Here is a 257,117-nt window from a genome sequence, read left to right as displayed (position 1 = left end):
TCTCTATTGTTATATACTTTTCCTTTGGAGCTTGAGGTAGTTGAGATTTTATTTTGACACATTTTACCATAATGCCTGATTTTTCTGCAATAAAAGCATTCTGCTCTATTGGCAAGATATTGTTTGTGCCTATGGATACTTTTGGTGTCACATCACTGGTAGGGTTTAATGGCATCATTCGCTTTTCCCCTCCAGTCTACCTTTTTCCTGGTGTCTGTTTTTCAGCCCTCTGGTGAAGGAACTGAACAGTTGCAGGAGACTTCTTGAACCACAGTCTTTCTTTACCTCGAAGGATTGGTCTGTTGTTCTTTCTGTACTCAGCTACCTCACTAGCTGAATAGCTTTATCCAGGGTGAGGTCTTCTTTAGATTAAAATGTCTGATATGAAATCATCCAAAACACCCACCACAATACATCTCTTATCAATGCATCTTTAAGGTTCCATACTCATATCCCTCTGCAAGCCTGTGAAGATCATTCATTAAAGTAATAACCATTCCGCCTGGTTTCTGGACCCGTTTGTTGAATTTTGCACTTTCTAAAATCTCATTACTCCGCGAAGTGAAATAGGAATCACAAGCTTTTAAAACTTAATCGAATTTTGCAGATATTTCATTAATACCTTGTCTTGCTATTATATTATCAGCTATATCACCAATTGAATATAACAGTGTATTCACTTGATATACTTCAGACTTGCTATCCAAGTTAGATGCAATTCTATATCTGAGAAACCATTTTTTCCATAATACCCAGTTATGAGTCTGATTGGGTCCCTCTTGACATTTGAAACTTTCCAGCATTCCCAATTTTTGATCCATGTTGTTTTATTTTATAGACTGTTTTATAGTATTCCCCTTTAAGAAACTCTGCTTTTTTCTAGGCTAGCTTGCTTGAATGGAGTGTAGCTGGTGATTTGGAGTGTCCCCTGCTCTTTTTAATAGGCTGTTCTAGGGTTTTTCCCTTTGCTTGAGCACTTCACTTTATTTGTTTACTCAGCTTGCCTGATAGAGTTGACACAGCTGTTTGAATGTTCCTTGCTGTTTTAACAGACTGTTCCAGGGATTTCACCTTTCTTTGAGAATTGCAGGTTATTTGTTTTTCTTCTTCAGTCTTGGCTGCATTAATGGAGTCTCCCTGCTGTGTTCAGGGGTTTCCCTCTCTTTGCCCCTGTCTTCAGTCTGACTGAAGGCTTAGGTTTTCCACTTTTTTTCTTCTATGCCCGATGCCTTTAGAAAGTAACTTTTAAGCTCTTCAAAGGATTTATTTAAAACTGCAATTCCTTGACCATCGACACTATAACGTACCGATCAAAGGAATTGATTTGCAGGCAGCCACACTTCCGATCTGTGAAGCTTCTCGTAGCCTGTTAAGGTCTGCAGTTTTTTTTTTCTCTTTTCAGCTAGTTGTTCTAAATTTTCTCTTCTGGCTGACTGGTAGTTGCTTCAAACTTTTTCTTCTGGGTGTAGGATTTCACCGCTGATCAACATCCCACTGCTGTTCATTATATTATATGTTTAGTTCTGTATGCTGCCACTGTATCAAGTGTAGCCGGAGAGGTACTTAGACTGAAGTATCTAAACATTAATATTTAATTCATAACACTATATACATTCCACACTAGCTTGTGTTACTCCTTCAAAAGCCACACTGTATCTCGAGTCTCTCCCACATGATGGACTGGATTTTATTCCCAGCCCGACCATCGGGTTGCGTGGCAGGGGGTGGGGTGGGGGTGGTGTTGGGGAGTGTGGAGAATTGGAACAGCAGCAGCCTCCACGGAACCCGACGCCAAGATTACCCGGCCTGATCTTCCCAGCAGTGGGGAAGCTCCGTGGTGGTCCCTCCGCCGCTCTGAGATGGTACCCGAATTAGCATATTTAAATTACATCTTTGCATCAATTAAAATGTAAACCACAGTGATCTTACCTTCAGTTTCTGATCTTCAGCAAGTGTGCTGCACTCACGCACCTTCACTGTCCCGTCCAGGGAAAGCTGGCGCCACCGAGGAGGGGAAGGGGCGAACTCTGCACTCTGATGGATATGGGGGAGAAGGGTTGAACTCTGCACTCTTATGGGTATGGCGGGGGGAGAAGGGATGTTATGGTGTGCTGTTTGCAGGGCTGGTAGCCTTTTAAAAATAGTGCCAGCACCTGCTCCTTCAACAGGAGACTCCATGAATGGCATTGCCGAGGCCGCCTCAGCCATGTGATTGGGGAGGTGGCCTCCATCAATATGTAAAGTGGCCGCCCACCGTGTAATTGCAGCACCGCAGGACCTGTGGGAGGCAGCCGCCATGTTCCGCGCCGGCTGCCGCTCCCGGTGGCAGTCAACAAAATCCAGCCCAATCTCTTACATCATTATGGTGGGCGGTATTCTTTACATTCAGTCAGGGTTAGCTTTTTCAGACTATTATCCTACACATGATGATCCTCTGTTTGTTGCTACAAGATGTCTGCTGGATGTGCAGCAAAGCTATGTGGAAAATATGTCGAAGATGCCTGAGGTCATGTGTGGCTTTGCACATGCCATGGAGATGTCCACGCAGGCTATGACATCTGCCATGTCCGAGGCATGTGAGTGTATGGTTTCCGCAGTCGAGAGTTCGGCGAGCTACATGGTGAGTCTGGTTGAACATTCGAGCCATATGCGATCTGACTGCACTACATCGCTGTTGCCAAAGGCTCAATGCAGCAGAGTCTAAGCGAGAGAGGGACGAGGAACCTGGACCTCCCTGCGGGCACTCCTTCACTTCAAGGAGACGGCAGGTGACATCGTGCACACAGTTAGAGGAAGAGCACATGCCAGCTGCCTCGAGGCCTTCACGGTATGTTAGCCTTTATCGCAAGAGGATTTGAGTGCAGGAGTAGCGAAGTCTTGCTTCAATTGTATAGAACCTTGGTTAGACCGCACGGAGTACTGTGTGCAGTTTTGGTCCCCTTACCTTCGGAAGGATATTATTGCCATAGAGGGAATGCAACGAAGACTCGTTCCTGCGCTGGCGGGACTGTCCTATGAAGAAAGATTGGGGAAAGGGGGCCTGTATTCTCTAGAGTTTCAAAAAAATGAGAGGTGATCTCATTGAAACCTACAAAATACTTAAAGGGATATACAATGTAGATGCAGCTAAGATGTTTCCCCTGGTTGGGGAGTCTAGAATCAAGGGGCACAATTTCAAAATAAGGGGGAAGCCACTTAGGACAGAGATGAGAAATTTCTTTACTCAGAGGGTTGTGAATCTTTGGAATTCTCTACCCCAGAGCGCTGTGGAAGCTCAGTCATTGAGTATGTTTAAAGCAGAGATTGACAGATTTCTAAATACAAATGACATAAAGGGATATGAGGATAGTGTGGGAAAAAGGTATTGAAGACGAAGATCAGCCATGATCATATTGAATGGTGGGGCAGGCTTGATGAGCTGAATGGCCTACTCCTGCTCCCATGTCCCTTCCTCTCAGGACACTGCCACAGTAAGTGGCGTCTCATCCTGCCCCCCCTCCACCCCTGCCCCCCGACATTGACCCCTTACCTCCAGTTGGTGAGCACACGGGGAATACTGAAGCACCATTGCTGCAGATCCCCAATAGGATGGAGCCACAAAGGTCCCATCCCTCCAGAGGATGCCCGCCATGGTCATCCACAGCAACGGGCCAGCGCATTGAGCAGACTGCCTCCACCTCAGCTGCTAATGTCGAGATAGCACCTTAATGTAGTGGTAGGAAACATAAGAAGAAACAGTTTTGAGCATGAATGGGGCACGGGTGCTGTAAATATTGAGCACATTTTGTTGAATCTTCAATACATATTTATTTAGTTTAATATTTGATGCACTTTTGTAAATCATTTGCTCAGTTTCATTTGAAAAGGAAAATGTTTATTGGAGGCCTTTGACAGGAATGTATTGATGCTTGCATTTCAGAAAGTGTCCAGTGTCTATTTTTTCATTTTGATGTTAGTCTTCAGTCCTCAATGATGGCACTTTCTCATTTGCATATTTTTCAATTGTAAAACTACCAACATGCCTTCCATTTGTGGTTCTGCGGTCACACTCTTACTTCCTTGCATTGTTGTGTTTTCCATTGCATTGTAGCCCAGAGAAAGTCAGATTTGCCAGTCACATCAAAGTGCTGCAACATTGTATCTTCCAATGTGTCCGGGTTAATGCCTTGATGCAGTACAGTATTTTCAATGGAGGTACAGGTCACTTTTAATGAAGTGGATAGCATACAGACCGTTTGGCGCATCTCCACTGCAGGTTCATGTGTTGTCAGAAGAGCTCTTCGTTTTGATTACAGCAATGATTAAGACCTCAGGTGCATGTGAACATATTTGGAGAATGTTTTCTCCTTGCAACGTTCCTTTTTGATGTGGCTTATTGTTTGCTGAAATGTGCAAATACTAGGTTTTTCCTGATGTCTCTCCATGTATACCTATGCATTGTATGCATTGTTGTCCTCTTCCTCACCCTCTTCATAGTCATCCTCATCTGAGGAGGACTGGTATTCCTCCTGTTCCGCCGTCTGCAGAAAATTGCCGCGTCTAATTGCCAGGTTGTGTAATGCACAGCAGACAATGATTATTCATGAGACCCTCTGTGGCACTTACTGAAGAGCCCCTCCAGACTGGTCAAGGCAGTGGAAGCGCATTTTCAGCAGTCCAATGGTGTGTTCAATCATGGTTCTGGTGGATGCATGAGCAGCATTGTGTATCTCTTCAGTTGCGCTTTGGGGATGCCGCACTGGTGTCATCAGCCATGTACAAAGCGGGTCACCCTTGTCACCCACAATCCAGCTGTCCACTTCGGCTTGTTCATCAAATATTCCTGGCAGCTGTGAGTTCCTCAAAATGTATGAGTAATGACAGCTGCCTGGGAAACGTGCACAAACCTGCATTATTATTCTCCTCTGGTCGCAAATCAGTTGTATGTTCAAACAGGGGAAGGCTTTGCGATTCACCAAAGCAGCCGGCTGGTCCCAGGGAGCTCTGATGGCCATATGAGTGCAGTCGATCACTCCTTGCACTCTAGGGAACCCAGCAATGGCGGCATGGGCAGCAGATCTTGCTGCCTGCCTGTCCTTGTCTACAGGTAAATAGATAAAATCACTGGCACGACGAAATAGGGCATTGGTCACCTCTTGGATGCACCTATGGGTTGTAGACACCTATGGGTGATACGCCACATTTGTCACCCATTGATCCCTGGAAGGCACTGCTAGCCAAAAAAATTGAGTGCAGCAAGTGGCGTGGGATTTCCAACAAACCAAAGATATTGCAGGTCATGCTGCAGGATCCTACTGGTTTCTGTGACTATTTCATGTGACACCCTTAGGCGTTTCTGGCATCGCCTCTCTGACATTTGAAGGTGATTTGTCCTTGTCCTGAGAATGCGATGATGTGCTAGTGCCATCTTTGATAATGCTGTTCCTGGATGTTATCACTTGGAGCATCCTCACCTTGTTTTGCCTGTTGCTGGTATTCAAGCATCACGCGTTGAGGGAAAAGAGCCCTCCTCAGTCATTCTCTCTGCTCTTCTTCCCATGGTATTAGACAATTTGTGTGTATGACACCGACGTCGCTGCAGCTATGCAAATAATGAAATGAGCAGTGTTCAAACTCAGCCTTCTGCTGCCAGTCAGCTGAACCATCGAGGCAATAAGCTGTTTTCTTTTCTGTGCCTTAAAATTGCAGCCAGGTTGAGTACCAACCCACCATCATTTGTCTCCTCCCACTTGCCTTGCAATCCATCAATGGTCAAGGGGTTTTCATTGTAGTTCGAGAAAATCATGCGTGTACAATTTAAGGCCAGTCTCCCCACACTCCTCCTGCCACCTTCCAGCCTGCACCCATCACTCTTGACCCACCCAATGTAACCTTCACCCTTCCCTCCATTACCATTGAACATCCCCCACCCCACCACCCCCCCTCCCCCCACCCCCGCCGCCTTACTTCGGACAGCATCACAATCAGTTTATTCATTCCCCACTGTTCCTACTCCTGTTACTATCAAACTGCAACTCTGACCCTTGATTCTCCTGAAACCCACCTTAGTGTTATTGCTGAGTCCCATTTCCCTTCCCACAATGCTGTAGAAAACCCAACCCTAAATCTTGACCTTCCCCTAACAGAATTCATTTGCCCCCATTGACTGTGACCATTCCCTCTGCCAGCCAATATCCTAAATTCGCCCCACAGGTCCCCGACATTGACAGCACTCATCCCTTTCACTTTAGGCCCTCATGACCATCTGTTGACTGTAAAACACAAATTAACCCACCACCCCCACAGCCGCCCACATCCAGCTTCAGCAGTAATAACAACTACTGCACACCTTGGACACACCCCTCTTCTCTCCCCTGCTCCTCCATGCACCCGATCACCCACCCTTTGTCCTCTCTGAGTACCCTCCCCTGCTTGTCCATGCCCCCGGTAACCCTATCCTGTTCTCACCAAGTACCCTCCCCTGCTCCTCCATGTAGAGCCCCCCCATGCCTTCGCCGCCATCCTCTGAGAAGAATCACCCTAGCTGGTACTGAGCCTGGAGCCAAACATCCATTCCAATGTTGGCTTTTCTTATGCTGATGAGTTCAAGAAAGAAAAACACTGACCTCAGACACAACTGCACAAAGCCGACTGTTGCACGCCATGTTCAAACAAGCATGAACCGGGTGGCACAGGAATAATACTCGCCATTCACTTAATCTGGGGCTAGGAACTAAGTGCAGAGTAACAAATATTCATGGCATGGTAATGAATGCAAAGCTGCAATCTGCCACCGTCCGGGGGGAGCCCCAGACCACCGCAAACACGCTGCTGACTTAATTCCACTGAAAAATCCTGCTGTCGGAAATCCAAAAAAACAACTCATGCCTGGTTAAATCACCTCGCATGCCACCAAAGCCACTCTTGCTGGGCCCATAAAGTGACCAAGGTTGGGAAATAAATATTCTGGGGTACACAATATTTTGAAAAGACAGACAGAATGTAAAAGGAGGAGGAGTGGCCCTGATAGTAAAAGATGACATTAGGACAGTAGTGGGAAAGGATCTTTGCTCAGAAGATCAGAAAGTAGAATCTGTATGGGTAGGGTTATAAATAACAAGGGTCAGAAAACATTGGTGGAAATAGTTTATAGGCCCCCTAACAGTAGTTATACTGTTGGACAGAGCATTAAGTAAGAAATAATTGGAGCTTGTAATCTTCATATAAACTGGACCAATCAAATTGGAAAACGTGGTTTTGAAGATGAGTGTGTAGCGTGCTTTTGTGACAATTTCCTTGCACAATACGTTGTGGAACCAACTAGGGATAAAGCTATTTTAGATTTAGTATTGTGCAATGAGGCAGGGTTAATTAGTAACCTCATACTAAAAGACTTGCTGGGAAAAAGTGATCACAATACAGTTGTATTCCAAATTAAGTTTGAAAGTGACATTCTCCAGTCGCAAGCAAGGATCTTAAACAAAGCCAATTACACCAGTATGAGAGGAGAGCTGGCCAAGATTGATTGGATAAATAGATTACAAGATATGGTAGTAAATAAACAGTGAGAAACATTTAAAAAAAACAATTCAAAATGTGCTCTAGCCATAGTCATCTCTCCCCATTGGAGAGACAGTTGGTGATGTATAGCTTGAAGGTCACCACTCCACAAGCGTGGGGCAAGATTAGGAGACAGGCCTCCATGAACTACCAAAGCCTGTACGGATTGAACCCACGCTGTTCATACACTAGCCGTCTAGCCAACTGAGCTAACCAACCCCCGTTCAACAAAATACATTCCATTAAAAAACAAAAACTCAGCAAGAAAGATCTATCCCTGGCTTACTAAGGAATTTAAGGATAGTATTAGATTAAAAGAGGCTTATAACGTGGCAAAGAATAGTATTACACCTAAGGATTGGGAGTGTTTTACAAACCGGCAAACGGCCACCAAAAAGTTGTTAACAAGGGAAAAAATAAAATTTGAGAGTAAACTAGCTAGGAATATAAAAACAGATTTTAAGAGCTTTTACAAGTATATAAAAAGGAGTTCTGAAGAAGGGTCACTGACCTGAAACGTTAACTCTGCTTCTCTCTCCTCAGATGCTGCCAGACCTGCTGAGTATTTCTAGCATTTGTTTTTATTTCAGATTTCCAGCATCCGCAGTATTTTGCTTTTATTATATAAAAAGGAGTGTAGCTAAAGTAAAAATTGGTCCCCTAGTGGCAGAGCATGAGAAATTATCATGGGGAAGAAATAGCAGACACATTGAACAAATACTTTGTGTCTGTCTTCACAGTAGAAGGCAAAAATTACACACCAGAAATAGAGGGTAACCTAGGGGCTAATAAAAGAGAGGAACATAAGGTAATCAATATCAACATAGACAAATTATTGGAGAAATCTATAGGACTAAACTCCAACAAATACCCAGGACCTGAAGGGCTACATCCTCGGGTTCTAAATGAGGTAGCTGCAGAGACAGTGGATGTGCTGATTATGATTTTCTCAAATTCCCTCGATTCTAGAACAGTCGCAGTGGATTGGAAGTTAGTAAATATAACACCACTATTCAAGAAAGGAGGGAGACAGAAAACAGAGAACTACAGACCAGTTAGCCTGATATTAGTCAATGGAAAAATGTTGGAATCTGTTATTAAGGAAGTCTTAATGCACTTAGAAGATCACAGTATGATCAAAATCAGCATAGTTTTCCGAAAGGGAAATCACATTTGACAAATTTATTAGAGTGTTTTGACGATATAACTAGTAGGATAGATAAAGGACAACCAGTAGATGTCGAATACTTGGATTTCCAAAAGGCATTCAATAATATGCCAAACAAAAGGTTCTTCTTCTTTCTCTTCTTTGGCCTCCTTGTCTCGAGAGACAATGGGTAAGCGCCTGGAGGTGGTCAGTGGTTTGTGGAGCAGCGCCTGGAGTGGCTATAAAGGCCAATTCTAGAGTGACAGACTCTTCCACGGGTGCTGCAGAAAAATTTGTTTGTCGGGGCTGTTACACAGTTGGCTCTCCCCAGTAGATGTCGTATACTTGGATTTCCAAAAGGCATTCAATAATATGCCAAACAAAAGGTTAATACACAAGATAAGTAAGGGCTCATAGATTTGGAGTAATATATTAGCATGGACAGAGGATTGATTAACAGACAGGAAGTAGAGAGTAGGGATGAACGGGACATTTTCAAGTTGGCAGGCTGGGACCAGTGGAGTCCTGCAAGGATCAGTGCTGGGAACTTAGCTTTTCACAATTTATATAAATGACTTAGATAAAAAGTAAGTTTGCTGATGATACAAAGTTAGGTGGGAATGTAAGCTGCGAGATGGTCACAAAGAGATATAGACAGGCTAAGTGAGTGTGCAACAAGGTGACAAATGGAGTATGATGTGGAGAAGTGTGAGGTTATTCATTTTGGTAGTAAGAATAGAAAAGCGGAGTATGTTTTAAAAGGTGTGAAATTTCTAAATGTTGATGTTCACAGAGACTTGGGTGTACTTGTACAAGTCAGAGTCATAGGGTTATACAGCACAGAAACAGGCCCTTTGGCCCATCGTATCTGTGTCAGCCATCAAGCACCTATCTATTCTAATCCCATTTTCCAGCACTTGTCCCATAGCTTTGTATGCTATGGCGTTTCAAGTGCTCATCTAAATACTTCTTAAATGTTGTGAGGGTTCCTGCCTCTACCACCCCTTCAGGCAGTGTGTTCCAGATTCCAACCACCGTCTGCGTGAAAAAAATTTCCTCAACTCCCCTCTAAACCTCCTGCCCCTTACCTTAAATCTATGCCCCCTGGTTATTGACCCCTCCGCTAAGGGAAAAAGTTTCTTCCTATCTATCCTATCAATGCCCCTCATAATTTTGTATACCTCAATGAGGTCCCCCCTCAGCCTTCTCTGCTCTAAGAAAAACAACCTTAGCCTATCCTGACTCTCTTCATAGCTGAAATGCTCCACCCCAGGCAACATCCTGGTGAATCTCCTCTGCACCCTCTCCAGTTCAATCACATCCTTCCTATAGTGTGATGACCAGAACTGTACACAGTACTCCAGCTGTGACCTAACTAGTGTTTTATCCCTCCCTGCTCTTATATTCTATGCCTTGGCTAATAAAGGCAAGTATCCCTTATGCCTTCCTAACCACCATATCTACCCATGCTGCTGCCTTCAGTGATCTATGGACAAGTACACCAAGGTCACCCTGCCTCTCTGTACTTCCTAGGGTCCTACCATCCATTGTATATTCCCTTGCCTTGCTAGTCCTTCCAAAATGCATCACCTCACACTTCTCAGGATTAAATTCCATTTGCCACTGCTCCGCCCATCTTACCAGCCCATCTATACCGTCCTGTAAATAAGGCTCTCCTCCTCACTATTTACGACACCACCAATTTTCATGTCATCTGTGAACTTACTGATCATACCTCCTATATTCACGTCTAAATCATTAATGTACAGTACAAACATCAAGGGTCCCAGCACCGATCCCTGCGGTACACCACTGGTCACAGGCTTCCACTTGCAAAAAAACCCTCGACCAGCACTATCTGCCTCCTGCCACGAAGCCAACTTTGGATCCAATTTGCCAAATTGCCCTGATCCCATGGGCTCGTACCTTCTTAACCAATCTCCCATGCAGAACCTAATCAAAAGCCTTACTGAAGTCCATGTAGACTACATCAACTGCTTTACCCTCATCTACACATCTAATCACCTCCTCAAAAAATTCAATCAAATTTGTTAGACATGATCTCCGCTGACAAAGCCATGCTGACTATCCTTGGTTAATCCCTGCCTCTCCAAGTGGAGATTAATCCTGTCCCTCAGAATTTTTTCCAATAGTTTTTCTACCACTGATGTTAGATTCACTGGCCTTTAATTACCTGGTTTACCCCTCCTTGCCTTCTTGAATAATGGTACCACATTTGCTGTCCTCCAGTCCTCTGGTACCTCGCCTGTGGCCAGAGAGGATTTGAAAATTTGTGTCAAAGCCCCTGCTATCTCCTCCCTTGCTTCACATAACAGCCTGGGATACGTCTCATCTGGGCCTAGGGATTTATCCACTCTTAAGCCCGCTAAAACATCTAATACTTCCTCCCTTTTAATGCTAATCTGTTCAAGTATATCACAATCCTTCTCCCTGATCCCTACACCTACATCATCCTTCTCCATAGTGAACACAGATTAAAAGTAATAATTTTAAACCTCACCTATGTCCTCCAGCTCTACATACAGATTGCCACTTTGGTCCCTAATGGGCCTTATTCTTTCCCTGGTTATCCTCTTGCCCTTAATATACTTATACAATGCCTTGGGATTTTCTTTTATCCTGCCCGCCAGTGTTTTTCATGTCCCGTCTTCACTCTCCTAATTACTTTTTTATGTACTCCCCTACACTTTCTATACTCTTCTAGGGCCTCTGCTGTTTTCAGCGCTCTGAATCTGCCATAAGCATCCTTTTTTTCCCTTATCCAATTCTCTATATCCATTGACATCCAGGGTTCCCTGGACTTGTTGGTCCTACCCTTCACCTTTACGGGAACATGTTGGCTCTGAACTTTCGCTCTTTCATTTTTGGATGGCTCCCACTGGTCTGATGTAGACTTCCCTACAAGTAGCTGCTCCCAGTCCACATTGGCCAGATCCTGTTTTATCGTTTTGAAATCGGCCTTCCCCCAATTCAGTACTTTTATTTCCAGTCCCTCTTTGTCCTTTTCCATAACTACCTTAAATCTTACAGAGTTATTGAAAAGGAACACAGAAAGTTCGCATACACATGCAGCAAGCAATTAGAAAGGCAAATGGCATGTTTGCATTTATTGCAAGGGAATTGGAGTACAAGAATAATGAAGTTTTGCTACAATTTTACAGGGCTTTGGTGAGACAACACCTGGAGTATTGTCTCCATATTTAAGGAAGGATATACTCGCATTGGAGGCAGAGCAGCGAAGGTTCACTAGATTAGTTCCTGGGATGAGAGGGTTGTCCTATGATGAGAGACTGAATAAATTGAGTCTATACTCTTTGGCGTTTAGAAGAATGAGAGGTGATCTCATTGAAACATACTAGGTTCTGAAGGGTCTTGATAGAATAGATACTGAGAGGTTGTTTCCCCTCGCTGGGGATTCTAGAACACAGGGGCACAATCTTAGGATAAGGGGATGATCATGTAGGACTGAGATGAGGAGAAATTTCTTCACTCAAAGGGTTGTGAATCTTTGGAATTCTGTACTACAGAGTGTTGTGAATGCTCCATCCAATATATTTAAGGCTGAGATAGACTTTTGGGAATCAAGGGATATGGGGAGCGGACAGGAAATGGAGTTGAGGTTGAGGATCAGCTACTATCATATTGAATGGCAGAGCAGGCTCAAGGGGCAATATGGTCTACCCGTGCTCCTAATTCTTAGGTTCTTATGAAGCGAAATGAGTCCAACAGTTGTTTGCAGCCAGAGTTGTTCAGTGGTAGCTCATTAAAGGGGAAAACAACTGAACAATCCCTGTTTCTGGCTGTATTAGAGGAAGTCAACAGACCAGACATTTGAATCATTGCTTCAGGATTCTGGTTTGTTTGATAAGGGCTTGAGTTGATCCATGGATCTGATTGTAGCAGAGTTTCATTGCTGAGCATGGGTACCTTAGAGGTGTCATAAGCCAGGTGTGTAGGGAATAGCCCTGGTTTCCAAGCAATCATCTTTAATTTGCTGCGCAAGTGCAAATAGTGGGGGAATTGATGATTAATGCATTATAAAAGTATTATGTGTGCTACTGGGTCACTGCACACCAGTTGGAAACTAATAGGCTGGTATCCTTTGTGATTTATAAATTTAGTCATGTTATGTGAAGAAGCCCATAAGGAACAGGAGGCAAAGAAATTCACAGCTGTGGTAACCTTGACTGCAACAGGCAGCGCTATGCTCACTGCAAGAATTGACTGCAGGTCTTCCTGCAGGGTGTGACATTACTCTCTCACTGCCTTCCTAGAAAAGCACAACATCCCGATAGATTGTTCCTAAGAGAACTGCAGTTCTGTTCTTGGCCTAGAACCTCTGTTGGGAGGATAAGTATTTCTCCATGGACATATCCTATTTGTTCTCCCTGCAGCTGTGGCTCTGTTTACTCTGCTGCAGTCTCCATTATTCCTCCCTGCAAAGGGGGTTACCCTTGAAACTCGTGAAGATGATGTGGAAGGGAAAGATAAAGGGCAAAAGCCAGCTATGTTGCCAGCTGGCACAGGTCTGCATTAACAACCAATCAATAAATGGTTCTATTGAATCATCTCTCATCCTAACACACCCATAGTTCCTTGTACCTTGACTTATACCCAGCAGATTAATGCCCTAATCTTGAACACAAAAGTCAATGCAAAGGAAATGAAGTGCAGCAGCAAAATGGTTGCTCACAGTTCAATTCAAGTTTGTTTACTGTGATTTTTTGAAACCATAACCCATAGTTTTTAGGTTTTTTTTTAGTTTTTAGAGATACAGCACTGAAACAGGCCCTTCAGCCCACCGAGTCTGTGCCGACCATCAACCACCCATTTATACTAATCCTGCACTAATCCCATATTCCTACCACATCCCCACCTGTCCCTATATTTCCCTACCACCTACCTATACTAGGAGCAATTTATAATGGCCAATTTACCTACCAACCTGCAAGTCTTCTGGCTTGTGGGAGGAAACCGGAGCACCCGGAGGAAACCCATGCACACAGGGAAAACTTGCAAACTCCACACAGGCAGTACCCAGAATTGAACCCGGGTCGCTGAAGCTGTGAGGCTGCAGTGCTAACCACTGCGCCACTGTGCCGCCCTAGTGTAGGCTTCTGTGCTCTTTTGCCTAACCTGGGGCTCCTACCAGCTATTTCCCCTGTTGCAACAGCATAGCAGGTGGAAGGCTACCGAGGGCACTTGAGATGGCTGTGAATGGCCTAGAGGACTTCTGCCCTTAAAAGGATCTGGCTGTACACTGTTGCATCTCAGTGGCAGCCAGGGTAATCTGGTGCATCTGGCTGTCTGGCACCACCAATGGTACTTGTTCAGAGTTTGGAGGGGGAAGCAGTTATGCGGTCAATCTGACACAGAACAGCATCTGTCGTTCCCGTGGTGCCAATGCCATTGGAAAGGCAGACAGAGTAAAAAAGTGACCATGGATAACACGTCAAACACTTTTTTCCTTCATTGCAACTTTGTATCCCTTCTGACTACTGTTGGTTCCCCTCTCAACAGATAGTAATCACATCCATGTCTTAAATGTAATATCTAAGCATGATTTTATAAGTTTTTCATGTGGTACTTTAGCAAAGGCCTTTTAGAAATCCAGCTATATAATGTCACACAGATTCATGTGTTCAATTTGGTATGTCATAAGCTCAAGAAAGCATGTACTGGTCTGGCAAGATCAACTCTTACAGAAATCATGTTGACTATAATTTATTATTTTCATATAGTTTCTGATTGTTGATTCCAATAGTATTCTAATTGTTGAGGTTAGCTTAATGGTCCATAATTGCTACCTTGTGACTCTGTCGCTCTTCTTGAATACTGAAACAATATTTTCTTGCTTCAACTCTATTGGACTCTCCCTAGGGTTTGATTTGGTGACTATAACCCCGTGCTTCTCAAATATTCTCACTCTGTATGCCAAGGTATGGGTCATTTGTGACATGGAGTTTATTGCTTTTCAGCCCTTCTAAGAATATTGAGACCCTCTGCTTTACTAATATCACAATATGGGAGTACAAATGATGCATGCTTGATTTTGGATAGTATATTGCTGGTGTCCTGCCTGCTAAATGAAAAAACTCCAAGAAGTAACATTTAGCATGTTAACTATCTCTGATTCATCCTTATATTTTTTCAATCTGAGGACATTTGAGGTGCCGATGATGGGCAACTTCAAAGAGCTGTGGTTGTAGAGAGCATGAATGCAGCCTAATGTACCTCAGCATCTGCCAGGGCAGTTTGGACTAGTGATGACATTCTAAAATCCCTTATCCAACCTCACCTGCAGGCTTTGAAAGCCAAAGGAGTTGCTTGAATCCAGAGCCAAAACGGTAGCTGTGACGGCTCCCACTGAAACTGTCAGAGCAGCCACCAGAGGTTCCATTCTTGGCTTTAAAGAGCTCACTACTCTTTCCATGGTTGATTGCACAGTTTTGATTCCCTGCATGGACTCTACATAAGCTGGAGCTGGACTTCAAAGGGCTGGATTTTAAAGGCTCTCCAACGCCAATAACGGTAGTTGGGGGGTACGGGGGGAATGAAGATAGCAACGGATGAGGCCCGCCACCAACCCTGACACCAGCAAGCCCCGGCCTAATCTCGGCAGCAAGGCCTCATGGGGCCGCCCCGCCGCTTGGTGACGGGACCCACATTATAAAATGCAAATGAGTACTTACCTTTAATTAATATGCAGGCCACAGTGACTCTGCCAGCAGCTCAGGATCTTCATTCGGGCGGCCAACAATGCCGTGCCTTCAAATCCCCGTTTGGGGAAACGAGGTGAGACACCTGTGGGGAGGGTATCTGTCCCCGGTGTTGCGAAGGATGGGCCTGGTCACATTGCCGCGGAACGCTCCGTGCAGTTGGGCGGTGCCGTACCACCTATCCTTCGTGGAGCAGTTTCTGCGGGAAAACACCTTTGACCACCGGTCCATCAGGCAGTGGTCTGCACGGAATGTCCTCAAGGCCCTACGGGAAAAGGAAACGGTGGATCCTGTCGGATGGTTCCCCGAGCAGACCGTCGAAGTCATTTGGCGGAATGCCTCATCACCAGAACTTTCAAACAAGCACCAAGACGTAGCTTGGCTGGTGGTGAGAAGGGCCCTCCCCGTCAGATCCTTCATGCACACCCGAAGTCTCGCCCCCTCCGCACAGTGCCCCCGCGTTGGCTGTGGTGGGGAAGAGACGGTCGCCCACCTCCTCCTGGAATGTGCCTTTGCAAAGCAGGTGTGGAAAGAGATGCAGTGGTTTTTGTCAAGGTTCATCCCAAGCAGCTCTGTAACACAGGAGTCTGTGCTCTACGGGCTGTTCCCAGGGACGCACACCGAGACAAACATCAACTGCTGCTGGAGGACTATCAATTCGGTGAAAGACGCCCTTTGGTCTGCCCGAAACTTGCTGGTCTTCCAGCGCAAAGAGTTGTCCACCACCGAATGTTGCAGACTGGCACATTCCAAGGTCCAGGACTACGTGTTGAGGGACGCACTAAAGCTTGGGGCAGCCGCAGCAAAGGCTCAATGGGGAAAGACCACAGTGTAAGGTTCCCCCACCAAGCTGGACTGAGGGGCTGGATCCATGGGAAACCCCTCGAACTGTATCGTTAATATTCTCAATTGCTGTAAATGTAAAACTGTAATTGACATGACAATTGTGAAAAGGAAGGGTTGGGAAGGAACTCATGACAGTATTGAAGGAAACTGATCTCCCTTGCAATGTTTGTATTTTTTGGTGCTGTTTGGAAACTGTCTGGCAATGTAATTTTTACAGATGTTTATGAATAAAGTATATTTTGCAAATAAAAAAAAAACCTGTGGGGAGGGGGGGGAGCAGGTGATTTTCTGTGTGTGGGACCGGGGGGGGGGGGGGGGGGGGGGGGGAGGGGGGAGCGAGGTCAAAACGCTTCAGATTGGCTGGGGGGATGATGGAAAAGGGTTCAGGGTGACAGTTCATGAACTTTGGGGGAGGGAGGTCATGTCAAGGTAAATATTTTGAGGGGTGGGCAGGCAATGAATTTAATGTAAGGCTATTGGAGTGTGAGAGGCGATTGAAATTTTTTTCACTTACTTTTATTAATTTAAAATGTAATGGTCCTTTAAAATTTTACATTCTTATTTCTGGCTCTAAGTCCTTTAAAAATGGTGCCGGACGCTTTTGCCAGGGACAGCTCACCCACTCCCTCCACGTCATTGCGGGGGGCGGGGTCCGCCATTCTGGCTATGCTAATGAGGCGCCACATTTGGAATCTTAGCGGCTCTGTGATGTGGGCCGCAAATTTTTCCACCCGCCCCCTATTTCGGCATCGGGCGTTTAAGATGCCCCCCACTGTGCACAAGTTTGGTGACAGGTAGTCCAGTGCAGTTATAAGTTCTGGTGTATATTCCCATCAGTTTTCTTTGATGGGCTAGGCCCATGAAGTCCACAGCTGTGAACTCTGCAGCATGTTAGACTGTGAGCTGTCCATTTGGTGAGCTGCTTTCCAGGCCATCCTATTCCCATGCCCTTGATCCTGCACAAGTGCTGAGTGCATCTCCCAGCGCAGATTCCTTTAGCCTAACGTCTGAACTATTTTATTTTTATTTATTTATTTTTATTTAGAGATACAGCACTGAAACAGGCCCTTCGGCCCACCGAGCCTGTGCCAACCAACAACAACCCATTCATACTAACCCTACAGTAATCTCATATTCCCTACCACCTACCTACACTAGGGGCAATTTTCAACAGCCAATTTACCTATCACCTGCAAGTCTTTGGCTGTGGGAGGAAACCGGAGCACCCGGTGGAAACCCACGTGATCACAGGGAGAACTTGCAAACTCCGCACAGGCAGTACCCAGAATCGAACCAGGGTCCCTGGAGCTGTGAGGCTGTGGTGCTAATCTCTGCTATGGGATTCCACTCTGGATTGTTGCCTGTAAGGGTAAGGTTGAGTAATGCTTTTTCTTCTAATGTGCTCCAATCTTCTTGTGCTGCCTCAGGGCCTTGCTTAGCTTCTGAGACCTGAAATAGAAGAGAATGCAAGAATCAGCTGTTAGTGGCAAGGCTAAGCAGAGGCCGATAAATGGGTAACTTCACACTTTCCCACATTGAACTCCATCTGCCAGTTTTTCCCACTTACTTAAGCTGTACCCCTTTGTAATTTCTTGCTCCAATCTGCATTACACACTACAAAATATGGGCCATAACTAATTTCTCCCCCAAATGGCTTTTATACTTTTGTACTCAGCCAATGGTCACCCTCAAAACTCCTCTCTCCAAGCTTTATATATTTTCCCTCGACTCTTTTAATTTTCCTGTTCATCCACTTCAAAGTATTTTATTTATGATGCTTTTGCAGCCCTTAGGCATGGGTTTGTCCTGTGTCCTGTGTAATGTTTTGAAGGATGTCCACTTATCCGTGGGACTTAATTCTACATTACTAACGCTGGCCCTCATACTCCTGAAGATTGTTCACCTTGTGTATTTGGTTTGGTTGCATTCTGCAATATTCCCAAAATTAGACTGCAAGTTATTTTGTTGTCATCATAGGCTAGAAGGTTCAGCTTCTACTCCCAAAAGTGTCCAAGTCACTCAAAGACCAAGACCTGAAAGGAGCTTCCTCTTGCATGCACCATGACACTGTATTGACAAGTTCAAAGTTGGCAATCCCAGTTTATGCTAGGCTGCATGAAGTCCCTGAGTACTTGCTTCCTTTTTGCAAACTTAGCTTTCTAATGTCAAAATCACAAGTTGTCGTCTTTATTTTGACCAGGTTGTCTGTAGTCAATTCCAAATGCAGTCTGGACCTCTATCATTGAGCACATCTAGACAAGAAATTTCATATCCTAGCATTTCATGCTAACTGGCTTGAGTAACTTCCCAAGGGTCCTTTAGAAATAAAGCAACACCCTCCACCTTTCCTGTCCTCTATCCTTCCTGAATGCCCTATACACTGGTTTAGTCACAGATTAAAGAAAAAAGATCTTCATAATTCCTATGACACGATAACTACTGGTTGCCAATAATGTTATGACTGCCACCACTTAACTCGGACTATTTCTGGAATTCGATTCACTCCGCGTGATATCAAGAAACGACTGAAGGCACAGGATACTGCAAAGGCTATGGGCCCTGACAATATTCCAGCAATAGTACTGAAGACCTGTGCTCCAGAACTTGCCGCGCCCCTAACCAAGCTGTTCCAGTACAGCTACACCACTGGCATCTACCCTGCAATGTGGAAAATTGCCCAGGTATGTCCTGTACACAAAAAGCAGGACAAGTCCAACCCGGCCAATTACCGTCCCATCAGCCTACTCTCAATCATCAGTAAAGTGATGGAAGATGTCATCGACAGTGCCATCAAGCGGCACTTGCTTAGCAATAACCTGCTCAGTGATGCTCAGTTTGGGTTCCGCCAGGACCACTCAGTTCCTGACCTCATTACAGCCTTGGTTCAAACATGGACAAAAGAGCTGAACTCAAGAGGTGAGAGTGCCTGCCCTTGACATCAAGGCAGCATTTGACCGAGAATGGCATCAAGGAGTCCTAGCAAAACTGAGGTCAATGGGAATCGGGGAAAACCCTCCCCTGGTTGGAGTCATACCTAGCGCAAAGGAAGATGGTTGCGGTTGTTGGAGGTCAATCATCTGAGCTCCAGGACATCACTGCAGGAATTCCTCAGGGTAGTGTCCTAGGCACAACCATCTTCAGCTGCTTCATCAATGACCTTCCTTCAATCATAAGGTCAGAAGTGGGGATGTTAGCTGATGATTGCACAATGTTCATCACCATTCGTGACTCGTCAGATACTGAAGCAGTCCGTGTAGAAATGCAGCAAGACTTGGACAATATCCAGGCTTAGGCTGATAAGTGGCAAGTAACATTCACGCCACACAAGTGCCAGGCAATGACCATCTCCAACAAGTGAGAATCTAACCATCTCCCCATGACATTCAACAGCATTACCATCGCTGAATCCCCCACTATCAACATTCTAGGGGCTACCATTGACCAGAAACTGAACTGGAGTAGCCATCTAAATACCGTGGCTACAAGAACAGGTCAGAGGCTAGGAATCCTGTGGCGAGTAACTCACCTCCTGACTCCCCAAAGCCTGTCTACCATCTGCAAGGCACAAGTCAGGAGTGTGATGGAGTACTCTCCACTTGCCTGGATGGGTGCAGCTACAACAACACTCAAGAAGCTTGACACCATCCAGGACAAAGCAGCCCACTTGATCGGCACCCCATCCACAAACATTCACTCCCTTCACCACCGACGCACAGTGGCAGCAGTGTGTACCATCTACAAGATGCACTGCAGCAATGCACCAAGGCTCCTTAGACAGCACCTTCCAAACCCGCGACCTCTACCAACTAGAAAGACAAGGGCAGCAGATGCATGGGACCACCACCTGCAAGTTCCCCTCCAAGTCACACACCATCCTGACTTGGAACTATATCGCCGTTCCTTCACTGTTGCTGGGTCAAAATCCTGGAACTCCATTCCTAACAGCACTGTGGGTGTACCTACCCCACATGGACTGCAGCGGTTCAAGAAGGCAGCTCACCACCACCTTCTCAAGGGCAATTAGGGATGGGCAATAAATGCTGGCCTGGCCAGCGACACCCACATCCCATGAATGAATAAAAGAAGACCTCTTATGATGGTCTTTGTCCTCACAACCTGGTCGTCTGCTATGACTATCTAGTCCATGTGTTAGTTTTAAAGAACACCTGGCCTGTGTAATATAATACAGTTTAATGTCAGTGACCATATGTGGGCTCTTTCATGACTCTGGAGATTAACTAGGAAGCGATAAACAACCTACAGGGCAACTTGGCAGTCTTTTCTATCCCTTCATGCTGTCAAGGTCAAGTGTGTATTTGGTGTATTTGGAAAAAAAAACAATAGGCTGTTTATATTTTTATTGCTCTTCTGTACTGGCATTTACAATACAACAAGGCTTAAAAGATAAAAATGTATTCTTCTACAAATGTACATCGTGTTCCTTTCATTAACAAAGTCATAAAATATAAAGACAAATTAAAGTGTGAAAGAGCCATGTTGAGTTCAATCAGTTGCATAATAGCTTTAAATATTTATAAAACTGCAACAATTTTTCAATATTAATGTTACATGCACAATGGTCGAAAATTAAATATACTGAAATGTGCAATGGCTCAAAATGAGCTTCACTATGTTTCCAACCTCAAATATTTTGATATTAGGTGCCACCGCACAAAGAGGAAAAAAAGCAAATGACTACCAGCACAAACTACTGGTTGTTTAAAACTAACCTGTCCAAGTTCTTTGGTAGAATACAAAGAAAACATCATCAACCTTGCCATTGTCGAACATGCCACCATGCAACTACAACACTATATCCCAAGATGGGCCAAAAATTTTCTATGGCACTTGTAAATTATGGCACTTAGAGCAGTTAAAATACATGTCCAGTCAACCCTTGATGCAAGCAATGACTAATGTGATAGCACAATGTACCTGGAGTTTCAGCAATGACTGTATATATAACATTGCATCAAAGGATGAAATGGATTATTATACAGTAACGAGGCAAAAGTGTTAAAATTTACCAGAAAACTGAATTTTTAAAGCATCTTTCAGCAATCCAATACAAACTCCGAGGGCTACAGTTTTGAATAAGTTTATAAAATAACAGTCTTATATGGCTTCCTTCATTGGATAACATGCATGAGTTTGCTGATTTTTTGAGCAATTACTTGTTGAGTAACACATTTGACAGAGCAATAGCAAAAGCAATTCTATTTTAGCCCAACATTCATAAAACTGCCTACACAAGTCAAGAGAATGATGAAAAATTGAGGAACTTCCCATTTTGTAGGTGTAAGAGATGCAATGCTCATAGCATCTGAATTTCTTTACAATGACAGTGAAAATTTGTTTCTTCACTTTCTAAATTTGCATGATCTGCAGTTCACAAATCTTAATTAAAAATGCCAGGTATTGCCAAGTATGAGCAACTTGTTATAGTTTTCATAGATTAGTTATAAAAGTTTTGGAGGCTACAAATGATGACAAAGGTTCTACATGACTCCCTTGAGAAAATGAAAAAAAATCAATCCACCAATGAATTGTACCACTGCAACAGGACAAAATGTGCTCACAATCTCTTTTGCACTGTGCTGCGAGAATTGCTGTAGAGATTAGATTAGATTAGAGATACAGCACTGAAACAGGCCCTTCGGCCCACCGAGTCTGTGCCGAACATCAACCACCCATTTATATTAATCCTACACTAATCCCATATTCCTACCAAACATCCCCACCTGTCCCTATATTTCCCTACCACCTACCTATACTAGTGACAATTTATAATGGCCAATTTACCTATCAACCTGCAAGTCTTTTGGCTTGTGGGAGGAAACCGGAGCACCCGGAGAAAACCCACGCTGCCAAACACTTTCACCAAAGAGAAGGGGAAAAATTGATGGTTGACTATCTTAAGCTGTTCTAGTATGCCTCTTTGGAACTGCTCAAGAATAGCACTGGAGGTAGCTTTTGAGCAGCTTTCTTACCCTTACTGCAGGAGGTGAGAAGTGAGAAAGTATAAGGGGTAAGCAATAAAGAAATAAAAACCCTCAAAGAAGCCACACAACCCACAAAATATTAAGCATACCAATGACAAAGAGAAAGTGGAATGAATGTAAAAATATTCCATTATTTCAAGCATAATGGGATTTTCAATGAACAATCAAATTGAGAAAAATCTTAGGGAATTAACACTTATTAGAAGCATTGCATTGCGGTGTCAGTTAATTCAGAAAAAGTAAGGCAAAATTAAGTGTTGAAGATGTGTATAGTGTTTTATCCTACCTGCATATTTCAATATTTTGTATGTTTAGTGATACTTTTATTACAAGTTATAGATACAGTGGAATGCTATAACATTGGAACAAACAAAATAGAAAAAGAATCCTGTTTAAAATCAAACTTGCAAATGACTTAACAAGTGTTAACACATTAAGAAACGAAATAAGATTTGAGTAAAAATGAATTCTTCGTGCTATCAAATCTTTTATATTAGATAGGGATACAAGTGCTTTTGCCTGTATTACAAAATCAAATCAGTTTCAGAAAAGTTTTTAAATGAGTAAAACAGAGACAGGAACTGTAACAAATACCATGCGGTATTCATTTAGGTACTATCTATACACAACAATTTAACTCTTCAGCTACCAATTGAAAATACAGAAATCATCCAATGAAGGAAGACAAATTTGATTTGTTGGTTAATGTCAGAGTTTTGAATTTCTGATCCTCTTATTTGGCAGTCCTCAAATTTAGCTCAGGTCACCAGGTTCTACAATGTTTTAAACCTACATTTTGGACGGGCAGATGTAACAATGGCAAATAATCCTTAATGCACTCAACTCAATTAAAACAGAGGCATATTCAAATTTTATGGGTACATTTACTTCACGAAGAAAACAGAAATTCTATATCGACACACCACTGCCCCTGTGAAGAGGCACTGATTGGGTAAGTCATGGGATGCCATAGGCCAAGGAAATCCTACTTTTTAAATGTAGTCAGAAGTTGGAAAAAATGGTGAAATTGAACACAAGTTTAATTCACTAGTGACCAGAATCTCATAACTCAACAAGGAATTAAGTAGCTGATGGCATAAAGTTTACGCACAAATCAAACAGACCTTGTATCTGAGTATTGTGTATGCCGCTTTTACAAGGAAACACTTAGAAAAAAAATTGCAAATACAAGATTTGAACTGCAGACAATTTAGAATTTGAAATTTGACATTTTGCAGCATAAATGTACCTCAAAACTCATATGCATACCTGGGGTACAACACATGAAAATGTCTTATGATGTTCAAGTAAAGATATTTTATCACAATTTAACTAGAGGTAGTGTAACTTATTCCTAGTCAAAATATCAAGGTTTTCTATGTATCAATAATAAGCATAGATTCCATAATAAGAAATAGATTTTTTTAAAGAGAAGGCATCGAAACCTGGCACACATGGAAAAGTATGGTACATCAGTAAAGTGAGTAAAGGACTCTACCCTAATAAATGTGCCACTAAGCAAATTTCCAATATTCTAATTATTAGCCCATCATCATCCTCCACTATATAAAAGGATAAATCTTCTACAAATTAACCATAAGGAAACTCACTTGATGTAGTGCCTCTTGGTGATTACTTAATATGTAGCAGTTTGAGATAATCTTACCATTACTGAATATGATGTACAACTTTTGGAACTCGGTTTTAGAAGATACAGGATTAGTGACAGACTGTCAAAATATCAATTTCCAAATAATTTTAGTGTGACTACATTCCTCCTATTCTGATTGACACAGTTAAAAAGCCCACTAGTGATTTAACAAGCAACATCAATTTCCAAGGGTACTTGTAAAACTTGTCTTCAGGTATGTTTCATCAGTATTTTTTGGATTGACTATTGGATGGAGTGTCACCTCTGGGGGTGGGGGGTTGGTGGTGGAGGGGAAAAGGGAAAAAACATCAGCTGACTTGTCTCAATAAACAATGCCCATCAAATGATCCTGTTGATCTTGTGACAGCAAACATGAAGAACTTCACTGCCCAACCTGTTCAACCATTCTGGCTGGAGCATAATACATGATAGCCAACAGGAAAAAGAAGAAAATACAAAACTGGGTGAAAAACAAAATCTTCAAGCCATATAAATCTACAAAGCTCCTAACAAAAAATGTTTGTTCAGTGTCAGTGGATTCATGTTCACCTTTTTCTATAATAAGCCAGTTTGCTACAAAGTTTGCATCCTCAAATGGTTTTAGCTCCACATCAACACAAACTATGTAACACAATTCAAGTGTGAAACTTCCCAAACTGAAATCAGGCAGGTAGGTGTGCAAGTCCAGCTTGAGTAGGTATAGTTTCAAATCATTTCAGTTTCCATGTAAAGCAAAGTTTGAACATTTCAAGGTGGTCTTTTGGATTCGCTGGGAATTAATTAACCTTTTGGTTCTTTTCACCCATTGGCTCTTTGTTAACACTATAATTTGATTGGCATTCAGATGTTACTGAGTGGAGCCCTGCTTTCCCTGACCAGAGTGGTGCAAAACTAGCAGTATAGCTTGGATATTACCAATATGCAGCACTCTACAAGACACTGGTAAAAATTTATATGCGTGTGGGCATAAAACAGATACAAAACAGACCAATTCAGCAGTGAGATGACCTGCACTTAATTTGTGCAGCTGTTGTAGGTCTCGTTTATTAGGCATTGGGCCTGCCCTGCACAAGACTCTTCAGATTTTTAAAAATATATAATTATTCCTGTGGATCTACCATGTCCCCATTCCCATAGCCCTGACTGTAACCCCCACGACATACCTGAGAACCATTGTCGGTGAGGCAGGCGGCGCGACATTGATAACTTTTCTTGGCTGAACAGTATATGGAGCCACAACTAGCACTGTCAGCTCATGCCAAGGCTCGAGGACCAATTTCCTTCGATCCCCAGATTGGGCAAGTGCTGCTTACATAGTCCTGATCTGGGCCTGTAAATGGGCTTCAAGCTGGTAAACACAGTGCAATGGTACCATAAAACAGATCTATCAATCTGCTCCTACTGACAATGTAAAGTTGTGGATGATGCAGTGAATTAGTGCATTGTCCTTTCACTTCTGGCAAAGGGTTTGAAATTCGCTTAGGGAAATGATGGTAAAAGTGTTATGCAAGGTTATGTTTAGACAGTTCTTAGTAGATATGGGACAAATTGTCACATAACCTCACTCTGGAGGCTATAAGGATGTCCGTCTATGAAATGAAAAAATTCAGAGTGGTTCAGCAGGATGTGTACTTGAGATTAGGATTAAGGCACATTGTTGGAGAGCAGTATATGGGCTTTAATATTCATCTGGCTGATGCTATGCAAATCCTTAATAGGGATATGTTGTGTCAAAGTAAAAAAAATGTGTTGTTCCTCAGCACTGAATGAGCCCAAAATTCAATTTTAAAAAAATGGAAACTGATTGTTTCTCTGCAAAGTTAATCTTAACCAAACAAACTAGCAATTTGTTCACATCACAAGAAGCACAGAAAACTAGCTGAATTGTTTTAGGTAGATTTATACCTTTTTATAAATGCAACACCTTTTTCAAAATTAAATTTGAATCAACTGTCTGCACAGATTGCATGAAGTACGCAACAGGGATATTCCTGCAGTTTAGTGTTCATAAAATACAGGAACTTTTTTTTTAATATAGAGGTCACCATTTGGTAACTTTTTTTTGTTGCTTATACATTTCATAATTGCAAAATGCACTATTCCCCACATCAGCTACCTCCCCAGGGGTCTACTTTCAGTCAAGAAATCATGTGAAATTATGGGAATAATTTCCATCCTACCACTGCATGATACTGAGGTGGATTTTCAATATTGCTGCCCTGGTGTAAAACTGGAGTTTTTCAGCTGCAACAGAAATGAACATTGGACTGTTTCTATGATAGCAAAATCAGTTTTATGCCTGGGTGGCAAGCTGAAAATCTACCCTATTGTGTCTGCTATAGTAAAACTGGACTACCTTATAGAAAAACATTTTTATAGTTAGGAGTTTATGCTTTCTATCTGAATACATAAAACTAGGCAGATTAGGAACATTCACATAAATTTCTCTCCACAAAGAGGACAAATCAAAGGTTGCGTGAATCATTGAAAATGCAGTATGAAAAGCAGGGACACACAAATCAACAAATGCTATTTTAAATTAAGGGAATTAAAAAAACATTAATTTTGTAGGGTAGGAAGTGAAATCATTATTTTTAAACAGAGTTTTGGGCCAACACTAAATCTCCAAAATAGCACAAGGGAAACCTTGCAAACAGAATTGGAATATTTCACTTCAAAAATGTTGAATAATAGAATTATTAAACAGAACCCAATGTTTAATGATGGGGAAGATAGCATTGCCAGAACAATTAGTGAGATTATCTTAATCTATTAAACGATCATTTTGGTAATCAAATGTAGATCACATGATAAACTAGATTGTGTCACAAGCTTTAATACTTATACCATCTCACAAAATGCATTGCATATTGGATTACCAGTTGGCAAAAGTAGACAAAAAGGATAAAACTGCCACAACTCCACAGTACACATAAAAAAGTTATAGATACGTCAGAATTATTTAAATGTATTGACCGCATCTCAAAGTACAGATGATTGTTATGAACCATTCAAACATCATTTGAAACCTTCAGTGAAAGTAGTGCTTTCAAACCATTGCCAGGTATCCATAATTTGCCCTCAGGTTGTTCTCGGATATCCATAATTTTACAAACTTCATGAAATAAAAAATTAATTCTTCAAATAAATGTTTGTTTAACATTTAACAAGAAGTAGTACTACAAAGAAATAAAACACAATTTGGGAACAGGCGGGGAGCTAATCAGCAGGGCAAGGAAATTCTGCAACAGCACATCAGAGATCAGCTGTGACAAAAAGGTTACCAAAGATTGCCGATAGAATAGAAATATTAACGCACAGTCACTTGTAAGTTGAGCACTTTAATTATTTTGCAAAAGCTGGCAAACATGTTGATTAAGGGAAATTTTGCAGGCTTTCGCAATCCATGAGAATTTTTAAATTGTATACAAGTTAATATATGTTTGCCCAATTCTCTCCTGTTCCCCCCGTTACCCCACCTCTCCTAAAGGCACAACTCCTGCTGGGACAGGGTTACAGAGCTTCCAGTAGCTCTCTGACACGTCACTAAAGTGGTCATTCTTCAAATTCTTCATGTGCAGGCTTAAATTGGAGGCTATTTAACGATAGAAACCATCACTGTCAAGCACAAACCTATTCTCACTAGGCATCCAAGCACCTTCCAGCAGGCCTCATTTGATAGTGATCAGAAGTAGAAACCGTGGCTGATATCCCCTCCTCTTCTAATCCCCTGCCCCTCCTATCCAAAATCCCCCACTAGCCCAGAGAAAGAGGCCAAGTGTTGCAAGTGACTTGCTAGCCTGACTAAAATAGCTTACTCAGCAGAGGCTAGGAATGAAACTTGGGACGTTCTGGTCATTACAGCTTAGTCCAACACTGGCTTTTAATCATTAGGCCATTGCGAGCTTGACAATTTATCTTTTTACATGCTTGGGGAGGGGGATGGAGAGAGACAGAAAAGAGAGACAGACAGAGGCAGAGAGAGGGGCACATACAGGCAGCTGCCACCAAAAGAAAATATCACTGCCCCCTTCAAGCAAACAAACAAAATATAATCTTCAGTTCACTTTTCTACATTCTATTCTGTACTGCAACATGAAGTGCAGACATAAACTGGAAATATGATTTGTTTGCACCTCAAGATCATGTGAACTTTTCCATGACAGAGGTGGTGTTTCAAGCTCTGATAAGTCAACCCAACTACCTGACCATAATGCCATGTCAAATGTAAGATTTTAAATATATCAACAGGTGGAGGGTCGGTTGCAATGTCATATGCCATTTGCAATCCTGCCTAGTTTGCAGAGATTTTAGTATATCTAAACAACATTTTTGTTCACTTGGCATTCAGTATGTGTAAATAAGTCTAACGTAATACAAATCTTTTTCTAGTCAGTGTTTAGACATGCAAATTATTTCTTCTTTTAAAATGTCAGCCTGAATAATTAACAGATAACCAATAAAAATGCTAATTTATGTTGCAAGATCCCTATAAAGAAGTCTGCATTGAATAAACTTTGTTCTCACATTGGACATTCCTAAAAGCAAAGGAGAATTTAGTGGGGGTGGGGTAGTGGGGGGGGGGACATCAACTTTCTCAAAATTTGGAACAGTTTTCATAAAGTCACATGATTAGGCCAAACATTTTCATGGTACATACACAGATAGCTGTATATGATCTCATCCCTCAATAGTTATGTAACTGGTACTTATAAATTTTCCACATAAAAGCCCATCACCACTTTATGAAAAGAATATTAAATTCAAATGTTAGGTTGCCCAACATTTTTTTAAACCAAACTTGCTCTTATTTCCATCTTGAAGCCCAACAATATTCATCACAATTTTAAAATGGTCTGATAAATTACAAAGAAAAGCCCTTCTGTATGGACCGGCATTTTGGCCATGCACTTGTAATATGTATTAAAATTTGGTGATCATCGGCAGCATAGTATAGATGTTTTTTATGGGGATTTTTTCTGCTGCAACATCATAAATGGGAAGCAGTACCTCGCATCACTGGAGTAGAATGTTATGATGTCACAATGGGGCAATTTTTAAGTGGCATTAAGGATTTTTGATCATAATGTCTCAAAATGTCAGATTTCAAGCACTAGATAATGCAGCCTACATTTTAAAACCATTTGGTTTGTAATATGGAATTCACTAAAGCCCTTGAAAGATGCATAACTTTGGTCCCAAAAGTAACCATGGGAGGACTGGATTATGGACAGCAACAACATTAGAGAAATTTCTGAACCCCAAATCACAACATTGTTGAAACTAAAATTATGTTGAAGCCAAAATTATCTTGTGAAATTATGTTCTGATATCAGATATAAAATCTAAGAGCACAATGTTCTGTTTTAAGTACTACACATTGGTAGGTATGGTTTGTATTTGATTGGTAAGAGCTGTCATTTGCACTCAGTTATGCAACAGTCACTTCACAAAAAGGGTCATACTGCAGAAATTACACAGGGATTTTGTAGAATATCTAAACAGAGTTTATAAAGCATTGATAGTGCAGAAATTACCAAAATAAAAACAACTTTTTATTTACCCAACACTTGCATTGCTATGGATGAGCACACCACATATTTATTTCAAAGCCAATTCCTCTGCATTAACTTTCAAACAATATTCTTTTCAACTCCCGTGAAAGTGTGGACCAAAAAACTACCCAGGTTTCTGTCATAACCATTATATTTTAGGATGCAATCCTATAATAATGTAATAAAATTTATTTGGAAAACTGGCTTTTGATTTCAAGTTAATTAAGGCAAATAGTAATGTTGTATGTCAGTTCCTCCCACTTCTTCACTACATTGAAACAGGTTCCTTTCATACCAGTCAATAAAACTACAAGTAACAACAAACATAGTTTCAAATGTCAATTCTCCAAGTTCTCAAGAGTAAAATAAAAATACTATTTGTTGCAGCAAACATTTCAATATACTGTATATTCAAAATACAATCACATAGAAATAATACTGCATCGTATGTTCAACTCTAATGGAGAACTTTCAGCCTTCACTTTGCATAGAGACAAGATAATGAGCCACTGTGTAAGTAACAGCTTCTACATCAAACGGCTATAGATCTATATTTACAAATCTGGGACTGAAAAAGCACAAAATAAATGGATTTCTTTATGACTGAAGCAAATTTCTTCCAACTTTTACTTTAGTGAACCAAGATTTTCTTCTGATGGATGAAAAGCGATCAATTCTCATGTTCCAAATGTTGACAGAAAACAACAGGCTTTCTTTTCATACTGAAGAGTAAACTGACTTTGCTTATTTAGTGTGATATGTAAGTTCATCCAAGTTACAGGTTTCAGGACTAGTTCAATGTTCTCCATAAATAAAGACATATTCAATGCTCTCCTTAAATATGGACATGTGTAAAGGTTCTTTTGCATTAGCCTTTGGCTACACACACACACACACACACACACAGACACATGACAAATTGATTCAGGAGAACTCAACAGCATATTTCTACAAAAAACACACTAACTTTACAAAAAATATTTGTTTGCATCTTTTTACATGTAAAGAGGTCTCTCTCTTAAAAATATACAAGTTGAAGAACCTTACAAAAACAGATACAAGCTTTCCCACCCAACCAAGTTTATGCTCAAGACATCGTCTCAGAGACTGAAGAGTCTTTTTGTTCTTTCAGCATTGGCTTTCCAAATTTCTTCCCTATCTTGGTGGTCAGATGAGAGTACTTTGGTCAACTCTGCTGTGCTCCACCAATATTGCATTGTAAATATAACACCAAATTCTTTGAAACAGAGTTCTTTGTTCCTCCCTCTGGAGCTTTCCCCTTTTCTCCATTCTCGTAAAGTTGTACAGTTAAAAGCTATCAAAAGGAAAATAGTTCTGCTGTTGTGTTTTAGTTTGTAGGAACATCCATAGTTATATAATAGTTCTGGATAAATTCCACCTTCTTCGTGCAAAGTCATTGCACAATCTTCATGCAAAGTCATTGTACAATTTTTGCTAAACACAATGATTCTGGTTTTAGCCATTACTTCTTAAAACTCTCAGTTATATTTACAGTTAGTGCATGCGTAGTGTAGTTTATATCCCCGTATAAGATTTTTTTTTTTTTAAAAAGCACCTTTGGATAAAAAGAGCAGGTAATTAATTTAGCAGGGCAAGTTATCCATTGAACATCTTTGCATCTTTCTTTGTACCTGCTATTGGTTTACTCAATGGCACATTGTGATTCATACTAATGTGCATTTCCAAATGCTAGTCTGCTGAATCCATACTTTCAGATGGAGGGGCGTACTTCAGTCTAAATGTACCTGAAAGGTAATTTAAAACAAAAAAATACACATGATTTTTCTTCTCCACAACATCATTTAGAACAATTGTTACATTTTGAACATATATTTTATATAATATTGGTTTGCCAAGAATACTAATAAATGACGCACTGTTCAGGTTACTTAGGTAATCAACATTACCATTATTGTTAAGTACAGAAGTCACTTTCAAAAATAAATAAAACTGGATGGTGGTATCTTCATTCTTTGAAGGAGGGAAAGTAAGAACTTCATTCTTTACCGCATCACTCACACGTGGTCGGAAGTTATCCAATCTTGATTAGTTCTGGGAAATTACATTTTTTGGCTAAGGCAGGACAGCTCCCATGCAATCCCCATTTACACCCAGTATAATAGTCAAGCATTTGCACAACATCTCAGTTCTTTAGGATTTACACCAGCCTAAAATTCCTCAGAGATCTGATGGTTTTCACCCCAAGGTATTAGACTCAGAGTTATACAGCACAGAAACAGGCCCTTCGGCCCATCATGTCCGTGCTGGCCATCAAAACCTAACTATTCTAATCCCATTTTCCAGCACTTGGCCCGTAGCCTTGTATGCTATAGCATTTCAAGTGCTCATCTAAATACCTCTTAAATGTTGTGAGGGTTCCTGCCTCTACCACCTCTTCAGGCAGTGCATTCCAGGTTCCAACCACCCTCTGGGTGAAATTTTTTTCCCTCAAATCCCCTCTAAACCTCCTGCCCCTTACCTTAAATCTATGCCCCCTGGTTATTGACCCCTCCGCTAAGGGAAAAACGTTCTTCCTATCTACCCTATCAATGCCCGTCATAATTTTGTATACCTCAATCAGGTCCCCCCTCAGCCTTCTCTGCTCTAAGGAAAACAACCCTAGCCTTTTCAGTCTCTCTTCATAGCTGAAATACTCCAACCCAGGCAACATCCTGGTGAATGTCCTCTGCACCCTCGCCAATGCAGTCACATCCTTCCGAATGTGTGGTGCCCAAACTGTACACAGTAATCCAGCTGTGGCCTAACTAGCGTTTTATACAGCTCCATCATAACCTCCCTGCTCTTATATTCTATGCCTCGGCTGATAAAGGCAAGTATCCCATATGCCTTCTTAACCACCTTATCTACCTGTGCTGCTGCCTTCAGTGATCTATGGACAAGTACACCAAGATCCCGCTGACCTTCTGTACTTCCTTAGGTCCTACCATCCATTGTATATTCCCTTGCCTTGTTAGTCCTTCCAAAATGCATCACCTCACACTTCTCAGGATTAAATTCCATTTGCCACTGCTCCGCCCATTTTACCAGCCCATCTATATCGTCCTGTAATCTAAGGCTTTCCTCCTCACTATTTACGACACCACCAATTTTCGTGTCATCTGCAAACTTACTCATCAGCCTCCTATATTCACGCCTGAATCTTTAATGTACACTGCAAACAGCAAGGGTCCCAGCACCGATCCCTGTGATACACCACTGGTCACAGGCTTCTACTTGCAAAAACAACCCTCGACCATCACAATCTGCCTCCTGCCACTAAGCCAATTTTGGATCCACTTTGTCAAATTGCCCTGTATCCCATGGGCTCTTACCTTCTTAACCAATCTCCCATGCAGAACCTTATCAAAAGCCTTACTGAAGTCCATGTAGACTATATCAACTGCTTTACCCTCAGCTACACATCTAGTCATCGCCTCGAAAAATTCAATCAAGTTAGTTAGACACAATATCCCCTGACAAAGATATGCTGACTATCCCTGATTAATCCCTGCCTCTCCAAGTGGAGACTAATCCTGTCTCTCAGAATTTTTTCCAATATATTCCCAACCACTGATGTTAGACTCACCGGCCTGTAATTACCTGGTTTATCCCTGCTACCCTTCTTGAATAAGGGCACCACATTCGCTGTCCTCCAGTCCTCTGGTACCTCTCCTGTGGCCAGAGAGGATTTGAAAATTTGTGTCAGAGCCCCTGCTATCTCCTCCCTTGCCTCACATAACAGCCTGAGAAGTTGGTGAGCAAATTGTTAATACGATAGTGAAAACTCTTTTCAGGCTAATAAAGCAAAATACTGCAGATGCTGGAAATCTGAAATAAAAGCAAGAAATGCTGGAAATACTCAGCAGGTCTGGCAGCATCTGTGGAGAGAGAAGCAGAATTAACATTTCAGGTTAGTGACCTTTCATCAGCACTGGCAAAGATTAGAAATGTAATAGGTTTTAAGCAAATAAAGTGGGGGTCGGGCAAGAGATAACAAAAGGGAAGGTGTTGATAGGACAGGGTCACAGAGAATAAATGACAAGAAGGTCATGCAGCAAAGGCAAATGGTATGTTAATGATGTGCTGAAAGACAAAGCGTGAGCGCAGATAGGGTGTTAATGGACCGAAACATGAACAGCCCTGGCCCAAAGCACAAACATGAAAAAAAACAGTGGGGCATGCACAGGGTAAAAAAATGAACGATGAAACAAACAAAAATTAAATAAAAAGAAAAAAATAACTACAAATAAAAAGGGGGGCCTGTCATGCTCTGAAATTATTGAACTCAATGTTCAGTCCGGCAGTCTATAGTGTGCCTAATCGATAAATGAGATGCTGTTCCTCGAGCTTGCGTTGATGTTCACTGGAACACTGCAGCAAGCCCAGGACAGATATTTGGGTATGAGAGCAGTGGGGGGGGCGGGGGTGTGGGGAGGAAGGTGTTGAAACAGCAAGCAACCAGAAGCTCGGGATCATGCTTTCGGACTGAGCAGAGGTGTTTTGCAAAGTAGTCACCCAATCTGCGTTTGATCTCCCCAATGTAGACGACACCACATTGTGAGCAGCGAATACAGTATACTAAATTGAAAGAAATACAAATAAATCACTGCTTCACCTGAAAGGAGTGTTTCGGGCCTTGGATAGTGAGGAGGGAGGAGATAAAAGGGCAGGTAACACACCTCTTGCGATTGCACGGGAAGGTGCTGTGGGAAGGGGACCAGTGTTGGGGGAATGGAGGAGTGGACCAGGGTGTCACAGAGGGAATGATCCCTTCAGAATACTGACAGGGGAGGGGAGAAAGATGCGTTTGGTAGTGGCATTACGCTGGACGTGGCAGAAATGGCAGAGGATGATCCTTTGGATGTGGAGGCTGGTGGGGTGGAAAGTGAGGACAAGGGGAACCCTGTCGGGGTTCTGAGAGGGAGGGGAAGGGGTGAGGGCGGAGGTGCAGGAAATGGGCTGGACACAGTTGAGGGCCCTGTCAACCACAGTGGGGGGGGAAATCCTCGGTTGAAGAAAAAGGAAGACATATCAGAAGCGCTGTCGTGGAAGGTTGCATCATCAGAGCAGATGCGTTGGAGGCAGAGAAACTGGGAGAATGGAATGGAGTCCTTAGGCAGGGTGTGAAGAGGTGTAGTCAAGATAGCAGTGGGAGTCAGTGGGCTTATAATGAATATTAGTAGACAGCCTATCCCCAGAGATGGAGACAGAGAAGTCGAGGAAGGGAAGGGAAGTCTCAGAGATGGACCATGTAAAGGTGAGAGGAGGGTAGAAATTGGAAGCAAAGTTGAGAAAGTTTTCCAGTTCGAGCCGGGAGCAGGAAATGGCACCAATACAATCATCAAGGTACTGGCAAAAGAGTTGGAGGAGGGAGCCCGAGTAGGACTGGAACAAGGAATATTTGACATATCTGATATGTCTTCTTTTTTCCTCAACCGAGGGTTCCCCCCACTGTGGTGGACAGGGCCCTCAACCGTGTCCGGCCATTTCCCGCACCTCTGCCCTCCCCCTTCCCCAACCTCCCAGATCCGCGACAGGGTTATCCTTGTCTTCACTTTCCATCCCACTAGCCTCCACATCCAAAGGATCATTCTCCACCATTTCTGCCATGTCCAGCGTAATGCTCTGCCAAACGCATCTTCCCCTCCCTCCCCTGTCAGCATTCTGAAGGGATCATTCCCTGTGCGACACCCTGGTCCACTCCTCCATTACCCACAACACCTCGTCCCCTTCCCACGGCACCTTCCCATGCAATCACAGACGGTGTAATACCTGCCCTTTTACCTCTTCTCTCCTCACTATCCAAGGCCTGAAACACTCCTTTCAGGTGAAACAGCGATTTATTTGTACTTCTTTCAATCGAGTATACTGTATTCACTGCTCACAATGTGGTCTCCTATACATTGGGGAGACCAAATGCAGATTGGGTGACTACTTTGTGGAACACCTCCACTCAGTCCAAAAGCATGACCCTGAGCTTCTGGTTGCTTGCCATTTCAACACACCACCCCCCACACCCGCTCTCATGCCTACATATCTGTTCTGGGCTTGCTGCAGTGTTCCAGTGAACATCAACACAAGCTCGAGGAACTTGATTGAGTTTTTTGAGGAAGTGACAAAGATGATTGATGAAGGAAGGGCAGTGGATGTTGTCTATATGGACTTCAGTAAAGACTTTGACAAAATCCCTCATGGCAGACTGGTACAAAAGGTGAAGTCACACGGGATCAGAGATGAGCTGACAAGATGGATACAGAACTGGCTCAGTCATAGAAGACAGAGGATAGCAGTGGAAGGGTGCTTTTCTGAATGGAGGGCTGTGACTAGTGGTGTTCCGCAGGGATCAGTGCTGGGACCTTTGCTGTTTGTAGCATATATAAATGATTTGGAGGAAAATGTAGCTGGTCTGGTTAGTAAGTTTGCGGACGACACAAAAGTTGGTGAAGTTGTGGATAGCGATGAGGATTGTCAGAGGATACAGATCGGTTGGAGACTTGGGCAGAGAAATGGCAGATGGAGTTTAATCCGGACAAATGTGAGGTAATGCATTTTGGAAGATCTAATACAGGTGGGAAGTATACAGTAAATGGCAGAACCCTTAGGAGTATTGACAGGCAGAGAGATCTGGGCGTACAGGTCCACAGGTCACTGAAAGTGGCAACGCAGGTGGATAAGGTAGTCAAGAAGGCATACAGCATGCTTGCCTTCAAGAGTATAAAAATTGGCAAGTCATGCTGCAGCTGTACAGAACTTTATTTAGGCCACACTTAGAATATTGCGTGCAATTCTGGTCGCCACACTACAAGAAGGATGTGGAGGCTTTGGAGACAGTACACAAGAGGTTTACCAGGATGTTACCTGGTCTGGAGGGCATTAGATATGAGGAGAGGTTGCATAAACTCGGATTGTTTTCACTGGAACGACGGAGGTGGAGGGGCGACATGATAGAGGTTTACAAAGTTATGAGTGGCATGGACAGAGTGGATAGTCAGAAGCTTTTTCCCAGGGTGGAAGAGTCAGTTACTTGGGGACATAGGTTTAAGGTGCGAGGGGCAAAGTTTAGAGGGGATGTGCGAGGCAAGTTCTTTACACAGAGGGTGGTGAGTGCCTGGAACTTGCTGCCGGGGGAGGTGGTGGAAACAGGTACAATAGCGACGTTTAAGAGGCATCTTGATAAATACATGAATAGGATGGGAATAGTGGGATACGGTCCCCGGAAATGCAGAAGGTTTTAGTTTAGATAGGCATCAAGTTCGGCGCAGGCTTGGAGGGCCGAATGGTCATTTCCTGTGCTGTACTGTTCTTTGTTCTTTGAACAGCATCTCATTTACCGATTAGGCACGCTTTCGCCTGCCGGACTGAACATTGAGTTCAATAATAATTTCAGAGCATGAAGGGCCCGACCTTTTTATTTGTAGTTATTTTTTATTTTCATTTTATTTTTGTTTGTTTCGTCATTCATTTTTTTAAACCATGTGCCTGCCCACTGTTTTTTTTCATGTTTGTGCTTTGGGCCAGGGCTGTTCATTTTTCTGTTAATTAACACCCTCTCTGCACAAGCGCTTTGTCTTTCAGCACACCATTAACATACCGTTTACCTTTGCTCCATGACCTTCTTGTCAGTTATTCTCTGTGATCCTGTCCTATCAACACTTTCCCTTTTGTTATCTCTTGCCCTACCCCTACTTTATTTGCTTAAAACCTATTACATTTCTAACTTTTGCCAGTGCTGATGACAGGTCACTGACCTGAAATGTTAACTCTGCTTCTCTCTCCACAGATGCTGCCAGACCTGCTGAGTATTTTCAACATTTCTTGTTTTTATCTCTCTTTTCAGGAATTGTCTCCTTGGATTAGGAAATTGGCAATGTTACTCCACTATTTAAGAAGGGCAAGAGAGATAGACAGGAAATTATGGGCCTATTGGTCTAATGTCAATTGTTGGGAGGCTACTAGAAGTTGTGGATAGGATTTTGAGTGTTGGGTTGGGACCCAGACGTGGGGTCAAATGAGGGTCACCACCCTGCACTGTGGAGAAACAGTCATATACGAACAGATGAATTAAGTGCAGGAGTAGGCCACTCAGCCCCTCGAGCCTGCTCCGCCATTCAATACGTTCATGGTTGAACTGATTACTCCACATTCCTGCCTACCCTGATAACCTTTCATTCACTTGCTTATCAAGATTCTATCTACCTCTGCCTTAAAAATATTCCAAGTCTCTGCTTCCACTGCCTTTAGAGGAAGAGAGTTCCAAAGACTCAAGAACCTCAGAGAAAACATTTCTCCTTATCTCTGTCTTAAATGGGTGACCCCTTATTTTTAAACAGTGACCCCCTAGTTCCAGATTCTCCCACAAGGGGAAACATCCTTTCCACATCCACCCTGTCAAGACCCCTCATGATCTTATATGTTTCAATCAAGTCGCCTCTTACGCTTCTAAATTCCAGTGGATACAAGCCGAGGCTGTCCTTGTAAGATAGCCCGTCCAGTCCAGGTATTAGCCTAGTAAACCTTCTCTAAACTGCTACCTATGCATTTATATCCTTCCTTAAATAAGGAGATCAATACTGTACATAGTATTCCAGGTGTGGTCTTACCAATGCCCTGTATAGCAGAAGCATAACCTCCCTACTTTTGTATTCAATTCCTCTCACAATAAACAATAACATTCAATAGCTTTCCTAATTACTTGCTGTAACTGCATACTAACCTTTTGCGATTCATGCACTAGGACACTCCGATCCTTCTGCATCTCAAGAGCTCTGCAATCTCTCATCATCTAGATAATATGCTTCTTTTTTATTCTTCCTGCCAAAATGGACAATTTCACATTTTTCCACATTATACTCTATTTGCCAGGTCTTTGCCCACTCACTTAACCTATTTATATCCCTTTGTAGCCTCCTTATGTCCTCTTCACAAGTTACTTTCCTACCTATTGTCTCATCAGTAAATTTAGCAACCATACCCTCAGTCCCTTCATCCAAGTCATTTTTATAAATTGTAATAAGTTGTCACCCGACAGTGATTTTTCTTGTATTGGACAATTAGTAGCCAGAAGACAGGCTCACCATCCAATTAAGAACACCGGGTGGGTTGTCGAAGCTGGAAGGCCAATAAGAGGAGGCCCTCCAGCTCGGAAGGAGCAGCAGCCAGGTGAGAAAGAGAAAGCGCCTCCATCTTGAGGGGCCCTCTCTGCAACTTTCAAAAGTTTTAAATTAAAAAGGGCCTCAGCAGCTGGGCCACCATTGAGGAGGGTGAATCCCTCCACAGGGCAGCCTGCGGCTGGAGCTGTCATCAGGCAGGCAGGAAAGGCCTCAGAGCCTGTCTGGAGTGCTAGTGCCCTGGTCTGCTGCCGGGAGGCCGCCTCCAGGCAGCTGGTGTAGTTCCCGATGTTTGCAGGGGCCTGCAGACTGACTGGACAATAGGTCAGTACCTCCCCTTAGTTGGCTACCTGCCCTTTGCGGGCGGGCAGCCCTTCTGCCACTGATCCTGCCTCCAGGAAAATGGATTGGAGGCGGGATGGTGCCCACAAACCGGCGTGCCGGCCGGTGGTACAAATTTTCACATCCGCCTGCCTCCATACATGCCCCTGTATGCCACCATGTTATTAGGTAAGAGCAACTTAGCAGTTGGAAAAAATACTTGCTGACCAGATGGAGCTAGCATTGATTTGCAATGGGTAAGCCACGTCTAAAAAACTGAGCTGATTGTATTGAGGAGTTAACAAACATGGTAGATAAGGGAGTGAGTATGGTTGTTATTTAAGAACATAAGAACTAGGAGCAGGAGTAGGCAATTCAGCCCCTCGAGCCTGCTCCGCCATTCAATACGATCATGGCTGATCTCATCTTGGCCTCAACTCCACTTTCCTGCCCGTTCTCCATAACCCTGCAACCCATTACTAATTAAAAATCTGTCTATCTCCTCCTTAGATTTACTCAATGTCCTGGCATCCACCGCACTCTGGGGTAGTGAATTCCACAGTCTCACAACCCTTTGAGAGAAGTAATTTCTCCTCATCTCTGTTTCACATCTGCTACCCCTTATCCTAAAACTATGACCTCTTGTTCTAGATTGCCCCACAACAGGAAACATCCTCTCTACGTCTACTTTGTCAATCCCCTTAATCACCTTATATACCTCAATTAGATCTCCTCTCATTCTTCTAAACTCTAGAGAGTAAAGGCCTAAACTGCTCAATCTCTCTTCATAAGACAAACCCCTCATCTATAGAACCTCCTCTGAACTGCATCCAATGCAACTACATCCCTCCTCAAGTAAGGGGACCAAAACTGCACGCAATACTCCAGGTGCGGTCTCACTAATGCCTTGTACAGTTGCAGGAACACTTCCCTAATTTTATACTCTATTCCTTTCGCAATAAATGCCAAATTTCCATTTGCCTTCCTTATTACCCGCTGCACCTGCATACTAGTTTTCTGCAATTCATGCACGAGGACACCCAGATCCCTCTGCACCAAAGCACTCCGAAGTATCTCTCCAATTAGATAATAATTTGCCTTTCTATTCTTCCGACCAAAATGGATAACTTCACACTTATCCACGTTAAACTCCATCTTCCAAATTTTGGCCCATTCACCTAACCTATCCCTATCCATTTGTAAATTTCTTATTTCTTTATTGCAACTTAGTATCCCAACTATTTTAGTGTCATCTGCAAATCTGGCTATAGTACCTTCTATCCCTGCATCCAAGTCATCTATATAGATTGTAAATAGTTGGGGCCTGAGGACCGAACCCTGTGGCACCCCACTAGTTACATCTTGCCAACAGAAAAGGATCCATTTATCCCAACTCTCTGTTTTCTGTTGGTTAGCCAATCCTCTATCCAACTAATGAATTGCCCCTAACCCCATGTGATCTCACCTTGTGTATTAACCTTTTGTGCGGCACCTTATCAAATGCCTTCTGGAAGTCCAGATATACTAGATCTATAGGATCCCCATTATCCACTTTACTTGTTACATCTTTGAAGAACTCTAGCAAATTAGTCAAATACGATTTATCCTTCATAAAACCATGCTGACTCTGATGGATTGCATTTTGAATTTCTAAATGTCCTGTTATTACTTCCTTAATAATGGATTCTAACAATTTCCCAACGACAGATGTTAAACTAACTGATCTATAGTTTCCTACTTTCAGCCTCTCTCCTTTTTTGAATAAGGGCGTTATATTAGCATTTTTCCAATCCACTGGAACCTTTCACACATCCAGGGAATTTTGCAATATTATAACCAATGGATCCACTATCTCCGCTGCCACTTCCTTTAAGACTGTAGGATGTAGGCCATCAGGCCCTGGGAACTTGTCTGCCTTCAATCCCAATAGTTTGCTCAGTACTTTTTCCCTAGTGATGATGATTGTTCTGAATTCCTCCTTTTCTATAACCGCTGCATTACTTGTTACTATTGGGATGGTACTAGTGTCCTCCACCGTGAAAACTGAGGCAAAATACTGATTTTTAGTGTCTCTGCCATTTCTGTGTTCCCCACAATTAACTCTCCAGTCTCATCCTCCAAGGGACCAACATTCACTTTAACTACTCTCTTCCCTTTTATATACTTATAGAAGCTTTTGCTATCTGTTTATATATTTTGCGCTAGTTTTCTTTCATAATTTACCTTTGCTCTTTTTATTACTTTTTTTAGTAACCCTTTGTTGATCTTTAAAAGTTTCCCAATCTTCCAGCCTGCCACTGGCCTTTGCAATATGGTATGCCTTAGTTTTTGTCTTTATGTTATCCTTAAATTCCTTGCTTAGCCACGGATGTTTTTTCCCCCTCTTACAACCTTTCTTCCTCTCTGGAATATATTTTAGTTGGGAGAAATTGAATATCTCCTTAAACATCTGCCACTGCTCATCAACTGTCCTACCTTTTAGTCTTCCTGCCTAGTCCACTAGGGCCAAATCTGTCCTCATGCCTATGTAATTACCTTTGTTTAACTCCAGAACGCTAGTGTGGGACTCCAGTTTCTCGCCCTCAAACTGAATTTGAAATTCTAGCATGCTATGATCACTCTTCCCTAGAGGATCCTTAACTATGAGATCATTAATTAATCCCACCTCATTACACATTACCAAATCTAGAATAGCCTGCTCCCTGGTTGGTTCCACAACATATTGCTCCAAAAACAATCTCTACTACATTCAATGAACTCTCCCTCGAGGCTACCCTTGCCAATATGATTAATCCAGTCTATATGCATATTAAAATCACCCATGATTATTGCCATACCTTTCTTACAAGCCCCCAGTATTTCCTGGTTTATATTGTGCCCCACTGCGGAGCTACTGTTTGGGGACCTACAGATTACTCCCACCAGGGTCTTCTTTCCCTCGCTATTTCTTATTTCTACCCAGACTGATTCTACGTCTTGATCTCCAGTGCCTATATCATTTCTCACTACAGTACTGATCTCTTCCTTTACTAACAAAGCTACACCACCTAATTTTCCTTCCTGCCTATCCTTCTGAAATACTGAGTACCCTTGGATATTCAATTCCTAAACCTGGATTCCCTGCAACCACGTCTCAGTAATCGCCACTAAATCATACCCATTCGTCTCTATTTGCACTGTTAACTCATTAATTTTATTCTGAATGCTTCGTGCATTCAGATACAAAGCCTTTAAATTTGTTCTATTATCAAATTTCCCTACTCTTGTACCATTCCTTGGTGCAATATGATGTTCACACGTTCTGTCCCTACCTTTTATTTTCTGGTAACAATCAGCCTCATCACTAACCTGCACTCCTACCTTCTCCTTTCAATTTGACTTCCTAATTTTCCATGCAACTGAAACCTCTCCCCCACTATTTATATCAACTTCCAGAAGGTATGCAGCAAAGTTCCACATAAAAGACGGTTAACAAAAATGAGAGCACATGGAATTGGGAGGAACCCACTGACATATGTAGGGAATTGATTCGGAGGTAGGAAGTAGGGATAATGGATATGTACTCCAAATGGCAAGATATGACTCGGGGTGTCCTCCAGGGATCTTTACTGGGGCCACAGCTATTCACCATATTTACAAATAACTAAATGAAGGAATAGAGAGCAATAGAGATGATGGCGTAGTGGTAATGTCACAGGACTTTAAAAAAAATTCTTTCATGGTATGTGGGTGTCACCTGCAGGCTAGCAATTGGTGCCAATGAAGCACATTGCTGTGGGTTTGGAGTCACATGTAGGGTCAGTTTAGGTAAGGACAGCAGATTTCCTTCCCTATCGGACATTAGTGAACCAGATGGGTTTTTGCAACAATTGATGATAGTTTCATGGTACTATGACTGAGACTAGCTTTCACGTCCAGATTTTTTAAAACTAATTAATTTAAACTCCACCAGCTGCCATGGTGGGATTTGAACCCATGTCCCCAGGGCATTAGCCTGGGCCTCTGGATTAGTAGTCCAGCGACTATGCCACTGTTTCCCCAGTAGTTATCCAGAGACCCAGGCTAATACTCTGAGGACATGAGTTAAAATCCCACCACACCAACTGGTGAAATTTAAATTCAATTAATTAATTTCAGTTAATTAATAAAAATCTGGAAATGAAAGCTAGTCTCAGAATGTCATAATCTCATCTGGTTCACTAATGCATTTTAGGAAAGGAAATCTGCCATCCTTACCTGGTCTGGCCTACAGCAATGTGGCTGACTCTTAACTGCCCTCTGAAATGGCCTCGCAAGCCAGTGTACAAAACTGTTACACAAAAGTTGAAAAGGAATAAAGCAGGATGCATCGACCCAAACACCAGACAATGGCAAACCCAGCCCTGTCGACCCTGCAAAGTCCTCCTTACTAACATCTGGGGGTTTGTACCAACATTAGGAGAGCAGTCCCACAGACTAGTCAAGCAACAGCCTGACAAATTCACATCACGGAAACGTACCTTATATTCAACGTCCCAGGCACCATCACTATTCCTGGGTATGTCCTGTCACACCAGCAGGCCAGATGCACCAGTTGTGGCGGCACAGTGGTATACAGTCAAGAGTGAGTCACCCTGGGAGTCCTCAACATTGACTCCGGAGCCCTTGAAGTCTCATGGCATCAGATCAAACATGGGCAAGAAAACCTCCTGCTCATTACCACCTACCGCCCTCCCTCAGCTGATTAATCAGTATTCCTCCATGTTGAACACTACTTGGAAGAAGCACTGAGAGAGGCAAGGGCACAGAATGTACTCTGGGTGGGAGACTTCAATGTCCATCACGAGCGACGAGTGCCTCGGTAGCACCACTACTGACCAAGCGGGCTGAGTCCTGAAGGATACATCTGCCAGACTAGGCCTGCGGCAGGTGGTGAGGGAACCAACAAGAGGGAAAAATCTACTGGACAATCTACCTCAACAATCTACCTGTTGCAGATGACTCTGTCCATGACAGTATTGGTAGGAATGATCACTGCATAATCCTTGTGAAAATGATGTCCTGTCTTTATGCTAAGGATACCCCCCCCCATCATTTTCTGTGGCACTACCACCATGCTAAATGGGATACATTCAGAACAGATTTGGCAGCTCAGAACTGAGCATCCATGAGGCACTGTGGACCATCTGCAGCAGCAGAATTGTATTCAACCATAATCTATAACCTCATGACCCACACATCCCTCACTCTATCATTACCACCAAGCCAGGGGATCAACCCTGGTTTAACAAAAAGTAGAGGAGAGCATGCCAGGAACAGCATCGGGCATACCTCAAAATGAGGTGTCAACATGGCAAAGTTACAACACAGGACTATTTGCACGCCAAAAGCGGAAGCAGCATGCAACAGACAGAGCTAAGCGATCCCACAACCAATGGATCGGATCAAAGCTCTGCAATCCAGCCACATCCAATCATGAATGGTGGTGGACAATTAAACAATTACCCAGAGGAGGAGGCTCCACAAATATTCCCAACCTCATGATGGGGGAGCCCAGCACATCAGGGCAAAAGAAAAGGCTGAAACATACGCGACTATCTTCAGCCAGAAGTGCCTCGTGGATGATCCATCTCAGCCTCCTCCTGAGGTCCCCAGTATCACACATGCCAGTCTTCAGCCAATTCCATTCACTCCACATGATATCAAGAAACAGCTGAAGGCAAAGGATACTGCAATGGCTATGGGTCCTGACAACATGCTGGCTGTAGTACTGAAGACTTGTGCTGCAGCACTTGACGTGCCCCTAGACAAGCTGCTCCAGTAAAGCTACAACACTGGCATCCACACGACAATGTGGAAAATTGCCCAGGTATGTCTTATCCACAAAAAGCAGGACGAATCCAATCCAGCCAATTACCACGCTCGATCATCAGCAATGTGATGGAAAGTGTCGTTGGACACCACTTAAACAGCAACAACCTGCTCATTGATGCTCAGTGTGGGTTCCACCAGGGCCACTCGGCTCCTGATCTCATTATAGTATTGGTCCAAACATGGACAAAAGAGCTAAACTCAAGAGGTGAGGTGTGAATGATTGCCCTGGATATCAAGGCAGCATTTGACCGACTGTGGCATCAAGGAGCCCAAGTCAAACTGAAGTCAATGGGAATCAAGGGGGGAAACTCTTCACCGGTTGGAGTCATACCTAGCACAACGGAAGATGGCTGTGGTTGTTGGAGGCCAATCATCTCAGCCCCAGGACATTGCCAAAGGGCAGTGTCCTAGGTCCAACCATCGTCAGCTGCTTCTTAACAGATGTTTCCTCCATCATAAGGTCAGAAGTGGGGATTTTCACAGACGATTGTACAATGTTCAGCAGCATTTGCAACTCCTCAGATACTGAAGCAGTCTGTGTCCATATGCAGCAAGGCCTGGACAACATTCAGTCTTGGGCTGATATGTGGCAAGTAACATTTGCGCTAAAGGCCTGCTCAGGTCTGCAAAAAAACCCCCGATCTGAGCCCAACAGAACCACATCCGACCCGAGCCCGACCCGGCCAGAGTTTTTCCATTTTTTCCTGCGCCCGACCTGACCATCAGTTAATTTACCTTCCATTTTTCACTTTGTTGCTGATCTGCACAAGCTTAAAATAACTAACAAAACCTCCTTTCCACTCCAAAAGTTAAATTAACAGTGCAGCCACGTACCTGTGATAGAGCGTGTCCGGCCCGGGCCGACCTGAGCCCAAATGCCGGACGCGGAAGTGCAACCCAACCTGATCCGACACCAACACATGTTGTCGGGTCCCGTCGGGTTCAGGTCGGGTAGCAGGCCTTTAATTTGCGCCACACAAGTGCCGGACAACGACAATCTCCAACAAGAGAGAATTGAACCATCTCCCCATGACATAAAACAGCATTACCATCCCTGAATCCCCCACTATCAACATCTTGGGGGTTACCATTGACCAGAAACTGAACTGGAGCAGCTACATAAATACTGTGGCTACAAGAACAGGTCGGAGGCTGGAAATTCTGCAGCAAGTAACCCACCCCCTGACTCCCCATAGACTGTCCACCATCTACAAGGTGCAAGTCAGGAGTGTGATGGAACAGTCTCCACTTGCCTAGATGAGTGCAGTTCCAACAACACTCAGGAAACTCAACACTATCTAGGACAAAGTAGCCCGCTTGATCAGCACCCCATCTACCACGTTAAACATTCACTCCCTCCACCACCGATGCACAGTGGCAGCAGTGTGTACCATGTACAACATGCACTGCAGCAACTCAACACACCTCCTTCGACAGCACCTTCCAAACCCGTGACCTCTTCCGCGACAAGAACAGCAGACATATGGGAAAACCAATGTGCAAGTTCCTCTCCAAGTCACACACTATTCTGACTTAGAACTAGATCGCTGTTCCTTCACTGTCGCTGTATCAAAATCCTGGAATTCCCTAACAGCACTGTGGGTGTACCCGCATCAGATGGACTGCAGCAGTTCAAGAAGACATCTCACTAGCACCTTCTAAAGAGTAATTCAGGATGGGCAACAAATGCTGGCCTTGCGAGCGACATCCACATTCCATGAAACAAATTTAAAAAATCTAAATTTGGTAACAACATTAAGTTAAGTAGTACAATAAATAGTTTACATGGGAGCAGAAAGTCACAAGGAACATTAATGAATGAAAAATATACTGTGGGAAAGAGTTTGGACCAAAGGCAGATACATTGGAGAATTTTCTTAATGGCGAGAAGCTATGTACTGTGGATGAGACACAGAGCTGAACCACAGATTGCAACATTAAAAGAATGCAACATAATCAGAGTGGGAAGTGGAGAATTTGGTGAGTGAGAATTTGATGCACAGGATGAAGGAGGTGCTCCTTTTTGGCTTTAATACTTGTAGCGGTTTGTGTACCTGCTTTTGTAGCCACAGTATTTATGTGACTGCTCCAGTTCAGTTTCTGATCAATGGTAACCCCAGGATGTTGATAGTGGGGTATTTAGGGTTGGTAATGTATTGAATGTCAAGGGGAATTTGGTTAGATTCTCTCTTATTGGAGTTGTCATTGCCTGGTACTTGTGTAGCGTGAAATTTACCTTCCACTTATCAGCCCACACCTGAATGCTATCCAGGCCTTGCTGCATATGGACACAGACTGCTTCAGTATCTGAGAAGTTGTGAATGATACTGACCATCATACAATCATCAGGGAACATCCCAATTCTGACCTTATGATGGAGGGAATGTTATTGATGAAGCAGCAGAAGATGGTTGGGCCTAGGACACCACCCTGAGAAACTCGCAGCCATGTCCTGGGGCTGAGATGATTGGCCTCCAACAACCACAACTATCTTCCTTTGTGCTAGGTATAACTCCAACCAGTGGAGAACTTCCTCCCTTGATTCCCATTGACTTCAGTTTGGCTAGGGCTCCTTGATACCACAGTCGGTCAAATTCTGCCTTGATATCCAGGGCAATCATTCTCACCTCACCTCGAGTTTAGCTGTTTTGTTGTGTTTGGACAAGGCTGTAATGAGGTCAGGAGCCGAGTGGTCCTGGTGGAACCCAAACTGAGCATCCCTGAGCAGATTATTGCTGTTTAAGTGGTGCTTGATAGCACTGTCGACGACCCCTTCCATCACTTTGCTGATGATCAAGAGTAGACTGATGGGGCAGCACTTGGCTGAATTGGATTTGTCCTGCTGTTTGTGGATGGCACATACCTAGGCAATTTTCCACATTGTCGGGTAGATGCCAGTGCTGTAGCTGTATTGGAACAGCTTGGCTAGGGCACGGCTATTTCTGCAGCACAAGTCTTCAGTACTACAGCCAGGATGTTGTCAGGATCCATGGCCTATGCAGTATCCAGCGCCTTCAGCCATTTCTTGATATCACGTGGAGTGAATCAGATTGGCATGTGTGATGCTGGGGACCTCAGGAGGAGGCCAAGATGAATCATCCACTAGGCACTTCTGGCTGAAGATGGTTGTGAATGCTTCAGCCTTTTCTTTTGCACCGATGTGCTGGACTCCCCCATTATTAAGGAGGGGGATATTTGTGGAGCCACCTCCTCCAGTTAGTTATTTAGTTGTCCATCACCATTCACAACTAGATGTGGCAGCAGAGCTTTGATCTGATCCGTTGGTTGTGGGATTTCTTAGCTGTCAATTGCATGCTGCGTCTGCTGCTTGGCATATAAGTAGTCCTGTGTTGTAGCTTCGCCATGTTGACACCTTATTTTTAAGATATGACTGGTGCTGCTTCTGGCGTGCTCGCCTTCAGAACTCACTGAACCAGGGTCGATCCCCTGGCTTGATGGTAATGGTAGAGTGAGGGGTATGCCAGGCCATAAGGTTACAGATTGTGTATGAATGTAATTCTGCTGCTGCTGCTAATGGTCCACAGCGCCTCATGGACACCCAGTTTTGAGCTGCCAGACTTGTTCTGAATCTATCCCAATAAGCACAGTCGTAGTGCCACACAACACAATGGAGGGTATCCTTAGCATAAAGACAGGACTTTGTTTTCACAAGGATTGTGCAGTGGTCACTCCTACCAATACTGTCATCTGCAACAGGTAGATTGGTGAGGACAAGGTCCAGAAAGTTTTTCTCTCTTGTTGATTCCCTCACCACCTGCCATAGGCCCAGTCTGGCAGTTATGTCCTTCAGGACACGGCCCGCTCAGTCAGTAGTGGTGCTACCAAGCCACTCGTGGCTTGTGATTGGCACCGAAGTCTCCTACCCAGCATACATTCTATGCCCTTGACACCATCAATGCTTCTTCCAACTGGAGTTCAACATAGAGGAGTACTGATTCATCAGCTGAGGGAGGGAGGTAGGTGGTCATCAGCAGGAGTTTCCTTGCCCATGTTTGACCTGATGCTTTGAGACTTTATGGGGTCCGAAGTCAATGTCGAGGACTCCCAGAGTAATTCCCGCTCTACTGTATACCACTGTGCCACCACCTATAGTGGATCTGTCCTGCTGGTGGGCTAAGACATACCCAAAAATGGTGATGGCAGTGTCTGTGACATTGAATGTAAGGTATGTTTGCATGAGTATGACTATGTCAGGCTGCTGCTGGACTAGTCTGTGGGATAGCTGTCTAATTTTGGCACAAGATCCCAGAAGTTAGTAAGGAGGACTTTGCAGGAATGACAGGGTTGGGTTTGCTGTTGTCATTTCCGGTGCCTAGGTTGATGCTGAGTGTTATGCCCAGTTTGGCATAGGGTCAATCAAATTAGGTGTCTAAATGCATGGTTGAAACAGTGATGTTGGAGGCAGCGGTTTCAATTTAAGGGGCACTGGCATCAGTATTGGGGGGAAAAAGGGAGCTGTTCCGTTGGGACAGAGTCCACTTAAACTGGGCTGGGATCAACATCCTGGCACATCAAGTAGCTAGGGCAGTATATAGGTCTTTAAACTAATTAGGGAGAGAGAGGGTTCAGGTAAGGGCACTTTATAAGTTTGAAGAGAAAAGCTGAGACTGTAGACCAGAGTAGCCATTTGGGTAAAATCAAGCAGGTTGCTTGATCAGTGCTTGGGCCTCAGCAACTTACAATTTATATGATGACTTAGATGAGGAGACTGAGTTTAATATATCCAAGTTTGCTGATGATACAAAGCTATTTTGGAAAGTAAGCTGTGAAAAGGATGCAAAGAAACTGCAAAGAGATACAGACTGGTTAAGTGATTGGGCAAGAAGGTGGCAGATGGAATATAATGTGGAGAAGTATGAAATTATCCACTTTGGTAGGAAGAATGGAAAAGTTACTAAATGTTGGTGTTCAGAGGAATTTAGCTGTACACAAACCACAAAAAGTTAACAATCAGGTACAGCAAGCAATTAGGAATTCAAATTATATCTTAGCCTTTATTGCAAAGGGGTTGAAGTACAAGAGTAAGGAAGTCTTTCTGCTAGGCACTTGGAGTACTGTTTTGGTCTCCTTTCCTAAGGAAGAATATACTTTCCTTAGAGAGGGTGAAGGTTCACTAGATTGATTACTTGGATGAGAGGGCTGTCCTATGAGGAGAGATTGAGTAAAATGGGCCAATATTCTCTGGAATTTAGAATAATGAGAAGTGATTTCATTCAAACATACAAAATTCTTAGAAGTTTTGACAGGGTGGATGCTGAGAGACTGTTTCTCTGGCTGGAGAGGCTAGGACTAGGGGTCATCGTCTCAGGATAAGAGGTCAGCCATTTAGAACTGAGATGAGGAGGAATTTCATAACTCAAAGGGTTGTGAATCTTTGAAATTCTTTAGAGGGCTGTGGGTGCTCAGTTGTTGAGCATATTCAAGACTAAGATCAAGTCTTTTGGGCACTGAGGGAATCAAGGGATGTAGAGATAGGGAGGGAAAGTGGAATTGATATAGAAGTTAACCATGATTTTATTGAATGGCAGAGCAGGCTAGAGGAGACATATCACCTATTCATGCATCTAAATCTTGTGTTCTTATGAGCAGAGAGATTTAGGGATCCAAGAATAGAAGTCAAGAAGAGGTAGTAGATAGGTACAAAAAAATTTAAAGGCTACTGGAAAGTTTGCTTTTTTCTCAGGAGGGCTGGAATACAAAAGGGTGGAAGTTATGGTACAGCTGTACAGAGCTCTGATTAGACCCTATCTGGAGTACTGCATTCAGGTATGGGCACTGCTATTCAAGAACAATACACTGGCATTGGAGGGGGTGCAGTGCAGATTCACCAGAATGATACCAGGAATAAAAGAGTTAAATTTTTAGGGCAGACTGCATAGACTAGGCTTGTATTCCTTTGAATATAGAATAGTAAGGGGTGAACTAATTGAGCTATTCAAGATGATCAAAGGATTTGATTGGGTAAATGGAGGAAAACTATGTCCTCTAGTGCAAGAGTTCAGAATAAGGGGCATAATCTTAAAACTGGAGCTAGGCTGCTCAGGATGATGTCAGAAAGCAGTTCTTCACACAAAAAGAGTACTGGAAGTCTGGAACTCTCTGTCCCAAAAAGCTGTTGAAGCTAGGTCAATTGAAAATGTCAAAACTAAGATTATGACATTTTGTTAGGCCATGGTATTAAGGAATACCGATGCAAGTTGGGTGGATGGAATTAAGATAGTAATCAACCATGATCTAGCTGAATGGTGGAATAGGCAAGGCTCTGAATGACCTGCTCCTGTTCCGACGTTCCGTTGCATCTAATCTGTCACATCCTTGTGATTTTGGTGATTACACATATATTTAGTGGCTTCCGACACTTGCACCTGGCCACCAAAAACATCTACTATAACTTGATTTATGTAGCGCCTTGAACATATGTAAACATCCCAAGGAGCTTCACAGAGGCATAATCAAACAAAAATCGATGCTAAGCCAAAGAAGATATTAGTAGGGGTAACTAAAAGTTTGGTCAAAGAAGTGAGTTATTAAAAGAGCCTTAGAGGAGGAGAGGGTGGTGAAGATGCTCAAGGACTGAACTGTTGAGCATGTGGCTCTAGACTGTGAGAGGTCTGTAATTCCTCAGCTGCTCTCGTAATCTAGAGTAATAAAGTGATTGGATTGCATCCATTTTACCAATCTCAGGAATTAAGGCAAGACTCCCAAAGTTCATGGCCTTTTGTGCATTAGTGGCCCTGATCATTTAACTTCCAAAACGTCTCTGACTAATTCAGTATCTGTGGCTGGACTTTAAGAAAATTCTTGAAATTGTCGCGTTATTTCTGTCCCACCATTTTAATTTCATTTGGTCAAACTGCACTCGGCACAGAGACAAAGGTTGGCAATTAAAGGCAGATAAATTAAACAATTCTGGTATAGTTCATTAAGAGCTAAAATGCATCATTATATATTGTTCCCAACTCTCACTATCTAATTAGTGTTTAATAATTGTCATTCCTAGTAAACTTGGTCTTTTTGTAATTTTGTAATTAGTTTATTTTCTTTAATCACTCACCTGGCAACTGGAATGTGGCTGGGTGAAAAGCCTTGTATGGCCGTTTGCAACCAGAGATTTCTCAGTGTAAAGAAGCTTACAAAAACTAAAATACTATAAATGCTGGAGATGCAAAATAAAACAGAAAAAAACTGGAAACACATAGCAGGTCAGTCAGTCAGTATCTGTGAAGACAGCAGACAAGCCCACGAGTCTTTCACTCATACTCTGTCTGCTACAAGCTTTGGGGTGCCTCTGGGGTATTCCTGGTATATCCTGGGAATTCCGTCCAGCACCGACCTCATTAGAACTAGTGGAAACCAGATTTACAATGCTCCTTCACAAAGAAATACAGTGTTTAGTCCAATTCTTTGCTTGGTGTTTCTCTATCTCAAAAACAGGAGCATCAGCCACCGTGCTTAAAATTTAAAGCTGTTAATATTTCAACTGTCATGCAGGTACTCCAGTAACTGAATACAGTTTCTTGATGAGGATCCCAACTTGTGAAGCAAGAGTCTTCTGCAAGATTAAGAAACACTTGTGTCCATAATTTTAACCATTAGTATGTTAATATAGTGAAATTATGTTAAATACTCAGCTGGTTGGTTAAGTCCTGGAAAATAATTTGGATCATAAGCCTCAAAACTCAAGTGCTGCTGGAACCCTGTAACTTTTCAGAAGTTGGAACATTCGTAATGTAGGTTGAAACTTCTGTGCAGTACTGTGGAAGTACTGCACTGTCAAAGACACCATCTTTGGATGAAATATTACATTGAGGCCCCATGTTTGCTCTCAGGTGAATTAAAAAGATTTTGTGACAAAGAGGAGCAGTGGAGTTCACCCTGGTATCCTTGCCAATATTTAACCTTCAATCAACACCAACAAAAATCTGACTATCTGGTCATGATCTCATTGCAGCTTTTGATATATGCAAATTGGCTGCTGCATTGTCTACATTACAATAGTGACGACACTTCAAAGTACTTCAGTAGTTGTAAAGCGCTTTGGGACATCCTGAGCTTGTGAAAGGCACTATATAAATGCAAGTTCTTTCTTTATTTTCTTTTAATCCCTGAAGCAAGAAACCGATGAGAACATTCTTGAATTGTCCCTGAAATCAGGGACACATAAAGGAAAGACACTGTAAAGGTAACAGCTTGGAATTCTCAGAGTTGTGCAATACTCCTATGAATAAATATAAATGCAATAAAGGAATAGAATACAAGGCGATAGAAGTCATGTTTCAGCTATTCAAAGCCTTGGTTAGACCACACCCAGGGCTGAATCTTCTGTGCCTGCGATGGCGGGCGAGAAAAACGGCAGCCTGCCTGCGCAGGACGCATTTCGCAAAGCTGCCACAATCTTCCGTGCAGCAGCTCATTTAACTAGCTGGGGTGGGCCACTCCCCTCCCCCCCCCCGATCACATGGAGAGGGCTGGCTGGCTGTCCCTGGCAGTGGCATCAGCTGCCTGTGTGCAGGCGGTGACGCCATTTTTAAAGGGCTTTCAGCCCCACCGGGAATTTTAAATATTTAAAGATAAAGTTAAGAAAGATAAGTAAAGACATTTCCTCTGCCCCTGTCCCACCCCCCCTAATAACAATTAATTATTTTCCTTCACCCACCCCCAAACTCTTATCTTGTCCATCTGATCTTCCCCCCACTCCCCAAACTGCATAAACTTTAAGCTCCAACCCTTCCCACCTTCCCCTACACCCATGATGTTACTTTGACCCCATTCCCCCCCACCTCCCGCGCTGATAAACTTACCTCCTCCCCCCTCTCCACCAGTGCGGCGCCTCATTTTCCCGGACGGGGATCCAAAGGCATGGGAGTCCCAGCCAGTAGCCTGAAGATCGCAGCGGGACATCAGGTGATGGCGTAAGTATCATTTATTCATTCATGTTAATCTATTTAGATATTCAAATGGGGGTCCCGTTGCCGAGCAGCAGGGGGGGGGGGGCTGCCACAAGGCCTTGCCGCCGTCGGTAATATCGGGCTGGGCCCTCCTGGGGCGACGGCCCTCTCCCGGAGGCATCTTCAGGATGCCTGCCACGGACCCGGATGCCTGGGGGAGAACAAAATCCAACCCCTAGAGTACTGTGAGCAGTTTTGGGCACCACACCTTAGGAAGGATATATTGGCCCTGGAGGAAGTGCCATGTTGATTTACTAAAATGGTACCCTGTACTCCAAGGGTTAAGCTATGGGGAGAGATTAAACAAACTAGGGTTGTATTCCCTGGTATTTAGAAGATTAAGGGATGATTTGATCAGTTTTCAAGATATTAAGGGGAAGAGATGGGGTAGATTGGGAGAAACTATTTCTGCTAGTTGGGGAATCTAGGACTCGGGAGCATAGTTAAAAAATTAGAGCCAAAACTTTCAGGAGTGAAATTAGGAAACACTTTTTCATGCAAAGGGTGATAAAAGTTTCAAATTCTCTTCCACAAACAGGTTTGAGGGGCTGAATGGCCTACTCCTGTTCCTACATTCCTAGATTTTCTAGAATGCTGCTGGTTATGAATTTTGCAGATTTCTGAGATATAGTTTAAGCATATTTACTATCTAGCATCAGACATGAAGATGTTGCATTGAAAGAGCAATTCTGACCATAGTCAAGTACTTTTGCAAACTCTCTGTGCTGAAAGGAACTGCTTTGCATTATTAAGCATTCCTTTGCAATGAATCTCAGATTCTCTCCTTGCAACCATGTGAAAGTACTGCCTGGTCATTCACAACTATCAATTAGTTTCCTAGTTGCACAGTATGTAGAGGCTTAACAAAGTAGAAAGAATTATAGTTAACTAACAGATCTTCAAGCTTTCACTTTTTCTTAACTTCATTGCATGCTGAAAGTTGATCAAATATACTTATTCAGCTAACTGCATGTTTGCCTGTGATCTGCAATGAAAGATGACACTGGTCTGGGCTTCAAAGATCTCATGCTTTTAACTATTAAGTGAACTGACACAATCTCTTCTGTCTTTCCATTTAAAAAACTACAAACCCCTATGTTCATTTTAAATGGCATCAATTCTAAATGAATTAATTCTGACAACTGAAGAAAGTTTACCAATAGACAGTACTTGTAAAAATCCTGGCATACATTACCTTGCTGATTGGAATCCATAGCTGGCTGCTTGCAGTCCTGAGCTCGATGCCCATTAGCCCCACAGTTGTAGCATGAAATATGCCCATTCTTTTTATGTCCTGATCCATTTGTGCTTCCTAGCATGTTTTGTGTCTGATATACTGCAGTTGTACTGCCCAGGAAATTCTGCATGGGAGGCATGACAAAGCTCGACTGTCCACTTAAGATGGAATCAGGAGTCAAACCAGTATTGTAAGCAGGGGGTGGAACAACTGGATAGGGAAAGGCAGTACCATTATTATATTGGGTGCTGATGTAACCACTGTTACATAAAGGGCTGAATGGGAAAATTGGAAAAGTTAACACTGAATGCCCTGAAAATGGGCTTTGGAAATAATTGGCATAGTTAATCGTCACAGGATTTGAACCACAGTTTCCACTGCAGCCACATGAACTGCACACATTACACCCACTTTGCTGCTGCTGCTGCTGCATCGGGATATTCATTCCTGAGCCACCACTACCATTATTGCTGTTAATATAACTGTTTTCAGCCACAGAAGAGAGAGTCGGGCTGGAACTAGGGATAGGGCAATTTGGCACACTCACAATGTTTGTGAAGGACACAGAAGAGTGACTATTGGCAGGTGCATTGTTGTTATTCGTACAGAAAGTGCCAGAGATGGAAGTTACAGGTGAACACTGAATCGTTGAAAAGGCAACTTTGGTGTTGGCTGAATAAGGAACCGTCCTTGAGCTTATTACAGCAGGTGAGACACTTTTTACTTGTACAACACTATTATAGGCAGACTGCCCCACCAGCATAGGTTCTGTAGGAATGGAGGAGGAGACAAGAAGTTTCATTGGTGGATGAGAAAGATTATATGCAGCATTAGATGTTGCAGTAGTTGAAGAACTAATGTCCACTCTCGGTATTGATAATGGAGTAGTTTTGGGTGTATTGTCTGTGGAGGAAGGAGGTCCAACTTTAGTTCTAATTCCAAAGTTTACAACTTTAGATGGAATCCCACTGTTTTCCGAAACAATAGTAGGCATTTGGGAAGCCTGAAGTGGAGGAGTTGGCATTACATCTACAACCATGGCTCCAAGAGAGCCAAACTTTTTTTCTACTTTGATGCTACTGCCAGGGCCTTCATGAAGTTTGCTTCCAAGATCAACAGATGAACTTGCATGGATTGGAGAAGAAATGCCAGTAATCGGCTTGATATCAAAACTGCCTCTTTCTGATTTTCGTACTGAGTTCAACATTCGACTGGGGGCGATGTTTGAAGAGATCACTGGCATGAACTGTACAGTGGAAATGGCTGAAGATACATGGCTGGGATGGGCCAATCCAGTTTCATTTTGCACTGGTGAAACTTGTGCTGTGGGTCTCCACGACCCAGTGTTTAGGTTGCTTAGGTGAGTTGATAACATTGCCGGTTTGTCCTTTATTTGAATGTCCAATACAGTCTCCGCATCTGCAATAGCATTTAAATAAAAATGAACACATTAAAAAAGGTGCAATTATTTATTCTGTATAAACTATTGTCAATTAAAATTTATGAAAGATTGCTAATGTAGCATTTCATAACTATAATTTGTAACACAAAATTATTAAAATACTCAACACCTCTATATTATGATGTATAGGAAACAGCTTTTGAAGTGGTGGATGTTTGGATTAATATTATATATTCAAGATGGATGAATTAATATTCAAGTCGATAAAAGGATTGCTTTTGTGTTCCCTCACTTATGCCAAGCTATTTGGCCTGCTGCAAGTGCAAATTGAAAAACTGTGAGTATGTTGCCCTTTATTTTCTGTCCCTTGTTTGTCAGTAACCAGAACTGGATACAGTACTCAATCTGTGGTCTTATCAGTCCATTATACAGATTGATCATGAATTCCTCCAATTTGTATTCTACAATTCTAGCTATAGAGTTCAACAGTCTGCTGCTCTACATTGGGTAGATATTTTGAACATCTACTGAGATATCATAGGCCTCTTTCAACTTCATCCTTAGCTTTACACAGTGTCAGTCTTGGCATATTGGTAGCCCCTGAGGCAGAAGGTTGAGTTCAATTACACTCAGAGACTAGAGCATGAAATCTAAGCTAACACTTTGTTGCAGCACTAAAGAAGCTTTGAACTATTGGAGGTATGACCTCTCAGATGAGATGTTAAACCAAGGCATAGTCTGCCATCCCAACTGGGCGCAAAGATTCTATGGCACTATTCTACGAATAGTAGGAGAATTCTCCTGGTGTCCTGGCCAACATTACTATAACAGATTATAAGCTCATTTATTTTATTGTTGTTTGTGGGACATTGCTGTGCTTAAATTGGGTGTCACATTTCCCTACATTATAACATTTCAAAAGGGCTTTGGGATGTCCTGAGGTTGTGAAAGGTATTCCAATCACAAGTTCTTTCTTTTTAGGTTCTTGCCACTTCTCTAATTGCCTTTTTACCATTGAAATGTTTAAAGAACTTGTAACTATTGGGTTCTGTGTGTAACCATGCTTTTTCTAGGTCCCTTTTTGCTCCCAATTATCCTTTTAACATGATTTTGCCATACCCCTTTACCCTGCAGCATTTGTAGTGGTCATTTTCTTCTTTTTCATTTTGATTTGTTCAATAACTCATTGTTTAGCTTGAGTTTCCTAGTTTTAAGTATGTATTTACCCAACATGCTCAATATTACTAGGTTGATTTTAACTTCTGGCAGTGGCAGAAAACAGGTGGCAGCTGATTGTTAGCCCATTGTACATCCTGCTCGATTTTCCTTTCCCTTGACTTCAATGTGGCCAATACCCCATTCAACGATCTCAGGACTTCTATTTTATGGGTCATCTAGAACCACCAGGTATAGATGTGCTCTACTTCTTGAGACTTCCTTGATAATAGGGAATGGAAAAGGGTATGCCAGGAGCAGCAGACTCTTTAGCATGAGGCACCAACTTAGTGAAGTTGCAAAACAGGGCCTGCATGCCAAACACCAAATACAGCAAGCTATAACCAAAGATAAGCAATCTCATAACCAATGGATCACAGCAAAGCTCTTTAGCCTTACCACATCCAGTTGAGAATGGTGGTGGACACCATGCAACTAACAGAAGGAGGCAGCTCCATGGACATCACATCCTTAACAATAGCAGAGCCCAGCACAAGTGCAAGAAATGAATCTGAAATGCTTGCAAGCATCCTCAGCCGAAGTATCAAAGCAGACAATCCCACTCAGCCTCCTCTTAAGATTCTCAGCATCACAGATGCCAGTAATCAGCCAATTTAGTTCACTTCACGTGACATTGCGAAATGCAATGGACACAATAAAGGGCATCGGTCCTGACTGCGTCCAAGCTGTAGTGATAATGACCTGCACACCAGAACTAGCCACCACCATAACCAACCTATTCCACTGCAGCTATGACATAGACGTCAGCTGATACTGTTGAAAATTGCCCGGAGAAGCCTTATTTATAAAAAAGACAGATAAATTTAATCTAGCCAATTACCACTCTATCAGCCTCCTCCCCATCATTAACAACATGATGGACAACATGATGGAAGAGCCAATGTGACACTTTCTCAACAACAACCTGCTGGCCAACATTTAATTTGGATTCTGCCAGAACTATGTGGCTCATGACATTATCATGGCCTTTATCCAGGGATGGATTCAAGAGCTGAACTCCAGAGGAGAGATGAAAGTAACTACCCTTGACCTTAAAGTAGCAGTTGATGGAGAACGGGTATCAAGGAGCATTAGCAATGCCAAGGTCAATGGAGTTCAATGGAAAACCACTCCAGTGGCTGGAATCAAAGGAAGATGGTCAAGGTTGTTGGAGAGCAATTACTGCAGCCACAGGATAACGACACCAACAACAACAACAACTTGTATTTATATAGCCCCTTTCATGTAGTTAAACAAACATCACAAGACATTTCTCATGAGCATTATCAAACAAAGTTTGACACTGAGCCACAGAAGGCGATATTGGGGTAGATGACCAAAAGCTTGATCAAAGGTAGGTTTCAAGAAGCGTTTTGAAGTAGGAAAGAGAGGCGGAGAGGTTTAGGGAGGGAATTCCAGAGCTTAGGGACTTGGCAGCTGATGGCACGGCTGCCAACGGTGGAGTGATTAAAATCGGAGGTGCTAAGAGGCCAGAATTGGAGGTGTACAAATACCTTAGCGAGAGGAGGTTGCAGAGTTAGGGAGGGTAGCGATCATGGAGGGATTTGAAAACAAGGATGAGAATCAAGAAAAAATGAGGTGTTGCTTAGAATCACAGAATGGTTACAGCACAGAAGGAGGCCATTCGGCTCATCATGTTCATGCTGACTCTCTGCAAGAGCAATTCAGCTAGTCCCACTCACCCACCTTTTCCCTGTAGCCCTGCAAATATTTTCTCTTTAGATAATTATCTAATTCCCTTTTGAAAGCCATGATTGAATCAGCCTGCATAATATCCTCAGGCATTCTGGATCCTAACCACTCGCTGCATAAAAAGGTTTACCCTCACGTCGCCGCTGGTTCTTTTGCCAATCACCTTAAATCAATGTCCACTGGTTCTTGGTTCTTCCACCAATGGGAAGAATTTCTCCCTATCTACGCTGTACAAAGCCCTCATGATTTTGAACACCTCTATCAAATCTCTTCTCAACCTTCTCTTCTCTAAGGAGAACAACCCCTGTCTTCTGACAATCTACCACTTAACTGAAGTCCCTCATCTCTGGAACCATTCTTGGAAACCTTTTCTGCACCTTCTCTAAAGCCTTCACAACCTTCTTAAAGTGTGGTGCCCAGAATTGGACACGGTACTCCAGTTGAGACTGAACCAGTGTTTTATAAAGGTTCACAACTTCTTTGCTCTTGTACTCTATGCCTCTATTTATAAAGCCCAGAATCCTGTATGCCTTATTAACTGCTTTCTCAACCTGCCCTGCCAATTTCAACCTCTTCTCTCTAAGGTATCTGTACTCCTCCAATTCTGGCTTCTTGAGCACCTCTGATTTTAATCACTCCACCGTTGCCATCAGCTATACCCCCAGATCCCTGTGTTCTTGCACCCCCTTTAGAATTGTATCCTTTATTTAATATTTACTCTCCTCATTCTTCATACCAAAATTTAACACTTCACACTTCTCTGCATTGAGATTCAGCTGCCACGTGTCTGTCCAATCCACCAGCCTGTCTATGTCCTCTTACAATTTATTATTATCCTCCTCACAGTTCACAGTACTTCCAAGTTTTGTGTCATCCCCAAATTTTGAAATTGTGTCCTGCACACCCAAGTCTAGGTCATTAATATAGATCAAGAAAAGCAGTAGCCCAATACCGACGCTTGCAGAACCCCAATATATACCTACTGCCAGTCTGAAAAATAACCGCTCACCACTACTCTTTTTTTCCTGTCACTCAGCCAACTTCATATCCATGCCACTACTGTCCCTTTTATTCCATGGGCTTCAACTTTGCTGGCAAGCCAATTATGTGGCACTTCATCAAATGCCTTTTCGAAGTCCATGTACACCACATCAACCACATTACCCTCATCAACCCTTTCTGTGACCTCATCGAAAAACTCAATCAAATTAGTTAAACACTTTTTGCCCTGGAAGGCAACGTAGGTCAGTGACCATAGGGGTGATGGGTGAATGGAACTTGGTGCAGGTTAGGATGTGGGCAGCAGAGTTTTGGATGACCTCAGATTTACGGAAGGTAGAACATGAAAGATCAGCCAGGTGGGTATTGGAATAGTCAAGTCTAGAGGTAACAAAGGTATGGATGAGTGTTTCAGCAGCAGATGAGCTAAAGCAGGGGTGGAGTCACGTGACATTACAGAGATGGAAATAGGCGGTCTTGGTGATGCCATGGATATGTGGTTGGAAGCTCATCTCGTGTCAAATATGACACCAAGGTTGTGGACTTCACTGCAGGAGTTCCTCAGGGTGGTGTCCTTGGCACAACCATCTTCTGCTGCTTCAATGATGCCCTCCACTCCATCAAATGCTTAGGAGTAGGGACATTCACTAGTCACTAGAGTGTTCAGAACCATTCACAACTTCTCTCTTAAAGAAACAGCCCATGCCAGCCTCAAACAGGTATTTAAAAAAATCCAGGTTTTGGTTGACAAGAAGCAGGTAACATTTGTGCCAGATTAATGCCAGGTAATGACCATCTCCAACAAGATTAGACTCAATCACCTTCCCCTGACATTCAATAGCCTCACCATCAAATACATCATCAACATCAAGTCCCCCACTATCAACATTTTGTGATCACCACCGACTAGAATTTAACTGGATTAGCTCTATTAACAATGTGGCTACCATAGTAGGACAGAGACTGGGTACAGCAATGACTAGCTCAACTCTGACCTCTCAAAGCCTCTCCAATATTTACAAGGCTTAAGTCAAGCGAAAATGGAACACTCAACACTTCCCTGGATTGGTGAAGCTGTTATATTCAAGAAGCTCAACAGCATCTAAGAAAGATCAGTTTGTTTAATTGGCACTACCACCATGGATTAAATATTGACCCCATTCACCACCAGTGGCACATGGTGGCTGCAGGATGGACTATCTTAGGGCGCACAGCAAAAATTCACCAAACATACTATGACGTCTCCTCCCTGCCCTGCAATGTCTACCATAAAGGATTAATGAGAAATATCTTGGGAATCCTAAGTTCCCTTCCAAGTCATGCACCAACCTAAATTAGACACTAACTGCCATTCTTTCATAGTTGCTCGGTCAAACTGAGTATTTCCTACTTATGCCCACTGTTGGAACATCAACAACAAAAGGACTGCAGCACTTCAAAGAAACATGCCACCACCAGATTCGGAGGTTATCTAGGAAAGGGCAATAAATGCAGGTTTTTCCAGAGTCACCCACATTCCCAGAACAAGTAAAAAAAAAACACACCAGGTCACAAAGCAGTCAACTATCAACTCTGGTTCTAAATCGTTTGAGCTTTCCCAATTTATACTGAGATGAACAAAGTCACCTATTAAAAATAACTTTCTTGTTCTCATATACCCTTGCAAACTGAAAGGCTCGTTCCTCTGCATCTGGCCCATCTCATATCTGGCACATTTGATTGCTCAGTGTCCCTGGATACCGAATGTAATCAATTCTCCAGCACTGATGTTCTTCAGATTTACAAAAATATATTGATAAAATGTAATAGAGTGTTTTAAAAAAAATGCTACCTCTTTCCTGAAGCTGGTGGGTCATATTTGGGTTCATTCCACAATACCGGCAACACTCTGGTACCTCACCAATTAACCACTCCTCATCTGTAAGTCCAGATATTAATATCCCATCATGTCCTTTCCTGAATTCACATACAGAAACTTTTCACCAGGGTTCACTGGCAAGTAATCAAGACTCTGGTTGATCTTTCCCCTCTAGCTGAGGGGCATTGAAGCCAAGTGTCGAGCCCCACTCTCACCTTAGCTGATCTAACTCAGAGAAGAACACAAACTTTCTGTATGGTGCAATACTATAATCAGGTCATGTATTTTTCTATTGAAACATTGTGGAGCTAGAAATACAGATATTTGTAAAGAGTTTATAAAAGTTTTTTCCGTGCTTTATTATATACTTCACAATGGAAGAACAGATTGGCACAGATTAAGGTAAGATTAAATTTCTGAGTGGGGACTGTTGCTTTTGTTATTTAGGTTTTGCTAGTTTTATGATTTCATCTACAAACTGCTCTTTTGACATCATGGTTTACACCAACTATAAAGTATCTGAGTCTTCAAATGATTATTCGGACTACCAAAGGAGAAAAAAATCCAGTACCTTTGCAAATTAAAGTAACATTTTTCTAGCGATTTGGTTTAACCAGTCAAAAAAGCTTAAAAGTATGAAAACCATTATGTTATAACATTTACATTTATGGTATTTGACACAGACCTCTACGTTAGCAATTTAGATCAAATAATTATGTAGAAAATTGTTGAAAGTGCCTTTTTTTATATTTGAAAATTTGTTTCCAATTTTCTCCATTTCTCCTGAAGTCATTGATTCCTGCTGCGGGGATGTGGGTGGGCGGGGGGGCGGGGAACCCTGGGAAGCTTCGTAACTGTGAAATTCCATCTCATATCACTTGATGTCCACAAGTGTAGCAATTATTAGTCGGAGGCTTCACAGATTTCCTCCTCCCTAGCCTAAAGGACTGATGTTAACAACAGCACTTCTGCTGCTTGCCTGGTTGAGATCAGTTACCACAAGCATGTTTATAACCAATTAGGGGGAACGATAGCATAGTAATAATGCTATTGGACTAGTAATCCAGAGGTCCAGATTAATGCTCCAGAGACACGAGTCCAAATCCCACCATGGCAGCTGGGGAATTTAAATTCAATTAACTAATAAAATGCTAGTCTTATTAATAATGATCATGAAACTATCAAACTGTTGTAAAAAAATCCATCTGGTTCACTAATGTCCTTCCGGGGAGGAAATCTGCCATCCTTACCCGATCTGGCCTACAGGTGACTCCAGATCCACAGCAATGTGGTTGACTGTTAACTGTCCTCTGTTACGACCAAGGCGGGAGTAATGCACTGTCAATTTAGTCCCATTACTCCACAGGTCATAGCATATTATTAAAGCTTTCCCATCTACTGGAAATTAGCCAAAATAAACACTTTATTAACCCCCCCCAGAATAAAACAGACCAAACCAGGTATCTTTAAACAACAACAAATTAACTATTTATTAATAAACGACATCTTAAACACTACTGATAAACCTATGTCTAAAAGACTTTACAACTTCTATTTCTCTTAACCCTAAAGCGCGCGCGTACACACACACACACACACACACACACACACACACACACACACACTCAAAAACCAACTGTTAACCAGTTTTTAATAATGGTGTTTTAAAATTAGCTGTTTCTTAAGAATAAATAAATAACTGGGTTGTAAGTCTTTGTGGGTTATGTTCTTGGTTTGGTGAGGTGTCCCAGAGCTGAACAGTCAGATGCCACTCGAAGTCTCCAGGCGAATTTGACAATCTATAATGGGTAGGGCACTTCGGTTGCAGCAGGCGTCACACAGTTCTTTCAACAAAGAGTATAGCAACAGGTCTATTTGGATTTTAAAAATTGGTAGTCTTTCAGCAGAAACTTTACTGAGAATTCCATCAAACACAAACCGATAACAGAGTCACTTCTGAGGCAAAGACCTCTTAGAGTTTGGAGGTTAAAAAAAAAGAATTTGCTACCCTTAACAATACAAATGTTCTTTACTGGGGGGTTTTCTCTCCTTACGCAATACAGAGCCTGAAGATAAATGTATATTTTCTGCTAGGATTGTGGGATCCTGAGTATTTCCAGCACTTTCTGTTTTATATTCAGAGAACCTTCCTTCAGTGAGCACACTTTTGCTGGATCCAGATCAGACTGGTTCTGGCCAGTCTTTACATACTCAAAAGTTACAATACACCTTGTGACCTCCTCTCTCTCCTGCTGTTGCCTAAGTTTTTAAAGGCACACTGTTTTTAAACAGAGGAGAAAAAACAGTAGTTCCATGACACCTCTGAAATGGCATAGCAAGCCACTCAGTTGTATCAAACCACTACTGAGAGAAAAGCATCATGGGTGACCCTAAACCGCATGGACAGCAGCAGTTCAAGAAGGTGGTTCACCACCATCTTCTCAAGGGCAATTAGGGATGGGCAATAAATGCTGGCCTTGCCAGCAATGCTCACATCCCAAGAATGAATAAAACAAAAGTCTACAATGCAAATTTCCTATTCAGGATTCATCGATCTTTTGGTTGTGCCTTCAAGATTTTATTTCCATTTCCATGTTCAATTTTTAAAAAAAGATCTCATGGATACCTTAAAGTCTAACACACAGAGTTATCCTGAATTGAGAAACATCCATCCAAGAATAAAGACAGCAATCAGAAAGAAGCAGCCTGTCCTTGTTAAAATACAATAATGTCTTTGATATTAACAACAAATTAAAGATTAGAAGATTTCCAAGAAGTTGACTATTTAATCATCAACATATAAATGGCAAATTCATAATCTATACACAGGACAACAGAAATAATGAAATTGAGTGCAGAACAAAATAATATCCGTAAGATGTCAGTAGTAAAACTAACTAAAGCAATCATCTCTGCTGATATTCAGTACCCTCATCAAGTTCTAGAAACCTATGTCTGTCATTTTAAGATGCTGATATTCTTTACCCTGATCAAGTTTGAGAAACTTACGTCTGTCATTTTCATCTGCACTATCTGAACTCTCCTCCCTTCCCTGAATTCCTACTGGACTTGATGGTGAACTGGAATATTCAGAGGAAGATCCGCTATCTTTAGTTCCCGTGCGAGTGTGCTGTTCTACCTCCACTCGGAGTTCTGTTAGCAGACAGAAAACGACGAGTCAGGAATATACTCCAGAGTTTAAAGTTAAGGCATACCAAAGCGGAAAAAAAAGATATTAAATGTCTGTTCAAAATTGTTGTTATGAATTACTCAGCTGTATTAGCCATTGGTGTTGAGGAGAAAAAAAAAATTAGCAGATGGTAATATACATTTGAATTAGATAGGGATAGTTAAAAAATTACATATACGTTTTATCTCAAATCAGCAGCTGTCAAAGTGAAAATAAACTGTACAAGTAACAAAATTAATTGATTTTATCTTCATACAGCAAAAAAAACCTGCTAAAGTGCAAACAACAAAATTTGGACAATTTTACCCCCCCAATAAGTAATGAAAAAATGAACAGATATGTATATACCAACTCCCACATCCTCAGGCTTCACAGCCAAAGAATTACTTTTGAAGTAGTTAATCTTTTTACACAAATGTATACAGTAGTCTCCCACAAATAGAATATCTGCACTTTTTTTTACAAATCATTTGGGTGTACTCGGAGGATATGGAATAATTGTTGAAGATAACTTTTCAAAATGAAATGATTCTGGAAAAACTAGCAAAACTCAAGGTGGATGTCGTTAGGCAGATATCCAAGGCAGTGGAAACAAATCAAAGTGTAGATACCAGAGGCTCTGGCCACAATTTTTCAATCCTTCTTAAATATGCAAATTACATCTTTAGACTACGAAATAGCCAATGTCGCACCTTTGAACACGAAATGGGAGAAGGATAAACAAGATAACTGTAGACCAGTTAGTCTAACATCAGTTGTAAGCAAACACTAAGAACTCATTATTCAAGATAATATAACAGCACATTTTTAAAATAAATATATTTAAAGAGAGTGGTAAAGGGCAATACGGGCCCATTAAAGACAGGTGGCACTATAATAAACAGTAAGGAAATGGCAGATTTGTTAAATGTGTACTGTGTATCTATTTTTATAGTGGAAGAAGAGGACAAAATACCAGTGGTACAAAGGAACCTAAAAATAAGTCAAAGGGAGCAACTTATTGGTTTAATGCAAGTAAGGCACTGGTAATTGAGAAAATAATGGGAGTTAAGATAAACAAATCTCAAGCAACTGATGGCTTCTATCTAACAACAACTTGTATTTGTATAGCACCTTTATCGTAATAAAACACCCTAACACGCTTCATAGGAGTGTTACAAAGAAAAACTTCACACCAAGCCACATAAGGAGATATTAGGGCAAATGACCAAAAGCTTGGTCAAAGAGGTAGGTTTTCAGGAGCATCTGAAAGGAAGAAAGAGAGGTAGAGAGGAAGAGAGGTTTAGTGAGAGTAACTCTTGGGTATTAGAATAAATGAGTAAATTATTGATGCATTAGTCATAACTTTCCAAAGATCTGTAGATTCAGTAATCATGGCCTGGGAATCGGAAATTGCAAATGTCACTGCATTATTTAAGAAGGGTGGCAGGGATAAGCCAGACAGCTACAGACCAGTCAGCTTAACATAAATTGTGGGAAAGTTACGGGAATCTATCATCAGAGACAGAGAGCTGGATTTTACAGTCCCCCCCGACGTCGGGGGTTGTGGCTGGGGCCAAAAAATGCCTCCGGCAGAAGCCCGTCATGGGCTCATGGCGGCCCCCCCGCCACTCGGCGACGGGACCAAAATTTACACACGTAAATTTATTTAAATGAATTAATTACTTATCCACTTCCGCCGTCTATTCTGGGGCAATATTGGTGCTGGTGGCTAGCACTCCCGCACCTTCGGATACCCAAGGTGGAACACTGGTGGGGAGGGGGGAGCAGGTAAGTTTTCAGTGCAGGAGGGGGTGGCAGTGGGGTCAGATGAATTTCATTGGTCTAGTGGGTGGTGGGAAGGGGTAAAGTTTAAAGTTGATAAACATTGCGGGGGAAGGTCAGCAGCAAAAGATAAGTGTTTTGGGGGGTGGGGGGGAAGAGGGCAGGTAATTACTTCTATGCTTACGGTGGGGTGGGGGAGAGGATCATTTATGTATTTTTCAAAAAATAAGTATTCCTTTAAGAACTTCAATTGCAACGAAGGGCTCGAAGCCCTTTAAAAATGGTGTCGGCAGATGTGCAGTGGCGCCTGATGCCATGGACAGGGACAGACCGCCCGCCCCCTCCACGTCATCGGCCAGGTGGGTTGGACGGTGAGGTCCATCCCGGCCATTTAAATGTGCCGCCGCATGGGCGGACCGCCGTTGTTCATGTCTGCCGAATGTAAAATCCAGCCCAGAGTGACTGAGCTCTTGGACAAGTATGAGCTGATCAAACAGAGTCAGCATGGATTTGTGAAGGGTAGGTCATGTTTGCCAAATCTAGAGGAATGTTTTGACGTCATTAATGAGGTAAAAAAAAAAGGAGTGTTTATGAATGTTATCTATATGGTCATAGAGTCATAGAGAGATACAGCACTGAAACAGGCCCTTCGGCCCACCGAGTCTGTGCCGACCATCAACCACCCATTTATATTAATCCCATATTCCCTACCACATCCCCACCTTCCCTCAATTCTCCTACCACCTACCTACACTAGGGGCAATTTACGATGGCCAGTTTGCCTATCTACCTGCAATTCTTTGGCTGTGGGAGGAAACCGGAGCATGCGGCGGAAACCCACGTGGTCACAGGGAGAACTTGCAAACTCCGCACAGGCAGAACCCAGAACCGAACCAGGGTCGCTGGAGCTGTGAGGCTGCAGTGCTAACCACTGCACCACTGTGTCGCCCCTTCTGGTCTTCCAGAAGGCACTTGATAAGGTCCTACAAAAAAGATTACGGGCACAATGAGAGTGCACAGAAATGGGGGCAGCCTTTTGACATGAGTTGAAAATAAGTTGGGAAGTAGAAGTCAGAGTGTGGGGATAAAGGGTATGTACTCAGATTGGCAGGATGTGTCAAGTGGTGTTCCCCAGGGATCACTTCTTGGGCCTCAACATCTCACTATATTTATTAATGACTTGGATGAAAGAATAGAAAGTTGTATCTCCAAGTTTGTAAATGACAGTAAATAAGGTGGGACAGTAAGCAGCGCAGATGGGAGCAGGAAGTTGCAAAGGAACCCAGACAGATTAAGGAAATGGGAAAAATTATGGCAGATGGAATTTAATGGAGGCAAATGTGAGGAAATCCACTTTGGACCTACCAAAGATAAATCAGTATATGCTTAAAGTGGTAAGAAACTAGAAATTGTAGCGAAGCAAAGAGATTTGGGAGTACAGGTACACAAGGGTATCAGGTGATAAGGAGCTAAGGCAGGTAAATGGAACTGAGGTACAGATCAGTCATGATCTAACTGAATGGTAGAACAAGCTCGAGGAACTGAATGGCCTAGCCTTTCAAAAGGCAATTTGATAAGGTTGTCTCACAAGAGACTCATTAGAAAAAAAACAGGCATATGGTATGAGGAATTGAAGGAAAATAGATAAAAAGTTAGCTGCAGGACAGGGGAAAAAAAGTATGTCTTTTAATTTAGTATACTGTATTCTCCACTCATAGTGTGCTCTACATTGGGAAGACCAAATGAAGATTGGGTGACCACTTTGCGGAACACCTCCATTTGGTCCACAAGCCTGACCCCGAGCTTTCACTCGCCTGTCATTTTAATTCTCCACCTTGCTAACACACTGACTTTGGCCTCCTGCAGCCTTCCAATGAAGATCAACATAAGCTCGAGGAACAGCATCACATCTTTTGATTAGGCATTCTACAGTCTTCCAGACTCAACACTAAGTTCAACATTTTCAGACCGTAATTTCTGCCTCCATTTTGTTTTCATTTTCTTTGCAGGTTCAGTTTTATTCTCATTTTTCCCCTTGTTTTTGCTTTCGGGTGACATCGTTCATCAGTCTGCCATTCGCACCTTCTCTAGATCTATGTTTTGTTTCTTCAAGAGTCCCATTACCACTCCCTTGGATCTGCACCAAGTCTTTTGTCATTTAATCGCTCCTATCTTCCACCCTATCAGACCTTCCCTTTTGTTCTTTTTCCACCCTCCCCCCTTTCACTTGCTTAAAACCTATTACATTTCTAATTTTTTCCTGCTCTGATGAAAGGTCATCAACCCGAAATGCTAACTCTATTTCTCTCTCCACAAATGCTGCCTGACCTGCTGAGTATTTCCAGCATTTTCTGTTTTAATTTCAGATTTCCAGCATCCACAGGATTTTGCTTTTGTACGAAGAGTTAGGGTCTTGCTCAAATTAGAGAAGGGTTGGAAGCAGTATGCTTCTGGGATCAGTGCTGGGTCTACCTTTATTCTCTCTGTATTTATAGATGATTTGGGTTTGTGAATAGGGAACATTAACTAGAAATTTCCTGGATACTTAGAAGTAGGAGGTATAGCAAACAGTAAAGAACATTTTAAATGACCTCATGATGTCATAGACAGGCTAACATAAAGAGCAGACGTGTGGCAGATGAAATATAAATACTGCTGGTATTGTATTACTGCTCCATTGTTCTGAAATCAAAGACATAAATATTTTAAGAAGTACCACAACACTGATTGAGGCTGAAGTCATGATGCCTGTCCTGCTCATCAACAACTAATTTCTCAACAGACATGAGGTCCCTAATTTACATATTAAAGGGGCCTAATTTAGGTTTAGGTGCTCACCAAGGATTGGGTGCAGGCCATCCCACTACTATACCTGATGCTCAAGGGCTCTGCCGCGTAGTACCTTTCCACAATCACTGGTCCTTGCATCCCAGGGGGGCAGACTGCTTATGGACTTGTTCACAGTTTGTCTTTCTACCAAGACCATCCCAGTTAAAACCTGAATGAGGTGAGCCTGCTACGCTGATCTGAGTGGATCTAAAGGGGCGAACCTCACTAAAAATACACAGTTCAAGTCCTCAATGGCGGAACAGGCAGATGAATGAAGCATGTGTGCACATCAATGGCTGTAAAGGCGGATGAAGGCTGTAGTAGGATTGACACTCTCCAGTCATCAAGGCTTGCCATGCCATTGTGTAAAGATTGTCAACCCATCAAGCTTGTGCAGTTGTTGACTGTGCACTGACTTCCTCACTTTAAAACATGACATGCGCAGTCCTCTGCCAGAGATATCAAAAAGCCATATGGCGATGGATGAGTGTCATTGGAGTCAGGGCTGTGAACCTGGAGCTTTCAAGTCACAAATCTGCACATAGGCAGTAGATGCCTGATGGTCGCTGAGCTCTTGGATTTGGGACAGAAGTAGCTTCCCGGTAGCAGCATCCATGACTGAGCAACCCTCTGCTCAACCCACTTAAAGGGCTTGAAACTATGCTTCAAATATAGGCTGTCCAAAACTGTCCTGATGGTGAACTGCGCCCAGTGGGACCACCACCCTCGCAGTCAAAAACACACACAAGCAAAAGAAAGGCATGAATTTCTGTACTTGGAATGTTTGCACTATGGACAATCAAAGTAGTGAATGCCCTGAAAGGAGAACTGCCACAGTTTCTCGGGAGCTTGTGAGATGTTGCTGCTCTCAGTGAAACCTGACTCCCTGCAAAGGCCAGCTTAGAGAGGAAGGAGGAGGATACACTTTTTTCTACAAGGAGAAACCAGAGGATTGTTGTATCCAAAGATAAGCTTACAAAACTTCCAATTGGCATTAACGAATGGGTCATGGCCCTAAGCCTTCAACTTAGTGGCAACCAGTGGGCCACAAACATTAGTGATTAAGATCCCACTCTCGATTCTACTGCCAAAACCAAAGAGCTCTTTTATGCAGATCTGGATTCTTTACTGGCAGCCATCTCAAAACAAGACAATGATTCTAAAGGAAGATCTTAATGCCAGAGTCGGACGGAACTACACTGCCTGGAAGGGCACCATCGGGGAAGAAGTGGGGAAATCAAAAGTCAACGGTCTCCTCCTCCTCACCAAGTGCACTGAGCATGGGCTCACTGTCACAAACAAACTCTTCCATCAGATAAGTACAAGACAATGTGGAAACATTCTCGATCCAAGCACTGGCACTTCCTGGACTACATCATTGACTGAATCTGGGATAGGAAGGATGTGCACATCACCCAAGTCATGCAGGGTGTAAATGACTACTGGACAGACCACTGACTTGTACACTCCACCATGAGCATATGCCTGGCATCCAGATACCAAAGATCCTCAAAGAAATCCAGGAGAAGATTTAACATCCATACTCCCCAGGATATAAAAACCAGAGAACTATTCCATGTTGAACTTTCTTCCCGTCTTGATCTCACAGGCTCCAATGATGCCAGTATGAAAGGGCTTTGGAACAAAATCAAATCTATGATTCAAGAGACATGTACCCAGATCATCGTGTTTGAATCTTGCAGTCACCAAGACTGGTTCAATGAGAATGATAAAGAAATATGGAAACTTCTCAATTGGAAACGCCAAACCTTCTTTATATGTCAAAATCAGCCTACATCACAGCAGAAACGAGACGAATATTTACTACTCAAATCTGAAGCTCAGAGAATGATTGGTGTCATCAAGAATAAGTAGTGGGTAGAGAAGGCCAATGAAGTTCAACACTACGCAAACTGGCATGATATGCACAGCTTCTTCCAGGCCACCAAGACGATCTATGGCCCAAAAACAAATGGTCCAGCCCCACTCTGAGCTGAAGATGACAATACTCTTCTCAAAGACGTTTCAGCCATGCGAGACCACTGGAAGGAGCACTACTGAACCTTCTCAATCGGGAGTTTGCAGTATTGGACAAACATCAAAATAATCCTGCAACAGCTTGAAAGATCAAATTTAGGTATGCTGCTAACACTTGCTCAGATAGTAAAGGGTATCCAAGAGATGAAGAACAATACAGCGTGTAGTATGGACAATATTCCTGCAGAGATATATAAAGCTGGTGGTCATGACCTCTTGCTCAAACTCTCAGACCTTTTTTAAAAATCTGGGAAGAAGAGGTACTACCTATTGACTTCTGCAATGGCACCTTTGTCTCACTTTTCAAGAGGGTGACAAATCTATTTGTGGGAGGCATATCCCTTCCGTCCACTGTCGGGAAGATTCTCACACAAATCCTCCTGAATTGCATGCTACTCGGCAGCAAAGACATCCTTCCAGAGACCCAATGTGGTTTCCGGCTATCAAGGGGAACCACAGACATGATCTTAGTCGCTTGACGATTTCAAGAAAAATGTCTGGAACAACGCAAAGAGCTCTACATGGCCCTTATTGATCTGTCAAAGGCATTTGACTCTATCAACCACAAAGCCCTTCGGAAAGTTCTCCAGGAGCTTGGATGTCCAGCAAAATTTGTTGCTATTCTGCAACTTCTGCATGACGATATGACAGCAACCGTCCTTTGCAACGGATTGGAGACTGAGCCCTTTTGTATCCAGATAGGCTTCAAACAAGACTGTGTGATTGCGCCTACCCTCTTCACTACTTACATCAGCCTGGTTAAGGATCTCATTCGTGACCAACTTCTACAAGGGGTCATGATTGAATTTGTACTTCCACAGGAAGCTTTTCAACCTCAACAGGCTGAGAACTAAGACTAAGGTGACCCTTCAGCATATCCATGACTTACAATATGCGGACAACTATGCAGTTGTGGCCCACACTACAAGTGACATTCAGACTACCCTTAACCTCTTCAACTCCGCATACAAAATGGTTGGCCTCTTACTCAACATGAGCAACACCAAAATCCTCCACCAGCCCATACAAGCATATACACCTCCAGCTATCGATGTTGATGGGGTAACTTTAGAAGTCGTTGAACACTTCTCATAACACAGCAGCTGCCTTTCTCAAAAGGTCCCCATCAAAGTGGAGATCCAGCACAGAATCAGCTCTGCTAGCATAGCCTTCGAAAAATTGCACAACTGGGTCTTTGACAACACAGATCTCCAAAAGAGGACAAAGGCTTTAATTTACAATGCTGTTGTTGTCAGGACCCTTTTATATGGCAGTGAGACGTGGGTCAACAAAAAGCATCTCTGGGAACTGGAGAATTTCCACCAGTGGTATCTCCGCAGGATACTCAAAGTCAAGGGGGAAGATGTGAACAAACTCCTGCATTCTCACTGAAGCCAATTCCTCCATCATTGCAATCACAATTATGCAAAATCAGCTCCGCTTGTCTGGAGATTGCATCGGTATACCAAGTAATCGGATTCCAAAGCAGATCGTCTTCTCAACTTTAGGATGGCACCCGATCCCAAGGAGGACAGAGAAAACGTTTTTAGGACACTCTGAAGGTCTCATTGAGAAGGGGACAAACTGACATCGATGGGTGGGAGGAACATGCCACAAATCATACCATGTGCCAGAGCTTCATCCAACAAGCCGCAACACTGTTGGAAACTGACTGCATAAACTCTGCTGTGGAGAAGCGATGAAAACGGAAGGAGAGCAGAACCCTGGCTTGAGAGCCCACCCTTCCTCAGGTCAACTCTTGTCCTCTCTGCCCAAAGACCTGTGGTTCCATATTGGCCTGCTGAATCACCTGAGGTCACACAAATCATGAAGCCTGGGAGGATACATTCTCGTTTTGAGGGACTGACAACAAAAAACAAATACCCATGTATACAAAGAACAAAGAACAGTACAGCACAGGAACAGGCCATTCGGCTCTCCAAGCCTGCGCCGATCTTGATGCCTGCCTAAACTAAAACCTTCTGCACTTTCGGGGTCCGTATCCCTCTATTCCCATCCTATTCATGTATTTGTCAAGATGCCTCTTAAACGTCTCTATGGTACCTGCTTCCACCACCTCCCCTGGCAACAAGTTCCAGGCACTCACCACCCTCTGTGTAAAGAACTTGCCTCGCACATCCCCTCTAAACTTTGCCCCTCTCACCTTAAACCTATGTCCCCTAGTAAATGACTCTTCCACCATGGGAAAAAGCTTCTGACTATCCACTCTGTCCATGCCGCTTATAACTTTGTAAACCTCTATCATGTCGCCCCTCCAGTGAAAACAATCCGAGTTTATCCAACCTCTCCTCATTGCTAATGCCCTCCAGACCAGGCAACATCCTGGTAAACCTATTCTGTACCCTCTCCAAAGCCTCCACGTCCTTCTGGTAGTGTGGCGACCAGAATTGCACGCAATATTCTAAGTGTGGCCTAACTAAAGTTCTGTACAGCTGCAGCATAACTTGCCTATTTTTATACTCTATGCCCCGACCGATGAAGGCAAGCATGCCCTATGCCTTCTTGACTACCTTATCCACCTGCGTTGCCACTTTCAGTGACCTGTGGATCCGTACGCCCAGATCTCTTTGCCTGTCAATACTCCTAAGGGTTCTGCCATTTACTGTATACTTCCCACCTGCGTTAGACCTTCCAAAATGCATTACCTCACATTTGTCTGAATTAAACTCCATCTGCCATTTCTCCGCCCAAGTCTCCAACCGATCTATATCCTGCTGTATCCTCTGACAATCCTTATCACTGTCCGCAACTCCACCAACCTTTGTGTTGTCCGCAAACTTACTAATCAGACCAGCTACATTTTCCTCCAAATCATTTATATATACTACAAATAGCAAAGGTCCCAACACTGATCCCTGCGGAACACCACTAGTCACATCCCTCCATTCAAAAAAGCACCCTTCCACTGCTACCCTCTGTCTTCTATGACAGAGCCAGTTCTGTATCCATCTTGCCAACTCCCCTCTGATCCCATGTGACTTCACCTTTTGTATCAGTCTGCCATGAGGGACCTTGTCAAAGGCTTTACTGAAGTCCATATAGATAACGTCCACTGCCCTTCCTTCATCAATCATCTTTGTCACTTCCTCAAAAAACTCAATCAAATTAGTGAGACACGACCTCCCCTTCACAAAACCATGCTGCCTCTCGCTAATAAGTTCATTTGTTTCCAAATGGGAGTAAATCCTGTCCCGAAGAATCCTCTCTAATAATTTCCCTACCACTGACGTAAGGCTCACCGGCCTATAATTTCCTGGATTATCCTTGCCACCCTTCTTAAACAAAGGAACGACATTGGCTATTCTCCAGTCCTCTGGGACCTCACCTGTAGCCAATGAGGATGCAAAGATTTCTGTCAAGGCCCCAGCAATTTCTTCTCTTGCCTCCCTCAGTATTCTGGGGACGATCCCATCAGGCCCTGGGGACTTATCTACCTTAATGCTTTGAAAGACACCCAACACCTCCTCCTTTTTGATAATGAGATGACTGAGACTATCTACACTCCCTTCCCTATGCTCCTCATCCACCAAGTCCTTCTCCTTGGTGAATACGGATGCAAAGTACTCATTTAGTACCTCGCCCATTTGCTCTGGCTCCCCACATAGATTCCCTTCTCTGTCCTTGAGTGGGCCAACCCTTTCCCTGGTTACCCTCTTGCTCTTTATATAAGTATAAAAAGCCTTGGGATTTTCCTTAATCCTATTTGCCAATGACTTCTCATAACCCCTTTTAGCCCTCCTGACTCCTTGCTTAAGTTCCTTCCTACTGTCTTTATATTCCTCAAGGGATTCGTCCTATTTCTACCCCGGAGTGTCATTCAACCACAGTTTATTCCTTCCTGAAACAGGATGATCTAGCAAGCATATAGAACCTGATGAAATACAAAGCACTTAATGCAGAAGACGTCCATCCAAAGGATTTTTCTTTTGTTAATGGAATATATATTTTGAAACATAAATACTTGATTATGACATTTTTGGTAATTACCTGCAGTAGGTATGCAGCGGATCGAGTGAATAGGACCAAAATGACTTGTTGGCGTAACCCGTGCAATTCCAGCACTGGAAACAGGTGACTGACCCATACTGTTGATATTTCTTTTCTCAGACTTCTCTCTGTGGATCACAGAAAAGTTAACTTCTGAATGGAAAAAGTGTGATGACCAAAAAGTTCAAAATTTCTAGTTTAGTTTAGTTTCAAATTAGGCACTTGCTTGTCTGCATTGGTTGAGCGAAGTTTATATTTCATTTTATGCTGCTCTTTTACCATGCACATCTCCCATGCTGAAAAGCTGGGCAGAAGGAACATATTCTTTTAGCATGTTTCCTGCACTGCTGCTGTTGGCAGCCCTAAAATTCAGCAGCAGCTCAGACAAGTAAGTGAAGCAGTACTGCTGTCACTGGAGGGCTCTGGTTCCACCAAAAGAGGTTGAGCTTAAATTTGTACAATGGCGGATCCCCAGACCGGGATCCAAAGGCATTGGAGTGCCAGCCACCAGCACAATATCGCTCTGAGACAGACGTGGGAGCGCGATGGTAATCAATTCATTTACTTACATTAATTAACATATTTAAATTAGGCTCCCATTCGTCAAATGGCGGGGGGGCCGCCACGAGGCCTTGCCACCGCTGGCAATATGGGCCCGGGTCTTCCCAGCGTCAAGGTCAGTGGCGGGCCTCTCCTGCAGGCATTATCCAGCACCATCCCCCCCGTTGTTTCCATGGGGCAATTCAGAGGCACATTTCCCCCAGGACAATATGGACAAAAATGCCCTTGCCAGAGGTAAAAGTGCCTTTACAGACCAATGAAGTGGTTTTCCATTTGCTGACTGTACAGACATTCCCCATATATTGTGGAAGATAAGGCTACCAGAAATAAAGATGGAAATTTAACCCCCAAGAACTGGTAGGTTTGGGTCAGATGCCATGTAAAAAATCTGAAAACTTTAAAGGGGGTGGGACTGGGGGCAGGGAACAACCTTTTCATAGAAGGCAGGTTGGTGATTTCAATATGATAATGTGCATCAGAATTAGCCATTATTTTAAACTTAACTCTGGTTGGCCGGGTTTCTGGGGCCTCAGGAAACCCATCAGCTTAAGGGAGATGAGGACTGCTGGATCTAGGAGGTGTCTTTCCACTTGCTTGCTGAATCCAGATATCTGTTTCACTGACCCTCTGCGATCACATCCTCCGCGATCACATCCTCTCTGACATCCAACCCACCCGAGGTTGTTCCGATCTCTCTCTCCCCTGCCACCCTCGAGGCACTTCTGACCTCCTCCGACACCAACCTATCCAATCTGATCGTACTCCCCGGCCCCCAATCTTTTCCCCCCTCCCCCTGCATAAAGCCTCTGATCTTTTCCATCATCAGACCTTTGGATCACCTCCACTGCGTGCCCACCCCCACATCCCACCCTCAAATGCTTCTGAAGCCTCCCTTCCTCTTCTCTGCTCACTGGCTGCAGCCTGGTGCCAAAGGCCTACCTGCCCTCAAGTCAGCCAGCCAGGCTCTCAATCTGGCTAGCTGCGGTCAGGAAACAAGCACAAAACATTAATCATGTCCAGCGTTAAATTTGGCAGGACTCAAGAGAAACCAAAACAGCCTCAAAACAGCACTCTTGCTCCCTCTGCCACTGAGCTAATATCTGGGCAAAGTCACAAATCATGACTTAAAAACAACTGCTCATGTGCTTACACGTGCAGTTTTTCTGCCATCTGAACATCTGTGGAATCTACCCTGGAAATAAAAATGCTTGTGCAGGTTTCACATCAATGAGGCTTGGAGTTAATGTGGTTAACATTAAAAACACCATCAGACATGCCATACTGTAACTGCTTACATCAAAAACCAGACTGGGATAATTCACTCACTGATTTTCTTTTCTTACTCTGAGGAAGAACCCAGCATCTGCTGGGATTCTCGCAACTCAATTTAGATCAGAGACTCATACTGCAGCGAAATGCATACCTGAATTAAAGGCCTGTTACCCGACCTGAATCCAACGGGACCCGATGACATGTGTAAAGGGTAAAGGGAACATTCCGGTGGTCGGGTTGGGCTCGGGTTGCGTCGGGCGCAGGAAAAAATGGAGGGACTTGGGCTGGGTGGGGCTCGGGTCTGATGCGGTTCTGTCGGGTTCGGGTCAGGTTTTTTGCCCCCTGACCTGAACAGGTCTTTAACCCGAATCCCTGGTTTACCAATTCACTATGCAACAGAATGGTGTACCAAGCTAATGAGCCACCAGGTAATTGTTTTTATAATAACTTCACATTTTCAATTGCTAATTTTGGGACAACACACCACAAAAATCTTGGAATGTCCACTAGAGGATGGCTGTAACACAACTTCAATGACAATAATTTCATCTTATTACAGGGCAGAAGACCTGAAAATTCTATACTAGATTGCTGCTCTTAATTTTACGATATTGGACAACATATCAAAGAACATAAATCTGAATATGATTTAAACTGCCCATTTCAGATGTGTTTCCTGCTTATTTTCTAACCAGGATTACTTGGACTTGAACATTTAAAAAAATTACTGGCTGTTTTTAAACCTTTTGCAACATCAGGATGACAATCCTCTGCTGCATTAAAGGGTGTCCTGACTTATGATAAGATGGTAAGTCTTGTAACTTTAGAAACAGGTCATGTTTTCAGACATAATATATCCTGAAAGTTATGGGACTTGGGTTCCTCCAAATTATTGTGAACCTCTGTCTACATTGTATGACAGCACGTCCCAATGCAATAGCAAGACAGCGTGATAAAAACTTCCAACCCAAAATAAAAATGCTTGTATAAAATATTTTGTCAATTTTTACAGCGTGCACACATCACTTCATACTCATAAGTATATTCAACACGTATATTCAGAAATCAAGTGAAAAATAAAATGTGACTACTTCTCACATGGTCACGAATGTTTCTTACAAATTTGTAAAGAAAAAAGAATGCTCAATTTTTATTGTTTTGTAAGAGTTGGGGAATCAAGTTCTATGCATGCATTACAATGTTGTCCCTAAGGAGGGAACAAAGATTCTAAAATCAGGTATTGGAAGGGAAAACAGTTTATCTTAGCAAATCAAAATTAAATTGAGAATAGTTTTCTTGGGCCATGATTTTGGTTAACATTATAAAATCTACTCCCGAATCTTTTAAAATATAGCAGACCAGACAATTTTACCCCAGTACTTATATTATTCAAAAAGTGACTACCTTACAAATGGCTGAGGTTAATCTGCTAAAAACCCAATACCCACCTTCCTCGAAGAATTCTGTTTAAACTCAATTTAAAATAAAAACTCTCTCTCTACATTTTAACAATTTTGTTCTTTATTGTACATCCCAATTCTATAAATATATACATGCCACTTCCTAGCCAAGGCTGGCAGCGAGGTAATCTTCTTCCCAACCGATAAAGCCTCATTTACTAAAAATCTAGCAGATGTGCTTACACGCCCTCTTCTATTTCTCTATCCACTGTACTAGAGAGATGCCATGTGACACTTTGCCTCTCTTTACCTGAACAAACTTACTGAGAATTGCTAGGTAAATGCTTACGTTCATTTGTTTCGGCACTCTAATATGCTACAAGAATAAAAAAAGATTCAACCAAATTTAAAAAAAAATCAGTAATAATGTCCTCAAGAACAGCGATAAAAATTAAACTAATATTTTATACGAACAAAATACAGTTCAAGATCACCATATCTCAAATGAAATAGGAATGATTTCTACATTGCCAAACTGTCAGCATAATTAATTGATCTGAGAGTTGCGAGTTTATGGTTATACACATTATCCATACATTAAATTCACATTCTTATCAAATCAATTTTTTAAAAAACCTACTTTTCAAGTTCTAACTGCATCTTCAGCTTTTTCTTCGCTCCTAATGTGAGTGTTTCAAACTTGTTCAGATCTTCTTCAGTAAGACTGAGGAACTACAAAAAAACTCAGCTATTAACTTTAATTGAAATACAAGATTAAAATACAATGTAATTGTTAACTACCATTTAACAGGTCAAAGTTGTGGTAATAAATAGTGCATTATTAAATTGTTACAAAAGGCTACTTACCATAAAGGTTTAAAAAAAAATCAGCTTCAGAGACTAGTTGCATTTTTTTTTTAAGGAACACTGAAGTACACAGCTTTGCACTGTTTTTAGAAGTGATTTTTAAATACATTGGCTATGCCCTGATTATCTACCTCGTTCTTCAAGGTTCAATTTCCACATATAAATAACATACTTTGCTGTCAACTCACAGGGGAAAGGACTTCTAAAAACTCTTTCTTTTGAACAAACTCACACCGTGTGCAGTCAGAATATTTTCCTCATTCAAGTGCAAGTGAAGTATCATACTAGACTGTCGTCTAGTTCTCTAAACTAGAGGATCCAGCAACAGCAAGAGCAGGCCATTGCCTGTGAGAAAGAGAAATGAGAGAAAGGCTGAGAGGGACTCTCATTCAAAAATTGAAGACTACTTTCAGTAATCTAACAGGAATTCTAATTTTCTCAAACCCCACATACAAACATAATCATTCTCAGGGTCTGTAGGTTCTAACTGATTTATCCTCAAAGGCAGAATTTTGAAACTGTACTTCTATTGACCAATTATGTTGAAAATAAAAATTAAAAGCTAAAACAAATATTCTCACCAGGAGCTCAAAATAAAACAGTCTGTTTTTAAAAATCCCAATTGTACCAGAAATTCTTCATGCTCTTATTTCCTTTTTCTGGGTCAATGGCATGCCATTGTCGCGCCCTTTGAGGTGGGTACAGAGGCGGGGGGCGCCGTTCCCGATGTTGCCCGGGCTCCCTGCCATTTTATTTGGAGTGGGGAAGGTCGAGGGCGACCATCCTATCCCACCTCAATTTTGGAGGCGGTTTCCTCCTCCACCTCAATCTTGCTGATGGCAGAACAGCCCACTGCCGTGGTGAGATGCCACAAGGTAAAGCCGGACGGCCTCCTAGCGGGAACAGGGGGGTTCCTCCTTTGGGGGAAATCCAGGGCCCCCAGAGGCCCCCCTCTCCCACCGTGGCAGCAAATACCCACCCATCCCATTGCCAGGGCTACCTGCAGTACTGGCAGTGGCCACTGCTCCCAGTAGCACTGCTGGCCCTCTGACTGGCCAGAAGCTCTGGAGGACAGCATCCCCGATGGTAGGCAGTTAATTGGCGTTAAATAGCTACAGGGTCTGATGGAGGGCCAAGGCAGGTTCTCCCTCCGCCTTCTGGCGTGCTGCCGAGACCCCTGTCGCTGGAATAGAATTGGGCCCTTTATCTTGCTTTTATGCTGATTTTAATTGGACTAAAACAGAGATCTGAAATACCTAATATACGAAATCAAGTAGAACGGCAAAGTCGCTAATAATTAACATGCCATCCAATCCAAAAGCGCCAAGAACCAGAAAGCCTAATGATATCAATAGGAATGTCAAAGCAGAATTTAAAAAAACAATGAAAGAAGCAGATTTTCAGACCACCTTAAAGCACAGCTATGTCAAGGCAGTTACTCCAATGACCCATCAAGGTAGTAACCCCCCTCAATGAAAGCACATATATTGCCCCCTCTGTGCCTTTGCACAAATAGAATCAACTTTTAACTTTCTTTAATGGGAATCTTGTTTGCAGTTCTGCAAAATAGCCACTGGATTTGGGCAACTCAGCAGTAGGAGCAGCTTCTTTAGATCAACAGGATTTATAGATCAGTGTTCTATATTGCCTAGCAGGGAGTGATATGAGGAAATACACTCCACTATCTATATTTGTTACCCTCTCCTTAATAACTGGTTTATATTTGCTTGTTATATGCTGACCACACTTAGAAGACAATTTGCAAATCCACATGGGGTTTATAAAGAGCTTCAGGAGCTCCCCTTCTATACATCTGTGTCCTCTACCTCCTCATCTTAACGGTGGAATCTCACGAATTCCATGTATACGCCAAGGGGCATTAACATCTTAATTACAAGAAAACAATTTAAAATCCATTTTGTTACCACACAACTGTCTAACCCTATTTGTTAGAAGAGCACCAGTTCCAGTGGTGACATTTTTTCTCCATTTCTTTTGAAATGATTCATCAGGATATGTCAGCCATTCACAAAGTAAAGATCAAGAGCAGAAGAGAGAAAAAAAATCAAACATATGTGCAGCCAGCCACAGCAAACTACTACAACTGAACCCTGAATTTCATTCATAGCTCGAGATGCCTGCACCTTTGGACAACCTACCTTCTAGAATGAACAGGGAGATCAGATGGTCAGAGACATTTAGAAGGGAAAAATATTCCCAGTACTCCTGTAAAAAGACATGTATGTGAAACCTAGCAAGAGTGTGCTGAGTGTGTACAGTATATGGATTGTAAGTTTGACCAAAGCTGACATTTCAGATCACACAGGATTAGTCCAAAATGTTCCTTAATGAAGCATTCAATTAAGAGATTATTCCAGTGCTGGCACACATCAATATGATCCAGATTGTTCAGACAGGTAGTGGACAGTGCTGTGATTCAGAGATTATTCTGGGGAATGTGTCGAATCATTTCCATTGGATCACCCAAGGAACTAGAACAAGCAGAAGGGAACTGTAGTATCTTTGTGTCTAGTCTAGTGGTTCTCAAGAGTTTGGAAAAGAATGACTCACAGGAAAAGATCATAGCTGAATACGATGTGTGAAGAGGCCATCATATCAGACTTGAAGAGAAAATAAAGTAAAATGTACAAATAGTGACAATTTTACTGCACTAGGAAGCTGTAGGCACTGTATCAAATGCAAATCTAGGCAAGGTACATTTTTTATGTACTCAATAGTGGCTCCTGCCTACAGGAGAATATAATGGACCTCAATAAACTATTGAATACAGGTGCAAAATTTACAGTAAGCTCAGGATGACTGGACAGTGGGGAAAAGCACCATGGTAAAACAGAACTGACTATCTGTAGGGAGAAACTGATTCAAACATTATGTGTTCCTTTAGTGAGAAATTCAAGAAAATAACTTATAGAAAACCTGACCCAGAATGTATATAGCTGTGATGAAATGAAAAGTTGGGGTGCTTCCAAATTTTAAGAGCATCAAGTGGGGGTCCTGGTCGCTTGGCTTGCTTGCCTTCTGTTCTGACCAATTTTCCCTCTTGCTATCCTGAAAACTTTTACTGTTTACAGATGCCCTTCCCCATGAAAATAAATCTTGATCTTAACCCTGTCCACACACATGGACTTCCATCAGAAATAGCCGGAGAATAACTACTAACCATAACCTTGGCCAGTTTTCTTTTTCCTATCTTAAGTTCACAAGAGGTGAACTGTAGCATTCCTACAACTTCCCTGGCTGAGATCAGATAACTCAGTAATGACTTGGAGTTTGGGTTCTGGGATGTTTCTAATCTGTGTGGCTCAACTATGCACTGGATAATCTTGTTCAACTATCAAAAAAGTGTATATTCACTTTAAAAAATAGCATCAAGTTCCCAGTTCAAAAAGTGCAAATTCTGAAGATGATACATCAATAACTCTTCTCTTTCCACAGATGCTGCCAGACCTGCTGAGTGGTTCCAGCATTTCTTGTTTTTATTTCAGATTTCCAGCATCCGCAGTATTTTGCTTTTATTTATGAATCATTTGGCAATGTTTTAGTCTTTGAAAATGACCCTTTGATGAGGTATGGACAAACTCCACACCCTAAATTATGCCTCAGGGGAATGTAACACATTGGTGATAAAAGTTACTGGAGAAGAATCTTTAAAATATTTATAATACTTAAAGAGTGGTGCAAACATAGACCAAATCAAAGATTAAATTCAACTCGCACTCTTGGGAGATGTAGCGCTATTAAATACTCTGGTCATGCAGTTTAACCTAAAATGGCCTAATCTGTTTGGTATGGACTGAAGTCAAGACAACAGCACGACAAACAAGTTGTGACCACCAACTGGATGAGGATTAGAAGATGAGAAAAAAGATAAAAATGAGGAAGATGAAGGGAAAGAGCAAAGAAATAATTTTTCATTTGAAAGTAAATAGTACCATGAGAAAGAAAAAAAATGGGTTTGTTCTACAGGTGTTAAACAGCACAGAGAACAGATGAAGATAATGCAACCTCATGGGGTTATAGTAAGAAAAGTTCTTAAGAAATATAATCTCTTGATTTTCTCACTGTAAGGTACAAGGAAGGTAAAATTAATACCAAGTAATTATTCGCTCGATAGGGAAGGGAAGGATTTTGCTCATCCCTATTCTGCATGTAGTAAAGGAGGGGTTCTCAATCTGCGAGAAGATTTCAGGGATCCACAAAGTGGTTTGTCCTTTTAGTAGTCTCTCCAGAGTTGTTTTTGCTCATCAGTAGTCTCCCCTGTGTTTTGAGATGATTGAATAATCTCAGATACAATGGCTGTGCATGCGCAGGCTCTCATTGTTGGATACCATTTGCAATGTAGTTGGACGAGTTCCTCTGTGTATCACAGGCTTCTACAGATTTAAGTTTCTTTTTGATTGCTTTTGCATTCATAGATATAGCCCACTCACTCACTGCTTTTAACTATTAAAATAGAGGGAGTTAGAACTTAAAACCTGATGAGAACAGGAAAAAAGTCAGCGAGTTAATTCTGGCTGCGTGGACTGAGGTAGCAAGTCCTCCTTTCAACCTTTTCTTTCCCCTCATGCAGAATCATACTGTGTAGGTTAGAAGCCAGCCATGCAGCTGAGAGACCACCTTTGTCCCCTCATTTAACTGGTGGTTGAGATGGGGAGGAGACTGCCATTAATGGAGAGTGCCTTCGCGGGAGGTGCAAGGGGAGTCGCGGAAATAAAAAAGACTTGCCAGTCTCTGGGCCTGCAGCAAGGCCGTAGCCTGTGTTACAAGAGAAAACAGAGGCTTTGAAACCAATTATATTATAATTGTCACCCTAGCTCAGATCTGGCAAATCAGCAAAGGCCAGGGATCAAATGCAAGCACCATCCTGTTCTGCATGGTTCAGAACCACACTGAAAAGTACATCTATCGACCGCGTCCATGGAGAGAGTATGTGTGCCACATGGTCCTGAGGAGGTGGGGGGTGGGGGGGGGGGGGGGTGTGGAGGTGCAGTGATGGATGGTGGAAAGAAAGACAATTGCCAGTGCCTGGGCCTGCAGCGACTGTAATAATTGGGATCCAGTACGATTCTCTCCTCCAACGTCTTCAGCTTGAGTTAATAAAATAGCTGAAGGCATTGGCATGGTTTTCTTCATGACTCAGACTTGAAGCTTTATTTTCATAGCCATGTGCTTCTCTGACGAATGGATAGGCCTAGACTGGGTGCTTGAGATCTGGGAGTCGACCGTTGGGTGGGGAGGAAGCAAGAGGCAGGGTTGCCTTTGTCGCTAAAGGATTTATGCAATGAGGTCAGGTAGGTAAAGTCGCTAGGGGCTCTGTTTATTTCTCCATTTCTCTCATGTGTCATCCACCATTACTGGTATAGTTAAGTTGAGTCGCTGGTTTTCACCTCTGAGTTTGGGTTTGATATTGAAATAAGAGGGAAGTTCGGTTTCCGAAATGGAGGATGTGAACCTGGAACTTTAGTCCAGTGAAACCGAGTGTGCACAGAACGAGCCTGGAGCACTGCACTTGTTGCTCCTGGCTCATTTCCTATTGAGCCAATAGTTGATAGGGTGTAGTAGGCCTTGGGTAATAAATGGGCACATAATGTAAAATTAGGACTTAATTTATTCTTTGCACAAAGTGCCATTTCAGCAAGAGCACAAAATGCACACAATAAATTCAAGATATGGATACATTTTTAATGCAACTTTCAGCTTCAAAACTAGAAAACCTATAGAGTGACAATACAGAACTTCCTTCATCTAAAGACTGAAGAACTCTTTGGTGTTGAAGGTGTGAGTAAAAAAAATAAAGCCATCATTAGCCCAGCAAAATTAAAAAAATACAAAGAACAGAGAATTTTGGTTTTATTTATACTGGAAATGGCAATATACCTCAACATCAGTGTGTAGATTGTGCACAACTATTGTCCAATGAATCTTTGAAACCCTCCGAATTACAGAGACTTAATTACCAAGCATCAACTATGTAAGGTCAAGCAACATTCATTTTTTTGAGCAAAAGGCTAAGGAACTGGTCAGCACGAAAGCGGTAATGAAATCCACAACTACTGTTGATAAAAAGCTTGCAGTCTCATTCTCCATCTGATGCAGAAAATTGCGAAAGCAAAAAAAAAAATTCCAGATGATTTCTGAGGAGTTGATAATGGCATGTGCCATTGAAATCATAAGAACATAATAACTAGGAGCAGGAGTAGGCAATTCAGCCCCTCGAGCCTGCTCCGCCATTCAATACGATCATGGCTGATCTCATCTCGGCCTCAACTCCACTTTCCTGCCTGTTCTCCATAACCCTTCAACACATTACTAATTAAAAATCTGTCTAACTCCTCCTTACATTTACTCAATGTCCTGGCATCCACCGCACTCTGGGGTAGTGAATTCTACAGACTCACGACCCTTTGAGAGAAGTAATTTCTCCTCATCTCTGTTTTATATCTGCTACCCCTTATCCTAAAACTATGACCTCTCATTCTAGATCGCCCCACAAGAGGAAACATCCTCTCTACGTCTACTTTGTCAATCCCTTTTATCACCTTATATACCTCAATTAGATCTCCTCTCATTCTTCTAAACTCGAGAGAGTAAAGGCCTAAACTGCTCAATCTCCCTTCATAAGACAAACCCCTCATCCCTGGAATCAATCTAGTGAACCTCCTCTGAACTGCCTCCAAGGCAACTACATCCCTCCTCAAGTAAAAACTGTACGTAATACTCCAGGTGCGATCTCACTAATACCTTGTACAGTTGCAGCAACACTTCCCTACTTTGATATTCTCTTCCTTTAGCAATAAATGCCAAAATTCCATTTGCCTTCCTTATTACCTGCTGTACCTGCATACTAGCTTTCTACAATTCATGCACGAGAACACCCAGACCCCTCTGCACCAAATCACTCTGAAGTTTCTCTCCATTTAGATAATAATTTGCCTTTCTATTCTTCCGACCAAAACGGATAACTTCACACTTATTAACGTTAAACTCCATCTGCCAAATTTTGGTCCATTCATCTAACCTATCCATATCCATTTGTAAATTTCTTATTTCTTTATTGCAACTTACTATATCACCTATTTTAGTGTCATCTGCAAATTTGGCTATAGTACCTTCTATCCCTGCATCCAAGTCATTAATATAGATTGTAAATAGTTGGAGCACAAGGACCAAATCTTGTAGCACCCCACTAGTTACATCATGCCAACCAGAAAAATACCCATTTATCCCAACTCTCTGTTTTCTGTTGGTTAGCCAATCCTCTATCCAAGCTAATAAATTGCCCCTAACCCCATGTGATCTTACCTTGTGTATTAACCTTTTGTGCAGCACCTTATCAAATACCTTCTGGAAGTCCAGATATACTACATCTACAGGATCTACAAGATCCCCATTATCCACTTTGCTTGTCATAAGGGAAATGTTTAGAAAGCAGAAGGCCAAGAAACTGGAAAAATACTAAGGTCAAATAACACAATTGACGATGGATTGATTTAACGTCAGAAGGCATAGTTTTGCAGTGCGTTGATCGATTGTGTGACAATGACTTTGCTGTACAACTTGATAAATTCACAAACATTTCTAAAATGTCCGATCTACTCGCCTATGTTCAGTTTATGTGGAATAAGGGGAAAAAAAGGCTTTTTGTTCTGCCAAGAGCTCAGGACACTAGAAAAATCAGGTGATATTGTCTACGTAATAAAATAAAAACTGGGGTTTTTCAAACATTCCTTGTTCCAGTCCTGCTCAGGTCCCCTCTCCCAACTCTTTTTCCGGTACATTGATGACTGTATCGGTGCCATTTCCTGCTCTCGCCCCGAACTGGAAAACCTCATCAACTTTGCTCACAATTTCCACCCTTCTCTCTCCTTTACATGGTCCATCTCCGACACTTCCCTTCCTCGACTTCTCTGTCTCCATCTCTGGCGATAGGCTGTCCACTAATATTCATTATAAGCCCACCGACTCCCACAGCTCCCTCGACGACACTTCCTCACACCCTGCTTCCTGGAAGGACTCCATTCCATTCTCCCAGTTTCTCACTCTCTGATGCATCTGTTCTGATGACGCAACCTTCCACAACAGCGCTTTTGACATGTCTCCCTTTTTCCTCAATTCCCCCATACTGTGGTTGACAGGGCCCTCAGCTGTGTCCGACCCATTTCCCGCACTTCTGCCCTCAGCAACCACATCCCCCCCACCCCCCCCCCTCCCTCCCAGAACCATGACAGGGTGCCCCTTATCCTCACTTTCCACCCACCAGCCTACACATCCAAAGGATCATCCTCGGCCATTTCCACCACCTCCAGCGTGATGCCACCATCAAATGCATCTTCCCCTCCCCTCCTCTGTCAGCATTCCGAAGGGCTTCAAGGGGATTTGGACAGACTTAGTGAGTGGGCAAGAACATGAAAGATGGAATATAAAGTTGAAAAATGTGAGGTTATCCACTTTGGTAGAAGGAACAGATGTGCAGTGTATTTCTTAAATGGTAAGAGATTAGAAAGTGTAGATGTACTAAGGGACCTGGGTGTCCTCATCAATAAGTCACTGAAAGCTAACATGCAGTTGCAGCAAGCAATCAGGAAGGCTAATGGTATGTTAGCTTTTATTGCAAGAGGATTTGAGTACAGGAGTTGTGAAGTCTTGCTTCAATTATATATAACCTTGGCTGAACCGCACCTGGATTACTGTGTGCAGTTTTAGTCCCCTTACCTTTGAAGGATATTAATGCCATAGAGGGAGTGCAACAAAGGTTCACCAGACTTGTTCCTGGGATGGCGGGACTATCCTATGAAGAGAGAATGGGGAAACTGGGCCTGTATTCTCTACAGTTTTGAAGAATGAAACCTACAAAATACTTAAAGGGATAGACAGGGTAGATTTAAGTCAGATGTTTCCCCCGGTTGGGGAGTCTAGAACCAGGTGACACAATTTCAAAATAAGGAGGAAGCCACTTAGGACGGAGATGAGGAGAAATTTCTTTATTCAGAGGGTTGTGAATATTTGGAATTCTCTATCCAGAGGGCCGTGGAAGCTCAGTCATTGACTATGTTTAAAGCAGAGATGAACAGATTTCTAAATACCAATGACATAAAGGGATATGGGGATAGTGTGGGGAAAAGGCATTAAAGGAGATGATCAGCCATGATCATACTGAATGGCAGAGCAGGCTCGATGGACTGAATGGCCTACTCATGTTCCTATGTTCCCTCCGCGATACCCTGGTCCACTCCTCCATTACTCCCCATACCTTGTCCCCTTCTCACGGCACCTTCCCATGCAATCGCCCTTTTACCTCTTCTCTCCTCACCATCCAAGGCCCTAAATGCTCTTTTCAGGTGAAGCAGCAATTTACTAGTACTTCTTTTAATTTAGTATACTGTATCCGCTGCTCACAATGCAGTCGCCACTACACTGGGGAGACCAAACCAAGATTGGGTAGAACACCTCCACTCAGTCTGCCAGCATGACCCCGAGCTTCCAGTTGCTGGCCATTTCAATTCACCACCCTGCTCCACATTTCTTTCAACGGCCTGTTGCAGTATTCCAGTGAACATCAATGCAAGTTCAAGGAACAGCACCTCATTTTCCGATTAGACACTCTACAGCCTGCCGGACTGAACATTGAGTTCAATAATGTCAGGGCACGACTAGCCCCCTTTTTCATTTTGTTTTTTCATTTTTTTAAACCATGTGCCTGCCTTAAACTTGCTTTTTCATGTTTGTGCTTTTGGACAGAGCTGTTCATTATTCTGTCACTAACACTCTCTCTGGACTAATGCTTTGTCTTTCAACATTCCCTTTGCCTCATGACCTCCTTGTCAGTTAATCACTCCTGCCCTCTGCCTATCATACACCTTCCCTTTTGTTCTCTTTTCCCTCTCCCCCCACCCTCCTGCTTCACTTGCTTAAAACCTATTACATTTCTAACCTTTGCCAGTTCTGATGGAAGATCACAGACCTGAAACTATGGGCTGAATTTTACGCTGCCCCAGCGTGTCGGATGGTGTTGTAGGGGCTGCGTAAAATTGAGTGGGAGGCTCCGGGAGGCCTTCCCGCCCCGCTCCCGCCTCCGGCCAACTTTACGGCAGTTGGGTCGGGGTGGGGGGGGGGGGGGGGCGGCCCGCTGCCCGAGGCCAATCAAGGCCCTTAAGTGGCCTCCACGGGTATTTTACCCATGGCAAGCAGACATGCTGAGGGGGGTTGCCTTGGCAATCGGGCGCAGGGTGCCCGATTGTGGGCCACTCCCTCCTCCCAACCCACAAACGACTATCCTTACCTCACCGCCACGACCTATCACCCACCCCCCTCCCGTACCCTGCGAGGCAAGCCCAACTTGCCTGAAGTCCTGGCTCCATGGAGTCAGCTGGGCTGCAGTCCCAGCAGTGGCCACCACTCCCAGTGGCGCTGCTGGGACTAAGAGCTACCGGCCCGCTGATTGGCCAGCAGCTCACTGAGGCTGGACCTCCTCCCTCAAGCAGGTGGAAGTCCCGCCTTCGAACATTTAAAACCTGGGGACCCGTAAAATGCAGGTTGGATCCCCGGGCTAGGTGGAAGCGGATTCGCCACCGACTTTTACGTCAGTGGCGAAGTTCCGTCTACCTAGGGTAAAATCCAGCCCATTAACTCTACTTCTCTCTCCACCGATGCTACCAGACCTGCTGAGTATTTCCAGCATTTTCTGCTTCTATTTCAGATTTCCAGCATCCGCAGTATTTTGCTTTTATGATATTGTCTAGGTGTTGGATGATTTCTGCTGAAATTATGAAAGCATTGGACAAATTGCATTGGGGTCTGCAGTGATGGGGCTGCAGCAATAACCGGAAGCTTTCTAGTGCTGTGCAAAAAAATAAAAGCCACTGCACCTCACCTTATTTGAACATATTGCTTTCTATACCAAGAGGCACTTGCTACAAAAGATATTGCACCAGGTCTTCACGGTGCTCTCAACAGAGTGGTAGCGCTTGCTAATTTTACTATATCCAGAGCAATAAACTCCAGGTGTTTTGCTGCATTTTGTAAGGAAGTGGGTGCAGAGCACAGTTCTGTGCTCCTGCATACAGAGGTGAAGTGGCTATCTTGAGGCAGAATGCTTGCCTGTGTATTTCATCTTAGGGAAGAGGTACATACTTCCTTACTTGATCAAAAACCTGAACTTGCCGAAGTGCTGTATGATGATGTGTGGCTGGCTAAACTGGGTTACCTTGCAGACATATTCAGTGAAATGAATAAGTTGAATAAAGCTATGCAAGGTGGGAGTGTTTTTGCCCATCCTGAAAGAATTTATGCATTCAAAAGGAAACTCCAAGTCTAGGACGTTCCTGCCTGTGGGAGGGGACTATGGGTATGTTTGAATTCCTACATTCTTTCATTCAAGAGAAAAATTTTGACATAAACAAGCCATAACTGATAGTACATCTGTCTAATCTATACAACAAATTTAATAATTATCATCCAAAACTCATGACAGAACAATCTGTTACACACCTGTGGGCTATAAATCCTTTTAGTGAGAATACTGAAGTTGAACTGGCAACCTCTGTTCCATCAAAGGTATTAGAAGAGCTCGCTGGCATTTCATCAGACAGCTCCTTCAGAACCACGTCGCTGGAGACATTTTGGTGTGAATGTGTTATGAAATCAGCACCGTTTGTTCTGCAGCACTGAAAGCATCGGTCCCATTTAGCACAACCTACTTATATGAAGCTGAATTTTCAGCATGACATCAATGAAAACAGGGTATTGAGCCAAGATGAATACTGACCATGACATGCACATGTGTTTGTCAAAGATACCTCCATGTCTTGACCGAATTGTTGCTCAGCATCAGTAACAAGTGTCATGCTAAGTAAATAAAACAAAAATAATAAATATATAGCTGAAAATAGAGACATTTTGTCGAAGCTTTTCGTCTTGCACTGATCAGGACAATTCGCAAGAATACTAATGTAAGGCAAGCAACAAATTTATACTGTATGAGAACAGAGTGCTGATAGGTTGGCAAGTAGACTGATTGTTAGAGCCGTTGCCGAAGTGCTGAATGATGATGTGTGGCTGGCTAAACTGGGTTACCTTGCAGACATATTCAGTGAAATGAATAAGCTAAATAAAGCTATGCAAGGTGGGAGTGTTTTTGCCCAGTCTGAAAGAATTTATGCATTCAAAAGGAAACTCCAAGTCTGGGACATTCCTGCCTGTGGGAGGGGACTAAGGATATATTTAAATTCCTACATTCAAACAAAGCTTAACAATTAACAGTCAGTCACCATAAAGTGGTGCATTCTTCATGACAATGCCTCTACCAATCACAGTCCACCTGCGAACCAATCAGCACTCTCTTCTCATACAGTATAAACTTATTGTTTCCTCAATTCGGTGAAAGACGCCCTTTGGTCTGCCCGAAACTTGCTGGTCTTCCAGCGCAAAGAGTTGTCCACCACCGAATGTTGCAGACTGGCACATTCCAAGGTCCAGGACTACGTGCTGAGGGACGCACTAAAGCTTGGGGCAGCCACAGCAAAGGCTCAATGGGGAAAGACCACAGTGTAAGGTTCCCCCACCAAGCTGGACTGAGGGGCTGGATCAATGGGAAACCCCTCGAACTGTATCGTTAATATTCTCAATTGCTGTAAATGTAAAACTGTAATTGACATGACAATTGTGAAACGGAAGGGTTGGGAAGAAACTCATGACAGTATTGAAGGAAACTGATCTCCCTTGCAATGTTTGTATTTTTTGGCGCTGTTTGGAAACTGTTTGGCAATGTAATTTTTACAGATTTTTATGAATAAAGTATATTTTGGAAATAAAAAAAAACTTATTGTTTCCCTTACATTAGCATTCTTGCGAATTGTCCTTATGGGTGCAAGACGAAAAGCTATGACAAAATGTCTCTATTTTCAGCAATACTCAAGTTCTGTACTACCAAATCACTATTTAATAAATATATTATTAATTGTATAACTAATTTTTATACAGAAAAAATACTCAGTGTTACAGGGGGTCACTGGATTTTTTTTTATAAGATGGGAGACTGCAGCCCCAGAATAGCCATGGAAAGAATGACCTTCTACTTCTTAATTCCATAACCTCCAGAAAACAAAACCAAACTGTCCCTTTTACGTAGCTTAAATAAAGATGATATGGCAATACATGAAGTTTATTCAATTAAGTTTGTTAAATTCTGGTGTAATAAGTTGAGGTGTTTAATTTCATCTTAAGCAACCTGGATGACGCTGTTCTGAAATGTAGTTAATTTCTTGGGCACAAAATCAGAAGGCTCAATTTCCTGCAAAACAAAAAAGAACTGTCCTTTTTGCTTCAAGTCATATTCATCTGAAGATATACTTGTTTCGTCTCAGAACATCTGGTCTGTTCTGACCCGAGGATAATATGGACATGGCATTGATATTCTCAGTCTTCACTTGTTAATTTCTCCACATACAAAAGCTGAAATCTTGCTCTTTGCAGTTGCTGCAGGGACCTGACGCTGAACATGCAAAATAGCTAAAACCTAAATCAACTTCTCATGGAGCTCATCATCATTACCACAATCAGTACAACAACTTGCATTTAATGAGCACCTTCAAAGTTATTAAAACTTCCCAAGGCACTTCACAGGCATGATTATCGGACAAAAATTTGACACGAAGCCACATAAGGAGATATTAAGAAAGATGACCAAAAGGTTTTAAAGACTATATCAAAGGAGGAGAGAGAGGTTCGGAGGCATAGAGCTTTAGGAAGGGAATTCGAGAGCTAAGGGCCTAGGCAGCTGAATGCATGGCCAGCAATGGTGGAGTGATGAAAATCGCACATGCTCAAGATACCAGAATTGGAAGAGCACAGAGATCGCTAAGGCTTGTAGGGCTGGAGGAGAAACAGGTAGGGAACAGCGAAGCCATGGAGGGATTTGAAAACAAGGATGGGAATTTTTTCAAAATGTCCACACAAGTTTCTGGAGGACTGATTCAGAAACCATGGTTGAAGCAGGTAAATAAATTATAGCATGAAGTATACTTGTCAGGAAAAGGAAAAAACCATACAAAAAACCTACTTAAAGCCCTCAGGGTTGCTGATTCTTTTAGCACACATTTATTTAAAAGATCTTGGATTTTGAGACTAAATACCTCCACAGAAAAGTGCCCAAATTCTCTCTCAATGCATTTTGGGCCAGTTAACAGTACAGTACAAGTAACAATTGTTTCCCCTTATACAAACACAAGATTTTAGGCAACTAAATATTTTTCTCTTCCAAAAGAACCAACTGTTTCAGATTCAACCAAGTATAAACATACCTTCTCCATTGTGAGTTGCTTAAAAACAGGATAGTACTTGTGCAGACGTAACTTTTTAAGCCAGTCTAGAATACCAATTTGTTCTGGATTCTGCGAACTCAAGCTCTCAGCCTGTGGCCAAGTGACTGAAGCAGAGCTTCCACTGATTGAATATGAGCATGAAGAAGCAGGGATTGATGGCTGCAGGGCGTTATAAGAACACTGGATGCTGGCGACACCACATATTGGCCTGCAAAAAAATGTCAAATTGGATTTAGCAATTTTTCTTCCATAAAACACAATCAGACACAAAGTTACAACAGAATCTCATGGTGGTATGCTCCATATAACTGTCCAGACAACTTGTGTTCATAAGCAAGCCAGAGTGTCCTGCCTCTACCTTATCCTAACTATCTTATTAAAAGGAGGTAAAAATGGAATGAGTTTGGGCGGGGTAATAACAAATCAAAATGCATTCACACACAAATCTAATTACCAGCTGACAGCAATAGCAGAGTCTGCTTTCATGGTATATAGCAATAATCCATGTACCAATTCAGAATATAAAAACTCATTTCAGAATCCATTAAACCATACATTTTGGCCCATATTTTGCTGATAGCTGCCCACAGACTTTTCACTGGCTTTTGAGCAGCTACTTGCTACCAATGGACATCTAATCCAGCCCTCTATCAGAGATCTGTGATGTATGTGAGCAGGGAACCAACAGCCTATCATTGAAAAACCCTCACAGGCATGCAGAATGTAAACCAGGAAGGATAAATTAGATTTAAATCTTGTACAGAAAGTAAAATAAAGAGAGGGAAAGAAAAATGGGATTGAGAGTGGGATAGATAAAAGAGACAGAAACAAAAAAAAATGAAAAATCTCCAACACTAATTAGATTCTACAGGAATGAGACTCCGCACTTGTAAAATTACATTTTCAGTGTCAGAGAGATCGTCTGGCAGTAACTGTCACTGGTCCCGCTGTTAAAAATTCACTTACACCTAAATGGGCCAATCCTAAATTTTTCTGCTATGTTTAGTGGGTAAACACTGCAACCAGTTGCTCTTACATGCATTTCAATTCCGAGTTCATTGGCGAGGTCCTGTGACAATGCAGTCTGTGAAGGAGCAGGGGAGCTTGGACAGCAATTTCCAGATTTCCCTTTTTAACTGCACATGTGCATACTCCTGAATTTGCTCCATAATAACGGTGAATGCCGATAGACTCACCATTATTCTCAATGAAAAATTCAGACCAATCTCTTTTTTTTTGAAGGTAGAGGAAGGCTACCCAATGCATTTTTACCAAATGAAATAACTAGATTTATATAAATATACACTTATTAAAACAATTAGCCGAAAGTCCTTAGGAAACAAAAAACACCTTGCAGAAAATCTGCACTGGTTCCCTGAGGAATGAGAGGGTAAAAGAATTTTGGAAACATAATTCCTTAAAATGGAAATTTTAGGTAGAACTTCAGATAAGTGTTTAAGAATTAGGCCTTACCTTAAAGCAAAATAACCAAGGGGGATAATTTTCAACCCACCCCAGAGCAGGTGGTTAAAAATAAAGAAATGGCATATCCAACTCCAACCTGTCCACTTGCAGTTTTAACAACATCAACTTGTGTTTATCTTCTTTCTCTTTGGCTTTGCATTGTTGCCAATGATTCACATCTACTGTTCATCTGTTGTGAGTCTTCAGCTGGGAGTACAGTCCAATTCGAGCAAGGCATTCCCGGCTGCAATGGGGACATCATTGATTGTCATTCACTCATGCAGAGGCGACTGCTGCATGCTCCTTCCTGGAATGGTGCTTTTCTGTGGCAAACTGAAGACATAGTTCTTCAAATTTCTGTGGTCCAATGTGGAGACTTCAGCGCCACATGTTTCGGTCATGTGCAGACTGTTCCCTGCTATTTAAGTCAATCTGGCATGAAATTATGTCATGCTTGCATGAGTTCTGATATCTTGCTTTGGCCACCCAATGGGTCTATTGGCACCAAGTTCTCTATGCAGTGCATCTTCTGGTAGGCTACCATCATCCACTCTAACGACATAGCCAAGCCATCATCATTGCTTGAGCATTGCCATGATACTTTCTTAATTAGAAAGCTGCAGTACTTGTGTGTTGGGGACTCTAGTCTGCCAATGGATCCCAAGGATCTTTCTCAAGCAACGCATAAGAAATGAATTCAATCTGTGATCCTGCTTCTGATATGTAGTCCCAAGTCTCAGTGCCATATAGCAGCCTACTTAATAAGCAGGCATTATAGATCCATAATTATGTGGGAATTGAGAGTTGGGGTTTTCCCAGGTTCTTGCCTGAAGCTTTCCAATGTTGCGGCAGTACTACCAATACGAACGGATATCTCCTCATCAAGCTTCATTTCACTAGAGACTGTTGGTCCCAGGTAGCAGAATTTATCTATATTATTCAATTCAATGTTGTTTAGTCTTAATGCTGCTTTGGACTGACCACCTTAAGTCCTTGTCACGGTCTTTTGTTGGCTGATCGTGAGCCCAAATTCCTCTGCAGCAGTTGAGGAGGCCCTTAGAATTGACTGCAGGCCTTCAGCTGAATGCACCACAAAAACTGTTTTTTCAGCAAACAGATCAGAGTGTATCAAAACATGTCTAACTTTGGTCTTTGCTCTCAATCTGGACAGGTTGAACAGTATTTCATCTGCTCTCATGTGTAGTAACACTCCTTCTCTAAAATCTTTATGCACAAAAGCATGCAGGAAGAGAAGATGCCAAACAGCGCTGGTGCATGAACACAACCTGCTTTACTCCACTGAGTATTGGGAATGAATCTGATGACATTCCATTGTAGATGATTCTTCCTTTCACTTCACAGTGGAAAGATTTCATGAGCTGGAGTAGTTTCGGTGAACAACCGATTTTTTGAAATAGGGAGAACAGACCATCTCTGCTAACCAGATCCAAAAACCAGGCTTTGGTCAGGTCTACAAAAGCAACATATAGTGGCTTCTGCTGTTGTCTGCACTTTTCAAGGAAACAATCATGTCCATCGTTGAACGACCAGCTCTGAATCCACATTGGCTTTCTGGATAGACATCATTGGCAAGTTTTTGTAGGTGACTGAGCGCTATGCGAGCAAAGATGTTTCCAACTACACACAATAGTGAAATGTTGTGGTAGTTATTACAATCTGACTTGTCACTTTGTGCTTGTACATATTTATGCTTTGGGCATCTCTCATTTCCTGGGGAACTTCTCCTTGTGTTTATATAGCACCTTTAATGTAATAAAACATCCCAAGCCACTTCATAAGGGCATTATAAAACAAAATGTGACACCTAGCCACATAAGGAGACATTAAGGCAGATAGCCAAAAGCTTGGTCAGGGGTAGGTTTTAAGAAGTGTTTTAAAGGAGGAAAGCAAGGTAAAGAGGTGGAGAGGTGTAGGGAGGTGGGTCAGTCACTAAAATATCTTAAGGAGTGTCAGAAATTAGTAATAGGCCTAGTATATACAATACATATATAAATCAGCCTGGAATAGGTAAAGGAACAGATTAGTGCTCTAAGGTTCGTTTTACTGGAAATTGCTCAAGGTTTCTCCAGAAACAAACCACTGGAATGATTATTCTTAGATGATGACAGCTGCACCTAGCTTGGAAAGGGGCCATGATCAGACGAGGCCGAGTGGGACAGCAACTGGTAGATACTTAAAACAAACAACCATACTACAAAACTGTGCTGAGCTTTTCATTCAACCTCGCTGAACTACGACTCTGCTGGAATGTTAGTTAATCAGTGTGTGGAAGTAGAATAGAATTTATTTTGGCAAATCACTCCATGGTTCAACAGTTTGATAAGAAATAAGACCAGCTGAACTGAATGGCCATTATAAACAACTTGTTAACAGACCTTACAAACAGTCTTAGACATAAATAAATGTTGATAGGACAGATACGAGTTAATGAAACATCTGAAAGTTAGCTTTGAAAGCTGGAGGTGGAATGTTTTTGGACTACTCACAGAGAGAACAGCTTGAGGTTCAATAAGGAAAGGGTGAGTGATTGATTAAGGACAGAAGGTACATGCAAAGGCTCAAGAAGCTAAAGGCAGATGAATGACATTAAAGGCGAGATTTTCAACCCAAGGTTGAGATAAAGAACCCGACATTTTATAAGGTATTTCAAAACAAGGTAAATCCTTATAGGGCAAAAAGACTTGCCAATAATCTATCCAGGTGTCCACCCCTAAAAAGGGAATAAAGTAAGAGACTTTGGGAGGCCTCAGTGCAGTTAGGCAGTGGAGAAGGACACTCAAAGAAGACTCCGTTCCAACACTCCTGAGTTGTTCGAGAAGTCGAGAAGACGTGGGGCACCGAGAAGAGAATTCGAAGAAGAAAAAAAGAGAGATGTTCGTGTATGCCAGCCGTCCTGCCCGATCTGGACCAGTACTTGCTACTTGTCACGTTCATATGTTTTTGCTGTATAACTAGTGTGTTATATTCCATTTTAAAGTCTGATTAAACTCTAAACTAACAGGCCTGTAGTGACTAGGAATGTCCTTATACCCTTTCTTAAATAAGGGTGTCACATTTGCCACTCTCCAATCTCTGGCACTGCCCCATATCTAGGAAAGATTGGAAGTTTATGGGAAGCCCTTCTATGATCTCCACTCCCACTACCTTTAGCAACTTGGGATGCAAGCCATCCAGACCAAGCGACTTATCCACTCTAAGCATAGCCTGCCTATCCTGTACATATGTCCCTTCAATTTTCAACCCATCCATTACCTCTACCATCTCCGCTTCTACCGATATTTTGTCAGCAACCTCTTCCTTACTAAACACCGATGCAAAGTACTCATTAAGATTTGGTAGAGGTGTTCAAAATCATGAGGGGACTGGACAAAGTAGATGGGGAGAAACTGTTTCCATTGATCGAAGGATCCAGAACCAGAGGACACTGATTTAAGGTGACTGGCGAAAGCAACAGCAATATGAGGAAAAACTTCTCTATGCAGTGAGAGATTAAGATCTGGAATGCACTGCCTGATAGTGTGGTAGAGGCAGATTCATTCAAGGCCTTCGAAAGAGAACTGGATAATTATCTGAAGAGGAAAAATATACAGGGCTATGGGGAAAAGGCAGGGGAGTGGGATTGGGGAGTTGTTCTTGCAGAGAGCTGGCACGGATACAACAGGCTGAATGGCCTCCTTCTGTGCTGTAACCATTCTATGATTCAATGAAGTATTCTAGCCTTGTCCTGCGCCCCTTTGCATATATCACTCTCTTTGTCCCTAATAGGGCCCACCCCGCCTCTTACTACCTACTAACTATTTACGTGCTGGTGGAAGATTTTTGGGTTCCCTTTTATGTGAACTGCCATTCTATTCTCATATTCTCTCTCTGCCAGTCGTATTTTCCTCTTCACTTCACCTCTCAAATTACTGTATTGGCCTGCAGGTGCAGCAGGCAATTAGGAAGGCTATGGTATGTTAGCCTTTATCGCAAGAGGATTTGAGCACAGGAGTAACGCAGTCTTGCTTCAATTGTATACAACCTTGGTTAGACTGCACCTGGAGTACTGTGTGCAGTTTTGGTGCCCTTACCTTAGGAAGGATATCACTGCCATAGAGGGAGTGCAACGAAAGTTCATCAGATTTGTTCCCGGGATGGCATTACTGTCCTATGAAGAACGATTGGGGAAACTGGGCCTGTATTCTCCAGGGTTTCGAAGAATGAAAAGTGATCTCATTGAAATTTACAAAATACTTAAAGGGATAGACAGGGGAGATGCAGATAAGATCTTTCCCCTGGTTGGGGAGTCTAGAACCAGGGGACACAATTTCAAAATAAGGGGGAAGCCACTTAAGACAGAGTTGAGGAGAAATTTCTTTACTCAGAGGGTTGTGAATCTTTGGAATTCTCTACCCCAAGGGCCGTGAAAGCTCAGTCATTGAGTCATATAGTCATAGAATCATACAGCATAGAAACAGGCCCTTTGGCCCATCGTGTCTGTGCCGGCCATCAAGCACCTACCTATTCGTATCCCATTTTCCAGCACTTAGCCCATAGCCTTGTAGCTATGGCGCTTCAAGTGCTCATCTAAATATTTCTTAAATGTTGTGATGGTTCCTGCCTCTACCACCTCTTCAGGCAGTGCATTCCAGATTCCAACCACCCTCTGGGTGAAAAAACTTTTCCTCAAATCCCCTCTAAACCTCCTACCCCTTACTTTAAATCTATGCCCCCTGGTTATTGACCCCTCCACTAAGGGAAAATGTTTCTTCCTATCTAATCTATTAATGCCCCTCATAATTTTGCAAATGCTCAATCATGTCCGCCCTCAGCCTTCTTTGCTCAAAGGAAAACAACCCTAGCCTTTTCAGTCTCTCTTCATAGCTGAAATGCTCCAGCCCAGGCAACATCCTGGTGATCTCCTCTGCACTCTCTCCAGTGCAATCACATCGTTCATATAGTGTGGTGATCAGAACTGTACACAGTACTCCAGCTGTGGCCTAATTAGCGTTTTATTCAGCTCCATCATAACCTCCCTGCTCTTATATTCTATGCCTTGGCTAATAAAGGCAAGTATCCCATATGCCTTCTTAACCACCTTATCTACCTGTGCTGCTGCCTTCAGTGATCTATGGACAAGTACATCAAGGTCCCTCTGACCTTCTGTACTTCCTAAAATCCTACCATCCATTGTATATTCCCTTGCCTTGTTAGTCCTCCAAAAATGCATCATCTCACAATTCTCAGGATTAAATTCCGTTTGCCACTGCTCTGCCCATCTTACCAGCCCATCCACATCATCCTGTAAGCTAAGGCTTTCCTCCTCACTATTTATAGTACCGTGGGAGTCAGTTGCCAGCGATCGCCAGAGCTGGCGGGCAACCATAAAGGCGGGGCTAAAGTGTGGCGAGTCGAAGAGAGTTAGCAGTTGGCAGGAAAAAAGACAGAAGTGCAAGGAGAGAGCCAACTGCGTAACAGCCCTGTCAACCAATTTTATCTGCAGCACCTGTGGAAGAGTCTGCCACTCTAGAATTGGCCTTTATAGCCACTCCAGGCGCTGCTTCACAAACCACTGACCACCTCCAGGCGCTTACCCATTGTCTCTCGAGACAAGGAGGCCAAAGAGAGAAGAGATTTATGGTACCACCAATTTTCATGTCATCCACGAACTTACTGATCATACCTCCTACATTCACGTCTAAATCATTAATGTGCACTACAAACAGCAAGGGGCCCAGCACGGATCCCTGTGGTACACCACTGGTCACAGGCTTCCACTCGCAGAAACAACCCTCGAGCATCACCCTCTGCCTCCTGTCACTAAGCCAATTTGCCAAATTGCCCTGGATCCCATGGGCTTTTACTTTCTGAACCAATCTCTCATGCGGGACCTTATCAAAAGCCTTACTGATGTCCATGTAGACGACATCAACCGCTTTACCCTCATCTACACATCTAGTCACCTCCTCGAAAAATTCAATCAAGTTAGTTAGACATGATCTCCCCCTGACAAAGCCATGCTGACTATCCCTGATTAATCCCTGCCTCTCCAAGTGGAGATTAATCTGTCCCTCAGAAATTTTTCCAATAGTTTCCCAACCAACGATGCAAGACTCACAAGCCTGTAATTACCTGGTTTATCCTTGCGACCCTTCTTGAATAATGGTACCACATTCGCTGTCCTACATTCCTCTGATACCTCTCCTGTGACCAGAGAGCATTTGAAAATTTGTGTCGGAGCCCCTGCTATCTCCTCCTTTGCCTCACATAACAGCCTGGGAAACATCTCATCTGGGCCTGGGGATTTATCCACTTTTAAGCCTGCTAAAACAGCTAATACTTCCTCCCTTTCAATGCTAATATGTTCAAGTATATCACAATCCCCCTCACTGATCTCTACACCTACATCGTCCTTCTCCATAGTGAACACAGATGAAAGGTAATCATTTAAAACCTCACCTATATCCTCCGGCTCCATACACAGATTGCCATTTTGGGCCTTAATGGGCCCTACTCTTTCCCTGCTTATCCTCTTGTCCTTCATATTAGGGTAGGCGGTGGCGGAGTGGTATTATCACTGGACCAGTAACCAGAGACCCAGGGTATTGATCTGGAGACATGGGTTCGAATCCCACCACAGCAGAAAGTGGAATTTGAATTTAATTAATAATTCTGGAATTAAAAACTAGTCTAATGATGGCCATGATACCATTGTCAATTGTTGGAAAAACCCATCTGGTTCACTAATGACCTTTAGGGAAGGAAATCTGCTGTCCTTACCTGGTCTGGCCTACATGTAACTCCAGACCCACAGCAATGTGGTTAACTCTTACATGCCCTCTGAAATAGCCTAGCAAGCCACTCAGTTGTATCTAACCACTACGAAGTGAATAAACAGGAATGAAACCGGACGGACCACCCGGCATCGACCTAGGCACCGGAAACGACAACAGCAAACCCAGCCCTGTCGACCCTGCAAAGTCCTCCTTACTAACATCTGGGGACTTGTGCGGAAGTTGGGAGAGCTGTCCCACAGACTAGTCAAGTAACAGCCTGACACAGCCATACTCATGGAATCATACCTTACAGACAATGTCCCACACAATGCAATCACTATCCCTGGGTATGTCCTGTCCCACTGGCAGGACAGACCCAGCAGAGGTGGCGGGACAGTGGTATATAGTAGGGAGGGAGTTGCCCTGGGAGTCCTCAACATCGACTCTGGACCCCATGAAGTCTCATGACATCAGGTCAAACATGGGCAAGGTAACCTCCTACTGATTACCACCTGCCGCCCTCCCTCAGCTGATGAATCAGTACTACTCCATGTTGAACACCATTTGGAGGAAGCACTGAGGGTGGCAAGGGCACAAAATGTACTCTGGGTGGGGGACTGCAATGTCCATCACCAAGAATGCCTTGGTAGCACTACTACTGACCGAGCTGGCCGAGTACTAAAGGACATAGCTGCTAGACTGGGTCTGCGGCAGGTGGTGGGGGAGCTAACACGAGGGAAAAACAAACTTGACCTTGTCCTCACCAATCTGCCTGCCGCAGATGCTTCTGTCCATGACTGTATTTGTAGCAGTGGCCACCGCACAGTCCTTGTGGAGACGAAGTCCCGCCTTCACATTGAGGATGCTGTCCATCGTGTTGTGTGGCACTATCACTGTGCTAAATGGGATAGATTTCGAACAGATCTAGCAATGCAAAACTGGGCGTCCATGAGGCGCTGTGGGCCATCAGCAGCAGCAGAACTGTACTCAACCACAATCTGTAACCTCATGGCCCGGCATATCCCCCACTCTACCATTACCATCAAGCCAGGAGACCAACCCTGGTGAGGTGAGAGTGACTGCCCTTGACATTAAGGCAGCATTTGACCGAGTATGGCATCAAGGAGCCCTAGCAAAACTGAGGTCAAGGGGTATCAGGGGTAAAACCCTCCGCTGGCTGGAGTCATACCTAGCGCAAAGGAAGATGGTTGTGGTTGTTGGAGGTCAATCATCTGAGCTCCAGGACATCACTGCAGGAGTTCCTCAGGGTAGTGTTCTAGGCCCAACCATCATCAGCTGCTTCATCAATGACCTTCCTTCAATCATAAGGTCAGAAGTGGGGATGTTCGCTGATGATTGCACAATGTTCAGCACCATTCGTGACTCCTCAGATACTGAAGCAGTCCGTGTAGAAATGCAGCAAGACCTGGACAATATCCAGGCTTGGGCTGATAAGTGGCGAATAACATTCGCGCCACACAAGTGCCAGGCAATGACCATCTCCAACAAGAGAGAATCTAACCATCTCCCCTTGACATTCAACGGCATTACCATCGCTGAATCCCCCACTATCAACATCCTAGGGGTTACCATTGACCAGAAACTGAACTGGAGTAGCCAAATAAATACCGTGGCTACAAGAGCAGGTCAGAGGCGAGGAATCCTGACGCGAGTAACTCACTTCCTGACTCCCCAAGGCCTGTCCACCATCTACAAGGCACAAGTCAGGAGTGTGATGGAATACTCTCCTCTTGCCTGGATGGGTGCAGCTCCAACAACACTCAAGAAGCTCAACACCATCCAGAACAAAACAGCCCGCTTGATTGGCACCCCATCTACAAACATTCACTCCTTCCACCACCGACACACAGTGGCAGCAGTGTGTATCATCTACAAGGTGCACTGCAGCAATGCACCAAGGCTCCTTAGACAGCACCTTCCAAACCCGCGACCTCTACCAACTAGAAGGACAAGAGCAGCAAATACATGGGAACACCACCACCTGCAAGTTCCCGTCCAAGTCACACACCATCCTGACTTGGAACTATATCGCCGTTCCTTCACTGTCGCTGGGTCAAAATCCTGAAACTCCCTTCCTAACAGCACTGTGGGTATACCTACCCCAAATGGACTGCAGCGGTTCAAGAAGGCAGCTCACCACCACCTTCTCGAGGGCAATTAGGGATGGGCAATAAATGCTGGCCTGGTCAGCGTCGCCCACATCCCATAAATGAATAATAAAAAAACAATGAAGAGTGCAGGAGGGCATGCCAGGAGCAGCACCAGGCATACCTCAAAATGAGGTGTCAACCTGGTGAAGCTGCAACTCAGGACTACTTGCATGCCAAACTGCATAAGCAGCATGCAACAGACAGAGCAATCAATCCCATAACCAACGGATCAGATCTAAGCTCTGCAGTCCTGCCACATCCAGTCATGAATGGTGGTGGACAATTAAACAACTAACTGCAGGAGGTGGCTCCACAAATATCCCCATCCTCAATGGGGAGCCCAGCACTTCTGTACGAAAGATAAGGCTGAAGCATTTGCAACAATCCTCAGCCAGAAGTGCCGAATTGATGATACATCTCAGCCGCTCCTGAAGTCCCCAGTATCACATGCCAGACTTCAGCCAATTCGATTCACTCCGCGTGATATCAAGAAACGACTGAAGGCACTGGATACTGCAAAAGCTATGGGTCCTGACAATATTCTGGCAATAGTACTGAAGACCTGTGCTCCAGAACTTGCCACACCCCTAGCCAAGCTGTTCCAGTATAGCTACAACACTGGCATCTACCCGGCAATGTGGAAAATTGCCCCGGTACGTCCTGTACACAAAAAGCAGGACGTCCAACCCGGCCAATTACCGCCCCATCAGTCTATTCTCAATCATCAGTAAAGCGATGGAAGGTGTCATCAACAGTGCCATCAAGCAGCACTTGCTTCGCAATAACCTGCTCAGCGATGCTCAGTTTGGGTTCCTCCAGGGCCACACAGCTCCTGACCTCATTACAGCCTTGGTCCAAACATGGACAAAACAGCTGAACTCCAGAGGTGAGGTGAGAGTGCCTGCCCTTGACATCAAGGCAGCATTTGACCGAGTATGGCATCAAGGAGCCCTAGCAAAACTGGAGTGAATGGGAATCAAGGGGCAACCTCTCTGCCGGTTAGAGTCATACCTAGCGCAAAGGAAGATGGCTGTGGTTGTTGGAGGTCAATCATCTGAGCTCCAAGGACATCACTGCAGGCGTTCCTCAGGGTAGCGGCCTCGGCCCAACCATCTTCAGCTGCTTCATCAATGACCTTCCTTCAACCATAAGGTCAGAAGTGGGGATGTTTGCTGATGATTGCACAATGTTCAGCACCATTCGCGACTCCTCAAATACTGAAGCAGTCCATGTAGAAATGCAGCAAGACCTGGACAATATCCAGGCTTGGGCTGATAAGTGGCAAGTAACATTTGCGCCACAAGTGCCAGGCAATGACCATCTCCAACAAGAGAGAATCTAACCATCTCCCCCTGACATTCAATGGAATTAGCATCGCTGAATCCCCCACTATCAACATCCTAGGGGCTACCATTGACCAGAAACTGAACTGGAGTAGCCATATAAATACTGTGGCTTCAAGAGCAGGTCAGAAGTTAGGAATCCTGCAGCGAGTAACTCACTTCCTGACTCCCCAAAGCCTGTCCACCATCTACAAGGCACAAGTCAGGAGTGTGATGGAATACTCTCCACTTGCCTGGATGGGTGCAGCTCCAACAACACTCAAGAAGCTCAACACCATCCAGAACAAAGCAGCCCGCTTGATTGGCACACCATCCACAAACATTCATTCCCTCCACCACCGACGCACAGTGGCAGCACTGTGTACCATCTACAAGATGCACTGCAGCAACGCACCAAGCCTCCTTAGACAGCACCTTCCAAACCCGCGACCTCTACCACCTCGAAGGACAAGAGCAACAAATGCATGGGGCAGGGTCATTGAATATTTTTAAGGCAGAGGTAGATAAATTCTTCACTAACAAGGGAGTAAAAGGGTATCGGGGGTGGGCGGAAAAGTGGAGTTGAGGCCACAATCAGATCAGCCATTAAATGGCGGAGCAGGCACAAAGGTGCCCAATGGCCTACTCCTGCTCCGAATTCCTATGTTCATAACCCAAAAACATTTTTTTAAAAAATTCTTTCATAGGATGTGGGCGTCACAGGCCCATCCCGAATTGCCCTTGACAACTGACTGGCTTGCTCGGCCATTTCAGAGGGCAATTAAGAGTCAACCACATTGCTGTGGAGTCATATGTCGGCCAGACCAGGTAAAGAGGGCAGATATCCTTCCCTAAAGGACATTAGTGAACCAGATGGATTCTTACAACAATTGATGATAGTTTCATGGCACCATTACTGAGACTAGCTTTCAATTCCAGATTTTTTTCTATTAATTAATTGAATTCAAATTCCACCAACTGCCATAGTGGGATTTGAACCTGAGACCCCAATGCATTAGCCTGTGCCTCTGGATTATTAGTTCAGTGACATTACCACGACACCACCATCTCCCCCTTAGTACTGTTAATTAATTTTGATTAGTTAGTTGCATTTAGATGGTGTTTCTGAATGAAAAGACGATTGCAAATTGTCCATTTTAAAAGGAAACATCAACAGTGCAGTCAAGTACTATGCGGATACTACAATTTTTCCAGAGATAACATTCACCACAACATTTTTCCTTTCTAAAAATGTTTAATGTCATGTGTCTTTGAGTAGCAGGCCTATTTTCAAATGTAAAATAGTGCACGATTATAAAGGTTTGTAAAAAGATTTGCAAACAACATTCAACTAGGGTTAAGGCCTGTTTTAAATGTAAAATTGTACATTTTATATGAAAACAAAAACTATTCCAGTTACTGACCTATAAAATACTTTCAATGAAAATCATTAATTTAAATACATTCACAGTTACAGGCCACCTTGCAATGATGTTAGTGAATAGGATTTGCTTAAGGAATCAATATGATGTTATCCTGCAGACTCATAGTACCTGCTAATCAATGTAAGCAGTTTGTATTTTTAAAAACTCCATATCCAAATACATTATTTTGGGGAAAACTAGCCAAGTGCTTATTTGAACTTTATTGCAAATCTAAAATAAAGTCAAGACCCTAAGCCATGAGAATACAATTATGTATTAACATACAAACAAAAAGCTGCAGTTTTAATATTTAATTGAGTTTTATGTATCAATTCCTTTCTAGATTTCTGTACATAAACAGTAACTAAAGATTCAAATGATTCTTAACATCAGTAAGTTTACTGCAGTTCTACAGAGCAAAAACAAAGTAAACTACAACAGAATTTTTTTTACTTTGGAATAATCAGCAAACTCTGAAATTTCGTAGTTAAAATTTCTGAAAATGGTAACAGAAAAGGTTTGTGCACAAAGGTGGGTGGTCACAGAGCTGTACAATTTCTCTGCTCAATTAATTCTCAAATTTTATTTGGATTGTAACATTGCAGACAGATATATAGTCCTTGAAATTCAAATTTTGATCCGCAAGTCAGAGTTAAATTTCAAATTTAAGTTACCATCAATGTAACAGCACTAAATTTCATTCATGTACCAGAAATGATGATTTTTCAAGACTTAGAAGAAAAGGACAATTTGATCAACTAAAGGCAAAACCAAACATTTTAATGAGCTATATTATGGACATGGCAACCTTAATGAATTCATAATAGATTTAATTATCACAGCATTGTACCCAGCCAACAATCCACAAATCTTGGGTACAGTTGTCATTATGCACAAAGCTATGCTTACCTTATAGCTGCACCAGTGCTTGTGTTAGCTTTGTGTAACATCACTGGGATGGGGTTGGCATCTGAACAGGAAAAATACATACAAATAATTTTCTTTATAGTTAGTGTACCTTCAAATTCTAAATAGAATTCAAAGCTTCACAATCATAATAACCACAATTACATCTTTCACAGTAGATATTCCCAAAAATAAATACGCTGAATTGTTTAAGATGCATTTTTTTAAAAATTCATCTTTCAAATTTCATGTGTAAGCTAAGCCAACTGCAAGCCAAGATTCTAATTTTGAAATAGAAAACAAGGAAAACCTGTGAGGCACATCCTATTGTGCCATACTACATCACCCTGCAGTTACTCTTTCTTTTAAATATTTGATTTTTGGGGGAAAGTTACATGGTCAGACAGCAATGTCCCAAGAATCGGAAGACAGAGGGCTGACTTTTACCAACCCCTTGGCACGGCGGCGGGGCGGGGGGCGGTAAAATTCTGTGGGGGGAGGCCCGCCTCGACCCCTGATGTCGAGAAGGGCCTGCCGCATATTACCAGTCGTGGGGGTCCACATGGCGGCGGGCTCTTCATCTAAATATTTAAATGCACAATAATGATATGTAAATGAACTTATCTGTAGGTGGCCGCCATCCCACGTCGATTTTATGCCCGCCGTTTGTACTTTGCGCGCCTTCGGAACTCCATACGGAGTTCTGAGGCGAGAACCTGGTGGGGAGGGAGGAATAACATTTTCAGGGCAGGAGGGGTGGGGGAACGGGGAAAACACTGTTTATTAGCTGTGGGGATGATGAGAAGAGGTTGAAGGGCAAAAGTTAGAAGGTTGGGGGGGAAAGTTCGGGTAGGGAAAAAGGCAAGTGTTGTTAATATCGGGCAACAAAATGACCATTGGGGGGATGGGGGAAGGGCCTCCATGTCATTATTATTTGTTAATAAAAAGTAACGAATACTGCACCTTTAAAAATTAAATTTACTTCTAAAGGCTTAAAGCCATTTAAAAATGGCATCGGCGCCTGCGCAGCGGTGCCGGACTCCATTGATGGGGACATGGCGGCTGCCCCCGCTACGTCATCGGGGGCGGCCAACCCATCCCTCTATTTAAATCAGCCCGCACACGTAATATCACGGGGGCTATGTGGAGGCACTTCCATGCTGAAGCACGGCGCACTAATAAAATCCAGCCCACAGTCTCTTCCTACATTTGGTTACCACTGAAAGCAATTTTGCCAGACAGATTTTTCCACACAATATTTTTGAAGAATAAAAAGTGCTGTTGGTGGACAGACATTGGTCTATAAATGTGGCCACATGGGCATTCATGGGCTTACTAACAACCACCACCACCACCAACCCCACTCCCCCCCACCCCACCCCCAACCCCACTCCCCCCCCCCCCCCAGCCAACCCCACTCCCCCACCAACACATTCTGGCTGGAAGGCTAGAAGTGTGCCGCCTGCCATATTGGGAAATGAAACAAAATGGATGTTCTTTACACATGCCTGAAGCATTTGGCACTTGGGATATGCAACTAAAGGGCCAAATGCCTGTCTGAGACCACCTCTCCAAGACTGGTTTTCCCTGAAGCAGTCACTATCATTGGCTGCACTGAGGGAAACCAGCTCTAAGGATTGTCTGCCAACCAAGAAAGTAAATAACTCACCTGACTATACAGCTAGGTAGGAGTGCTCCTCCTAACCCCACATGAATGGCCACTGCTTCCCCCCTCCCATTGTTTCCACTCCTGACCCCAATCCCTGATCTTCCCCGTTATGACCTAACCCCTGATCCTTTCCCTTGGCATCCTCTCCCAACCTTTGATTTACCCACAGGCCCCGGCCTCTTTTCTCAACCCTGACTGACCCTTCTTCTCCTTACTCTTGATCCACTCTATCAATGCAACCCCACTCTTACCCCCTAGCCTCCTCTCTTGACCCCCAAAGCTCCCACCCAGCTCTTAATGCACCTTCCATCCTGGACCTTGCAATCCCCAGACCCTCGAGCTCACATAACCTCAAGTCCTACCATATATAGTGCACAACTCTTTGCTGGTAGGCTCAAATGTCACTTTGGCTTTATTATAATGAGGCCCGAGACCCATGTCAAAAACAGCCAATCCAAATCAGGAAATTATTCAGATCATAGCATTTTAGAAACTGATAGCACATAAAGAAGCCATTCGGCTTATCATGTCTGTGTAGGCTCTTTGGGAGAGAAATCCAAAACTAATCCCATTCCACAACAGCTCGGTATTTTCCTCTGCTTCAAATGTTCCACTTATCCCTTATAAAATGCAATGGTCTATAACTCAATTACTCTGTATAGCAAAATGTTCCAGGCTCTACTAACTACCTGTGTAACAGATTTTCTCCTAACCTCTCTCTTCATTCTCTTAGTGCCAATTTTAAATGGATGACACTTCATCACTGACTCCCCAACTTATCTTCTCCTACTTACCTTATGAAAACCCTTCAAAATTTGGAAAATCTTCATTAAATTGCCTCTTAGCTTTCTCAGCTCCAATGGAAACAGACTGAGCGGGCTGAATTTTATTAATATCCATTAACATATCCATTTGGCTTTAGAGTGTGGGTCACAATCTGGTGATAGCACTGCACACGCGCCCGAGTAGCTGACTGAGGCTGAGACAGCCGAGGCCCCTGACAGTCGGAGGGCTGTGAGTGGCCAGGCCCATGCTGAGCCCCAGGTTACTGATGGCCGTCTGATGTCATCAGCACATGGCATGCTGGAGCTGATGAATAAGTACTGGCAACAGCAGACAGAGATGCCACAGGCCATACGCAGCTTTGAGCAGACAATGGGGGAGTCCATCCAGGCCATGACAATTCCCACATCCCCGGCATATAAGCGCCTGGCATCATCCACTAAGCTGGCAGCAGGCCTCTTGGCGAGTCAGAATCAATTAATATGCACTGACCTGCAATCCCTCACTGCTGCTGTGACATCCATTCAGCAATGGCTAGGCGAGAGAGGGACCAGGGAGACATGGAGACTGTCCCTGCCCCTTCCCAGGAGAGCAGAGGGGTTCAAACGATCCCCGAGATGGAGGAAGCGAGCCAGCGTGACATATCTGGGGTCCCCCCTCAAGGTGATTCCATTCTGGTAGCTGGTCCCTCTGCCTGCGAGTCAAGCTCCATCAGCCATGACAGCTGAGGTGAGTTCTGTGATGATGCAGGGTTCCCCCAGCCAGCCGGGGCCCCCAAGGCCTCGTGCGCGCAGGACGACTGCCGATGTTATCCACAGCCAAAGGGCAATCAGATCAGCAACCTTCCTGCAGTCAGGCAGCTAGCACTGAGGTTGCACCGAGAAGGGGCACTCGCAAAAGGGAATGCACAGGTGTTACTGCAATGTAAATACGTTTTTCACTAAATGTTCTTCACCGACGTGTTTCCTTTTTTCTGTGTGAATGATGTGTGCCAGCATTTACCATTAATGTCTCATCCCTTTTCATCATTGGCCTTTCACAAATGCCAATGTATGCAATACCATCACTGCCATGCCACCATTACTCATGTGCTTCTCCACGGATGCAGCAACTTGGACAATGGCTCAGTCTGCTGCTTCCTCTAATGGTTTAGACCAAGATGTTGCAGATGTGGACTGCTGCATTGCAGGTGAGCTGTGTGGCTTGCAGGGCTCGTGTCAGTTCCTATGGAGCAGAGAGCCTTTGTCTGATAAGCCACTGCCGTGCATCCCTATCTTGCTGCTTGGCAAGCGGAGCCTGGGTGCCTTCTGCCCTCCCATGCGCCATTTCGAAGTCCTCCGCGCCCTCATAGACCGAGGAGGGATCCTGCTGATGTCTCTCCTCATCATGCCAGGCCTGCCCCCTATTGGGTGCATAGTTGTGCAGAGCACAGTAAGCAGCAAAGAAAGGAGTTACCCTTTGCGCTTCGTAGTACAGGGCACCACCCGATCTATCCGGGCAGTGGGAGTGCTTTTTCAGCATGCTGATCGTCTGCTCAGTGGCGGCTCTTGTAGCTCTGTGGCTGGCCTTGTATCTGACCTCTGCAGCAGTGTTGGGATCTCTCTCTGGTATCAGGTTCCATGTCTGCAAGGGGTATCCCTCGTCTCCAAGAAGCCATACCTCCATCTTAGCCAGTTCAGTGAACAGCAGCGGCAGCTGGGACTGGCGCAGGATTCAGACGTCATGGCATGTGCCTGAGCAACGGGTAAGGATTTGCATGAAGCGTCTCTGATGATCACATACCAGCTGTACCTAGATTGAGATGAATCCCTTAATGGTAAAGTCTGCAGCTGGTAGCCTGGCGGGAGGCCTAATGGCCACATGGGTGCAGTCTATGACTCCTTGTACCTTTGGTTATCTGGCAATGGTGCCGATACTGATGGCCCTCTGGGCCTGGCTGTTAGGGTCCTTCCTGAAGCATACATACTCACTGGCCCTCCAGTACAGGGCATCGGTGACCTCCCTGATGCAGCAGTACGCTGCTGACTGTGTGACCCCACAGAGGTGGGCCCCTTAAATGCTGCATAGGCATCAAGGTTGAGAACCGCTGCCACTATGAGGACAACGGGCATAGGATGTCCACCGAAGCCCATGGGCTGCAGGTCATCGTTGAACAGGGCACAGGGTTGCGTCACCACCTCTCTGTACATGTGCAGTCGCCACCGACACTGGCACTCTCACATCCGCTGGTATGTCATGTAGGACCTGGAGATGCTCTGCGTTCTATAGTGGCGAACTCCCCTTGGGGGCTGCTGCTCATGACCGGGGCCTCTACATAGGCTGCACCTGCCTGTTGGTTTTTCCTGCAGCGCATATGGATCTCCAGGAGAAGCGGATCACACAATCTAGGATGAGCCATACCCATTTCAATGTGATAAATAAAATTGTATCCTTCATTTATTCAAAGGTTCCCTACAGGGCAGGCATTGGTGTTGACAGGTATATCAGGTGCTTTCATGGATCAACTATGTGGCATGGCATGGCATGGCATTGCCTCTCTTAGCTCACATTAACGGTGGCACAGTATGACCACAAAGATTCTACCAGCTGTATTGATTGCCCCCACCAGCCAGAAAACCATTATGCTCTTACTGTTTCTGACAGCCTCTCCACACACAGGGGGCTGAATTTTATTAGTGCGCCACACATCGCGGTGGCGCGTTTTGAACTCGGTGGTATTCTGACACGGAAGCGCCACCGCTGAGCCAGCACAATATTTCGGGTGGGGCTCATTTAAATGGAGGAGGCGGAGCGGCTACCCCCAATGACATAGAGGGGGTGGCCACCCCGTCCCGAACAGTGGCATCAGGCGCCACCGCGCAGGCGCCAGCGCCATTTTTAAAGGGCTTCAAGCCCTTCAGGAGCATTTACATTTTTAAAGAAACATTTATTTGCCATGGAGTCTCCACTGTTCAATAAAAGATGAAAGTCCTCTATCACTCCCCCAATGACCACAAACTTTATTTTTGGGCCTTTGCCACCAAAAAAACCCTTTATTTCTAACCCACCAGGTCTGGCAGCATCTGTGGAGAGAGAAGCAGAGTTAACGTTTCAGGTTAGTGACCCTTCTTCAGAACTGACAAATATTAGAAACGTAAAAGGTTTTAAGCAAGTAAAGTGGGTGGTGGGGCAAGAGATAACAAAAGAGGTGTTGATAGGACAGGGTCACAGAGAATAACTGACCAGTAGGTCATGGAACAAAGGCAAAAGGTATGTTAATGGTGTGCTGAAAGACAAAGCTTTAGTACAGAGAGGGTGTGAATTGACTGTAAAGCTACTTGACTACACGTCTTCACACCCTGCCTCCCAGTTTCTCTGGCTCCGACGCATCTGCTCTGATGATGCAACCTTCCATGACAGTGCTTCTGATATGTCTTCCTTTTTCCTCAACCAAGGATCCCCCCCACTGTGATTGACAGGGCCCTCAATCGTGTCCGGCCCATTTCCCGCACCTCTACCCTCACCCCTTCCGTTCTCTCCCAGAACCACGACAGGGTTTCCCTTGTCCTCACTTTCCACTCCACCAGCCTCCACATCCAAAGGATCATCCTCCGCCACTTCTGCCACATCCAGCGTGATGCCACTACCAAACGAATCTTCCCCTCCCTTCCCGTCAGCATTCCGAAGGGATCGTTCCCTCCGCAACACCCTCGTCCACTCCATTACCCACAACACCTCGTCCCCTTCCCATGGCACCTTTCCCTGCAATCACAGGAGGTGTAATACCTGCCCATTTACCTCCTCTCTCCTCACTATCCAAGGCCCCAAACACTCCTTTCAGGTGAAGCAGCAATTTACTTGTACTTCTTTCAATTTAGTATACTGCATTCGCTGCTCACAATGTGGTCTTGTCTACATTGGGGAGACCAAACGCAGATTGGGTGATCACTTTGCGGAATACCTCTGCTCAGTCCGTAAGCATGAGCCCGAGCTTCCGGTTGCTGGCCATTTCAAAACACCCACCCCTGCTCTCATGCTCACATCTCTGTCCTGGGATTGATGCAGTGTTCCAGCGAACATCAACGCACGCTCGAGGAGCAGCATCTCATTTACGGATTAGGCAAGCTACAGCCTGCTGGACTGAACAATGAATTCAATAATTTCAGAGCATGACGGGCCCCCCCTTTTTATGTTTAGATTTTTTTTCTTTTTTATTTGATTATTTTAGTTTAGTTTTTTTAGTTTGGTTACTTTGTTTCTACTGTGCCTACCCACTGTTCCTGTTTTCTTTAAAAATTGTTTAATGTTTGTGCTTGGAGTGCTTTGTGCTTTACAGTAAATTTACACCCTCTCTGTACTAACACTTTGTCTTTCAGCACACCATTAACATACCGTTTGCCTTTGTTCCATGACCTTCTGGTCAGTTATTCTCTGTGACCTTCAACACCTCTTTTGTTATCGCTTGCCCCACCCCCCGCTTTACTTGCATAAAACCTTTTACATTTCTAATACTTGTCAGTTCTGAAGAAGGGTCCCTGACCTGAAACGTTAACTCTGCTTCTCTCTCCACAGATGTTGCCAGACCTGCTGAGTACTTTCAGCATTTCTTGTTTTTATTTCAGATTTCCAGCATCTGCAGTATTTTGTTTTTATTTATTTCTAACCCGCCCTTTTCCCCCTGAACTTGGTCACCTTTGCTCTTCAACCCCTTCCTACCATCCCCACAGCAAAAAAGAAGTGTTTTTCCCTTGATTTGACTATTTAAACGAAGGCCCAGCCACCAAGGGGTGGGGGGGTCGCATCGAGTCTTCGCTGCCGCCGGTAAAATGCAGTGGGGCCTTCTCGGCATCGGGGGGGGCGTGGCAGACCGCTCCCACAAGTATTTTATGGCCCCCCTCCACCGCCACGACCGACCCCAGATAACGAGGGGCTGGTAAAATTCAATCTAGGGTGACTAGAGTGCCATTGCTCCTTCACACACACACACAAACAAATAATGATACAGTATAGGCGCCGTTTACCAAGGGAGGATACGCCTTCATGCATGCAAATCCCAGGTTACTGAGGGAAGCGAGAGAGGAAATAGCTGGGGCCTTAACAGATATCTTTGCAGCATCCTTAAACACAGGTGAGGTCCCGGAGGACTGGAGAATTGCTAATGTTGTCCCCTTGTTTAAGAAGGGTAGCAGGGAAAATCCAGGTAATTATAGACCGGTGAGCCTGACGTCAGTGGTAGGGAAGCTGCTGGAGAAGATACTGAGGGATAGGATCTATTCCCATTTGGAAGAAAATGGGCTTATCAGTGATAGGCAACATGGTTTTGTGCAGAGAAGGTCATGTCTTACCAACTTAATAGAATTCTTTGAGGAAGTGACAAAGTTGATTGATGAGGGAAGGGCTGTAGATGTCATATACATGGACTTCAGTAAAGCGTTTGATAAGGTTCCCCATGGTAGGCTGATGGAGAAAGTGAAGTCGCATGGCGTCTAGGGTGTACTAGCTAGATGGATAAAAAACTGGCTGGGCAACAGGAGAGAGAGTAGCAGTGGAAGGGAGTTTCTCAAAATGGAGACGTGTGACCAGTGGTGTTCCACAGGGATCCGTGCTGGGACCACTGTTGTTTGTGATATACATAAATGATTTGGAGGAAAGTATAGGTGGTCTGATTAGCAAGTTTGCAGACGACACTAAGATTGGTGGAGTAGCAGATAGTGAAGGGGACTGTCAGAGAATACAGCAGAATATCGATAGATTGGAGAGTTAGGCAGAGAAATGGCAGATGGAGTTCAATCAGGGCAAATGAGAGGTGATGCATTTTGGAAGATCCAATCCAAGAGTAAACTATACAATAAATGGAAAAGTCCTGGGGAAAATTGATGTACAGAGAGATTTGGGTGTTCAGGTCCATTGTTCCCTGAAGCTGGCAACGCAGGTCAATAGAGTGGTCAAGAAGGCATACGGCATGTTTTTCTTCATCGGACGGGGTATTGAGTACAAGAGTTGGCAGGTCATGTTACAGTTGTATAAGACTTTGGTTCGGCCATATTTGGAATACTGCGTGCAGTTCTGGTCGCCACATTACCAAAAGGATGCTTTTGAGAGGGTGCAGAGGAGGTTCACCAGGATGTTGCCTGGTATGGAGGGCGCTAGCTATGAAGAGAGGTTGAGTAGATTAGGATTATTTTCATTAGAAAGACGGAGGTTGAGGGGGGACCTGATTGAGGTGTACAAAATCATGAGAGGTGGATAGCAAGAAGCTTTTTCCCCAGAGTGGGGGATTCAATTACTAGGGGTCACGAGTTCAAAGTGAGAGGGGAAAAGTTTAGGGGGGATATGCGTGGAAAGTTCTTTACGCAGAGGGTGGTGGGTGCCTGGAACGCGTTGCCAGCGGAGGTGGTAGGCGCGGGCACGATAGCGCCTTTTAAGATGTATCTAGACAGATACATGAATGGGCAGGAAGCAAAGAGATACAGACCCTTAGAAAATAGGCGACATGTTTAGATAGAGGATCTGGATCGGCGCAGGCTTGGAGGGCCGAAGGGCCTGTTCCTGTGCTGTAATTTTCTTTGTTCTTTGCAGAGCTTTCCCTCCAGTAATCCCATCCCCCCCTCCTAACCTCCCTTTCAGTATGCACAGTTAGGACACCGGTCATCCCATCACCCCTCCTATCTCACTCTCAGTATGCACTTGTGCCTCTATCATCCCATCCCCCCTCCTACCTCCCTTTCAGCATGCAGAGTAGAGACCTCGGTATATGCAGAGTTACCTGCAATGTGAGCGAGTACTCCTATTTCTGACATCCGTTGGCTTTTCATATTCATCAACGGGACAGGACGGAACGGGACGACACGTGCCAGCCGCCCGTTCAGTGAAAAATGCAGAAGTGTGGAGTGACAGGCAGTGGGATGCATAATCAGGAAAGGTAAGTAACGCTTTACATATGGTAATTGGGGTTGTGCCGCCACCAAGTGGCGGAGGAGTGCTGCACCGAGGTCCCACCGCTGCCAGTAAAATGCGGTATGGCCTCCTCGGCGTCGGGGCTCAAGGCGGGTCTCTCCCTGTAGAATTTTACAGGCTCCCCCGCCACGATCCCTGACGCCGAGGGATTAGTAAAATTCAGGCCAGCATCTTAAGTCACTACTCTAAGCTATTATTATCTGGGTGAATCTATGATATGTGCTCTCTGTGGCTTTCATGTCCTTTCTATAATGGCAGGATAGGATTTTGAAGAATTAAGTTCAGATGAAAATGTGCTTACCAGCTAAGAAGTTAATCCTTTCAATTTTTTTCTTCCTCAGACATATCACTCTATTCTTTATTCACAAAGATATTTACAGCAGAAAGATAGACCATAGCATTGGTGTCTAAAATGGCTGAAACACAGGAGCATAAACACATAGTGGCTAATAAAGTGTGTTACTGCAAATATACAGCTGACTGCAGTCAAAAAGCTATTCCCTGCAAAGCTGATATATACAGAGACCAATTCCTAGAACTCCTATCCTACTCCTACCTGAGTTCATCTACCAGTGTGTCAAATCTACACAGTAAAACGGCATAAAAATAAACTTCACTCTTTGGGCAATAATAGCTCTTCAACTACAACAGTTACAGCACGCATTTTTAGAGCACCTTTAACATGGTAAAACCTAAGGCACTTACAAGATGAAATCTTTGTAAAGGGAAAGAATCATCAAAGTAAAAAGTCTTGAAATAAACTATATCTATGGGCTGAATTTTATTTTCCTGCCAGTGGGTGAATAAATGGTGGACCACACACGCGCTGCCACGATATAGCACGCGATGGCTCATCTGCATACATTGGGCGGTCCTCTCCACCCCCCCTCCCCCACAATCACGTGGCGGGGCACCAGCTGCCTCTGCGCAGGCACTATTTTTAAAGGGGTGCCAGATCTTCACATTTGAAGCCCGTACTCGCCATCCCAAAAACACTGAAATGTTTTTGGCCTGTAACCCCCCCCCCCACACCCCCGACTAATACAAAGGAAATAAATGGCTGCCCCATTCCCCCCCACCACCAAAAAAAACTTGCACTTACTATGTGACCATTCCCTCCCCCTCCCAAAACTGCACAAAGTGCAGAGGTCATCCCTTCCCTTACACTACCCATGCAGATTTGACCCCGTTTCCCCCCACTCCCCCAACTACACTAAAAGTCCTAAATTTTCCCCCACACCCACCCACCCCAACTACACTAAAAATCCTAAGGTCCCCCCCCCCCCCCACCCTACCTAGGTGCAGCCAGCTTTTGCTGGACGGGAAAGTGAAGGCGCATGCGTGCCGGCTGCCGCAAACAAGATCACAGACAGTTGGCAAGATCGCAGTGAAAAGACTGTTAATTTATTCATGTTCTTTATTTACATATTTAAAGTTTGGTCCCATTGCCGGGCAGCGTGGGAGGGGGGGCGCCAAAGAGCCTCGCCTTCACCGGGAAGATCAGGCCCGGCAATCTCGGCACGGGCTCCGTGGCAGGCCGCTGCCAGTGTGACCTTGCGGCACCTCCCCCCCCCCCGCCCCCCTTGCCACGGAGCCTGACGTCGGGAGTTAAACAAAATTCAGCCCTATGTTTTTTAACAAATGTATTAAATGACATACATATTTTTGAACAAAACCTCACCTTTACAAATCTAGAACAGGTAACTATACTGAACAAACCTTCCGCCCAAGCACAACATTAAAACATTATCTATACAGACAAACCTCAAGGACAGGCTTTTTTGGTTGCAATCAACTAAATGTATTTAGTAACACATTAAATACTGAACACTTACTGTCCAGTGTTTTAGCCACATTATTCACTTGACACACTACCTAGCTTTCTGCTCTAAACATTCGCCCAAGTAAAAAATGGCAAAGAGTGATGAAAGAGCAAATAGTTATTTTGAAATTGATATTTAAAGAGAGGAAGGTAGTTGGCTAACAAAACAAAAACAATTGGAAGAGTAAGATAATAAAGCCACAACTTTTTTTGGATTGGTGAAATTGATTCTTGTAATTCAGGAGCTATAGACAGGAACCAAAAAAGATTAAAAAGGCTGAGAAAGTATTAAGACAAACTGGCAGATACAGAAATAGGGGTAAAAGGGAAATAGTAAACAATTTTGTAAACGCATAAAAAGTAAAGTCATAGTTATAGAAAGGGTAGGACAAGAGAGTAAAAAAGGAAATCTTTGCATTGAGAATGAAGGGATTATGGAGATACTAAATGAGCGTAGTGGTAAAAATAAAAGGGTACAAGTAGAAGAGGTGAAAAAATTAATAGAACTTAAGTGGAAGAGATCTGTTGGCATGCTAAAAGCTCTAAAGGCAACTTTTCTAATATCCAAAGATATGCAAGTTATCTAGAGGACTGGAGGGCTGCCAATGTAATAGTGCTGCTCCAAAAACCATTGAAAAGATACGCCAAGCGCAACTATCGACCAATTAGCCTAACATTGGTCATATGTAGACTTCTAGAGGGCAAAATACTGGGCAAAATGAATGTCTGTACAAATATGGGCTAATTAAGGTCAGCACTGATTTGTAAAGGGCACAACACATCATTTACAGGATGATACATTGATGGTATAGTTGTGTATATTTATATACTAATTATACATGTTGAAGATCCAACATGAACTCAGGTAGGGACAACACAGTGAGAAAATGATGCAAAGGGACTATCTCACTTTCTCCATGGATGTTTTTGGGTTGGGTAACTTTTTTTCATAGCTAAGAATCAGTGTCTTATCAAAATTAACTGATCCTTGCTCTGCAGAAATGTGCTATGGGATTCAAAAGTGGACATGTTGTATTGGTTTACAGGAAGGTGGCCCAGATCGCTTGATATTTTCCAGTTCGAGATGGAATCTGGTGTCACATGACCACCAACACCCCAGACAACAGCATGTGGACATCAGTTGAAAGCTACTCATGGTGCAACAAATTTTACATCTCCCCAAAAAGCTCATACACTTGCTTGTATTTTAGGAAAGCAGAATTCTTCTATACTAATAAGTAAATTGCTTTCTCCTTTGCTTTATCCTTCAAAGTTAGCTTTATTTTGTTGACTGATTCGGAAATTCTGCCAGGAGCTCTATTTTACATTGGACAAAGCATGTGTATTGGAGCAGTTCTGACATCTAGGACAAGAATAAATGTCCAACTTCAATATAAACAATCAACCTATTGCAACCAAGACCAAGTGAAAACCCTCATTTCCAAGTTATGCTCAAGATACAACAGAATTTGTTTAATATCTGGTCCAAAAACAGACACAACGGGAGTTTGAACACCCCACTTCATTGTGTTCCTGATATTAGCTACGTTGTACAGAGAGGAAGAAAATAACGGCAGTCTTTAAGCTGCTGGTGTACACCACCTGCCTAAGACCAGCATTCAGAGTCGCTTGGGAGTAGCTTACCTGCCCAATATCTTTACAAGAGGGTGCATATTTTCAAAAATAAGACCAACCTAAATTGTCAAGAATTGAGTCCATTTACTTACTCAAATGTTGAGTGGGATGATTGACTGTAGCAGTGCAGAAAAATTTCTGTATGTGTTCACTCTTTAACATATGAGATGGCAAAGATACCAAATATCTGCAAAAATCAAAAACTAAATTCAATAATACTTTTTTAAATGAATACAACAAAGGCTTTAACTTGAAGTATTCAATGCAAAACACAACCCTAAATCTAGTTTAAAACATGTTTCTATTACTAGTCTCTCAGACTGAGAAGATGGAAGCCCAGTAAAGAAATCTTTAAAATTAGACACTGACTCTGTTTGAAGTGAAGACTTAAGGTTAAAACCATTATACAATCTTATTCTGGAGTTTTGGGAATGTAATTCTAACAGCCATACAAAATATAAGGGAATATTAAAAAATGTGAAGTGTACAAATTTTAATGAAATTTGTAAATGTTGAGTTAATAGGAACATAAAACTCTTGTTAGAACAACTGAATATCGCAGTTATACTTTATTTAAAGCACACAGTAATTGAACGTTAAAAGGATTAGATTTTAGCATTAGGTAATAGCAGATTTTACTCTTCAGCATCTAAGCATAAAAGCTTGATTGGTCAAAAAGCACTTATTTCAAATTTAAGCGCATGCTATTTAACAAAATTCCATCTAATAATTTTCATGGGCCGAAAATTGTCAGTGATTTGTGCCTGAATTCCAGCCGTTAAGTTCTGAAACCTGGACAATGAGTAGCAAAATGTGCCCAATGTGTCTCCATAGTAACAACTACTAATCTGTTTTGTTAAAATACGAGCTTCAAGTAGAGTCAAAGAGTTATACAGCACAGAAACAGGCCCTTCGGCCCATCGTGTCCGTGCTGGCCATCAAGCACCTATCTATTCTAATCCCATTTTACAGCACTTGGCCCGCAGCCTAGTACGCTATGGCATTTCAACTGCTCATCTAAATACTTCTTAAATGTTGTGAGGGTTCCTGCCTCTACCACCCCTTCAGGCAGTGTGTTCCAGATTCCAACCACCCTCTGGGTGAAAATATTTTTCCTCAAATCCCCCCTAACCCTCCTGCCCCTTACCTTAAATCTACGCCCCTGGTTATTGATGCCTCCGCTAAGGGAAAAAGTTTCTTCTTATCTACCCTATCTATGCCCCTCATAATCTTGTACACCTCAATCAGGTCTCCCTCAGCCTTCTCTGATCCAAGGAAAACAACCCTAGCCTATCCAGTCTCTCTTCATAGCTGAAATGTTCCAGCCCAGACAACATCCTGGTGAATCTCCTCTGCGCCCTCTCTAGTGCAATCACATCCTTCCTATAGTGTGGCGACCAGAACTGTACACAGAACTCCAGCTGTGGGCTAACTAGCGTTTTATACAGCTCCATCATAACCTCCCTGCTCTTATATTCTATGCCTGGAATAATTAAGGCAAGTATCCCAAATGCCTTCCTAACCACCTTATCTACTGTGCTGCTGCCTTCAGTGATCCATGGACAAGTACATCAAGGTCCCACTGACTCTCGGTTGTATATTCCCTTGCCTTGTTAGTCCTCCCGAAATGCATCACCTCACAATTCTCAGGATTGTCAGGCGGCACAGTGGCGCAGTGGTTAGCACCACAGCCTCACAGCTCCAGGGACCCGGGTTAATTCTGGGTACTGCCTGTGCGGAGTTTGCAAATTCTCCCTGTGACCGTGTGGGTTTTCGCCGGGTGCTCCGGTTTCCTCCCACAGCCAAAGACTTGCAGGTGATAGGTAAATTGGCCATTATAAATTGTCACTAGTATAGGTAGGTGGTAGGGAAATATAGGGACAGGTGGGGATGTTTGGTAGGAATATGGGATTAGTGTAGGATTAGTATAAATGGGTGGTTGATGTTCGGCACAGACTCGGTGGGCCGAAGGGCCTGTTTCAGTGCTGTATCTCTAATCTAATCTAATCATAACCAGGGAAAGAATAGGGTCCATTATGAACCAAAGTGGCAATCTGTGTGTGGAGCCGGAGGCCATTGTAAATTACCCCTAGTGTAGGTAGGTGGTAGGGAATATGGGATTACTGTAGGGTTAGTATAAATGGGTGGTTGTTGGTCGGCACAGACTTGGTGGGCCGAAGGGCCTGTTTCAGTGCTGTATCTCTAAATAAAAAAAATAAAAAATTCCATTTGCCACTGCTCTGCCCATCTTACCAGCCCATCTATATCATCCTGTAATCTAAGGCTTTCTTCCTCACTATTTATGACACCACCAATTTTCATGTCATTGGCAAACTTACTGATCATACCTCCTATACTCACGTCTAAATCATTAATGTACACTACAAACCGCAAGGGTCCCAGCACCAATCCCTGCAGTACACCACTGGTCACAGGCTTCCAATCGCAAAAACAAGCCTTGACCATCTGCCAATGCCTCCTGCCACTAAGCCAATTTTGGATCCAATTTGCCAAACTGCCCTGGATCCCATGGGCTCTTACCTTCTTAATCAATCTCCCATACGACACCTTATCAAAAGCCTTACTAAAGTCCATGTAGACTACATCAACTGCTTTACCCTCATCTATACATCTCATCAGCTCCTCGAAAAATTCAATCAAGTTTGTTCGGCATGATCTCCCCCTGACAAAGCTAATATCCTTCTCTAACCAAGGCTAGTTAAGACCTTGCATCCTGATAAAATTAAGAAATTGCATTTAATGGCAATAAAGACAGATACAAATTTTGTCAATAGAAAAGTTATTTTCTTAAGAATACTTGCATCAAAATCATAAAAATGTTTATAAAATTTTCTTTCATATCTTTAAATACTGATTCATTATACATTGTGTTTGTTAAAATACAATTGTACCTTAAATCAAGCATACAAATTTGGACAGAATTACTAGCTTTGAGGATCGGATTTGGTTGACAGTAGCATTTAGTCCATTCCCCAACTCATTTTTAAGATTGTGTTCATAGGGTGACCTCAGGTGGGATATCATTCTTTTTCATGTCAGCCTTTTTGTATAGTTTTAAGATAAAGAAAGCTGAAAAAGCTGTAGACAGATACTGTGGGACAATGCTACATAATCTTTCGGTCATGCCCACAACACAAGCTATTCTATACACCAGGAATGCTAGAAATTCCAAGGCATGTTATAATCTAACTGAATCCATCCCTTGATGCTATGTTGGCCACAGGGGAATCTAAATCCTTTCTGTAGCATTAAGGCTAACTATAGTAGTGAGAAGGTGTATTATTCACCTGTTGCAGTGAAACCTTCTCTATCTACTCAACGTTTAACTTTTAAAATGAATGTTGAAAATTGGTTTAATAACCCACATTGATTCTGCATGGCTACCCTATATTTTCAATGCTATTGTGTCTTTTTCATGGGATATGAGTGTCGCTGGCTAGTCCAGCATTTATTGCCCATCCCCAATTGTCCTTGAGAAGGTGGTGGTGAGCTGACTTCTTGGACCGCTGCAGTCCACGTGGGGTAGGGAAACCCACACTGCTGTTAGGGAGTTCCATGATTTTGACCTAGCGACAGTGAAGCAATAGCGATATAGTTCCAAGTCAGGATGGTGTGAGGCCTGGAGGGGAACTTGCAGGTGGTGGTGTTCCCAAGCATTTGCTGCCCTTGTCCTTCTAGGTGGGAGAGGTCACGGGTTTGGAAGGTGCTGTCTAAGGAGTCTTGGTGCATTGCTGCAGTGCATCTTGTAGATGGTACACACTGCTGCCACTGTGCATCGATGGTGGAGGGAGTGAATGTTTGTGGATGTGGTGCCAATCAAGTGGGCTGCTTTGTCCTGGATGGTGTCGAGCTTCCTGAGTGTTGTTGGAGCTGCACCTATCCAGGCAAGTGGAGAGTATTCCATCACACTCCTGTCTTGTGCCTTGTAGATGGTGGCCAGGCTTTGGGGAGTCAGGAGCTGAGTTACTCGCTGCAGGATTCCTAGCCTCTGACCTGCTCTTGTCGCCATGGTATTTATATGGCTACTCCAGTTCTGTTTCTGGTCATTGATAACCTCCAGGATGTTGATAGTGGGGGATTCAGTGATGGTAATGCCACTGAATGTCAAGGGAGATGGTTAGATTCTCTCTTGTTGGAGATGGTCATTGCCTGGCACTTGTGTGGCATGAATGTTACTTGCCACTTATCAGCCCAAGCCTGGATATTGTCCAGGTCTTGCTGCATTTCTACACGGACTGAATCAGTATCTGAGGAGTCACAAATGGTGCTGAACATTGTGCAATCATCAGCGAACATCCCCACTTCTGACCTTATGATTGAAGGAAGGTCATTGATGAAGCAGCTGATGATGGTTGGGCCTGGAACACTACCCTGAGGAACTCCTGCAGTGATGTCCTGGAGCTCAGATGATTGATCTCCAACAACCACAACCATCTTCCTTTACACTAGATATGAGTCAAACCAGCAGAGAGTTCCCCCCCTGATTCCCATTGACTTCAGTTGTGCTAGGGCCCCTTGATGCCATACTCGATCAAATGCTGCATTGATGTCAAGGGCAGTCACTCTCACCTCACCTCTTAAGTTCAGCTCTTTTGTCCACGTTTGAACCAAGGCTGTAATGAAGTTAAGAGCTGAGTGGCCCTGGCAGAACCCAACTGAGTGTCACTGAGCAGGTTATTGCTAAGCAAGTGCCGCTTGATGACACTGTTGATGTCACCTTCCATCACTTTACTGATGATTGAGAGTAGACTGATGGGGCAGTAATTGGCCGGGTTGAACTTGTCCTGCTTTTTGTGTACAGGACATACCTGGGCAATTTTCCACATTGCAGGGTAGATGCTGGTGTTGTAGCTGTACTGGAACAACTTGGCTAGGGGTGCGGCAAGTTCTGGAGTACTATTGCCGGAATGTTGCCAGGGCCCACAGTCTTTGCAGTATCCAGTGCCTTCAGTCGTTTCTTGATGTCGCGTGGAGTGAATTTCATTAATCTAAATAGTCAACTGATCATGTAATTAAGATTTTCACCTGAGATACGGTTCCAGATCTGTATATTTTCTCTCTTCTGTATAACAACAGTCATGGTTCGTGGTTTCAGGAATGGCATTTTCCAAATTCTCATCTGGGAACATTTGAGGAAGCTACAAAATTAAGATGATTTTTAATATAACATATAGTAGCATCCAAACATAGTGGGACTGATTTTCTTGTCATTAGTGCCCAGGAAAGGATTAATCCCTGAACAATATCAAGAGGAAGAAGAGGTACAGGTGCATGATGATGATGGGTCTCCACTCCCTTTACATTGCTTCAGGATTTCAGAGATTCCCAACAGAGGCTACAGGCACAAGCAATTTCAAGTATGTTTTGCGGCATATCAATTTGGGGCATTCTGGTCAGGTGAATGTTACTTCAGGTATATTTTGTCTGGTCAGAACCTGGGTGAATAACCCTGGAATTTTTTTTTTTTAAATTCCAGTCTGCTTAAATTATTGCAACAGTGATACAGCATTTTTAGCCATTTTAATTGTACAAATGAAAGAACAGAAATTTTAACTGTATGTAATTTAAGATCTTGCATCAGTTTGTTGATTTTTCTATCTTGTGTTAATATACATTGCATAATTTAGAATGTAATTGATGTCCCATGGCATTGCTCACAGGTAGTCAGGATCTCAAGTGCAGTTTGTGATATTTATTGCACTGTTGCCTCTGTTTTAGCAGTGTTCACCCATCATCATGATAAAGCAAATTTACTAAAGCAATGCATCACAACTGACACAGTAAAACACATTACATGCCTTAATAATGAGAACACACATGTGTTAAAATATATTTGTAATACTATTTACTTATCACTTCTTAAACTTGCTTATGTTACAACTAACTTAATTTGCTCTTCGCTTTTCGAAATGTCTTCTTAGCTATTCAGGTTTTCTTGCTTTACCTGGATTTGCAGTATTGACATAATATGCAAGTATGTTAATTTGCTCCCCCCCAAAAGCATTTTTTTTCAGTAGCACAACTGTGCAAAAGATTTTCTTCAACTACCTTACTGTTCACTATGAATTTGTAGTTTTTGCTGAAGCTAGCAATGTACCAATGCAGCAGGGAGGATTTCCCTCCACCGTCAAATCTCCAATGAGCTCCTTCCCATGCCTCCCATCTCCTCAACTGACCCCTCCGATCCAGTCAGTAGATACATCAATTACTACTACCCTGTTCCGCATTGGCTCCAGAATGTTCTTTCACAAGACTTTCAACATCTACATCATTGTAGATTAATTTAATAACATTCTAACCCTGTGAGAAATGTAGCTGACAGGTGATGACTTATAGAATCTTACAGCACAGAAGGAGGCCATTCAGCCCACTATGCTGGCTCTTCAACGAGTCTATACAGTTAGTCTTACTCCCCTGGTCTTTCACCATAGCCCTGCAAAATTTTTCTTTTCAAGTCTATATTGAGTACTTTTTCAAAGTTATTACTGAATCTACTTCAACTGACCTTTTATGTAGTACACTGCAAGTCATAACTCGCTGCAAATAAAAAAAAATCTCAACTTGCCCTAGATTTTTTTGTCAATTTTCTTAAATCTGCATCCTCTGGTTATGGACCTCCTTGCCAATGGAAAGTTTCTCTCCATCTATTCTAATAAATCTCCTCTGCATCCTCTTGAAGGCCTTGACATCCTTCTTAAAGTTCTTTAACAGCCTATCAGGTCTTGCCACCTTCAAAGATTTGTGTAGTTTCCCCATTTGACTGCACACTTAATACACTTGGGCTGCCCAAAAAGGTATGGTGGTGTCACAGATTTCATCAGCACATTCCAGTTCATTCGCTTTCTCTCCTCCTCTGACACCCACTCCTCTTCCATCCATCCTCCTTTTCATTCTTTATCTATCAACCTCCCAAGCCATATGGCAACTTATTCAGCAAGGTTTCAGGCATGTTGGCCAGCTGATGACACCTAGGTCCATATAACACCAACTTTCCACAACCCTGTGATGACCTTTGCGGGGTCACATTGCCTAACTGGCAGTGGGGGTGAACTTCTGTGCTTCCCTCACTGTCGCCCTGTAAACAAGATTTCCACCGAAGTTACAGCAGAGATGCGGCAGATACCCCGAGAAAATTTCTGCTGATATTGTCAGAGCTAAGTCAAGACTTTCAACCGAACACGAGGAACATCCCTTCCCAGCCACTCACTCAGGCTGAAACCATATCATCCTGCTTGACCCAGAGCTGAATTTCCCCACATGATATATCACATAAATTATATATAATACACACATATTAAATTGCTCCGTATCTACCTAATCAAATCCTTTTAACATTTATAACACCTCATTCAGGTCACCCCTCAATCTTCCATCCATGCCTTTGCAATCACATCCAAAATTAGTCCCCGTCCAAAACTCTTCAGTCCTTCAACCCTGGCCTTTTGTGCATTCGCTACCCCTTTGTGACCTACCACTGATGGGAAAGCCTTTATCTGCACTGGCTAATTTCTCTGGAACTCCTACAAACCTCAACTTTTCTCTCCAACTTTAATAAGCTTCTTAAAGTCCATCTTTTCAGCCAAGCTTTTCTGACTTGATGTCCATTTCTGAAACATTTTTCACCATGAAGTGGAATATTTCAGAAATTACTGATATATATTCAAGTTTTCTTTAAAAAATGTGAAATGTGTTAATGAATGTTTTCTCCCATAGTTTTGTATGTTTTATTCTGAGTGTGAAACTACATCTCTTTTACACAAAACAATTTGTCCACAGCAGCTTCAGCATCCCCTGCACTGAAAGCTGAAATGATATTTTCAACTTATGAACCATGCCCTAGCAGAAAGACAGACATTTCTAACATTCACAATGGTACAGTGGTTTAATTGTGCGTTTATTTGTGTGTTATGTTATCTATTTTTTTTTTAAGCTGTATGTTCTGACCTAAGTGAAGAAGGAAAATGGGAGCTGAAAACAGTGAAGTCATTGGAGAGTAAGATTTGATTTAGATTGTGTTTGGTCAAACCTCCAGAGGGAGCCAAACTTCATACTATGCAACTGAGCTTTATCCATTAATTCTTATCAGCTCATTGCTTCCTCCATTCAGCATCATGAGCACTGAATGCAGTGCAAACCTTGGCAAACTATCAAAGCTTATTTCTAACTAGTGTTTAAAAATGTAAAGACATACCCCAAACTAAAGACAGCTGAACAACAGTTAGAATTACATGAATATTTTTCGATTCTGTTCTACTCATCATGATGAAAGAAGTTATTGCTGGGGAATTAATCATTTCTACCTTCTGCAAACTATAGGAAATATTATTCTGATAAAGGTTACCCCCAACATATTAACTTGTCTCATCCTTTTATGAACACTGACTAATTTGCTGTGTATTTTCACTTTTTGCAACAAGTATAGCATGAGCTAGTGCTGGGTAAGTCCCAATAGGGAAATATTACCTCTATATATCGTGTTTAATAAAGATTGTAAAATGATTTATAAAGAATAGGTTGACAATTTTATTTCAGTGTACTGAGAAAATCTTCACCCAGGTAGCTTTACTCCATTTCAAGAGTAAATTCCATCATCTGTGTCTTTTCCATTTCAAATTATCTTTTTTGAAAAAAACAATTTTTCCCAAGTAGCACTCTATCAGGAATAGTCTTTTGCTATGGACTTAGTTATCTTGGGCTGGTCAGAAACTGCCATGACATGATAGGGGAGGACCTAATCCTAGGGAATGAAGTTGGACAAGTAGTAGAAGTGTCAGTGGGGAGCATTTCGGGGATAGTGACCATAATTCTGTAAGATTTAAGTTAGTTATGGAAAAGGACAAAGAGGGACCGGAAATAAAAGTACTGAATTGGGGGAAGGCCGATTTCAATATGATGAAACAGGACCTGGCCAAAGTGTACTGGGAGCAGCTAGACTAGGAAAGTCTACATCAGACCAGTGGGAGTCATTCAAAAAGGAAACAGTGAGAGTTCAGGGCCAACATGTTCCTGTAAAGGTGAAGAGTAGGACCAACAAGTCCAGGGAACCCTGGATATCAAGGGATATAGAGGATTGGATAAGGAAAAAAAAGGTTTATGGCAGATTCAGAGCGCTGAAAACAGCAGAGGCACTAGAGGAGTATAGAAAGTGTGGGGGGGGGGGGTGGTACTTAAAAAAGTAATTAGGACAGCGAAGAGGAGACATGAAAAAACACTGGCAGGCAAGATAAAAGGAAAATCCCAAAGCATTTTATAAGTATATTAAGGGCAAGAGAATAGAGAAAGAGTAGGGCCCATTAGGGAGCAAAGTGGCAATCTGTGTGTGGTGCCGAAGGACATAGGTGAGGTTTCAAATGATTATTTTTCATCTGTGTTCACTATGGAGAAGGACGATGTAGGTGTAGAGATCAGGGAGGGGGACTGTGATATACTTGAGGTATTAGCTGTTTTAGTGGACTTAAAAGTGGATAAATCCCCAGGCCCCGATGAGATGCATCCCAGGCTGTTATGTGAGACAAGGGAGGAGATAGCAGGGCCTCTGACACAAATTTTCAAATGCTCTCTGGCCACAGGAGAGGTACCAGAGGACTGGAGAACAGCGAATGTGCTGGTACCATTATTCAAGAAGGGTAGCAGGGATAAACCAGGTAATTACAGGCCAGTGAGTCTAACTTCAGTGGTAGGGAAACTATTGGAAAAAATTCTGAAGTACAGGATTAATCTCCACTTGGAGAGGCAGGGATTAATCAAGGATAGTCAGCATGGCTTTGTCAGCGGGAGATCATGTCTAACTAACTTGATTGAGCTTTTCAAGACTAGATGTGTAGATGAGGGTAAAGCAGTTGATACAGTCTACATTGACATCAGTAAGGCTTTTGATAAGGTCCCGCATGTGAGATTGGTTAAGAAGGTAAGAGCCCATGGGATCCAGGGCAATTTGACAAATTGGATCTAAAATTGGCTTAGTGGCAGGAGGCAGAGGGTGATGGTCGAAGGTTGTTTTTGCTAGTGGAAGCCTGTGACCAGTGGTGTACCGCAGGTATCGGTGCTGGGACCCTTGCGGTTTGTAGTGTACATTAATAATTTAGACGTGAATATAGGAGGTATGATCAGTAAATTTGCAGATGACACTAAAATTGGTGGTGTCGTAAATTGTGAGGAGGAAAGCCTTAGATTACAGGACGATACAGATGGGCTGGTAAAATGGGTGGAGCAGTGGCAAATGGAATTTAATCCTGAAACGTGTGAGGTGATGCATTTTGGGAGGACTAACAAGGCAAGGGAATATACAATGGATAGTAGGACCCTACGAAGTACAGAGGGTCAGAGGGATCTTGGTGTACTTGTCCAGAGATCACTGACAGCAGTAGCACAGGTAGATAAGGTAGTTAGGAAGGCATATAGGATACTTGCCTTTATTAGCCAAGGCATAGCACATAAGAGCAGGGAGGTTATGATAGAGCTGTATAAAATGCTAGTTAGGCCACAGCTGGAGTACTGTGTACAGTTCTGGTCGCCACACTATAGGAAGGATGTGATTGCACTGGAGAGGCTGCAGAGGAGATTCACCAGGATGTTGCCTGGTCTGGAGTATTTCAGCTATGAGGAGAGACTGCACAGGCTAGGGTTGTTTTCCTTAGAGCAGAGAAGTCTGAGGGGCGACCTGATTGAGGTATACAAAATTATGAGGGGCATTGATAGAGTAGATAGGAAGAAACTGTTTCCCTTAGCGGAGGGGTCACTAACCAGGGGGCATAGATTTAAGGTAAGGGGTAGGAGGTTTAGGGGGGATTTGAGGAAAAAAATTTTCACCCAGACGGTGGTTGGAATCTGGAACACACTGCCTGAAGGGGTGGTAGAGGTAGGAACCCTCACAACATTTAAGAAGTATTTAGATGAGCACTTGTTAGACCTCCCAAAATGCATCACCTCACACTTCTCAGGATTAAATTCCATTTGTCACTGCTCAACCCATCTTACCAGCCCATCTATATTGTCCTGTAATCTAAGGCTTTCCTCCTCACTATTTACGACACCACCAATTTTAGTGTCATCTGCAAACTCACTGAAACGCCATAGCATACAAGGCCGCAGGCCAAGTGCTGGAAAATGGGATTAGAATAGATAGGTGCTTAATGGCCAGTACAGACACGATGGGCTAAAGGGTCTGTTTCTGTGCTGTTTAACACTATGCCCCAACAATTATAACCCTCAACAATTTTTCAGTCAACCCAGCCAAATGAGATTCAAACCGAAATTCAGAGGTGAAAGAATGGTTCCATAAACTACAGCACCACCCAATCCCCAAAGTAAAACTACTGAATTTCCTTTAGCTCTCCAGGGAACAAAATCAAACTTTTCTTTCAAAGCTTCAGTTGAATACATGCACTACAATTTTTGTTGATAGTCGGTTGGGGCGGCACAGTGGCGCAGTGGTGAGCACCGCAGCCTCACAACTCCAGAGACCAGGGTTCGATTCTGGGTACTGCCTGTGTGGAGTTTGCAAGTTCTCCCTGTGACCGCGTGGGTTTTCGCCCACAGCCAAAGACTTGCAGGTTGATAGGTAAATTGGCCATTATAAATTGCCCCTAGTGTAGGTAGGTGGTAGGGAATATGGGATTACTGCAGGGTGGTTGTTGGTCGGCACAGACTTGGTGGGCCAAAGGGCCTGTTTCAGTGCTGTATCTCTAAATAAATAAATAAAATAAAGAATCCAATTAAAATACACTGACTAAAGCAGCCCAAAAGATGAAGCTATTTTTATAAAATGTAAATCAAGATGAGTTATCTATATTTTCAATCAAAGACTAAAATGGGCATTTGATGTAAATAAGATCTATTCTTGATAGTTTACTGGCATACTATTTAAAATTGCTTAGGTCTCTATTCACAAAACATATCCACCAAAATGAATCATTTCTATATTTTGTTCCTGTAGAAATTTATTTTTAGGAAATAGTTTTTGCAGATGATGTAAAATTTGTAGAAAGAATGTTAAATAAAAATATCACCTTTACTTAAAAACTGGATTCATATCGGAAGGCAAACCCAGGGAAAGGTAGTTTTTTTTTGTAATCCCTGGTTGCAAAAGAGCAATGGTTGTAAACCAAAGCACGCTGAAACCATAAATGGTTACTCCCTTCATCACAGAAGATGCAATATAATGTTGTGAAATGATTACGAATCACTTTGGTTACCCTGAAACATTTGAACCTAAAATCAACACTTGACTCTAGTTTTACCCCATTTTCTGGCAGAATTTTATCCCTGAAGTTTTTCCAGATAGCACCTTTTTTCTCCTCCCTTTCCACCCTCCATTATGTGGGAATTATTAGTTTTGCTAGCAGGTTTAAAAGAATTAATGTAGACAATTACAATTGGCAGCAACAATTTTGAATAAAGGATAAACAACAATTAATTTTCTACTTTTGAACCATGTGTTCTACAACACTTTAATCTCTTTGCTTATTTACCTTTGCAAGAAATTCTTTCAGTTCCCGATAGGACTTGGTTACGAAAGTCAGTGAAGCATCTGACCACAGGACCTGAGTAACAAAGTTAAAAATGTACAATTTTAATGCAAAAAAACCCCTGAAACTTTAAATCACCAAATGGGTCTGTGTGAGAGAATACTGAAGCTATAGTTAACAGGCATGAGGAGGAACTCTAAATTGTACAGTCTAAAACATTCACAAAAGATCCTATTCCATTTGACTAACAGTACAGTAAAAGCAACAAATACTTAGACTTCAATTTTGCCAACATTAGTCTTCAACATTGCATTTTCTACTACCAAAATAAGACAACTACCAAAAGCTTTTGGTCAACAGAAGATTCACAACCCTGGTATCAATCTTCAGATCGCAAATAGACATTTTCAAGATCCAATATTTACAACTGGAAGATCAAACTCAGAAACAAAAGCCCAACATGGTATCTTTTAAGTATCCTAGAGCACAGGGAACACAAATCCAGACGTTCACCAGAACAATCTTGTGCAGTGACCACTAAAGATGAGCAATATTTAAGCCACTTCAGAAGGGGTCCACAGTAGTTAGTAATACTGTGGGTGGCTTTTCACTTGTGAAAAGGCATAGCTCTATAATGAATATTGTCATGCATAGAAGGAGTTGTGATGAAATAAACACTGAAATGGAAGAATTATGAATTTAAAAAGTCAACAGCTAAACAAAATCATAAGAACACGGACACTTATACACAGTCAAAATGCAACAGCAGCCATGTGACACACCCCCCACCCCCTGATACTGGAAATTCACAAACTCATCTGCAAAGATGAGGCTCGTTAACCTCATCTGATATAGCTCTGGGGAGAACCCCTTTGAAATTGAAAGGAGCTATTGCATATTAATGACTCTGATCAATATGAATGGATTAACAGAGGATTCTGGAGACAATCTGGCTCATAGACAAACCAAGATGAATACGGTGTGAAACAGCAACATCATAATAGAATGATTCTAATTCAAACAACAAACGATGGCCATGGTTATCATATCTTGGTCCATTGTGTGCTAACAACAGGGGAGAGGGCCATGCATCTCCTAACAGAAACTGTGAGAAATCTTTACTTTTAAAGTCTCTGGCGAGACAGAGTGGAGATCAAGCCATCATCACAGAAAGCCTGTAAGAAGGACCCTGCTCACCAAGAACAGCTACCAAGGCAGAGACGTCACCAAGTGACTTTGAAAGTAACCATCTGTGAAGCTAATAAACTACACACCACCAGTTTTGGGCCGTATTACAACCACTAGAGCTCTGCAATACCTCCACAACTTCAAGACTATCAATAATCAGGCCTGTAACTTCTGGAAAAAAAGACCTTTTCTCCTGAGAAGACTCAATAATCTTCTGTAAACCATGACCACTTACCTCACTTGGGACTTTAAACTACCTCATCATTTTCTATCTATCTATTCTTGAGTATGTATGTGTGGGTGAATGTGTGTGTGAGTGAGGTTGTGATCATTTCGGGATTTGTTTAAAAATAGTTATTCTTTTTTTTTAAACCTATGAGTAAACCTGTCATTTGTCTATTTATTTGATCCTAAACACACTCAGGGACTAAAGCATAATTTTTACAAAACACAATCGCAGTCAGTTGGGAGCTGAACAGTGGGAATCACCCACACCCCTTACCACCTGTCTGTAACAATATGCTTAGATTTTTTAACAAGTTTGATACAGTCTTCTGCAGTAAAATGTAATTTCTAGTTACCCTGAAAAATTAGCATGACAGTCCTGGCATTAGAAACAGTATGTAGGTTAATAGAGATCAACTAATCAAAACAATGCACAGAGAGCATAAGTCAGTTGGATGAAGATTTCTAAGCTTCAAAATACTGAGGGTTTGATCTTCTTCAGTAATCATGCTCAGAACTGTGAGCAAAATGAGGCAAAGGTCAGGCAGAAAGGCCTATTGTCACCTCCCTGCCTGAGCTCTGTTCCCCTCTCCCAACCCCTGCTGCCCCTTCTCATCTGTTCTCTCTCTTCAAATGGACCTCCATACACTTAACCATGTTGGCCAAGGTCTACAAAGTTTCTGCACCTTCAGGGTTCTTTTGCCCTTTTAAATTACCTTGTTGCCTCTTCTGGTGCTGCAATTCCCTGACTTGCAGTAGTGAGCTCCATCCTACTGGTGGGGATCCTACCAGGAGCTCACTTTGCATGAGAATTTATGTTTGACTCAGGAAAATGGTACAGGGCAACGGAGGGGTTGGAGCGAGGTGTTTAACATTGTGGGAGTGTTTTAGGTTGGTTTTGTCAGATCTCTGGCAGAAGACCAAGCCTGGAAATATGGACAGCTAAGGAGGGAACCACTGTCATGCCAGCCAATCTTGTCGGCAGGACTTAGAGATGGGTGGTTGGAAAGGAGAAAAGCAATTTCCATTATCCACGGGCTGGTCATTATATTATGGCAATTAATTTAAATGTTACTGTAAATATAGATATTAAATATGACATGCAATATGAACTGAAAATGATTTGTGTTTTGCACACTACAAAACTAAATCACAGAAATCTCTACCTCGAAGGAATATTCAGCAGATTTCTCATTCCTCTTGTGCTGCAATCCTCTTAAATCTATCCTCTCGATATTTACTGCAAAGAGAGAAAAATTTGAGATAATTTTTTTGTCAAGTTCTTCGTTACAGACAAATTATCACTATTACGTCAGCGCAACTTAAGAAAAGTTACTAGTATTCAACAGCTTTTGCATATTACTTGAGAAATGCCTAAGAAAACTGTCGGCTGTTGCAATGTGTGCCAAACACCCATTTGCTGTAAGGTCCTTCATAAAACACAATTCTAAAACCATGCCATTTTACAAAGTTCTAAACAGAAGGCTCATCATCATCTGAAACCATCTGCAATTCCCAAGTACAGTTCATTTAAAAGTTTTTGATTAAAATAGGTCCACAAATAAAAAGTAATACTAGTTACAGTCACTTTTTATACTGGCTATATAACGTTCCAATTTATTCAGTAGGATATTGTGGCCTAGAAATTAGGCTGCGGAGAACACGTTTTACAAGCACTATGTAGACAGGACAGGAAACGCGGACATAATTTCGGCTGGAACTGCATGACTGCCATATTGCGTAAGAACAAACAAAAGGTGTCCTTTACCCACATCTGAAGTAAGCTTTAGGTCCTTTGCATATTCAAAGGGGTCAAATATTGTATACTTATGTGGAGAATATAGTGAGGGAATAGTGGGTAAAATAGCTAAATTTAATTATTTTTGTTCCTATTTTGATATACATTGCTCTAGATCACAGATTCATTACAGTGCAGAAGGAGGTCATTCGGCCCACGTGTCCGCACTGGCTCTCTGAAAGAGTAATTCCCTCAGTTCCATTCCCCCGCCTTCTCCCCGTAACCCTGCACATTTTTCCTTTTCATATAACTGTCTAATTCCCTTTTGAATCTTCAATTGAACCTGCCTCCACCATGTTCTCAGGCAGCACATTCCAGACCTTAACCACTTGCTGCGTGAAAACATTTTTCCTCATGTCACTTTTGCTTCTCTTACCAAATACTTTAAATCTGTGCCCTCTCGTTCTCGATCCTTTCACGAGTGGGAACAGTTTCTCTCTATCTACTCTGTCCGGACCCCTCATGATTTTGAATACCTCTATCAAATCACCTCTCAGTCTTCTCTTCGCCAAAGAAAATAGACCTAACTTCCCCAATCTATCTTCATAACTGAAGTTCCTCATCCCTGGAACCATTCTCGTGAATCTTTTCTGTACTCTCTCTAATATCCTCACGTCATCCCTAAAGTGCGGCACACAGAACAGGATGCAATACCCCAGCTGAGGCCGATCTAGACTCTTATACAAGTTCAACATAACTCCCTTGCTCCTGTACTCTATGCCTCTATTAATAAAGCCCAGGATACTGTATGCTTTATTAACCACTCTCTCAACCTGTCCTACCACCTTCAATGACTTATGCACTTATACACCCAGGTCCCTCTGCTCCTGCACCCCCTTTAGAATTGTACCCTTTATTTTATATTTTCTCTCCACATTCTTCCTACCAAAATGAATTACTTCACATTTCTCTGCATTGAACTTCATCTGCCACCTTGTCTATGTCCTTTTGAAGTTCTACACTAGCTTCCTCATGATTCACAATGCTTCCAAGTTTCGTATCATCTGCAAACTTTGAAATTGTGCCCTGTACATCAAGGTCTAGGTAATTAATAAATATCAGGAAAAGCAAGGGCGGCGCAGTGGTTAGCACCACAGCCTCACAGCTCCAGGGACCCGGGTTCGACTCTGGGCACTGCCTGGGCGGAGTTTGCAAGTTCTCCCTGTGTCTGCATGGGTTTTCGCCGGGTGCTCCGGTTTCCTCCCACATCCAAAGACTTGCAGATGATAAGTAAATTGGCCGTTGTAAATTGCCCCTAGTGTAGGGAGGTGATAGGGAATATGGGATTACTGTAGGGTTAGTATAAATGGGTGGTTGTTGGTCGGCACAGACTCAATGGGCCGAAGGGCCTGTTTCAGTGCTGTATCTCTAAATAAAATAAATAAAAATAAAAAAATAAAACACTGATCCCTGGGGATCTTTACTACAAATCTTCCTCCAGCCCAAAAAACATTCATTAACCACTACTCTTTGTTTCCTGTCACTCAGCCAATCTTGTATCCATGTTGCTACCGGTCCTTTTATTCCATGAGCTACAAGTTTGCTCACAAGTCTGTTGTGTGGCACTGTATCAAACGCCTTTTGAAAGTCCATGTACACTACATCAACAGTATTGTCCTCATCAACCCTCACTGTTACCTCCTCAACAAACTCCAGCAAGTTAGTTAAACATGATTTTCCCTTCAGAAATCCATGTTGACTTTCCTTAATTAACTCGCATTTGTTCATGTGACTACTGATTTTGTCCCGATTATTTTTTCTGGAAGTTTTCCCACCACTGAAGTTAAACTGACTAGCCTGTAGTAGCTGGGCTTATCTTTACACCCTTTTTTGAACAAGGGTGTAACGTTTGCAACGCTCCAGTCCTCTGGCACCACCCCAGAGTCTAAGGAAGACTGAAAATTTATGACCAGTGCCTCTGTAATTTCCACCCTCACTTCCCTCGGTATCCTTGGATGCATCTCATCTGGTTCTGCTGCTTTATCCACTTTAAGTACAGACAGCCCATCTAATACTTTCTCTTTATCAATTTAAACCCCTCGTGTCCGACATACCTCCTCTTTCAACATTGCCTGGGTTGCATCTTCTTCCTTGGTAAAGACAGATGCAAAGTATTCATTTAATACCTCAGCTATGCCCTCTGCCTCCATGTATAAATCCCCTTTCTGGTCCCGAATAGGCCCCACTCCTCCTTTTAACAGCCTTTTACTATTTATATGCCTATAAAAAACTTGGGATTCCCTTGAATGCTAGATGCCAGTTTCTTTTCATGCTCTCTTTTTGCTTTTTCACTTCCCCTCTGGACCTTCTTATTCAGCTTGGTTCTTAATAGTATATTTTACCTGGCATCTGTCATAAGCACACTTTTTCTTCTTTATCTTGATCTCTACCTCTTTTGTCATCCAGGGAGCCCCACTTTTCCCCTTCAAGGGAACATACCTTGACTGTGCCCGAACTAGCTCTTCTTTGAAGGTAGCCCATTGTTCCTCTACCAGTTTTCCCGAAAGCTTTTGACTCCAATTTATTCGCCCCAGCTCCATTTTTACCCCATTGAAGTTGGCCTTCCCCCAGTTAATTATTCTTACCCTGGGTTGCTCTGTGTCCTTTTCCATAGTCAGCCTAAACCTTATGATACAATGATCACTATCTCCTAAATAGTTTCCTACTGATATTTGATCCACTTGGCCCACCTCATTCCCAAGAACCAGGTTTGCAGTGCCTCCTTTAAAACCATGGAACAGTAGAACAATTACAGCACAGAAGGAGGCCATTCAGCCCATCGTGTCCATGCCGGCTGAAAGAAACAGCCACCCAATCTAATTCCACCTTCCAGCACCTGGTCCATAGTTACAGCACTTCAGGTACATGTCCAGGTACCTTTTAAAAGAATTGAGGGTTTCTGCCCCCAACACCATTTCTGGCAGCAAATTCCTGACACCCACCACCCTCTGGGTGAAAAGGTTTCTCCTCATGTCCCCTCTAATCCTTCTACCAATCACCTTACATGGGTGGTCCCCTGGTAACTAACCTTCCTGCCAGGGGAAACAGGTCCTTCCTGTCCACTCTAACTAGGCCCCTCATAATTTTGTACACCTCAATTAAGTTTCCCCTCAACCTCCTCAGTTCCAGGGAAAGCAACCCTAGCCTATCCAATCTTTCCTCATAGCTTCAACTTTCAAGCCAACATTCTTGTAAATATCCTCTGTACTCTCTCCAGAGCAATTATGTCCTTTGTGATATGTGGTGACCAGAACTGTGCACAATACTCCAGCTGTGGTCTAACCAGCGTTTTATACAGTTCCAGCATCACATTCCCGCTTTTGTATTCTATACCTCGGCCAATAAAGGAAAGCAATCCATATGCCTTCTTCACCACTCTATCTACCTGTCCTGCCACCTTCAGGGACCTGTGGACATGCACTCCAAGGTCTTTCACTTCTTCTACCCCTCTCAATATCCTCCCATTTATTGTGTATTCCCTCGCTTTATTTGCCCTCCCCAAATGCATTACCTCACACTTCTCTGGATTGAATTCCATTTGCCACTTTCCCGCCCACTCAACCAAACCATTGATATTGTTCTGGGGTATACAACTATCCTCTTCACTATTAACTACATGGTTAATTTTTGTGTCATCAGCAAATTTCCCAATCATGCCTCCCACATTTAATATCATTAATATATACCATAAACAGCAAGGGACCCAACACTGAGCCCTGTGAAATGCCACTGGAAACAGCTTTCATTTGCAAAAACATCCATCGACCACTACCCTTTGTTTCCTGTCCCTGAGCCAATTTTGGATCCAACCTGCCACATTTCCCTGTATCCCATGGGCTTTCATTTTTCTGACCAGTCTGCCATGCGGGACCTTGTAAAATGCCTTACTAAAATCCATGTAGACCACATCGACTGCACTACCCACATCAATCCTCCCCGTTAGTTCCTCAAAAAACTCAATCAAGTTAGTAAGACACGATCTTTCACTAACAAATCCATGCTGACTATCCCTGATTAATCCGTGCCATTCTAAGTGGCAGTTTATCCTGTCTCTCAGAATTGATTCTAATAATTTACCCATCGCCGAGGTCAGACTGACCAGCCTATAATTATTTGGCCTATCCCTCGCACCCTTTTTAAACAATGGTACAATGTTCACAGACCTCCAATCATTTGGTACCTCGCCTGTATCTAGTGAGGATATGAAGATGATCCTCAGCACATCCGCTATTCCCTCCCTGGCTTCCTAAAACAACCTGGGATGCAATCCATCGGTCCTGGTGATTTATCCACTTTCAAGGATGTCAGACCTTCTAGTATTTGCTCTCTCATTATGCTTATCGGATCTAATATTTCAAACTCCTCCTCTTTAACTACAATGTCTGCATCAACCCTCTCATTTGTGAAGACAGACAAAAAACTCATTAAGAACCCTGCCCACATCTTCTGCATTCACGCAAAGGTTCCCGTGTACATCTTTGATAGGCCCTACCCTTTCCTTAGTTATCCTCTTGCTCTTAATGTACTGATAAAATATCTTTGGGTTTTCCTCGATTTACTGCCAATAATTTTTCATGTCCTCTCTTTGCTTTTCTAGTTTCCTGTTTTACTTCACCCCTGCACTTTCTATACTCCTCTAGGCTTTCTAAAGTATTAGGGTAATTGTGATTGTCATTAGCTTTCCTTTTCGGCTTTAACGGCTGTAAGCTTCTAGATAACTAGGGAGCTCTAGGTTTGGCAGTACCACCCTTAATGTTTGTGGGGACATGCCTAAACTGTGCCTGTAGTATCTCGCTTTTGAATGCCTCTCACTGGTTTGCCACCGACTTTCCTTCAAGTAGCTGTATCCAGTCCACTTTCGCCAGGTCAACTGTCAGTTTTGTAAAATTTGCGTTACCCCAATTTAGAACCTTTTTCGTTGGACTAGCAACATATTGTTGTAGAAAATTTTCCTGAACACACTCTTGGAACTCTTGCCCCTCATTTCCCTTCACACTACTATTATCTATGTTTGGATAATTAAAGTCCCCCATTAGAACTATCCTATAAGTTTTGCACCTCTCTGTAATTTCCTTGCAAATTTGTTTCTCCACGTCCTTCCCATTAGCTGGTGGTCTAAAGATAACACCATGCAATGTAATTTCACCTTTTTTGTTCCTTGGCTCTAGCCAGATTGATTCTGTCCTCGCCCCCTCTGGGACATCCTTTTTCTCCAGCACTGCAATGCTCTTCTTAATCAATACCACCACCCCTTCCCTTTTTTCTCTTTCCTATCTTTCCTGAACACCTTGTATCCAGAAATATTTAACACCCAGTCCTGCCCTTCTTTGAGCCAGGTCTCTGTTACAGCCACATCATAATATTTCCACATGGCAATCTGCGCCTGTACCTCACCAGTCTTATTAACCACACCCTGTGCATTCACATATTTGCACATTAACCCTGATTTAGACTTTATTACTTTCTCCCTTACTCTGACTCTACCTAATAACTTACTATTCCCTACTCTAGTGCTATCTATTACCCCCAGTATTCTGTGCACCTTGGTATTCCTCTCTGATACTTGCTCCTGGATCCCACACCCATGACAAGTTATCAGTTTTGCTTCCCTCCAATCTGAGCTCCCTGTCAGGTTTCCATCCCCCTGACAATTTTGTTTAAACCCTCCCCAACAGCACTAGCAAATCTCCCAGCAAGGATATTCGTCCCAGTCCTGCTAAGATGCTAAATAGCTGAAAGTTATACTTTTGGGTAACTTTTATTCATTTGGGACCTTAGTTTGCCAAATACAAAGGTTTTTTTTAAAAATATAGATTTACGCCCATTATATAAATTCTGCATCAGAGGGGATAACTGCAGCACAGAAGGACAAAATTTATCCCAGAGAAAATATGTTGTGTTGGTTCTCATTAACTAAATGTTTTGGCAATAGTGATTCTCTTCAGAAAGCAGTTTCTTTAAAAAAAACAGCTGGACAAATATAGCAACAGTTAGAACTAATTTGCCTTTTACCTCCTTTCCCATCCCAATCTGTTGGAATCATATGCCTTTCATAACTTCTAAACATAGTTTTTTTGAAGTTTTTGGGGGGACAATTTCTATTAGGATCTCCTGGTCTCCCACTGTAATTTCAGCAGTAACCTGGGAACTTTTTTTTGCCATTTAGGCTAACTCCGAGATTCCACTATTACCCTGCTGGAGAACTCCTGCAGTGATTCCAGGCTTATCTTTAAGTGAGAACTGGGATAATACAAAATAAATTTTCAAAGATGCAACTGGATTGAAAATATCCTTAATTTGGGTATTGAGAGACACAATTCAGCATCATTTTGTCAGCTTGCAATTTTATTTAGTGAAACTTAAATTTACTGTACAAATCTACAAAATATATTGTAATAGTGGTTGCAGCAGATTGCATTAGGTAAACAGTGGTAAAAATATAAGCCTATTGGTTATCCAAACCAATGTGTCCATATCTTGAATATGGAACCAGTGGATGGACAGTGACACACACCAAAATCTACTGTTGAACAGAATCATTAAAAAAAAAAGGAATGCATGTTAATCTGTTAATTGTGTATCAATTATTTGATTATATGCAGAAGGACAACTTCAGCACATGTCATAATTGTAGGGAGGTGGTAGCATAGTGGTAATGTCATTGGACTGGTAATCCAGAGCCCAGGTTAATGCTCTGGGGACACGGGTTCAAATCCCACCACGGCAGATGGTGAGATTTGAATTCAATTAATAAATCATGGAATTAACAGCCAGTCTAATGGTGACCATGAAACCATGGTTGATTGCTGTAAAAACCCATCTGGTTCACAAATGTCCTTTAGGGAATGTTACAAGAGATTTTCTTTTGTACTAAAAGCTTAGAATTCTGTGTGTTGTAAAAAACTGAGAACAGGGATTTTCAGTTGACATGGACTCCTGTAAACAGCTGAAATTATTGGATGTTGACTTTGTATACTTTGTAGTATAGGAAAACAAGCAGTTTCAAGGAAGCCAGACAGGGTTTTTTGACCTCCTCAGAGCAACACTTTGAATGACAGGGGAGATACTGTGGTCATGTGATAGTAAACTTCCCTGAGCCTTTCACTTTGGATCCTTTTAGAAACCAGTGAGTTAGACAAAGAGCAGGCATTCGAAATTCGGTTTCTGATCTGCCTGGAGATCAAAGTGGAAGGCCCAGAAAAAGACCTCTCTCTGTAAAGGAAACTTGCATCTCTTGAAAAGAAACCCTGTATTTGAAAGGTGGCAGATTCTTATTGCCTCCTATCTCAGAAGAATTCCTGCATCCAGTGTGGTTTCTGTCTCCTCCTGTGCTTTGGGAAATCCTGGAACCTGAAGAAAGCTTGTAGTGCTATACTGCTGCTGTGAGTCCTAAGCATACCTGTTGTTAAACCCCTGCTGAAAGACCAATGTGACACCTACTGTAGTCAAACTGCCTTGAACACCTACCCATCACATACTGTTCATCAACCTCGCCTGGAGAGACTTGGAGTGGCATACAACTATTCGACTCTGGGACACCTCACCCAACCGAAGAATTTCCTACCAGAATGTGGCAAACTGAATTATTTTATTCTTCCTTTTACTCATATGAAACAGCTGTAAACCAGAATCCTTTTTTTCCCGGTTAGCTGGTTTTTATGAATGTATGTGTGTGTGTGCGCATGAGAGCTAGGGAAATAAGGAGCTTTTATATATATAGATTTATCTCATTAGTGGTTACGGCTTATTATTTCTTTTCTACAAAATAGCTAATGTTGTTGTTTAAAGAAACCTAGCTGGTGTGTTTTATTCAGGGCACAAATTGAGTCTAATTGGCTATTCTTTGGTAGGTGGGAAAATTCATTGATATGCTGTGACCCTTGAGAAGTGGGACTGAATTAACAGTGCATTTCTCCCACCTTGGCCATAACAGGAAGGAAATCTGCCATTCTTATCGGATCTGGCCTACATGTGACTCCAGACCCACAGCAATGTGGTTGACTCTTAAGTGCCCTCTGCACTCAGTTCAATGGCAATTAGTGATGGGCAATAAATGTTGGCCTAGCCAGCGACACCCACATCGCACAAACGAATTTTTAAAAAACTTATAAGCAGACATTTACTGAGACTGGTGGAAGGTTTGAGTGAGGAGCTACATGTTTGTAATCCTTTTACTCTGTACAATAAATGTGAAACTGAGTAAAGATAGGCTCTAGTATTATCCTTCCATAACAAGCTTTCTGGAGTATAACAGCATGGACTAGTGCATAGCATCTCTATTACAACCTTGTATATATTTAACTTTATTTTTCTATCTAATGTATTACTTCATAATTTTATCCAACCAGTATAATAGGGCTAGAGTTGCCAACACTGGTTGGATTGTACTCCAGGTGGTTTCATCACAAAACCTATTAACTCCAAATGTCCCATCTCTATGTTGCCACTTCTGTTCACCCAACATGCCAATGCTCATATTAACTGGTCAATAATGGCAGCTGCCATACATACAATAATGGGTGCGTGAAATCCGTCCCACAGTTTTACTGTCAGATTGCACATGCGACAGAGCTGTAATGCATTCTGGGGCTGTTGTGGCTCTCCTGTTTGTTCAGAGTCTGGCTGGAGTGAAACAGATGAATAAAATGTTGCTCACAGGTGGGTCTGGAAGATTATTCTTTAATTTTAGACTCCAGGAGAACTGGGAGGATTGGCAACTCTGGCATAGGCTCAGTAGCACACTTCTACATCCTGAATAAAACCTCAATCATACAAGTCTGCATAAAAACTATAGTTCATTGAACATCAAGATGTAATGTCATGCATCTAAGCACAGTAAATTAGCATGTTGCACAAAATCACTTCAGCTCAACTTTGAGCAAAAGAACTATTTTTACCCGAAAAATTCAATTTGCAGCTTTTGTTCCATTGACCATATGTGAAAATATGAAAAGAAATCAGAGAAAAGATCAGAAAGCTTGCTCCATTTAGCTGATGACACAATCTTGCACAACATCCAGCCATCTCTGGCAATGCTGTCTCTTTGGAAAGAGAAAGAGAAAAAGAAAAGGGAAAAATACAGTAGCCAATTCAGGAAAAACTCTGGGGAATTTTTTTCCAACTTAAGCAAGCACCAGGAAACAGAGTGCCCATGACACATCACTACCTTCAGTAGCAACTTACGCCCTATAACCTTGATTTTAAAATTGTCATCCTGGTTTTCAAATCCTTTTAAGGCCTCATCCCTCCCTATCTCTGTAACCTCCTCTAGCTCTAATAACCCTCCGAGATCTCTGTACTCCTCCAATTCTAGCCACCTGCACCCAATTTTCTTCATTCCATCATCGGCGGCCATGCCTTCAGCTGCCTCAGCCCTAAGCTTTGGAATTCCCTCCCTAAACCTTTCCGCCTCTCTCTCCTCCTTTAAGATGCTTCTTAAAATCTACATCTTTGACCAAGCTTTTAGTCACCTGTCCCGTGGAGCACCTTGGGACGTTTTACTACACTAAAGGCACTATATAAATTCAAGTTGGTGTTGGTCTTGTTGTAGTAGTACCAACATCATCCATTTGAAGTTGTGTATTTAACCAGGCAAATTACACAGGATTAATTAAAGCCTGACCTACAGTTGCCAACAAAATTTGACTACCTTAGCTAGCTAGCCTATGATAGAACATAGGAACATAGGAATTAGAAGTAGGAGTAGGCCACTTGGCCCCTCGAGCCTGCTCTGCCATTCAACAAGATCATGGCTGATCTGATTGTAACTTCAAATCCACATTCCTGCCTACCCAGATAACCTTTCACCCCCATGCTTATCAACAATGGAATGATTCGACAACGCACAGCATGCGCAGAGCGATTACAGACATCATCAGTGTGTGCGAACATTTGCCAGCTTGCCAGTATGAACGCACGCATTCGCACGCTGATGTCACCACGCAATGATATAGAGTTGGCTCGATTTCCTGGATTCTCCCAGAAATGAAGAATAATCCCCCAGAATCAACTGGGAGCAACATTTTATTCACCCGTTTTGTTCCAGCCAGACTCTCAACAAAAAGCACAAACTAGTTAGGCTGAATGGTTTGATACATATATTCTATTGTATATTCTACGTAATTATGTGGCTTTCTAGATGTTGTATGGTATATATTTTGTGTTACTTTTGTCCATCATTTTAAGTCTTGATAAGTAACAGGTTTGCTCTGATACGTTCTTTGCAAACTTGGGTTTGCAGTAGTTAATTTTTCTTAGAGCTATCCACCTGTTAGCTGAAGAGAGTTATCAACTACTGTCTACTCCAGTTAATTCAAAGTTTTTTTTGCACAAATATAAAATCAAATTAAGCAACTACTCTAACACAGCATAGAAATCTTAAGTGTTTGAATATTTTTTTAATTATCCAGCAAATCAAATAAAGCAACTTCAAATTTACAGAAGAGTGTGCAATTCTGTTTGTAATTCCCAAATACTCCCTTTCTTCTCCAAAGTCTTTGAACATGTTGTCGCCCGCCCCCCCGACCACAGCAAAATTTGTGCCCATCATTCCTGCAATTCCATGTTGACAGAAGTAGCAAGTCATCATCTCATTGCTTACTACGATGTCAGAGTTTAAACTGTTTGCTTCACAATCAAGAAGATTATTTTATATCAAATGTATTAAACATAGACAACAAAGGAACATTTCAGTGCTCAGTAGTTCTGGCACCGACTGACAGGATTTGGGTGTATAGAATTCTTCAATTAGGCAGTTTGGGTCAATTCAACATATTTCTTAACGAGCTGGAAGATCCACCAACTCTTATAAACGATCATGCCAGTTGCACATAATACCAACTACCAGCTGTGCTATATTGTTTATATCTGATAAAAATCAGACTATATCTGCAAAGATCTTTTTCTACAAACCTTACTTCCTGTTGTCACTTTGTCACAATTTTGTGTCAATATTTCCCACTGTAAATTTTTATGTCCACATTTTCCATTTAATTTTCATGCCATCAGTTATTTGACAGATCAGATCACTCGAAATGCTTTTTCAGAAACAATGCTGTCTGCAATTGCATCAGTAACTGAGATTTCTAATGCTAAAAAAGCTTTAAACAACTTTTACAAAGTTCAAAACATTGCACATGTGACAATAAAATTATTAAATTTATCCATTTAATGGTCTTCAGTTTTTTAAATAACTTAATTAAAGCTTTTAGATTAAGGCTCAGTCACTCACAAAAGCCTGGGTTTGGTATACTTTTTACAAGCAGGGTCACTTTACAGCAATCAAAAGAAATGATCTTGGCGAATCTTCCATTTTGTAACCAAGGTCAGCTAGCTCAACAAAGACTGAACCTCCACCATTCGAAAGATTATGAGTTCATCTGTGAGCCACAGAAAAGGCTCCCTCCGACCTTTTGATTACGTCTAGATCCTGCTGAGATTAACAGTTCTGGAAGTCTATCAACATTGGAACTACATGCTCCCTTCCACAAGAGGAAAGTTCTGGTAAATAAACAATTAACGTTTGCTAGACTGTGACATTATTTGATCATTATTCTTCTCCCCACTTTTGTTGCCAAGAGCAAACCATTGGATTTCTTTTTGGCCAAGAATCTTTTCCAGGATCTTGAGTCTCAGCTTTGGGAAGTATAACGTGTTGCTGGTGTGTGGTTTCACCCAACCAACCTCCAGAAGGCAGGGAGACATTTACATGCAATCTTCTGAAATGGCATACAATAGCATTTTTTTCTACATTCGGTACATGAGCTATGACAGGCAGCTATTCTGCATCAAACTGCAGGATACTTCCCTGACTAGGCTGCCAGGTTTGCTTAAGATTTTGTGTAAAACCCTTCCTGCACAATTCTCTATCCTGAGATATCATGGTAGCAGTGTTCCTTGGAAGCTAATGCTTCCATAATCTCCACATTTTGAAAGTGTTGGCTTTTTTAATTCTGTCAAATACGTAAAAGATTAATAACCAGCTTCAAAGAACAAAGAACAGTACAGTACAGCACAGGAACAGGCCATTTGGCCCTCCAAGCCTGCGCCGATCTTGATGCCTGCCTAAACTAAAACCTTCTGCACTTCCGGGGACCATATCCCTCTATTCCTATCCTATTCATGTATTTGTCAAGATGCCTCTTAAACGTCATTATCGTACCTGCTTCCACCACCTCCCCCGGCAGCAAGTTCCAGGCACTCACCACCCTCTGTGTAAAGAACTTGCCTCCCCTCTAAACTTTGCCCCTCTCACCTTAAACCTATGTCCCCCAGTAACTGACTCTTCCACCCTGGGAAAAAGCTTCTGACTATCCACTCTGTCTATGCCACTCATAACTTTGTAAACCTCTATCATGTCGCCCCTCCACCTCCGTCTTTCCAGTGAAAACAATCCGAGTTTATCCAACCTCTCCTCATAGCTAATGCCCTCCAGACCAGGCAACATCCTGGTAAACCTGTTCTGTACCCTCTCCAAAGCCTCCACATCCTTCTAGTAGTGTGGCGACCAGAATTGCACGCAATATTCTAAGTGTGGCCTAACTAAAGTTCTGTACAGCTGCAGCATGACTTGCCAATTTTTATACTCTATGCCCCGACCTATGAAGGCAAGCAAGCCGTATGCCTTCTTGACTACCTTATCCACTTGCGTTGCCACTTTCAGTGACCTGTGGTCCTATACGCCCAGATCTCTCTGCCTGTCAATACTCCTAAGGATTCTGCCATTTACTGTATACTTCCCACCTGCATTAGATCTTCCAAAATGCATTACCTCACATTTGTCCGGATTAAACTCCATCTGCCATTTCTCCGCCCAAGTCTCCAATCGATCAATATCCTGCTGTATCCTCTGACAATCCTCATCACTATCCGCAACTCCACCAACCTTTGTGTCGTCCGCAAACTTACTAATCAGACCAGCTACATTTTCCTCCAAATCATTTATATATATTACAAACAGCAAAGGTCCCAGCACTGATCCCTGCGGAACACCACTAGTCACATCCCTCCATTCAAAAAAGCACCCTTCCACTGCTACCCTCTGTCTTCTATGACAGAGCCAGTTCTGTATCTATCTTGCCAGCTCACCTCTGATCCCGTGTGACTTCACCTTTTGTACCAGTCTGCCATGAGGGACCTTGTCAAAGGCTTTACTGAAGTCCATATAGATAACATCCACTGCCCTTTTTTCATCAATCATCTTTGTCACTTCCTCAAAAAACTCAATCAAATTAGTGAGACACAACCTCCCCTTCACAAAACCATGCTGTCTCTCGCTAATAAGTTTGTTTGTTTCCAAATGGGAGTAAATCCTGTCCTGAAGAATCCTCTCTAATAATTTCCCTACCACTGATGTAAGGCTCACCGGCCTATAATTTCCTGGATTACCCTTGCTACTCTTCTTAAACAAAGGAACAACATTGGCTATTCCCAGTCCTCTGGGACCTCACCTGTAGCCAATGAGGATGCAAAGATTTCTGTCAAGGCCCCAGCAATTTCTTCCCTTGCCTCCCTTAGTATTCTGGGGTAGATCCCATCAGGCCCTGGGGACTTATCTACCTTAATGCTTTGCAAGACACCCAACACCTCCTCCTTTTTGATAATGAGATGACGGAGACTATCTACACTCCCTTCCCGAGGCTCATCATCCACCAAGTCCTTCTCTTTGGTGAATACTGATGCAAAGTACTCATTTAGTACCTCGCCCATTTCCTCTGGCTCCACACATAGATTCCCTTCTCTGTCCTTGAGCGGGCCAACCCTTTCCCTAGTTACCCTCGTTCATTATTACAAAAGTAAATGTCCTCACTTACTTCTATTTAATTGTTGCAACATCCAACTTGTTTAAACGGGGTGTCTGAGAAAGGAATCATGTCATTCAAAGCTTATGGGTTTGGTGTATTTGTTACCTGCTCCTTTGGAATTAAAAAAAAAATTTACATTTGCTTGGTTCCAGTCAGGCTGAGAATATTCTCAGCCTATCTCCTTCAATGGGGAAAGAAGTAGTTTTTAGTTTTAGTTTTAGAGATACAGCACTGAAACAGGCCCTTCGGCCCACTGAGTCTGTGCCGACCATCAACCACCCATTTATACTAATCCTACACTAATCCCATATTCCTACCACATCCCTACCTGTCCCTATATTTCCCTACCACCTACCTATACTAGGGGCAATTTATAATGGCCAATTAACCTATCAACCTGCAAGTCTTGGGCATGTGGGAGGAAACCGGAGCACCCGGAGGAAACCCACGCAGACACAGGGAGAACTTGCAAACTCCACACAGGCAGTACCCAGAATTGAACCCGGGTCGCTGGAGCTGTGAGGCTGCGGTGCTAACCACTGCGCCACTGTGACACTCAATTAAAGAACAAAAGCAGCTTCACATAAGAATCTTAATGCATTATTGTTTAGTGTAGCAGTCAAAACTATATTATTTTCAGCATGATTTAAATTGATTAGTAGGAGGACATCGGATATCGCAAACAAGATCCAGATGGTCCTGCAGGGGATGACAGGATGAGAAAGGAAAGGGGAAGAGAGAGTGAGAGAGTGAGAGAATGAGAGAGAGAGAGAAAGAGAGAGTGAAAATTAATATATGTCATGTGTTTTTATTGTGAAGACTTTATTATTATTGAACTGTTAATTTTCATGAGTGCCATTTTCCCCCTCCCAATTTAGAAAAGGAAAAATTATGTTTTTTTTTATTCATTCATGGGACATGGACGTCACTGGCTAGGTCAGCATTTATTGCCCATCCCTAATTGTCCTCGAGAAGGTGGTGGCGAGCTGCGTTCTTGAACCGCTACAGTCCATGAGGGGTAGGGACACCCACAGTGCTGTTAGGAAGGGAGTTCCAGGATTTTGACCCAGCAACAGTGAAGGAACGGCGATATAGTTCCAAGTCAGGATGGTGTGTGACTTGGAGGAGAACTTGCAGGTGGTGGTGTTCCCATGCATTTGCTGCCCTTGTCCTTCTAGTTGGTAGAGGTCGCGGGTTTGGAAGGTGCTGTCTAAGGAGGCTTGGTGCGTTGCTGCAGTGCATCTTGTAGATGGTACACACTGCTGCCACTGTGCGACGGTGGTGGAGGGAGTGAATGCTTGCGCATGGGGCGACAATCAAGTCGGCTGCTTTGTCCTGGATGGTGTCGAGCTTCTTGAATGTTGTTGGAGTTGCACCCATCCAGGCAAGTGGAGAGTATTCCATCACACTCCTGATTTGTGCCTTGTAGATGGTGGACAGGCTTTGGGGAGTCAGGAAGTGAGTTACTCGCTGCAGGATTCCTAGCCTCTGACCTGCTCTTGAAGCCAGTATTTATATGGCTACTCCAGTTCAGTTTCTCATCAATGGTAACCCCAAGGATGTTGATAGTGGGGGATTCAGCGATGGTAATACCACTGAGTGTCAAGAGGAGATGGTTAGATTCTCTCTTGTTGGAGATGGTCATTGCCTAGCACTTGTGTGGCACGAATGTTACTTGCCACTTATCAATCCAAACCTGGATATTGTTCAGGTCTTGCGGCATTTCTGTACGGACTGGTTCAATATCTGAGAAGTCGCGAATGGTGCTGAACATTGAGCAATCATCAGTGAACATCCCCACTTCTGACCTTATGACTGAAGGAAGGTCATTGATGAAGCAGCTGAAGATAGTTGGGCCTAGAACACTACCCTGAGGAACTGCTACAGTGATGTACTGGAGCTCAGATGATTGACCTCCAACAATCGCAACCATCATCCTTTGTGCTAGGTAGAACTCCAACCAGTGGAGAGTATTCCCCTGATTACCATTGACTTTAGTTTTGCAAGGGCTCCCCGAGGCCATACTCGGTCAAATGCTGCCTTGATGTCAAGGGCAGTCACTCTCACCTCACCTCTTGAGTTCAGCTCTTTTGTCAACGTTTGGACCAAGGCTGTAATGAGGTCAGGAGCTGAGTGGCCCTGGCGGAACCCAAACTGAGTGTCACTGAGCAGGTTATTGCTAAGCAAGTGCCGCTTGATGGCACTGTTGATGTCAGCTTCCTTCACTTTACTGATGATTGAGAGTAGACTGATGGGGCAGTAATTGGCATTGTTGGACTTGTCCTGCTTTTAGTGTACAGGGCATACCTGGGCAATTTTCCACATTGCCGGATAGATGCCAGTGTTGTAGCAGTACTGGAACAGCTTGGTTAGGGGCGTGGCATGTTCTGGAGCACAGGTCTTCAGTACTATTGCCGGAATGTTGTCAGGGCCCATAGCCTTTGCAGTATCCAGTGCCTTCAATCATTTCTTGATAGCACACAGAGTGAATCGAATTGGCTGAGGTCTGGCATGTGATACTGGGGACTTCAGGAGGAGGCTGAGATGTATCATCAACTCGGCACTTCTGGCTGAAGATTGTTGCAAATGCTTCAGCCTTATCTTTCGCACTGATGTGCTGCGCTTCCCCATCATTGAGGATGAGGATATTTGTGGAGCCACCTCCTCCAGTTAGTTGTTTAGTTGTCCACCACCATTCATGGCTGGATGTGGCAGGACTGCAGAGCTTCGATCTGATCCGCTGGTTATGGGATCGCTTAGCTCTGTCTATCGCATGTTGCTTACGCAGTTTGGCATGCAAGTAGTCCTGGGTTGTAGCTTCACCAGGTTGACACCCCATTTTGAGGTATGCCTGGTGCTGCTTCTGGCATGCCCTCCTGCACTCTTCATTGAACCAGGGTAGGTCTCCTGGCTTGATGGTAATGGTAGAGTGGGGAATATGCCGAGCCATGAGGTTACAGATTATGGTTGAGTACAATTCTGCTGCTGCTGGTGGCCCTTGGCGCCTCATGGATGCCCAGTTTTGCATTGCTAGTTCTGATGAAATCTATCCCATTCAGCACAGTGGTAGTGCCACACAACACAATGGAGGGTATCCTCAATGTGAAGGCAGGACTTTGTCGCAACAAGGACAGTGCGGTGGTCACTCCTACCAATACTGCCATGGACAGATGCAGCTGCGGCAGGCAGATTGGTGAGGACGAGATCAAGTATCTTTTTTTTTTCTCCTTTTGTTGGTTCCCTCACCACCTGCTGCATGCCCAGTCTAACAGCTATGACCTTTAGGACTCAGCCCCCTCGGTCAGTAGTGGCGCTACCGAGCCACTCTTGGTGATGGACATTGAAGTCCCCCACCCAAAGAACATTCTGCGCCCTTGTCACCCTCAGTGCTTCCTCCAAGTGGTGTTTAACATGCCGGAGTACTGACTCATCAACTGTGGGAGGGTGGTAGGTGGTAATCAGCAGAAGGTTTCCTTGGCCATGTTTGACCTGATGCCACGAGAGTTCATGGGGTCCAGAGTCAATGTTGAGGACTTCCAGGGCAATTCCCTCCCGACTGTATACCACTGTGCAACCCCCTCTGCTGGGTCTGTCCCAGTGATGGCAGTGTCTGGGACATGGTCTGAAAGGTATGATTCTGTGAGTACCTTCAGGAGTGGGGCGGAGAGGAGGGGAGCGGACCTGTGGGGAGAACGCCGACAGCGGAGCCTATACATCGAACCCGAGGATCGAGGCCCAGTCACTTACCTTCAGGAGTGGGGCGGAGAGAAGCTCTTCCAGCGTGCCGGAGTTTAGAAAAAAAAAAGCCAACAGTGACTTCTGAGGAGAACTGCAAAGTGATTGGTTGGTGAGTCACTGCTGTTAGAGAATAGCTCTAAATAGCTGGGTAAGTATCTCAGGTAATGAAAGTCTAAAAGAAGTTTAAAGTTTCTTTCAAATATAGTAATAGTTTTTTTTTAAAGGGAGTTCTGTAGTAACGAGGACCAGGGAAGAAGGGCCCTAGAGTAACTGATATTATTGGACATTAAGATCTTCCAGAAGGTTTAATTTAATTTAAAGGGTTAAGTCATGGCAGGAAAGCTCAAAGCCGTGGTGTGCTCCTCGTGCTCCATGTCGGGAGCTGGGAACATTTCCAGTGCCTGGGACCAGCATGTGTGCAGGAAGAACATGGGTGGCACAGTGGGGTACTGCCTGTGCGGAGTTTGCAAGTTCTCCCTGTGACCGCGTGGGTTTCCGCCAGGTGCTCCAGTTTCCTCCCACAGCCAAAGACTTGCAGGTTGAAAGGTAAATTGGCCATTGTAAATTGCCCCTAGTGTAGGTAGGTGGTAGGAGAACGGTGGGGACGCGGTAGAGAATATGGGATTAATGTAGGATTAGTATAAATGGGTGGTTGTTGGTCAGCACAGACACGGTGGGCCGAAGAGCCTGTTTCAGTGCTGTATCTCTTTCTGACTCTATAAGTGCGTCCAGCTGCAGCTCCTGGAAGCCCGGGTTTCGGAGCTGGAGTGGCAGCTGGGGACACTGTGGAGCATCCACAAGGCAGACAGTATCGTGGATAGCACGTATAGAGAGATGGTCACACTGCAGTCTCAGACCCCACAGACAGGAGGGGAATGGGTGACCACCAGGCAGAGCAAGAGGACTAGGCAGGCAGTTCAGGAATCGCCTGTGGCTATTCCCCTGCAAAACAGGTATATTGCTTTGGATACTGTTGGGGGGGAATGGCCCTCTTAAGGGAAAGCAGCAACAGCCCAATTCGTTGCACCATGGTTGGCTCTGCTGCATAGGGGAGGAGTAAAAAGTGTGGGAATGCAATAGTTATAGGGGATTCAATTGTAAGGGGAATAGATAGGCGTTTCTGTGGCTGCAAAAGAGACTCCAGGATGGTATGTTGCCGGCCTGGTGCTAGGGTCAAGGATGTCTCAGAGCGGTTACAGGACATTCTGAAGAGGGAAGGTGAACAGCCAGTGGTCGTGGTACACATTGGTACAAACGACATAGGTAAAAAAAAAAGATGAGGTCCTAAAAGCAGAATATAGGAAGCTTGGAAGTAAGTTAAAAAGTAGGACCTCAAAGGTAGTGATCTCAGGATTACTACCAGTGCCACGTGCTAGTCAGAGTTGAAATAGCAGGATATAGCGGATGAATATGTGGCCGAAGAGATGGTGTGAGGGGGAGGGTTTTAGATTCCTGGGGCATTGGAACTGGTTCTGGGGGAGGTGGGACCAGTACAAACTGGACGGGTTACACCTGGGCAGGACCGGGATTGATGTCCTAGGGGGAGCATTTGCTAGAGTGGTTGGGGTGGGTTTAAACTAAAATGGCAGGGGGGTGGGAACCTTTGCAAGGAGTCAGAGGAGGGGGGATCAAAGACAAGAACAAAAGACAGGAAAGGGGATGAAGAAAAATGATAGGCAGAGAAATCAAGGGCCAGAATCAAACAGGGCCACAGTGAAAAATAGTGGGAAGAGGACAAGTAATGTTAAAAAGACAAGCCTTAAGGCTTTGTGCCTTAACGCACGGAGCATTCGCAATAAAGTGGATGAATTAATCGCGCAAATAGATGTAAAAGGGTATGATATGGTCAGGATTACGGAGACATGGCTGCAAGTTGACCAGGGATGGGAAATGAACATCCAGGGATATTCATTATTTAGGAAGGACAGACAAAAGCAAAAGGCGGTGGAGTTGCATTGCTGGTTAAAGAGGAAATTAATGCAATAGTGAGGAAAGAAATTAGCTCTGACAATGTGGAATCTGTATGGGTAGAGCTGAGAAACACTAAGGGGCAAAAACGTTAGTGGGGGTTGTATATAGACACCCAAACTGTAGTGGTGATGTTGGGAATGGCATTAAACAGGAAATTAGAGATGCATGTGATCAAGGAACATCTGTAATTATGGGTGAATTTAATCTGCATGTAGATTGGGCAAATCAAATTAGTCACAATACCATAGAGGAGGAATTCTTGGAGTGTATACGGGATGATTTTCTGGACCAATAGGTTGAGGAACCAACTAGAGAACAGGCCATCCTAGACTGGCTATTGTGTAATGAGAGGGGAATAATTGACAATCTAATGGTGCGAGATCCCTTGGGGACGAGCGACCACATGATAGAATTCTTCACCAAGATGAAGAGTGACGTAGTTGATTCTGAGACAAGGGTCCTAAATCATAGTAAACTACGAATGTATGAGGCGCGAGTTGGCCATGATGGATTGGGAAACGTTACTTAAAGGGATGACGGTGGATAAGCAATGGCAAACATTTGAAGAGCGCATGGATGAACTGCAACAATTGTTTATCCTGTCTGACGCAAAAGTAAAACAGGAAAGGTAGCCAAACCATGGCTTACAAGGGAAATTAGAGATAGCATTTGATCCAAGGAAGAGGCAATCAAATTTGCCAGGAAATACAACAGACCTGAGGATTGGGAGCAGTTTAGAATTCAACAAAGGAGGACGAAGGGATTGATTAAGAAGGGGAAAATAGAGTTCGCGAGCAAGCTTGTGGGGAACATAAAAACTGACTGTAAAAGATTCTATAGGTATTTATTATGGGGAATAAAGAAATGGCTGACCAACTAAATGCATACTTTGGTTCTGTCTTCACAAAGGAGGACACAAATATCATCCCAGAAATGTTGGGGAACACAGGGTTTAGTGAGAGAAACTGAAAGAAATCACTATTAGTAGAGAAATGGTGTTGGGGAAATTGATGGGATTGAAGGCCGATAAATCCCCAGGGCCTGATGGTATGCATCCCAGAGTACTTAAGGAAGTGGCCCTGTAAATAGTGGATGCATTGGTGGTCATCTTCCAAAATTCTATAGACTCTGGAACAGTTCCTACAGATTGGAGGGTAGCTAATGTAACCCCAATATTTAAAAAGGGAGATAGAGAGAAAGCAGGGAACTATAGACCAGTCAGCCTGACGTCGGTAGTGGGGAAAATTCCAGAGTCCGTTATCAAAGATTTTCTCGCAGAGCACTTGGAGAACAATGGTAGAATCGTGCAGAGTCAGCATGGATTTACGACAGGGAAATCATGCTTGACAAATCTACTAGAATTCTTCGAGGATGTAACTAGTAGAGTTGATGAGGGACAGCCAGTGGATGTGGTTTATTTGGACTTTCAGAAGGCTTTCGACAAAGTCCCACATAAGAGATTAGTATGTAAAATTAAACGCATGGGAATGGGGGTAGTGTATTGCGATGGATAGAAAATTGGTTTTCGGACAGGAAACAAAGAGTAGGAATAAATTGATCTTTTTCCGAATGGCAGGCAGTGATTAGTAGGATACCACAGGGATCGGTGCTAGGATCCCAGCTATTCACAATATACATTAATGATTTAGATGAGGGAACTAAATGTAATATCTCCAAATTTGCAGATGACACAAAACTGGGTGGGAGAGTGAGTTGTGAGGAGGATGCAGAAAGGCTTCAGGGTGATTTGGACAAGTTGAGTAAGTGGGCTAACGCATGGCAGATGCAGTATAATGTGGATAAATGTGAGGTTATCCACTTTGGTAGCAAAAACAGGAAGGCAGATTATTTTCTGAACGGCTATAAATTGAGAGAGGGGAATATGCAGCGAGGCCTGGGTGTTCTCGTACACCAGTCATTGAAGGCAAGCATGCAGGTGAAACAGGCGGTAAAAAAGGCAGATGGTATGTTGGCCTTCATAGCGAGAGGATTCAAGAACAGAAGCAGGGATGTCTTGCTGCAATTATACAGGGCCTTGGTGAGGCCACACCTGGAATATTGCGTGCAGTTTTGGTCTCCTTACCTGAGGAAGGATGTTCTTGCTATAGAGGGAGTGTAGCGAAGTTTTAGCAGGCTGATTCCTGGGCTGGCGGGACTGACGTATGAAGAGAGATCGAGTCGGTTAGGATTATATTCACTGGAGTTCAGAAGAGTGAGGGGGGATCTCACAGAAACCTATGAAATTCTAACAGGACTTGACAGGGTAGATGCAGGAAGGATGTTCCCGATGGTGGGGGAGTCCAGAACCAGGGATGAGAGTCTAAGGATACGGGGTAAACCTTTCAGGACTGAGATGAGGAGAAATTTCTTCACCCAGAGAGTGGTGAGCCTGTGGAATTCGCTATCACAGAAAGCAGTTGAGGCCAAAAGATATAGCTCTTGGGTCTAAAGGGATCAAAGGATATGGGGCGAAAGCCGGAACAGGCTACTGAGTTGGATGATCAGCCATGATCATAATGAATGGCGGAGCAGGCTCAAACAGCCTACTCCTGCTCCTATTTTCTATGTTTCTATGACTATGTCAGGCTGTTGCTTGACTCGTCTGGGGGACAGCTCTCCCAACTTTGGCACAAGCTCCCAGATGTTAGTAAGGAGAACTTTGCAGGGTCGACAGGGCTGGGTTTGCCGTTTCCGGTGCCTAGGTTGATGCCGGATGGTCCGTCCAGTTTTATTCTTTTTCATTGACTTCGGTTAGACACAACTGGGTGGCTTCGTAGGCCAGTTCATTGGGCATGAAAGAGTCAATCACATTGCTGTGGGTCTGGAGTCACATGTAGGCCAGACCAGATAAGGACAGCAGATTTCCTTCTCTAACGGACATTAGATGGGATTCGAACCCATGTCCCTGGAGCAATACCCTGGGTCTGTGGGTTACTAGTCCAGTGACAATACCACTACACCACCGCCTCCCCTGGACTGATTGGGCTGGTAAACATTTGTTTTATAAAACTGGATTAGTGTATCACAAAAATAATAAGCCATTGCAGGTTGAGAAGTTAGTTGTTTAATTAGACCTGCTAACATTTAAGGTATGGAGTGGGAGCAGGAGATTACAAAATTCTGAAACATCTGGTACAAGGTACCTGGAGGGAAATACACATAAACAGATTGTTTACAATCTTAGTCTTCTGGATTTAAAATTCGACTATCATAATGGGAATGGCTTCAGTGCAACTTTACACAGCTGGAGCTGAAATGGTTTTTTCCTTTGTGCAAAATCAGAGGATTTCATCTTGTTGTAAAACTGAGTGATTGATATGGCCAGAAGGGGATATAAACTACACCTAGAAGTACAGAAAATAATAAACAACCCACTATGTTAGGAGCAATTGAGTACAGTGACCATGTGACTGGTCGAATCAGATGACAGCATGCAAGTAAATGTGAATTACACAGAACTACATGAATATCATAACACAGAAACAGCCTGTTCAGCCCTACCAGTCCATGTTAGTGTTTATCGCCCAGAGGAGCAGCAGTCTTAATCTCATATCCCCATCTTGTTCCCACAACCCTTTATTCCCCTTTCCTTCAACCACCTGTCTAACTATTTATTAAATGGTTTGCTCAATCACCAACTCCAATGGTGCATTCTCTATTGTCACACAAACATAAGAACATAAGAAACAGGAGCAGGAGTAGGCCATTCAGCCCCTCAAGCCTTCCCCACCATTCAATAAGATCACGGTTGATCTGTCCCAGGCCTCAACTCCTCTTTCGGGCCTACTCCGCATAATCCTCGACTCCGAGATTTCAAAAATCTATCTACCTCCTCCTTAAATACATTTAGTGACCTAGCCTCCACAACTCTCTGAGGTAGAGAATTCCAGACATTCACCACCCTCAGAGAGAAGAAATTTCTTCGCATCTCAGTTTTAAATGTGTAACCCCTTATTCTGTAACTATGTCCCCTAGTTCGAGATTCCCCCACCATTGGAAACATTCTCAACATCTACCCTGTCAAGCCCCCTCAGAATCCTATATGTTTCAATAAGATCACCTCTCATTCTTCTAAACTCCAATGAATAAAGGCCTAACCTGTTTAGTCATTCTTGATAAGACAACCCCTTCATCCCAGGAATCAGCCTCGTGAACCTTTTCTGAACTGCTTCCAATTCTAGTATATCCTTCCTTAAATACGGGGACCAAAACTGTAAGCAGTACTCCAGCAGTGGCCTCACCAACACCCTGTACAGTTGTAACAAGACTTACCCAATTTTAAACTCTAACCCCCCCCCCCCCTAGCAATAAGGACCAAAATTCCATTTGCCTTCCCAATTATTCGCTGCACCTGCATGCTAACTTTTTATGTTTTGTGTACAATAATACCCAGATCCCTCTGTACTGCAGTATTTTACAGTCTTTCTCCATTGAAATAATAATCTGCCTTTTTATTCTTCCTACTAAAGTGCATGACCTCACACTTTCCTACATTGAACACCATCTGCCAGGTTTTTGCCCACTCACTGAACCTACCTATATCCCTTTGCAGATTCTTTGTATCCTCATTACAACATGCCTTCCCACCTATTTTTGTATCATCAGCAAATTTGGATACACTACACTCTGTCCCTTCCTCCCAGTCATTAATATAGATAGTAAATAGTTGAGGCCCTAGGACCGATCCTTGTGGCACCCCACTAGTTACAGCTTTCCAACGTGAAAAAGACCCAGTAATCCTGACTCTCTGCCTTCTGTGTGTTAGCCAATCCTCAATCCATGCCAACACATTACCCTCAATACCCTGAGCTCTTATTTTGTGCAATAACCTTTTATGTGGCACCTTATCGAATGCCTTCTGAAAATCCAAATACACTACATCTACCAGTTCCCCTTTATCCACTCTGCTTGTTATATCCTCAAAGAACTCTAACAAGTTTGTCAAACATGATTTCCCTTTCATAAAACCATGTTGACTCTGTTTGATTGCAGTATGTTTTTCTAAATGTCTTGCTACTTCTTCCTTAATAATGGACTCTAGCATTTTCCCAATGACAGATGTTAAGCTAACTGATCGAGAAGTTTCTGCTTTCTGTCTCCCTCCTTTCTTGAATAGGGGCGTCACAGTAGCGGTTTTCCAATCCGCTGGTACCCTACCAGAATCCAGTGAGTTTTGATATATTATGACCAATGCCTCCACTATCTCTGCAGCCACTTCTTTTAAAACCCTTGGATGCAGGCCATCAGGTCCTGGTGACTTGTCTGCCTTTAGTCCCATCAGTCTGTCCAGCACCTTTTCCCTTGTGATAGAGATTGTTACAAATTCCTCCCTCCCATTTACACCTTGCTCATCTATTATTGTTGGGATGTTTATAGCGTCCTCCACCATGAAGACCGATGCAAAATATTGGTTTAAATTATCTGCCATTTCCCTGTTCCCTGTTATTAATTCCCCAGTCTCATCCTCGAAGAGTCCCACACTTACTTTAGCTACTCTCTTCCTTTTTATATACCCATAGAAGTTCTTGCTATTTGTTTTTATATTTCTTGCCAATTTACTTTCATTATCAATTTTCTCCCTCTTTTTTAGTTTTTTAGTGATCCTCTGCTGGTTTCTAAAAAATTCCCAATCCTCTGGCCTACCACTAGCTTTTGCCACTTTGTACGCCTTTGTTTTTGATTTGATACTCGCCTTAACTTCCTTTGATATCCATGGGTCGTTTCATCGTACTCATTGAGTCCTTCCTTCTGACCGGAATAAACGTTTGCTGAGTGTTATGAAATATCTGCTTAAAAGTCTGCCACTGCTCTACTGACTTTCCCTTTAGCCTATTTTCCCAGCCCGCTTTAGACAACTCTTTCTTCATACCTCTGTAATTGCCCTTGTTTAAGTTGAAGACAGTGATTTGAGACCCAAGTTGCTCACCCTCAAACTGAATTTGAAATTCTACCATGTTATGATCACTTCCCCCTAAAGCATCCTTAACTACGAGATCGCGTATTAATCCTACCTCATTACACATTCTTCTTCTTCTTGGTCTCCTTGTCTCGAGAGACAATGGGTAAGCGCCTGGAGGTGGTCAGTGGTTTGTGAAGCAGCGCCTGGAGTGGCTAAAAAGGCCAATTTTAGATTGACAGACTCTTCCACAGGTGCTGCAGAAAAAATTGGCTGTCGGGGCTGTTACACAGTTGGCTCTCCCCTTGCGCTTCTGTCTTTTTTCTTGCCAACTGCTAAGTCTCTTCAACTCGCCATACTTTAGCCCCGCCTTTATGGCTGCCCGCCAGCTCTGGCGATCACTTGCAACTGACTCCCATGACTTGTGATCAATGTCAAAGGACTTCATGTCGTGTTTGCAGATGTCTTTAAAGCGAAGACATGGACAGCCGGTGGGTCTGATACCAGTGATGAGCTCGCTGTACAATGTGTCCTTGGGGACCCTGCCATCTTCCATGCAGCTCACATGGCCAAGCCATCTCAAGCGCTGCTGGCTCAGTAGGGTGTATATGCTGGGGATGTTGGCCGCCTCGAGGACTTCGGTGTTGGAGATACAGTCCTACCACCTGATGCCAAGGATTCTCCGGAGGCAGCGAAGATGGAATGAATTGAGACGTCGCTCTTGGCTGACGTACGTTGTCCAGGCCTTGCTGCCGTAGAGCAAGGTACTGAGGACACAGGCTTGATACACTCGGACTTTTGTGTTCTGTGTCAGTGCGCTATTTTCCCACGCTGTCTTGGTCAGTTTGGACAAAGCAGCGGACGCCTTTCCCATGCGCTTGTTGATTTCGGCATCGAGAGACAGGTTACTGATATAGATGAGCCCAGGTAGGTGAACTCTTGAACCACTTCCAGAGCGTGGTCGCCGATATTGATAGATGGAGCATTTCTGACGTCCTGTCCCATGATGTTCGTTTTCTTGAGGCTGAAGGTTAGGCCAAATTCGTTGCAGGCAGCCGCAATCCTGTCGATGAGTCTCTGCAGACGCTCTTCAGTGTGCGATGTTAATGCAGCATCGTCAGCAGAGGAGTTCCCTGATGAGGACTCTCCGTACTTTGGTCTTCGCTCTTAGACGGGCAAGGTTGAACAACCTGCCACCTGATCTTGTGTGGAGGAAAATTTTTTCTTCTGAAGAGCAGCAGGGAGAAGAAGGTCCCAAACAGTGTAGGTGCGAGAACACAGCCCTATTTCACGCCACTCAGGATAGGAAAGGGGTCTGATGAGGTGTCACTATGCTGAATTGTGCCTTTCATATAGTCATGGAATGAGGTGATGATACTTAGTAGCTTTGGTGATCTTTTCTAGTAGTCTGAAGAGACCACATCTGCTGACGAGGTCAAAGGGTTTGGTGAGATCAATGAAAGCAACGTAGAGGGGCATCTGTTGTTCGCGGCATTTCTCCTGTAGCTGGTGAAGGGAGAACAGCAGGTCAATGGTGGATCTCTCTGCTCGCACTGGTCCCAACATGGTTCAAGTGAAGCACATCCCAGGGGAACAGTTCTCTTTTTTCCCCAGTACTGGTGCCAGTGTCCCATGAATCATAACCCATTTCTCCCATGCCAATCTTTGAGCTACGCATTTACCTCTCTAATCTTATTTACCCTATGCCAATTTGCACGTGGCTCAGGTAGTAATCCAGAGGTTATTACCTTTGTGGTTCTGCTTTTTAATTTAGCCCTGTGCTGCTCACAGGCCCTCAGCAGAACCTCTTTCTTAGTCCTACCTATGTCGTTGGTACCTACATGGACAACGACAACTGGATTCTTCCCCTCCCACTCCAAGTTCCTCTCTAGCCCAGAAGAGATGTCCTTAACCTTGGCACCAGGTCGGCAACACAGCCTTCGGGACTCTCTATCTTTGCTGTAGAGAATAGTATCTATTCCCCTAACTATGCTATTCCCTATTACTACTACATTTCTCTTTTCTCCCCCACCCCCCCACTTGAATAGCGCTCTGAACCACGGTGCTGTGGTCAGTTCGCTCATCCTCCCTGCACTTTGTGCCTCGTCCACACAGGAAGCAAGAACCTTGTACCTATTGGATACGAGCAGTGACTGAGGCTCCTCCAAAGCTAAATTCTGGATCCCCATAACTGCCTCACTCGCAGTCACACCATCCTGTCCCTGACCACAGTGCAAATTTGATGTAATTAATCTAAAGGGTGTGACTGTCTCCTGAAACAGTGTCCAGGTAACTATCCCCCCTCCCTGATGTGTCGTAGTGCCCGCAGCTCGGACTTCAGCTCATCAAATCTGAGCCGAAGGTCCTTGAGCATCCAACACTTGCTGCAGATGTGGTCACCGTGGATCGCACCAGCGTCCACCAACTCCCACACACTACAGCTGCAACACGTCACCTGCTCGGCCATCTCTATTCTATTTAATTAATTAATTTGGATCTCAGTATTTAAAAAAATATATATTTAAGTGTACTCTTAACCTGCAATGACGTCTCCTGATTTAAATCACTTGGCCAAAACAAAAAAGAGACACGGAAGAAATACCCACCAATCACTGACCAGCTATCCTCTGACGTCACACTTCGATTTTTGTTGGTCAAGCAGGTCCACTGTTCCTGCTCTCATTGCCGCCGCTTGTTTTCTCTCTCTGGTCTCCGACTCTGTTGCTTTTGGCGCGCTTTTTAAAGCTCTGCTCCTGCTGCGTTTTCTCTCTCTCTCTCTGGTCTCTGACTCTGTTCCTTTTAGCATGCTTTTTAAAGCTCTGCTCCCGCTGTGTTTTCTCCCTCTCTCTCTGGTTTCTGACTTTTCCTTTTGGCGCGCTTTCTAAAGCTCTGCTCCCGCTGTGTTTTCTCTCTCTCTCTCTGGTCTCTGACAAGAAGCACGACAATTAAAAATTATGGACAAAAACTGAAGAGTTATGAAAACTTTCTTTTGAAAAGTGAACAATGTGCTCCAAAATGGATACCGAAGGAAAAGAACTTGGCCTTAGTATATTCTGACAGGGACAAAGGAAAATCTTCAAAGCTAAGAGGTGTCAATTGCATCCAACCTACACCAATCCTTAAAAAATCCAGAATTGAATCGGTTCTTCTGAAAGAAAGGTGTGAAGTAGAAACATCGTAACTGGATTATTCACATCCTGATACCCATCAAGAGACCCTTTCAAATTGAATGGGCTCTTCTGAAACAAAGAAGGTGTGAGGTAGCCACATCCTGGGCTATTGTGCGATCACCATGGGGGAGAGACCTACCAGGAGGTGAGATGTAACATACCTTTACCTTAAAAGGCAACCCAGAGAGAGACAAAAAGAGAGAGACACCCAGAAAACAACATCCAACAAGCCTGTTTCCAGCAAACCAGAAGGAACATGCCCTGCTGTAGAATTCTACATCTACACTTTGTACAGCAATGAATTAGAAGTGATCCATTGTCTCCAACTGAACTTGCAACCGAGAGAAATCTACAAACACCTCAGGCCTACAACCAACAGGAGAACTTGACTTCAAGAGAATTCAACAGGTTTACCGTGACTGACTTCCCCCCCCACCCCCACTACTTAAAATCGCTTACCTCCTTTTCCTCTCTATCTGACTCGTGTGTGTGTGTGTGTGTGTGTGTGTGTGTGTGTATATGTGTGTGTGTGTGTGTGTGTGTGTGTGTGTGTGTGTGTGTGTGTGTGTGTGTGTGTGCACGCGCGTGAGCAAATGCGTGAGTGGATACCGTTGCGATAATTTTGGGTTAAGGCATATTGATCAATAATTGATTTTCTGTTTTAAAATCTGCAAGAAAACCTGCCCCTGTCTGTTCATTTGACAAAACACACTTGCTGCGGTCAGGTGGGAGTTGAACAGTGGGAACCACCCAAATCTCACCATGTGGCCATAATAATATTCTCATAATCCTCTGTGTAAAAAAGTGAAAGCTGGATAATTTCCCAAATCCTATATCATCTGGAAGGGAATATTACCAGTATTTTATAGCTTGCCAAAGGAACGTTAGAACATGGGTGAAATTTCTCAAGTGTTCAAAAAAAGCATTCTTACCACCTGGTAGAAACGAACTTATTCCATAGAAAATAAAAGCTAGGAAGCAAATGCCCAAGGATTCATGTTTGTAGACACCATTGTAGCACAGTTCAGGGGTTTACCAACCGCTGCAGACCTGGCTTATCAAATTTCGATTTTGAGAAGGCTTACAATGAAATCCTAAATTGCATTATGATTTGATGATCATACTTGAGCTGGTATCGCAAACAAACTGTATAATGGATTTGGGCCAGAGCACATGGAAATCTTTCAAGGAATGACAGTATATCTGGGAAAGGACTGAAGGGTAAAGTCCTTTTGTTGTGATGTACCCAATTTCACAATCTAAACTTGTCCATGTTAAAATACAACTCCCAACATTCCCTCTCTTCTCCTCCAAAGGCTAACAGTCTATTATAGCCAGGGAAAATATGGACAAGAAAAAAAAGGTATCCTTCAGGAATTTCCTGGGAGAAGAGACCAATACAATACCACTATTGACCAGAAAGGATGACACAACAGATTAAAATTCATTTGTCATGTCTAGGGAAAATGATCTGGCAAATAAGGCTTCACATCTGACTATCTACATTAATACAGACAATTCAGTTTTACTGAACACCTTTACCACATCTACTGCTGTGAAGGCAAAACTTGTCAACTATATTTCAGAGTTGACCATTAGAACTCATATAGGTCCAACACTTGTAATGTACTTCTATTCACGTATGAGCATTGTAACTACTGAAGTCGCTTAAAGGGTACGACCTAAAAGCTGTTGCAGAGATCTGGCTACGAGCTGAGCATGAATGAGGTGACATTTACATTTTTGGCTTCAAAGGCATAATTACAGAATCTAGAAATTTGTGCAAAATTATGTTTAATGCAGCTGCAATTTTCTCACTTATTTCTTTCAATATCATGGGGTGGAAACCATCAGATCCTGGAGATTTGTCTACCTTAATTCCTATTATTTTCACACTTGTATTAAATCCACCAAGTTCCTCCTCTTGCCTTATTTTTAGATTCCCTTATACCACGAGCATTTTGTCCTCTCCCTCCACTGTAAAAGGTAGAAAGTACTCATTTAACAAGTCTGCCATTCCCTTATTGTCCATTATGGTCACGCCTGCATTCTTACTTAATTGATGCATATTTCCCAATACTACTCGCTTTCTCAGCATATTTAGAAAAACATTTGCCGACAGCTTACAAGTCCTTTAATATTCTTTTTTTCACCTCTTATTACTTTCTTTGTATCCCCTCATTGCTTTTTACAACTCTCCCAGTCTGCTGGATTCTCACTTTCCCTTACATTTGGAAAAACCTTCTCTTTTATCTGGATGTGTCTTATCTCATTTGTTGATAATGGTTGCTGAAATACACAAATGCAACCTTTGCCTTTTCGAACCACATACTGATTTTGTATTGTATCAAATACTTTTTGAATTCTTCCCACTGTTTGTATTTAGGTTTATCTATTAACCATTCAGCCTGGTTTACTGCAGTCAGTTTATTTCTCATAGCTCCAAAGTTTGTCTTATTTAAATTCAAAATCTTAGTTTGTAACTCTTCTCCCTCTCAAATCTAATATCAAATTCAAACATATTACGGTCACCATTTGCAAGATGCTCCTTTACTGTCAGATTGTTAACCAATTCTGGTTACTTAAATCGTCAACAAATCCAGTATGTTCTGTACCCTTGTTGGTTCTAAAGCATATTTTTATAGAAAACTATCCCAAATACAACAATGTACATTTATGTAGGGCCTTTAGTGTAGTAAAACATCCCAAGATATTTCACAGCAGCACAGTCAAATAAAATGGGACAGCGAGCTACATAAGGAGATATTGGGACATGAGGGTTATCCTATGATGAGAAGCTGAGTAAATTGGGCCTAGGTTCTCTGGTGTTCAGAAGAATGAGAGATGATCTCATTGAAACAGACAAGATTCTGAAGGGGCTTGACAGGGTAGACACTGAGAAATTGTTTCCTCGAGTTGGGAAATCTAGAACATGGGGCACAGCCTTAGGATAAGGAATCGATCATTTAGCACTGAGATGAGGACAAATTTTTTCACTCAAAGGGTTGCGAATTTTTGGAATTCTCTGACCCAGATGGTTATGAATGTTCCATCGTTGAGTTTATTCAAGGCTGGGATAGATAGATTTTTGACCTCTCAGGGAATCAAGCATATGGGGAGTGGGCGGAAAAGTGGAGTTGAGGCAGAAGATCAGTCATGACTGTATTGAATGCAGAGCAGGGTGGAGGGGCCATCTGGTCTACTTCTGACCCTATATCTTATAACTAAAAGCTTGATCAAAGAGGTAAGTTTGAACGAGTGTCCTAAAGGAAGAGAAAGAAGTAGAGAGGCAGATAGTTTTAGGGAGGAAATTGCACAGCTTAGGCCCTAGACAACAGAAGGCTGCCAATGATGGAGTGATGAAAATCAGGGATGCACAAGATGCCAGAAAAGGAGGAGCGCAGGGATCTCAGAGAGTTGTAGCACTAAAGAAGGTTACAGAGATAGGGAGGGGTGAGGCCATGGAGGGATTTGAAAACAAGGATGAGAATTTTAAAATAAAGGCCTTGCAGGACTGGAAGCCAATGTAAGTCAGCTAGCACAGGAGTGATGGGTGAACAGTCTTGGTGCAAGTTAGGATACAGGCAGCACAGTCTTGGATGAGCTCAATGTTTCAGAGGGTGCAAGGTGGGAGGCCAGCCAGGAAAGCATTGGAATCTAAATCTAAAAAAGTCAAATCTAAAGGTAACAAATAAATGGATCAGGGTTTCAGCAGCCAATGAGCTGAGGTAGGGGCGGAGACAAGAAATGTTGCAGAAGTGGAAGCAGGTAGTCTTGATGATGGAAAAGTTATGGGGTCAGAAGCTCAGCTCAGGGTCAAATAGGACATCAAGGTTGTGAATGGTCTGGTTCAGCTTCAGATAGTGGCCAGTAAGAGGGATGCAGTCGGTAGCAGGGACCAAAGGCAATGGCTCTGCTCCTCCCAATATTTAACTTAAGAACATTCCAGATCTTCCAATACTGGATGTCGGACAAACAGCCTGAGAAGTGAGAGGCAGTGGTTGGATTGAAAGAGGTGGTGGTGAGATAGAGCTGTGTGTCATCAGTGTACGTGTGTATCCTGACGTTACACAAGACATCATCCAAAATATAAAGAGGCAGCATGTAGACGTGAAGTAGGAGCTAGCAAAGGTTAGGGCCTTGGGAACTCCAGAGGTAACCATGGAGAAAAGCTGTTGCAGGTGATTCTCTGGCTGTGACTGGATAAAATAGGAATGGAGCCAGGTGAAGTAAGTTTCACCCAGCTAGACAATGGAGAAGAGGTGTTAGAGGATGGTGGTGTGGTCAATTCCGTCAAAGATTGCAGACATATTGAGAAAACGAAGAATACATTCGCAAAATTCACTGCCTTTATTACTTAAACTGTTCTGGTTCTCCCAGTCTGTGGAAAATGAAAATCTCCCCTTTACAGATGAGGTAAATTTAAGCTGTAAGGTGGAAAAAATGGAGGAAAAGTAATGGAATAGATGGGGTAGGGGCTAAGGGGATAGCAGAGCAGACACCTTCAATTTCTGAACTGAAGAAATCCATGAGTTCTAAACAGCTGGTATCAAAGCACAAATCAGAAGGTGTAGTGGGACGTGATCAAAAGAGATAGTAGTGAAGAAAAGTTTACAATTATTACTGTTCTCCAGTATGATCTCAGAATAGTATGAAAATTTGACCATGGAAAGGGTGCAACTGTATAGCTTAAAATGGTCAAGCCATTGTTGTTGATGGATAACCAAACCAGTTGCTCGCCACATGCACTCAAGCTTACAGCCTGCAGATATGGCACCACTGAGATGGCTGTTGTACTAGACATATGAGGACTGGAGATGATAATGGAGACATTTAGGGGCAGTGGGGGAATAAAAATGAGAAAAAAGGAAAATAAATAATCTGAAGAAGCCTGTCAGTGATGAAGATCTTGGAGGTCTGAAAGCAACTTGTGACATTCAGGTTGTAAAGGCAGCTTCTGTTATGATTCTAGCTTTTCCAGATACTTGTTTCTCATATCCAACACAAAAGCAAGCTTCCACAGGTAAGCCCATGTCTTTATGAACTGAAGTGAGAGCCTGTATGCAAAGTAATCGGGCATTAAATGGATCAGTGTAGTGTCCTCCAATTTACACATAGGATTGACAATATGCAGACCAGTTCACTTCAGATACTCCAAACATATATGTAACAGCCTAAATTAATTCACAAACAGGTTTATAAAGTCATGTATAACAGCAAGCAGCAATAGCAAGCAGGTGAATTCCAGCATCACAGCAGCTTTGAACCAATTCATGAAAGGGTTAAAAGAGAAAAAAAAGGAACAAGAGTGCTCCAGGTTCCTCTGAATGGCTTCCTTTGTAGCACTTTGAAGTAAACAAAAGATCAATGCGCTTTGGAAGAGAGTAGCTTTCTGATCCCTATCAGTTACAGCCTTTCTCAGAATTACATGATTGTCTTACTCATGGAATGGTGTTTTGCTTGACTGGTTTTATTCAAATATATTTCATATAAACTCAAAAGAGTAGAAGTCAAACTTACAGCATGGAGTAACATAAGTAATTTCAGTGCTGTGCTTGAAAATGTTTTTAAGCTAAGAAACCCCATAGAGAGGACAAATAAACCATGGACAAAACTACTCATTACAGGCATTGAGTAAGTTGATGTGGAGGGTGAGGGCAAGTCAGGTGGGAAGGGAAAAATCAGTTAATTGCGGTGGGAGGGGCAAGTTGCAGTTGCTGAAGATACTGGTATCGTTAATATTCTCAATTGCTGTAAATGTAAAACTGTAATTGACATGACAATTGTGAAACGGAAGGGTTGGGAAGAAACTCATGACAGTATTGAAGGAAACTGATCTCCCTTGCAATGTTTGTATTTTTTGGTGCTGTTTGGAAACTGTTTGGCAATGTAATTTTTACAGATTTTTATGAATAAAGTATATTTTGGAAATAAAAAAAAAACTGGGTTTCCAACCAAAAAGATTTAAGAAAGATAATTTAAATGTGCAAGAATTACGTAAACATGTTACTCAAAAATTTTCCCGGTATGCTGTAAACAGTGAAACTGCTGGCATTGGCAGGATAAAAAGAACTGAGATATACTCCCAGAACGAGGTCTGTATACATGGGGATAGAAATGCTGTCATATCTTTATGGTACGAAACTAATTAAAAGACTTTGTCCTGATGCTTCCTTTTGCTCACACCCTATTTTCCCAGCAGTATGGATGACAGCCTTTTCTTTGTACATGGAGGCTGAATGAATGACAATGAATTCCTCTTTACTCTTAGGGGTTTTAAATGAAGTGGATGCTCAAAACTTAACATCTAACATCACGGTCTATTGATTAAATTAACTGAAGACATTTTAATACTGAACTTTTTTTTTAAGAACATTACAGCGCAGGACAGGCCCTTCGGCCCTCGATGTTGCGCCGACCTGTGAAACCATCTGACCTACACTATTCCATTTTCATCCATATGTCTATCCAATGACCACTTAAATGCCCTTAAAGTTGGCGAGTCTACTACTGTTGCAGGCAGGGCGTTCCACGCCCCTACTACTCTCTGAATAAAGAAACTACCTCTGACATCTGTCCTATATCTATCACCCCTCAACTTAAAGCTATGTCCCCTCGTGTTTGCCATCACCATCCAAGGAAAAAGACTCTCACTATCCACCCTATCTAACCCTCTGATTATCTTATATGTCTCTATTAAGTCACCTCTCCTCCTCCTTCTCTCCAACGAAAACAACCTCAAGTCCCTCAGCCTTTCCTCGTAAGACCTTCCCTCCATACCAGGCAACATCCTAGTAAATCTCCTCTGCACCCTTTCCATAGCTTCCACATCCTTCCTATAATGCGGTGACCAGAACTGCACACCAGGTGCGGTCTCACCAGAGTTTTGTACAGCTGCAGCATGACCTCGTGGCTCCGAAACTCGATCCCCCTACTAATAAAAGCTAACACACCATATGCCTTCTTAACAGCCCTATTAACCTGGGTAGCAACCTTCAGGGATTTATGCACCTGGACACCAAGATCTCTCTGTTCATCTACACTACCAAGAATCTTCCCATTAGCCCAGTACTCTGCATTCCTGTTACTCCTTCCAAAGTGAATCACCTCGCACTTTTCCGCATTAAACTCCATTTGCCATCTCTCAGCCCAGCTCTGCAGCCTATCTATGTCCCTCTGTACCCTACAACATCCTTCGGCACTATCCACAACTCCACCGACCTTAGTGTCATCCGCAAATTTACTAACCCACCCTTCTACACCCTCTTCCAGGTCATTTATAAAAATGACAAACAGCAGTGGCCCCAAAACAGATCCTTGCGGTGCACCACTAGTAACTAAACTCCAGGATGAACATTTGCCATCAACCACCACCCTCTGTCTTCTTTCAGCTAGCCAATTTCTGATCCAAAGCTCTAAATCACCTTCAACCCCATACTTCCGTATTTTCTGCAATAGCCTACCATGGGGAACCTTATCAAACGCCTTACTGAAATCCATATACACCACATCCACTGCTTTACCCTCATCCACCTGTTTGGTCACCTTCTCGAAAAACTCAATAAGGTTTGTGAGGCACGACCTACCCGTCACAAAACCGTGCTGACTATCTCTAATGAACTTATTCTTTTCAAGATGATTATAAATCCTGTCTCTTATAACCTTTTCCAACATTTTACCCACAACCGAAGTAAGGCTCACAGGTCTATAATTACCAGGGCTGTCTCTACTCCCCTTCTTGAACAAGGGGACAACATTTGCTATCCTCCAGTCTTCCGGCACTATTCCTGTCGACAATGACGACATAAAGATCAAGGACAAAGGCTCTGCAATCTCCTCCCTAGCTTCCCAGAGAATCCTAGGATAAATCCCATCTGGCCCAGGGGACCTATCTATTTTCACACTTTCCAAAATTGCTAACACCTCCTCCTTGTGAACCTCAATCCCATCTAGCCTAGTAGCCTGAATCTCAGTATTCTCCTCGACAACATTTTCTTTCTCTACTGTAAATACTGACGCAAAATATTCATTTAACACTTCCCCTATCTCCTCTGATTCCACACACAACTTCCCACTACTATCCTTGATTGGCCCTAATCTAACTCTAGTCATTCTTTTATTCCTGATATACCTATAGAAAGCCTTAGGGTTTTCCCTGATCCTATCCGCCAATGACTTCTCGTGTCCTCTCCTTGCTCTTCTTAGCTCTCCCTTTAGATCCCTCCTGGCTAGCTTGTAACTCTCAAGCGCCCTAACTGAGCCTTCACGTCTCATCCTAACATAAGCCTTCTTCTTTCTCTTGACAAGCGCTTCAACTTCTTTCGTAAAGCACGGCTCCCTCGCTCGACAACTTCCTCCCTGCCTCACAGGTACATACTTATCAAGGACACGCAGTAGCTGCTCCTTGAATAAGCTCCACATTTCGATTGTTCCCATCCCCTGCAGTTTCCTTCCCCATCCTACGCATCCTAAATCTTGCCTAATCGCATCATAATTTCCTTTCTCCCAGCTATAATTGTTGCCCTGCGGTATATACCTGTCCCTGCCCATCGCTAAGGTAAAACTAACCGAATTGTGATCACTATCACCAAAGTGCTCACCTACATCTAAATCTAACACCTGGCTGGGTTCATTATCCAGTACCAAATCCAATGTGGCATCGCCCCTGGTTGGCCTGTCTACATACTGTGTCAGAAAACCCTCCTGCACACACTGGACAAAAACTGACCCATAAACTTCTTTTATTCCTTAATTCTGTGAATTTGTTTTGGGTCGTTTAATTTGTGCAATCTGCAACATATTTGAATGAAAGTAATCAAATGAGATTAAACTAGGAATTGGAAACAGCTTATACATTCATAACCATTGTTGTGCAAATATAATAAACATTTGTTCTGCACCTGATAATTTATAAAGTACAGCCATCATAAAACCTCTGAGAACTCCAAATTACAGATCTACACACCAGGTAAGATTTTTAGCATGTTGCAACTTACTTCTTGAATGCTTGCCTGAAGGTTGTTTTTGGGAGGATTCATCACAGGAATGTGCTGACGTCTGTAATGCATTCTCCAAACAACGTACACCACTTTCAGCTTTGTGCATTACCTTTAAAAACAAAGAAAAACATTGTTTCCTTAAAAGTTGAATGAACATTTATGATCTTCCAACTAATTAGACAAGTCTTTGACAAATATGAAGCACCCATAACTCAATGGCATTTCAAGTTTTCTTATGCCTTTAACACAAGGTCATAAAGTGATTAAAAAATCCTCATACATATCTATTCCATCAAGACTTGAGCAATTAGGACCTCCCTCAATAGTTCACTGTATAAAAGCATTGCCAAATTTAGTTCTAAACCATATAGACAAGACAGAGGTTCAATTCACCAGTTCATTGATCTTACTTGGGGCAGCTGTTAAGGTGCTACAATTGCCTTCAGCACCCCTCGCAAGGGTAAAACAGAAGTCAAAGTACCCTTTCCTAATAATCATCCACTGATCCATGCATGTGTGTAGACATGGCCTGGCTAGGCTTGAGGCCCTTCATGGTCAAATAGGATAGCAAAACTCACTATCTCGGATTGTAAAAAATTGCAACAATACTGGACTGTTAACAATATTCAGAACTGTACTCCAGAAAGAGCCATTACCATGCAGAGGAGGGGAGATGATGTAGCACTTGATATCATTTGATTTTACTGTCTTTCTAATACTAGGATAATGGTCCTTGCCAGGTAAAGAACCTAAAAATATAGTGACCAAGAAAGATATTCAGCCTTAGTAACCATCTCTTACTCTGGTGATGCTGGCAATGTTTTAGCAACCACTGCATTTAATTTTTTTGACTAAACATTGAAATTGATACAATCTTCCCTTAATCTAGTATTTATTAAAAATGATCCATGGACTCAAAATTCCTAAGGCACTGTAGGGTGCATTGTGAATGTAACACACTCTGGCCCCAATTTTGTGGTCAGCGGCGAAGGAATGCTGCTTGCTGTTCATTCACTGGCCGCAGCCCATATAGTTTTTGAGGGCTTTAGAGTGGAAACTTGCTCTAATCCGGAACAGCGTCCTCTGCAGGAAATCCGTAAGCAGGGCAAAAAAACAACTTGGCTCTTCAAGCAAACTGAAAATCCTCACTGAGAAACGTAGAGTCAAAACCACAAAGCACAAATTAGATTTAAATCATGTACAGAAAGCAGAATGAATATTGGAGAAGGTAGATGGGATTAAGGGGGAGAGATAAAAGAGACAAAGGGAAAGTAAAAATAACGTTTTCATTTTTTAAAAAATCTTCAAAACTAATTAACTTCTGAGGGAATGAGACTTCACAATTGTGAAATTAAATTTTCAGGGTCAGAGAGGTTGTTTGGCAGTAATTATCACTTATCACACTGTTAAAAATTCATTTACTCCAGAATGCACCAGCTCTAACCTTTTCTATTGTCTTTAGTGGAGAATCTAGTAGCCAAATACCTCAAGTTCATATAATGTATTTATTTCAGAGGCAAGTTTATTGGTGAGGACTGTAACAGCACACCGTGTGGAGAAGCAGGGCATCTCTGACAGCATCTTTTGGATTTCCTTGTTTAATAGCATTTGTGCGGAAACCGGTTATAACAGTGATGCTGTTAACCCCACCATTGTTTGTCCACACAAAGTCCATCTCTGCATTGTTTGATTACAATGAGGCAACATGATGAGACAGCCCCTTATACAACTCTCAGTGATTGCAAGCTATTTTCTGAAGGATAAAAGAAAGATTCCATACCCAGGTCCGTAAGATATGCGCAATTGAGTAGAACATAACAGCAACATGCAAGATGCACTAAGAAACACAAGAACACAAGAAATAGGAGCAGTAGTAGACCATCTGGTCCATTGAGCCTGCTCCACCATTCAATACAATCATAGCTGATCTCGGGCTTCAATTCCACTTTCCTGCCTGCTCCCCATATCCCTTGATTCCCTAAGAGATCAAAAATCTATCTATCCCAACCTTAAATGCATTCAACAATGGAGCATCCACAATCCTCTGGGGTACAGAATTCCAAAGATTTACAACCCTTTGAGTGTAGTAATTTCTCATCTCAGTCCTGAATGATTGGCCCCTTATCCTGAGACAATGCCCCCGCGTTCTAGATTCCCTGACCAGCGGAAACAATCTCTCAGCTTCTACCCTATCAAGCCTTTTCAGAATCTTGTATGTCTCAAGTGGATCGCTTCTCATTCTTCTAAACTCCATAGAATATAGGCCCAATATACTCAGCCTCTCGTCATAGGACAACCCCCTTATCCCAGGGACCAATTTAGTACATCTTCACTGCACCACCTCCAGTGCAAGTATATCCTTTCTTAAAAGCGGAGACCAAATTTGCACACAGAATTCCAAGTGCGGTCTCACCAAAGCTTTGTACAATTTTAGTAAGACATCTTTATTCCTGTACTCCAATCCCCTTGCAATAAAGACCAACATGCCATTTGCCTTCCTAATAGCCTGCTGCACCTACAAGTTAACTTTGCGCATACCTTGTACAAGTACCCCCAAGTCTCTCTGAACATCAACACTTACCAGTTTCACACCTTTTAAAAAATATTCTGCTTTTCTATTTTTATGACCAAAGTGAACAACTTCACACTTCCCTACATTATACTCCATTTGCCATCTTGTTGCCCACTCACTTAACCTGTCTATATCTCTTTGCAGCCTCTCTATGTCTTCCCCACAGCTTACCTTTCTACCGAGCTTTGTATCATCAGCAAACTTGGATAATTACTCTCAGTCTCTTCATCCAAGTCATTAATATAGAGTGTAAATAGCTAAGGTCCCAGCACTGATCCTTGCGGCACTGCCTGCCAACCTGAAAATGCCTCATTTATGCTCATTCTCTGCTTCCTGCCCGTCAACCAATCCTCCATCCACACTAATATATCACCCTCAACACCATGAACCCTTATCTTGCCTATTAATCTTTTATGTGGCACCTTATTGAATGCCTTTTGGAAATCCAGGTTTCTTTTGGGCCTCCTTATCTCGAGAGACAATGGATACGCGCCTGGAGGTGGTCAGTGGTTTGTGAAGCAGCGCCTGGAGTGGCTATAAAGGCCAATTCTGGAGTGACAGGCTCTTCCACAGGTGCTGCAGAGAAATTTGTTTGTTGGGGCTGTTGCACAGTTGGCTCTCCCCTTGCGCCTCTGTCTTTTTTCCTGCCAACTACTAAGTCTCTTCGACTCGCCACAATTTAGCCCTGTCTTTATGGCTGCCCGCCAGCTCTGGCGAATGCTGGCAACTGACTCCCACGACTTGTGATCAATGTCACACGATTTCATGTCGCGTTTGCAGACGTCTTTATAACGGAGACATGGACGGCCGGTGGGTCTGATACCAGTGGCGAGCTCGCTGTACAATGTGTCTTTGGGGATCCTGCCATCTTCCATGCGGCTCACATGGCCAAGCCATCTCAAGCGCCGCTGACTCAGTAGTGTGTATAAGCTGGGGATGTTGGCCGCTTCAAGGACTTCTGTGTTGGAGATATAGTCCTGCCACCTGATGCCAAGTATTCTCCGAAGGCAGCGAAGATGGAATGAATTGAGACGTCGCTCTTGGCTGGCATACGTTGTCCAGGCCTCGCTGCCGTAGAGCAAGGTACTGAGGACACAGGCCTGATACACTCGGACTTTTGTGTTCCGTGTCAGTGCGCCATTTTCCCACACTCTCTTGGCCAGTCTGAACATAGCAGTGGAAGCCTTACCCATGCGCTTGTTGATTTCTGCATCTAGAGACAGGTTACTGGTGATAGTTGAGCCTAGGTAGGTGAACTCTTGAACCACTTCCAGAGCGTGGTCGCCAATATTGATGGATGGAGCATTTCTGACATCCTGCCCCATGATGTTCGTTTTCTTGAGGCTGATGGTTAGGCCAAATTCATTGCAGGCAGACGCAAACCTGTCGATGAGACTCTGCAGGCATTCTTCAGTGTGAGATGTTAAAGCAGCATCGTCAGCAAAGAGGAGTTCTCTGATGAGGACTTTCCGTACTTTGGACTTCGCTCTTAGACGGGCAAGGTTGAACAACCTGCCCCCTGATCTTGTGTGGAGGAAAATTCCTTCTTCAGAGGATTTGAACGCATGTGAAAGCAGCAGGGAGAAGAAAATCCCAAAAAGTGTGGGTGCGAGAACACAGCCCTGTTTCACACCACTCAGGATAGGAAAGGGCTCTGATGAGGAGCCACCATGTTGAATTGTGCCTTTCATATTGTCATGGAATGAGGTGATGATACTTAGTAGCTTTGGTGGACATCCGATCTTTTCCAGTAGTCTGAAGAGACCACGTCTGCTGACGAGGTCAAAGGCTTTGGTGAGATCAATGAAAGCAATGTAGAGGGGCATCTGTTGTTCACGGCATTTCTCCTGTATCTGACGAAGGGAGAACAGCATGTCAATAGTCGATCTCTCTGCACGAAAGCCACACTGTGCCTCAGGGTAGACGCGCTCGGCCAGCTTCTGGAGCCTGTTCAGAGCGACTCGAGCAAACTACTATAAAATCAGTTATTGCTGAAAAAAATTGGCTCTGTACACAAATTTCATGAGTAATACAAAATACATTTTTTCAAAAATAGGATTGTGTACGATTTCTATGGGTTCCCCTTTATCCAGCCTACTAGTTACATCCTCAAAAAACTCTAATGAATTTGTCAAACAGGAACTCCCTTTAGTAAAACCATGTTGACTTGTTCTAATCATACTATGCTTTTCCAAATGCAATGTTAAGACTTCTTTAATAACAGTTTCCAGCATCTTCCCAATAACTGATGTTAGGCTAACTGGCCTGTAGTTTTCCCTGTTTTCTCTCTACCTCCTTTCTTGAAAAGGGGTTTAACATTTGCCAACTTCCAATCTGACAGGACCATACCTGAATCTTAGGAATTCTGGAAAATCATAGCCAGTGCATCCACCATCTCTTTTAGAACCCGAGGACATAGGCCATCTGGTCCCGGAGACTTATCAGATTTTAGTCTCTCAAGTTTCTCCAATACTTTTGCTTGGCTGTTATCAATTTCCTTAATTTCCTCACTCTTTTTATCCCCTAGGTTACTGCTTTTTTCTGGTATGGAACTTGTGTCTTCTCAGACACAAAATATTTGTTCAATGCCTCTGCTATTTCCTCATTCCCCATGATGATTTCTCCTGTCTTTGCCTGTTTCTGCCTGCGCAAAGTATGGAAAGTGAGATGGTCAATCACACAGGTAAGAAATACTGTTACGGAAAAAGCGCCAATGTAAATTGAAACTGCAAGATTTTTTTTTTACTGCTTTCAAACAAATCGCAACCTTGGTGTCATATTTGACAGAGATGAAATTCCGACCAGATAGCTGCACCAAGACCATCTATTTCCACCTCTAACATCACCCAACTCTGTCCATCTCAGCTCATCTACTGCCGAAACCCTCATTCATGCCTCCGTAAACCTGACGTCATCTAAACCTCTGCTGCCCATGTCCTAACTTGCACCAAGTCCCATTCACCCATCACCCCTATGCTGCTATGCTGGCTCCCGGTTAGGTAGCAGCTCGAATTTAAAGCTTTCATCCTTGTTTTCAAAACTCTCCATGGCCTTGCCCCCCTCCCTATCTTGGCAATCTCTCCAGACCTACAATCCTCCGAGGTATCTGCGATTCTCCAATTTTGTCTTCTTGAGCATCCCCAATTTTAATCACTCCACCATTGGTAGCCTTGCCTTCAGCTATCAAGGCCCTAAGCTCTGGAATTTCCTCCATAAACATCGCTATCTCTCTACCCTCCTTTAAGGCACTCCATAAAATCTACTTCTTTGACCAAGCTTTGGGTCATCTGCCCCAATATCTCCTTATGTGGCTCGGTGTCAAATTGTGCTCGATAACACTCCTGAAGTGCCTTGAGATGTTTTACTATATTAAAGGTGCTATACAAATACAAATTGTTGTTGCTGTTGAATCTTAGTCTCTAAAACGGAAGTCACAGCTCCTCAAAAGCTACCAACACAGTGCCATTTGAGCAGTAAACAGACGAAGTGTGCACATGAACTACTGCTATGGAAAGTTCAAACATCCTGGAAAGCACAAAACCAAGATCCATAACCAACAGACACATGAAAAACTGTAGGTAACCGACAGCAGCAAAAAGGAAGAAAAATATATCAGAAAGACACCCTAACCCAAGCAAATGAACGAATAATGCCGACACATTCAACAGCCTACCCCACTTAGTATAAGTTGCCCCACAGCCAATGCTGAAAGCTGACAATCAGCTCCAAATTAGTGTGGAAACCGACTGACCACCGGTGAGCAAAAACGTATTCAGTGAACAATGCTTTACTTCCCTTCCTCCACAAAGCAGATATTGGTTCCAGACCCAATCCAATTACTGGGCAGACATTTTCTACAACACCAACTACCTTAAACACACTCCAGAAATTGCTCCCCTCCTGCAATGATCAGATATGGTCTCACTGAATGATAGCCTGGACAACCAGATCCTTGATTGAATAGCGATCATTCCCTCCCTGACTGAGTACAGATCATCAGCACCACCATAACCCCAAACCTCTCCCGCCACGAGGCACAGATCAGGATAACTTCCTTTCAAGGTCCTTGCTCAAGGTGATTGAAGGTCAATATCAGAAATTCAATTAAATCTCCACCCCCACTGAAGGCAAACTTTGCCTTATCTGCCTAATACTGAGGACAGAGGTCCTGACACTTTCCACACCCCCACCACTCCCCATGCTGTGAAGGAAAACTTGGCCTCTCACCCTGAAGACAAAGCAGATCTTACCTCATCCAATCCACAAAATGCAAACTGTCATTTCTCTTTCCTCAAGAAAAACGCATCATCCCATTGCCAAGGTGAAATCACCAAACGAACCTGTTAACCTCCCCAGCGACTGAGACACCCACCCACCTCCCCAACCCACAACCACACCTTCGGTGCGATCCAATGCCCTTACTAGGTTTTCCAGAGCTCACGACCTCCTCCCACAACTGCCCAATCCCGATTACTTCCTCCCCAGGCCCTCCGCAATCTTCTCCCCTCCATCCCCATCTCTCCAGTACGTTGTGATCTTATCCCCTCCTCCCTCGATCTTCCTGACCCCTTCCACCATCTTATTCTCTCTCCTGATCACTCTGACCCTCTGCGATCTTCTTCCCACCTCTCCCAATCTCTCAGGCCTTCCTCATCACTCTCCAGCTGCGGGCCGGAGCCACAGGCCTACCCACCTGACAGCCTCTAAAATCTGGCAGGCTGTAGTCAGGAAATGGATTTTAAAAATGGTCATCAGGTTCTGCCATTGTAGTAAGGAGAGCCTGAGGGATATCCATTTGTCCAAGTTACCCAGCCACAAAACTGTCCCCCACCTCTGCAAATATCAGGGCCATGATGTCTGTGCACCCACAACTCTGAAGGCACAGTGACAAGAAACTTCAAGTAGGGTTGTGACAGGTGTACCATGGAAAGTGAAGTTCCTTTTTAGGACAGCAGCAGTCGCACACCATGCATGTCCATGAGTAAGCTGGGTTAAGCTGTCCCTGCATCTGTGGAGACCTTTCAAGGTCCATGCTCAAGGTGATTGAAGGTCAATAACAGTTTAGCTCCCTCTTCCAATTTCCTGTCAGGAGGAGAGCACCTAGAAAGAACACTAGGTTAGGTTACCAAGCACCATTAACACGAATGTGCAAAAGGGAACAGATGAAAAAGAGTAGACATTTATAAGCACCATGCTGTAAATAAATTATATTGAGTAGAACAGTAATTAAATTCAAATAATAAAAAGTAAAATACTGCAGATGCTGGAAATCTGAAATAAAAACAAGAAATGCTGGAAATACACAGCAGGTCCGGCAGCATCTGTGGAGAGAGAAGCAGAGTTAACATTTCAGGTCAGTGACCCTCCATCACAACTGGCAAATGTTAGAAATGTAATAGGGTTTAAGCAAATAAAGCGGGGGTGGAGCAAAAGATAACAAAAGGGAAGATGTTGATAGGACAGAGGGTCACAGAGAATAACTGACCAGAAGGTCATGGAGCAAAGGTAAACGGTATGTTAATGGTGTGCTGAAAGACAAAGCATTAGTGCAGAGAAGGTGTTAGCTGACAGAAAAATGAACAGCCGTGGCCCAAAGCATAAACGTGAAAAAAAGTGAGTCGGCACATGGTTAAAAAATGATGAAACAAACTAAACTACGATAAATAAAAAAGAAAAAGAAAAAATAACTAAAAATAAAAAAGGGGGGCCCCCCATCATGTTCTGAAATTATTGAACTCAATGTTCAGTCCGGCAGGCTGTAGCGTGCCAAATCGGTAAATGAGATGCTGTTCCTAAAGTTTGCATTGGTATTCACTGGAACACTGCAGCAAGCCCAGAACAGATATGTGGGCATGAGAGCAGGGGGGTGTGTTGAAATGACAAGCAACCAGAAGCTCGGGGTCATGCTTTCGGACTGAGCGGAGGCATTCTGCAAAGTGGTCACTCAATCTGCGTTTGGTCTCCCCAGTGTAGACGAGACCACATTGTGAGCAGCGAGTACAGTATACTAAACTGAAAGAAGTACACGTAATGCACTGCTTCACCTGAAAGGAGTGTTTGGGGCCTTGGATAGTGAGGAGAGAGGAGGTAAAAAGGCAGGTATTACACCTCCTGCGATTGCAGGGGAAGGTGCCGTGGGAAGGGGACGAGGTGTTGGGGGTAATGGAGGAGTGGACCAGGGCGTCATGGAGGGAATGATCTTTTCGGAATGCTGACAGGGGAGGGGAAGGGAAGATGCATTTGGTAGTGGCATCACGGTGGATGTGGTGGAAATGGCGGAGGATGATCCTGTGGATGTGGAGGCTGATGGGATGGAAAGTGAGAACAAGGGGAACCCTGTCGTGGTTCTGGGAGGGAGGGCAAGGAGTGAGGGTAGAGGTGCGGGAAATGGGCTGAACACAGTTGAGGGCTCTGTCAACCACTGTGCGGGGGGGAATCCTCAGTTGAGGAAAAAGGAAGACTTATCAGAAGCGCCGTCGTGTAAGGTTGCATCATCAGAGTAAATGCGTCAGAGACGGAGAAACTGGGAGAATGGAATAGAGTCCTTACAGGAGGCAGGGTGTGAAGAAGTGTAGTCGAGGTAGCTGTGGGAGTCGGTGGGCTTATAATGAATATTAGTGGACAGCCTATCCCCAGAGATGGAGACAGAGAAGTCGGGGAAGGGAAGGGAAGTATCGGAGATGGACCATGTAAAGATGAGAGAAGGGTGGAAATTGGAAGCAAAATTGATAAAGTTTTCCAGTTCGGGGCGTGAGCATGAATACAGTCATCAATGTACTGGAAAAAATTTTTGGGGGAGGGGGCCTGAGTAAGACTGGAACAAGGAATGTTCGACATATCAAACAGAAAGTCAGGCATAACTAGGACCCATGCAGGTACCTACAGCAACACCTTTTACTTGAAGGACGTGAGTGGAGTTGAAGGAGAAGTTGTTCAATGTGTGAACAAGTTCAGCCTGGCGGAGGAGGGTGGTGGTGGAGGAGACTGGTTAGGCCTCTGTTCAAGGAAGAAGCGGATAACCCCCAAACCGTCCTGGTGGGGGATAGAGGTGTGGAGAGATTGGACGTCCATAGTGAAGAGGCGGCGGTTGGGACCAGGAAACTGGAAATTGTCAAAATGACATAGGGCGTCAGAAGAGTCACGGATGTAGGTGGAAAGAGTCTGGACCAGGGAGAAAAGCTGGAGTCAAGATAGGAAGAAATAAGTTCAGTGGGGCTGCTCTCCACGTCTTTTTACTATAGATTACCAGGGAAAACACATTTTGCCGAGTACACTGAAAGTTTAGGAAAAGGAGACCAGGTTTATCTAGGAGGATCCTCTCTGTATTGACTATTGGATGGAGATGGATATATAGAAAGATGGAAGGAGGATTCCTGTCCTTTCCTAATGAAACAGTTTATGGTGGCTCTGGAGAAGACTCAGCAAATATTTTCAGCAGTTGTCAAGGCGGTTTGTGGTTGTTATTTCCCTCAAAATAAATCAACTTACAGAAGGAAGCCGGACAGAACCCATTGCACCAAATTTGGCATCCATTAGCGAGTGAAGAAGAGTTGCAGAATATGGTCGGAATTTCTGAAGTTGAAAACACTTATTTTTCCTAAAGGCCAAAAATAAATACCTATCTCAACAAGAGCAGCCTCTCCCTTTAAGACACCTATCATCTGAATGGCAAGACTGGAAGTGATAGTGTCAGTTTTTCTGGGGGAGTGCCTATCTTTACTCTGCATACCACCTATTTTACATGTATGTTTATACAACTCCTTTAAAACTAAACATTGCTAATGAGATTGTTCTTATTCAAATAGAGTCTAGAGAATGTTGAAAATGGATAATTTTCAAACAACTCACTACACCATAGATTTATTTATTTAGAGATACAGTACTGAAACAGGCCCTTCAGCCCACCGAGTCTGTGCCGACCATCAACCACCCGTTTATACTAATCCTGCATTGATCCCATTGCCCTCTTACATCCCCACCTTCCCTCAATTCCCCTACCACCTACCCAGACTAGGGGCAATTTATAATGGCCAATTTACCTATCAACCTGCAAGTCTTTTGCTGTGGGAGGAAACCAGAGCACCCGGCGAAAATCCACGCGGTCACAGGGAGAACTTGCAAACTCCACACAGGCAGTACCCAGAATCGAACCCAGGTCGCTGGAGCTGTGAGGCTGTGGTGCTAACCACTGCGCCACTTAGATAGATGTATTACTGACTGCACTGGACTTCAATCAAATCATCCTATTTAAGGTCAGCCGTAGATGCGTTCTTGGATTTATTAGCAGCAATCACTTCCAGGAGCTGTCGAAGTGTCTTATTTTTTTAATCAGGATTGACTCATAATGATCTATAACCCACTTGTATGGTAGTGTGATCCAAGGTGTAACAATATTATCCCTTTGAACAGGTATCCACGTCTTCCGCACATGCATGTCTCCAATCTCTCAAAGATGGACTTGGTGAGATGAGGCTCAATGCAAACGATTAAGCTGCTTTATTTTACAGCAGGTGAGCATATGAAAAACTATGATGACTGAATTCACCAACTTCAACCAATACAACATATCTCCGCTTTAAATATAAAATAATCAATATGCTACTCTTCCCCACATCAGTATTACTTAAATAGAATAATTCTCCTGCATTCTCCTGTCTTTCCAAGCCTGGTTGGTAGCACTCTTGCCTCTGAGTCACAAGGCTCTGAGCTCAAGCCCCACTACAGGGCTTGAGCACAAAAATCAAGGCTTGCACTCCAATGCAGTACTGAGGGAGCACAGCACTGTCAGAGGTGCCATCTTTCAGATGAGACGTTAAACTGGGGCCCCAACTGCTTGTTCGGGCAGATGTAAAAGATCCCATTGCACTATATTGAAGAATAGCAAAAGGAGTCATTCACCATGTCCTGGCCAATATTTATCCCTCAATCAACAGCACAATAACAGATTATCTGGTTATTATCACATTGCTGCTTGTGGGAGTTTGCTGTGTGCAAACTGGTTGCCACATTTCCTGCATCACAACGGTGACTACACTTGAAAAAGTACTTCATTGGCTGTAAAGTGCTTCACGATGTCCAGTAGTCATGAAAGGTGCTATATAAATGCAAGTCTTTCTTTTTTTTTTCTCCATTGTAAAAACAAACATTGACTGCTCCCACAGTCTTCGTCTTTCCTTTCTTTATCTCTTTCACACAGCTCAAATGACTTACGAACATACAAATTAGGAGCAGAAGTAGGCCATTCAGCCCCTCGAGCCTGCTCCACCATTCAATAAGATCATGGTTGATCTGTTTGTGTCTCGAATTCCACACTCCCCCGATAACCTTCGATTCCCTTGCCAACTTTCCCACACAACAGAGGTAAATATTCAACTTCACCCTCTGGGCAAAAACCTGGTGAAGGAGACCACTTACTGTTGAAGAACCTGCCTGATTTTCATCCCATTATTTTCATCCCATTGAAAACATTGGCTCAATCACTTCACTATGATACCACCCAGGAAGCGTGGTTACCCCCAATGAGCGAGAAATATTTTTTACTGTTTAGTTATTGGTGAAAAAGAAAATTAGCATATAAAACACTTTTCATCTAAGACCATTTTCCTTTCCAAATTAGTGAGAATATACTTCTGCTCTTTAAAAAAATCCAACATTGAAAGTTATTCATAATCTCAAATCCTCTGTGGTAACAATGGTCAAAACATTCAGAAATGTAACACAAATCCACTAGATTCTCATCTCATTTGTAGCTAGAACTTCAACCCTTCATGAAAAATGTTAAGTTAAAATAATATAATACCTGTATATGTTGATTTTCCATAACCCTCTGCTACTGTCCTAACACAAAAATAGTCTAATGGAATTAAAGGGACAAGTTTTACCAAGCTTACTTCAACTGAACCTCCTCGCTCTGTCACTCTAAAATCAAGAAGAACATGAGCAACAATGTTATGGAGAAAACACCCTCTCAAATTTTCCTTTCAAGTCACATAGATCCGCATTTGGACAGACATCGCCATTCCTTCTTTGGTAGTGGGTCAAAATCTTGAATTCCCTACCCAACACCAGCATGGCAGCATCATAAGGACTACAGCAGTTCAAAATCCTCTACCATCTTGTCAAGGAAACCAGGGATTGGCCATAAATACAGCCTTGCCCACAACTATTCCCGTATCTCAGGAACAACAAAAAAAGCTCTTCCTGAACAGCCAACTATTCCAGTATTCAGAATTAATCCAAATATTTCAGTTTTGAATTTATTTCACCTGCCAAAGCTTTATGGTCACAATACAATATTCTTTTAACTTAAGTTTTAAGTCTTATTATAATATAGAACCCCGAATTTTATTGTAACAATAATGGTGTGGTTATCAGTGCTCGCTGCTATTAAAGAGTAAATCACTCAGCAACTTTCAACATTCGAACAAGTGCAGTTAAAACACAGAAATCAGAAAGTTGCTGTCCAAAATTTCCTTGCTTCACCACAAGCTTTTCTACACCAGTAGACTTGGTATTCAAACACATGGAAGGATGTGAATTTGTGGTACTTACCGATGAAACACGCAGAAGCCGTTGTAGTGTGTCCATTCAAATGCAAGTGAAGTTTTAATGTTTGGCAAGTCTTCATAACTGCAAAACAACCTTTCTGGCATTGAAGACTTACTTTTATAAGTGTGGTGGCTGTCTCATTCATTCAGATTTTAATTATTCTTTGAAATTTAAAAATACAAATAATTTTTCTATAACTTTTTGTTTCTGTCTTTTTTACTTCTCTCTTAATCCCATCTTTCTTTCACTCTCATTATTTCGCTTTCTGTACATGATTTTACATAGAATTACATTTTCTAACTTACACTTCCTGGTTTCAACTCTATGCGTCCCAGTAAAGATTCTTCAATCTGACTGATTGAGGAGTCACGCTGTTATTTGCCCTGCTTACACAGGTCCCAGATGCCGTGTAGAGAGTGTCACATTGTTTCTGTTCTCTAATAACTGCAAATCTTGGTGCAAAAGCCCACAGAAAAGTCTTGGACAATGAATGGCAGATGCTGTTTGTCCACTGCTGACCACAAATTCCAGGCCAATAATATTCAGACTAAATCATGCAAATGCTTCTCAATGAATATTTACAAAAAAGAGGGCAATGCTAAAAAGGTCTTCGGCAAGTTCAGTGAACCTGTGATAAAGCATCTTTACGTTACTAGGGTAAGAGAGTTTACAGAATGGGACACAGCAACTTGTCTTTTTTAAAAATAACACAAGTCTGATAAAAGTAAGGCAATTATGAAGTTAGGTTTAAAAAACATGAATATAGCAGGTAATTAGGCTGAAACATTTGTACTTAAAACATGCAACCATTTTCAGTGACATCAGGACAAATGTTGAACCATACATAAAAGGATTTACTTTCAGGATGTTCATTCAGAAATAAAATTGGCATATATTTAACAGTAGAAGAAAGCCTTTCGTAAAATTCACATTTTCTCTCTCCCCATTGTTCACATCAAATTTTGTCAATTTACAATTTATAACAATTTTTTTGAGAAAATAAGATGTTCTTACAACTGTTCTTCACTACTATCGTCCATCTCAGGTTTTGACGTTTAAAAAGAGCAGCTGAACTCATATTTTAATAGATCATATTCTCCGATTGTATTTATACAACCATACTATTTGGTCTCAATCAAAATCACACCATAGTTCCAGAAATATTATAGAAATATACTTCAATAGTGTCAAGGAGTTATATTACTGTACCCTTTTAAAATAGACTCTCATTCTTTGTCAGTAGGTAAAAAAATATTTTTTTCTTTTTAACAAATCCTCAATATAGCTGGTACATCTTCTGTCAAGTAGACCACAAGCTGCTTCTTAGGCAGTCCCTCGGGATCGAGGATGACTTGCTTCCACTCGGGTTCGGTGGGTTCTGAGATGGCTGGTAAGTCCAATGCATGATCTGCAGACTCAGCCACGAGGGGCAGGTGGTACTTGATGGGTCAGGTAGATGAGTAGTTTGGAGGTTTGTGCGCTCCCTCCGACGCCTCAACTTTAACTCTGCACGTTCCTGACGAAGTCCCTTGAGGTGCATGATGCCTTCCCGAATGAGATTTTTCCATCTAGGACGGTCACAAGCCAGGGACTCCCCATGAGTCAATGGGGATGTTTGATCTCTACAGGGATGCTTTGAGGACATCAGCGTTTCCGCTGTCCTCCTTGGAGTCTCCTGTCGCAACCAAATTCTGAGTAGAACAGCTGCTTCTGGAGCCTGGTGTCAAGCATGCAAATGACATGTCCTGCGCAGCAGAGCTGGTTTTGGGTGATTCGCGCCCCGATGCTGGACAAGTTGGCTTGGGAGAGGACTCTGTTGTTGGACTGCCTTTCTTGCCACTGGATTCAGAGGATTTTGCAGAGGCAGCTCTGGTGGTACAGCCCCAGTGCTTTGAGGTGCCTGTTGTAGGTTGTCCAAGTCTCCAAAGCAAATAGGAGCACAGGAATCACTGCTGCGCAGTAAACCATGATCTTAGTCTTGGGTCTGAGATCCTGATCCTCAAATATCTTCCTCAGTTGGCCGAAGACAGAGACAACAAGGTTCATCATCGCCTCTAATGTGCCAGTTCAGCCTTCGGCCGACTGAGGAAGAGAGCACTTGAGGATAAGGATCTCAAACCTGAGACTAAGATTACGGTTTACAAAAAGACCGCATGCTTCAATGCTACTATGTCTGACCCTGGTCTGGGAAAACGGATCCAACTGCAGCCAAGTGAGAACATACAAGCTTAGTACTCATCCCTAACAGAAGAAAGCGTTATGAAACATGCATATTTGCCTGGCAGATTGCTGGCAGCAGAATCTCATTATTAATTATTGCCTTGCCAACAATGCAAATTATGGAATGGACGAACAAAGATGTAAGTAATTGTTGCATGGATTTTTTTTTGTTTCTGGTTTTGCAAAACTTCAATTTCTTGCATACCTAGAGAAGAACCCAATCACTGCCCTAGATCTGTCACAGACGACATTAAAATTAAAACATTATTTTGTAACAAGCTGGAGGATGGCAAAACAAATGTCGACATCTTATATTAATATTTAGGTCAATGAAGATAGCTAACTCAATTGAATTAATCAGCCATAGAGCTTGTTACTCTGTACATTTGAGTTTTCATTCTCATCTGGTTACAATTTTCCAAAATTCCCGAGATTCTAGTCCCAGCAGATAAGAAGTTAGCAAATGTAATACCGCTCTTCAAGAAAGGAGGGACAGAGAAAACAGGGAACTACAGGCCAATTAGCCTGACATCAGTGTTTTGAAAGTGCTTCTATTTTTAAAAAAAATTTCAAGGACTCACGGTTCAAGATTGTAAGAAATGGATTCCTTTGGAGGACTGAAGTGATTCCATAGATGTTAGACTTCGTTTTTATTTTTAAAAAAGGTCACCGGAAGGACTTTGGAACTTGAGCTCTCTGATTAAAAACACCACTTACTGGAAGTCACATGTCTTCAGCTAAGTAAACAGTATTCTGACACAGTGCCTTCTGACTATGGGAGTTGTTTACAGAGAAGTGACGTATCAAGATTTATGGTGGTCAAGAGTTGGTTTCATTTTGAATAGTGTTTTGAGTCAGTTGGGATTGTAGCCTACTGAGAGAAACACCCAGCTCATCTTTTCTCCACCTCTCTGATAAACCCTGCGAATCCAGTGTGTGATAGCTGAAACCCCTGATGCCGCATTACTCCTAGAAAGTCTGCCGGACTAGTCCTTGAAGTCGCCTGAAGAGAACTGCTCCAAATAGATCTCAGTGACAGCCGTCTATGTGTATTTGGGATGCCAGAAAAAAGGGATAACTGATATCATTCCATATCTTCTCCTTTTCTTACAAGAATTAACAAGTATTTGGCCAAAGTATTCTTTTTTGTCTTTTTGTAAAAGGATCTCTGCAGAGAAAACCTCTATTTTTTCTTTAACCATGCGTGTGTGTGTTGGGCTAAGGTAGAAGGGAACTTTTATACTTCAATCTGTGCGTTAATGCTTTGCATCTTTACGGAATATGTCTTGCTTTATAATAAATTAATAATTTTGTTATTTATGAAAGAAACCTGGTTGGTAGATTTCATTCTGAAATAAAATAGAATATATAATTGGTCTCATAGGTAACTGGGTAAACATTTAAATATATGTTGTGACCTGTGGAGAAGTGGAACTAGAGAAAGATAGTGCACTCCTCCCACCTTGGTCGTAACATATAACTGGGGGCTCTGTGCGGGATAACCCAAAGCTGACAACACACAATCATAGGTAGGGTAATAATAATTGAAATGGGGAAATGGAAAACACCAGTTTTCTTGTGCATTAGAGTAGAGCTTACACTACTGGAATGAATTTATCAGTTGCTACGACCTTTCTGGGGAGGGAGGACGTATCCCTGAGTGATTTGAAAAACTTAACCAAGGCTAGGGTAAAAGAATTGGCAGGAAAGTTGGAGTTAGAGTTAAACCAAGGGCTAAGAAAACAGGCATAATTGAGGTAATAGCACAACATTTGAAATTGGAAGAAGGAAAAAGCAATTCATATGATAATTCAGTTGAATTAGCTAGAATTCAGTTACAGATGAAGCAGCTTCACCCGGGAAGAGAATTGGAAATGCAGACGCTTGAACAGGAAAAAGAAAATGAAAAGACGTGGACTACAATTTCAAAAGGAAAGAGAGTGAGAGTGAGAGTGAGAACAGAATCACAGAATAATGCAGTGAAGAGGCCCTTCGGCCCATCGAGTCAGCACTGATGCATTAAAACACCTGACCTGTCTACCTAATCCCATTTGCCAGCACTTGGCCCATAGCCTTGAATGTTATGACGTGCCAAGTGCTCATCCAGGTACTTTTTAAAGGATGTGAGGCAACCTGCCTCTACCACCCTCCCAGGCAGGGCATTCCAGACCGTCACCACCCTCGGGGCAAAAAAGTTCTTCCTCAAATCCCCCTTAAACCTCCCACCCTTCACCTTAAACTTGTGACCCCTTGTAACTGACCCTTCAACTAAGGGGAACAGCTGCTCCCTATCCACCCTGTCCATGCCTCTCATAATCTTGTAACCTCGATCAGGTCACCCCTCAGTCTTCTCTGCTCCAGTGAAAAAAACCATACCTATCCAACCTCTCTTCATATCTTAAATGTTCCAGACCAGACAACATCCTGGTGAATCACCTCTGCGCCCCCTCCAATGCAATCACATCCTTCCTATAATGTGGTGACCAGAATTGCACACAGTACTCCAGCTGTTGCCTTACCAAAGTTCTGTACAACTCCAACATGACCTCCGTGCTTTTGTAATCTATGCCTCGATTGATAAAGGCAAGTGTCCCATATGCCTTTTTCACCACCCTATTAACTTGCCCTTCTGCCTTCAGAGATCTATGGACAAACACGCCAAGGTCCCTTTGTTCCTCGGAACTTCCCAGTGTCAGGCCATTCATTGAATACTTCCGTGTCACATTACTTCTTCCAAAGTGCATCACCTCACGCTTTTCAGCGTTAAATTCCATCTGCCACTTTTCTGCCCATTTGAGCATCCCGTCTATATCTTCCTGTAAGACACTCCACCTCACTGTTAACCACTCGGCAAATCTTTGTGTCATCCGCGAAATTACTGATCCTACCCCCCACATAGTCATCTATGTCGTTTATATAAATGACAAACAATAGGGGACCCAGCACAGATCCCTGTGGTATGCCACTGGACACTGGCTTCCAGTACTAAAACAGCCGTCTGTCATCACTCTCTGTCTCCTATAGCTAAGCCAATTTTGAATCCACCTTATCAAATTACCTTGTATCCCACGTGCATTTGCTTTCTTGATAAGTCTCCCATGTGGGACCTTGTCAAAGGCTTTGCTGAAATCCATGTAAACTACCCTCATCTACACACCTGGTCACATGCTCAAAAAATTCAATCAAATTTGTTAGGCATGACCTCCCTCTGACAAAGCCATGCTGACAATTCCTAATCAAATTTTGCCTCTCCAAGTGGTGATAGATTCTCTCCTTCAGAATTTTCTCCAATAGTTTCCCTACCACTGACGTGAGACTCACTGGTCTGTAGTTCCCTGGCTTATCTCTACAACCTTTCTTAAATAGTGGGACTACATTAGCTGTTCTCCAGTCCTCTGGCACCTCCCCCGTGGCCAGAGAGGAATTAAAAAGAACAAGAAAGGGTATTCGAATTGAAAAAGCTAAAACTAAAAAAACAGGGTGGTCTTGACCTCGATGAAAATTCTGGTGAGGAAGGAACTGACTCCAGCCCAGAACCCAGTGGAGAACTGTTTAAATTTGTGCAAGTTCTCCCCAAGTTTGAGGAAATCAACGTAGAAGCATTTTTCATTTCTTTTGAAAAGATAGCTAGACAGATGAAGTGGCCGAAGGAAAGCTGGACACTTCTTATGCAAAGCAGTTTGATGGGCAGAGCTCATAAAGTTTATGCCATGCTTTCTGAGGAGACTTCTGAAGATTACGAGATGGCAAAAAAGCTACTCTCGCTGCTTATGAGTTAGTCCCTGAAGCTCACAGGCAGAAATTTCGGATCCTCCAGAAACAGCCTGAACAAACTTATATAGAATTTGAGAGGGTAAAGCAAATTAACTTTGATCGTTGGATGCGGACACTAAAGATAGAGGCCACGTATGAGAACCTTAGGAAAATAATTCTCCTAGAAGAATTCAAAAATTCACTCCCTCCGTTAGTAAGAACCCATGTAGAGAACCAGAGAGTTTCAACAACCAGGCAGGCAGCTGAGATTGCTGAACATTACGAGCTTGTTTACAAACCCAAACCCTTTTTCCATCATCCCCACAAACCCAAGAAGGATAGAAGGTGTGAGGGTGTAAGGAAGGAGGGTAGCCGGGGACAAAAAGGGATAGCTGGGAACTCTCCAGGATCTCCTCCTCAGGCCAGAAAGGAAGATGCTGAGGGTAGAAGTGAGATCCAAAAGCCTAAGTTTCCATTGCCACAAGGTGGGACACCTTCGCGCAGAATGCTGCAAGTTGTGGACTAAACCCATGGGACTTATTGGGGTACAGAAGGCCAATGCAGAGAAAGGGGCCCTGACTAAGAGTACGACAGAGCAAGCTGTAGCTCTGACTGCAGCTGTCTGCTGTGAGTGTGGGGAATGTGCACAAAATACCTGAGAGTTATAGGGAATCCTTGTCAAAAGGAAAAGTAACTCCTTATCCCTCAAGTGAGGCAGGTAAACCTATAGTTATACTTAGGGATACAGGAGCCACCCAAACTCTTTTTCTGTGGAAAGGCATACCAGTTCCACCAGAGAGCGCCCTGAATGCCAAGGTTTTAGTGAAGGTTATTAGTGGGGAGCATATACCCGTACCTTTGTATTAGGTGCACCTGGATTGTGAACTAATGTCTGGAATGGTAGGAGTCATCCATAGTTTGCCTGTTGTCAAAGTTGACCTACTACTGGGGAATGATTTGGCTGGAGCGAAGGTAGTAGCTTCTCCAGTAGTCATGGAAAGACAAAGTAAAGTCAAAGAAACAGAGCAGTTGCAGGAAAAAGTTCCAGGAATTTTTCCTTCATGTGTAGTGACCCAAGCAATGGCTAAACAAGTTCCATTGTCGGAGGTCAAATTGGCACCACAGAGAGGTGAGTATCTGCAACCTTCTTTGGGGATTTAGATAATCCAAAGGAAATGTTCACTAAGTCTTCTCTGATCAAACCGCAGCAAGCCAATCCAGAGTTAAGTAAAGTGAAACAATCGGCTCTAACTGAAGCTGAAGAAAAGGGAGTTCCGGAAGACTACTATATTAAAAATGGAATTCTGACGAGGAAGTGGAGACCTTCTCACAGACCTGCGGACGAAGAATGTACGGTAGTTCACCAGATAGTGGTACCGCCCAAGTGCTGCCAGGAAATATTAAGGATAGCCCATGAAATTCCTATAGCGGAACATGTGGGGATCCGGAAGACCCAATCACTTATAGGTCGACATTTTTACTGGCCAGGTCTTTACCAGGACGTGGTGCAGTTTTGTAAAACTTGCCATCTGTGCAGTATTGTGGGAAAACTGCAACCTGATTTACAACCGGCACCTCTAATTCCCATACCAGTTTTTGGGGAACCATTTGGTAGGGTGTTGGTAGACTATGTGGGACCTTTACCGAAAACAAAAACAGGGCATCAACATATACTCACTATTATGGATATGGCTACTCGGTTCCTAGAGGCCATTCCCTCGAGAACAATTTCTGCTCAGATAGGGGTAGGAAAGTTAACCTAGTTCTTCACTCAATGTGGATCACCGATTGAGATCCAGTCAGATCAAGGTTCCAATTTTATGTCTAAGCTTTTTCAGGAAGTTATGGGTAATCTGGGTATAACACAGTTAAAGTCTCAAGTCTACAACCCACAGACACAAGGGCCTTTAGATCGGTACCATCAGACCCTCAAAATAATGACCAGGGTATATTGCCATGAATATCCTCATGAATGGGATAAAGGGCTAGAATTTCCTTTGTTTGCCACTAGGGATTCACCTAATGAGTCTCCTGGTTTTAGTTCTTTTGAATCAGTTTATGGACACGAGTTAAGAGGTCCTCTAAAACTTATCAAAGGTAAGTTTTTAGAACAGAGGGACAAATTTTCCGTGTTAGATTATGTATCCGTGTTCTGGGAGCAGTTCACGAGAGCCTGCAAAATGGCTCAGGAACACCTGGAAGCTTCCCAAACAACCATGAAGAAAAGGGAAGACAAGCATGCCAAGACCCAAACATTTCAACCAGGGGTTGAGGTGTTAGTAATATTGCCTTTACAGGGTGAACTGCTGAAAGCACGGTTCAGCGGACCATTTAGAGTAGTCAAAAAGATTGATAAAGTAAATTATTTGACTGACTATTTGAAACTACATCACTTCCGGGAGGTGGATAAACAAGAACAGGTATGTCAGGTAATAGGGTCAGCGAAGCATGAAAAGGATAGTGAGGATGAGGCAGAAGGAGGCCTAGACAATTCTCAAATTGAACCTCATACTATCCAGTTCGCTAATACTGAATTGCTGGAGAGACTAGAACAACAAGAAGACCTAACAAGGCTAGTCACAGCGTTTAAAAGAGTCTGTAGGGATAAACCAAGATGTACAACCTTAGCCATACATGATGCAGATGCAGGAGAACCCTCTCCTATAAAACAGAACCCTTATCGCTTAAGTCCAGAGCAACAGGCCCAGGTGAAAGCAGAAATCTAATACCTGTTGGAAAACCACCTAACTGAACCCCGTCAAAGCAGCTGGAGTTCCCCAATAATGTTAGTGTCCAAGCCTGATGGTTCAACTAGATTTTGCAAAGACTACAGAAAGGTTAATGCAGTAAACAAAGACAGACTCTGACCCAATTCCTCGCTTGGAAGACTGTATTGACAGAGTGGGCAGTGCCACATTTCTTACCAAAATAAATTTGTTAAAGGGATACTGGCAAGTTCCTTTAACATCCTCAGCTAAAGAAATATTGGCCTTTGTCACACCAGACAGTCTTTTCCAATGCTGAGTAATGCCATTCGGGCTAAAAAATGGCCCAGCAACTTTTCAGAAACTAATGAACCAAATGGTGGTCAGTGTTCCTAACTGTGTGGCTTACCTTGATGATGTGCTGGTATACAGTGGTATTTGGAAGCACCTTAGAACAACTAGAAGCTCTGTAAAAGCACAGATAACCTACCTCGAGCATAGAGCAGGGCAAAGACAATTGTTGCCAAGAACATCAAAAGTACAAGCACTGATGGAGTTCCATGCCCCAAGACTAAACGAGAAATCATGAGGTTTTTGGCGATGTGTGGTTTCTACCGCAGGTTTGTACCAAATTTTAGCACTATAGCTGCTCCACTGACGAATTTGCTACAAAAGAAGGAAAGCCAAGGTAGTGTGATCAGGAGAGTGCCAAGCATCTTTTGAGAGGCTAAAAGCCATTTTGATCAATGAACTAGTATTGGCTGCCCCAAATTTCACTAAGCCCTTCAAGGTAGCAATTGATGCTCATGATCTGGGCGTCGGTGCAGTCCTTTTACAAGATGATGAATCAGGCAGAGAAAGGCCCGTGGAATACTTTTCCAAAAAGCTAAATCAACACCAAAAGAGATACTCAACAGTGGAAAAAGAAATCCTGGGCTTAGTGCTAGCTCTTAAGCATTTTGAAGTGTATGTCTGGCACGACTACAGAGTCACTGGTATATACTGATCATAACCCCCTAGACTTTTTGGAAAAAGTCAAAAACCAGGATTCCAGACTATTTCTATGGAGTTTACTATTGTAGACCTATAACTTAAAGATTATCCACATTGCAGGGAAAAATAATGCAACTGCTGATGCTTGCTGTAGAGTTTAACTTTGCATTGAGTTATTGGAGTACAAAGATGGTACAAAGCAAAACTCTATTAGTTACAGGTAAAGAGTGAATGAGAATGAGTGTGTAAATGTGTTTCAATATTTTTTTCATCTTCTGCTTTTACACTCTGTAATGAAACACATTTAAAAATGGCACTTCATTCCTCCAAGGATGAAGGTGTGATGAAAGTGCTTCGGTTTTTTATTATTTTTTTGAGGACTCGTGGTTAAAGATTGTAGAAATGGATTCCTCTGGAGGACTGAAGTGATTCCATAGATGCTGGACTTTTTTTTTTTAAAAAGTCACCGGAAGGACTTTGGGACTTTGTTTGAAAACACTTACTGGAAGTCACATGTCTTCAGCTAAATAAACAGCAGGTGCCTTCTGACTATGGGAGTTGTTTACAGAGAAGTAACATATCAAGATTTATGGTGGTCAACAGTTGGTTTCATTTTGAATAGTGTTTGAGTCAGTTGGGATTGTAGCCTACTGAGAGAAACACCCAGATCATCTTTTCTCCACCTCTCTGATAAACCCTGCAAACCCAGTGTGTGATTGCTGAAACCCCTGATGCTGCATTTCTCCTTGAAAGCCTGGCAAACTAGTCTTTGAAGTCACCTGGAGAACTGCTCCAAATAGATCCCAGTAACAGCCGTCTATGCGTATTTGGGATGCCAGAAACAACTCAGACAACTGATATCATTCCATATCTTCTCCTTTTCCTTCAAGAATTAACAGGTATTTGGCCAAAGTATTCTTTTTTGTCTTTTTGTAAAAGGATCTCTGCAGAGAAAACCTCTTCATTTTTCTTTGACCAGTGTCTGTGTGTGTGTGTTGGACTAAAGTGGAAGGGAACTTTTATATTTCAATCTGTGTGTTGTTGCTTTGCATCTTTACTGAATATGTCTTCTTTTATAATAAATTGATAACTGTTGTTTATGAAAGAAACCTAGTTGGTGGATTTCATTCCGAAATAAAAAGAGTATATAATTGGCCACATCGGTAACTGGGTAAACATTTAAATATACGTGGTGACCTGTGGAGAAGTGGAACTAGAGAAAGACAGTGCACGCAGTCATTGGAAATGTCCTGGAATCTATTATTAAGGAAGTCTGAAAAATGCACTAAGAAAATCATAGTATGATCAAACAAAGTCAACACGGTTTTACAAAAGGGAAATCGTGTTTGACAAATTAGAGTTTTTCGAAGATGTAACTCGTAGGGTAAAGGGGAACCAGTAGATGTCGTATATTTCCAAAAGACATTTGATAAAGTGGCCACACAAAAGGATAATATGCAAGATCAGGGTGCACAGAGTTGAGGGCAATATATTAGCATGGAGAGGGATTGGTTAACGAACAGGATGCAAGGAGTAGCAATAAACAATAGCAATAAACGGGGCATTTTCAAGTTGGCAACCTGTGACTAGTACAGTGCCGCAAGGATCGCTGCTGGGGTCTCAGCTATTTACAATCTATATTAGCGACATAGACAGAGAGACCGAGAGTAATGTATCTAAGTTTGCTGACAATACAAAGCTAGGTGGGAATATAAGCTGTAAGTAGGACTCAAGGAGGCTGCAAAAAGATATAGATAGGTTAAGTGAGTGGCCAACAAGGTGGCACATGGAGTATACTGTAGTGACATGCAAGGTTATTTACTTTGGCAGTAGGAATAGAAAAGCAGAATATGTTTTAAAAGGCATGAAACTTGTAAAAGTCGATGTTCACAGAGGGTGCACTTGTACAAGGAACACAAAGTTTGCATACATTTACAGCAAGCAATTAGGAAGGCAAATGGCATATTAATCTTTATTGCAAGGGGGACTGGAGTACAAGAATAAGGAAGTCTTGCTGCAGTTGTACAGGGCTTTGGTGAGACCACACCTGGAGCACTATGTGCAGTTTTGGTCTCCATATCTAAGGAAGGATATACTTCGTTGTACCACCTCAAAGGTGGTACAGCGAAGGTTCACTAGATTGGTTCCTGGGGTGAGAGGGATGTCGTATGAGGTTGTATAAATGGGGCCTATACTCTCTGGAGTTGAGAAGAATGAGAGGTGATCTCATCGAAACATACAAGATTCTGAACGGGCTTGACAGGGTAGACATTGAGAGGTTGCTTCCCCTGGTTGGAGAATCTAGAGCATGGCAGGACAGTCTCAGGAAAAGGGGTTAATTATTTAGGACTGAGATGAGGAGACATTTCTTCACTCAGATTGTGAATCTTTGGAATTCTCTGCCCCAGTGGGTTGCGGAAGCTCAATCGTTGAGTATATTTAAGGGTGAGATAGACAGATTTTTGGTCTCTCGGGAATCAAAGGATATGGGGAGCAGGCACGGAAGTCCAGTTGAGGCAGAGGTATTGAATGGTAGAGCAGGCTCGTGAGAGCGTATGGTACTCCTGCACCTATTTATGTTATCAACATTCTATCTAAAGCAGGGTTGTGCAGAACATAAAACGTCCTGTAATTGTAGTCAGAAAAAAAAGTTAGTAAAAAGACCAGATACAAATTACATACTAATTGGATAAACAAATGGTTATAGCAACAACAACTAGCATTTACACACCATCTTTAATGCAGAAATGTGACACAATCAACTAAAAATGAACGCTGAGTTATAGGGCTGGATTTTTAAAACAGTGCAGGGTCTGGATCGGATGTGGGAGGGCAAGCAATTTTGCGCTGTTGGCTTCTGTGCCAGTTCACCGCCATGAACCCAACCTCAAGCCATTTGGAATGGGGGTGACATGAGGTCGGGTCGGCTGCCCGCCGATACGGGGCCTTCCAGCACCGACTGGAGCAGACAGCTCATGTTGACCTGGACCATATCCAGGCCATCATGGTGGACTCAGGATGGGCGGGGGGTGCGCGATGGATCACATGAGGGAACCCCCCGACCTCCAGATCAATAACGGCTGCCATGCCATTGGTGTGGCTGCTGGTTGTCCCCTGGAAGGTTGCCCCTCCAGGATCGTGGCCAGGCAGCTACGGCTTTTCAAGACATAACAATAAACTTACCTTCATCTATCCCTTGCAGTCTCCATCTTCAAATTGGCGCTCCCACCTTGGCCAGTGGGGCTGCCGATCACGGAGTGCTGGAGGCCCTCCCATTGGATGACGAACCAGCTCCTTGGCATTTAATTGGCTAAGGATTTGAAAATCCCCATGGACATTGTTACGAAAGTGCATCTGTGTTTTATTAAATATATTTTTTGAGGATTTGAAAAATTGAAGAAATGTTAAACTTTGGGGCTATCAAAGGGGGTCACGTAAAGGCCACTTGACTTTGAAAAACAGTCCCTGGAAATGTTTTTTAAAAAGGGGCACTGAGAAGTCTTGTGAGGAAAACACGTCTTTCCGAGAAACCACCTGACTTTCAGCTCAATAAACAATAGAAAGCTTTGGACACCTGGAGAGGTTGTTTACAAAGAACTGACAGGTCAAGATTGATGGAGGTCAAAAGGTTGACTTCCTGATGTCGGTTTCGCTTTTGAATTGTTTTGAGTTGGGGTCGAACTTTAAAACTTCCAAGGAGAGAAGAGAATTCCCAAGGAACGAGAGAAGACCACAACTCATCTCAGCTTTCCAGCATCTCTTTAAAAGACCCTGAGAAGTCCACCGTGTCAAATCATCGCGTCTCCTGGCTTTGAAGAAAAGCCTGCAAAATTAATTCTCAATGCTACCTGAAAAGAACCGTTCTAAAAGATCAGAGTGACCTGTTTACGTGTACTCTGAGGCCAGACTGTCTGCCAGTTTTGGAACAACATATTTCATCTGGTGTTTCTTCAAGAATGAGCAAGTATTCAGCCTAAGCGTTTTTTTTTGTCTGTAATAGAGCTCTAAAACAAAAATCCCTTTATTTTTCTGGTTAACGTGTGTGTGTGTGTGTGTGTGTGTAGGGCTAAGGTAAAAAGTGAACTTTTATATTTCGATCTGTGTGTTTATGCTTTGCTTCATTACTGGTTAAGACTTGTTTTATAATAAACTGATAATATTGTTGTTTATTAAAGAAACCTAGTTGGTGTGTTTTATTTTGGGATAAAAATAGAGTCTATGATTGACCGTATCGGTAAGTGAGGAAAAAATTAAATATATGTTGTCATAACAACATGCTTAAGCATGCAGTGCGGGGCCAGGACCTGGAACTAGCTCCCCGGCTGCTGATTGAAAATCCACCCCATAGCGAGAGTGTAGAGAGATGACTGAAAGCCACTCCAAAGAGATGAATTTTAGTAAAAGGTTTATAAGTTTGGCGGTCGGGGTGGGGGCAGGGTTAAGGAGTTTAGTGAGGAGTTCCACTGGATGACCCAACGTAGCCTCAGGCTTTGTTCTCAATAATAGGACAAAAAAGGAAAGAAAAGGGTGAGTATACAGGAAACCAGAAGACCAATGGCCAGCTGAAGTTTTCAGTGGTGGGATGCGACAAAGACATGAAGGAATTGGAAGATGAGGATGTAAACTTCAAATTCAATGTGATGGGGAACAGGAAGGAGGTCAGCAACAGCATGAAATGCAGGCTAGGAAATAAGCAGCTGAATTTGGACTAGTTTATGGAGAACAGGCGGCTAACAAGGATGTTAAAGAAATCAGGTCTTGAGGTGACAAGAGCATACAAATGGGTTTCAGTGGTGGCAGAGGTGAAGGGGCAAAAGCATTTGCAGAGAGGGAAGTAAGCTGGGGGTTTGAAGCTCTGGTTATGAACACAAAGTTTTGCACACCCTGATTTAGCCTCAGCAAGTGGTCAAGAAGAGAAATGGAGTCAGTAATAAGAAAGCAAGTTTAGGAGGGGATGAAAATGATAATTTCAGCTTTCCTGACATTCAGTTGGAGAATATTTTGGCTTATTCACATTCAATGTCAGACAGGCAGTCTAGCAGCACAAAGGCAGACATGGGATCCATGAAAGTGTGGATAGGTAGATCTGAGTATGATCATATGTATGGAAACGGACTCATGTCTCTGTGAATTATGTCACTGAGAGCAGCAAGGAAGAGGAGGGAGCCAACTACATGCAGATCATTGGGAAAATCCAAAGATGACTGCTTACCTGGGAAAATTAAAAGTAATTAAAAGTGAGCTCCATAGAAGGACAAATCTATTACAACAGTGCAACAGAGAGGCAAAGAAGGATAGCATGGTAGCCAGTGTGAAATACCATGGAGAATTCAAGAGGACATGGAGGAAAGATGAACCGTGGTCGCAGTCACAGAGGATTTCATTTGTGACATTATTCAGGGCAGTATTGGTGCTGAAAGGTGTACTTAATGAATTCAATCAATCAATCAATCAGAATTTCCGGAGTGATGAACATCAACACATTCAAGGACCTCAGATGAGAAATGAAGTTTAGAGCTGGTGTGGATTTTTTGAGGAGAGGCAAGGATAGTAATGTTGAAAGGGATGGTAGAATAAGAAGAGGAAGCGATTAACAATAATACAAAAGCAAAATACTGCAGATGTTGGAAATCTGAAACAAAAACAAAAAATGCTGGAAATACTCAGGAGGTCAGGCAGCACCTGCGGAGAGAAAAACACTTAACGTTTCAGGTCCATGTGACTTTTTATCAGAACAATGCCAGCAAGCATGGGGGCAAGGAAAGGTAATTCAGTGGTCAGGTTTTGGCTGGGGATTGAAACTAAGGGAAGACTGGTCTCAAGGAAGAGATGAGCTTTAATGGAAAAAGGTGGAATAGAAATTGTAGAATTCCATGAGATCGGGGTAAAGGAAGTGGGGCCGTGGTTGGTCCACAGCATGGGGGGGTGGGGGGGGAGGGGCGGGGATGCAGGAGGGAAGATAGTGGTGGGAAACAGCTGTGCAATGGTTTTAATCTTGGAGACAAATGAACCCGTGAGTGCCTGTATTTGCTATTGCAAGTGAGGGTATCGGGGCAGAGAGAAAGGAACTTCAGTAGGCCTTTTACCATAGAATACAAGTGCATGGCTTGTCCTTGTACTCCAGGATTATAGAAGATTTGACTGAGGAGATAGGGGCACAGCAGTGCTCAACATGATCAAGCTAGATGCGACGGTGAATTATTCGACCAATTGCGCACTGGGTGTACTGAAGTGATGTAATACAACTACAGCATTTTATCCTCCCATCATAAATCAACAATTTAAACATCTGCATTTTTACAGTCCAGTTTTTGTAAAATCCAAGTGATTTACAGTACTCAGTTCAAATTTTAAAATAGTCCAAAGTCAATATAAAATAAGAATTTTTAAAACCATTCCACATCCAAGATGATTTTTTTTTTCAAAATATACTTTATTCATAAAAATCTGTAAAAATTACATTCCCAAACAGTTTAAAACAGCATCAAGTCAAAAAATACAAACTATACAATCATGAGTTGCCTCACAACCCTTCCATTTCATTGTCATGCCATATACATTTTTACATTTACAGCACACAAAATTTTCCCGATACAGTTCGAGGGGTTTCCCATGAATCCAGCCCCTCCGTTCAGCTTGGTGGGGGGGACCTTACACTGTGGTCGTTCCCCATTGAGCCTTTGCTGTGGCTGCCCCAAGCTTTAGTGCGTCCCTCAGCACGTAGTCCTGGACCTTTGGAATGTGCCAGTCTGCAACATTCGGTGGTGGACAACTCTTTGCGCTGGAAGACCAGCAAGTTTTGGGCAGACCAAAGGGCGTCTTTCACCGAATTGATAGTCCTCCAGCAGCAGTTGATGTTTGTCTCAGTGTGCGTCCCTGGGAACAGCCCGTAGAGCACAGACTCCTGTGTTACAGAGCTGCTTGGGATGAAACTCAACAAAAACCACTGCATCACTTCCCACACCTGCTTTGCGAAGACACATTCCAGGAGGAGGTGGGCAACCGTCTCTTCCCCAACACAGCCACCGCGGGGGCATTGTGCAGAGGGGGCGAGACTTCGGGCGTGCATGAAGGATCTAACAGGGAGGGCCCTTCTCACCACCAGCCAAGCTACATCTTGGTGCTTGTTTGAAAGTTCTGGTGATGAGGCATTCCGCCAAATGACTTTGGCGGTCTGCTCGGTGAACCATCTGACAGGATCCACCGTCTCCTTTTCCCGTAGGGCCTTGAGGACATTCCGTGCAGACCACTGCCTGATGGACCGGTGGTCAAAGGTGTTTTCCCGCAGAAACTGCTCCACGAAGGATAGGTGGTACGGCACAGTCCAACTGCATGGAGCGTTCCGCGGCAATGAGACCAGGCCCATCCTTCGCAACACCGGGGACAGATAGAACCTCAACACTTGGGAGTTTGCGTACTGCAGATCTACACACAGCTTGATGCAGCCGCACACAAAGATGGTCATCAGGATGAGGGCCACGTTGGGTACATTTTTACTGCCGTTGTCCAGAGATTTGAACATCATGTCCCTCCGGACCCGGTCCATTTTAGATCCCCAGATGAAGCGGAAAATGGCTCGGGTGACTGCCACAGCGCAGGAGTGGGGTATGGGCCAGACCTGTGCCACGTACAGCAACAACGTGAGCGCCTCACACCTGATGACCAGGTTCTTACCCACAATGGAGAGAGATCGCTGCCCCCACATTCCCAACTTTTGTTGTACCTTGGCTACTCGCTCCTCCCAGGTTTTGGTGCACGCCCTGGCCCTTCCGAACCATATCCCCAGCACCTTCAGGTAATCTGACCTGACGGTGAAGGGGACAAAGGATCGGTCAGCCCAGTTCCCAAAGAACATGGCCTCACTCTTGCCGTAGTTAACTTTGGCTCCCGAGGCCACTTCGAACTGGTCGCAGATGCTCATCAGTCTGCGCACGGACAGCGGATCCGAGCAGAAGACGGCGACGTCATCCATGTACAGGGAGGTTTTAACCTGAGTGACTCCGCTACCTGGGATTGTCACCCCTCTTATGCTCGCATCCTTCCTAATAGACTCAGCAAAGGGTTCAATACAGCAAACAAACAAGACCGGGGAGAGAGGACAGCCCTGTCTGACTCCAGATTTGATCGGGAAACTTTCCAATTCCCACCCATTGATTGAGACTGCGCTACTGATGTTTGTGTAGAGCAGATGGATCCAATTCCCTCCCCAAACCCCATTTTGGAAAGCACGTCCATCATGTAGGTGTGCGATATCCTGTCAAAAGCCTTCTCCTGGTCCAGGCTGATGAGGCAGGTGTCCACCCTCCTGTCCCGTACATAGGCGATCGTATCCCTGAGTAGCGCGAGACTATCAGAGATCTTCCTGCCAGGTACAGTGCAGGTCTGATCGGGGTGAATCACCAACTCCAGAGCAGATTTGACTCGACTGGCTATGACTTTGGACAGAATCTTGTAGTCAACATTAAGCAGTGAGATGGGCCGCCAATTTCTGATTTCTGCCCTCTCCCCCTTCCGCTTGTAAATGAGGGTGATGATGCCTTTCCTCATGGATTCTGACATGCTGCCGGCCAGGAGCATACTCTCGTATACTTCCAGTAGGTCCGGGCCGACCCAGTCCCACAGGGCCGAGTACAACTCGACCGGTAAGACGTCGCTTCCGGGAGTTTTACTCGTCTCGAAGGACTCGACGGCCTTTGTCAGCTCGCCCAGAGTTAGCGGCTTGTCCAGTCTCTCCCTCCTGCTGTCATCTAAGACCTCTGTGATAGATGACAGGAAGGACTGGGAGGCTCTGCTGTTTGTGGGCTTCGCGTCATACAGCCCAGCATAAAAGGATTTGCTGATCCTTAGTATGTCGGACTGCGAAGACGTTACCGAGCCATCTTATTCCTTCAGGCTGCTGATAACAGAGCTCTCTCTGTGTACCTTTTGGAAGAAGTAATGCGAGCATGTCTCATCCTGCTGCATGGAGCGGACTCTGGACCGGAAAATGATCTTGGAAGCCTCCTTGGCAAAGAGCGAGGCCTGCTGGCTCTTCACCTCTTGGAGGTCCTCCTTGACCTTGACCCCCATTGACTGCAACCGGAGCAGATTTTGCATACTTTTCTGGAGTTGGGACATTTCCCTCTGTCTCTCTTTCGCCCTCTGAACACCTTTGTGGATGAAGAACCTCTTGATGTTCTCCTTAATCGCTTCCCACCAGTGAACTGGAGACTCAAAGAGGGGTTTCACGGTCCTCCAACCTTTGTAATCCCTTTTGAGTTCCTCAACGTTCCCTGGGGTCAGCAGTGTAGCATTGAGCTTCCACATCCCTCTGCCAACCCGCTGGTCGTCCTGTAAGTGACAGTCGGCCAGTAAGAGGCAGTGGTCGGAGAAGAACACCGGCTTGACGTCGGTGGATCCGACCGTGACAGCACAGGACACAAACAGGAACTCAATCCTGGAATGGGCAGACCCGTCCGATCTTGACCATGTGTATCTGCGCTGCGCTCCGTTGCAGGTTTGCTGAAGACATCGTGCAGTTTGGCATCTTTAACTGTTTCTATTAGGAATCTGGACGTCGCGTCCAGTTTGCTGGCGTCACTGCCAGATCGTCCAGCCGCATCAATGATGCAGTTGAAATCAACGCCTAGAATGACCGGCCGGGACGTCGCCAGCAGCAGTGGGAGCTGCTGGAAGACGGTCAGCCGCTCGCTGCGTTGTACAGGAGCGTACACTTTGATCAACTGGAGCGGAGCGTTGTTGTACATCACGTCTGCTACGAGGAGGCGACCACCCACCACCTCCTTAACTTCGAAGATGGTGAAGTTACCTCCCCGCAGCAGAATACCCAGGCCGGAGGAACGGCAATCATTACCCCCCGACCAGATCGATGGCCCGTGGGACCACCATCGCGACCACTGCCTGTAGGTGCTGAGGTGTAGTATTCCACACTCCTACAGAAACAGTAGGTCAGCTTTGACCTTGGCAAGGTAATCCAAGGTTGAAACACATCGCATAGTCGATTTAATGCTATGCACATTAATGGAAGCAATTCTTACACCCATTTTTTAAAGTTAGTTGTTGCTTCCCATACCATTTGTCCTTGCTAGTCCCAGTCCTTCGGGATGTTCCTGCATACCCATCGTGTGCGCAAGCAGTTTCACGTTGGTTGGGCTCAGAAACCCCTCCTGGTTTTTCATGCAGTGTTTGTTCCGCTGGGGTGACATCGGGGGGGTCTTCTAGGCAGAGAGGATTGGGTTGTCCTCAGCTGCTTCCATCTGTTCCTCCTCGAAAACATCACTGCTCCCGGCTTCCCGGAGCTGAGGTGCGCCAGACGTGTCTTTGCTCCCGGTGTCCCGGAGCTGAGACACATTGGCCACGTCGTTACGTGTGGCGCTTTGGGGTTGGGGCACGCCGGGCCCATCACAGCTTCCAGTGCCCGGGGGCTGGGATGCTTTATCTTCCGTTTCCTTGGAGTTCTGCCGCCTCTTTTGAAGGGCCTGTCGTTCCAGCATTCCCCCGTCCAGTGAAGAGGAGTTGTTGCAGTCCACATCCAAGATGATATACAAGTCATAGCCCAAATTATAAAAACATGAATTTTGTTTCAATCTGCAGATACAACTGTCTAAAATATATCCTCTTTTTTGTCAGTGTGACTGGACTACAGGGTTCATAAGATCATAAGAACTAGGAGCAGGAGTAGGCCGTCCGGCCCCTCGAGCCTGCTCCGCCATTCAATAAGATCATGGCTGATCTTTTCGTGGACTCAGATCCACTTACCCGCGCTCCCACAGTATCCCTTAATTCCTTTATTGTTCAAAAAGATATCTACCTTAGCTTTAAAGACGTTTACTGAAGAAGCGTCAACTACTTCACTGGGCAAAGAATTCCATAGATTAACAACCCTCTGGGTGAAGAAGTTCCTTCTTAATTCAGTCCTAAATCTGCTCCCTCTAATCTTGAGGCTATGCCCTCTTGTCCTAGCTTCACCTGCCAGTGGAAACATCCTCTCTACTTGTATCTTATCTATTCCCTTCATGATTTTATATGTTTCTATAAGATCCCCTTATAGAAATAATGAGAAGCCTAAACACTGATTACATTCAACTAAGAATCAACAAGTCAAAAGAATCTTCTTTTGATTAATTAAGTTTAGCATCCAACCAAGTCAGCCTTAAAAATTAAACTGGTGTCCTTATTAAATGTCTGAACAAATATTATGCTGCAATTAGCCAGGCAGTACCCAGTTTACAATACTTCACCGGAATTCTTTCTTCTGCCCAGGGGACAGTTTTGGCTACGCATATACACAGAGCTTCTTTTCAGTGGTAAAGAATTGAATGTTTAGATGCATTTTCCAGAATATTTAAATTAACTAGACAGATTTAGTAAGCATCCAGGAGGACCACGGGATCCCTGGGCACTTTTCAAAAATCTTGTTCTTACACTGTACATTTGTTACATTCCAGGCAATGGCAAACTACCATCTCAAGGGAATTTCACACCCCTTCTCTCCACAGTAAAATTGGGCTCCAACTCCCGATTTACACTGCAAATTGAGCTTCTTTATAAAGTAGAAACTTATTTCTAGTGATGGTAAAATTGTAGCTTGAATACATCCTTAACGTTACCATTACAGAGATCCTGATTGCAGCTTTTAGCTGAAAATTATTGGTAGGCAAATTTATCAGGCCTAAGTTTATAAATTGCAAAGCCTACTAGATCTATTTCAAAAAGCCCACACACATTCATGATTTGTTAAAAAAGTAGATCCTCTGCTTCAAGTGATAGAAATGGTGTGTTATAGGCTTCCTAAGGTTACTGGGTTTTAGTAAATATGAAACACATTCTCTGCACCATTCTACATACGTTAACTTTCAAAATGTAACTAATACATTGCTTTTTTCAAAAAAAAGACGATAGTATTTCTTTTTGCTGAGCAACAATTACGTAACACCTTGCCACCTCAAATTTTAATGTATTTTTAGCAACCCCTATTTTTGCTCAACAAATTAAAATATTGTTTCAGGTTATCATTTAAATTTTGTAGAAACCATGAAGCATTGCAATAGAAACTAATGTTTATTTTGAAGATTAGTATTTTAAACTCAAAATAACCAAGCTAATTTCAAAAAGCTTTTAATACATGTCTATAAAATCCTGAAGAAATGAATGGCAATAAACACAGTCGGGTAGTTTCTGCTTTGGGCACAACTGGTGATCCGGCCTCAAATTACATCCAAACTTGCACTAGTTTTAACAGGTGTTTTCTCAAGTTTCTGCTCAAACTTATTTCCATATCAATGAATGTAAAATCTGCCATGAACCAACACAGTCAGGCAGCGCTTTAGAACATAATTTTTTTTTAAATGTTGCTTAAAAATACCCCTTGATATATTTGAGAGAGTAATTTGGTGCAATTTGACTAATCCAACTGAAAATGACTTTTATAACTATGCAGAATCATTTACTCAGTTATGTTGGTGTTTCTTAGTAAATTTTAAAAAATTCAAAAAAGTTTCTTGCATCCAGAAAGCCAGCATAATTTTAAAAGCCTCATTGAAGGCCTGCAAATGGGGGCAATTAGTGGAAACTTGCCATGGTGAATAATGCAATCTAGGGATGTAACCAGTTTTGTGAGAAAAATACCTGGTCACTATTTGGGCAGGAATTTGTGCTTGGATCTTTTCCACTGGTTTGGCCGATTTCGGGCAAATTACACTGAAAGTGCCATCCAGTGGGAAACTCCAGGCCAAAACCTGCTTAGGGATTTTTAAGCAGTTTCTGCATATATATGGGAATAAGTGAAATGCACACCAGTTCATTCACCTCAGGTGTGAATATTCATCTCTTCCTTACTGTCCAAAACCTGTTAGTACAAAACTAAAGATTTAATTTTAACTGACCTTGCCTGGTGGGTGGTTTTTCCTAAATATTTTTATACCAAATAGATTAAGGTAATCATTTCTGCCCACCCCAATTCAAAACCCAAGTTAAAACAAATAGAAAATAGATTTGTATGACAATTGGATTCATCCATTTTTTAAAAATCCTGTTCAAAAAGAGATTCTCTCAAGACCTTCAAAGGACATTTTTTTATACTTGAAAACTCAAGTTATTTAACTATTAGGTCAGCTAAAATTAAAAACATGAACTACAGAAACTATGATAATTACACACTTTTGCCTGATATAGTACTGATAAAACACTGGCAATAATCAAAGTTTTCTGGAATGCCATTAAGAAAAGAATATTTTATGTTTTACGTGCCAGGTCTATGTTGTGCCAGCTAACTGTGTGCTGGATTTAAAACTATTTCTAGATGAACTTAACTTTAAATAAAAACATATGGAAGATCTTGTGCATCATCTCAGTGACATTGTGCAACAGGCATTGTTAAACAATAACCTATTTTGCACCATGCAGAACTTAAAAATCAAAACTCCATTACACATTCCTGACGACAAAAAACATTTGCAGCAAGAGTAAAAAGATCTAAGTAATACTGAAAGGCAAAAACAACTGGCATTTATATCGCGCCATTAATATATTAAAATGACCCAAGGCACTTCATAGAAATGTAATCAGACAAAATTTTGGCACAGAGTCAGAGCAGGAGATAATAGGACAGGTAACCAGAAGATAGGTTAAAGTGTTAGATTTTAATGAATGCGTTAAAAAAGAGAGGTGAAAAGGCAGATAGGTTTAGGGAGAGAAATCCAGAGTTTCTGGCTTAGATGACTGAAGGCACAGCTTCCAGCAGTGGTTGAAGAAACCAGGGATGAACAAGAGGCCAGAGCCTGAGGAATGCAGAGTTCTCAAGAGTTGATGGGCTGGAAGAGATCAGAGATAAGAGGCAAGGCCATGGAGGGATGAGAATTTTAAAATTGAGGTGTTGGTGTACTGAAATCCAATGTAGGTCTGAAAGAACAGGGATAATGGGTGTACAGGACGTGGTTTGAGTAAGGTTGCAGGCAGCAGCATTTTGGACGAGTTCAAATTTATGGAAGGTGGAAGATTGAAGGCCAGGCAGGAGAACAATTAAATAGTTGAGTCTCGAGGTTGTAAAAGCATGAATGAGCATTTCAGCAGCAGATAGGATGAGAAAGGGGTGGAGATGGGTAATATTATGGAGATGGTAAAAAGCCGCCTTTGTGATGGAGAGGATATGGGATTGGCAGCTCAGTTCACGGTCAAATAGGACACCAAGGTTATGAACAGTCTGAGGCAAGGACCAGGGAGTGGGATTGAATTGATCGGTAAGGAACAGAGTTTGTGGTGGGGGCCTAATAAATGGCTTTGCCTTCCCAATGTTTAACTGAATGAAATTTCAGCTCATCGGCGATGGGACTTCAGGCAAGCAGTCAAACACAAAGGCAGTGGAGGGGTCGAGAGATGTAGGTGTTCTCAGTGTACATATGGAATCTGAACAAGTTCAAGGAGCTCATGGACTTCTTTGTCACTAAGATTGAGACCATCGAGCAGCTGCCTCTGTCACTTGCCTACTTTCCCCTAGTCCGCCAGGCCAAACTTCCTCTAAAGGTTCCCCTACTGCCCTAGCCCTCAACTCATTTGTTCTAGTTTCTCTTCTATTTTCCCTCATGCCATCTCTGAGCTCAACTTGTCCACGAAACTCACCTACTGCTCCCTCAATCCTATTCTCACCAAACTGTTAACCACCTAATTTCCCTTCCTGGCTCCAATGTTAGTTAATATTGTTAATGGTTCTCTCTCTTCTGTTGTTGTCTCTTTCCTTCAGATTTGTCATCATCACCCCTCCCCTCAAAAAAGACCAACCCTTGAGCCTGCCGTGCTATCAAACTACCGCCCTATCTCCAACCTCCCTTTCCTCTTCAAAGTTCTTGATTGTGTTATCACCTCCAAAATCTGTGGCCACCTTTCCCAGAACTACATGTTTGAATTCCTCCAATAAAGGTTTCCACCTCTGCCACAGTACCAAGATGGCTATCAGTCACAAGTGACATCCTATTTGACTGTGACAAAAGTAAACTATCCTTCCTCATCCTTCTCAAGCTGTCTGTAGCCTTTGACACCTTACACCATCCTCCTCGAACGCCTCTCCATCGTTGTCCATTTGGGTGGGACTGCAATCGCCTGGCTCCATGCTTATCTATTCAGTTTTAGCCAGATAACGATCTCTAATGGCTTCTCTTCAAGCTCCCGTACCATTATCTTCAGTGTCCCCCCCAAGGGTCTATTCTGGCCCCCTATTTCTCATCTACATGTTGCCCCTCAGCAACATCATCCAAAAATACAGCGTCAGTTTCCACATGTCCACTGACTACATTGAGCGCTACCTCACCACTGCCTCTCTCGACCCTCCACTGTTTCCAAGTTGTCACACTGCTTGTTTGACATCCAGTACTGGATGAGCAGATATCTCCCAAGTATTGGGAAGACCAAAGCCACTGTCTTCAGTTCCCCCCGACAAACTCCATTCCCACTGACATCATCTCTCTCCCTGGTAACTATCTGAGGCTGAACCAGACAGTTTGCAACTTGGATGTCATACTTGACAGCTGAGATAAGCTTCCAACCATATATCCATGCTGTCAATAAGACCACCTATTTCCACCTCTGTAACATCGCCCAAATTGGCCCGGCCTCAGCTCATCTGCTGCTGGAACCCTCATCCACACATTACCTCTAGACTTGATTATTCCAAAGCACTCCTGGCCAGCCTCCCATGTTCTCCCCTCTTGCAAACTTGAAGTCACCCAATTCTAAGCTTTCACCAAGAACAGCATGGGAGTTATCCCCAGTGACCTGGCCAATATTTACCCTTCAATCAATATCACAAAAACAGAAATAGAAACAAAACATGCTGGAAATACTCAGCAGGTCTGGCAGCATCTGCAGAGAAGCAGAATTAATGTTTCAGGTCCGTGACCTTTCATCAGAACTTACATTGAGTTCAATAATTTCACAGCATGATTGGCCCCCCTTTTTTATTTTATCTTGTTATTTTATTTTAGTTTGTTTCATCACTCACTTTTTTTTCTACCATGTGCCTGCTCACTGTTTTTTCATGTTTGTGCTTTTGGCTAGGGCTGATCATTATTCCGTCATTTAACACCCTCTCTGCACTATCACTTTGTCTTTCACCATACCATTAACATCCCCTTTGCCTTTGCTCCATGACCTTCTTGTAATTTATTCTCGGTGACCCCGTCCTATCAACACCTTCCCTTTTGTTATCTCTTGCCCCACCCCCACTTTATTTGCTTAAAACCTATTACATTTCTAACCTTTGCCAGTTCTGATGAAAGGTCACTGACCTGAAAGGTTAACTGTGCTTCTCTCGCCACAGATGCTGCCAGGCCTGCTGAGTATTTCCAGCAATTCTTGTTTTTATTTCAGATTTCCAACATCTGCAGTATTTTGCTTTTATCACAAAAACTGAATATCTGGTCATTATCACATTGCTGTTTGCAGGAGCTTGCTGTGCACAAATTGGCTGCCGTGTTTCCTTTATCACAATAGTGACATTGTAAAGCACGCTAGGACGTCCAGTGGTCATACAAGGTATTATACAAATGCAATTATTTCTTTCTTTTCAAGTCCAATTCACCCATCATCCCTGTGCTCGCTGACTTACATTGGCTTCCAGCAACACCTCAATGTTAAAACTCTCATCCATGTTTTCAAATCCCTCCATGGCCTCCCTATCTCTATAATCTCCACCAGCCTCACAACCTTCTGAGATATCTGTGCTCCTCTAATTCTGGCCTCCTGAGCATCCCCAATTTTAATTGCCCCACCAGTGGTGCCTGTATCCTCAACTGCCAAGGTCCTAAGCTCTGGCATTCCTTCCTGAAAACCCTCCACTTCTCTACCCTTCTTTCCTCCTTTAAGACGCACCTTAAAACCTACCCCTTTGACTAAGCTAAGATCATCTGCCCGGATATCTACTTACGTGGTTCGGTGACAAACTTTGTTTGATAATGCTCCTGTAAAACACCTTGGGGATGTTTTATTACATTAAAGGCTTTATATAAATACAAGCTGTTGTTGAAGTTTTGTCTTTGGATGAAGTCACCAAGAAGCTTGTAGATGCATGTTATGTAAATATGTAAAGGCCAGGGATAAATCCTTGGGAAAGTCCAAAGGTAATTTTGCACCATCTGAATGTAAAACCTTTTAAGGCGTGTTAATGACAAATGTTTAAAAATTATTCCTCTCAAATGGTTTAAAAAATCATATATAATTCAAAATATTTGCAGTAGTTTTTAATGGGATGATTGGAGTCACAAACAATATTCTCAGAAAAAGAAAAAATCTCAAAAGTTTTCTTGCTTACAAATTGCTAAATGTCTAATTTCTATATACAAACACCCATCCCCACCACCCCCCGCCCAAAAGGAAAAAGTGATTGAAAATCAGAACCAGAAATTAACCGAGTGGCCTACTCCTGCTCCTAAGTCGTATGTATGTTTCACCTAAAAAGTCAGTCACCATGCAAGCAACTGAACAGCATGTTACTGGTGCTCTGTGCATAAATTAATTAAAGGATCTGATCGTTAAGGCTCAAGGCCATTTACTGTACAGTTGAACTTTTAGGCTTGTCAAGAAAATGTAGATATAGTATCCCACCTTGCAGACAGCCGAGCTAGTGTCCCAGTTGGTTGCAGTAGTAGCTGATGTTGTGGCCTTGCCGGGAACCGTGCTTGTGTTGGAAGTACTATCGATAATCCTCTGGATCTCCAGCAACTCCTGCCTCAGGACCTGCTTCTGGTGGAAGGTAAAGGAAGGGTGGTTGGAAGCCATGGTGAACAAGAGGAGGAATTCGTCGCCTGTCCTGTCGTGAAGCTGAAGACCATAGTTGTTGATGATGGAATCGATGTGGGTAAGGGTGCGGTACAGGACCCCGGACGCCTCCCTGTTGTCGGAACACAACAAGGCCAAGGAGACGATGAGCTTGCTGCGGACCACTTCGTCCGTCATGTTCGTCAAGCTGGCCAGGTCAGCCACGTTGTTCGCTTTGATCTCTGAGTCCCTGAGAGAATGATAGTCTTTCTTGGCCAAATCCTCAAGACAGGAGCCCAAGAAGCGCAGCTCCAGGGGGATGCAAAGGTCGAGCAGCCCGCAGATGAAATCCACTCTCTGAGAGGAATTCAACTCACCGAACCAACGGTAAACCTCATCCCTCTGCAGCTGCTTCTGCATCATCTTCATCCACACAATCCCGGGGCTGGCCAACACCCCCTCACCAGTATATCAGATGAAAATATCAGTACAACTTTCAGCTTCACCGCATTGTGGTTTCTTAGGCGATCTCTCGCTTGTTAAGGGAGAATTTCCATTTTGATTCTGAAGGGGGAAGCGAGAGACTGGAAAAAATGTACTTTTCCCTCGGTCGGGGGTGGGGTGGTTGGTGGTCGGTTAGCCCCGTGCGGTAACGCCGTCGGCTTTTTCCTTTTCAATCTGTGGCTTTCTCCCTTTTTTTCCCCCTTCCTTCTCCCCCAGGTCTATTCGCTTAAATGAATCGCTGGCGGCTCCGTGTGTGACGCGCACCGTTTCTGACAGCGATTTGTTGTCTCTTGTGTTTGACTCCTGGTGGCCGCGCGCTCTGGCTGTTAACGCGCCGGCTCCACGCACGCGCTCTGGCTGTTAATGCACCGGCCTGCCGGACCCGCGCGCACGCGCACTGACTCTGAACTTGGCTCTGGCCGTTTCCTTCAAATTGGCAGCCTCTCGCTCCGTCACTGCCTCGCAACACGCGAGCCAAATAACCCGCCTTCCTCAAAAGACAGCTCGGACTGGACGGTTCGACTTCAAGATTTTGAAGCAGCCTTGCCCCTTTCTTATTAACAAAGAAATCGAACGTCATATAAAAGTTTGTCATCCAGCTTCAGTTAATTGAAAAAAACACATTTTCTTTTGACTTCCGTTTTCAATTCCTGCGAAAGACTGCGTTTTCGGACAAACATAACGGTACGAGTCCCGCCTTCGGCCTCTCCAATGGGGCAGCTCTCCAAAATCCAGTCACTCCATTGCTGAATGTTGCTGTCTGTTATTCGCCTTGCAAACGAGTCCGGCCGCCTGAGATTACATTTCCCAGGCCAAGTTGCTGAAGTTTGTGGGGCTCGGTTTACACCCAGAGAAGCTTCGTGCTGTGTTACGTAATGCAATGCAAATAGAGGATAACTCATTCAAGAATGTCGAATCGGCCGAGCCTTTTATGAGTGCGTGAAATATGATTTTTTTAAAAACGCATGTAAAGTGAAATGAACCCGAATTTGTAGGTAAATTTAATTTTCAACGAGTTTTGTGCGATGGCATGAGGTGTAACCCCACTGAAGCAATGCAAAAAAAGTTTTATATGTTTAAACGATCTGCTTCCCAAACCCGATTCCAGCACCATTTGCAAGAACGGAAAAAAATGATTTCAGCAGTGAATATATTTTGCAACTACATTTTGAATGCTGCTGTAATATTAATCTGTGTTCGTAATCTGCGGCTTGTGGTTTAAACTAAATTCATCAGCAGCTCTTTAACAACTTCCGGGCACTTTCTACCAACAAAAAATTCCTTTGACTTGGAAGTCCACAGGATGCTGATGTTTGTTGTGTCATATCCCTTGCTGTTGGATGCTACTGCCGGAAATCGGTTGTTTCCTCTGGCAGTACTCGACAGGGAAAGTGTAGTGTGCCATTTTGTGGGGGGTTTTTTAACTTTAGAACTAAAACAGTTACTTATAGAATCATAGAATGTTACAGCATTCTTCTTCTTTGGCCTCCTTGTCTCGAGAGACAATGGGTAAGCGCCTGGAGGTGGTCAGTAGTTTGTGGAGCAGCGCCTGGAGTGGCTATAAAGGCCAATATTAGAGTGACAGACTCTTCCACAGGTGCTGCAGAAGAAATTGTTTGTTGGGGCTGTTACACAGTTGGCTCTCCCCTTGCGCTTCTGTCTTTTTTCCTGCCAACTGCTAAGCCTCTTCGACTCGCCACACTTTAGCCCCGCCTTTACAGCATAGTAACAGATCATTTGGCTGATCTAATTTGTTTAGCTTTGTGCCAGCTACTTATGCCACATGTCAGCTTTGGTTCAGTGGTAGGACTTTCACTTCTAAACAAGCAGGTCAGAGTCATTTACAGCACAGAAGAAGGCCATTCGGCTCACCATGTCCATGCCGGCGTGCAATCCAGTCAGTCCCCCTCCCCAGTAACCCTGCAGGTTTATTTCCTTCAAGTGCCCATCCAATTTACTTTTGAAATCATTGATTGTCTCCGGTTCCACCTTCCACCACCCTCCTGGGCAGCGTGTTCCAGGTCATTACCACTTGCTGCCTCAGAAAAGTTCTTCTTCACATTTCCCCCCCCACCTCCACATTTTTTGCCCAAAACCTTAAATCTGTGTCCCCTAATCCTTGTACCATCAGTTAATGGGAACATGCTGTAAATAACTCATCTAAGCCTGTCATAATCTTGTACACCTCTATCAAATCTCCCCTTAGTCTCCTTTGCTCCAAGGAGAAGAACAGCCCCAGCTTCAAACTAACCTTGTAACTAAAATCCCCTATTTCTGGAAACATTCTGGTAAATCTCCTCTGCACCCTCTCAAGGACTCTTTCATCCTTCCTAAAGCAGTGACCAGAACTGGATGCAGTACTCTAGTTGGGGTATAACCAGAGCTTTATAAAGGTTCAGCATAACTTTCCTGCTTTTGTACTCAATGCTTCTATTTATGAAGTGCAAGTTCCCATATGCTTTGCTAACCACTCTCTCAATACGTCCTTCCACCTTCAAAGATCGATGCACATGCACCCCCAGGTCCCCCTGTTCCTGCACACTTTAGAACTGCGCCATTAAGTTTTTATTGCCTCTCCCTATCCCTTCTGCCAAAATGCATCACCTCACACTTGTCTGTATTAAATTCCAGCTGCCACTTGTCCATTCTGCTAGCCTATCTTTCAGGTGATTCATAGCATCCTCACTGTTTGCCACTCCAAGTTTGATATCATTGGCAAATTTTGAAATTCTACTCTGTATTTCAAGATACAAGTCATTTATATAGAGCAAAAATACAGTGGTCCAAGCACTGACCCTTGGGGAACAGTACTGTCGACCATCTTCCATTTCCCATGACTCATTTCTGTCCTTGAGCCAATTTTTTTATCCAGTTGGACACTGATCGTCCTATTTCACAAGCTTCAATTTTGTGAACCAGCCTTTTATGTGGTACTTTATCAAATGCTTTCTTAAAATCCATATAGGCAACATCCACCACATTCCCATCATCAATTAATTAACTCAAACCTTTCCAAGTGCCTGTTGATTTGATTTCCTCTGATTATTGTTTCTAAAACATTACCCACCACTGCTGTAAAACTAACTGGCCTCTCGTTGCTTGGACTGTCCTTTCTTGAATAAGGGTGTCACATTTGCCACTCTGGCACCTCCCTAATGAAGATTGGAAGATTATGGCCAGCCAGTCCACTATCTCCACCCCCACTTCCTTTAGCAACCTGGGATGCAAGTCATCCAAACCAGGTGACTTATCTACCTGAAGCTTAGCCAGCCTTTTTAATACCTCCTCCCTCTCGATTTTTACCCTATTCATTGCCCTTTCAGAGATTTGAGCACATAACCTGGGCTATCAGTTCTGAGGGAGTGCTGCATTGATGGAGGCACCATCTTTTGGATTAGACATTGAACCTGAATGCCCTCTCAGGTGAATATAGAAGATCCCAAGGCAATATTCAAAAAGAGCAGAGGTGTTCACCTGCTGCCCTGGCCAACATTTATCCTTCAAACAACACGTAAAACAGATGTTTTGATCAATTATTTTGTTGCTGTGTGTGATTTTGCTATGTGCAAATTATTTGCCATGTTTCCTGCATTACAACAGTGACTATATTTTTCACTTTGGTTTTAAACCACATGGGATGACCACAGGTCATGAAAAGCACTAATAAATGCAAGTTTGTTCTTTCCTTCAAAAGTACACCATTGGCTCGGAAACACTTTGGGACATCTTGAGGTTGTGATATAAATGCAAGCTTTTTCTTTCATGCAACCTTTAATATTCTTCCCTTTTCATAGAATCAGAATCATAGAATGGTTACAGCACAGAAGGAGGCCATTTGCCCAGTTGTGTCTCGACAAGAGCAACTCACCTAGTCCCACTGCCCTGCCTTTTCCCCTTAGCCCTGCAAATTTTTTTCTCTTCATATAATTATCCAATTCATTTTGAAGGCCTCGACTGAATCTGCCTCCACCACACTCTCAGACAATTTATTTCCAGATCTTAACCACTCACTGCATATCGCCGTTACTTTTTTTGCCAGTCACCTTAAATTGGTGTCTTCTGGTTTTGGATCTTTCTGCCAATAGGAACAGTTTCTCCCTACATACTCTGTCCAGACCCCTCAAAATTTTGAACATCTCTATCAATCTTCTCTTCTCCAAGGAGAACAACCCCTGCTTCTCCAACCTATCCACGTAACTGAAGTTCCTCATCCCTGGAACAATCTTGTGAATTTTTTCTGCACCCTTGCTAATGCCTTAACATCCTTCTGAAAATGTGGTGCCAGAAACTGGGCACAATACTCCAGTTGAGGCCAAACCAATGTTCTATACAGTTTAACATAACCTCCTCATTTTTGTACTCTATGTCTCGGTCCCTCTGCTCCTGTAAACCCCTTTAGAATTGTACCCTTTAATTTATATTGCCTCCTTGTTCTACCTACTAAAGTAAATAACTTCACACTTTTCTGCATTACGTTTCATCTGTCACTTGCCCGCCCATTCCACCAGCCTGTCTATGTCCTCTTGAAGTTTAGCACTGTCCTCTTCACAGTGCACAATACTTCCAAGTGTTATGTCATCTGCAAATTTTGAAATTGTGCCCTGTACACCCAAGTCTGGGTCATTAATATATATCAAGGAAATCCCAACACTGACCCCTGGGGAACCCTACTATATACCTGCCTCTGGTCCAAAAAACAACCGTTTTTATGACCCCCCTTCACCCCGAGACGGGGTCGGAGGCAGGGGGTCCCATAAAATTGTGACGGGGCTCCTGCAATAAACGCCCACCCTCTTCCCACCCACTCGTCGGGGCCTGCTAGTCTGGCCCCGGCAACCCCACCTCACTCACCATGGATCCTGGCTTCCGGGCTGGGTTTGGGTCCAATGCCTCTTGCGGTACCAGCAGTGGCCACCACTCCCAATGGCACTACTGAGCTGCCACCCTGTGATTGGCTGGCAACTCTTGGAGGTGGGATCCCTGTCGTTAAAGAGATGGGGATCCTGGTGCCATAGAATCACACTGGTGAGGAGTGGGGTGGGGGAGGGCTTCTCCCCGCCTTTTCGGCCTATCGCCAGGAACCCCACTGTCGGCACAAAATCCAACCCCTACTGTCTGTTTCCTGTCACTCAGCTAATTTCATATCCATGCTGCCACAGTCCCTTATATTCCATGGGCTCTAACTTTGCTGACAAGCCTGTTTTGTGCCACTTTATCAAATGCCTTTTGGAAGTCCATGTGCATCACATCAACAGCATTGCCGTCATCAACCCTCTATGTTACCTTATCAAAAAAAACTCAAGCAAACTAATTAAACAAGATATGCCCTTAACAAATCCCTGCTGACTTACCTTAATTAATCCATGTTTGTCCAAGTAACTCTTAATTTTACCCTGAATAATCGTTTCTGACAGCTTTCCCACCACTGAGGTTAAACTGACTGGCCTGTAGTTGCTGGGCTTGCCCTTACACTTTTTTTGAACAAAGGGGTAACATTTGCAGTTCTCCTGTCCACTGGCACCACCCCTGTATCGAAGGAGGATTGGAAGATTGTGGTCAGTGCCTCAGCAATTTTCATGCTTATTTGCCTTGGCATCCTTGGATGCATCTCATACTATCTCATGCATCATAATGTAGTCAGTGCCTCAGCAATTTTCATGCTTACTTCCCTCGGCATACTTGGATGCATCTCATACTATCTCATGCATCATAACTTAGTAAGGATTTAATAAGTATTTATTTATTTTAAATTAATTTATTAATTAGTGCTAGAAATGTCAGTTAGAGGGGTAAAGTGCTTCACCTGTGAGATGTGGGAGGTCCATGACACTTCCAGCGTTCCGGACAACTACATCTGCAGGAAGTGTACCCAGTTGCAGCTCCTCACAGACCGCATGGATCGGTTGGAGCAGCAACTGGATGCACTTAGGAGCATGCAGGTGGCAGAAAGCATCGTAGACAGGTATTTTAGAGACGTGGTTACACCCAAGGTGCAGGCAGATAGATGGGTGACCGCTAGAAGGGGCAGGCAGTCAGTGCAGGAATTCCGTGTGGCTATCCCCCTCTCTAACATGTATACTGTTTTGGATACTGTTGGGGGGGATGGCCTGTCAGGGGAAAACAACAGCAGCAGCCAGAGCAGTGGAACCACGCTGGCACTGTTGTTCAGCAGGGAGGGACAAAGCGCAGAAGAGCAATAGTTATAGGGGACTCTATAGTCGGGCACAGATAGGCGCTTCTGTGGACGTGAAAGAGACTCCAGGATGATATGTTGCCTCCCTGGTGCCAGGGTCAAGGATGTCTCTGAACGGACAGGGGGCATTCTGAAGGGGGAGGGCGAACAACCAATGGTTGTGGTACACATCGGTACCAACGACATAGGCAGGAAGAGTGACGAGGTCCTACAGGGGGAGTTTAGGGAGTTAGGTAGAAAGTTAAAAGACAGGACCTCTAGGGTTCTAATCTCTGGATTACTCCCTGTGCCACGTGCCAGTGAGGCTAGAAATAGGAAGATAATGCAGCAAAACACGTGGCTGAACAGCTGGTGTAGGAGGGAGGGTTTCAGATATCTGGACCATTGGGATCTCTTCAGGGACAGGTGGGACCTGTACAAGAAGGACGGGTTGCATCTAAACTGCAGGGGCACAAATATCCTGGCTGCGGGGTTTGCTAGTGTCACTCGGGAGGGTTTAAACTAGTATGGCAGGGGGGGTGGGAACCAGAGCAGTAGGACAGCAGGTGAAATAAATGAGGGGGAACTAGTAAATAAGGCCAGTAAGACTAAGAGGAAGAGCAGGCAGGGAGATGTTGTTGAGCACAGCGGGACTGGTGGTCTGAAGTGCATTTGTTTCAATGCGAGAAGTATAACAGGTAAGGCAGATGAACTTAGAGCTTGGATTAGTACTTGGAACTATGATGTTGTTGCTATTACAGAGACTTGGTTGAGGGAAGGACAGGATTGGCAGCTAAATGTTCTGGGGTTTAGAAGCTTCAGGCGGGATGGAGAGGGATGTAAAAGGGGTGGGGGAGTTGCATTACTGGTTGAGGAGAAAATCACAGCTGTACTGCGGAAGGACACCTCAGAGGGGTCATGCAGCGAGGCAATATGGGTGGAGCTCAGGAATAGGAAGGGAGCAGTCACGATGTTGGGGTTTACTACAGGCCTCCCAACAGCCAGTGGGAGGTAGAGGAGCAGATATGTAGACAGATTTTGGAAAGATGTAAAGGTAACAGGGTTGTAGTGGTGGGTGATTTTAACTTTCCCTATATTGACTGGGACTCACTTAGTGCTCGGGGCTTGGATGGGGCAGAATTTGTAAGGAGCATCCAGGAGGGCTTCTTGAAACAATATGTAGATAGTCCAACTAGGGATGGGGCCGTACTGGACCTGGTTTTGGGGAATGAGCCCAGCCAGGTGGTCAAAGTTCCAGTAGGGGAGCATTTCGGGAGCAGTGACCATAATTCCATAAGTTTTAAGGTACTTGTGGATAAGGATAAGAGTAGTCCTCGGGAGAAGGTGCTAAATTGGGGGAAGGCTAATTATAACAACATTAGGCAGCAACTGACGAATTTAGATTGGGGGCGGCTGTTTTAGGGTAAATCAACATCTGACATGTGGGAGTCTTTCAAATGTCAGTTGTTTAGAATCCAGGACCAGCATGTTCCTGTGAGGAAGAAGGATAAGTTTGTCAAGTTTCAGGAACCTTGGATAACGAGGGATATTGTGAGCCTAGTCAAAAAGAAAAAGGAAGCATTCGTAAGGGCTGGAAGGCTGGGAACAGACGAAGCCCTTGAGGAATATAAAGACAGTAGGAAGGAACTTAAGCAAGGAGTCAGGAGGGCTAAAAGGGGTCATGAAAAATCATTGGCAAACAGGATTAAGGAGAATCCCAAGGCTTTTTATACGGATATAAAGAGCAAGAGGGTAACTAGGGAAAGGGTTGACCACTCAAGGACAGAGAAGGGAATCTATGTGTGGAGCCAGAGGAAATGGACGAGGTACTAAATGAGTACTTTGCATCAGTATTCACCAAAGAGAAGGACTTGGTGGATGATGAGTCTTGGGAAGGGAGTGTAGATAGTCTGGGTCATGTCGTTATCAAAATGGAGGAGGTGTTGGGCGTCTTGCAAAGCATTAAGGTCGATAAGTCCCCAGGGCCTGATGGGATCTACCCCAGAATACTGAGGGAAGCAAGGGAATAAATTGCTGGGGCCTTGACAGAAATCTTTGCATCCTCATTGGCGACAGGTGAGGTTCCAGAGGACTGGAGAATAGCCAATGTTGTTCCTTTGTTTAAGAAGGGTAGCAAGGATAATCCAGGAAATTATAGGCCAGTGAACCTTACGTCAGTGGTAGGGAAATTATTAGAGAGGATTCTTCGGGACAGGATTTACTCCCATTTGGAAACAAATAAACTTATTAGCGAGAGGCAGCATGGTTTTGTGAAGGGGAGGTCGTGTTTCACGAACTTGAATGAGTTGAGGAATTGACGAAGATGATTGATGAAGGAAGGGCAGTGGATGTTGTTTATATGGACTTCAGTAAAGCCTTTGACAAGGTCCCTCATGGAAGACTGGTACAAAAGGTGAAGTCACACGGGATCAGAGGTGAGCTGGCAAGATGGATACAGATCTGGCTCTGTCATAGAAGACAGAGGGTAGCAGTGGAAGGGTGCTTTTCTGAATGGAGGGCTGTGACTAGTGGTGTTCCGCAGGGATCAAAGGTTCTGCAAACCTTTGCTGTTTGTAGCATATATAAATGATTTGGAGGAAAATGTAGCTGGTCTGATTCGTAAGTTTGCGGACGACGCAAAGGTTGGTGGAGTTGCGGATAGTGATGAGGATTGTCAGAGGATACAGCAGGATATAGATCGATTGGAGACTTGGGCGGAGAAATGGCAGATGGAGTTTAATCTGGACAAATGTGAGGTAATGCATTTTGGAAGATCTAATACAGGTGGGAAGTATACAGTAAATGGCAGAACCCTTAGGAGTATTGATAGACAGAGAGATCTGGGCGTACAGGTCCACAGGTCACTGAAAGTGGCACCGCAGGTGGATAAGGTAGTCAAGAAGGCATACGGCATGCATGTCTTCATCGGTCGGGGCATAGAGTATAGAAATTGGCAAGTCATGCTGCAGCTGTACAGAACTTTAGTTAGGCCACACTTACAATATTGCGTGCAATTCTGGTCGCCACACTACCAGAAGGACGTCGAGGCTTTGGAGAGGGTACAGAAGAGGTTTACCAGGATGTTGCCTGGTCTGGAGGGCATTAGCTATGAGGAGAGGTTGCTTAAACTCGGATTGTTTTCACTGGGACGACGGAGGTGGAGGGGTGACATGATAGAGGTTTACAAAGTTATGAGTGGCATAGACAGAGTGGATAGTCAGAAGCTTTTTCCCAGGGTGGAAGAGTCAGTTACTAGGGGACATAGGTTTCAGGTGCGAGGGGAAAAGTTTAGAGGGGATGTGCGAGGCAAGTTCTTTACACAGAGGGTGGTGAGCGCCTGGAACTTACTGCCGGGGGAGGTCATGGAAGCAGGTACGATAGCGATGTTTAAGAGGCATCTTGACAAATACATGAATAGGATGGGAATAGAGGGATACGGTCCCCGGAAGTGCAGAAGGTTTTAGTTTAGACAGGCATCAAGATCGGCGCAGCCTTGGAGGGCCGAATGGCCTGTTCCTGTGCTGTACTGTTCTTTGTTCTATCTGGTGACTTATCAACTTTTAAGTACAGCCAGCCTATCTAATACTTCTGCTATCAATTAGTCTATCCAGTGTCTCAACTACCTCCTCTTTCACCATGACTTGGGTAGCATCTTCTTCCTTGGTAAAGACAGTTCCAAAGTTCTCATTTAGCACCTCAGCCATGCTCCAAGCGTAAATCACCCTGTTGGTCCCTAATCGGCCCACTCCTCTTTTTACCATCCTTTTAGTATTTTTGTGCCTATAGAATACTTTTAGATTCCCTTTTATGTTAGCTGTGAGTCTCTTCCCACACTCCCTGTTGGCTTTTCTTATTTGTTTTTTCCACTCCCCCTCTGAACCTATATTCAGCCTGGTTCTCAATTGTATTATTCACCTGACATCTGTCATATACACCCTTTTCCTGCTTCATCTTACTCTCTATCTGTTTTATCATCCAGGGAGCTCTGGATCTGTTTGCCCTACCTTACCCCCTTTTGGGAATGTACCTCGACTGTACCTGAACTAGCGCCTCTTTAAAAACAGCCCATTGTTCAGTCACAGTTTTGCCTGCCACTCTATGATTCCAATTTACCTGGGCCAGATCCATTCTGACTCCACTGTAGTTGGCCCTCCCTGTATTAATTATCTTTGCTCTGCATCTGTAATTCCCCGTTAAAATTTATGAATTCTGCTTAAGCTATATTATGGGACAGAAAATTCCATACTCTAACCACCCTCTGTTTTAAGAATTGTTTCTCGCATCCTTTAATTCTTTTTGTTTACCTTAAATTTAGACCCTTTCATTATTTTCACACTCCCAGTAGAAAACCTTATAATCCTCATAATCTTGAAGACCTCTTTTAGGTCTCCCACATACCTTCTCACCTCTGGCATAATGCCATAACTTCTCTTTGTAGAATCATAGAATGATACAGTACAAAAAGAGGCCATTCAGTCCCCCATACCTTTAATAACGCTGTCCAACTGGTCCCACTCTCCTACTCTTTCCCCATTGCCCTGCAAATTTATTCTGGACTGGATTTAAAACACGAGATGGAAAGACAATGCGGTGTGATAAGTCACTGCACTACTTATCCCATTTGAGTATATTGTGGCTTTTATTTCTAGGACAACAAGAAAGCATGTAATGTCAATAAGTAAAAAAAAACTCACAAAAATATTTGTTTCGAATTTCACTAATATTGACTAATTTCACATTTATTACCCAAGATCAATGACAATCTTCTCAATGTTACTGAAAATTAGTACTATAATACTACAATTAGTACATGAACACTTGTTTAAAAGCACTGGTCAATTTTATTCATTTTGGAACATCATATGAAGCAGAAATTGGTAACTCATTGGAGAAAATATTAAAACCGTATCTAACTGCTTCCTTCTGTTCTGTATATCTCCCAAAAAGCACAATTGAATGTAATCGTAAATCATCTGTAATGTACTATTTGGCTCAACAAGTAAGTTGGAGGCTTACAGGACAAGCCTAAATATGCAGAATTGGACTGCCATAGAGACCTGTCCAACTTCTTTGGATGTCATGCTTTGAAAATACAATAGCCAAAAGCTTATGAATTGCAAGAAATGTGTTTTGCACCAGTGTAAAGTGTTAGAACTTTGATACAAATGCAATCCATTATCTAATTGTAGTGAGCTTGTATTCACTGAGTATGAAGTAGTGTGTTTTTTGTTTTCTGCAATTATTTGATTTGTAACTTAGAAGGTGTAATTGCTTGACAATGCACCAATGCCTTGGAAGACTCAAAAGAAAATCAAAGTCAAATTAATTTTAATTAGAATTAGAAGTTGAACTACGGGCCTGATTTTAACTCACAGTAACCCATTCACTTACACAGAGTGAAAATCAAGAGTACAATTCTGTTCCCAGGATATAAAATAATTGAATCTTTAAAAGTGACAGGTCAAATTGATAAAGCTGTTAAAAAGCACACAGGTTCCTTGGCTTTATCAATACAGGCATAGAGTGCAAAATCAAGAAACCTGTATTAATCATTCTGTTTTGTTATCTCTTGCCCCACCCCCGCTTTATTTGCTTAAAACCCGTTACATTTCTAGCCTCTGCCAGTTATGATGAAGGGTCACTGTCCTAAAACGTTAACTCTGCTTCTCTCTCCACAGAAGCTGCCAAACCTGCTGAGTAGTTCCAGCATTTCTTTTTATTTCATATTTCTGGCATCTGCAGAATTTTGCTTTTATTAATCATTGAACGATATTCAGGCCTTAGTGAGGTGCAGAGGAGATTTACCAGGAATGAGAGACTTCTGTAATGTGAAGAGAGAAGTGAAGCTGGGATTGTTCTCCTTAGAGCAGAAAAGGTCAAGGGGAGGTTTGATAGAGGCATTCAAAATTATGAGGGATTTTGATAGAATAAATAAAGAGAAACTTCCCACTGGCAGGTGGGTCGGTAACCAGAGGACACAGATTTAAGATAATTTTTAAAAGAACCATAGAGGAGATGAGTGGATTTTTTTTGTTTATTAAGTTGTTCTGATCTGGAATGCACTGCATGAAAGGACGATGGAAGCAGATTCAGTAGTTATTTTCAAATAGGATTTACAGCACATAAACAAGCCAACTGGTCCATGCCAGTGTTTATGCTTCACACGAACCTCCTCCCATCCTACTTCATCCAATCCAATCACAGAATTGTTACAACACAGAAGGAGGCCATTCAGCCCATCGTGTCTGCACCATTCTCCGAATGAGCAAGTCACCTAATGCCATTCCCCCGCCTTCTCCCCGTAAACCTGAACATTCTTCCTTTTCAGATAACAGTCTAATTCTCTTTTGAATGCCTCCATTGAACCTGTCTCCACTACACTGTCAGGCAGTGCATTCCAGATCATAACCACTCTTGGTGTGAAGAAGTTTTTCCTCATGTCACCTTTGCTTCTTTTGCCAATCACTTTAAATCTGTGCCATCTTGTTCTCAGTTACCCAACAAATGTGTTGGGTTTATTCTGCCCATGGGTGTTGCTGATGTCGATTTAATTAAAAGTTACTATTATATATATGAAAAGGAAAAATTTGCAGGGCTATAGGGAAAGTGTAAGAGAGTGGGACTAGTTGGATAGCTCTTCCAAAGAACTGCTATGGGTAAGATGGGCTGAATGGCCTTCTTGTGCTGTAACATTCTGTGATTATAGTGTATCCTTGACACACTGCTTGTCCAGTTAACTGCTGTGTATGTAATTCGGGGGCACAGCACCTTGATTTTAAATTATGTTTATGTTCAAATGTTTAATGCACAAGTACAAAATTCTTGCAATTGAGAATCAGACTGAATATAGAAGGTTCAAAGGGGAAGTTAAAAACCAATGAGAAGCAAAGAGAGAGTATGAAAAGAGACCCACGGCTAACATAAAAGGGAATCTAAAAGTCTTCTGATAGGCATATAAATAGTTTAAGGGTAATAAAAGGAGGAGTGGGCGGATTAGGGACCTTAAAAGGGATTTATGCATGGGTACAGAGGGCATGATTGAGGTACTAAATGAGTACTTTGCATCTGTCTTTACCAAGGAAGATGCTGTCCGAGTCATGGTGAAAAAGGAGGTAGTTGAGACACTGGATGGGCTAAAAATTGACAAAAAGGAGGTATTAGATAGGCTTGCTGTACTTAAAGTGACAAATCACCAAGGCCAGATGAGATGCATCCAAAGATACTTCAGGAAGTAAGGGTGAAAATTGCAGAGGCACTGGCCATAGTCTTCCAATTCTCCTTAGATACAGGTTGTGGTACCAGAGGACTGGAGAATTGCAAATGTTGCACCCTTTTTTAAAACAGGGTGTAAGGATAAGCCCAGCAACTATAGGCCAGTCAGTTTAGCCTCAGTGCTGGAAAAGCTTTTAGAAACGATCATTTTCAGGACAAAATTAATAGTCACCTGGACAAATGTGGATTAAATAAGAAAAGCAACAGAAAGCGTTTATGAGGGTAATGCGGTTCATGTGGTGTACATGGACTTTCAAAAGGCATATGATAAAGTGGCACGTAACAGGCTTGTCATCAAAATGGGACTAGGTGAGTTGCTGTTGCAGAGAGCCGGCACGGACATAACGGGCCGAATGACCTCTTGTGTTGGAACCATTCTATGATTCTCTGCTATTTTAGCAACAAATGAACTTCATATGAGCATGTTTTCAGCACCAACTGGCCACCCTGGCCACTGTCTGATTTTGAACCAAACTGTTTGCAATCATGGCATCTTATTTGACCCCAAGCTGAGCTTCCAACCTCACTTCATCTCCAGCACCAAGTCTGCCTACTTCCACTCTGTTTCCGCTCGGTGATATCCATGACCCTTGCACCAGGGAGGCAACATACCATCCTGGAATCACGTCTGCGACCACAAAAACGCCTATCTGTTCCTCTAACCATAGAAACCCCTATCACTATTGCCCTCTTGTCCCTTTTTCTCCATCTCAGCACAGCTGAGTCACCCATGATTTTCTGGTCTGACTCTCTGGTGCACTCTTCAGAGGAACCCTCTTTCTCATCGGTACTCAGAACTGAATACCGGTTAGAAAGTGGGATGTCCTCTGGGAACTCCTGCACTACCTGCCCTGACTTCTTTGTCTGTCGGGCAGCCACCCAGTCCCTCCACCGACTGTGCTCGCCGAGGCACCGTGTTGACCACCTCCTGTAACGTGCCATCCACGTGGTCCTCCACCTCGCGGATGTGCCACAATGACTCCAGCCACCGTTCGAGATCCGAAACCCGAAGCTTCTGCAACTGGAGACACTTTCTGAAGATATGTTCGCCAAGGTCACATGGCACGTCCACGACTTTCCACATTGCACTTGGCCGAGCTGCCCTGCCATTACTTAACTTTACAATGAAATTTTGCTGGTGTAATAACTTACCAGCTATTTACAATCAGCTTTATCCCCTGTACCTTTGAGGCTGAGAAGGCAGAAAAGAAAGAGATCAAAGAGTACCTTCAGCCGCCACCCCCCCTCCGCCCTCAACCAGCAAAAATACCCACACTCAACTTACAGCCTCACTCTGTGCAAACAGCACTGGTATAGTTAGTAAATACTAATAATTTACAGGTAGCTATCCTGGGGCTTTATTTTAAAAGGAACCTTTTTTTTTTACTCTGGTCTATCTCAGCTATCCACAGGCAATAACAGCTGCCGCCCACCGACCAATCAGCCCACAGAATTTCAGTGATGTCACTATTAGTTTTTTTCCACTTATCAAAACAGAGCGTGTGCTGACACAGTTAGAGAGTATGCCGCCGCCCAAGATATCAGGTTAGTGAAGGGCCTCAAGCCTCGCTCTTTATTTTATAGGTCTGCTCCAAATGTTAGTATATATATGCTAGCTTATACGTTAGTATCACACAGCATAATTTCAAGGACTGGAGTTCTGATGCAAGGTCACTGACCTGAAACATTAACTCTGCTTTTCTTTGCACAGATGCTGCCAGATCTGCTGAGTATTTCCAGCACTTTCTGTTTTCATTTCAGATTTCCAGCATCCACAGTATTTTGCTTTTATAATTAGAGGGAACCTTCTTTCCAAATGCATTTAAATGCTATACAGAAAACCATGACAGCTGTCCTGTCTGGAACTTCTCATTGGGTGTAAACTCCAGCTCAGATCAAGAAGCCAATCATAGATAAACATTTTTAAATTTATTTTTGAAGGGTCAGATTTTTAAAAAAATAAACCCATGATTTTAACAAGGAAATTCCAGGGTAAAATTATGCATCTCACATTTCTTAGTGAGAATCCCATGTGCAAATAATTGTATAAAAATGCTAATTTTTAAACTTTATAATGTATTTTATAACTGTCTTCACTGAATCAAAGTAGATAGCAATTTAATGTTGGTGATTTAACAATTTTGTATTTTAATAATAGTATCTTAAAGAAGGTAACTCTGGGCCAGTACTACCAATTGCTTGCAAATTTGTGTTTTCTTTTAAGTTACTTTCACAAGTATTTGCTGACTTCCAATTTCTCTGGAACTAGTTAATCATCAGTTTCCTTTGTATAAGATAAGCTCATTAAGGACAGTAACAATTAAATAAAACTGACAAAATTGCACGTACAATAGGAATGAAAAAGTTCTATTTTTCCAATTTTCATGTTGTTAGCAAGGGAAATGACTACTACTTTCCAAAATTGATTCCCTTCTAATTACTAAAATATTAGTTCAATTTTCTTTGGTCATGGAAACTACAGGCATGCTCCAATCATTTAAAATGGAAATTATTCAGTGAAGAATATGGGAAAAAATTATTCATACAATGCTAGTTATACAAAATAAATCACTATTTGCATGTTTTCTCCTCACCTGTTAGTGAGTTAGCAATCAGTAATGGTAAGAATTTGATTATCCATACCACAACTGCTATTAAGCAGCATCCGATCAGATGATAAAATAAGAGATTATATCTGTTTAAAATAAATGGAGAAATGTTCTATTACCCATTGCAATTTACGACCCACAAACAAAATCACAGGAATACGTGATTTTCAAATATGCAACTCCGAAGAATGTAATTTTATAAACAGGTTATCTGGTCATTTATTAATATTGCTGTTTGTGGGGCCTTTCAATGCATAAACTGGTTGCTGCATTTCCCTACATAATAGCAGTGTAATTTCTACCTATCTTTTAATTAATGCTTTGGAGAATGCTCCTTAATCTCTGCATGTTAGGGCTTATCAGCTAACTATAGACACACCATCTTTTAGTGTTGAATTAATCTTTGATCTCATTTCCTCCTCAGATTTAATGGTTCAAAATATGATACAGTGACACAAATAATTCTTCTAGTCCTGCTTCAAATCGGATTCCTCTCCTCTCAATACTGCTTCAGCACCAGTGGTTGGGATTGCAAGCTCTAATATTCTGTAGGCGGTAACTCACACAACAGGAGCTTTTACCTACAGTTGACAGAGGCTGAAAGCCCTGCTGCTTGTGCTGGAAGCATCTGAAAGAGTGATCCTGTCCAGTATATAAGCAGTTGGACTCAGGAGCAGGATTGAGTAAGTAGTAGGGAATGGATGGCAGTGAAACATTGAAATGGATGGCAGGGATGGTGTACAAAAGTAGGAAAGTTGTAGTGTTTTGAAATTACAATTGCATTGTGTTTCCTAGAGGCTGCTGTGGAACACACATGCTAGCAAAGTGAAACTAAGACAGAATAAAGGAAAAGCCTTTATGTTCAGCTGCTGCAGTCTTTGTCTCTCTGTCTTTGCCTCATATCCTAGTCCAAACTCAGCTAAATCTCACTCAAGTCCCAAGGACATCACAATGGCGATGTGATAAACAGAAAAAGGATGAAAAAAAAACAGAAACATTGCTTTCAGGTATGAAAATTTTGGAAGGGTTTTGTCTACTTTCACAGACAGCATTTTAACTTGGAGACAGTGTTAGGCGCACAAAGGAAGCTTGTACAGTGTATACTCACATACTGATCTCACAAAAATAACCATCCAATCAAAATAATATATATATACAATTTTGAATCACTGCAGAGAAGTTTCCTCTGATAAGGAGTGCACTCCCAGATCCTTTATCACTGTGCAGCTGATCAATATGGTTTTGTCTGTTCCCGGTCTACCACCTTTTGTTGTGCATTCAGAGCCATCATCGGCGGCACAGTGGCGCAGTGGTTAGCACCGCAGCCTCATAGCTCCAGGGACCCGGGTTCGATTCCGGGTACTGCCTGTGTGGAGTTTGCAAGTTCTCCCTGTGTCTGCGTGGGTTTTCTCCGGGTGCTCCGGTTTCCTCCCACAAGCCAAAAGACTTGCAGGTTGATAGGTAAATTGGCCATTATAAATTGTCACTAGTATAGGTAGGTGGTAGGGAAATATAGGGACAGGTGGGGATGTTTGGTAGGAATATGGGATTAGTGTAGGGTTAGTATAAATGGGTGGTTGATGTTCGGCACAGACTCGGTGGGCCGAAGGGCCTGTTTCAGTGCTGTATCTCTAATCTAATCTAATCATATCCCCATATTGGCAAAAATGGCTGCAATGTTTCAAAGGTGCGATGGCAGGTTTCACAATCACAGACACAAGGTAAAAGGTGTTACTTCTACACTATGGAGTTGAAGAATTAGAGGATATATTTGAGACACTCCTGAGTGAAAATACAATTAGTCAGTAAAAAATGTGCTGACAACCTACTTCATGCCCAAGAAAAACACCATATACGAACCCTTCTCTGCAAACCAGGGAATACAAAAAAATTCCCTTATAACAGTGACAAACCGCTGAAAATCCTAGGGAATTCTGAAATGCCAGTCCCATTCAAAGACAGTAGAACGAAAGCTATATTCTATGTCATATCTGGAGAATGTGACACACTTAACAGTTTCCACACAGCAACAGATCTGCACATGATTGTAGTCATATACACAATTCCTTCGCATAACAAAAACATTCTCGAACAGTATGCTGATCATTTCACTGTTATCGGCAAGCTGAAAGGTGTTACATGTAAGCTGCATGTAGACCCTAATGTGCCTCCAGTTGCACATCAACAGCGACGAATACCAATTCATGTCAGGAAACAGACATAGAAGGAACCTCAATGCCTACTTGACCTTGACATTATTGAGAAAGTTGGGGATGAGCCTACCCCTTGGGTCTCACCCATACGAGTTGTCAAGAAACCCTAGAGCGAGAACCAGATTAGAATCTGCGTTGATATGTGATCACCAAACCAAGCCATACAACGAGAAAGACACTTGACACCAACAATCAATGACATCATAGAGAAAATGAATGGTGCCAAACACTTCGCTAAATTTGACCTCAATGCAGGCTACCATCAAATCAAGCTTGCAGAAGAATCAAGATATGTTACTGTGTTCTCTACTTACATTGGACTTTTCCAATACTAGAGGCTCAACTTTGGAGTCAGTTCAGCAGCTGAAGTATTTCAGCATTTGATTCAACCTGCACTTCAAGGACTTAAAGACACGCTGAACATCAGTGATGACTTTCTCATCTATAGGTGCACTGTAAAGGAACTCAAGACAGGTCTACATTCATGCCAACAACGTTTCAGAGAATGTAACCTCACCTTGAACACAGAAAAGTGCTTGTTAAATGAAAGCAAAATTGATACTTCAGTCATGTGTTCGGTGGTGAGGGAGTATCACCTGACCCACGGAAAGTTGAAGCCATTACAAAAGCTGCAGGTCCAACAAACAAGCAAGAAGTCCGGAGTCTGCCTGGACTGATCACATACTGCAGTTACTTCATTCCTGACCTCCTTACGCTGTCTGTCCCCCTGACAAAAGTGACCACTAATTGGGAATGGACTAGATCACACAAACAGGCGGTACACGAGATCAAATGACATTTGTCAACAAGTTGCACAAATGCCTACTTCGATCCTGAGAAAGCCACCCAGCTAGTCATGAATCCAAGCCTGGTTGGCCCAGGTGCACTTCTCGTACAGAAAGAAAAGACAGGTAACCCATCAATCATTGCGATGGCAAGCAGATTGTTAATGCCTGTAGAGCAACGCTATTCACAAACTGAAAGAGAAGTGCTGTCAATCACAATCCCATCTTGCACTTTCATCATTACTTCTTGTAATGGAAGTGTTTTTGTTGTTTAAAAACTAAAGGGGGTCTGTGAGCCTTTAAGACTGAGAGTTGGTTGTCCCTTTGGGAACAGTGTGCATGAGCTGCAAGCCTGTTTCCTATGCAACAGCAAGAGAGATGCGATCACATGCCGTATTGTATTAGTTTGACTCTGTATAAAGACTGGCTAGAACCGGTATGATCTGGCAGATCAGTGAAGCATGCTGTCCTTGAAGGAAGGATTTGTCTGTCTCTCAGCAGAAAATCTACATTGGCCTACAGGCTGTGTTTCGCCTAAAGAGGAAAAGACTCCTGGAAAGGAAACTTTGCATTGTTAGAGGTAGCAAATTCCTTTTGACTTCCAGTCTGTAAGAAGTCTCTGCCTCAGGATTGACTTTCTGTTGCCTTTTGTATTTTTGGGAGTTCTGGAAATTCAGTAAAGTTTCTTCTGATCGACTGCTAATTCAAATAGACCTGTTGCTGTATTCCTTGTTGAAAGATCTGCATGATGCCTGCTGCAGCTGAAGTGCCTTGAACGCCTATCCATTACAGCTTGTTCATCAAATTCGCCTGGAGACTTTGCGTGGCATCTGACTATTGGACTCTGGGACACCTCACTGCTCCGGGAAATTAACCAACCCGGACTTACAACCCAGTTGTTTTATTATTCCTAAGAAACAGCACTAATTTTTAAAACATCATTTCAGAAACTGTTAACAGTTTTTAAAAAATATATGTGTGTATGCATGAGGGTTGGGAGAAATAAGAAGTTATGAAGTCTTTTCCGACATAGATTTATCTCAGTATTGTTTAAGATTTAGTTTATTAATAAATAGTTCATTTGTTTTTGTTTAAAAATGCCTGGTTTGATGTGTTTATTTTTGGCATTAATAATGTGTTGAATTTTGCTAAGGTGGGAAACGTTAATAATATGCTGTGACCTATGGGGTAATGGAACTGAATTGACAGTGTATTACTCCCACCTCAGTTGTAACATATTAATTGGGGGCTTGATCATCCAGGATCTAAATCCAATGCCATGTATTATAAGGGGATTAACAATTTGAAAGAGAAAAAATAAAAGGAACCAGGTTTCTTGTATAATAGATTAAGGCTGTACCATCAGAATGGCATTAGCAGTTTTTTTTGATTCATTCATGGGATGTGGGCGTCACTGGCTCTGCCAGCATTTATTGCCCATCCCTAATTTCCCTTGAGAAGGTGGTGGTGAGCTGCAGCAGTTTTTCTGGGAAAGGAGAATGTGTCCCCCAGTGACTTGACAACTTTAACTAAGGTTAAATTAAAAGAATTGGCAGCACAATTGGGGTTAGAATTGAAATCAGGTGCTATAAAAGCAGAGACAATTGATGGAAGAGCCCAACATCTAAAATTGGAAGACGAATAAGATAGTAAGTCAGAGAGTGATACACTAGAATTGGCTAAAATTCAGGTACAGTTGAGGCAGCTGGAGCTTCAACAGGAAAAAGAAAAAGCAATAGAAATGAAAAAAACTTGAGGCTGAAAAGGAACTAAGAAAACTTGAATTGGAATAAAGAGGAAAGAGAGAGCACTTCAGAGAGAAAGTGAAAGAGAAGAGAGGGAATTTGGGTTAAAAGAGATGGAACTAAGACAAAGGGGGAGTCTTGAATCCAGGGAAAGTTCTGATCAGGAAAAATCTGAATTCAGCCCAGGACCCAGCGAAAAGCTGTTTAAATTCATTCAAACTCTTCCTAAATTTGAGGAAAGGGACGTAGAGGCATTTTTCATATCTTTTGAAAAATAGCCAAACAAATGAAATGGCCAAAGGAAAGCTGGTCACTGCTTATGTAAAGCAGGATGATGAGCAGAGCTCATGAAGTTTATGCCATACTTCCTGAAGAGGTTTCTGCAGATTATAAGATGGCAAAAAAGACTATTCTCGCTGCATATGAGTTCATCCCTGAAGCTTACCGTCAGAAGTTTCGGAATTTACGGAGATTGGTTGGGCAGACTTATGTAGAATTTGAGAGGGTGAAGCAAATTAATTTTGACCGTTGGTTACAGACATTAATGATGGAAACCACATATGAGACCCTTAGAGAATTGATTCTCTTGGAAGAATTTGAAAATTCAATCCCTTTGTAGTGAGAACTCATGCAGGTAACCTGAAAGTTTTAAAAGCTAGGCAAGCAGCAGAAATTGCTGATGATTTGAGCGTGTGAATAAGCCAAAACCTTTTGTCCGTCACCCCCATAAACCCGAGAACGACAGAAAGTGGGAGAGTGAAAGAAAGGCAAGTAGCTGGGGACAAGAAGAAACAGCTGGGAATGCCCCAGGATCACCTCCTCAGACCAGAAAGGAAGATGCTGAGGGTAGAAGTGAGGTCTGCAAGCCAAAGTGTCATCATTGCCACAAGATGGGTCATCTTCGTTCAGAATGCTGGAAGTTGCAAGGTAAACTCATAGGACTTAAAAACAAGAAATGCTGGAACCACTCAGCAGGTCTGGCAGCATCTGTGGCAAGAGAAGCAGAGTTAACGTTTCGGGTCAGTGACCCTTCTTCGGAACAGTTCCGAAGAAGGGTCACTGAACCGAAACGTTAACTCTGCTTCTCTTGCCACAGATGCTGCCAGACCTGCTGAGTGGTTCCAGCATTTCTTGTTTTTATTTCAGATTTCCAGCATCCGCAGTATTTTGCTTTTAAACGCATAGGACTTGTTGGGGCACACAAAGCTAATGCAGAGAAAGGAACTCTGACTGACAGTACAGGACTTGTTGGGGCACACAAAGCTAATGCAGAGAAAGGAACTCTGACTGACAGTACAGGAGACCAGGCTGTAGCTATAACAGCAGTGGTAAAACCAGACACAAAAACTAAAGTGAGTGTAGAGGTTAAGAATAAGATATCCAAAAGTTATAATGAATTCTTGTCAAAGGAAAAAGTAACTCCACATCCTTTAAATGAGGCAGGAAAACATATCATTAGACTCAGGGATACAGGAGCAATCGAAACACTTGATATAATGTTTCCACCAGAGAGCGCCCTGAATGCTAAAGTTTTAGTTAATGGAATTGGCAGGGAGTATATACCCATACCTTTATATAGAGTGCACCTAGAGTGTGACCTAATATCTGGGATGGTAACTGTAGGTGCTGTCCTTAGTTTGGCAGGAGAGGGAATTGATCTACTCCGAGGAAATGATTTGGCTGGATCAAAAGTATCAGTTTCTCCTATAATTTCAGAGAAACCAAGTGAAGTTAAAGAAATGGAACAATTACAGGAACAAGTTCCAGAAATATTTCCTGTGTGTGTAGTTACCCGAGCAATGGCTAAACAGGATCCAATGATGGAGGTAAAATTGGCACCACAAACAGATAGCCAAGTATCTGAAACCTTATTTGTGGATTTAGATAATCCAAATGAGTTTAACAAATCTTCTATAATTGCAGCACAGCAAGCTGATCCAGAGTTATACAGAATAGCACAGTCAGCTCTGACAAAGGCTGAGGTGAAAGGAGTTACAGAAGGTTATTGTATCAAAGACGGGGTTTTGAGGAGGAAATGGAGACCGCGTCATAGACATGCAGACAAAGACTGGACAGTTGAATAGATAGTGGTACCACCTAAATATCGCCAGGAATTATTAAGGTTAGCACATGACATTTGTTATGACCAGGTGTGAAAGGTGTCTAGGGGTCTTTTATTGTCTTCACCTGATCTTATTGTAACAGGGTTTTAATTTTAAACACACTGTGTTTTGAGCTCCCCTTTTTGTGAATCTTTGTTCACTGCTTTCCAATTATAAGACAAAGAAACCAATTCACACTGGTTCTCTGAAGTTTAAAGAAGAAAGATGAATTTTATTAAAACTTAAACTAATATGGTGAATGACTATGGATATATGACGCACCCACACTAGCATGCACATGTGATACACACATGCAAATAGGGACAGAAAATAGGAGAGGAAAATATAGTAGAGAGGAGTTTGAGGCAATATCAGAAGAATTAGAATTAGAACATTACAGCGCAGTACAGGCCCTTCGGCCCTCGATGTTGCGCCGACCTGTGAAACCATCTGACCTACACTATTCCATTTTCATCCATATGTCTATCCAATGACCACTTAAATGCCCTTAAGGTTGGCGAGTCTACTACTATTGCAGGCAGGGCGTTCCACGCCCCTACTACTCTCTGAGTAAAGAAACTACCTCTAACATCTGTCCTATATCTATCACCCCTCAACTTAAAGCTATGTCCCCTCGTGTTTGCCATCACCATCCGAGGAAAAAGACTCTCACTATCCACCCTATCTAACCCTCTGATTATCTTATATGTCTCTATTAAGTCACCTCTCCTCCTCCTTCTCTCCAACGAAAACAACCTCAAGTCCCTCAGCCTTTCCTCTTAAGACCTTCCCTCCATACCAGGCAACATCCTAGTAAATCTCCTCTGCACCCTTTCCAAAGCTTCCACATCCTTCCTATAATGCGGTGACCAGAACTGCACAAAATACACCAGGTGCGGTCTCACCAGAGTTTTGTACAGCTGCAGCATGACCTCGTGGCTCCGAAACTCGATCCCCCTACTAATAAAAGCGAACACACCATATGCCTATTAACCTGGGTAGCAACTTGCAGGGATTTATGTACCTGGACACCAAGATCTCTCTGTTCATCTACACTACCAAGAATCTTCCCATTAGCCCAGTACTCTGCATTCCTGTTACTCCTTCCAAAGTGAATCACCTCACACTTTTCCGCATTAAACTCCATTTGCCATCTCTCAGCCCAGCTTTGCAGCCTATCTATGTCCCTCTGTACCCTACAACATCCTTCGGCACTATCCACAACTCCACCGACCTTCGTGTCATCCGCAAATTTACTAACCCACCCTTCTACACCCTCATCCAGGTCATTTATAAAAATGACAAACAGCAGTGGCCCCAAAACAGATCCTTGCGGTACACCACTAGTAACTAAACTCCAGGATGAACATTTGCCATCAACCACCACCCTCTGTCTTCTTTCAGCTAGCCATTTTCTGATCCAAAGCTCTAAATCACCTTCAACCCCATACTTCCGTATTTTCTGCAATAGCCTACCGTGGGGAACCTTATCAAACGCCTTACTGAAATCCATATACACCACATCCACTGCTTTACCCTCATCCACCTGTTTGGTCACCTTCTCGAAAAACTCAATAAGGTTTGTGAGGCACGACCTACCCTTCACAAAACCGTGCTGACTATCGCTAATGAACTTATTCTTTTCAAGATGATTATAAATCCTGTCTCTTATAACCTTTTCCAACATTTTACCCACAACCGAAGTAAGGCTCACAGGTCTATAATTACCAGGGCTGTCTCTACTCCGCTTCTTGAACAAGGGGACAACATTTGCTATCCTCCAGTCTTCTGGCACTATTCCTGTCGACAATGACGACATAAAGATCAAGGACAAAGGCTCTGCAATCTCCTCCCTGGCTTCCCAGAGAATCCTAGGATAAATCCCAACTGGCCCAGGGGACTTATCTATTTTCACACTTTCCAAAATTGCTAACACCTCCTCCTTGTGAACCTCAATCCCATCTAGCCTAGTAGTCTGAATCTCAGTATTCTCCTCGACAACATTTTCTTTCTCTGCTGTAAATACTGACGAAAAATATTCATTTAACGCTTCCCCTATCTCCTCTGATGCCACACACAACTTCCCACTACTATCCTTGATTGGCCCTAATCTAACTCTAGTCATTCTTTTATTCCTGATATACCTATAGAAAGCCTTAGGGTTTTCCTTGATCCTATCCGCCAATGACTTCTCGTGTCCTCTCCTTGCTCTTCTTTGCTCTCCCTTTAGATCCTTCCTGGCTAGCTTGTACCTCTCAAGCGCCCTAACTGAGCCTTCACGTCTCATCCTAACATAAGCCTTCTTCTTCCTTTTGACAAGCGCTTCAACTTCTTTAGTAAACCACGGCTCCCTCGCTCGACAACTCCCTCCCTGCCTGACAGGTACATACTTATCAAGGACACGCAGTAGCTGCTCCTTGAATAAGCTCCACATTTCGATTGTGCCCATCCCCTGCAGTTTCCTTCCCCATCCTACGCATCCTAAATCTTGCCTAATCGCATCATAATTTCCTTTCCCCCAGCTATAATTCTTGCCCTGCGGTATATACCTGTCCCTGCCCATCGCTAAGGTAAAACTAACCGAATTGTGATCACTATCACCAAAGTGCTCACCTACATCTAAATCTAACACCTGGCCGGGTTCATTACCCAGTACCAAATCCAATGTGGCATCGCCCCTGGTTGGCCTGTCTACATACTGTGTCAGAAAACCCTCCTGCACACACTGGACAAAAACTGACCCATCTAAAGTACTCGAACTGTAGTATTTCCAGTCAATATTTGGAAAGTTAAAGTCCCCCATAACAACTACCCTGTTACTCTCGCCCCTGTCGAGAATCATCTTCGCTATCCTTTCCTCTACATCTCTGGAACTATTCGGAGGTCTATAGAAGACTCCCAACAGGGTGACCTCTCCTCTCCTGTTTCTAACCTCGGCCCATGCTACCTCAGTAGACGAGTCCTCAAACGTCCTTTCTGCCGCTGTAATACTCTCCTTGATTAACAATGGCACACCCCCTCCTCTTTTACCATCTTCTCTGTTCTTACTGAAACATCTAAATCCCGGAACCTGCAACATCCATTCCTGCCCCTGCTCTACCCATGTCTCCGAAATGGCCACTACATCGAGATCCCAGGTACCAACCCATGCTGCAAGCTCACCCACCTTATTCCGGATGCTCCTGGCGTTGAAGTAGACACACTTTAAACCAAGTTCTTGCTTGAGTTTCTTGTTTACTGTGCGTCGAGCTCACTTGATTGTAGGTAGTCTTGCTGTTTGTCGGGGCCCAGAGTTCTTCTTAAATCTTGCTCACGTAGGAGACTTTTCTCTCTTTGAGGTTCACGTGTTTTCACAAGATTCCGTTCCATGGGAAAGAGAGGGAGGCTGGCAGGACTGGACAGAAGGTTCTGTTCCAACCGGGAGCACACGGCTTTCTCAGTTCAAATCCTCTATTGGAAGTTCAAATTCAAAACCTCCAACAGTCAGTTTGTTCAGTACCACTTCCCTGGTGATTGTAATTTTCTTGAGTTCCTCCCTCCATTCCATTTCCTGACTTACAGCTAATACTGGGGTGTTACTTGTATCCTCAATAGTGAAGACCCACTACTACCACACCAGTCTTTGAACCACGCATTAATTTCTCTAATCTTATTTGCCCTATGCCAATTTGCACATGGCTCAGGTAACAATCCAGAGATTATTACCTTTGAGGTTCTGCTTCTTAATTTAGTGCCTAGTTCCTCAGATTGACTATGCAGAACCTCTTTCCTTGTCCTGCCTATGTCGTTGGTACCTACATGGACCACGACGACTGGTTCCTTCCCCTCCCACTGTAAGTGCCTCTCCAGCCCTGAGCAAATGTCCCGAACCCTGGCACCGGGCAAGCAACCAGCCATCTGGGTTCTTGCTCTTTGCTGCAGAGAACAGTGTCAATCCCTCTAACTATACTGTCCTCTACTACCACTACATTCCTTTTTGCTCCCTCCACTTTAATGGCTTCCTGTACCATGATGCTATGGTCAGGTTGCTCATCCACCCTGCAGCTCCCACTCTCATCCAAACAAGCTGAAAGAACCTCATACCTGTTGGACAATCGCAAAGACTGAGGCTCCTGCACTCCTCCCCTCTGGGTCTCCTTACCTGCCTCAGCTGCAGCCACACGCTTCTGTCCCTGACCACTGACCAAATCAGATGATCCTATCCAAAGGAGTGTGACGGCCTCCTGGTACAAAATGTCCAGGTAACTTCGCCCCTCCCTGATGTGTCGTAGGCTCTGCAGCTCGGATTCCAGTTCAATGACTCTGAGCCGAAGCTCTTCGAGCCACAAACATTTACTGCAGACGTGGTTGCCCTGGATCACACTGGCATTCAGTAGCTCCCACATGCTGCAGCCGTGACAAATCACCTGGCCTGCCAGCCTTAATGTGTTTTAATTAACTATTTAATTATTTTATTCAATTATTTATTTTATTTCCCTTTTTATAATATATTTTTATTAATCTTACCACTAGTTCCTTTACTATTTTAAATGTTAGGATTAGAATGGAGCTTAATCACTTACCAGATACTCACCAAATAGATAGCTTCTTCCCAAACCAATCACCTACCTGCTTGCCTGTGATGTTTGCTGCTATGTTTGATTTAAATTAAATTGTCATGCGACCAAACCTGGTCTGACCACTTCTTCTGTGTATTGGGGAAGCAACGACTGGGTCCCCATTGTTCCTACACTATCAGTTACTATGCAAATGTCTTTCTAGTCAGGGGCTTGCAAATTTAAGTTTTAATGTTCATGTGGCGAAATAATGTGTGCCTCAGTCTTGGCAGGCTTGTCTGACACATTCCTTTTGCAGGACATAGGGGGATTCAGAAGACTAAATCACGTATCAGCCAACATTATTACTGGCCAGGCCTTACAAAGGACGTGAGGCAGTTTTGTAGGACATGCCATACATGTCAAATGGTGGGAAAACCGCAACCTACCATAAAACCGGCACTACTAATTCCCATAACAGTGATTGAGGAACTTTTGAGTAGAATATTGGTAGACTGTGTAGGGCCATTGCCAAAAACAAAAGAGGGGGGCATCAATACATACTTACTATCACAGATATGGTTACTTGATTTCCAGAGGCTATTCCTTTGAGGACAATTACTGCTAAAATAGTAGCAGAAATGTTAACCCAATTCTTTATGAGATATGGATTACCACTTGAAGTTCAAATGGATCAAGGTTCTAATTTCATGTCTAAGATATTTCAAGAAGTCATGGGCAATTGGGGTATCAGACAGTTGAAATCTTCAGCATATCACCCACAGAAACAGGGAGCTTTAGGGAGGTACCATCAAACTCTCAAAACAATGATTAGAGCATAATGTCATGCACATCCGCAAGACTGGGATAAAGGGCTAGACTTTCTTTTATTTGCTACCAGGGATTCACCGAATTAGTCTACAGGTTTTAATCCTTTCGAATTGGTTTACGAACTTGAAGTAAGAGGTCCTCTAAAACTCATCAAAGACAGATTCTTAGGACAAAGGAATGAATCTTTGATACTTGATTATATATCTGTATTCCAGGAAAGGCTCACGAAAGGTTGTGGTGTAGCTCAGGAACACCTTAAAGTATCCCAAGCCAAGACGAAAAAATGGACAAGAATTCAAAGACCCACCATTTTCAACCAGGGGATTGTGGGAACAGATTAAAAGTAAGCTAATCAACTAACTAATCAGATGACAGACTAACTGTGAAGCTGTGGAGCCAATTTATAAAAAAATAACAAGCAGAAGCTAACAGGACAGCTGCAGATAGCTTAATAATAGCCTATTGTTTAATAATCAGCCTAACAATTCAAGGAGGGGGGATGTGAAACTAGTGAAATAAAATGCAAGAATAAAATGCTGAGTCGAATGAACCAATCATGCACTGATAATAGAAGACTGCAAACCACTCAGAAACAAGGGGTGGTGGGGGGGCGTTACTAGTTTTGTTTGAATAACTATAAGAAAGGCTTGCTGTAGTGAGCACATGTTCTTTTGTTTCTTTCTTTTTGTTTTGCTCTTTTGCATGTTCTTTGTTTTGCTTTTTGTTCTTCTTGTAACCTTGCAATGTAACAACCATATACTGCAATAAAGTTTCTAAAAGTTACGGTCGGACTTCGTCTCTCAAAGACCCACCATTTTCAACCAGGGGATAAAGTTTAGAGATACAGCACTGAAACAGGCCCTTCGGCCCACCGAGTCTGTGCCGACCATCAACCACCCATTTATACTAATCCTACACTAATCCCATATTCCTACCACATCCCCACCTGTCCCTATATTTTCCCTACCACCTACCTATACTAGGGGCAATTTCTAATGGCCAATTTACCTATCAACCTGCAAGTCTTTGGCATGTGGGAGGAAACCGGAGCACCCGGAGGAAACCCACGCAGACACAGGGAGAACTTGCAAACTCCACACAGGCAGTACCAGGAATTGAACCCGGGTCGCTGGAGCTGTGAGGCTGCGGTGCTAACCACTGCGCCACTGTGCCGCCCGTATTGGTATTGTTACCATTACAGGGTGAACCATTAAAAGCATGTTTCAGTGGCCCATATAAAGTGATCAAAAGAATGGGCAAGGTAGATTACTTGATTGACACCCCTAATCGCCAGAGGAAGAATCAGTTGTGTCATGTCAATATTGTTATGACCAACCGCTCAAGTCAAAGCCCCCAATCAAAATATACGATCTGATTGTGGTGGGAGAAACGCACCGTTGATTCAGTCCTGTCCCTCCACAGATCACCTAACATATCATTTTATACTTCCCAAATTAAAGAAAGACCCAGCCAAATTGTATTTTCTATTAACCCCTGAATGAGGCTAACTAAACCAGGTGTCTTTAGATCAACAAATTAACTGTTTAATTAGAAAAACTAAATTCTTAAACACTATTAAGATATAAACAACATTTAAAATAGAAAAAAATTAGAGTCCTTGCATATTTATGCTCCTGCCAAAGTGAAATCTTCCAAAGTGGAATAGTCCAAGGTTGCTTGAAGTCCTCACAGCTGTCCGATGGGGGGAAAAAAGGTTCTTCAACAGTGGAACAGTCCGTGATCTAATTCAGTGGTTGAATTGATGCTCTTCTTTTCCAGCGATGAATTTCAACAATTACAGTTCAGTAGTTAAAGGAATTTGGTTACTTTCTTTTAAGAAATTAATCTGGCTTGACATCGGAATTCTGAGAGTATAATAAATAGGATTTAAATAAACCAAGAGAGAGCTCTCTTTTCCTTCAGTATATGCTGGTCCAGCTGTCTGTCTGTGTGTCTCTGTCAATAAACAGTTTTTCAACGAGTTTCAAATGTGAGTTGGCTTTGTTCCTTTGTATCTCGTGTCTTTGTTCCTGAGTGGCTGTATCCTATGGAAACGAGAATGCACTCTTTGAATCATAGTGTCTGAGTGGCTTTATCCCGGGGCAATGAGAATGCATTCTTTGACTCAGTCTCTGGAGCTTGTTGTCTTAAAGCAGTACTGCTCCTTTTCCAGTCTTAAAGGCACACCGCATTCTTCCGAAAAAAAATTATAGGATCATAATGCCTCCACCCCTGGCAGAATGAAACGCCATTCCTGAAATTTATTTATTTTATTTTATTTAGAGAAACAGCACTGAAACTGGCCCTTCGGCCCACTAAGTCTGTGCCGACCAACAACCACCCATTTATACTAATCCTACATTAATCCCATATTCCCTACCACATCCCCACCATTCTTCTACCACCTACCTACACTAGGGGCAATTTACAATGGCCAATTTATCTATCAACCTGCAGGTCTTTGGCTGTGGGAGGAAACCGGAGCACCCGGCGGAAACGCACGCGGTCACAGGGAGAACTTGCAAACTCCATACAGGCAGTACCCAAAACTGAACCCGGGTCGCTGGAGCTGTGAGGCTGCGGTGCTAACCACTGCGCCACTGTGCCGCCCGGATGCGTTTCATTAAAATGTGTAAAAAAAAATACAATTTGAAAAAAACCTAACATTTTTTCCCACATTTACAGATATATTCTACTAATAATTTACAGAGTTCTCATCACCATCCACATAAGTTAACCTGGTTAAATCCCTGACAAAGCGTCGGCAATAACATTATTTTTCCCCAAAATGTGTACAACCCTCAGATGATAAGCTGTAACAACAGACTCCATTTAAAGATTCTAGCATTTCGGTTCTTAAACTTTTCCACAAATGTTAATGGATTATGGTCAGTGTATATTAATATCTCCTTATAGTCCTGGCGGACATATACCTCAAAATGTTTGAGAGCCAGTAAAAGTCCTAATGTTTCTTTTTCCACAGTGGAATATTTTTTCTGATGACAATTCAGTTTTCTAGAAAAATACACGACTGGCTTCTCTATGCCCAATTCGTCATCTTGCAGCTCGTAACTTTTTAAACATAAGTTTTAATTGGTTTGTGTTCTTGCCAAGTGTTACTATATATTAGTACATCATTGAGATATACTACACAGTTGGGAACACTGGCTACCACCTGATTCATTAATCTTTGAAAAGTTGCTGGGGCATTTTTTAGCCCGAATGGTTTCACCCGGCACTCATAAAGACCGTCAGATGTTACAAAAGCTGATATCTCTTTGGCTTGCAGAGTCAAAGGAACTTGCCAGTATCCCTTTAACAAGTCAATCTTGGTAAGAAACTGAGCGCTGCCTACTCTGTCGATCCAGTCTTCTAAACGGAATAGGGTAATAGTCTGCCTTTGTTACAGCATTAACTTTTCTATAGTCCATACAAAATCGGGTTGACCCATCAGGTTTAGGTACTAGAACTACTGGCGACCTCCAGCTACTTTGACTAGGTTTGATCAAATTGTTTTCCAGCATGTACTGGATCTCTGCTTTCATTTGGGCCTGTTTGTCAGGACTCAAGGGGTAAGGGTGTTGTTTTAAAGGAATGGTTCCCCCTATATCCACATCATGTGTGGCTAAGGTTGTACCTCCTAGCTTATCCCTACAAACCTTTTGAAACGTGAAAAGCCTGGTTAGGTCTTCACGCTGCTTTGCCTCTAAGTGTAAAAGCATATCGTCTAATTTTCCTCACCATTCTGTATTCGCTAATCTGACAGTTGGAGGTTCAATCTGAGAATTTCCTAGGCCTACTTCTGCCTCATCCTCACTATCCTTTTTCTTCTCAACAGTCCCCATCATCTGACATACCTGTACTGGCTTATCCTCCTCCCTGTGGTCATATTGTTTGAGCATATTGATGTGACACAACCGGTTCTTCTTCCGGCGATCAGAGATGTCAATCAAGTAATCTACCTTACCCACTCTTTTGATCACTCTATATGGGCCACTGAACCATGCTTTTAATGGTTCTCCCAGTAATGGTCATAACACTAATACTTCATCCCCTGGTTGAAAATCACGGGCTTTTGCATTTTTGTCTGCCTATCTTTTCATAATGGCTTGGGATGCTTTAAGGTGTTCCTGAGCCATATCACAAGCTTTTGTGAGCCTTTCCCGGAACACAGATACATAGTCTAGTAGCGACGATTCATTCTTTTGTTCCAAGAATCTGTCCTTTATAAGTTTTAGAGGACCTCTTCCTTCAGGTCCATAAACCAATTCAAAAGGACTGAAACCTGTAGACTCATTTGGTGAGTCTCTGGTTGCAAATAAAAGAAAGTCTAGTCCTTTATCCCAGTCATGTGGATATTTGTGACAGTATGTTCTAATCATCGTTTTGAGAGTCTGGTGAAATCTCTCTAAAGTTCCCTGTTACTGTTGGTGATATGCTGAAGATTTCAACTGTCTAATCCCCAAATTGCCCGTGACTTCTTGAAATATCCTAGACATGTAATTAGAACCTTGATCTGATTTAACTTCAAGTAGCAACCCATATCTCGTAAAGAATTGGGTTAACTTTTCCACCACTACTCGAGAAGTAATTGTCCTCAAATGACTGGCCTCTGGAAATGGAGTAGCCATATCCATGATAGTAAGTATATATTGATGCCCCGCTTTTGTTTTCGGCAAGGGTCCTACACAGTCTACTAATACTCTGCTAAATGGTTCCTCAATCACTGATATGGGAACTAGTGGTGCAGGTTTTATGGTCGGTTGTGGTTTTCCCGCCATTTGATAGGTATGGCATGTCCTACAAAATTGTCTCACATCCTTTGTAAAACCTGGCCAGTAATAATATTGGCTTATGCTTGATTTGGTCTTCCGAATTCCCCTATGTCCTGCAAAAGGAATGTCGTATGCTAACCTTAATAATCCTTGTCGCTATTTAGGTGGTACCACTATCTGTTCAACAGTTGACCAGTCTTCATCAGCAGGTCCATTTCCTCCTCAAAGCCCCATTTGCCAGAACTCCTTTCGCCTAAGCTTCTGACAGAGCCATCTGTGCTATTCGGTATATCTCTGGATCAGCTTGCTGTGCTGCAATGATAGACGATCTGTTAAACAATACATTTGGATTACCTAAATCTCCAAATAAGGTTTCAGATGCTTGGCCATCTGTTTGTGGTGTCCCTTTTACCTCCAACAATGGATGCTGTTTAGCCATTACCCGGGTAACTATACATGCAGGGAATATTCCACAAACTTGTTCCTGTAATTGCTCCGTTTCCTTAATTTCACTTGGTTCCTCAGTAAACTATAGGAGAAACTGATACTTTTGATCCAGCCAAATCATTTCCTAGGAGTAGATCAATTCCCTTTACTGGTAAACTGTGGACAACACCTACAGTTACTAACCCAGATATTAAGTCACTCTCTAGGCGTACTTTATACAACGGTATGGGTATATACTCCCCGCCAATTTCATAAACTAAAACTTTAGCATTCAAGGCACTCTCTGGTGGAAACCTTACATCTTTCCCCAGCAAGTTTGCTCCTGTGTCCCTGAGTATAGTGATAGGTTTTCCTGCCTCACTTACAGGATATGGAGTTACTTTCCCCTTTGACAAAAATTCATTATAACTCTCAGATATTTAATTCTTAACCTCAACACTCCTCTTAGTTTTAGTATCTGGTTTCACATTCACAGCTGTCATTAAAGCTAAAGCCTGGTCTGCTGTATTCTCAGTTAGAGTCTTTTCCTCCGCACTAACTTTGCGCACCCCAACCAGTCATATGGGTTTACCTCGCAATTTCCAGCACTCTGAACGAGGATGACCCATTTTGTTGCAATGATAACACTTTGGCTTGCGAACCTCACTTCTACCCTCAGCACTTTCCTTTCTGACCTGAGGAGGTGATCCTGGGGCATTCTCAGCTGTTCTTTCTTGTCCCCAGCTACTTGCCTTACTTTCACTCTCCCACTTTCTATCCTTCTCGGGTTTATGGGGGTAACAGACAAAATAGATTGGCTTATTCACAAGCTCAGAAACATCAGCAATCTCTGCTGCTTGCCTAGCTTTCAAAACTTTCAAGTTATCTACATGAGTTCTCACTACTGAAGGAAGGGAGTTTTTAAACTCTTCTCAGAGAATCAATTCTCAAAGGTTCTCATATGTGGTTTCTATCTTCAATACCCATATCCAATTGTCAACAGTAATTGCTTCACCCTCTCAAATTCTAAATATATCTGCCGAGTCAATCTCCATAAATTCCTAAACTTCTGAAGGTAAGCTTCAGGGACTAACTCATACGTAGTGAGAATAGCCTTTTTTGCAATCTCATAATCTGCAGAAGCCTCTTCAGGAAGCATAGCATAAGCTTCATGAGCTCTGCCTACCAGAGTGCCCTGAATAAGCAGTGTCCAGCTTTCTTTTGGCCATTTCATCAGTTTGGCTATTTTTTCAAAATATATGAAAAATGCCTCTACGTCCCTTTCCTTGAACTTTGGAAGAGCCTGTATAAATTTAAAGAACTTCTTGCTGGGTCCTGATCAAAATTCAGATTCTTCCTGACCCCTTTGTCTTAGTTCCATCTCTTTTAGCCTAAATTCCCTCTCTTTCTCCCTGTCTTCCAATTCAAGATTTCTTAATTCTTTTTCAACCTCATGTTTTTTCGTTTCTAACTGAATTCTAGCCAATACCACTGCATCACTCTTGGACCAACTACTTTCTTGTCTCTTGTATTCCTTTTCTTGTTCCTTGTATTCCCCTTCAGCTTCATCATCATCATCACCTTCTTCTACTAATTCCAGATGTTCGGCTACTGTGCCAATTATCTCTGCTTTTTTGCCACCTGATTTCAATTTCAACCCCAATTTCACTGCCAATTCTTTTAATTTGTCCTTAGTTAAAGTTATCAAGGCACTCAGGGAAACATTCTGCTTTCCCAAAAACTCTGCTACAACCACTAATGCCATGACAATGGTATAGACTGTACCTTATTATACAAGAGACCTGGTTCTTTTAATTTCTTTCTAATTGGTGTTAGACTTAGACCCCAACAATAGAGTTTCCAAATGCTATTATCCCAGACGCGAGAGCAATTAAATATAATGCGAAACACAAGACCCCAATTTAAATATGTTATCTCAGAAATGAGTAATTAATATGATTCCAAATGTTTGCCCTCAAATTAGTCTGATTCTGATCCCAGACGCGAGCCACCAAATTAAATATGATTCAATCTCAAGTGAGCCCCCAATTAATATTACAATTGACCACTCAAGTCAAAGCCCCCAATCAAAATATATGATACTGATTGGATGGGAGAAATGCACCGTTGATTCAGTCCCGTCCCTCCACAGATCATCTAACATATAATTTTAAACTTTCCAAATTAAAGAAAGACCCAACCAAATTGTATCATCTATTAACCCCTGAATGTAGCTAACCAAACCAGGTGTCTTTAGATCAACAAATTAACTGTTTAATTAGAAAAACTAAATTCTTAAACACTATTAAGATATAAACAATATTTAAAATAGAAAAAAATTAGAGTCCTTGCATATTTATGCTCCTGCCAAAGTGAAATATTCCAATGTGGAATAGTCCAAGGTTGCTTGAAGTCCTCACAACCGTTCCATGGGGGGAAAAAAGGTTCTCAACAGTGTAACAGTCTGTAGTCTAATTCAGCGGTTGAATTGATGCTCTTCTTTTCCAGCGATGAATTTTAACAATTACAGTTCAGTAGTTAAATGAATTTGGTTACTTTCTTTTAAGAAATTAACCTGGCTTGACATCGGAATTCTGAGAGTATAATAAATAGGATTTAAATAAACCAAGAGAGAGCTCTCTTCTTTCAGTATATGCTGGTCCAGCTGTCTGTCTGTGTCTCTCTGTCAAAAACCAGTTTTTCAACTAGTTTCAAATGTCAATTGGCCATAATGTATCTCATGTCTTTGTTCCTGAGTGCCTGTATCCTATGGCGACGAGAATGCACTCTTTGAATCATAGCCTCTGAGTGGCTGTATCCCAGGGCAACAAGAATGCATTCTTTGACTCAGTCTCTGGAGCTTGTTGCCTTAAAGCAGTACTGCTCCTTTTCCAGCCTTAAAGGCACACCGCATTCATCTCTGAAAAAAAAACTACAGGATCATAACGATATGTTAAAGCAATATTATCACAGGGAGGTGGAAAAGCCAGTACAGGTATGTCAGGTAATGGGGACTGTTGAGAAGGAAAAGGATATTAAGGATGAGACAAAAGGAGGCCGAGACAATTCTCAGATTGAACCTACAACTATCCGGTTAGCGAATACAGAATGTCTAGGAAAATTGGACAACATGCTTTTCTACTTAAATGCAAAACAATGTGAAGACCTAACCAGACTTTTCACAACATTTCAAAGAGTCTATAGGGATAAGCCAGCTAGAGTTCACCAATAGTCTTAGTGCCTAAACCTGATGGGTCGACCCGACTTTGCATAGACTACAGAAAGGTCAATGCAATAACAAAGGCAGACTCCCACCCAATTCCTTGCTTAGTTTGTCATGAGTTTAACCTTGTTAAGTTACGTGAATAACAATGGTACAACATAAAATTCTGTTAATTACCAGTGGAGTGAATGGGGGTGTGAATGTGAAAATATGTTTAGAGTGTTTTTTTCAGTTTCTGTTTTGCATTGTAATGAAACGCATCCAAGAATGGAATTCCATTTCGCTAAGGGCGAAAGTGTCATGGAAGTGTTTTTTTTGTTGTTGAAAAACTAAACGGGGTCTGTGTGCCTTTAAGACTGAGAGTTGTTTGTCCCTTTGGGAACAGTGTGTGCAAGCTGCAAGCTTGTTTCCTAAGCAACAGCAAGAGAGATGCGGTCACATGCCATATTGTATCAGTTTGTGTGTAAAGACTGGCTAGAACCAGTTTGATCTGGCAGACCAGTGAAGCATGCTGTCCTTGAAGGAAGGATTTGTTTCTCTCGCTCAGCAGAAATCCTACATTGGCCTACAGGCTGTGTTTCGCCTAAAGAGGAAAAGATTCCTGGAAATGAATCTTTGCATTGTTGGAGGTAGCAAATTCCTTTTGACTTCCAGTCTGTAAGAAGTCTCTGCCTCAGGAGTGACTTTCTGTTGCCTTTTGTGTTTCTGGGAGTTCTGGAAACTCAGTAAAGTTTCTGCTGATAGACTGCTAATTCAAAATCCAAATAGACCTGTTGCTATACATCTTATTGAAAGATCTGTGTGATGCCTGCTGCAGCCGAAGTGCCTTGAATGTCTATCCATTACAGACTGTTCATCAAACTTGCCTGGAGACTTCAAGTGGCTATTCGACTCTGGGACACCTCACTGATCAAGGAAAGTAACCAACCAGCACTTACAGACCAGTTGTTTTATTATTCCTAAAAAACAGCTCTAGTTTTTCAAATATCATTTTAGAACTGGTGAACCGTTGTTTTTTTTTCATAAATGTGTGTGTGCTTGAGGGTTAGGAGGAATAAGAAGTTATAAAATCTTTTCAGACATAGATTTATCTCAGTATTGTTTATGTTTTAGTTTATTAATAAATACTTAATTTGTTGTTGTTTAAAGATTCGTGCCACACAAGTGCCAGGCAATGACCATCTCCAACAAGAGAGAATCTAAACATCTCCCCTTGACGTTCAATGGAATTAAAATTGCTGAGTCCCCCACTATCAACATCCTTGGGGTTACCATTGATCAGAAACTGAACTGGAATAGACATATAAATACTGTGGCTACAAGAGCAGATCAGAAACGAGGAATCCTGCGGCAAGTAACTCACCTCCTGACTCCCCAAAGCCTGTCCACCATCTACAAGGCACAAGTCAGGAGTGTGATGGAATACTCTCCACTTGCCTGGATGGGTGCAGCTCCAACAACACTCAAGAAGCTCGACACCATCCATGACAAAGGAGCCCACTTGATTGTCACCCCATTCACAAACATTCACTCCCTCCACCACCGTCGCACAGTGGCAGCAGTGTGTACCATCTACAAGATGTGCTGCCGCAATGCACCAAGGCTCCTTCGACAGCACCTTCCAAACCAGCGACCTTTACCACCTAAAAGGACAAGGGCAGCAGATGCATGGGAACACCACCACCTGCAAGTTCCCTTCCAAGCCACACACCATCCTGACTTGGAAGTATATCGCCGTTCCTTCACTGTCGCTGGGTCAAAAATCTGGAACTCCCTTCCTAACAGCACTGTAGGTGTACCTACCCCACATGGACTGCAGCAGTTCAAGAAGACAGCTGACCACCCCCCTCTCAAGGGCAATTAGGGATGGGCAATAAATGCTGGCCTAGCCAGCAACGCCCACATCCCAGGAACAAATAAAAAAAAAGATACCTGGTTTGGTGTGTTTATTTTTGGAGTTAATAAAGTGTTTAATTTAGCTACTTTCCCATAGGTGGGAAACTTTATCAATATGTTGTGGCCTGTGGAGTAATGGGACTGAATTGTCAGTGCATTACTCCCGCCTCAGTTGTTACATTATATGGAAGCGAGTTTGAAGTAATAACTGATCGAAGACCACTAGTGAGCTTGTTCAACAATCCAAATGGCAAACCACTCACTCGAGTGGAACGTTGGATACTCAGACTACAAGAGTACAAGTTCCCGGTCGAGTAGCAGCCAGGCAACATCTGCTGCCAACAGTCAGTCCTACTAGTCATGAGGAAAAAGTTGCTGAACAACATCTCAACTACGTAAGCTTAAATGTGGTGCCAAAGTCACATAAACTAGCTGACATCAAAGCAACAACAAAACAAGATGAAGCTTTGCAACTATGTATGAAGGCTATGGAATCACAAAACTAGAAAGACGTGATTGAGAAAATGTCAACAAACAAATCGTGCACACTTAAGGCCTGCTCGGGTCTGCAAAAAAAAACCCGACCCGAGCCAGACAGAACCACATCCGACCCGGCCCGAGTCCTTCCATTTTTTCCTGCGCTCGACCCGACCCAACCCGACCATCAGTTAACTTACCTTCCGTTTTTCACTTTGTTGCTGATCTGCACAAGCTTAAAATAAGTGTAACAAAACCACCTTTCTAGTGACAAAATTACATTAACAGTGGAGCCACTTACCTATGATAGAGCGTGTCCGACCCAGCGCGACCCGAGCCCGAATGCCAGACCTGGAAGTGCAACCCGACCCGACCCGACCCGACCCGACCCAAACCCGACACATGTCGTCGAGTCCATTTGGGATGGGTAGCAGGCCTTTAACGCACACATTACAAGGTGTTCACAATGTTCGAAATGAACTAACTATTACAACTACATCGGATCTCATATTACGTAACAACTGTATCGTCATTCCACACTCATTGAGGGAATATGTTGTCAATATAGCATATGAAAGACACCAGGGAATTGTTAAGACCAAACAACTTATTAGGGAAAAGATATGGTTCCCAGGAATTGATTGTATGGTAGAGCACAAAATCAATCAGTGTTTGCTATATCAAGCAACCACAATATCAAACCTTCATGATCCACTCAAGATGTCTGAACTATCTCCAGGACCATGGATTGAAATCAGTGTTGATTTCACAGATTTGCCTACTTCTTGTCACTGACAACTACAGCAGATTTCCCATTGTGAAATTAGTTATGTCAACTTCAACGAAAGCAGTCATCCCAAAGTTTGACCAGATCTTGGCTTTGTTTGGAATCCCTCAAACAGTAAGAAGTGACAATGGACCCCCATTCAACAGCAATGAGTTCAGTAAATTCATGAACTACCTAGGGTTCACTCATCGGAAAATAACACTTAGCCAAATGTTCATGGTGAAGTCAAGAGATTTATGAAAACCTGGAAAGAAGTGATATGTACAGCTACAGCTGAGAACAAGTCATGGAAGCAAGAGTTATATCACTTTCTTCATAATTACAGAGCAACACCTCACTCGACTACTGGAAAACCTCCAGCTACACACATCTTTGCACATCCTATGCGCACATGTCTAGCTGAGCTACCCTGCAGAGCTTATGATCCACATGTATGCAAACATGATCAAGAACAGAAGGATTGAATGAATGTATATGCAGAGCGAAACATGCAATTTAGAACGATTACACTTACGCCAAGAGATAAAGTACTTGTGAAACGTGATGGTCATATTGGAAAACAAACAACCCCTTATGACATCCAACCATTTGTTGTGACCAGCACGAAAGGATGATCACTGGTAAACGTGGTTCACAAATCATCACAAGAAATGCATCATTCTTCAAAGCACTGAAAATACCACTCACAAGCATTGAATCCGTTTCCGACATTGACACCTCAGATGAAGAACATGAATCAAATGAGACTACATCTGATGTCAGACAGTATCCTATTTGTGAGAGAAAACACCCACCATACTTAAGTGACTCTGTTACAGAGTGAACTTCTATTTAAGTTTATCATTTATAGTTTTGGAAACAAACCGTTGAAACATGCTACATCTCTCATTTACCAAGAAAGGGAGTGATGTAGTGTTGCAGTGTTTTGAAATTGCCTTATGCATTGTGTACTCTAGAGGCTGCTGTAGAACACACATGCTAGCAAAGTGAAACTGAGACAGGATAAAGGAGAAGCCTTTATGTTCAGCTGCTGCAATCTTTGTCTCTCTGTCTTTGCCTTACACAAGTCCCATGGACATCAGAGAAGTCTTTCTACAACTGTATAGGGTGTTGGTGAGATTACATTTAGAGTAGTGCATACAGTTTTAGTCTCCTTATTTAAGAAGGGATATATTTGCCTTGGAGGCAGTTCAGAGATTTTTCTTTGGGTTGTTTCCTGGGATTAAAGGGTTGCCTTATGTGAAAAGGTTGGGCCTATAGTCATTGGTGTTTAGAAGAATGAGACGTGATCTTATTGAAACATAAGATTCTGAGGGGGGCTTGACATGGTAGATGCTGAAAGGACGTTTCCCCTCATGGGGGAATCTAGAACCGGGGGGGGCACAGTTTCAAAATAAGGGGTCTCCTATTTCAGACAGAGATGAGGAATTTCTTCTCTGAGAGGGTTGTTACTCTTTGGAATTCTCTACCCCAGCGAGCAGTGGAGGCTGGATCATTGAATATATTCAGGGCTGAGCTAGACAGAATTTTGATCTACAAGGGAGTAACGGGTTATGGGGAGCAGGCAAGAAAGTGGAGTTCAGGCCACAATCAGATCATCCATG

The 257,117-nt window shown here is 43.0% G+C and overlaps 1 protein-coding gene across 1 annotated transcript; it reads right to left on the bottom strand.

Moving 5' to 3' along the window:
- Positions 1-20,622: 20,622 nt before the first annotated feature.
- On the bottom strand, positions 20,623-216,521 carry zcchc14 (zinc finger, CCHC domain containing 14). Its single transcript, XM_068049302.1, has 13 exons — positions 215,009-216,521; positions 174,623-174,734; positions 136,418-136,491; positions 133,842-133,913; positions 126,397-126,509; positions 121,443-121,537; positions 108,509-108,569; positions 94,422-94,650; positions 79,877-79,968; positions 76,004-76,131; positions 65,185-65,328; positions 54,947-56,407; positions 20,623-31,246 (listed from the first exon to the last, which is right to left on the bottom strand). Exons 1-13 carry the CDS (start codon positions 215,588-215,590, stop codon positions 31,191-31,193), a joined length of 3,219 nt encoding a protein of 1,072 aa, XP_067905403.1. The 5' UTR covers positions 215,591-216,521; the 3' UTR covers positions 20,623-31,190.
- Between the last annotated feature and the right edge of the window lie 40,596 nt (positions 216,522-257,117).

Source organism: Heterodontus francisci, chromosome 17 (assembly GCF_036365525.1).
Source record: "Heterodontus francisci isolate sHetFra1 chromosome 17, sHetFra1.hap1, whole genome shotgun sequence".
NCBI classification, from domain to species: domain Eukaryota; kingdom Metazoa; phylum Chordata; class Chondrichthyes; order Heterodontiformes; family Heterodontidae; genus Heterodontus; species Heterodontus francisci.
The sequence above is the reverse complement of the archived record's forward strand: the minus strand, read 5'-3'. Positions and strand labels throughout refer to the sequence as shown.

What these genes read in the sequence shown, in the direction of transcription:
- zcchc14 (XM_068049302.1), bottom strand. Translation starts at nt 215,590, where the DNA reads ATGAAGATGATGCAGAAGCAGCTGCAGAGGGATGAGGTTTACCGTTGG. An exon ending in CTAGCTCGGCTGTCTGCAAG is followed by an intron (nt 174,735 to 215,008) that starts GTGGGATACTAT and finishes TTGTTTTTAAAG; the next exon opens with GTAATGCACAAAGCTGAAAG. An exon ending in GATCTGGAACCGTATCTCAG is followed by an intron (nt 121,538 to 126,396) that starts GTGAAAATCTTA and finishes TGATTTTTGCAG; the next exon opens with ATATTTGGTATCTTTGCCAT.